The following is a 283,331-nucleotide window of genomic DNA, read 5'->3' as shown; positions in this document are numbered from 1 at the left end:
TTTGGCCACCTATCTGTGTTTGTGTCCATGTATTATGTAGATGCGGTATGTCTCCCAGCTTTGGCAGGATGGCCTTATGTAGTAGGTATCCTATGGAGCCAGTGGTGCAGTGTCCCTGATCACCTGAGCTGGGTACTCCAGGAGTGTCCTTTTTGTGGGTTGTATGTGTCCTGTTGTACTTGAGCCTTGACTGCTATTGGAACATCAATGGGTGAGACTGACCCTCAGGCTGACTGGTTTCAAGGATTGGCCATGACCACCACATATGAGCTGCTGTGTGGTGGCTGACCCGACAGAGTGGGATCTGCCCCAGCAGGGTCTGGTGCCTGCTAAGACTGCTCTTTGGGTGTGCTGCTTGTGGAGCTAATCATGTGGTGCTCCGTGGTCATCCAAAGCTAGCCACCAGGTGTCTTGGTTCTGTGACATCTTGGAGGCACTCTGGAACAGGCCAATGTCAGATGCTGCCTGTGCTGGGCCTAGACACACATAGGAGAGGCCATGCTGTGAACCGAGGCTGGCTGCCACCTGTAGGGCCTGGAACAGGTCAACAAAAGTTACAAAGCACCCTGAGACATGCCGCTGCCTGCTGGCTGCCTGTAAGGATCAGCCTCTGAAAGTGTCTTGGGTGGTATGTGAGCTGGGTGTGGCAGGGTCTCAGGAAGTCACTAAGGTGGGGCATGTGGTGTTTACCAGGTTGATATAGATTCAGGTTTGATGCCAGTGCTGAGCCCAAGGCCACTCAGCAAATGTTTCAGGGTACACTGAGGCCTGCTGCCACCTGCCTGGGGTCTGGGGAACTTTGTGGTGTGGCAGGATCTCAGGCAGTTGTCAGGGTGGAGCAAATGGAGTTCCCCAGGCTCATGCAGGTTCAGATTTGTCCGTGTTGGCAAGGACTCAACACAGGAAAGAAGGTGTCCATTGACAATGTAGGAGGAGGGCTCAACAACAGGGACTTTGGTGGTCATCCCTCCAGCCTTTGCTCTGAGGCCACACAACTCAGTTTCTCCCTGTTTGTCTCTCGTGAACTCCCCCCACCCCATGCCTGACTGGAACTTTTCAAGGAATTTAAAAAGACTGCAATGTGGGCTTAGGCTGGCTGTCCCTGAAAGAGCCAGGGCCAATGCGTGGGTTGGGAGGGGCCAGGTCTCAGGGAGTTGTCATGGTGGAGTGAGTGGAGTTCACAAGGCTAATGCAGATTCAGATTTGGCCCTTTGCAGGGAGGGCTTAACACAGGATACATGGCAGCCATCCCCCTAGTTCTTGCCCAGAATCCCCATAACTCAGTTTCTCACCGTATGTCTCTGCAGTCCCCTGAGCCACCATCGCTCCACTGGAGCCCAGGGTGAGTGTCCGCAAGCAAGAGTCTGTGCAGGGCCCTTCAAGGGGAAGCCTGGGTTTCCAGCAGGCTTCCATGTCACCCAAATGGATAGAATCCCTCCCTACTGATTTTCACAGCCAGATATTTTGTGTACTCCAGGCTGGGGAGCCCAGTGTGGGGCCGAGAGCCTTCGCTTCTCAGAGGACATCGCTGCAGCTGAGATATTCTTGGGTTTCAACCATCAGACGTGGATGTGGGGCCAGACCATTTTGCACCTCTGCCTCTCCTACCAGTCTTCTTTACAGCCTTAATTACAGGATTTCTGTTCAGCTAGTCTTCAGATGGTTCTCCAGGTTGATTTTCTATGACTTAGTTGTAATTTTGCTGTGGTCACTGGAGGAGGTGAGCAGTGTCCTCCTCTGCCATCTTGACTGGAACCGAGAGTATGTTTCTTTTGACAAAGCCCCTTGAAGATTCTGTTTCTGATATTCCTTCCCCTCTTATGAGAACCATAGCTCTAAATGCAAGTCTTTTTAAAGTTTTTTATAGTAATTCCCTGTCAAAAAATGTTTATTTTTATAATTTAACCATTAAAACTATAGCTATAAAAAAAGGGATATCTTGTTTTCCAGCACTCTGAGCGAAGAGGGCTCGAATGTACAGTCAAATGTTTTTGTATTTGGTTCAGTTAAGGGACACACATCTGATAGGTGCCAGGAGTGAGTAGTCTAGTCTGACCTTTTGTTCTCCCAGATCTGTTAAAATCTCCCTGTAGGTCTTCACAGTACACAGAAGCTATAGCGTTTAAGTGCATTGCACACTTTTAAAGTTTGCCGATCATCCTGGGAAGTGACTTTAGTATCACGAGGGTGTGTTGCCAATGTAAAAAAGAATTTAAGTATTCTTCCCCTTTCAAGAGCATTTACAGGAAGATGTTTACTCTTATTCAAGTATTAAGTTTTGTTTTCTCAACTTTACTTAAAACCATATTTTGCAAAAATATAATATCCTGAACATTTCAACTGCAAAATTATGGCATAATCTTCTTGGTTAGAGGAGTGTATTTCAGACACATTTCCCATAGGTTTTGGGTTTTTCTTTACTATGGTTTCTTCAAAAGTTCATTGTTTTTTTTCTTTGCTCTTGAAATTTAGCTGTTGGATATGTCTTATGTCCACTTTACTAGAAATGATGAAGTATTAGTGTTATCTGCAGAGGCAAGTAAAAGAAGTAGTACAATTATATACATGCTGTTGTTTAAAAATCACTGTTCAGGGGGAAAAAAGAGGGATTTGACCTGAATTATTTAGACTTTTCATATTAATTCAGTTCCCTGAACAGTTGCTCAGTTGGTCTTTTCACCTTTAAAATAAAACAGAAGGCCAAAACCCTTTTTTCTTTTGTAAAACAAAGCAAGACAAAACAAACAGGAGGGTATGAAAAGAAAGGAGGACGATTTCTTTATCTTTCATCTCTTAATTTGTCTTTTTTTCCCCCCATCTTCAGCCTGTTTTTCTACTGTCATTTAGATTTTTCCTTAGAGCTAATATTTGATATATTTTGACTTGCTTTTTATGTTCTGTATTAGTTTGCTGGGTGCCATAACAAAATACCAAAGACTCTGTTTCTTAAGCAAAGGAAATTTATCTCTCACAGTTATGGAGGCTTGAAATTCAAGATCAAGGTAGATTTCATGCTGAGGCATCTTCTCTTCTTGGCTTTTAGGCAACTGAGTGTTCATGTGACATCTTTGTGCTCATGCAGGAAGGGAAGAAGGGAGGAAGGGAGGAGAGAGAGAGTTCTCTCTTCTTTCTTTATTTTTTTATCCTTACTAGAGGACATTTTTGCATTTATCTTCAGATAGAGCAGGAGGGAGAGAGAGAGAAAGAAACACCCACCCACACGACCCCAGCTGGGGCCAGGGACAAACTGCATCCAAGGCACGTGCCCTTGGCGGGAACTGAACCTGGGACTCTCTGGTCCGTGGGCTGATGCTCTAACCACAGAGCCAAACCAGCCAGGGCTCTGCTCTCTTCTTATAAAGGCACTAAACCCATCATGAGGGCCCCACTCTCATCACCTCATTGAACCCTACAAACATTCAGTTCATAACACCCATGTATATATTTCTGTATCAGTAAATGTCCAGTTAAAAAGCCATGAATATCACCAGAACAATCTAAATTTTGCAAAAGTAAGATGTGTTTGCTGCCATCAATTAAGACCACTGTGTCCACTCTGCTTTCCTTCGGTCACATATCCCCTCTGTCAGATGGCATCCAAGTAGTCTCAGGCATTCTTTTCTTTCATAATTTTATGTATATACATTCTTAAAGGGGTGTTTAAAACTGTATAAACTCCAGGCCCCATGGAAGCTGAATCTGCACCCCATCACCCCGAATTACTCTTAAAAGGTATGTTGTTAGAAAAGTTCATATTAAAATAATCGTTGAAAATTTTTTTTCTTTATTGATTTTTAGAGAGAGGAGTACGGAGAGGGAGAGAGAGATAAAAACATCGATGACAGAGAACATCGATTGGCCACCTTCTACATGTCCCCCACTGGGGATCAGGCCCAAAGCCTGGGCATGTGTCCTGACCTGGAAGCGAACCCACAACCTCTAAGTGCATGGGTTGACGCTCAACCACTGAGCCACACCGTCTGGGCAAAAATATACTTTAAAAAATTTAGCAAACAGCCCTGGCCGGTTTGGCTCAGCGGTTAGAGTGTAGGCCTGCGGTCTAGAGAGACCCGGGTTCGGTTCCCGCTAAGGGCACGTACCTCGGTTGCAGTTTGTCCCTGGCCCTGGTTGGGTCGTGCAGGTGGCAGCCACTAGAGGTGTCCCTTTCACGTCGATGTTGCTCTCTCTCTCTCTCCCCCTCCCACTCTATCTGAATAAAAAAATAGAAAAATGTCCTCGAGTGAGGATAAAAAAAAAAAAAAATTTAGCAAACAGAGATTCTAAAATGGTGGTGGAGTGAATGGAAGCTACACAGACCATCTCCCAGGACAAAACTGGAATTACAACTAAAATAAAGACATATCATTGGGAAAAAAACAACAGAAAAGCAGCTTGTGATGATCATATAACCAGGAACACTGAATCGATCCTGATAGGATGGCAGAGATGTGAGAGAGGGGCTGGGACCCATGGAGAGCAGCGGTCTTAACTGTGAGCAGCGCCCTCAGGGTTAAAATCCCAAGCCTGCTCCACAGCACAAAGGGCAAGAACAGAGTGCTAAAATAGCCACAGCCACTCACCTTGGGCTCAGACAGAGTGAGGGCGGACTAGACTAGAACTATGTGGAGACACTCGGGATTTGTAGGGCACTCAGAGCTTTTGCTGAGTTGTGGCCATGCAGGACAGTGGCCATCTTACTCCTTCCCAGGGTTCTGGGGAGAGGTGGTAACCCCTTCCTTGGATATTCAACCACATCCACGTGGGCTATTGAAATGAAAATTGAGGCTCATTACCAATGAGCATCTGCCCCACCCTCGAGAAATTCTCTTATGCTGAACATCTGAGGGAGTTTTTCATTCAACTGAGAACCCAAGGCTCTTCAAGTAATTGCAACTAATAGCCTCCAGGCAAAAAGCTAGAGAATAACTGAACCTTTCCTGGGCTTGCAAATCTACCCAGAAAAGTAAGACTTGACAGTGGTGTTTAACGTGGGCCCTCCTATGCTCATCCAAACAAAGTAGAGGGAGCCACAAACAGCAGAACACCAAATCCACAGGAGAAATTTGGCAGGCTCCAAAACCCACTGAGGTAGCCAAAATGGTGAAACAAAAAAACAAATGCTAAATGAAAGAACAAGAGACCTCTACTGAAGATGAGATAAATGAAATGCAGTGAAACAAGTTATCAGAGTTAGAATTCAGAGCCATGATCTTGAGGAAGCTCAACAGCATGAGTGAGGACATCAACACCATGAGTAAAGACATAGAAACATTGAAAATCAACCGATTGGAAATGAAAAACTACCAAGAAGAAAAGAAGAATGACATAGCAGAAATAAAGAACACATTGGAAGGACTAAACAGCAGAGTAGAGGAAGCTGAGGACCGGATCAGTGAATTAGAAGACAGGGTAGAAAAAATCAACCAATCAGAAAAACAAAAGGAAAAAACTATTCAAAAACAGGAAGACAGCTTAAGAGAACTATGGGACAACTGGAAACATAATAATATTCGCATCATAGGAGTCCCCGAAGAAGAAGAAAATGAGCAAGGGATAGAGAATATATTCAAAAAAATAGTGAGAGAAAACTTCCCTAATTTGGTGAAGGAAGAAGGCATTCAAGTTCAAGAAGCACAGAGAGTCCCAAGTAGAAGAACCCAAACAGGCCCACACCAAGACACATAGTCATTAAAATGCCACAAATTAAAGACAAAGAGAGAATCCTAAAAGCAGCAAGAGATAAGCAACAGGTTACCTACAAAGGGAATCCCATAAGGCTCTCAGCTGACTTCTCACAAGAAACACTACAGGCCAGAAGAGAATGGCATGAAGTAATCAAAATCATGAAAAACAAGAATCTGAATCCAAGACTACTCTACCCAGCAAGGCTATCATTCAAAATAGAAGGTCAAATAAAGAGCTTCCCAAACAAAAAAAAGGCTAAGGGAATACATTAGCACCAAACCAGCACTGCAAGAAATGTTAAAAGGACTGCTGTAATTAGCAGTAGAAATGGGAAGAAAAATAGAACCACACTAAACAAAAATGGCAATAAATAAGTACATATCAATAATCACTTTAAATGTAAATGGACTGAATGCTCCCATAAAAAGACACAGAGTAGCTGATTGGATAAGAAAGCATGACTCATCTATATGTTGTTTACAAGAGACCCACCTCTCAACAAAAGACTCACATAGGTTGAAAGTGAAGGGATGGAAAAAAATTTTCCAAGCAAATGGAAAGCAAAAAAAAGCTGGGGTAGCAATTCTCATATCTGAAAAATAGATTTCAAAATGAAGACCATAACTAGAGACAAAGAAGGCCACTATATAATATTGAAAGGATCTATCCAACAGGAAGATATAACCTTGATAAACATATATGGACCCAATATAGGAGCACCAAAATATATTAAAAATCTTCTGGAGGACTTACAAGGAGAAATCGACAACAATACAATCATAGCAGGGGACTTCAACACCCCGTTGACAGCACTGGATAGATCCTCTAGGCAAAAAATTAGCAAGGAAACAGAGACTCTAAATGAAGCACTAGACCAAATGGATTTAATAGATATCTACAGAGAATTACACCCCAAAACTACAGAATACACATTCTTCTCAAGTGCACATGGGACATTCTCAAAGATAGACCACATGATAGGACACAAACTAAATCTCTACAAGTTCAAGAAGATTGAAATCATATCAAGCATCTTCTCAGATCACAATGGCATGAAACTAGAAATCAATTGCAACAAGAACATGCAAAGACATTTGAACACATGGAGGCTAAATAGCATGTTATTAAACAATAAATGGGTCACCGAGGAGATCAAGGAAGAATTTAAAAACTTCCTGGAAACCAATGAAAATGAAGACACAACAACACAAAATCTATGGGATGCAGCGAAAGCAGTTCTGAGAGGGAAGTTCATAGCACTACAGGCCTACCTCAAGAAACAAGAAAAATTTCTAATTGACTGTCTAACCTCACAACTTAAAGAATTAGAAAGCAAACAAAAAGAAAACCCGCGAGCAAGTAGAAGGAAGAAAATAGTAAAGATCAGAGCAGAAATAAATGACATAGAGACCAAAAAACAGCAATTCAAAGGATCAATGAAACAAGGAGCTGGTTCTTCGAAAAGATAAACAAGATTGATGGACCCTTAGCTAGACTCACCAAGAAACAAAGAGAGAGAACCCAAATACACAAAATCAGAAATGAAAGAGGAGAAGTAACAACCAACACCACGGAAATACAAAAGGTCATTAACAACTACTACGAACAACTATATGGCAACAAATTCGACAATCTAAGCGAAATGGACAAATTTCTAGAAACACACAGTCTCCCAAAACTACTCCCGGAAGAGATAGAAAACTTAAACAGACCAATAACAACTAAGGAAATTGAAGAGGTAATCAAGACTCTCCCAGCAAACAAAAGCCCAGGCCCACATGGCTTCACGGGGGAGTTTTACCAAACATTCAAAAAAGAACTAACACCCATTCTCCTCAAACTATTTCAAAAAATTCAAGAAGAAGGAAGACTTCCAAACACGTTCTATGAAGCCAGCATAATTCTAATTCCAAAACCAGAAAAAGACACTACAAAGAAAGAAAACTACAGGCCAATATCCTTGATGAACATAGACGCCAAAATCCTGAACAAAATATTAGCAAATTGGATCCAGAAATACATCAAAAAAATTATTCACCACGACCAAGTGGGATTCATTCCAGGGATGCAAGGCTGGTACAATATTCGCAAATTAATAAATGTGATACACCACATAAACAAAAGGAAGAATAAAAACCACATGATCATATCAATAGATGCTGAAAAAGCATTCGACAAAATCCAGCATCCATTTCTGATAAAAACACTCAGCAATGTAGGAATAGAGGGATCATATCTCGACATAATAAAGGCCATATATGAAAGACCTACAGCCAACATCATACTCAATGGACAGAAACTAAAAACATTCCCAGGAACAAGACAGGGATGTCCACTTTCGCCACTCTTATTTAACATTGTACTGGAAGTCTTAGCCACAGCAATCAGACATGAAGAAAAAATAAAAGGGATCCAAATTGGAAAGGAGGAAGTGAAACTGTCATTATTTGCAGATGACATGATATTGTACATAGAAAACCCTAAAGACTCCATCAAAAATCTACTAGACTTAATAAATGAATTTGGCAAAGTAGCAGGATACAAAATTAACGTCAAGAAATCAACGGCATTCTTGTACACCAATGATGAACTCACAGATAGAGAAACTGAAAAAACAATCCCATTTACCATCGTGCCAAAAAAATTACGATACCTAGGAATAAACTTAACCAAAGAAGTAAAGGACCTATTTACAGAAAACTACAGGTCATTGAAAAAAGAAATAGAGGAAGATATAAAAAAGTGGAAGCACATACCCTGTTCATGGATTGGAAGAATTAACATAATTAAAATGTCCATACTACCCAAAGCAATCTATAGATTCAATGCAATCCCCATCAAAATACCAACGACATATTTCATAGAACTAGAACAAATACTTCAAAAGTTCATATGGAACCAAAAAAGACCCCGAATAGCCACAGCAATCTTGAAAAAGAAGAACAAAGTAGGTGGGATCACAATACCAGATATCAGGTTATACTACAAAGCGACTGTAACCAAAACAACCTGGTACTGGCACAAGAACAGGCATACAGACCAGTAGAACAGAACTGAAAACCCAGAAATGGACCCAAGGCAATACGCTCAATTAATATTTGACAAAGGTGGCAAGACTATACAGTGAAGTAAAGACAGCCTCTTTAATAAATGGTGTTGGGAAAATTGGACAGCTACATGCAAAAAAATGAAACTAGACCATCAACTTACACCATACACAAAAATAAACTCAAAATGGATAAAAGACTTAAATGTGACCCGTGAATCCATAAAAATTCTAGAAAAAAATGTAGGCAACAAAATTTTGGACATCATACGGAGCAGAATTTTCACTGATACATCACCTAAGGCAACAGAAATAAAGGAGAAAATGAACACATGGGACTACTTCAAACTAAAAAGCTTCTGCACAGCAAAAGAAACAATCATCAAAATGGAAAGACAACCCACTGTATGGGAGAACATCATTGCCAATGATGTATCAGATAAGGGGTTAATTTCCAATATATATATAGAGTGCTCATACAACTCCACAAAAGGAAGACAAAGAACCCAATTAAAAAATGGGCAGAGGAGCTGAATAGACACCTCTCCCAACAGGACATACAAATGGCCAAGAGACATATGAAGAAATGCTCAACATCACTAATCATCAGAGAGATGCAAATTAAAACAACAATGAGGTATCACCTCACACCTGTCAGAATGGCCGCCATCAACAAATCATCAAACAACAAGTGTTGGCGAGGGTGTGGAGAAAAGGGGACTCTAATACACTGCTGGTGGGAATGCAGACTGGTGCAGCCGCTATGGAAAACAATATGGTGCTACCTCAAAAAATTAAAAATTGAACTTCCATTTGACCCAGTGATCCCACTGCTGGGAATATACCCTAAGAAGCCTGAAACACCAATCAGGAAGAATACATGTACCCCCATGTTCATAGCAGCACTATTTACAATAGCTAAGATCTAGAAACAGCCCAAGTGTCCACCAGTAGACGAATGGATAAAAAAGCTGTGGTACATATACACAATGGAGTACTATGCAGCGGTAAGAAAGAAAGATCTCTTATCCTTTGAGATGACATGGAGGGACCTGGAAAGTATTATCCTAAGTCAAAGAAGCCAAGCAGAAAAAGACAAATACCACATGATCTCACTTATATACGGAATATAATGAACATAACAGTCTGAGGAATACAGTAGACCCAGACACATGGAAGTAGGGCACAGACTGACATCCCTCAGAAGAGGGGATGGGGGGGCGGTAGGGCGGTGGGAAGAGATAAACCACAGAACTTATATGCATGTATGCATGACCAATGGACATGGACAACTAAGCCGGGGATGGGGCGGAGGTGGGGTGGGGTGGGGGGTGCCAATGGGGTAAAAAGTTAAAATATCTGTAACAAAAAAATAAATAAAAATTCATAAAAATAAATAAATAAATAAATAAAAATATAAAAAAAAAACCACACAAAATATTGAAAGGATCTATACAAGAGGAAGATATAACCTTGGTAAACATATATGCATCCAATATAGGAGCACCAAAATATATTAAAAATCTTCTGGAGGACTTCAAAGGAGAAATTGACAGCAATACAATCATAGCAGGGGACTTCAACACCCTGCTGACATCACTGGATAGATCTTCTAGACAAAAAATTAGCAAGCAAACAGAGACTCTAAGTGAAGCACTAGACCAAATGGAATTAACAGATATCTGCAGAGAATTGCACCCCAAGACTACAGAATTCACATTCTTCTCAAGTGCACATGGACATTCTCAAAGATAGACCACATATTAGGGCACAAACTAAGTCTCTACAAGTTCAGGAAGATTGAAATCATATCAAGCCCAAGCCTAATCCCAACCCTAACCCATACCCAACCCTAATTAAAAAAAAAAAAAAAAAAAAAAAAAAAAATTAAAAAAAAAAGCCATGTCTAGACCAGAATTCTTTAATTCCTATGCAAAAAAAAAAAAAAAAAGAATTCCTCTATTAAGACTCTAGCCATATGACTATGCCAGCTTCCTCAATGTTCTCTGCAGAATTCCAAGCTATTCCTCTCCAGGCAGTAAAGACTTTTGAACCTGGTTCTAGCCTTTTTCACTACCACATCTTCTATTATAGCAAGGAGATCAAGAAAGAAATGAAAAACTTCCTGGAAACTAATGAAAATGAACACACAACAACACAAAAGCTACGAGATGCAGCAAAAGCAGTTCTAAGAGGAAAGTTTATAGCACTACAGGCCTACCGCAAGAAAAAAATTTAGAAAAAAAACTTCTAATAGACTATCTAACCTCACAACTTAAGAACTAGAATGTAAACAAAAAGAAAACACAAGAGCAGGTAGAAGGAAGGAAATAATAAAGATCAGAGCAGAAATAAATGACATGGAGACCAAAAAACAATTCAAAAGATCAATGAAACAAAGAGCTGGTTCTTTGAAAAGATAAACAAAATTGATGGACCCTTAGCTAGACTCACCAAGAAACAAAGAGAGAGAACCCAGACACACAAAATCAGAAATCACCACAGAAATACAAAAGATTGTTAACAACTACCATGAACAGTTATATGGCAACAAATTGGACAATCTAAGTGAAATGGACAAATTTCTAGAAACACACAGTCTCCCAAAACTGGACCAGGAACAGATAGTAAACTTGACAGACCAATAATAACTAAGAAAATTGAAAATGTAATCAAGACTCTCCCAGCAAACAAAAGCGCAGGCCCGGACGGCTTCATGGGGGAGTTTTACTGAACATTCAAAGAAGAACTAATACCCATGTCCTCAAACTATTTCAAAAAATTCAAGAAGAGCCCTGGCTGGTTTGGCTCAGCGGTTAGAGCATCAACCTGCGGTCCTGAGAGACCCGGGTTCAGTTCCCGCTAAGGGTATGTACCTCGGTTGCAGTTTGTCCCCGGCCCTGGTTGGTCATGCAGGTGGCAACCACTCGATGTGTCCCTTTCACGTCGATGTTTCTCTCTCTCTCTCTCTCTTCCTCTTTCTCCCTCCCACTCTACCTGAACAACAACAACAACAAAAAATTCAAGAAGAAGGAAGACTTCCAAACTTGTTTTATGAGGCCAGCATAATTCTAATCCCAAAACCAGAAAAAGACACTACAAAGAAAGAAAACTACAGACCAATATCCCTGATGAACATAGATGCCAAAATCCTGAACAAAATACTAGCAAATCAGATCCAGCAATACATCAAAAAAATTATTCACCATGACCAAGTGGGATTTATCCCAGAGATGCAAGGCTGGTACAATATTCATAAATCAATAAATGTGATACACCACATAAACAAAATGAAAGATAAAAACCATATGATCATATCAATAAATGCTAAAAAAGCACTCAACAAAATCCAGCACCCATTTCTGATAAAAACGCTCAGTAATTTGGGAATAGAAGGATCATATCTCAACATAATAAAGGCCATATATGAAAGACCTACAGCCAACATCATACTCAATGGGCAAAAACTAGAAGTATTTTCCTTAAGAACAGGAACAAGACAGGGATGCCTTCTTTCGGAACTCTTATTTAACATAGTACTGGAAGTCTTAGCCACAGCAATTAAACATGAAGAAAAAATAAAAGAGATTCAAACTAGAAAGGGGGAAGTGAAACTGTTATTTTTTGCAGATGACATGATATTGTACATAGAAAACCCTAAAGAATCCATCAAAAATCTACTAGACTTAATAAATGAATTTGGCAAAGTAGCAGGGTACAAAATTAATGTCAAGAAATTGATGGCATTCTTATACACCAATGATGAACTCACAGAAAGAGAAACTAAAAAAAAAAAAAAAATCCCATTTACCATCGCGGCAAAAAAATTAAGATACCTAGGAATAAACTTAACCAAAGATGTAAAGGACCTATTTGCAGAAAACTACAAGATGTTGAAAAAAGAAATAGAGGAAGATACAAAAATGTGGAAGCACATACCTTGTTCATGGATTGGAAGAATTAACACCATTAAAATGTCCATACTACCCAAAGAAATCTATAGATTCAATGCAATCCCCATCAAAATACTAACAACATATTTCACAGAACTAGAACAAGTACTTCAAAAGTTCATATGGAACCAAAAAAGACCCCGAATAGCCACAGCAATCTTGAAAAAGAAGGACAAAGTAGGTGGGATCACAATACCAGATATCAGGTTATACTACAAAGCGACTGTAATCAAAACAGCCTGGTACTGGCACAAGAACAGGCATATAGACCAGTGGAACAAAATAGAGAACCCAGAAATGGACCCAAGGCCATATGCTCAATTAATATTTGACAAAGGTGGCAAGAGCATATAATGGAGTAAAGACAGCCTCTTTAATAAATGGTGTTGAGAAAATTGGACAGCTACATGCAAAAAAATGAAACTAGACCATCAACTTACACCATACACAAGAATAAACTCAAAATGGATAAAAGACTTAAATGTGACTCATAAATCCATAAAAATCTTAGAAAAAAATGTAGGCAACAAAATTTTGGATATCATACGCAGCAGAATTTTCACTGATACATCACCTAAGGCAACAGCAACAAAGGAAAAAAATGAACACATGGGACCACATCAAACAAAAAAGCTTCTGCACAGCCAAAGAAACAATCATCAAAATGGAAAGGCAACCCACTGTATGGGAGAGCATCAATGCCAATGATACATTAGATAAGGGGTTAATTTCCAAAATATATAGAGTGCTCATACAACTCCACAAAAGGAAGACAAAGAACCCAATTAAAAAATGGGCAGGGGAACTAAATAGACACCTCTCTAAAAAGGACATACAAATGGCCAAGAGACATATGAAGATATGCTCAACATCACTGATCATCAGAGAGATGCAAATTAAAACAACAATAAGATATCACCTCACACCTGTCAGAATGGCCACCATCAACAAATCATCAAACAACAAATGCTGCCGAGGGTGTGGAGAAAAGGGGACTCTAGTACACTGCTGGTGGGAATGCAGACTGGTGCAGCCATTATGGAAAACAATATGGTGTTACCTCAAAAAATTAAAAACTGAATTGCCATTGGACCCAGTAATCCCACTTCTAGGAATATACCCTAAGAAGCCTGAAACACCAATCAGAAAGAATATATAGCAGCACTATTTACAATAGTTAAGATCTGGAAACAGCCCCAAGTGTCCATCAGCAGATGAATGGATAAAAAATCAGTGGTACATATACACAATGGAGTACTATGCAGCTGTAAGGAAGAAAGATCTCTTTTCCCTTGAGACGACATGGAGGGACCTGGAAAGTATTATCCTAAGTGAAACAAACCAAGCAGAGAAAGACAAATATCACATGATCTCACTTATTTGTAGAATATAATGAACATAACAGTCTGAGGAACAGGGTAGAACCAGAGACGTGGAAGTAGGGTACAGACTGACAACCCTCAGAAGAGGGGGTCGGGGGGAGGGAAGAGATAAACCACAGAATTTATATGTATGTACGCATAACCGATGGACATGAACAACATAGCTGGGAATGGGATGCGGGGGATGGCGAGTCAATGGGGAAAAAAGGAGAAACATCTGTAACAAATAAATTAATAAGAAATATATGACTAAAAAAAATTAGCAAACATTTATTGAACACCTACATTGTGTACAACAGCTTTTGGCATATACTTTGCATGTATTCAATTGAATGCTCAGTTCTGAGGGGCTTATCTGTTCCTTTTCTCTCGCACCTATATAATATTTATTGAAAACAATAAATACAAAGGGTTTATTCTGTAAGATGGCTTATGTAAAGGGGCACTTAAATTCTTGCAGGTGATGAGGGGGACTACTTTCTCATTTAAGATTGTTAAGCTGGCAGTGGAAGCCAAAGTCTATGATCACTTCCCCCACAGTGTATCTGGGAGTGTGGGTGTTCATGTCTTATCCCAATTTGTCAGAGTCAGTAATGGCCGTTTGTTTAATCTCTAAAATCCACATGGTATTAATATTTACTGACAACTGCTAATTCTTTAAGTAAATTCCTTTTTTTCCCGTCATTTCCTACCTCCCCCTGGGCTCACCTACCCCAATTTGGGACCAACCCTTGGAGATTTTTATGGATGTTCCAATAAGTAGGTTTTATTTTATGAGGAAGAAAGTGTTCAATTATAGGCTCTGCCCTTCTGTGTCCTGAGTCAGGGCTCAGCAGTGTTTCAGAGACTGAGTGTTCTGAACTGCTCCTCCCCTCCCCGCCCCTCCCCTGCCCCTCCCAGGGCCATGCAGAGCAGAGCAGGAGGGGCTGGTGGGCCAGGAGTTCCCAGTGCGCGGCACAGGTGAGGTTCTGGGCACCTCCAGAGCTCAAGGTAAAGTTTCTGAAAAATTGCTGGGGAAGTGTGAAGCTGTGCTAACCTGCAGTCTCAGGGAGTTCACTTCAACTCTATGGACCTCAGCCACTTGCCTGTAAAATGATAACATAAGGTCCCACTGGATGGTCCTTGAGGCCCCTTTAACTCTCACCCTCAGTGACACCTGAATCTGTTTTCCTGTCAGTTTTTTTTAATGACTTCTCATTTTAGTCACATTGCTGTAGTTCCGTGCAGGAGAAAATACATACAATTAGCTGTATACACACACACAGCTTTCTTGGTTTCATTTCCTTCTTGTCTTCCTTTCAGAGGCAAGTAGAGTCCTGACCTGGGCAGGCAGAAGAAGGAGCCTCCCAGATATCTTCCATGGCTCCCGTTGCTTTTCAGTTACAGTCCTCCATGCGCCAAGCTTACTACACTTTCTCACTCCGCTCTCACATAATCCTCCCCATGGAGCCCCCACCATCTCCTCAGCTCTCCTTGACCTTCCTGCCTCTGACTTTGCTCCCACCATCCTCCCTCCCAACATTTCCTCCCCTCCTCTTCTTTGTCCATCCTGGACTGGCCGCTTGGGTCCACCACGCTTCCTCTCTTCTTAGCCATCACAGTGTCCACAATTATGTGCCACTTACCAGAGGACTGTCTTATTCTGCTTTGTTTCCTTTCTTGAAGGAGAACACATCATTTTAGAAATCCTTGAATCTCTCATAGTCTTTGCAACATGGCTTGGACAGAGTGACTGCTCTGTAAATGTTTGTTGATTGATTTTATAGTAGGTGCTCAATAAAATATATATACCACCTTACAAAGAATTTTACATACCTCAATTCAGCAGATGTTCACAACAACTACTTCATTCCTTATTTTCAAATGGAGAAATGAAATTCAGAAGTTAGGTGACTTGGTCAAAGTAAAACAGTTCTGTGGTACCTAAGTGTGTGCTTTGGTGAAGACCTTGAGCCTTGGAATCTGACATACAGACAGCGCTTTGCCATTTAAGAGACCGTGGGCCCTTCCTTATTCTCTTGGAGCCTCAGTTTACTGATCTATAGAACGAGGATAATAATAGCACCTATCTCATATGGCGGTTGTGTTAATGGTGTCCTGCATGTGTCTAGAACATGGTTAAGGATAAATATACAATTACTTACAATATTACTATCATTACTTTGATATATCAAACTGCTCCCCTGTAAACAAACTTGTTGACTGTCAAGTGGCCACACAGTGGACACTCAGTAATATTTGAATATGTGGGCCAAAGAATTATTTTGTTTTTATCCTAGATTATCTCCTAAATAATTTTCCAATTGCAATCAGGTCATCATCTAAGTGATCAATCACGTTATTCTGCCCTCACTCCTCCCATTCTCCCCCTCCCCCCACCCCCACCTCAGACCTAACTGACCCAGCAGAGCCCGGTGCCAATGGGAGAAGGCAGCTGACTCTGGGCAGCAGCCAAATGTGGAAACCGGGGTTTGCCTCTGGCTGGAACTTGGACCGTTGCACTTGTCATTTACCATGCCTACGAATCAGCTGCAGAAATCACAGGCTGGTGGTGAGATGGTTTGTAACCTGCTAAGGGTAGACCCACTTCCAGGGTTTGGCAGAGACACAGCTGCACAGTTCACAAGATGAAGTCAACGGCTCCTTTCTTCCAGGACATAAATGACAGACACACAGGCAAACGATGGTCCAATGGAGGGTAAGATTAGAGGGAATGTCCCTAATGATTTCTCCAATGAGAAGCAGTTTTGTTTTCTCTTTGCCTCTCAGGGCACTACACCAACCACTCACCAGGAAAACAAGTGTTGGTGCCAGAGTCTTCTGTGGGTTCCAGGCCACTTTTTTTCAGAGGCAGGTACTTGAATCTCCCTGCTTGTGGCTCAGGGGTCATTCTATATGTCCTCTGGGAGTCTGGGGGTGTGTCATAATGGGATCAGGTGACAGTGATTCACACGTCTCTGGGCTAGGCTGTACCCACCTTGCTTGTTGACATTTTTTTCCCTGACAGCTGGTTATTCTCAGGCACAGATTACTTTCCTTCTCAACTTAATTTATTAGAACTATTTTGACAAAGCTGCTGGGCAGGGAGGCTGGTGTGAAGTAGGAAAGCCAGCAGGAAAGCCTCTGGGGCACATGTCTGGGCTACACTCCCCAAGCTTGCCCCCTCCACTGGTCTGCCCCTTGTCCGGGACCCTACCTGTCTCCTCCCTCTGCCCTGGCGATCCTGCCCATTAGCCAGCCTGCTGGGGAGCAATCAGATTAACTAGTGGCTGAGGAAATGCACGTACTGCTTGAGAAACAGAAACAACACACAGCAAACTTCACTGGAGGACTTGAAAGTATCAGAGACCTTCAGAGCCACCCCATCTGCCCTGCTCACAGAGGGGCAGAGGGGACCGCCCCACCTCCTCCTGAAGAAAGGTGAACTTTATGATTTATATCACACTGCCCGATGCCCTGGCTACTGCTGACTGGACAGAGAAGGGCAACTGTGCCAAGGGCAGTTGTAGAGGCTGGTGCAGCCCAGTGAGCTGGCCTGGTGCGAGAGCATTGTTTATAAGGGATGGCAATGATCAACTGGACTAACTGCATTTTCTCTCTCTGGAGTTTGAACCTTAGATCTACAGAGAAAGTTAGAGAGCAAAGACAGGTGGAAAGACAGCAGGGAAGCCATGGTGGACAGATAAGCTGCTGGGGAGCAAAGCTCAGTGGCAAGGGGGTGGGAGGGTGTGGAGCCCTCACCAAGCCTCTCCTTCCCACACTGGGCGCTGGTCTCAGGCTCCTGCCCAGCCCAGGCTTCTGCATGTCCATCCAGACTCTCAAAAAGAGCCCTCTCTGTGAGACAAACTCTGTGGGTCTCTCTTACTTACCACCCATGGAAGCTAATAAAGAATTCACATGGCCTGGTTTATCGTTGAGGGAGTCCCAACTGGGAGAAAAGCCTGCTCTCAGAGGTGGGGGTTGGGAAGGCAGTGACAGAGGCAGGGAAGGAGGCGAGGAGAGCTGATTCCCAGTTAGAGTGAGGTGCCATCGTTCAAAAACTTTCTGTCAAATGTTGTTATATTTGCTGCTTGTGTCTCCCTTGCTTACTTCACGAACCTTCCCTAGTTTGTCCACAGGGAACACAGTTTAGGAAAGGGGGCAGAATGAGTAGAAATCTTCACCCAAATGCAAACCTATTTACCTGTCGTGTGTTCTAAAGGCAGCTCCAGGCCAGTTTTGCATTTAGGTCTAAAACTCTATTGAGACCTTGTTGCCCATACCCCGATATTTAATGGAAAGAGAGCTCACAGGGAGCTCTCCTTATCCCATGAGAAATGACGACAGGAAAGGTCTTACTCTGATAGGCTTAGGACCTCAGGAAAGAACCCGCAGGGCCAAACTTTGTACTGGGTGAAATAATCCCTAACACGAGGCTTACAGCTCACACCCTCTTTCCTCACAGGCGCATGGATCCAGTCCGGGTTGCCGTTGTGGGGGCAGGGGTCATGGGGCTCTCCACCGCTCTGTGCATTTCCAAGCTGGTCCCACGATGCTCCATCACGGTCATTTCAGACAAGTTCTCCCCTGGAACCACGAGTGATGTGGCAGCTGGAATACTTATTCCTCATGCTCATCCAGGTGAGAGGGCTTTTTGCTCCTCTGCGGGTCACGGTAGATGTCAGGCAAAATGACGTTAGAGGAATTGTTTGTTCTTTAGGGTAACTTCTGCAGTGTGTGGATCTCAGCCACTATTTTGTTTTTAAGGTTTAGGGTGGGAACAGGAGAATGCATTTCAATATAGCCTCATACACTGGCCTAGATCATTGGGGTATAATCCTTAGAGGTCTAATTTAGTTTTCTTTGCAACTTATTCTTTTCTTTCTTTTTTTCTTTTTTTTTTTTTTTTTTTTTTTGAGAGAGTGAAAGGGAGGAAGGGAAGGGGGGAGAGAGAGAGAGAAACATTGATTGGCAGCCTCCAGCATGACCCCAACTAGAGCAGGGGATTAAACCTGCAATTCAGGTGTGTGCCCCCTACGAGAATCGAACCTGAGACCCTTTGGTTTGGCTGACACTCCAACCACTGAGCCAAACTAGTTAGGGCTGCAGCTTATTATTTATTTTTTCCTGATTTCTACACCAGTGGCCCAGTGCGCAATTTTGGAATAGTGTTGAGTTCACATGGGCAAGTGTTTAAAGACAGCACAGAGCCACTCCTAAAGAAATATTTATGGGCTTTGTAATAAGGTTTAAAACCCTGCTACTGAAATGCCCTCATTGACCTGGGGCGGGGGTGGGGTGGGGTGGGGTTCTTTCTCCTGTTGTTTTAACTGTATAGCCAGCTGGATGACTCAGCCACAAACTGACTTCTACTCGGGTTGGTTATGGACCCTTCAAGGACCACTGAATATACCTGGTGCCCAAGACCACCTGTCAGCTGGCTCACTTATCAAATGTTTCCCTGATTGGTTGGTTTTCCCTGTGTAGATTAATTATTATACAAACGGCACCTTAATTCCACCCCCCCACCCCCCCACCCCACCCCCAGTTTCTAGGAAGGAGCTTATCTGAAGCATAGTCATTATCATCATTTTCCTTTCTGTTCCATGTTTCTTCTTGATGATAGACACACCCATTCACAAGCAGAAGCAATGGTTTAGAGAGACCTTTGATCATCTATTTGCAATTGCCAATTCTGCAGAAGCTGGAGAGGCTGCTGTTCATCTGGTGTCTGGGTAAGAGAGGAAAGTTGAAGTTAATTTAGAATTTAGAATGATCTTAACAGACTTCAGAGTTCAGCATAAATTATTATTGAGTGTCTGCTGTGAGCAGAGTGCTGACCTAGATGTGGGAGGATTTAGAAGAAGATTTTAGGCTTTATTCCAAAGAACTCAAGAAAGACAAATTATAGTATTAGACTTTTTAATAATAAACAACCATTACAGTTTCTCATCACAGATACTATTTTGAGTTTCCTCGGGGGTTGTGCAGTGAATTGCAAATATGGCTACAAAAATATGTCAGGTAAGCAGTGAGCTTGGGCTATGTGAGGATAATGTGGCTGATGGAAAGCAAACAGGTATGACACTGGAATGGGGACAGAGACCCAAAATATAGGGACAGCTTATATATTTAGTGTACTTGGAGAAACTTATATTCCAAAAGTGTAAATTTTGTAGGTCACTAGATTTACCTTTTGAAGTGCCACTTGGGAAAAAATATCTCTGAAATGGTTAGCCTACCCCTATTTAATTCTTCAGGTCTGATTTCAGGAGACATGCACAATTGAACAAAAGAGTTTAAAAATAAATCCTAACACAAACTAGCACTTAAAATATGACAATGTCTTTTTATATGGTCTTAAATAGAGATCACTAGCCATTCTATCATTTTTAATTTATGACACAACCTGTATGTCTGTGTTATCCTGTGTTATAACTGCTGACTCTTGGCCTGCTGGGGGTTGTCGCAATGCAATGAACTACAAGCAGACACGGCTTGGAGTGAGAGCTCAGAGTGAGGGGGAGCATCGCAAGGGAGCAAATGCTCCAGATCTCTGGATGCAGCCCAGTTTATTTGCAAAGTGATTCCCTAGGTTACATGGTGTTTTAGGTTATTAAGCCCTTGAGATCATGTCTCTGCTGACCTTACTACCAAATCCAGAATACTTCCTGTTCTAGCTGTCTCTTGCTGATTTCAGTGGAGATACTTAACAAGCACATTCACACTTGGGCGATAAGCCCATTGGCACTTTCAGGGAGGCTTTCCAAACCCAACATGCATACCTTATCTATTCTCATGCATATTTTGACCACACTTTCAGGGTGGCTCCAGCCCATCATGCATGCCTTATCTATTCACATGTATACTTTGATCCTTGGCTGGTCCCCAACCCTATAATAACACAATCATACTCTTCAGCCTTTGGAAGAGCAGAGGGATGTTTGCCTTTTGCTATATTCTTAAGTCCACTTCACCTTTTGTGCTATTTTAAAAACAAAAACAGAAACAAAAGAAACTGTCCTATCTTCTCTTTTGAGATTAGGCTGTCTGCATGCAGATTTCTACCCTTTTCCTTTTCTTGCCCTACCTCCTCTTCACAAATACCAGATTATGTTGACATCACTAATTTCCCAAAGTCTTTGTCCAAAGTAGCAATTTTCACTTTTTTACCTTGCAAAGAAGGATTGGTACTATAGCTGTCTCCAAAGCCAGCTGATGACAGCTCCCATTAACATATGGCTACCCTTTGTTTCTGTACAAAACCAATGTGGTCCAGTCTAATTCACAAACTTTGGCCCTATGTCCAAAATTCAAATATCCTTTCAAGAGTAAGACTTTGCCACTACTAAAGGATATTAAAGAATGTACTTTAAGCTATTCTAAAAGAGCTATTTATTTCTTTTCACGAGTGCTTTTTATCCCATTTGCTTCCAAAAAGGATTTGGATCAATCAAGCAAAGACAAGGGCAAAGTGTCCTGTGCATCTTTGGCTTAAGTACCTTATTCATCTATTCATTCCTTCAAAACAAAATTTCAGCATTCCTCAGTATAGGGTACTGCCTTAGGTATTAGGGATATATAAATGAGCAATTTAGTACATACTTCTTTGGCATACAGTAGATTCTCAATAAGTATGTGCAGAGTGAATTTTTAAGAAAGGCAGATATGGTCCCACCCTCATGTAGCTTATGGTCTGTGGATAATGTCCTAAATCTAATGAGTTACAAATGAGACACAAGCTACCAAGGGAAGAGTGCAGGGTGTTATGAAAGCAGTTGTCTGGAGAATAAACTTAGTCTGAGATTTTATGAGAAGCCATCAGGAAAAGAATGATGTTTCAGTGGTTAGTCTGGTGATGTATAGAGGTGAAGGGGGCAGAGAAGGGTTTAGGGCAGAGGAGGCAGCATTCTGGGTAGAGGGAAGAGCATGTGCATAGACCTGAATCTGGGGCGACTGTGGTGTGTAGGAGGGTGTTGGAGGGATTGAAAAATTCCAGTGTAATGGGAAGTCATTGAGGGATTTTACACAGTAAAGTAATTGATTATATTTACATTTCAAAGATATTCTGCCTGTCGTGTGGAGAGCAGATTTGTGGAAAAAGAGATGATGGTGGAATAGATGATCTGTTGATAGTGGGTACAGAAAGTAGATAAATTTAAGAAATGCTTAAGAGGAAATTTATTATTATTATTATTAATCCCCACCCAAGGATATGTTTGATCTTAGAGAGAAAGGAAGGGAGAGAGAGAGAGAAATAAAGAGAAACATCAAAGTGAGAGATAAATATTGATCTATTGCCTCCCATGTGCACCCCGCCTGGAGATCGAACCTGCAACTTGGGTATGTGCCCTGATCGGTAATTGAACGTGAAACCTTTTGGTGTATGGAATGATGCTCCAAACAACTGAGCCACTGGCCAGAGCTTAAGAAAAGATTTGATGGGACCTAATAGTTGAGGGCATGCAGGGGATGAGAGAACAGTCAAGGATGATTTTTGGGTTGAGCACCTGAGTTGGATAAGTGGATAAGACTGAGGAAAGGAGTAGGGGAAGTGTGTGTCGGGGGGGGAGGTGTATTGTATGACGCATGGAGGTCAGTGGGGAGTAGGCAATGTGGGTCTGGGTCTGGTTTTGGAGCTCACGAGAGAGAAGTGGCTGCAGGTGTAACCTTCTGCTGTCTGGCCTATAAGTGACGGTGAAGATATGGAAGAGGGCAGTCTAGCCCAGAGAGGGGTGCAGAATGAGACAGCAGGAGGGCCCCGTGTAGAGCTCTGCAGCAAACATTTGTACTTTCCAGGGGGACTGCTTTGAATCAATTAGTTATGAATTACTTAAATTCTGATTCGTTAATGATCACATCATTAGCAACCATGGAGAGCACTCAAATGATTTTCCCGGCTATTTTAGAGCAGCCATGATTTACATTTATTACTATTGATGGCAACAACCCACCTCTTATAAATTCAAACATGTGCCTAGCAGCTATTGGTAGAACTATTACAGGCTTCTTGTTAACAACCAATATCATTCCAGCCTCATCTACTCCAACCTTGACTTAACGGTAACAGGACTCTTGACAACTCGGCTTCTTTCCTCAAGAGTTACATCCATGACCTACAACTTAAGTCATAATTAGCACTCCAGTTTCCTGCATCCCCACCACTGTTTACTCCAATTTAGATATTTTGTTCAGCATTGAGGCCCACCTTTACACTTTTTTTTTTTAATTTAATTTTTATCCTCACCCGAGGACATTTTTCCATTTTTTTGTTCAGATGGAGTGGGAGGGAGAGAGAGGAAGAGAGAGAGAGAGAGAGAGAGAGAGAGAGAGAGAGAGAGAGAGAGAGAAACATCGACGTGAAAGGGACACATCGAGTGGCTGCCACCCACACAACCAACCAGGGCCAGGGACAAACTGCAACCAAGGTACGCGCCCTTAGCAGGAACCAAACCCGGGTCTCTCTGGACCATAGGCCGATGCTCTAACCGCTGAGCCAAACTGGCCAGGGCCACCTTTACACTTTTGATAGTTTGCTTATAATTTATGTAAAGCATTATACAAAACAAAAACCATTCCTCAAATATGCAGAGTCGTAAGTAAATAAGAATTCTGGGCAAGAGGTTTTTGGAAAAGGAGAATTAAATTCAATCTTTAAAAGACACAGTACTTTTGCCTGGTCAGTGTGGCTCAGTGGTTGGGCGTCGACCCATGTACCAAGAGGTCACCAGTTTGATTCCTGGACAGGGCACATGCCCAGGTTGTGGGCCAAGTCCTCAGTGGGGAGCATGCAGGAGGCAGCCAATCGATGTTCTCTCTTATCGATGTTTCTACTTCTTTCTCCCGCTCCCTTCCTCTCTCTAAAATCAATAAAGAAAAATAAATAAATAAAAGACACACTACTTTTGAAATGTCTTATTCCCCTTCAGTCACGAACATTTTAAATTTAGCTGTTCTCATTATTTGCATAGGAAGGGTGATTTTTCAGTGCGTTAGGGAGTGTCACATGGAGTTCACTAGAAATGTGTTATTTCACAAAATTCATTCACCTAATATGTTTCAGTTGGCAGATATTTCAGAGCATTCCAACCGAAGACGAGCCATTCTGGGCTGATGTGGTTCTGGGATTTCGAAGGATGACCGAGGCGGAGCTGAAGAAATTCCCCCAACACGTGTTTGGTCAGGCGTTTACGACGCTGAAGTGCGAAGGCACAGCCTACCTCCCGTGGCTGGAGAAGAGGTCAGTTCAGCAGCTCTTCGCTGCTTGCTTCACCGTCAGAGTCATAAACAACTTCTTAGCTATGCATAAAATATGTACTGAAAGTCCTCTGTGGCCCCGCAGAGCTCTTGCTTTGTGTCTTGTTGCTCACAAGTGGCGAGGGCTTCGTGAAGCCACTCGAAGGCCGAGTCTGAGCCCCAGGAGTGAGTCACACATGCTGGTAGAAGCACATCTCCTCCTTCCGGTGAGCACCTTGCTGCACGGTCTGCCTCCCCCCCAAGTAAATCCCACTTATTGAAATAGTATCTTAGTTTCCTTGTCTGTAAAATGGAGAAGTTTGGAAACTATGCTTCCGGCTATAAAATGAGATGATTTACTCTAGTTCTTGGAATGAGATAATCCTATGTTGATTATAAATTATTTTTCTCATTAGGGATAAAGAAAATAGAGTCATTCTTTTCTTTTGTTATAAATAAGAACTCTAAAACGGAGGACTTACCTAAATTGAGTAATGGCTTCCTCATCAAGGTTAGCCCCAAATACCTTGAACTGGCCTTTTGCCTTGGTTCACAGGACTTCCTGCTTCCTGTTAGTTAGGAAACATGTCAGGAGCATCTTTATTTGAGACCCATCTCTATAGTTTAGTCTATAAATTGCAGGCATGTTGGAGGTTATGAAACATTGGCCTTTCCAATGTCTAAATCTGTATATTTGGTGGATGAATAGGAATGCTGTGAATTAGTGTCTAATGTTAGAAAAGCTACTTGAGGTAAGCAGGTAACAATGATTTGGTCCCAGATATAGGATATGGAATAACTGATACAGAGAGTTCATTAATTTCATAATTCTTTGTTGGTCAAAAGAAAAGATAAAATATGATTACTTTTGTTAAGGAATTTATAACCTATTGGGGTGGTGGTGTGTATGTATGTGTATATGTGGGTTCATAGTTATATATTAATGAACAATTAGAGTAACACATGGTGAGGGTTAAGTACAGATTTAGGAGAGTTGAATGTGAGCACAGAGCAGAGAGTCCAAGTCCACTGGACACACCAGGAGCATCATTGTCTATTTTTGTAGCTTTGTAAGTACTCCCCTCACTTTTACCTCTTAGCAATTCATAGTGGTCATTTCACTCTTGTTAAGTACCAGTTTCATAAAACCCACATTCTTGTGCTTTGTTCATTGGGCCACTGCCTGTATGCTAAGTTTGTACCTGAATACATCAGTTAACAAACGGACATTTTGAACCATCGCACGACACTCTTTGCAGCAGCGCCAAACTATCCTGAGTGGCAGTCATGTGTAGTGTTGAATTTTGTCCTCATGTTATAGAAACGAATGGGAAAAAACCAGAAGTGCTAATGTTAGTGACAAACTTGCAGTATCATGTAATTTACCTTAATCCAAAGAGGAGAGATCGTTAAGCATGCCCAAAGTCACAGGGCTTTACTGTCAATACGTTGAATAATTTTTTTTATTATAATTTAAAAAATGGAGGAACCTGTACAAGATGTCGGGCCTAAAAAGTGATCTGTCATAAGAGAGTTTTATAATTTTGGGTATTGTTAGTTCTCTTGGGCTGAAGTTTCATTAAAAATTTATTGTTTGGCTTTCTCATCTTAGACTTTTGTCCAAATGTTCTGGGAAGTCTGTAAAAACCTGGCTGGAGTCCTGGCCGGTGTGGCTCAGTGGCGAGAGCATTGGCCCATGCACTGAAGGGTTAGGGATCGGTTCCCAGTCAAGGGCAAGTACCTGGGTTGCAGCTTCAACCCCTGACCCTGGTCGGAGTGTGTGGGAGAGGCAACTGATCCATGTGTCTCTCTTACATCGATATTTCTCTCTCTTCCTCTTCATCTCCCCATTCCTTGCACTCTCTCTCTCTCTAAAAAAAACAAAACAAAAAAAAACAACAACAAAAAATGGAGAACATATCCTTGAGTGAGGGTTAACCAAAACCACCAAACAACAACAAAAACCTGGCTGGAGCTCTGTGCTGTCTGGCAGATTGGGAAGAAGTGGTGAGGAAATCTCCCAGAGTGTTCCCATCACAGAGCCTGTCATGGGCTGGCCAAGGATCAGGGATGATCATGGCCATAGATAAGGGAAGTGGATGAACTCTTGTAAACCCTTTATCCAGATTACTAACATTTTGCTTTATCATCCTTTCTCTTTCTTCTTTATGCATATTTTCCCCCAGAACCATTAAAGAGAAAGTTACAGACTTGATACCCCATTATTACTAAATATTGCCATGTAATTTTCTAGGAACAAGGATATTCTCTTACATAAATATAGTACTATGATAAAACCTAAGTATTTATATTGATACCATACTATAATCTATGAACCTTGCTCATATTTTGCCTATTGTCCCAATAATGTTTCTTATAGCAATATATACATATTTCTGTTCCAGGATCCAATCCATGATCATGCTCACACATTACATTTAATTCTCATGTCTCTTTAGTCTCTGGTCTTTATCTTTTATGACCTTTACAGTTGTCTATTACTTTTATTATTTATGACCTTTTCAATTGTAGGACAGACTAGTTGTTTTATAGAATGTCCCTAAATTGGGGTTTGCTTGATGTTTTCTCATGATTATGTTGAAGTCACACGGTAGCATAGTCCATCCCTCAGAGGAGACAATAGTCCCCAGCTCATGAGCTGGTGAAGGGAGAGGGCTTTGGCTGAGCGCATCCTTCGACCCACTGACTCATTTCTCATGCACCGCTGGAGAAGGGGTCCTCAAGGTGACCCAGAGGAAGGAGGATATAGCTCAGATTCGCCAGGGTGGGTTCTGAGACCTGGGAATCGAAATCGGGAGGTGGGGTATAAGAGTTTCTCCCAATCTTTCACCAAAGCTTTGGCTATTAAATATAACAGAAATTCCCCCTGGGAGAGAGGGCACATGTTGTTTTAAGGGACAAATAGTAGAGAAGATCCTTGGGAGATGGGGAGTGTTGATGGGTCAGAGAGAGAGCATGAAGGCCCAGGACACCTGAAGATGTGGCAGATGGGGTGTCATGTGGGAGACGGTGGAGGCAGGAAAGCCAGCGTCACTCCAGTGTTTGTGTCCCTCCTCTGAGGAGCTTTCCTAAATCCCCCAGTTTGCCCGGGCTGCCCTGGGCAGTAAGAAGCTTCTCCTTGGTAGAGGAGGGTGGGCTTGTCCCCACACTGGACTGTGAGTGACAGCCAGTCCCCAGCATGGCCACAGTCCGTCTGTTCTCCCATTCTTGTTGAGAGTGACCGTTTTGGCTCTGGGGCTAACCTCAGTGTTTTCACACGAACATGTACAGATGACTCTCAAACAGCATGGGTTTGAAGTGTTTGGGTCCATGTGTACGCAGATTTTCTCCTACATGTCCTATGTCCCCAGGTTTTGCATCTGTGGATTCAACCAATTGCAGATGAGGACAGCTGACTGTGTGCAGTATTCTGTGCCATTTTATATAAGAGACTGGAGCATCTGCGCATTAGGGTATTCACTGGGGCTCCTGAAATGAATTCTCCATGGATACCCAGAGACTGTACTTAAATTTTGGGGAGTCAAAGTTATTTTTGACTATATGGGGGTTAGCACCCCTAATACCTGCCTTGTTCAAAGGTCAACTGTACTATCTGCCTGCTTCTAAAGTATCACCTTCTAGAAAACATACCCTTATTTCCATAATAACCTTATTTTCAAGCCAATCTCTAACTGTGGGACAAAGTCTGGGAAACATCCTGCTACCCTCTCATTAGTTGGAAGCCTGCTGTCAGCATTTTCTTTACTTAAAACCCAAGTGATTGGTACTTCATGCCAGTGCTTCATGCCAGTGGAGCAAGCTGGGGTTTGTGCCTTGAGGCACACTGCTTACTGTCTGTTTTTAGGTGACAAAGTCAGAAAGAAGAGGCCTGAGGGTTTTTTGTTTTTTTGTCCCCAGGGTCTTGGGGAGGCCTTTTCCAGCTTATTTGTTTGATATACTAGTCCACTGTGACCTTGGGCTGGGACATGAAGAGATCCTAGCAATGCACCCCACCCCCTTACACACAACCTAGGGTCCCGGACACCTCATACTTCCTCCTGGCACCCACTGTGGGGCAAGCACAGAGAGCCTGCAGAGACCTTCCCTCAAGGCCTGGCCTCTGGCAGGAAGGCTGAGGAGAAAAGGGGGGGCACAAGTCCCCTTTCCTCTCCATGGAGGCTCTGTGGGGCAGGACTCCTCCAAGCCCAAGGCAAACCTTCCAGGACAAGGATTTAGGCCAGGGGATGGTGGTGGAGGATGGGGGCGGAGGGGGAGAGGCAGGCAGTGGGCCCCCTGGGGCTCCCTCTGTGGGCTGCCACCTTCTCTCTGCCACCAGAAGCCACACAATCTGCTCCTTCCTCACACCCAGGGTCTGTTGTGTTGCCTCCTACACCCCTTTTACACAATGTAAATGTTCATCCTGCAGGGTTTGGACTCAAAAACAGGCATTTCACTCAGCAAGCCAGAAAAGAAAAAATGTTTTTAACCACAAATTAGATCTTTATCATTTGTCAGAGATCAGAAGGGATCATCTCCCTCTCAAAATAATATCCATAACAAACAAAAAATCCTGAGGTTTAATCAGCCCTGCAGACCATGTTATATATCTTAGGCCAGTGGAGTCATATTCTGCTGCTTTTTACTTGCCTCTTCCAGGAACTGAATCATAGGGCAACAGATCACATCAGGAATGTGACAGTTTGTCCCTGCCTGACAAATGTCTGACTTGCAAAGTTACGTACAGCAGACCTCTGCTCCCCGAGCCCAACGCATGCCATGCCTGCTAGGGCACAGCAGCCAAGAGACGTCAGGTGGGTGTAGGAATTGCCTCTAGTCCCAAGAGCAGGGAAGGGAAGAGGGACTCCCCTTTGCTCCTGTGTGTGTGTGTGTGTGTGTGTGTGTGTGTGTACAGAAGTTCTCCCAGTGAGTTGAAGGAAGGGCTGTGAAGACAATCATTCCCATGTTTATGGATCAGGCAGATGTGGTCCAGCAGGGGGCTGGATTTTAGGCTTGGTAAAAATGGACACTTGGGTTTTAGGGTGATGACCAGAGGACATTGAGCTGGGGCTATTTAGTGAGCACAGCTTCTTCAGTCCTCCCTTGTTGGTAGTCGGGGCAATTTCCTCATGGGTAGTTGGGGCAATGGACTTCTCCCTGTCCAGGGTGAAGTCTTGCTCAGTTGCAAGAAGCCCCATGAACAAAGTCACCAAGCTTCTTATACCCTCAATCATGTCATGCAGAACCTCTAGAATAACTACTTCATATGGTCATAAAGAAGCCCTGTAGGTATCTGGTCACCTAATTTAATACCCAGCTTCCAAGTATGGTTTCTTCCTACAATTTTGTGCCACCTTAATGCATTGGCCAGGACTTTGCAATAATGACTGAGTATCACCACGTGGTCACATTGCAACCACACAAGGGGGATTGGGCCCTGGGCACATTCAGTAAGTTTCCTCCTGGGGTATGAGGCCTGGGTGGGACCTAGCACAGCAAGCCTGACAGGGCTTTTCTTTTTTTAATTTTTTTTTTTTTTTTCCTCATCAGAGGACATTTTTCCATTTTGTTGTTCAGGTAGAGTGGGGGGGAGAGAGAGGAACAGAGAGAGAGAGAGAGAGAGAAACATCGACGTGAAGGGACACATCGAGTGGCTGCCACTCACACAACCGACCAGGGCCGGGGACAAACTGCAACCGAGGTACGTGCCCTTAGCGGGAACCGAACCCGGGTCTCTCCAGACCGCAGGCCGACGCTCTAACCGCTGAGCCAAACCGGCCAGGGCTCTGACAGGGCTTTTCAACAACCTGTCCCCTATGATGGTTTAAGGAGTTTCTAGGTGAAGGATGGGCTTTCACCAGTAGCTCAACCAGCAGGATACCCTTGAAATAAAAAAGAAGGACATTTACATTTATCAAATTCTTACATAATTGTCATAAAAAAACCCAGTGAGCTCAGCAGTCTTGTCCCTAGGTTTTAGCTAAGCAAACAAGGTCAGTAAGTTTAAGTAATTTGCTCAAATTCCAAAGCTGGTAAATTCTCTTATTTTTCTGAATTAGGAGAATAATTCTGAATTCTAATTGGGATGATTGGAACACAGAACATTATGTTTAAGTATTAGCCCTCTCATGCTAACATCCCTGTGGTAGAAATAAAGGGGGCATGTCACCCTTGTCCCAACCATCTAGTTAGGGTAGTGGTTCTCAACCTTCCTAATGCCGCAACCCTTTAATACAATTCCTCAGGTTGTGGTGAGCCCCAACCAAAAAATTATTTTTGTTGCTACTTCATAACTGTAATTTTACTACTGTTATGAATCATAATGGAAATATCTGTTATGCAGGATATATTTTCATTGTTACAAATTGAACAGAATTAAAGCATAGTGATTAATCACAAAAACAATATCGTGAAATATTTATTTCTAATTACAAATAAATTAAATTTTCCCTTGAAGCATGGTGTAGCATGGGTAACAGTCTTAATATAGCAACAGTAAACTACATTGCTACATTTTGCAACAGTATGCGTAAAAAGTCAACCATGTGTGAAGGTTGAGATTGCTTCTTTCTCACCAGATCAGAAATTCTCAGGGCAGTCTTTGCAAGAGCACAATGATCATCTTCCACAAGTCTACTTCTGTATTTAGACTTGATAACCATCAAGCTGGAAAACCCTGTTTCACAAAGATATGTTGTTGGAAATGGAAGAAGGCCCAAAACAGTCTCAGACAGAACAAGATATGACTGCAAACATTTGATCCAGAATTTTGTAATTGGCATTGCAGAGAAATCAGTTCTTGCTGCATCACTGTTAATAAGTTCAATGAACTTCTCTTGTGCTGTTTCAGGAACATCTTCAACTTTGACTGTGAATAGGCTTCTGGTGAGTGCAAATGGGGTGTCAGGTAGATTTGGAAAGTATGATGAAATTTTGTTTGCAAGCATGGGAAAGTGTTCTTTCACAGAAATTATCATCATAATCCTTTTGTCTGGTTCAATGTCATGTTTCTCAAAGAAAGCAGATAAGGTAGGCAACATGTAAATTTTATTTTCATCCCGTTTTTTTTTTTTTTTTTTTTTTTTTTTGCCAAAGCTGAAGTTTCATTTCGAATGACCGGATCTTTTCAGACAAATCAAGGCATGTGCATTTGGTCCTTACAGTGATAAATTTAACTCATTCAAGATGGCAAAGATGTCAACCAAGTAAGCTATTTTCTGAGGTTCACTTTTATCACTGAAAAGTGCTTTGGACTGTGTTCTTGCTTTCTGATTAAAAAACGTTTTGAGTTCGTCACGAAGCTCAAAAACACGTTTTAAAACTTTTCCTGTCGACAACCATCTCACTTCAGTGTGAAATAGCAGATCATTGTTCAGCACATCCAACTCATTGCACAGTTGGGAAAACAGTTGACTGTTTAAAGTGCTCACCTTCACAAAATTGACAGAACTTAATGACACTTTTCATTACTTCTTGTAACTCTTGTGGCAGCGTCTTTGTTGCTAATATTTGCAGATGAATCATACAGTGGGTTCTGATGACTTTTGGTGACTCATTCAGTACTAAACATTGAAATCCAGATTGAAATCCTAGCATAGCTGGAGCACCATCTGTGAAAACACCACAAACCTTTTCCCAAGAGATCTTATGCTCTTTCAGAAATGAACCAACTGTGTCAAATACATCACATGCAGTAGTTGTCAGTTCAAGAGGTTTGCAAAAAAGAAACTCATCTTTAAAGTCGCCATCATTAATATACCTCACATAAACCAGTAACTGTGAACAGTTTGCAACATCTGTAGATTCATCAAGCTGGATGCTAAATATTGAAAGTGGAGCAGATTTAATCTCCTGGATTACCTGATCGAGAATATCAGCAGACATGTCATCTATTCTTATGTGGACAGTGGCATTAGATAAGGAAATTGTACTCAATTTGATAACAAATTCGTCTCCGATCATAACTCGAACAATGTTTTTGGCTGCTGGCAACATAAATCCTCAGCAATGATGTGAGGTTTCATAGCTCTGGTGATTCTGAGTGCCACCAAATATGAAGCTTCAACGGCTGCTACATTTTGTTTGTGGTACTTGCCACCAGTGTCAAGTCTGGCTTTCTTGACTCTATCTGCTTTGCTTCTAAAGTAGTTGGTATCCTTGACAGCAAAGTTCAGATGCTTACTATCAAAATGGTGTTTTAGTTTGTTCATCTTCATAGATTCAGCTGATAGAACCTCACAACAAATAACACATTGTGATTTCTCAATTCTTGCTGTAATTATTGAGGTAAAACCAAACTGCAAAAAATCCTCAATATATTTTCTTTTCTTAACATTCTTCTCTACACGATCCATTGTCATGGGATGGTTTGCTAATGAAAATAATATATAGCAATAGCTTTAATAATACAAAAGATGATGCATGACATAGTTTAGTCAATACAGTTCATTAAAGTTTCCTATGATTTACCACTCTCTGTATTGTTTTTTTTTTACACACCTGTTACTATCACAAGGGGGCAGTATTCACATCAACCACAGCTGAATATAAAAAGACCTTTCAGCATCCAGATTAAGTTCCCATGGTACAGATATTTTTTTTGCAGTAGTTGATTTTACAGTACATGATTTTACATTTACCCAATAATTATAATTCATGAAGTGTTGTTTTACCTCCAGTACTGCTGCTTTGAACACAGTAGCTGCTTTTAACAGAGTAGCTGCTTTCTACACAGTAGCTACTCTCTATACATGTGTGACTGGTCCGCATAAGTACATTATGGTGCCAATCTTGTCACATACACCTGTATTTGTACAGGGTGTATGTGATGGGGTTGGCGCAGTGATGTCATCATGCCAGGTACTGGTATGTGGGCGTATCTGCATGTGGGCACACTCACCTGGAGATGGATAGAGGAGCGGTGTCTCAGTTCCTAAGACCTTCGGAAATATGTGTTTTCTGATGGTCTTAGGTAACCCCTGTGAAAGGGTTGTTCAACCCCCAAAGGGGTCGCGGCCCACAGGTTGAGAACCACTGAATTAGGGAGACCAGACTAATACAAAGGAACAAGCAAGAATTAACAATATGTGACAAAATGTTCATAGCAGTTAATTTAGGTGCTAAATAAATGACATAAACAAGAAATACTTGGGTATTTAAAATACCAAATTAACCTGGTATTTATTTGGTATCTAGGATGATATAGAAATTCTACTAAACATAAAAAAACAAAGTACAGGGTGGGGCAAAAGTAGGTTACAGTTGCGAGTACACAAAACAAAGTAGTTCTTGTATTATTATTTATTAAATATTGTTTTCCATGCAAACAACTGTAAACCTGCTTTTGCCCCACCCTGTATATAATTTCCCTGAACTTGAATCTTTGAAATAGGTTTTTATTTAGGTTCAACTTTTGGAATCCCCAGTTTCCAAGGATGTGAAGCAATTGATGGCTAGAATTTGGTCTGCGTGGAAGCTCTTGAGGTGTTTGTTGCCAAGTTTGTGTCCATCTCTTCCTGTGAGGGGTGGAGCAGGAAGCTACCAAGGCTCACCTCTTGGTCTCTTTTTCTCCCCAGGGTAAAAGAAAGTGGGGGCCTGATGCTCACCCAGCGAATAGAAGACCTGTGGGAGCTTCACCCGTCCTTTGACGTTGTGGTCAACTGTGCAGCCCTTGGAAGCAGACAGCTAGTGGGAGACTTGAAAATTTTCCCCGTGAAGGGTCAACTACTCAATGTTCAGGCTCCCTGGGTGAAGCATTTTATTCGAGATGGGAGTGGGTTGACATATATTTACCCCGGTGCATCCAACGTAACCTTGGGTGGAAGTAGGCAAGAGGGAGACTGGAATCTATCTCCAGATGCAGAAATTAGCAAAGATATTCTCTCCCGATGCTGTGCTCTGGAGCCTTCTCTCCAGGGAGCCTGGGACATAAAGGAGAAGGTGGGCTTGAGGCCCTACAGGGCAGGCATTCGGCTGCAGATAGAGGTCCTAGCCCGGGATGGCCAGAGGCTGCCTGTAGTCCACCACTATGGCCACGGGAGCGGGGGCTTCTCTCTGCACTGGGGTACTGCTCTGGAGGCTGCCAGACTGCTGAGTGAGTGTGTTCAAGCCCTCAGGACCCCAGCTCCCAAGTCAAAGATGTAAATGACATAAAATGACAGCAAATGGTCCAGTAAATGACTATTGATCAAAATAGAATTTTTTTTCAGAATTAGAAATGATACAATGTGTATGAATAGATTTAGAACTAGTACTAATCTAATCTAGTGCTAATCTGGTACTAGACTTATATCTATTACTAAACACATGGGATAAAACGTTCTATTTTGATTTTTAAAAAGATTACTTTTAGATCTAGTGTGCAAGGATCTATGCCAATTAACATGGCTGATAACTCCGCAGGAGGAGATAATGTATGGACATTGCTGAACTCACTGTCAGCTGCAGAGCTGCCCATGATGCTCACAGGTTGTAGTCAAATGGGCATGATAGTCCCTGTAGATAAAATTACACAGTGATCATGCAGTATAGGTTTATTCCATTTAATGGAAAACAGAGCATGACTCCTGCTAGGAGAATTCCTGGTAGAAGACACTGATGAAGTTACCCAGAGACACAGCATCAACTCAGGGTCAGTCCCCAAAGGGTCATACTTTGCATCGCCACAGGCAGTTGAGAGTGGGCATGTATGGTTGACTGCGCCTAGCATTTCTGAAGACTGAAGACCATGTGCAGCCAAAGAGCTAATTTGCTAATTAAGGTGGAACAATCATTCTGAATAAAATATAACCAGAGTTTTCTGCAAGTTGTTAAAAAGTACTGGGAAGGAGGGGCATGTGTCTCATGATAAAATGAATTTGGGAATTGCTGTATTAAATATATCTAAATGGTTTCTTGACATGGGCCTGCTCAGAGCCTTCAATGCTTTTATGTGCATTGTGAATCCTCAGGAGGATTTTTGGCTTAATGAATGGTAAAGGAGGGGCTATTCATTGAGGTAAGGAAGCTTGGGAGAAACAGAGGTAAGTTTAATTTTAATTTTGGGGGGAGATGGTGTATTATGTTTAGAGATGAATTGTATTTAGAATATTCTGAGGGAGATGTGGGGTTGGCAATGAGAAGGTGGGAAATAGAAAGCCCCTAGGACAGCTTTATTTTTACTTTTTGCTCATTGAGCTTTTGCATCTGATTTTGTTTGAAGATAAAATGCTGCTGGGAGAGAGAAAGAAGGTGTGCGGGGTGGCGGGAGAGAGAAAACGTTCAAGTGTGGGTTCTTTTCTATAGATTTCCACCAGGGGGTGGTATTGTATCAAATTCAGATACATTTGAAAATTTAGAAATGACTAGAAATAAAAAAAGGATGGATACCACATGTGTTGAGTGAATATGTGATTATTTTGAGTTTTTATGCCCCAAATGCCTGTTGTTCTAAATTCTGTGTAAAGTGTTTGATAAATGTACAAACTTAGACTGAAAATACACACAGACCCACACTAACACACTTTCATAACATGACATCTGTGAGAAATAATATGTTAAGATAAAGTGGCATTTTAAAGAAGGGGAAATAAATTGTTTAATGGTAAAAAAATAAAAATGAAGACTGCTGCTCAAAATAGGTAGTCTGTCCGTCCTTTCCACGGTGGCTTAAAGTGTTTGAATGTGTGGCTGTGCCCCGGGTTCCGGTCCGGTCACTTTCATGGCATGGCAGCAGGCTCACACTATGACCTCGTCTCTTTGCTCCTCTCAGAGTTTGATTTCACTCTGCAATTTATATTTCAGCGCCCAACACTGAAAGACTGAAAGATTGGAGGCTTCTTGAGAAAGGCGTCATGGCTGCAGCCCTGTTTCATGTTTCTAATGGCAACGTCTCTGCTCCCAGGGTCTCTCAAAGGTTTTGGTCAGTAATGCTGACCTGGGTTGCACCTTAGAATCACCTGGGAGGTTCTGGGAAAATACTGGTGTCTACCCTGCTCTATTACATTAGAATCTTTGGAGGTGGGATGGGGCCGTGATATTAGTGTTTGTTCAAAATTACCCATAGGATTCTAACCGACAGCTGGGGCTGAGGGTCACTGCGCACTGTCCCCGGCTGGTCTCCGCACAGGGTTCTGCTGCTGCCATTACCACTAGCCTGCCCTGCCTTTCTCGCTTCTTGGGGCATTGTCTTGAGGGTGTGCTCACATAAGCAAGCGTGTCTTTAGGCATTTCTGGTCAAGGTGGCCAATAGGAATTAGCTGTCTCCCAAAGTAGGTCTCTAGAAATGCTGGGAATCACCTTGCTGGCTGTAGGTCAGCCACTTGTAGACAGCTCTCTGTCTTTGTCTGAAAGATGAGAGACAGTATGCAAACTGGTGATGGTCAAACCATGTGTAAAAAGAGAACTCTGACCTACAACTGGCAGCAACCTGCCGAGTAAACCAAACCCTTACTTATAATAACCAGCTCCAGGAGTTGGTCTGCTATAGGTCAGATTTGCAGGAAGCCAGGTTGCTCTCCCTAGTAACAATCTGGAATGTCAAACAATCATTTATGAAACAATTGGCCCCAGATAACCAGGCATTTCATTAATAACTGACAGTCTCATAGAATATAGAAAGATGACGGTGGGCAGGACCGGAGGGAGGGTGAGTGTGTGAGAGTGTGTGTGGATGTGAAGGTGGACGACCAAACCAGAGCAGTGCAGAGCCACGGAGCAGAAGGTTCCTGTGCTGTGGACGGGAGCAGCCAGCTACCATGGTAAATGGCCCTTCAGGGCGCTTCTCCCTGCACTGCGGGGAGGTCCCACCATTTTGGAAGATCCTGGGTATTCCCCGGGAGGAGGCAGTGGGAACGGCTAGGGCCCAGTAACCTGAGCCCACCAGCACACCTGGCACCATTGGACCAGTGGATACTCTGTGTCAACACAGACCAGTGCACAGCAGTGGAGCTCCCAAGGTGCTGGTCCCAAAAGCCACATACAGCCCGGAGCCCAGCACCATCCCCAATAGTAGCAGCCCGATCAGAGTGGAGATATACCCCAGCAACAGAGGCTGGGGAGCAGACATCCATCCCCAGGCAACAGAGCACAGACCAGCAGCTGAGACCCATCCCCAAAAATTACATCCTCAAAAAGCTGAGCAGGAGTTGAGCCCCACGGGGCAGCAGCACTACCCAGCCGCCAGTGGTGGGACCTGGGGCTCCACAGAGGCCTGTGTGGTCCAGTAGCCCACAAGAGCAGTGGGAAGCCAGAGCCAGAGAGAGACTGGTGCAATCCAGCTGCCCGCCCATGAGAACTGCAGGGTGCGGGGGCACCAGAGAGGCCTGTGCAACCCAGCAGGGACTGTGTGATCCAGTTACTCACAGGACCTGCAGGGTGCTGAAACACTTGAGAGGCCTGTGCGACCCAGCAGGGACTGCATGATCTAGTTACCCATGGGGCCGGTGGGGTGCTGAAGCACCAGAGAGGACTGTGCAATCCAGCAGGGACTGCGTGATCTAGTTACCCATGGGGCCGGGGGGATGCTGAAGCACCAGAGAGGCCTGTGCGACCCAGAAGCCCATAACATATGCATAGAGCCAGGTCCCCAAAGGGACTGTGTGATCCAGTTGCCCATGGGACTTGCAGGGTGTGGAGGCACCAAAAAGGCCTGTGCAACCCAGCTGCACACAAGATAGGCACAGAGGATCTGAAAATGGAGGTGAAGTGAATGGAAGCTACCCAGACAATCTCTCAGGACCAAAAGGGAATTACAACTAAAATAAAGACAAATCCTAGGAAAAAAGCAACAGAAAAGCAGCAGGACAGGACCATATGACCAAAAACACTGGTAGGATCTGTGGAGGCACGAGAGGGTGGTGGGCTGGGAGCTCATGGACAGTAGCAGTCTTAGCTGTGAGCAGCACCCTTGGGGAATAAAGACCAAGCCCACTCCACAGCGTAGACAGACAGGACAGAGTGCTAGAATACCAACAGCCACTCACCTGGGGGCTACAGCCTGGGAGGGCAGACCGGGCTGAAACTCTATAGGGACACCGGGATTTGGAAGGCACTCAGAGATTTGCTGAATTGTGGCCACAAAGGACAGTGGCCAGTGGGCTCCTTCTGGGCTGTGGGGAAAAGCAGCAGCCCCGCCCTCCTCGGAGATTCAGCATTTCCCAGGCGAGGCAAAGAAATGCAAATTGAGGCTCATTAACAACCAGCATCTATCCCACTGTCAAGAAATCCTCTTATGCAGAACACCAGGGCTACATTCCAAGACACTGAGTAACTGAGAATACTAGCCATCAGGAAAAAGCTAGAGGATAACTGAACCTTTCTTGGGCTTGCAAATCTACCTGGGAAAGTAAGACTTGACATTGGTGTTTGACGTGGACTCACCCAGGCTCATCCAAAACCAGTAGAGGGAGCCACAAACAGCAGAACACCAACACCCACAGGGAAAATTTGGCAGGCTCCAAAACCCACTGAGATAGCCAAAATGGTGAAACAAAAAAACAAATCCCAAATGAAAGAACAAGAGAACTTTATCGAGAATGAGATAAATGAAATGCAGTTAAGCAAGTTATCAGAGGTAGAGTTCAGAGCCATGATCTTAAGGAAGCTCAACAGCATGAATAAAGACATCAGCACCATGAGTAAAGATATAGAAACAATGAAAACCAACCAAGTGGAAATGAAGAATGACATAGCAGAAATTAAGAACACATTGGAAGGACTAACCAGAAGAGTAGAGGAAGCTGAGGACCGGATCAGTGAATTAAAAGACAGGGTAGAAAAAATCAACCGATCAAAATCAAAAGGAAAAAACAATGAAAAAACAGGAAGACAGCTTAAGAGAACTGTGGGACAACTGGAAACATAATAACATTTGCATCATAGGAGTACCCGAAGAGGAAAAAAATGGGCACGGGTTAGAAAATATATTTGAAGAAATAGTGACAGAAAACTTTCCTAATTTGGTGAAGGAAGAAAGCATTCAAGTTCAAGAAGCACAGAGAGCTCCAAGTAAGAAGAACCCAAACAGGCCCACCAAGACACATAGTAATTAAAATGCAAAAAATTAAAGACAAAGAGAGAATACTAAAGGCAGCAAGAGATAAACAACGGGTTACCTACAAAGGAACCCCCATAAAGCTATCAGCTGACTTCTCAACAGAAACACTACAGGCCAGAGGGGAATGGCATGAGGAAATCAAGGTCATGCAAAACAAGGATCTGAATCCAAAACTACTCTACCCAGGAAGCTATCATTCAAAATAGAAGGTCAGATAAAGAGCTTTCCAGACAAAAAAAGGCTAAGGGAATATATTAACACCAAACCAGCACTGCAAGATATGCTAAAAGGACTGCTGTAATTCGTAGAAGAAATAGGAAGAAAAATAGATCCACACTAAGCAAAAATGGTAATAAAGAAGTACATATCAATTATCACTTTAAATGTGAATGGTTTGAATGCTCTAATAAAAAGACACAGAGTAGCTGACTGGATAAGAAAGCATGAATCACATTTATGTTGTTTACAAGAGACTCACCTCACAACAAGACTCACATAGGTTGAAAGTGAAGGGATGGAAAAAAATCTTTCAGGCAAACAGAAAGCAAAAAAAAGCTGGGGGAGCAATACTCATATCTGATAAAGTAGATTTCAAAATAAAGACCATAACTAGAGACAAAGAAGGCGACTACATAATATTGAAAGGATCTATCCAACAGGAAGATATAACCTTGGTAAACATATATGCACCCAACATAGGAGCACCAAAATATATTAAAAATCTTCTGGAGGACTTCAAAGGAGAAATAGACAGCAATACAATCATAGCAGGGAAGTTCAATACCCCACTGACATCACTGGATAGATCTTCTAGACAAAAAATTAACAAGGAAACACAGACTCTAAATGAAGCACTAGATCAAATAGATTTAATAGATATCTGCAGAGAATTACACCCAAAACTGCAGAATTCACATTCTTCTCAAGTGCACATGGGACATTCTCAAAGATAGACCTCATCTTAGGGCACAAACTAAGTCTCTACAAGTTCAAGGAGATTGAAATCATATCAGGCATCTTCTCAGATCTCAGTGGCATGCAACTAGAAATCAATTGCAACAAGAACATGCAAAGACATTTGAAAACATGGAGGCTAAATAGCAAGTTATTGAACAATGAATGGGTTACCATGGAGATCAAGGAATAAATAAAAAACTTCCTGGAAACCAATGAAAATGAACACACAACAACACAAAATTTATGGGATGCAACAAAAGCAGTTCTGTGAGGGAAGTTCATAGCACTACAGGCCTACCTCAAGAAACAAGAAAAATTTCTAATAGACTATCTAACCTCACAACTTAAAGAACTAGAAAGCAAACAAAAAGAAAACCCGCAAGCAAGTAGAAGGAAGGAAACAGTAAAGATCAGAGCAGAAATAAATGACATAGAGACCAAAAAACAGCAATTCAAAGGATCAATGAAACAAAGATCTGGTTCTTTGATAAGATGAACAAGATTGATAGACCATTAGCTAGACTCACCAAGAAACAAAGAGCGAGAACCCAAATACACAAAATCAGAAACGAAAGAGGAGAAATAATAATTGATACCACAGAAATACAAAAGACTGTGAACAAATATTATGAACAATTATACGGCAGAAAATACGACAATCTAAGCGAAATGGACAAATTTCTAGAAACACATAGTCCCTCAAAACTGGACTGGGAAGAGATAGAAAACTTGAACAGACCAATAACAACAAAAGAAATTGAAGATGTAATCAATACTCTCCCAGCAAACAAAAGCCCAGGCCCAGATGGCTTCATGGGGGAGTTTTACCAAACATTCAAAAAAAAATTAACACCCATTCTCCTCAAACTATTTCAAAAAATTCAAGAAGAAGGAAGCCTTCCAAACTCATTTTATGAGGCCAGCATAATTCTAATTCCAAAACCAGAAAAAGACACTACAAAGAAAAAAACAACAGACCAATATCCCTGATGAACATAGATGTCAAAATCCTGAACAAAATACTAGCAAATTGAATCCAGCAATACATCAAAAAAATTATTCACCATGACCAAGTGGGATTCATCCCAGAGATGCAAGGCTGGTACAATATTTGCAAATCAATAAATGTGATACACCACATAAACAAAATGAAAGATAACAATCATATGATCATATCAATAGATGCTGAAAAAGCATTCGACAAAATCCATCACCCATTTCTGATAAAAACACTCAGCAATCTGGGAATAGAGGGATTATATCTCAACATAATAAAGGCCATATATGAAAGACCTACAGCCAACATCATACTCAATGGGCACAAACTAAAAGCATTCCCTTTAAGAACAGAAGCAAGACAAGGATGCCCACTTTTGCCACTCTTATTTAATATAGTACTGGAAGTCTTAGCCACAGCAATCAGACAGGAAGAAAAAATAAAAGGGATCCAAACTGGAAACCCCAAAGACTCCATCAAAAATTTACTAGACTTAATAAATGAATTTGGCAAAGTAGCAGGGTACAAAATTAATGGCATTCTTATACACCAATGATGAACTCACAGAAAAAGAAACTAAAAAAAAAAATCCCATTTACCATCGCGGCAAAAAAATTAAGATACCTAGGAATAAACTTAACCAAAGAAGTAAAGGACCTATTTGCAGAAAACAGTAGGACATTGAGAAAAGAAATAGAGGAGATATAAAAAAGTGGAAGCACATATCTTGTTCATGGATTGGAAGAATTAACATCATTAAAATGTCCATACCACCCAAAGCAATCTATAGATTCAATGCAACCCCCATCAAAATACCAAGGACATACTTCACAGAACCAGAACAAAACTTCAAATGTTCATATGGAACCAAAAAAGGCCTTGAATAGCCACAGCAATCTTGAAAAAGAAGAACAAAGTTGGAGGGATCACATTACCAGATTTCAGGTTATACTACAAAGTGACTGTAATCAAAACAGCCTGGTACTGGCCCAAGAACAGGCATATAGACCAGTAGAACAGAACTGAAAACCCAGAAATGGACCCAAGGCAATATGCTCAATTAATGTTTGACAAAGGGGGCAAGAGCATACAGTGGAGTAAAGACAGCCTCTTTAATAAATGGTGTTGGGAAAATTGGACAGCTACATGCAGAAAAATGAAACTAGACCATCAACTTACACCATACACAACAATAAACTCAAAATGGATAAAAGACTTAAATGTGACTCATGAATCCATAAAGTTCTAGAAGAAAATGTAGGCAACAAAATTTCAGACATCATATGTAGCAGAATTTTCACTGATACATCACCTAAAGCAACAGAAACAGAGGAGAAAATGAACACATGGGACTACATCAAACTCAAAAGCTTTTGCACAGGGAAAGATACAATCATCAAAATGGAAAGGCAACCCACTGTATGGGAGAGCATAATTGCCAATGATATGTCAGATAAGGGGTTAATTTCCAATATATATAGAATGCTCATACAACTCAACAAAAGGAAGACAAAGAACCCAATTTAAAAATGGGCAGAGGAACTAAATAGACATCTCTCCAAACAGGACATACAAATGGCCAAGAGACATATGAAGAAATGCTCAACATCACTAATCATCAGAGAGATGCAAATTAAAACAACAATGAGGTATCACCTCACACCTGTCAGAATGGCCACCATCAACAAATCATCAAACAACAATTGTTGACGAGGGTGTGGATAAAAGGGGACTCAAGTACACTCATGGTGGGAATGCAGACTGGTGCAGCCACTATGGAAAACACTATGGTGTTACCTCAAAAAATTAGAAATTGAACCTCCATTTGACCCAGTGATCCCACTTGTAGGAATATACCCTAAGAAGCCTGAAACACCAATCAGAAAGAATATATGTACCCCCATGTTCATAGCAGCATTATTTACAATAGCTAAGATCTGGAAATAGCCCAAGTGTCCATCAGTAGACGAATGGATAAAAAAGCAGTGGTACATATACATAATGCAGTACTATGCAGCTGTAAGAAAGAAAGATCTCTTATCCTTTGAGACAACATGGAGGGACCTGGGAAATATTATCCTAAGCAAAACAAGCCAAACAGAGAAAGACAAGTATCATATGATTTCACTTATTTGTGGAATATGATGAACATAACAATCTGAGGAATGGGGTAGTCCCAGAGATGTGGAAGTGGGGTACAGACTGACAATCCCCAGAAGAGGGGTTGGTGGAGGAGAGATAAACCACAGAACTTATATGCATGTATGCATGAACTGTGGACATGGACAACAAAGCTAGGGACAGGGCAGGGAGGGAGGAGGAGGGGGGAAACAGTAGGGGGAAAAGGAGAAATATCTGTAACAAAAATAAATTAATTAATTAAAAAAAAAAAAACACCTGACAGTCCCCTAATTTTTGTCCTGTTTCTAATGTAAGACCAACCAGAGAAATCTCAATATGCTCTCCTCACCAATCACTCAGGATGCCTGCTTCCAGTTAGCCGCCTACAGCTTCCCCAGATGACAGCCTCCCTTCAGGGCACAGCTGAAGTCCCTCATTGTTCACCCTAAAGCTTCCAGCTCCTCTGCCTGCCTTGGAGTGACGGTGGCAGACTCCTTTGCTATAGCAGGTTCTGAATATAGGCACTGCTTTTCTCATTTGGCTGGCCTTTTTTTTTTTTTTTTTTTTTAAATTTCCACAAAGATTTCCTGTCTGTATAAGTTGAGGTCTTTGGTGATCTGTGCTAAGGCCTGAGAGTGGACTACTTTGCTGTTTTTGTTTTTGTTTTTTTTCTTCCCTGTTTTCTTTTGCAGATGATTAAAACAAATTTTTTTTTTTTCTTGAACATGGAGAACAACTGATTTCTTTCTTAAATCCCTGTGTTTGACACAGTGTCTAACATTTGTGGCTGCGCTCAGACCTGCCCTGCTGTGACCTGGAGAGACACAGCAGCTTTGAGGGCACTGGTGTGGCAGGCCCCGGGCTTCTTCAGCAGACAGAGGTTATGTACATACTTTTAGGATTCACTTGCTTAGGAAGAAAAGAAGTTGAACAGAAAGGCCATGGCCCAGTAGGACATGATAGAAGAAAAGCTATTTTTAGAAATGATATATATTATAATCTTCCTTTTATTGATTAGATTATTCAAACCATTTGCTATTGGAACCAATTTTTCTCAACCCATTAAGAGCTTTTAGAGAAAAGGAACAAACCGAACCACAACAGAATACTGGTGGTGGGGCCTGTGTCCGCTGGGAGTTGTAGTACTAGGAAACCTGTTTCAGGATTCTCAAGAATGTCAGGTATTGAAATGAATGTAACACTTCTTTTTTTTTTTTTTTTTATAGCATAGCAATTTTTCTTGATTCTTCTCATCTTTCTTCTTGGGATTGTGAATGATGGAGACACATTGGAAACCTGTTTCCACTGGGTATCGTTCACTCAGGAAAAGCCGATTGAGATGTTCAGATGGTCCCTTTCTTCTTGAGAAATCTCAGCAGTTTGCCACAAGGCCTGGGGGCTTTATTATCCCAAGTGGCTTTGCCGCCTATAAATCACAGCCCTAAGCAGCCAAGGGAGATGAGTTAACCAGATCCCTGAAAAAAAAAAAATGTAACCAATGTTTCTTCAATTATTAGCAGAACAACTGACTTCCATCTGCTCAGGGCACCTGCCGACTTGGCCTGCAGCCACGTTACCCATAATTCCACCATCCAGAGCCTGTTTCCTTTGAATTGTAATTTTACCTTGGTGCATGTTCTATGATATCGGCCCATGCCAAAACTTTTCATGCATTCTAGTATTTGCCTTCCACACAGACCCAAGTTGTCTGGCAATGGAATTCAGGAATTGTGGTGAATACGCCATATGGTTTTCCTACTCTGCCAGGCCCCCTTTCCTGGGACACCTGCTCAGACCTGGAAATTCACTACCTGGTATCTCCTGTGCCCTGCCTCTCTGGTCACAGCTTCTTGGATCATAGGAGACGACCAGTTTGATTAAGGTTCAGTTTCAAGTAACAGAAACACCTGCAAATAGCTGCTTTAAAAAAAATGGGCATGTATTTCTTTCTCACATAAAAGAAGCCTAACGTAGGAAGTCCAGGATTGGTGTTGGGACTTCATCACTGACCCAGGCTGTTCCTGCTCACATTCTGCTCTCTTCAAGGATGTGGCTCTTGGGCTCATGGCTCCAAGATGGCAGTGGGAGCTCCAGCCATCACATTGTCACACCCACCCCCAAGGAAACTTCCCAGAAGACTCATACAGCACATTTACTTATATGTCATTGCGTGGGATTTAGCCTCAGGGCTACACTGAGATTAAAGGGAAGCTGGGAATAGAGTCCATTGGCTTGTTGACAATATAAAGTTCAAGGTTTAAGCAGGCTCTGCTAAAAGTATCAAATTATAAATTGGGTTGAGTCAGTCAGATTCTCAAAAATTTTACTAAGGGATTCTGTTTCCTAGTATTGGCAGACTCTGGAGACAGGAAGACTTGGGCCAGTCGTCCAGGTTGTTCAGGTTTATACAGAGGAAGTCAGGCAAGAAAGAGGAGGCAGAGAGCAGACAATTCCAGTCCCACCAGTCCCTGAGATTCTGATGTATTGGGTTAGGTCTGGAATTTATACTGTTTATTTATTTTTATTGAATTTATTGGGGTGGCGTTGGTTAATAAAGTTACATAGGTTTATTATGTACAGGTTTCAGGTGTACAATTCTACAACACAGGGAATCTATATTTTTAAAAGCTCCCCTGGTAATTCTGATATAAAAAATCAGGATCAGTGTCTCAATCCTGGATCCACATTAAAAGGACCAAGGTGAAGGAGAGGGGAGCTTTTTAAAAATATTGATGCCTGCTAACTCCCACTCAAGAGATTCTAATTCTGTTGGTCTGAGGGTAGGCCCAGGTATCAAATTTGTGTTTTGTTTTATTTTGTTCTGTTCTCCAGGTAAGTCCCATGCATTGTGAGGGTTGAAAACCTCTGGTCCAGACAGTCAGATAAGATTTTGTTCAAGTGAGTGGATGCAATGGTAAAGCAAGCCATGGGAGACCAGATATATGGAAAGTGCTATCGGTGGGCTAGGTGAACAGCAGGATGCAGGGGTCAGTGTGGGAAGGGCTGAGCTGAGACAAGGCATCCAGTTCACCGGAAGGCTTTCTGGCCAATGTAGTTTCCTGACTCATGTCTGATGTTTTTATCTTTTAATCTTGGTCCTTTCCCAAAAGGAGCCACATCCCAGGCACAACATGCCTGGAAGCAGCAGAGACCTTAAAGGCAGGGAAGAGACACAGCTTTAAGCTGCTGCCTTACCAGAGGGCAGCCTTACACTCCTGCACAGCCCCAGCAGAACAATCCAATGAGATATGCAGACCTGGATGGGGGTATGGACATACTGGCTTTGCTCCTAAGAAGATTTTCTTCATTCTTATTCATTCTAGCTGGTTAGATAACTCAATTGCCTGAGAATCCAGGCCATGAACGTATTCTCTGTGGTATACTCAAGCTGTAAGATTTTAACAGTATGTAGATATATTTTTGTAGTTTTTAAGGAAAATCATCCAGCAAGCCAAAAAGAGAGCTTGCTGAATGAGGCTGACTAGTTTTTTCAAATTTAAGCTGGGACAATCTGTTCATTGATGTCACATTGACAATTAACCCATCCCTTCATTCAACAAAAACTTTTTTGAGCATCAGGCTTGGAGTTTTGGGGTACCAGTCTTCAGGTGTAAAGTGTTAAATCAGACATGTTCTTGCCCACATGAAACTTTATATATATATATTTTAATAGTCGCCTGAGGATATTTTTTTTCATCGATTTTCAGATAGAGTGGTAGGGAAGGAGGAAGGAAGGGGGAGAGAGAGAGAGAGAGAGAGAGAGAGAGAGAGAGAGAGAGAGATGTGAGAGAGACGCATCAGTTGGTTGCCTCCCAGGGCCAGGGGTTGGAATAGAACCACAACCGAGATAAATGCCTTTGATCAGATTTGAACCCATGACTTGTTGGTCTGAGGGCCAAAGCTGTAACTGTTGAATCAAACCAGCCAGAGCTAAAACTTAAAATTTAGTGCAAAGCAAATTACAGCCCTCAGGCTATATTCAGCCCATTTTTGTAAATAAAGTTTTATTGGAACACAGACATGCCTATTTGTCTACATGGTATCTCACTGCTCCCAGGCTACAGTGGCAGAGTTGAGCTGAGAGACTGTGTGGCCCACAAATCTAAAATATTTACTATCAGGCCCTTTACAGAAGCAGTTTGCAGACCTCTGTCTAGTGAAGAGTTGAAATGTTTCCCATCACAGGGATCCCCTTGCTTTCAAGGTGATTTAGACAAGGGTTTTTGGTTGAAAAGAAAGAATCTACTTAAATGTGCTCAAGGAGAAAGGAAAATTATGATAAAATATGTCCCAGAGGAATCCAGGGGCAGGAAATTAAATATAGGTATTACTCTTACAGTATGAGTTTTTGTCACACAAATTGCCCATAACTCAGTTCTGTTAATTAAAGAACATAATTAGCATTACTAAGCACACCATTGGTTCTAACACGATCTTGACCAGGAACTAATAATGTATTTAGGAGCTAGCTACAGTGTAAGAAAAAACTGTTGCCTGAGCAACAGGTATGGGGTGACTTGGGGTGGTGAACACACAATAGAGTGCACAGATGATGTGTTGTAGAACTGTAAACCTGAAACTTGTATAACTTTGTTAACCAGTGTCACCCGATAAATTCAATAAAAATACATAATAGTTTTTATTCAAAATTTAAAAATATTAATTTTATACAAACTTTTTTTTAAAAAATGAGGTTTCTGAGGCATACAGAATTGACTCTCTAGTCAGACCTCATGAGAAGTTGAACTATAATCCATACCCTTGGCTCCCAGGCCTTTAAACTGCATGACTGGCCTTATTTTCACTGTCCTACCTCAGGGGTATATCATGTCTCCAGCCCTATGTCATAATTTAGTTTTCAGGGGTCTTGATTACCTTTCTCTTCCAGAAGGTGTAGTGCTGGTCCACTACACTGAAGACCTTATGTTGGTTAGAACTGGTGATCCAGAAGTAGCAACTACTCTAGATTTACTGGTAAGATGTTTACATGGCAGAGGGTGAGATAAGTCTGACAAAAATTCAGGGGACTTCTATCTTAGTGAAACTTCTAGGGGTTCGGCAGTGTGGGGGCATATCAAGATATTGCTTCTGGGCGAAGGATGTGTTGCACCTAGCCCCTCTTACAACCAAAGAAGACGAACAATGTCTAGTGGGCCTTTTTGGGTTTTGGAAGGAACATATTTTTCATTTGAGTGTGTTACTCTCGCCCATTTACTGAGTGACTGGAAGGAAAGCTGCTAGATTTGAGTGGGTTCCAGAATAAGAGAAAGTTCTACAGGAGGTCCAGGCTGCTTTGCAAGCTGCTCTGCCACTTGGGCCATGTGATCCAGCAGATTACCTGGTACTTGAAGTGGCAGTGACAGACCGGGATGCTGTTCAGAGCCTTTGGCAGACCCCCATTGGTGAATCACAGCAGAGGCCCTTGGGATTTTGGAGCCAAGTCCTGCTGCCATTGGCAGATAACTACTTTCCTTTGGAAAAACAGCTATTGGCCTGCTACTGGGCCTTAGTAGAGACTGAAGGCTTAACCATGAGCCACCAAGTTACCATGTGTCCTGAGCTGCTCAGCGTGAACTGGATGTTATCTGACCCACCAAGCCATGGTGTTGAGCATGCACAGTAGCATTCCACCATCAAACGGAAGTGGAATATAAGTGACTGGGTCTGAGCGGGTCCTGAAGGCACAGGTAAGTTACGTGAAGAATGGTCCAAATGCCTATTATTCCCATTCCTACTAATGCCTCTTTGCCCCCCAGCCTGCACCTATGGCTTCATGGGGCATTCCCTATGATTAGTGGAAGAGAAGACAGAGGCCTGCTTTACAGATAGTTCTGCCTGGTATGCAGACACCACCTGAAAGTGGACAGGTACACACTCTAGCTCCTTCCTGGGACATCCCTGAAGGACAGTGGTGAAGGGAAATCCTGCCAGTGGGCAGAACTTCAAGCAATGCACCTGGTGGTTCACTTTTCTTGGAAGGAGAAATGGCTAGATGCAACTATGTACTGATTCATGGGCTGTAGCTAATGGTTGGCCGGATGGCCAGGCAACTTGCAAGGAACATGATTAGAAACTGGTAAAAAGGAAATTTGGAAAGAAGTATGTGTGTAGAACTCTCTGAATGGGCACAGAATGTGAAGATATTTGTGTGTTATGGGAATGATTACCCAAGTATGACCTCAGCAGAGGAGGATTTTAATAATTGAGTTGATAGAATGACCCATTCTGTGGATACGAATCAGCCTCTGTCCTTAGCCAACCCTGTCATTGCCCAGTGGGCTCATGAACAAAGTGGCAGAGATGGAGGTTATGCATGGGCTCAGCAACATGGAATTCCACTCACTGAGGCCAACCTGACTGGCCACTGCTGAAAGCCCAGCCTGCCAGCAGCAGAGACCAGCGCTGAGCCCCTGATATGGCACTGCTGCCTGGGGTGATCAGTCAGCCACCGGCGGCAGGTTGATTACATTGGACCACTTTTATTATGAAAGGGGCATGTTTTGTTCTTATTGGAATAGACACTTATTATTCTGGGTATGGATTTTCCTGTTCTGCACACAATACTTCTGCCAAAACTACCACCTGTGGATTTATAGATGCTTTATCCACCACTATAGTATTCCACACAGCACTGGTTCTGATCAAGGAACTCACTTTACAGAAAAGAAAGTATGACAGTGGGTTCATGCTCACGAAATGCACCGTTTTTACCATGTTGTCCACCATCCCGAAGCACCTGGTTTGATAGAATGGTGGAATAGCCTTTTGAAAACTCAGTAATAGTGCCAGCTAGGTGGCAATACCTCACAGAACTGGAGCAAGGTTCCCCAGAAGGCTATCTATGCTCTGAGTCAGTATCCAATATATAGAAAGTCAGAATTCATGGGTCCAGGAAGCAAGGACTAAAAATGGGAGTGACACCTAGTGACCTACTAGCAAAACTTTCATCCTGTTCCTACAACCTCATTCTTTGCTGGGCTAGGGGTCTCAGTTTCTTTCTTTCTTTTTTTTTTTAATCCTCACCCGAGGACATTTTTCCATTTTTTGTTCAGATAGAGCGGGAGGGAGAGAGAGGAAGAGAGAGAGAGAGAAACATCGATGTGAAGGGACGCATCGAGGGGCTGCCACCCGCACAACCAACCAGGGTCGGGGACAAACTGCAACCGAAGTACGTGCCCTTAGCGGGAACCGAACCCGGGTCTCTGAACCGCAGGCTGACGCTCCAACCGCTGAGCCAAACCGGCCAGGGCTAGAAGTCTCAGTTTCAAAAGGAGGAATGCTTCCATGAGGAGACACAGCAATGATTCCTTTGACCTGGAAGTGAAGACTACCACCAGTCACTTTGGGCTCCTCATGCCTCCGAATCAACAGGCAATGAAGGACATTAGGGTACTGGCGGGATGATTGATCCTGACCACCAAGGGGGAATTGGACTACTACTCCAAATGGAGGTAAGGAAAGGTATGTCTGGAATCATGAAATCCCTTACGTTATCTCATTATTACCATGCTCTGTGATTAAGGCCAATGGAAAACGACAAGAACCCAATCCAGGCAGGACCCTTCAGGAATAGAGGTTTGGGTCACTCCACCAGGTAAGAACCAGGAACATCTGAAATGCTTACTGAAGGCAAAGGGAATACAGAATAGATAGGTGAAGAAGATAGTTATTAATAACCAGCTTTGACTATGTGACCAGTTATAGAAATGAAGACTGTATTCCTCCTTATTTTGTTATGAATATATTTTATATATAATATATATTTTTACATAATATATATTTATATTTTATATATATGATATATAAATATATACTCATATATATTTACATATTATATATATAGTGCTTATATTGCTATCTGTAGCACAGTAATTAATGTTTATGTTTATAATTTTGGGTCACTGAGAAAAAATAAATTGCATTCAGTTTCATTTTTTTTAACAGTGGAAAAAGTGGAAAGTACTTGAAATATGTTTCACAGAATAGTTACAATAAAGGTTTTGTTTTTTTTTAATCCTCACCTGTGGATATTTTTTTTAATCGATATTTTTAGATAGAGTGGGAGGGAGGGGGGAGAGAGAGACAGAGAGAGAGAGGTGAGAGAGACACATCAATTTCGATTGTTTGCCTCCTGCATGACCCCAACCAGGGCTGGAGATTGAACCTGCAACCAAGGTACGTGCCTTTGACTGGGACTTGAACCCATGTCTCCTTGTTGGTGGGGTGATGCTCTAATTGCTGAGCCAAACTAGCCACGGCAATAAAGATGTTTTAATACTTCAAGATTGGTCTTCCATTTTATTGGAACTTCCTTTATTAGGAATACAAGGCAGTAGGTTCTATGAATTGCTCAACACTTACTTCTCCTTACAATGTGCCTTTCTGCACTGAGGAGTCTTGAAAACTAAAAACTACATTTCCTAGACTCTCTTACAGCTAGGCTTCCATATGTGACTCAGGCTCTTTTGGCTGATGCATTTGCATGAAACTTGGATTTTGATCTGAGTGCATTTTGGAAAGAGGCAGGGCCAGGAACATCCAGTCCTGCTGGAGCAGCTGGGGGCAGACACCTTGTGGCCTCACATCTGCTGCATCCGAGAGCAGTGACAGCTGCTGTCCCAACAGTAGCTCAGTCAGCACCTCTTCCTTGACTTTTCCATGATTGAGGAAGCCACATAATACTTGGAAATAAGTACCTTTAAGCTTACATTAACTTAAATGTAGCATCTGTTGTCTGCAACTGAATGTTACAAACCAACCATGCCAGGTGCCTGGGAAGCCGTCACCATCATCTCCACCACTCAGTTCTCAGTGCCTGCTACCATGCAGCCCCCAACCAGGGTCATGTTAGCCTGCAGGTAGCGCCCAAGGTGAGTGGTTTCAGGGGATGCCCTCTGTTTCCTGAGTTTACTACCCTCAAATTTCATCTGAAATTCCACTCTTAGGATTTCATTTTTTAATTTAAGGCCTCTTTTTGACTCCCCCAAACTGTTCCTATGTGCAACACATCTCTGTTGAGCCATCTTTTATTAGATACGGCTTTTTTTTTTTTTAAACAGTAATGCAATTTCCCTTCTGCACTACTCACCGGGGATAGATTGTGGGAGAGAATATGCATGAAGGATGGGGAGAGAAGGTATATCAGAGTCTGAAAAGGAGAGGCATGTCCAGTAAAAATATTTAGGAAAGGTGTAGCTCCTAAAGCAGATACCAGTGACTTACAACATAATGTGAATGGGTTGCATGTCTCAGATGAAAGTTAATTTTGATAATGTAGAGTTGGGGATGGGCAGGCTGGTGGAGTAAAGGGTAGGAGTGTTTGGGAAATCCATATTTTGGGTCTCTGCTGGAGTTGGATGTGTTTGTTGCTGAGGATTTATGTGCAGAGCATGAAGGTACTAAGATACAGTTTTGGTCCAGCTGGTGTGGCTCAGTGGTTGAGCATCGACCCATGCACCAAGAGGTAGCCGATTCGATTCCCGGTCAGGGCACATGCTCAGGTTGTGGGCCAAATCCCCAGTGGGGGGCATGCAGGAGGCGGCCAATCAATGTTCTCTCTCGTCAATGTTTCCACCTTTCTCTCCCTCTCCCTCTAAAATTAATAAAGGAAAGAAAAAAAAATACAGTTTTGCTGAGGGTGGGCCATGACTTACCCGTTAAGGTTTAAGTGAAAGAATAGAACATGATGATATGTACAGTAGGCACTGCATCTGCTGGTTCTTATATTTGGAAGGAGACAAAGGAAACTGTTTTGAGAATAGGAAGAGAGGGGTAATGGGATCATTTTCTGTCATAGACAAGGCAGCACTGCTGGGATTTCTCTCCTTGACTAATCCAGGAAGGGTTTGGAGGGGTGGTGCACTTCTTTCTTCTTTTTATCACCCATGTATGAAATACTTTTGAGCTTCAAGTAAAATGATTTTAAAGAGCTATTCAGAGACGAGGGAACTGACTGCTTGGTCAGCAGAACCCTGGGCTTTTAATGGGAGGAAGCTGTGCGATGGGACCATTCTGATGAGTTTAAAGTTCCAACACACAAGTTTATCCACAAAGCATTTCTCCAGCCTGTCCTAGGAAAACTAGGAAAATTTTCCCAGCTATCTGATTTTCATCTTTCCAATATCTTTGTAAGGTAAGTAAGAAGAAATATTCTTACACTTTTTTTTTTTTTAACATATCATAAAATTTCATGATAAGTCGTTTCCAAAAAAAACCACGTGGGGCCAAAGTGTGAAGCCAGTCAGTGCAGTCTGCCTTCCTATTGCTGGAGCAGTTTATTTAGTCTGAGCTTCCTGCCTTCTCTTCTGATCTTACAGCTGCCGACGGCCTTCAATGTAGTGATAACGCTGGGCTTAGCACTGACCTACCCTGATTCAGAGAGCAGCAATTATGAAGGCTTTCCTATGGACCTGAGCGTGGACTCTGCCTGGAACATGCTTGTTTTGCTAGGCACTTAGAGAGGTTTCAGAGTTACAGAAATTTCTCTGATACACCAAACTGTTGAACCTTAGGTGCTGCCTTTTGTTCAGAAACTCAGAAAGCCTTTTCTGGATCATGAACTGCTGGTGAAAGGCAGATTAAAAAAAAAAAAAGCTATTGCTAATCATTATCTTCCTACCCTCTATTGTCTGAGGAGAAAAATAATGCTATTGATCTGCCCAGCTAAGTTTTACCCCTTTCAGTAACAAAGACTTAATTTCTAACAATGGCAGATGAATAATAGATAAACAGCTAAGCTATCCTAGGATGTTAAAGCCTGAAGATAATGGACTTCTCCCTTTGTTTAACATGGGGTTTGAGATAGGCTATAGAGAAAGAGTTGTATTTTATTAAAGCACAGCGGTCAACAAGATAAAGAAAGAGGGTCTCTCTGTTTTAAAGAGATATGATTGTGACCGATTGTGGATATATTTTTGATTTTGATTTCTTATCAATGAAACCTTAAGGTAGCTCCTTTTCATATTTAACTTACTTTTTTTTTTTTTTTTTAAAGCTTAGGGCTAAAAGGACCCTTTGTGAATTTTATACCCTTTTGTTTTTAAACCAGTATTAGGCAAAGTGAAGAAATTTTCCCCCCAGTTTTTATTAATTTATTTTTGTTGCAGATATTTCTCCTTTTTCCCTTGTAGACAAAATGAAGAATCTAACTGGTCATATATAGCGCCCAGTGCTCACCAGTTTTCCCCTGAAATTGAATGATGGAACACGACTGTGTGGCTTGCAAACTATTTTCATTATTGTCTATCAAACTCAGGAGGGCTCGAGCCTCATGTACTACACAGAATGAAGATTCCCTTGAAGTTTCAGCGGGGTGGCTTTCAACGGTTTCAAGGCACTTCAGCCGCACTGTAGCAGCGCCGTGAGCGAGGCTGCCGGAAAAGCCACAGGATTTATCCTGAAACAACTACGCTGCACACTTTGCTAATTTTGTGTGAAGAAAGTGCATTGATGGGCAATGGCCACTTTATTTTGTTAGATATCGGTTTCAAATCTTATAAAACTTTACACATTCCTGGGAAAATGTTCTACGGTAAAGAAATAGATCCACGTCAGTCTTGAGTGGTGAAGAAGAAAGAAAGGCTTGGAGAAGAATCCTCTTTGGCATTCAGAATTTTACGTTCAGAGGGTATATAATCAAGCTTTTTCAATGTTAATGTAGCCAATGTTTTGTGTTTCACCGTTTGGCACTGGGGGTTTGGGAGTGCCTCAATCTGTATTCTTCAGGTCTGTGGAGGTCTTAGTCAGGCTCAACCTTGAATCCATAGCATTGTTTTCTGCTCAAAAACACTGACTCCCCATTATCCATTAAATAAAATCCAAACTGCTCAGCTTGCTCTTTTCAAACCTGCCCAAGACCTTCTCATCCTTAGGACAGGGCGTGATTGCACCTTCAGGCAGGAGGACTAGCATGTGCAAAGGTCCAGAGGCAGGAAAGTATAGTGGTGTTTGGGGTGTAGCCAATGGAGAGGCCTGGCTGGACTGTAGGGTGCCTGAAGGTTGGGTTTATAGATACCAAATCCAGTATTGCACGGTTCTTGAAATCCTCAGTTGCACACATTTTACTGAGCTTCTCTCCCTGCCGGAGACTGGTTATCACAGCAGGTAAAAATAAATAATTCACCATCCCTGTCCCCGGCCATGTATCTGCTGCAGGACATCAGCCAGCAAACAGCCACTGCAGAGGTGGTTAAGTGCTGCGACCCCTGACGGGGAAATTAAGTCAATAATGGAATTTGTTTCCTGCTTTTTACATACAATTTCCCCACATTAAAGGCTAAATTAAAAACCCACAAAGACATTAAAATAAGAACTGCAGCTATTAAAAACCTATTCCCGTGATCTCATGCTTTTGGTCGAAGCACCTAATGGCAGCTACACACCCACAATATTAGCCAGACAGCAAAACTCGTCCCCACACTTCTATGTCGTCTGGCCTAGAGCTGCTTTCCCCTGGCTGCCTTTTGTGACAGGGAACTATTTCTCCTGCTTCTCTCCTAGCAACGGCAACATTCTTTCAAGACAGCATTTGTCTCTCTGGCTGAGCAACCCTCTAAGTCACCGAGGGAGTCGGTGAGGAGGGAGAGGAGCTCCTGACCTCTGTCCCCTCCGGGAAGGCGCTGCTCTCTGGAAATTCTCAGCAGCTTCTGCACAATGAACATTCCCGAAGGAGGTGTTTGGGGGATGCGTGCTCCACAATTGGGTTCGTATCTGACACAGATGGTGCAAATTCATAGTCAAGTGACCAGGGCTGAGGCTATTCTAAGGGGCAAGTTGCAAAGAGTCAGAGGTGATGGGACTAGCACAGTATGAAGAGCCTGCTTTAAAGAGAAAGGGTAACAGTGAGCACAGCGAACAGAATGACAAAGGGTAAAAGGAGGAATGTGGTGTGACTACATGACACCAAAGTGACAGGGACCAGAACTATAGGGAAGAAAGAACGTGGTTTAGAATACTGTGGATCAAAGGGAGAAGAAAAAGACCTGCCAGCTAAATGGGATCAGTGTGCTTTCTCAGAAATAATGATGGAGACCTTAGTATGTGATGATTCTGAAGGAAAAAGACTGTGGACTCAACTGGAACACCAAAGTGGAGACATGGTTTTCTTTTCCCCTCTAACGTCAGTTGAGTGAAGACCTAGTAAGCCCAAGCCCCAAACAGACAATTCAACCTGAAGGTAAGAGGAATATAAATAGGGCAAAACTAAAACAAATGTCCTTTCCCAAACTAAAAAAATGATACTAACGCCATTGCACATGACAGCACTGACTACGGGCAAGAAAGAAGAACACTAAGAACCACACCAAGTTATTTAAATTCATTAACTCATTCAAGGATCACAAAAGCCCTATGAGAAAGTTGTTATTACTGTCTCTGTTTTATGAGGAAACCGAGTCACCGAGAGGTAAGGGACTTGTGCAGGGCTACACTGCTAGTGAGTAGTTGAGGAGAAGCCAAGCTGAGACTCGGGTCTGCGGCCACATCTGACCTTTAGGCTTTGTTTCCTTAATCTGCCTTCCTGAGTCCATGTCCCCGTAACTCTCTGGGGTCCTATAGTGAGATAAAGGGCATCGTGTCCCAGAGAGGGCCTTGTGATTTCAAGGTGCTATGGCCTTACATAGAGTAAGCAAGGAGCAGCTCTGGCCATACAATATACCTGTGGGTAACCCCAACTCTTTTGCCTTTCATTCAAGAGCTCTGGGAAGTTCTCACAGCAAATAGGGAAGGAAGGAAGGAAGGGAAGAAGGGAGGGAGGGAGGGAAGCAGGGAGGCAGGGAGAAAGGGAGAAAGGGAGAAAGGAAGGAAGAAAGGCAAATCTCCTCTTTGTAGTCCCTACATCTTCCCATTAGGTGTCATGGGGGCAAAGAGAATGGGTGCCAAGGGGCCTCCTGAATTTTGAATATGAGGACCTCTTGTTAATGCCTAAAACTTGGTTAGTAACTATACTTAGAGAATTGAGAGAACGTTTGCACCCATGGTTACATGAGCACCTTGTAATAACTGCTTCCTTCATTCTGCCCCCCACCCCAACTATCACCACAGCTGGGGCCCCTCTTTGCTAAGGCTTCTAAAAGTTGGGTCATGGATCACCTGAAACTTATTAAAATAAAGATTTTGGGAACTCACCTCTGACTTAATCTCTGGAGGTGGGGCTTCTGAACTGACATTTACATGACTCCCCAAGTGATTCTCATGTACACTTAAGTTTGAGAGCCCTTGATTATGACCTGAAAATAATGTCGCTCTTATGCTTTCCCTAGAGCTAGAGCAGCGATGTGATGAGAAAATAAAATGGCTTTTGACCTCAGGACTTTTAATGTAGTCACAAGCTAAGCTGAAATGACAGCGCCCTGAGATTTTTGCCGTTGGGCATGCTGTGCTTCACTCTATCCTGTCAATTCCCTGGTGATCTTTTCTGACCTTAAAAGGGTTTTTAAGCCCTTGACTTTGGGAAAATTTCAACCAGGAATGTCTTTGACTTTAAAGTGATCTGTAGCTGGGAGATTATTTCTGGCATGTGTCATAATGACAGGATGAGCCGAGGGTAAGGGAGGGCAGTGCTCCATAGGTGGTCATATGCACTGGGTAGTGTTTTAATCGTTCTTAACCTAAACTGCTTTATTGTCATAAACTCCAGGAATTTCACATCGTGGGAATTAATGTCTGTAAATAAACCTGTCTAGCAATGCCTCAGATGTGTTTTCAGAATCCAGGAAAGTGCGTACGAGACACATCTTTTATGAACTTTCTGTCCGGGCCTAGGGTTTACCTAAGAGCTACCAGCTGCCATGGCTGCTCCCCTGACATCCACATCTTTCTCCTTTCTTCTTTTCCCCCATGGCTCCTGTGAAGCGTGCTGTGATTCTTCCCCAGTTCCTTGAGGGAAAAAAGGTACCAGGTTGAAGATATCACTTGTGAGCTTCACAGGTTCGAGTATGATTCATTCTTGGTTAGGACGAATGAGCAAGAGCATCTGCTGCAAGAAATGTGCTATCTGGGTCTGATCTCAGCAGGGTTGGGGTGATGCCTGTTGTTTGTCCACAGTTCCAGAGACATGACTGAGGCCCAGCCATGTATGGCATTGCAAGTGGTCCCAATGTAAGTAAAACCCCATCCCTATGCTTGAGAAACAGGATAAAGCAAGTCCACAAAGGCTGGAGTGAGAAACATTAAGAATGGAAGAAGTGAGTGTTATGGATTCAGAGGAGGCAGGAAAGACTCAAGCTCTCTTTCTTAAGCCGGCCAGGGCAGTAAGCCATTCCCCAGGCATTTTCCACAAGACTGGCCCAGAGGCAGCTTTATTAGGTTGTGGACTAGGCAGCGGTGTGATTTTAGGCAGGGCTCCCAGCCGCAAGTAGCTGTTCCGGTGTCTGTCATTCTAATATAACTCTCTTCTAGGTCTTGAAAGCTTTTATCTCGGTGAGTTCTTCCTTTAACATGGATACTAATGATGGGACCTTAAATCATGTTGAGCTAGTATCTTAATATTTAGCTATATCCTCAGGGTGGGGAGGAGGTAACTAATTGACAGTGGAGTGAACACAAATCCCTTCTGGGATGTGGCTTGGGGTGGGCATTTCAGGAGAGTTCAAGTGCGGGTTCAAGTGTGGTGATAGAAGGAGGAGGAGGGAGCTGAAAATAAATGGCTCAGTTTATCTGTCTGTCAGAGGCTGGCACAAGCTATCCTTTGAGGTTTCCCTCTGACAACAAAGGAATATTTGATGAGCTTTAAATGGAATTAATATAGCCTTTTTTTTAGATTGACTGAAAAATTAATAATAGCACTTCACATCGAATGACCTACAATGTTGCTTTAATTTAGTGATTCTACTCTTAACAAAGTTGCTTAACTTAGTGATTCAAAATTTAACATAATGAAACAATTGTGAATGCATACAGATTTGATTCATTCTTCAGTTTTTAATTCAACAGTTAACTACTGAGTACACACTACAAGCCGGGTACTGTTCTAGGAACTGGGATTACAGCAATAATTGAAGCAGAAATGGAATTTACATTCTAGTAGGGAGAGATAATAAACAAGGCATCGTGGTACCAACTCTCATGGGCAGTTTCAGCCCACATTGTACTAGACCTCTCAGTCTCTTCCTTCAAGAAATACTTTCTTCACTTGTTTTCTGGGACAGCACGTTCTCTTACTTTATTGCCTAAATTGGATCCTCCTCATCTTCCTGACTTTATATTGGTGGACCCAGAGCTAAGTCTCCAAATATTTCTTCCCTCCCTCACTCAACATCAATATGCTGATGATCCAAGTTTATAGTTCTAGCCTTCACTGCTCCCCTAAATTCTACTCTGTCTTTTTAATCCAACTGCCCACTTGATATCTCCACTTGGATGTCTTCCCAAGCTTGGATGGCTTCCCAAACTTAACATGACCACCAAAATAAAACTCTTAATTTTCCACCCCAAATTATTCTTTCTTGAGTCTTTTTCTTCTCAGTTAATGGCAACTTCATTCTTCCAATACTCTGGAAAAACCTTGGTATCATCCTTGCCTTCTTTCTTTCTCTCACATTCCACATCTGATCTATCAGGTTCAGATAAAAAGATGTCCATCACAGAATTGTTTTAAAACTAAAACCTGGAAATGATCTCTTTAACAGTGGAAGATTGGTTAAATCATGGTACATTTAGCCATTAAAAATATGTTATAGAAGGCATATAAAAGGTGCTCAACATCACTAATTATTAGGTAATGCAAATTAAAACCACAATGAGATATCACCTCACACCTGTTAGAATGGCTATCATAAAAAAGACAAGAAATAACAAGTGTTTGAGAAGACGTAGAAAAAAGGGAACCATAATATACTGTGGGTGAGAGTGTAAATTGGTATAGCCAGTATAGAAAACAGTATGGAGAATTCTCAAAAAATTAAGAACTAATATATAATCTAGTAATTCCACTTCTAGGTATTTACCTGAAGAATATGAAAACACTAATTTGAAAAAATATATGCACCTCTGTGTTCATTGCAACATTATTATAATAACCAAGATGTTGACTGTCAGCCTATTTTCTCTCTGGACAGTCTGTAATTAAAAGCTGCCACATTAACATCTATGTTATGTGACATCAGGGTCTCTCAACTTCAGCTCTATGGACATTTTGGACTGGATACTTCTTTGTGGAGAGCTATCCTTTGCATTGGAGGATGTTTTGCAGCATCCTGGTTCTCTATCCATTAGACACCAGTAGCATCCTCCCCCAACCATCTCCTGTTATAACAACCAGAATTGTCTTCAGAAATCTGCCAAATATCCCTGAAAGGCAAAATTAACCCAGTTTGAGAACCACAGCATGTGTGAAAATTGAAATGTATGGTGTCTAGGAGATTAGCAGTAAAAAATGTTCTGTTTTACTAATTTTGTTGGCTGAAACCTCAAGGAGGTTGTAATTTGTGATCTAATAAAAGCTACTTTTGTGGTTTACTGACCTGCAAGTTTAATGAACCAATGTGTGACTCAGTGGTTAATGATTATCTGCATTGTTGAAACATATCCAGAAACAACCAAGACAAGTTCAACTCCATGAGAAAAGCAAAGGTCGTGAATGAAAGATTGCTTTTCAGCTTTGACAGTGATTGGATTTGCCTCGCCAGCCTGTCAGCTGACCTATTTCACTATTCATTATCATCCATGACACAGGCAAATATTGTGTGGAAGTTGAATACGGAAAATTTGTTCCTAGAAAGTTGACAATGGGATATAAATATAAACAGTTCATTTTATTAGTAATAAACACATAGAGACAGTTGCAAAAGATAAGTAAAAAGAGCATTTAAATATTGCATGTTATTTAGATTTTCTCCTCATAATGGAAACATTATTAGAGAACCAGAGACATGAGATAAGGGAAAATGAGGTCATTTTGCCCATTCTCTTCAAGAACTACACTGTTCTATGTGTCTCCCCCTCTGCTCCCCCATCCAGAGTCTTATTAAAAATCCTCATTTTAATAATATAAGATACTCCCCATTTTCCCCCTCTGCAGAATAATTCAATAGATGGGCAGAGTGCATAAGTTAGTGGCACTATAATCTTCAGATTACTTCTTTAGTTAGTGACACCATGTTGGTTGCATGGAAAATAAAATTTCTATCAAAGTCTACATCAGACATCAGTGATCCAAATTACCAAGTACAATACAAATCATGTCTTAGCCCAGCCGGTGTGGCTCAGTGGACTGAGTATTGTCCCATGGACTGAGAGGTCCTGGTTGAATTCCCAGTCAGGGCACATGTCCAGGTTGCAGGCTCAATCCCCAGTAGAGAGTGTGCAGGAGACAGCCAATCGATGTTTCTCTATCACATTGATTTTTTTTATCTCTCTCTTCCTTCCTCTCTCTCTTGAAAAAAAATCAATAAAAACATATTTAAAAAACAACAAAAACAAATCATGCCTCAAATGGCATTACAAAATTATCCAACTTAATAGAGTGCACTTGTGGGATCTTGAGTCTTAGTGGTTGTTTCTTGCATTGTTGGGTACTCCTAATTCCAGGAAAGACTGTATAAGATATTTACAAATCTCCTTATCTATCTTGGAATTAGTGCTTAAATTTTGTTTTTCATGATAACATCCAGAATTTTCTTTAATGATAAATAATAAAAATAATTGCTATTAATGAGTACTATCTGTGGACCAGGTATTACTTAGGTACTAAACATATAATATTTTATGCAATCTTTGTAATCTTACCAGATATACAGGTATACTGGATCTACAGTTTTCTATTTACCCATTAGAAAACTGAGGCTCAAAGAGATTAAGTACTTTGTCCAAAGTTTCACAGCTTCTGAAAAGCAGACTCTTGATTCAACACACAGTTCATATCTGACATCTCAGCTCATGTTGTTTATGTCAAGTTTTCTCTTAGAGTTTGTATCAGGAAAAATGCACTTGCTTGAATTCTTTGAAACAGAGCACGTCTGCAGTAGCTGGAGGGCTGCATTTAAGGAAAAAACAAGGTGTTGACGCAATGTGATTTCTGCCCAGTGCTCTGAATGTCAAAGTGAAGAAATTCAATGAAGCGCGGGTAAATGGGGGGTAGGGGGAGTAACTATGACTCCTTAAGGTAGCCAAATGCCTCATCATCTAATTAGTGATGCTCATGAATGGATGAACAAGATTCCCATTGTCCCTACCTACTATCCAGTGAAACCACAGCCAAGGGACCAGGCTTGAAAGAATCAGCGGGGAAAGGAGACCTTGTTGAGCTTGACTCTAGTCTGGCACAGTGAAGAGACATGAGAGGTGTAGAATAAGTGGGAGGCCCCTGGCAACCCTTGGTCCCCACGAGGGGGTGGGGTGGGGTCTATCAGCCTTGCAATTAAAAAATGGGCAGAGAAGCTAAATAGACACTTCTCCAAACAGGACATACAAATGCTAAGAGACATATGAAGAAATGCTCAACATCGCTAATTATCAGAGAGATGCAAATTAAAACAACAATGAGGTATCACCTCACACCTGTCAGAATGGCCGCCATCAACAAATCATCAAACAACAAGTGTTGGCGAGGGTGTGGAGAAAAGGGGACTCTTGTACACTGCTGGTGGGAATGCAGACTGGTGCAGCCACTATGAAAAACACTATGGTGTTACCTCAAAAAATTAAAAACTGAATTGCCATTTGATCCAGTGATCCCACTTCTAGGAATATACCCTAAGAAACCTGAAACACCAATCAGAAAGAATATATGTACCCCCTTGTTCATAGCAGCATTATTTACAATAACTAAGACTGGAAACAGCCCAAGTGTCCATCAGTAGAGGAATGGATAAAAAGCTGTGGTACATATACACAATGGAGTACTATGCAGCTGTAAGAAAGAAAGATCTCTTATCCCTTGAGACGACATGGAGAGACCTGCAGAGTATTATCCTAAGTGAAACAAGCCAAGCAGAGAAAGACAAATATCACATGATCTCACTTATTTGTGGAATATGATGATCATAACAGTCTGAGGAACAGGGTAGACCCAGAGATGTGGAAGTAAGGTACAGCCAGACAACCCTCAGAAGAGGGAGTGGTGGGTGGAGGGAAGAGATAAACCACAGAACTTATGTGCATGTACGCATAACCAATGGACATGGACAACAAAGCTGGGGACAGGTTGTGGGGGATGGGGAGGAGGGTGTCAATGGGAAAAAAAAGAATAAACATCTGTAACAAAAATAAATTAATAAAAAAAGAGAAAAAAACCAAAAGTCAGTCATAATGAAACACTCAGGAGCCTGAGGACCTGGTGTGTTCAGGAAATGAACTAGATTGAGTTGAGTTTTGTTACATGTAGAGAAAGAGCCCAAGTGCTTTGTACAGAGACAAATAATAAATTGGGTCTTTCTTAAGCCAGGGGGATTTTACAGAGGAAGGCTCCCTATGGAAAATTCCCGAAATTCAAATAGGGTATAGCGGAGGGGGTTCCATGTATCTGTTGTCCATTCTGTAGGCTCCCAAGGGGAGAGGATAGGTCAGCAGGGGTAGTCTACGTAGAAACATGAAAAATGCAAGCATAAACCATGAAAAAAAAAAGAAAGTGGCCACAGCTAAAGAAAACAAACCCAAATCCAAACCTAAACTGAAAACCCAAACTGCAAAAGGGTTGTGGGAAAGAATTTTACTAACTCTTGAAAACAGAAGAGCCAACACTGGACTTCAGGCTGTGAGCATTCTGTCTGATTAATTAAGGTCAAGGTGGTGATGAAAAGACCAGCTGGGGAGCATTTTGCGGAAAGATAAATTTGTCCCTCTGTATCTGTGCAAGACAGCAGGGAGGTGTGTGTGGGGGGCTAAATTAATTTGATTTACATCATGCCGGTATCTGCTGTTCTCTCTCCCTGCTGTCAGTTATTTTCGCTGGCTTTTTCCCTCTCTCCTTCACCCCCACACATTTCATAACACGGAGAGAAAGCATGGATTAGCTTCGGGCAGAATTTAGAAATGGAATAACTCTAATGTGATTATTCTGCACTGAGCCAGTGCTGTTCTCTCTCTCACCTTCGTTCTTGAGGGAGAGAAGTTGTAAACCCAAGCATAAGTGCGATGTGTTTTTATATTGTGCTTAATGGCACGAGCTGCTTGACAATCAGAACTTGCTCCTGAGAGCAAAACCTGGCAGCTCACCTGTCCCGTGTTTCAACAATACTAATACTAGAAAACGAAGCTGCGGCCTAGGATCCCTCCCGTTAGGAATGCGCTTTTTCTGGCCGTAGAGCTTTCAGCTCCGCCAGGTTCGGGTGGCCGGGATGGAGGAAGCCTCCTCAGGTGCCCCCGAAGTGAGGCCGGGCTCGCAGTCTTGCCCAGCTGAGCCCCTGCACCCCTGGGACCCCGCCTGGCCCTCCACGCCTCGCCCCTTGCAGCGGCCCGGCGCGCTCGGTTGGGCAGGATAAGGTTACGCCGAGGCTTCCTTGGACCGGAGGAAGGGAGGCGGGTCCGAGCCTTCGCCCCGGCCGGCGGGGGTGTTCCCACTGTTGGCAGCTCGGGACCGCGGGGCCACATCCCTGCTGCCGGCCGGGCGCCGCGCGAGGGCCGCTGAACGCAGCCCCGGGGTGCCCCCGGTCATGGGGAGGGAGCGGCCGCCCGGGAGGGGCTGCAGCTCCCTGAGCCGGTGTCTGCTGGGCGCCGCGCTGCTGCTCGGCCTGCGGCTCTGCGCGGAGCTGCGGCGCGCCGGATCCCCGTCCCCAGCCCGCGGCGCCCCGCCGGCCCCCCGGCCGCCCGCGCCGCACCTGCCGCCCGCGCCTGGCCCGCCGCGCGGCGCCAGCAGGAGGCAGGTGACCTACGTGCGCAGTGGGCGCCGAGCACCGCCGGGGGGCGGCGGGAGCGGGACGCCGGAGCCGGGCTGCTGCGCCCCGCGCGGGCGCCCCCGCCGGAAGGTCAGTTGCGAACCGTGCAGTCTTGGGCCCTAGACCCGAATCCCCCTTCTCCACCGCGCAGCGGGCCCTCCGCTCCGGGCGTCGCCGGCCGCCCCACCGGGACCTTCCTAAAGTCTTAACCCTGAGCTCTCTTAGGCGGCTCCGCCGGGGCATCCTTCAGCTTACCGAAGTGGGACTGCGCCGAGTTCATTCCATACTCGACCACGATTTGCCGAGCGGCCGCTGCAGCAGCCCCGCGGCCATGCGGGCACGCGGCGCGAAGGACAAAGCCCTGCCCTCACCGGGCTTACACTTGAGCGCGGGGAGGGAAGGGTGATGGGCACTGAAAGGAAAGGAATTTTGTTTCTACTCTGTACCTTCCCCAGTTTTCTCCTTGAGGCCTGGACAAAGCTGGGTAGGTTCCACTGTGAATAGCTTTTCTGCCACCTTCACCACGGTGAAGAAGGTCCACTCTCCCGCCGAATTTCCCTGGAATCACACCGCAGACGGCAAGGTGGCTGGTGCGGGGTGAGAAGTTGAGCCCCAGCACCACTTAATGGGGAGTTAATTGGAACCTGGAGGACTAAAGTAATAACTTGGGTTTGTCTTACAACACTGAATAGTGTTGCTCTTCCTACCTCATTAACTTCTTGGCTCAGGCCTCACTAAGTAGTCCAGTTTTAACCTCAGGTTTTTAAGCCTCTGGCCTCCCACCTTCCGTTTAGAACTCAGTAATTTACTTGGTACTTGGGAATGAAAAGATTGAGAACTACTGGTCCGAGCTTGCCTGGTCCTTATACCCATCAACCCCAACTAAGTCCTCTTTGCTGCCTGGCTTTCTCTTTTTTCTTTTAAACATCCCTCTCCTCCCTCCTCACCTCCCCTTCTCTGGGGGAAGAAGAAAAAGTCTTTCATTGAGTCTTCTTTAGCTTCTTAGTACTAACCTACTTTTTGATATCACACCCCCATCCCCATTATTTCTTCTATTGCTTTCCTTTCCTCCACCTCCTTTTCAAGAATTGCCCTCTGTCTTTCCATACTATTGTGTTATCTTCCTGAATAAGAGCAAATACTTTTTTCTATTGCCCAGACCTCACTTCCTATGTCAAGTCTTAACTTGGTCTTCCAGAAGAATGCAGTCACTTTCTTCTCCGTGCTCCTAATGCACATTTCATGAACCATGTTATGCATCCAACATGCTTCTGCCACAGGCTTACCAGGGTCCAGATGCTGCATCAGGTGCTGGGGCTACAGAATTAGTTCAAAGTCGCCCTGGCCGCTTTGGCTCAGCGGTTGGAGCGTCGGCCTGCGGTCCAGAGAGACCCGGGTTCGGTTCCCGCTAAGGGCATGTACCTCGGTTGCAGTTTGTCCCCGGCCCTAGTTGGTCATGCGGGTGGCAGCCACTCGATGTGTCCCTTCACATCGATGTTTCTCTCTCTCTCTTCCTCTCTCTCCCTCCCGCTCTATCTGAACAAAAAATGAAAAAATGTCCTCGGGTGAGGATAAAACAAACAAACAAAAAAACAGAATTAGTTCAAAGTCTAGTTGGGGAGGTGTTTAGAACAGGCCTCCAGTGATGTGACCAAGGTTATAATTAAGGTCTTGAACTCTACCTGTGGAGTCAAAAAGGCTAACTGAGAGGAAATATTTAACCTAGGATTTGATATTTCTTAAGATTCAGGTTTCTTTGTCCCTCTAGATGTTCTCAAATGTCCCATCCTTTTTATAAAATCCTCACCAAAAGATATTTTTCCATTGAGTTTTTTAAAAGATAGAGTGGGAGGGAATAAGGGGGAGGGAGGGAGAGAGAGAGAGAGAGAGAGAGAGAGAGAGAGAGAGAGAGAAACATCGATGTGAGAGAGACACATGATTGCAATTGGTTGCCTTCTATACAACTCCAATGAGGGCCAGGGATTGAACCTGCAACTGAGGTGTGTGCCCTTGACCGGGAATGGAACCCGAGACTGTTAGGTCTAAGGGCTGACACTCTAATGGCTGAGCCAAACTGACCAGGGCCAAATGTTCCATCCTTGATACCCTCAACCCCACCCTGCACTCTTCCTTTCACATCTGCTCTTAGCCTCCATTGTTTCTGTTGTCACCTGTCCAAGAATCACTCCTAGTCTCTGCTTCAGACAACAGTGTCTATAACTGGAGCCTGTCCAACAAATGGAAAAGTTTGGAATGCACAGACTCAGGGGGTTGCTGGAGGGGAAGTTCACATCCACTACCTTTAGGAGCCTGCAGTGATCCAGGCTGGACATGGTAGTGGCTCAGAGACCGTGGTAGAAGTGCAGATTTGAGAAGGTGTTGATTCTGGAGATATTCTGAAGGTAGATGAGGGAGGAGTGGTTTTCTGTTGTCATTGTTGTTTAGTGCTTATGTTTTGGAGGGAATGGATGGAAATCAAGAGTTTGGTTTTAAATATGTTGAGTTTGAGATATCAGTTAGACATCCAAGTAGATATGTCAAACATGCAAATGGATATACACATCTGGAATTGGAGGAAATGTCCAGGCTGAAGATAGAGATGTGGGTGTCATCAGTGTACAGTGTCATGAAAGCCATGAAACTGGAGAGATCAACCAGGGAGGGGAAGGGGAGGCTAACAAAGACGAGAGATTTGAGTCTGAACCCTGGGGCTCGGTTTTATTAAAATTAAATTAGAAAATATAAAAGGAAACATCTGTATAGAGTTTGGGGTGTTGTAAGCACTCAATAATGGTAGCTTAATTTTCACTATTCAGTCCCAAGTCTTTAGCCTCAGCCATTCCCCAAATGTAATCTGTTGTTATAACCTATTTCCTTTCCATCCTTGAACATTCAGGTCAAGGATGTTGCCTGGAAACCTTCCCATTTCCATCCTCCTTTTATGCCGATCTTCCCCCAATTTGAGATGACAACAGAAATACATTTCCAATTTATGAGTTGCTTTGCACATGCTGTGACCTGGTAATCTATTTTATATTGAATGTTTTGTCTCCAGAGTTGTTCTTGATGGAAAGGATAGTGTTTCCCAAAGTGATGCCTCATAAATGCTTACTCCTGAGACACCAATGTGTAAACAATAGAAGGATCTATTTCAACCTATTATGCATAACTCTAAATGTCTTTGGTCAAAAAAATACAAGAAAGAAGTTTATTGCTTTTTTAAAAATATTAAGTTTTTAGCCTCCTAAGGAAAATTTTCCCCTGGATTTCTCTCCCCCTAGCTCTTTAGTTATTTTTTTTACTTATTTTCAGGGTATATAGTCTAAATTTCCAAAATTTCTAGATAGTGGGAATCTTCAATTTGTTCATTTATTGCATTTTTTAAAAGTTGGATTAAAGTGTTTCTCCAAACTGGAAAGACCAATTATCAGATTTACTCTCCCACTTCTGGGAACAGAGCTCAATATCACTTATCTTCCTGGGGGTCGAATCTTGTTTCTTCTTCACCTTCCAAGTGCTAAAATACAAGCTGAATGCACCATTAAATAATGGATATAGTTAATGTTTGGAAGTTATGTGTTAAACTCCTTGAATCTTATTTTGCTTAACGTTTGTCTGTTGAGAATGTTATGAACAATGTTATTTAGGTTCTTGGGTACTTGCCATAGGCACCTACCAGATTGGTTGGTGAAGGAGAAAAAGTTCCATCTATTTTGAGGATGGCTTTCTGGATGGATGAAAACCTGCCTGAAAAAATTGGTTTGCTGAGTGTTTCTTGTCAATGTGCTTCCTTTGTTAGAGGAACAAAAATTCGGCGATTAGATCGCCACTTTGATAATAGCTTATGCTTCTCTTAAAGAAAATAATTGTTATAAAAATGAGAAGTGAAATGTAGTCCTCATGTAATTCTTTTCCTCTTTCCTCATCCCTTCTTTCACCAAGCCATGCAAGAGCTAGCTTTAAATATTAAATCCTCGTTCACATCAGGGGTTCTAATCTTGGAATATTGTGAATTGAGGGCTCATGATACATGACGGATAAATACTGCCCGTTTTGATTAGGACTAGCCTGGAACCCATACATTTTTGTATGTTACAGAGGCTTTAAGCATTCCATTAGAGCCTCTGGCCTCCTAATTCTGCATGTTATGCATGCATCAAAGTATCACTGTAATTATTCTTCTTTCCTTTCCCTTCTCTTTGTTTTCTGTGTTTCCTTATGATTTTTTACTTAAACAGACATTTACTATGATTACATGGATAAAGTTCTTTTGGGGGGCATTTATAGAGGACTAAAATGGTTCTCCATGATTTATGCGTCTTTATGCAGTCTTGGGTAGATGTTTCCCTTACAGGTTAGCGATCCACCTAAATGACAGCAGCAAAATATATGGCTCATTTGCACAGGGGAGGCACTCATACCCGAGCCAAGCTTCCTGCAGAAAATTCTTCTCTCTTATCTGAGATATTTTCCTTGACATTTAATATGTTGGATAGAAAAGTAACTTCTGAGTCACAGAGCCACAGAACCCAGCAATGTGCTGGCTTGGTTTGTTAGTCACAGATCCTTTGGAACCGTGTGTCAGAAAGAAAAAAATGTTTCCTCTTCTCCTGAAAAACCATATGTCAAAATTGGGTCTTTCTTCACCACTTCTCATCTTCCTCTTAGTTTTCCAATTCTGAGATTATCATCAGAAAGGAAGAGGAAAAATGGCAGAGTATGCCCCTTGTTATATCCAATTGCCTTAAGAGTCCTTATTCTTTACAAAAAACTTGAAGGTAGGTTTGAATTGCTTGTAAAATATGGCCCAGGAGTAGTTTCCAATAGTTAGGATTTTTCTGTGTACTTACACTTTTGTCCTTCGTGAACAACATTAATCAATCCTCTCACACTGTCCTCAGGAGGCAAAGCCTTTTCATTTTAAACAAAGTCATTGAGGGTAATTGAATGCTCTCCAGCAATATGTGGGTGTGAAATAGCAGTTGCTTAGTTTCACAAAGAGAAATGCAGGTTTTGATTAAAACTTTGATGTGCCTTAGATGGGGAATAAGCCTCTGCACTCCTTCCAAACCCCACAGTTCCTCAGAGAGCATTCTGTGGGCAAAAGAACAGCTATTGGAGGCTCCATTGTTTTTCAACAATTGGTGGTGGAGCTTTTAGGTTTTTGAGAGCAATTTGTCCTGTCCATTTTCTCCAAGGAAAGGAAAGCCTTATCAGTTTTCTTGAATTGGATTTCTTTTTTCATCTGTGAAGAGAATCAGGACTGTGTCATGAAACTGGAGACTGTCAAGGGTAGTAGGCATTTGAGTTTTCCCATCTGTGCTACGATACCTTCGGAGTCCTTGTGCTTCTAAGTAGTTTGGCTCTTTATTCTGTGATTCATAGACAGCAACAGGAGCCCGCTTCATTTACCCTGAGACACACACTGAGGCCAGAATCTACCAGTGTTGATATGCTTCGCTAACATAAAAATAAAGCCCAAAGTGAAAGGCAACAAGTGTTTATTTGAGACTGAAGAATAGTTATTTGGGAAACACAGATTCAGGCAGAAACCCAAATAGTGTTCTGGTTATGGGGTAAAGACAAAGAGTTTTAATGAGAAAAGGAAGGGAAATAATTACACAAATAGAAGAAAGACATTTCTATTGGGATTAACAAGCTAAGTTACATGGCTGATTACTGATTCTAAAGAATGTTAATTATCAGTCCTTGTCAGAGGAGGCCTGCTTCTCTGTTAGCTTTACAGTTGTCTGTAAAACAATGTTGGCTTGACCCAGTCCAAAGGTTATTTTGCCCAAGTCAAAATATTCCAAAATTTCAAGGAGCAAGATGAGGGAGGCCTTTCCTTTGGGATGGTGGCTTTGACTTCATTTACAGATGGTTCTATTTATACGAATTTTCTTTCTTACAGTGAAAAAAAACTTTTTTTATATTTAGAATTAGCCAACTGGACTCAGTTTAGATGATCCCGATTTTGTTGGCAACATCAAAAGCAGCATAGTCAGGAGCCAGTCAAACTTACACCTTCTTCTCTCCAGTGGGCCTGAGCAGGGTGTTGGCCTCGACCATGTCATACAGCTTCTTCACAGCCTCTTTGATGTGGTGCTTGTTGGCCTTGGCATCCACAATGAACACATGTGTGCTGTTGTCTTCTATTTCTCCCCGGCTGACTCGGCAGCCAGGGGAACTTGATGATGGCACAGTGGTCAAGCTTGTTTCTCCTGGGGGTGCTCGCTGAGGATATTTGGGCTGCCTTCAGAGCCCCCGTGTCTTGGGATGACGTCGGAAGGTGAGTGACACGCTCATCTTCTTTGTGTGGCTGTGGATGCCTTTCAGCACCGCTTTCTTTGTCTTCAAAGCCTTTGCTTTGGCTTCGGCTTTGGGAGGGGCAGGGCTTCTTTTCTTGCTTTTGGTGCCATCTTCATGAAAAGCCATTTATATCAATTTTCTCAGCTTCTTTTAAAAGCAGCCCTTGAGCTCTCTAGATAGCTCACATTGGTCCTATTAATGGCCTAAAGAGTTTTCTGCTAATAGAGGATGGGAAAATGTACTGTCTGAGAAGCATTTTTATTCTGCTCAAATGATAGAAACAAAATTGAGATTTATGGGCCTTTTAGGGCCATATGTAATTTAAACTAATAGCAAGCTGGGTTATTAGTTGATGGCTCAGGAGGTGAATTTGGTTGCGAAGAATTTTGTTTGAGCCACATGGTGTATTAAGTATTTGAACATAAACATTTTTGGATGGGGTGTATAGTGTCCAGTGGAGTCCAGCTCAGCTCTCTCTCCATTTGCATTACCTGTCTGAAGGCATTTGAAGTTGCAGCCTCTGAGCCAGATGTCAAAATTAACAATTAGCCAGATGTCTTTCCAGTGAGGTTAAGGCTGCTGAATTCAGTGGCAGCATGGCACATAGATATGCAAAAGCTGAGGGTCCTTTTAAGTCATTCCTAGTACAGAAAGGTGAGTTGTCCAAGGCTAGAGTTAGATGCTGGGGAGAGTAAGATCGAAGGGGAGTAATGTAACGTCCTTTTGGTTGTAAACAAGAAAAATGGACTCTGGGCTAGCTTAAGCAAAAGAAAAGAAAAGAAATTTATTGGGAATTTCTCACTGAGTTAGAAGAAGAGTTAAATGACCAGCATGTGAGGGGGAGAAGTAAGGCTGCTTTGGAAATTCCAGCTTTCTTCGACCTTCTTCCTAAAGTGCTACCACAACAAGACTCACCTTCCTCGCTCAACTCCCAGCTCAGTCTCTTGGATATTCACCCTGGACCAGCCAGCTCAAGCCACAAGGCATACACAGCCCAAGAGCCACCTTCCTGTCCTCAAAGCCTCTTTAGGGACAGGGGAAACCTTCTCTAAGTTACCCCATGAAGTCAAGTCCTTGATATTCCTTAACTATTCAGTATAAGTATTGCACAGTTTTGCCCATAGGTTTTTGTTTTTCCTATATTTTGTTTCATTATTTTAACTAGTGCAGCTCAGCGATCTTGGACGTGAGCACCTAAAAACAGAGTGTAGGTTTTTGGTTTTGTTTTTAATAATACCCAAGCCTAGCATCTGTGCTTCTGTGTGTATGTGTATTTCTTTATTGGTTAACTATTTCTCAGTCTAGATGTATTCTTATAGATAACCTTATTTCCACGTAGCACTTGGCAATAAGTTGGCAGCTTGTGTATATATCTGATATTTTTGTTCAGATGGGTGTATCCACCCAAGATCTATGTAGATGTAATGTTTTGTTTTGTTTTTTTTTGTTTGTTTATTTAGGAAAAGTTATTTATGAGGAATTTTAGTAAAGTAAATATAATGAGCATGCAGTCCATGATCCCAATTAGTGTTCTCAAACCAAAGTTAGAGTCTTTATGTTTTTTGTTTGATTTTTTTTTCCCCTGGAAATGCAGAAAGGTACTACACACACACACACACACACACACACACACACACACCCCTGAAAAATTCTTCAGAGTATCTGAATATGTACAGCCCTGTTTGCAACGGGCTACTCTGGGATTCTTTAAGTGTAGTTCTCTGTATCAGGATTCTCTGGGTCGCAAGTGATCGAACACAACAGAAACTGGTGAGAACGGATTCGTCGGAAGGATCCTGGGGTAAACTGAGCGGAGAGCTCTGGAAACCAGGAAGAGTCTGGGAACTGTCGTGGACTGACAAAGTTACCCGTAGCACCATCACCACAGATGAGTGGGTGTTGATTATTCTTTTTGACCACACCTTTGAATTTCCTTCCTGTGTTTGAGGAACCCTCCACCTTTCTAAGAAAAAAGCCAAAAGTATTTTTCCAACTTTCCCTTGTACCTAATGTACTTGAGGCATCACCAGTCAGAAACATCTGCGTGAGAATGTGGATTGTACCTTAGAAATTCAAGTGGCATAAGGACCATGGAGTGGCACGGTGGCCGAGATTCTAGCAGAAGCCCGGGCGCCCAGGTGGTGAAGTGAGCTATGTGTGTGCGCAGCTGCGGAGCAGAGCAGTCTACACTGGCACAGGGAGTGGTGTTTCTGCCCCTAAGATTCTGTAAATGAATAAATTTTTTTTTTTTTTGTCCTCACCCGAGGACATTCTTTTCCATTTTTTGTTCAGATAGAGTGGGAGGGAGAGAGAGGAAGAGAGCAAGAGAGAGAAACATCGACGTGAAAGGGACACATCAAGTGGCTGCCACCTGCACGACCAACCAGGGCCGGGGACAAACTGCAACCGAGGTACGTGCCCTTAGCGGGAACCGAACCCTGGTCTCTCTGGACCGCAGGCCGATGCTCTAACCGCTGAGCCAAACCAGCCAGGGCTGAAGAAATCTTTAAGCAGTTTATTTTCTGCTTAACTAACCAGAGTGGTTTCTATTATTTACAACTAAGACCTTTGACAGATCAGTAGATTAGAACTGGCAGTTTGGAAGGTTACAGCTGTAACTTTCCCTCTTTGCTTTGGCTTGGCCTGTTTAACTCAGATTTTGGAACATGATGATTGGGGTCCAAGTGAACTATGGGCTGAGGGACCTTTCCATGACAAGATAACATTTAGCATCAGATACTAAATTACCCAAATCTGCTAACTTATCACTAGGGACTTGGTGAGCCCCTTTTCATGGCATCATTTAGCATGGGGGGGCAGTCTATGCTGTGATCACAAACAACCCTCAAATCTTAGGGCTCATCCTAGCAAAGATTTATTTCTTGCTCATGCTGTTTCCATTGCTGGCTGGCGGGGTTGGGGTGCTGCTCTGTGCTGTCATCGTCCTTTCTCTGGACCCCAGGCTGGCAGTGCAGCCACCATCTGGAACACTGCCTGTCACCTCCACAGGGGGGTGAGTGCTCTGGGGCTCGCATGGCTTTGTTTAATGTCCTGGCTGGAGCACACACAGCTCTTCTGCTCACAATCAGTGGCAGGGCTGGTTGCTAGGCCCTTCCCAGTGCAAGAGGACAGACGTCAGAGAGCTGGGAATATTTGGTGAACAGCGCTTACAGCCACTACAGTGTCCTGCGATCGTCGGTACCTAAATGAACACTGCCTAGGTTATGTTTCAGGTTTGCTGTCTTGAATGCCTCGCTAAATATGCACATGCAAGAGTATTAAATAAAGCACTGGGAAGCTCTTTCAGGGGGCTAGATCTAAAATGAAGCAGACATCTGAATTTAGCAGAACAGTGAAATAAAACAAGTCTCTATTTACATCTTATAAACAGTGCTGTGGTGTGTCCTGGAGTTTGTTAAATACAATGATTCTTGTTGACACTATTTATGTTACAGTCTTTGTACAGAGCGATGATGGGATGATGGTCTGCAGGTCTTTTTTTTTTTTCCCCCTGGGAAAAAAGCAAGTTATTTGAATAAAAGCCGTGAGTGTAAATGAGCCAAAGGCCTCTGGGGAGATGAATCAAAAACTCCATGTTTAAGTCTATCTTCATGGCGATCACTTATTCATATTTAGTTGGAGAGAGTTGAAAGACTTTTAAACGTGTGGCTAGAATCTGGGACAAACCAGAGGCAATGTTCTTGTTGTAGAGTGTTTGCTGTTTTTCACAATATGATAACAAGTACTTTTAGTTTGTTTTTGGTCTACTTTGAATAAGATGGTGTCATATTTTCACACTTGATGTCAGAAGTAAAAATTCTGGCCTTGGCTCAGCGGTTAGAGCATCGGCCCACAGTCTAGAGAGACTTGGGTTCAGTTCCTGCTAAGGGCACGTACCTCGGTTGCAGTTTGTCCCCGGCCCTGGATGGGGTCGTGTGGGTGGCAGCCAGTCGATGTGTCTCTCTGGCATCGATGTTTCTCTCTCTCTTCCTCCATCTCTCCCTCCTGCTCTATCTGAAGATAAGTGTAAGAATGTCCTCGGGTGAGGATAAAAAAAAAAAATTCTGGCCTTGGCCAGTTTGGCTCAGCAGTTAGAGTGTTGGCCCTTGGATCAAAGAGTCTGGGGTTTAATTCTTTTCAATTCTGGTCAAGGGCATGTGCCTCGGTTGAGGTTCGGTCCCCGGCCCTGGTCTGGGTCATGCAGGAGGCAAACAATTGATGTATCTCTCTCACATCCATGTTTCTCTCTCTCTCTTTCTCCCTCTCTCCTTTGCTCCCTTCCTCCCCTTCTATCTGAAGATATATGGAAAAATATGCTTGGGTGAGGATTTAAAAAGAAAAAGAAAAAAGTAAATTGTATGTAATGTGATCAGCAATCAGAGGAGATGGAAGACATATTTTTAAAATCTTATATAAAAGCTAGCAGTCGCCCTGGCAAGTTTGGCTCAGCGGTTGGAGCGTCGGCCTGCGGTCCGGAGAGACCCGGGTTCGGTTCCTGCTAAGGGCACGTACTTCGGTTGCAGTTTGTCCCTGGCCCTGGTTGGTCGTGTGGGTGGCAGCCACTCGATGTGTCCCTTCACGTCGATGTTTCTCTCTCTCTCTCCCTCCCACTCTATCTGTACAAAAAATGGAAAAATATCCTCGGGTAAGGATAAAAAAAAATAATAATAAAAAAAATAAAAGCTAGCAGTAACTAGTAAATTTTTATTAGCACTTTTATTATAAATTTGTTCCCTATATAACTCATTTATTATAAAATGGTTGAGGCTTACCTGTTCATATCAGTTTATGATGTCTCCCCCCCCTCAAAACTAATTACAAATATCTTTACAATATGCTGTTAAATACTTTTTGTCTGCCAGGACTGACTGTATAAATGTGTTTCTCAGCTTTAAAAATATAACTGTTACTCAAAAGAATGTTTACAAATTTCATTAGCTGTGCCACTTACTATAAGTCTGCTACTGCTTTAGTTCAAGGGAGGCCAGTAGAATAATCTTGCTAAACTGTTTTTCTGGTTCTATCTTCAGATTTTAGTCAATTAAGTGCATATAATTATACTTGGCACCTTGTATGCATTTAAAAGATAAACTCAATTTAACCAACACAATAAACAAAATTTAAGTACTGATCCTGCACTTGGTATTATGAGAAATATAAGGCTTTCAAGAAATGTACAGGTTAAGCCCAGCCGGTGTGGCTCAGTGGTTGAGCATTGACCCCTGCACCAAGAGGTCACTGGTTCGATTCCTGGTCAGGACACAAGCCCAGGTTGTGGGCTTGATCCCCAGTGGGGGCCATGCAGGAGGTGGCCAATTGATGTTTCTATCTCTCTCTCCCTCTCCCTTCCTTTCTCTCTCTAAATTAATAAAGAAAGAAAAATTTTTTTAAAAAGTACAAGTTAAGAGTGAGGAGGGACAAGGGCCACTGTGCTAGGGGAGTTGCATGTATTCTTTTATCTAATTCTCACAACAAATTTGCAAGGTAGGAAATGTCCTTATTTTGCAGACAAGGAAGCCGAGGCTCTGGGACATGAATACATTTGGGCAAGTCATCACTGTAAGAGAGAAAATGAAGGTTTAAACTAAAAATCTATGATTTTTTTTCAAATTGCCCACCAAGACAGGCAGCTACCAACCAATTCTCACAAAAAGTAGATTATTTACCAGCTAAAATCTTCTTGTAAACAAAAGATACCACTAAGTTAAAAGACGAGCCATAGGCTGGGAGAGAATATTTGCAGTGCCTATCACCAATAAAGAATTAATGTCCAAAATTTTTAGAGAACACCAACCAAACAGTAAGAAAAAGACAACTGAAAAGGAAAACAAACAGAGAATTAACCAGGAATCAACAGAAGAGGAAACCTGAAAGACTGTCTTCTTATCCACCTATGGGAAGAGGGAGCGTAAGCGCACAGAGAAACGATCCATCCTTCCAATAAGTAGGGGAAGCAAATCAAAACACAGCACGATTCTATTTCATACCACCCGCCCCCCATCATATTAGAAAAAATACAAAATGTCTGCTGAAAAAGGATTGATAAGAGTGTTGAGAAAAAAGAACTCTTACTAAATTACTTTATCCAAAGTGGCTCCTATCGCAGTCACTCCGCTGATATCTTCTCTTATGGCATTTCCACTCTGGTATTTTTTAATTTTTTAATTCTCATTTGCAGTCTAGTCCCCTTTAAAGGTAGGGAGCTCATTTGTCCTGCTCACCACTCTATCCCCAGTGCCTACGATAGTACCAACACATAGTAGGAGCTCAGTAAATACTGGCTGAAAGAATGGTCATTTCAATCACTAGGGTACTAGACCCATGTGTTTGAGGAAAGTCTGAATCTTTAGAGAGAGATTCTAAAGTCCCCTCCAGGTCTCTGACTTGTGAATGAGGGTATCCTTACACTATAGACTCTTGGAAGAGAGCACTCAGTGTTGACTTCGCTTCAGACAGTGGTGACTATTCCACAAAGGTCTGGAGCCATGTCTGGCCTGTACCTACGTAGAGGTACATGTATGGCCCATGCACTGAGAATGAGTTCTATAGATGAACACTTGGAATTGGTTTGATGTTAGGAAAAACTAATTTTGAACCTCAGTGAAGCAAAATACGATAAAAAAAAAAATTCCCTTATTCTCATCAGTGGATCCAAATCATACACACAAAAAATGTGTGCAATTATTTTGAATTTCATCGGTAAAAATGTGGAAACTTGTCCTCTCTCTGGTTATATAAATATCTTTGATTTACTATCCTTGATTTTGCCTCGTGGCTCACAAAGTCTAACATATTTACTACCTGGCTCCTACAGAAAATATTTTCCAACCTCTGCTGTGGAGGTGGCTTTTGGGTTATCTAACTGTGGCTGTTACAGGTGGGGGTGACTACCGACCTGCAGAGGACCCAGTCAGATCTATGAGATTCTTGTGCTAGAGTTTTCCTCATCTGCAGCCTGACAAGAATGGTCTTAGATTTCCAACAGGGACACTGAGAAGATGTTTTGGTCCTCTCTGACCGTTCACGGGAAGGGCATCATGAAGTCTTTTTTTTTTATCCTCACCCGAGGACATTTTTCCATTTTTTGTTCAGGTAGAGTGGGAGGGAGAGAGGAACATCGATGCGAAAGGGACACATCGAGGGGCTGCCACCCGCACGACCGACCAGGGCCGGGGACAAACTGCAACCGAGGTACGTGCCCTTAGTGGGAACCGAACCCGGGTCTCTCTGGACCGCAGGCCGATGCTCTAACCGCTGAGCCAAACCGGCCAGGGCCATCATGAAGTCTTTAACTTCTTTGTTATGAGGCCATTGCCGCGTAAGAAGCGTTAAAATGGTTAATTCGGTGTTTGCTTCCTTCTGCCTGTTACCCACCTTTTCTAACACAAGTATGAGGTTGTTGGGCAGATTGGCCCCATCTTTTTCAGCTTTTGGAGTCATCCTTTCCCTTAATACCTAACTTACAATGGCTTGAGCTGTGTGCTATGAGAGATCGAGTAGCTTTCCTCCCCTCAAGTGTTGTAATAATGTCTGGAGCTTACATTTTCTGATCACTTTTTGAGTTCCCAGTCCTAGCTCAGGGTTTCGCCTCTGGTCACTGCTTTCTCCTCCTGCTCCATGCTGCCCACTTCTTTATCTCCCATAGTGACCCCAACACAGGTCTTCCGAATGAAGGTTTCAGGGTAATAGAAGGGTATATTAATGCAGTTCAAAACAAAAGTCAACTGAAAATTGACTACTTGGCCATTTATGATTGAAGTTTTCTTGGCCATTTATGATTCCTTCCTGGCTGTGTTTTCTTCTGAAACTCTGTACCATTGACCTCGCCTTCTCTTATCTACACATCAATCTTTGTCTTCCATTTTCAAACCTCAACTTCCTGCTGCCCACCCTACTCTCTTGAGCTTCCAGCAAACACATTCCAAATATGTGCCATTTTCTTAATCAGGCAACCTAGCTTCCTGTGTGTTCCCGGCTCCTACCGGCCTGGCCTAGAGATGGATTGCACCGGTCTGGTAGGAAGGCTCAATTGGCTGCCATAAGAGTTTGTTTTAAAAAATCATGTTTTCCCCATCCTCTCAACTGTTACACAGTTCACACAATGCCTTGGATGGAGAGAGCATCCATTACATGTTGGTTGTTTTTACTATTAGGATTGAGCCAACTTAGATCCAGTGTGTCCCCTCATCCTAGCTATGGCTACTGCATTTTCTGATATAGGAGAAATATATTATTAGTGGCATTTTGGAAGCAGCAATGTATTACTTCATGCAGAACCCTTTTTTCTTTTCATGCATGTCTTCATTTACTCCTTTGACTTTTGGGGTTTTTTTCGGGTACAGATAACTTGATGTGAGAGAGCCCTAGGGCCCCGGCCTGATGGTGCTCACTGAGAAACATGTTCAGTAGAAATGTGGAGTCCGTATGCTTGCTTCTCTAGGAAGCACCTGGCGTGGCCCCTCAGGAGTGGATCATCTGGTGAAATCCTTGGTGCTCCATCTCCCAGCAGCTTCTCAGGCCTGGCAGGTGCGCTGCAGAGTCAGACACATCCTGCATTAGAAACCCAGGAGCTTGCTATTTACCATATAAGTGAGAACCTCAAGCTGCCATCCCTGTGAGCTTGCAGGCCTCCTAGTGCACAAAGCACTGACACCTGCATCTGTCATCCTATTGCATCTGTTATATGGGTGAGTTCTTCTTCTGATTAGATTTCAGCTACCTTGGTTCTTCTTTTTTGCCCACATGACCCTCATCACCTCATTCATAAGGATGTGTGAGGAAGCATTCTGTACATTTTGGGGGGCAATCGTGTTAAAGGGAATAGTAGGCATATCAACACCTTGCTTTTATATAACTCTTCCCCGCTTACAAAGACTTGCTCTGTTTTTATCCCAAGTGGTTCTTATAATAACTTTATGAGACTGGTGTTTTTTCCATTCTGCCAAGAGGGAACTTGTTAAATAACTGGTTCAAGGTAAATAGAGATTGTAACCCAGGTTGGATGAGGTCAGACTTAGTATTTTTTTCTGCTCTGTACTCTGGCCATGCTGAAATCTGGATCTCAGAAAAATATGTTGATTACTCTAGATTTTAGGTTTGATATTAAAGCATCTTAGTTATTTTCCAAGCCAACTAATATATTTTAGAACTTAATTTTAGCTATTTTGTCAGGTTGGAATTTCAAACATGACTTACATTGCTCTAAGAACAAATTGGAACTGATTATATAATTATGATGGGGAATGTTCTTTTGAAGAGTGAATATTCATTTTGTACAGAAATAGTAAAAAATAAATGGCTTAGTTAACTTACGTACACTTTTAACCTCACTCAGGAGCAGACATCCACATCGGTTTTGAAACCGAAGTGCTTGAATTTACTGGGTACCCTGGATACAGAGACTTGTTTTGGAAAACCTGAATGCCTGGGGCCTACTCCTGGACAAGGCACGTTCGTGTTTATAAAACCCAACCAGTAGCACAGACCGGAGCCTCCTTAACACACACAACATTGTATCCTTCCTTGTGATGGTGATGTGTTGAGACAGGAACAGGGAAAAAAAAAGAGTACTACATTGATGTATAATTTGCCATTTTTAAAAAATAGGCAAGCTGGCATGCTGATAGTTAAAATAAAGACACAGATGTTTGGTCAAGTCATTAACTGAATAGGAAAAACAGATCAAAAGTGCTCTTAAGATTAAAAAAAATAACAAAACCATACAGGGATAGAAGTGGGGTAAAGGGAAATTGGAAATTTAATTTTCTGGGTCTTTTATCCAAGGAGTTCTTAGATTATAGTTATTTCGAAACCAAACTTTTTCAATTTAAAAATAGAAGTGAAGAAATAGGAACAGATTGGAGTTTAGAAGGAAAAAAAACTAGAGTGAGAAAGAGAAATACAACTAGAAGGCTCTGTACAGGGGATGCTTGTGTTCAACTTCTCAGATTCCTCTGGACTGCGTAGACAGCCAGGGCAGTGGACACGAACCGATTTCAGAACAGTGATCCTTCACATTTTTTTGATTTATGAAATCAATGAAAACTATTTAAAGGAAGCCATGGACAAGCATTCCAGAATACTGGACGTGTGTTTGCATACACATTCATCTGCAGTTGATTTCAGGAAGTTCCTGAACTTCACGCAGCCCTAATCCTAGATTCTTAACCCAAGAGTGGGTCCGAATCCCTTCTGCAGTTTTCAGAATACAGTTCTCTCAGCGTTACCCCCCCCCCCCCAAGGCCTCCTGTGAGGGACCCTTCCCTCCCTCAGGGAGGCTACAGTTATGACTGGGATAGTTGATTCCTAAACGTGGGGTAGATGCTTCAAACACTAGTGTTCCCCTTTAACTAGAGCTGCCCCAGTGTCATGGCTTTTCTTCCTGGAATCACCTCACTGTTGTCTGGGCTGAGTCCTCAGGAGGTGGAACCCCTAGTCCTGCGGAGCTGGGGTCACCCCTGGCCTGGCCTGGGCTGAGATGAGCAAGTGTACTGAGGGCCAGTTCTGCTCTCCTTGGTCTCCTTCAGCTACACCTCGAAGAGCCGAAGAGCCGTGTTTTGTTTTCAGAGTAGTAGCCAACCGTTCCTCCCTGCTATTGATTTTTGTGTTTTTTCATTTGTAAATGAGTTCTTATTCTATGCTGTAAAAATGTTGAATGATAAAAACTAACAAACAAACAAATCTTTAAAGGTGGAACAATGTATCGCTTGTTGAGAAAATAAACATAAAGGAGGTTATGGGTTGTCTCTTCCAGTCCTTGTCCACAGTCCTGCTTTATGTTTATATACTCAAGCTATGCACCAACATTAGGCTAGCATATAAATTGATTAACAATGTTGCAGTGTCTCTAACTATGCAGTTGTGGAATCTCTACAACCATGTAAGTTGCAAGCTGAGTAGAAGCCTCCTATGTAAAGTCACCAACTCGCAGTAATTGGCCAGTAATTTAGGAATAATTAAAACAGTGAATAACAAAAGGCATACACACGGTCTATTTTAACTTAAAACATGCATGTACAGCTCTGGCTGGGTGGCTCAGTTGGATGGAGCTCATCCTGTACACCAGAAGGTTGTGGGTTTGATCTCTGGTCAGGGCCCATGAGGGAAGCAACTGAATGATGTTTCTCTCTCTCTCCCTTCCACTCTCTAAAATCCATAACGACAACAACAACCCCCCCTCAAACCAATATGCATGTACATTTGTTTGCCAGTCTTTTGTTGTGAGTATGGCCCCTGGCTGGAGTTCTGGTCTTTCTTGCAAAAACCTAGCCCACCTGCATCACCCACCATGTTCAGTTTTGGTTTCTTCAAAGTGGAGCAAGAACTTGACACTTATGAAGTAATCCCAGTGCAGAACATCTGTAGATTTTAGTGATTTTGTTTTTCTATTTTACAGTGGCTTTATGGATACATAACACAACAGTATTTAAAAATAGCACCTAGCTTTTAATTGACTTGGTTTTTATAGAGAAGAGCACCTGCTTGCTTTCTGTGCACAGATATCATCAGTTTACCTAAATTTTAATCAAATTATATAATTTCAATAACCTGTACAACTGATATAAACTGGTTTGGGAACAAACTCAATGACTCTTGGTAAAAATATAGCTAGTCTGGTAGCAGACGTGTACAAGGAGAGAAAGTGCTGTGAGTCCGTTAACCTGACAGGCAGGTTTTGTAGAAACAGGTTAAGAGTACTTCTACGCAATACATATTGAAGAAAATTAAGTGTCCACCCTGTTTTCAAGTATGGCTAAGTTACTTAATCTTATTTGTGAAGTAAATCCCTACAAGGAGGAATGCATTGACTTAGCTTTAGGAGAATCTGCAGTGTTGTCCAGGTTGAATGATTAGAATGAGATCAGACCAGTTATGTTCAGAAGGTCAAAGTCTGCAAGGCTTTATGGGATAACCTTCCATGGAAAACATAGTTTTCACCTTTACCTGAATAATTAGTTTTTCTGCATTTAACAAATATAATTTACATTAACAAACACTTATAGTTTCAAGGTTGCATGCCAACAGTCTTTGGAATTATGAACAAACTTCCATTTTATAGAAAAACTCTGTTCTTCTTCACAAATAGATTTGGCTAAACCTAAGTTTACAATATCGAGATATAGAATAGGTACAGATTTAGCCCTGGCCAGTTTTTCTCAGTGGTTAGAGTGCCAGCCTGTGGACTGCGGGAACGCGGGTTTGATTCCTGGTTGAGGGCACGTGCCTGGGTTGCAGGTTCGATCCCCAGTGTGGAAGGCAACCAATCAGTGTGTGTCTTTCACACTGATGTCTCTCTCTTTCTCTTCCCTCCCTCCCTCCCTTCCTACCACTGTATCTGAAAGATCAATGAAAAAGTATCCTCGGGTGAGGATTGAGAGGAAAAAAAAGAATATGTACAGATTTAGCTTAAATTTTCTAACTGGTATGTAAATATTTATTAACTTTTTAATCTATCAAAACAAATGTTAATTTTTTTTTCTTATCCTCACCCGAGGACATTTTTGCATTTATCTTGAGATAGAGAAGGAGGAAGAGAGAGAGACACACACACATTGAGTGGTTGCCACCCACACGATCCCAACCAGGGCCAGGCCGGGCCAGGGACAAATTGCAGCCAAGGTAGGTGCCCTTAGTGGGAACCGAACCCAGGACTCTCTGGTTCGCAGGCTGATGCTCTAACCACTGAGTCAAATCAGCTTGGGCACAAATGTCAACTTTTAATGAAATGTTTGAAATTCTCAACAATACTTTGTTACAGTTTCTCTCAGGGCTCCTGCTAAACTACTTGTCATCTCTAGTTTTATTTTAACTTGAACAAAGATGGATCAAAGACATTTAGGGTTTATAATAATTTGTTTTCACCTAAATAAATAAAGAGTATTTCTATTTAGCTAGATTAAAGTATTACTAAAAAGCCCAGCTGGTGAATTTCCCCACTTCTTCCAGAGTAATAAAAATAATTGTCCTCAATCTTAAGAATTATATCATGTTCTTTCCTCTCTGGCATTTAAATCAATATAAAAATGTCTCTTGGAGTCATTTCTATGGGGGACTTTAAAACAAGCAAAACATTTGGTGTCCTCATAAGGCTTGTAGTCTGGTTAGGGAAACAAGATTGACACACTTGAAACAGATTATACCAAACATTTGCTTAAGTATAAAATGAGAAGTACAAGCAATAACTGTGAAGCACCTGCTTTGCATAGTTTATTTTGCACATAGTAGAAGCTGAGTGATTAGGATATTTAGGGGCGTATGTGGAACTAGAACTGCACTCTGAAGAAAAAGTGGAATTGGAACTGACTAGTGGATAAGAGAGAGAATTCTAGAAGGGAAGAAAAAAAGTCTGGCACAGTATGTTAGGGGCAGGATATACTTAGGAAGCAGACCAGAGAGTAGGGTTTATTTTGTAATCAGAATGCCCTGTGGTTTTTATCTGAGCACTTCCTCACTTCTCTGAGTCTTATCTTGCCAGGGAATTGTCTTTGGTTACAACTCTTTTCTTTCCCTATCCAAGAATCTCCATAAGATTCTCGCTTACTTTTCTGTCTCTGTGTGGCATTGGGAAGGTTCTGTGGGGATGCATTCATGATAATGATATCCATCTTTTACCCAGTGCTTTTGAAGTACTTGTATCAGTCAGGATAGGCTGGGTTATGCTGCAGTAAGAAACATTTTCAAAATTTCAGTGGATTAAAATAAATTTTTATTTCTTGCTAATGCTACATTCAGTAGGGGTTGGGAACAGGGCAAGATCTCAGCTTCTTGCTGTCATTCAGGGACTCAGGCTGACCCTGTGTCAACTAAGATATACCATTGCCATTTATCAGAAAGGCCTGAATCCTTTCCCTTTACACATTCTAGTCCTCCTTTTTAACTTATTGAAGTTTTATCACCCATGACATTTTCAGGGCCACTGGTGAACTTTTTAGTGTGTTCTATATCTTTTATATAAAGAATTCATAAATGTGCTACCTATTGCGTGGAGGATTGTATGTATCAATGCAAGACAGCCATTGTAGTTTTTACCTGAGAATCTCTTCTGAAGTTGCTAGTGGACATGTAATGCCTATATTAAAAGGAAAGTAGGTATGGGGGAGATAAAACTCTGAGGCATGGCATGGAGGCATCGTGGTGTAGCAGAGCAAGTATTGGCTAGCAGCCTAGAGGTCCGGGTCTGAGTCACATCCCTGCCTCCTCTTACCTGTGTGACGTTGGTATGTCATCTCACCTCTCTGAGCTTCATTTTCTTCAGTTCTAATATAAGAGAGTTGGTATGGATAATCGTTAAGATCTCTTTGAATACAGTGACTCTCTACTGGTACAAAACAAGTAAAATTTAAAGCTAGAAATAGTTTGTCTTCTGGGTACTATCACCTGTTTACAATCTGTTTTTCTTTAATGCAAGGAATGTTAGTCCCCCTTTCTCATACAATTCAGAAATGTGGTCAACAGTTTTATCAGCTTGGGTCTGCTATGTTTATTTGCACAATTTGTCCCATTTACTCCTATTTCTTCCTGTCTAAAATGGGAGAAGGGGACTGGGCCAGGGTCAGCTGCCATTTTGGCAGCTTCACTTCTAACCCTGGAGATTCTGAGTGCAGAGAGTTACATGGTGGCAAATCCAATAATAACTGACCTCCAAGAAGGTCTGCTTCTTTCAGCAATTCTTCATGTTCCAGAAAAGGGCCACTTAGTGATAAAGATGGTAGATCTTTCCTTCCATTTAGGTTGGAGGCTTAAGTGCTTTTGGTGCCAGAGTCGACCGCCAGTTCTCTCCGCCTTGTTTTACACCGCTGGCTTCTTCCCGCAGACGAAACAGAAACATTTGCTGGCCTGCTTCTACTTGTCAGGCCCCGTAACTTACGGTGCATTCAGACAGAAAAATGTTCTGTAAATACAGAATCATGCGAGGAATGTCCTAGAACCAGGGTCTTATCTCTAATTGTCAGCAGGATTCACTCAGGCTACCAAATACTCTCTCATAATCCAAAGGGCCAGAGAGTGGCAGTATGGACAGAAGGACACATGGGCAGTATGGAACTGACAAAAAAGTTCATTAGTAATGAATGAATACATACTTAAAACTGAGAAATGCATACATGCATGCATACCCACGTAACTGAATGCAGCCATTTCCAGAACTGAAGTACTTTTGCTGTAACAGTGCTCAGCAGCTCTGAGCTTTACCATTGACAAGCTGTCTGCTGGACGCTGCCTCACAGAAGCTCGTTCCAGGCCCCAAGGCTGAGAGGCCTGTTAAGGGCAGCTGCACGGATGTGACCAGCACCTCAGGATCCCAGGAAGAGAACCCTTGGGGAGACTTGAGGTCTGGCCTGAGGTTTGGGGATTGATATGAGCTGAGAGCCACCAAAGAGGTCTCGGGTACCCCAGGTGGACTTGAGGATAACGATTGCTATGCAGGTACTGGGGGAGCAACCCCTCCTACCTCTCATGCTCCGTTTTCCCCCATTTCCCTTCTCCATTCCTCTCCCTATATCCTGGTGGTTTTTCTGTTCTCCTCGCCTTCTGCTAACTCCACCTCTCTCTTGGCTTTTGCAGCTAAAAGATTCTAAGGATCTTTGAAATAGATGTATAGGGGGCTGCAGGCCTTCCATCCTGAGAGGCTAATGTTTCAGTAACTGGTAAATGATTGGGGTGGGGGCTGTTAACCAGCTGGAGTTTTCTGACCGAAGTGCACGAACTTAGCGGATTGATGTTGATTCAGATGATGTTAAGCTTCTAGGATTCTTAGTCTCAGAAAATCTGGGTACCTCATATGTTTTGAATAGGGTGTGCATATATGTAGAGGGGTGTGTGTGTGTGTGTGTGTGTGTGTGAGAGAGAGAGAGGGGGGGGGAGAGAGAGAGAGAAAACTTCACAACATGGTTAATGCTGTTTCTAATTCCTACTTGCTTTCTTAGGCAAGCCTTCTTATGCAACCTTATTTTCGTAATACAAATGAAGTTCCTCCTTCCTTTCCTAGATGTTGTCCCAGTGAGATCCACGATTTGATATTTGAGCACCTGCTATGTATGCAGATACCGTATAGTTTCCTCATCATGGAAACAAGCGCAAACCTCTGCATTTCACTGGATCTAGTCCAGGAATTTGGCTTCTCTTTCTACAGTCTATGATAAAAACCTAAAATGCAGTATGTTTTATGCTCTTAGACTATTTTGACACGCAGAGAAAACATGGTGAATTTAAAGATGTCCGTTTAAGAACAAAACCCGACTCAAATTTGTTGGTCATTTCTTTCCAACTTACTGGGATAACTTAGAGAATAAATCTAGAGCTGAGCATTTATTTCTCCCTGTCCTTTGATTCTGTCTGTCTCTCTTTTTTATTCATTCCTTAACCTTATCAGGGTCTGCTGGAATTACACTGCATTTTTCCTTGTCAGAATTGATTTGATTTCTGGTCCCTTGTCTCCCAGCTTAGGCTCTGAAATGTTGAAGAGATAGCAGGTTGATGGGGGAAAGGATTCAGATGCTGCTCTGGATTTGGGTTTCAGCATGAGACTGTCTGCTGCCAGAAGAGACATTTAGCAGATGGACTTGGGGAGGTGGGACCAGAACTTAACAGAGAAGGAACCTTACGTGAAGAGGCCTCCTGTGGGGTGGGTGGTTCTGCCCTCTCCTGCCCAGCCATTCTGACCCTGCCTGCTCGCGGGTCTGCCACAAGATTAATAGAGATTCAACTTTTTTGTTGTTATTGTCTTTAGTTGTCAGCAGTTTGATTATGATATTTATAGGCATAAATTTCTTTGAATTTTTCTGTTTGGGGTTTGCTGAAGTTCTTAAATCTTTAGATTTATTTCTATTGTCAAAGTTGGGTCTCTGTCAGCCATTATATGTGTAAATATGCTTTTCTGCACTGATTTTTTTCTCTTCTTCTGCTGGGATTCCAATGACTACATGTTAGACTTCTTGATATTGTCCCAAAGGCCCCTCAGTCTCTTTTAATTTTTTTTTTTTCAAATTGCTTTTTTTTCCCTGTTGTTCATATTGGATACTTTCTATTGATCCAGCTTCAAGTTCACTGACTCTTTCTTGTCATATCTCTTCTGTTATTGAATCCACCCACTGAGATTTTTATTTTGGTTATTGTATTTTTCAGTTCTAAAAGTTTCATTTCACTTTTTATACTTCCTATAACTTTGCTAAGACTTCCTGTCTTTTCATTTGTTTCAAGAGTGTATGCCTATACTTCTTAGAGTATTTTTCACATTTGTTGCTTTAAAAATTTTTTCTTCCAAATAATTCCAACATCTGTGTTATGCTTGTATTGGTATCTGTTGATTGCCTTTTCCCCACACTAATCGGGGTTTTCCTGAGTCTTCATCTTGGGTTTCATGCTGAGTCATTTTGGATTATATCCTGGATATTTTGAATATTATATTATGAGACTCTGAGTTGTGTTTAAATACTATAGATAGCGTTGATACATATGTTTTAACAGGAAAATTGACCTGGTTGGGTTCAGGTGTCAAGTTCCAGCCAGCTCCTGAGGAAGGTGATTTCCTGTTAGTTCTGCTGGCAAAGCTTTCCCAGTGTTCTGCAGCTCCGTCCCACGTTCATGCCACCCAGTGATAGGCCTGGCGCCTGGTAGAGGTTGTCTGTTAGCTGGGTTCTCAAAGCCTTTGAAATACGAACGAGGATCATATTAATGAGTCCAGGACTTCATAAACCACTTTGTGGGGTTGCTTTCCTTCTCTTCAGTTTCCCCAGTATTACTCAGTTCCTGCATTTCCTGAACCTTTGGCCAGAAAGGTTGGGCTTCAGTTTCCCTGTGCTTTGCCACACACTTCCCATGACTGTGTCCAAATCCAATGCCAAGCTTTGGGAGAAGAGAGACAGAAAATACTCATGGGGGTTCGCCCTGCCCTCCCTTGAGCTTCAGATTGGAGAGGAAACTTCCCTTTCCTTAGAGTTTTAGGTACCTGCAGCCACTGCTGTGACTTCCATTACCACGATGGGATCACCTAGGAGCTGGGAGGAGAGGGCGAGATGGGGGATTTCCCCCAGTCTCTCAACACTAGGAGACCCCTCTCCTCCTTGAGCCTGAACGAGAGGGCTTCTGCTGGAGCTCAGTCTGTGCCAATGCCCATGTCCTGTGCGAATCTGTCTTATGTGGCCAGCAGGAGGCGGGATACCAGAAGACAAAGGCAATGGTGACCACACTGCCAGTTCAGTGGTATTTTGAATCTACTCTTTGCCCCCAATCTGCCTGCTAGTATTTACCTTTCAGATTCTTCAAATGATTGCTTCGTGCATTCAGTGGAAGACACAGGGTGGGGGTGTGCCTACCCATTGTACCTAGAACTGAAACTGAGATTCTTTTTTACTCAGCGAAATTTGTGCATGGGGTACCTGAATTTTAAACAAAACGTGGAACTGACCCTTGCTTTTTCTGAAGCTGCTGACTTTGAGGAAGAGGCTAATTACATGAGAATGTCTAGGGGAAGGCATGTGAGCTGCTGCCCCAGACTCTGAGTTCCTGGCCACACTTCAACAAAGGCCTGAAAACCATGATGATCTACGGGCTCTCCACACAGGCGGTCGACGCGCACGGATTCTCGCTGTGGCTCGATCTGTCCAGGCACCACTTTGTGCCTCCTGCTCCCCTAACAACTGGCACAGATCCCTTTCTTTTTCTAAAAGGGAATGAACAATTTTCTTCACTCCTTGTTTCCTACCCACTAACAGATGCTCTTAATTAGCCTAAAATTGCAAAATAAATGTATTTTGCTTGTTTTGGGTTTGTTTCTCCCAGAAGCTTAGGCGTTCCCAACATCAGTACATCAACACAGGCTCAGAGTATTGTTTAGTTTGAGTCAAGGACTCACAACCTGGTTCTTCTCCATGGGCACTACCATGAGGCAGAGGATCAGCCATTAGCCATCTCTCCCAACCGAAATTGCTGGTTCTCTAACTTTTCAGGAGCTTACTAGCTGTAAGAATGTGCATTTGGGAGTATTGAAACTTTATAAAAGTACTCCAAACACTTTACTAATTATCCATCACAATTAAGAAACTGATCATTTAAATCACTTATCACACAGTTTCATCCCTGAAGAACTGCAGCATTGAAAACACAGAGGAATAGATCATTGGAAACCTTCTTTGGCTTATTATATATATATATATATATATATATATTATATATTTTATACAAAAGAAAACAAGCACTTATACAAAACTTGCTTGTGTAACCGATGGTCATACTGTTCTTAGTTTGACAATGTCTGTGTGGGCTATGTGAGGTCATTCAAGGGTGTGGGGGAAACTGTGAAGAAGGAATCTGTTTTTTCCAAATTTCAAGACAAAGCAATCTTTTGCAGACGGCAGTATCGATGACTCTCTTTTCTAGGTCAGGAGTGGGACTGCTTTTTTTCTATAATTTTTTAATGCAACCAGTTTTGTTTGGGGTTAATGGTCTTGAATTAATATATTTCAATTGTGTGCATAAATGTAGGCTGGTAGGCAAAAGAGTATTTTAAAAGATTGCTTAGTTTTTTGTATTCTCTTTTAATAGTAAATTCTTGGAATTCAGTTTCTTTGGTTTGAAAGAATCATTTTCTCTTTTTGAGAAACACATTTAATGCTGAAATCATAAATTATAAGAATAACGGAAAGCCTCGTGGCTATGCTTTTTGCATTCTTTTTGAGCCAAGTCCATCATCTCTGTGCACTGGCTTGGACTGACTCAGTGATCGACTGGCTTGGACTGACTCAGTGATCGCTTTTTACCCTTTGGGAAACAGATCTCAGATGTCTGCAAAATAGCCCCCAAATAACACAAGTTGGTTGTGTATAGAATCTTTTGCTGCCCTTAATTTTTGGAATTTTTTTTTTATGTAATCAAAACAATTACCCCTTATTACAAGAAGCCAACTCACTTTTCAATGCACATTTCCCGGAGAAAGTGCCAACTAAAGCCGTCACAAACAAAAAGGGGGCTGCTTTCTTTCCTCGGAAATCCGGGACTCAGCCTTCCTTGAGATGCTGGTTCGTGCTGGGGGAGGCGATCCTTTGTATGAGTGGTTTAGGGGTCAGGACCACAGACTGAAAATGAGTTGAGCCTCCCTGCCCACCCCCACCATCCACACAGGAACTTAGGAGTTCCCTGTGGTAACTCATTGTGTATGCTATGTTTGACATTTGAGTTCAGGCCTTTTGGGGACAGACAGAGCACCCCCAAGTGACTTTAACCACCTTCTGCTTAAGCTGCTCCTTTACCATCTGAAGAGGAAGTAGAGGCACAGACAGGACTGTGAGTCCATGTTCCCACCTCCCAGGAGTGATGGGTGTAACATCATTCTGCCCATTTCATATTTGGAGCACATGGATAATCATGTACCCTGAAGTTTAGAAAATTGTTAATAGCAGAGTTAGAGTGTTAGACCTTGGTTCTTGAGTTTGGCTAAGAAATTATTCAAAGCCAAGAACTCTAATGTAAGAATTTATTTGTGCCTGGCTGGTGTGGCTTAGTGGTTGAGCATTGATCCATGCACCAAGAAGTCACTAGTTTGATTCCTGGTCCGGGCACATGCCCAGGTGTGGGCCAAATCCCCAGTAGGGGACATGCAGGAGGCAGCCAATGGATATTTCCTTCTCATTGATGTTTCTCTCTCTCTCTCCCTCTCCCTTTCTCTCTCTCTCTCTAAAAGAAATCAATAAAAAAGAAAAGAAAAGAAATTTATTTGTGAGTCACAGAGGTAGAAGAAGTGAGCCATTTGAGCTGTCGGGACTCAGGAAACAAGTTACAGAGGCAAAAGAAGGGCCCTTAGAGCTTAGAACAAAGAAAGCAAAGATAATGTACCTGAGGGCCCTGGCCAGTTTGGCTCAGTGGTTAGAGCGTCGACCTGCAGTCCGGAGAGACCCGGGTTCGGTTCCCGCTAAGGGCATGTACTTCGGTTGCAGTTTGTCCCCGGCCCTGGTTGGTCGTGTGGGTGGCAGCCACTCGATGTGTCCCTTTCACATCGATGTTTCTCTCTCTCTCTCTCCCTTCCTCTCTCTCCCTCCCACTCTATTTGTACAAAAAAAATGGAAAAATATCCTCAGGTGAGAAAAAAAAAAAATGATAATGTACCTGAGAGAAGGAGAAGGACAAAGACAGGGGTATGTTCCAGAGTGCTCCCCTGAGGAAAGAAAGGGGTGAGGGCAGGTGCAGGCATGTGTGTGTGTGTGTGTGTGTGTGTGTGAGAGAGAGAGAGAGAGAGAAAGTATCGGGGTCCATCAGCTTTCCAGGTGCATCCTTTCAGGGTTGTGGTCTCCACTGATGGGTCAGTGCTAGGGAAGGGGTCTTCAGTCATTGTAGCTGGTCCTGATGTCAGCCATCGTGCTGCTCCATCTGGTTTTGATGCTATCTCTTGTTTGACCCAAACTCTCTCCCTGTGCTCAACAGACCCAAGGCTTTGTTCCTAAGATTATCTGATGGGGGTCAGAACCTCACCGTCCTGAGGAATGCTTAAGGAAGTGGTTGTGCAAGGGCTTGTATGGGAGCCTTACGAGACTATCCTCTGGCTCACTTGTTCCTCCTCTAAGTGGGTCTATAGAGCATACTGGGGACATGCTAGGGGAGGGAAGGTTACCTTGGGGCTAACGTCCTAGCCTATAATACTTGTGTTTACAGTTTTGCCCACTGCTAGGCACCTGGAGCTTTCTGCCCTGGTGACATTACATACCTGGCCTACTGTTCCTGCTCTGCTCATGCCTGTCTAACTGCCCACTCTATCAAAATCCTAAAGATAAAATTTCTTACAAGAAAAATATTTTTTGCCTTGTTCTATTAAACACTAGCCAGTGGTGTTTCAAGGTGCTCAGAGAATTCTGTCTGTGGGATTTTTTTGAAGGACAAATATTGATGTGTACACTACAGAATTAAGACAAATGATAATTGAAAGAGATGATAAAAGCTAGTGGTTTCCTTGGGGAAATAATCACAAATTACTGTCAGACTGATTCCAATAAGAACATTACTTTATGTGAAATGTTTTTTAAACAGCTCAACCAAAGCAGTGAGCCAGAGCATTTCTGAAGGCATCTCTTTGCTGTGTGTTTTTATTATATCCCCACCTGAGACCTCTCAACTTATATTATTCACTGTTCCAGCTGCAGTGTCGTGGCCAGCACTAGGTCTGAAATGAGAAATATCAGATTGCAAGAAGGATACTGTTTGTGAATCCTTGAGATAACTCTGCAGTTTCACCATAGTGGTTCACCATAGGATGCTGTGCAGGAGGAGTCCATTGGCCCCTTGGGGTCCACTCTGCACCCTGTTCCTTCTGCTCTGCACCCCGGAGACTGACCTGTGTAGACCAACCACAGCCTTCCTCTCCTCTGCCTTCCTGTTGGGTTGACAGTTAGGGTGGGTATGTAATTGGACTGGATGTGACAGGATTGGCTCTGTTCCTCTATTAAGTGTCTTCCCCATATAGTTTCCCTCTCTGGGTTCCCAAAATTTCCCTCCTGATCCTTCAGGCTCACAGTTTATAAGGGCACTCTGGTGCTCCCTGTCACAAGTATTATTGCATTGTCTCTTCTTGGTTTCCGTAATACTGCCTGCACCTTTGTAAAGAGTCTATTAAATTTTTCTCAAATTAACAAACTGAACTATCAAGCAAAATAGAGATAGACTCATAGATAGAGAGCAGGCCAACAGCTCTGGTGGAGGGCTGAGGGGTGGAGGGATTGAGCAAAAAAGAAAAAAAAAAAAGAGAGAGAGAAATCATGGACATGGACAACAGTGTCGTGATTGCGGGGCGGGGGAGGAGGGTGGATGGAGGTGGAAAAGGGCATAGAGGGAATAGATGGTGATGGAAAAAAAAATGCCCACACACAAAAAATCTTCTTAAATAGCTAGTTGGAAGTAGCCCACAGTGTCCTGCAGGGGCCCTGACTGGTATTTCCCCGAGTCATCTAGATGACAAAATTGGTTATAATCTAGATATCATAATCTGTTTCTTTTGCCTTACTTCAAGTAAACAACTCTCTTCTAGGCCGGTCTGCCTCCAAATTAAAATCACATAGAACAAAGGTCAGCAAACGACAGCCTTGCAGGACAAGTCCAGCCTGCCGCCTTTTTCTGTAAATGGACTTCATTGGAAACAGCCATAACCACTTGTTTACTTACTGTCCAAGGCTGCTTTTGAGCTACAACTGGAAGTGAGGAATTGCGACAGAAACTGTACAGCTTGCAAAGTCTAAAACATTTGCTATTTGACCCATCACAGAAAAAGTTTACTGAGCCCTGGTTTAGAGGAAAACTATAATGGGTGAACTTTATCATTTTCTTTTTTTCTTTTTACTGATTGCATCGTAATTTTAATAGCAACAAACTTGGAAACAACAAAAACAATAACAGGAAATTACAAATAATTTATGTTTTTGTTTTTGATCTTTTCTATTTTCTGCGTTCTACAGTAAAGATAAATGACCTTTGCAAAATCAAAAAACAAATAAATGTGCCCTGGCCAGATTGGCTCAGTGGTTAGAGCGTCGGCCTGTGGTCCAGAGAAACCCAGGTTTGGTTCCCATTCGGGGCACATACCTCGGTTGCAGTTTGTCCCCAGCCCTGGTTGGGTCGTGTGGGTGGCGACCACTCGACGTGTCCCTTTCACAGCGATGTTTCTCTCTCTCTCTCTCCCTCCCACTCTATCTGAACAAAAAATGAAAAAAATGTCCTCGGGTAAGGATTAAAAAAAACAAAAAACAAAAAGCAAAAACAAATAAATGCTACTTTTCTCTTTTCTTTGCAAAGGGATAAAAATGTCACCTTCACTACAAATATTCTTTTGGAGGCCTACCACTATGCAAAATCTTCCAAGGCCCCTCTTTAGCAGTCTTAAGAGCTCATTTCTGAGACATAGGAAATTTTTTTTTTTTTTACTTTTTTTTTTATTCTTTATTGTTGAATGTATTACAGATGTTTCTCATTTTCCCCCCCATTGATCCCCTCCACCCCATTCCCATTCCCCTCCCGCCTTTTCCCACACTGTTGTCTGTGTCCATTGGTTATGCATATAAGTTCTTTGGTTTATTTCTTCTCACCCCCAACCCTCTTCCCTTTGAGGTTTGTCAGTCTAACAACCAATTTGTACTTCTTAATCCCTTCACCTTTTTCACCCATTCCTCTAACCCCCCTCCCATCTGGCAACCAACAAAATGTTCTCTCTATCTATGAGAATGTTTCTGTTCTTCCTGTTCATTTTGTTTGTAGATTCCATTGTCGATAGATATGTATTCATTGCCATTTTGTTTGTTCATATATTTTATCTTTTTCTTCAAAGAGACTCTTCATCATTTCATAAATAATGGTTTGGTGGTGATGAACTCCTTTAACAGTTTTCTTGTCTGGGAAACTCTTTATACGGCCATCGATTCTAAATGACAGTTTTGCAGGATAGAGTAATCTTGGTTGTAGGTTCTTGCTTTTCATTACTCTGAATATTTCTTACCACTCTCTTCTGGCCTGCAAAGTTTCTTTTGAGAAATCAGCTGACAGTCTTATGGGAACTCCCTTGTAGGTAACTAACTGCTTTTCTCTTGCTGCTTTTAAGATTCTCTCTTTGTCTTGAATCTTTTGCATTTTGGTGATGATGTGTCTTGGTGTGGGCCTCTTGGGGTTCATCTTGTTTGGGACTCTCTGTGCTTCCTGAACTTGTATGTCTGTTTCCTTCACTAGGTTAGAGAAGTTTTCTGCCATTATTGTTTCAAATAGGTTTTCGATTTCTTGTTCTCTCTCTTCTCCTTCTGGCACCCCCAAGATGCAAATGTTGGCACGCTTGAAATTGTCCCAGAGGTTCCTTACACTCTCCTCATTTTTTTGGATTTTTTTTTCTTTTTGCTGTTCTGATTGGGTGTTTTTTGCTTCCTTAGATTCCAAATCGATGGTTTGCTTCTTGGCTTTACCTATTCTACTATTGAATCTGTGTAAATTATTCTTTATTTCAGTTAGCGCCTCCTTCATTTCTGACTGTTCATCCTTCATTTCTGACTGGTCCTATTTTATGCTCTTGAGGCCCTCACTAAGTTCGCTGAGGTTTTCACTAAGTTCATTGAGCATCCTTATAAGCAGTATTTTGAACTCAGCATCTGTTAGGTTGCTTATGTCCATTTCGCTTAGTTCTTTTCCTGGAGTTTTGTTCTGTTCTTTCTTTTGGTACCTGTTTCTTTGTCACCTCATTTTGGCTGCCTCTCTGTGTTTGTTTCTGTGTATTACTTAACGAGAGGTATGGGGCTATCTGAGACCAGATGCTGCTTATTTGAAAGAATTTAGGAAAACCTGAAGCAGGATCCAAGACAGGCCAATCCTGTGGTAAAGCAACTGGCAACCGCTTGGGTGTGCCTGAAAGTTGGGTGGGGCAGGGCCTCAGGGAATCACCAGGGCGGGGCTACCAGTGTGAGCCAGGTTGCTGGAGTCCCAGATATGGCAGCTGTCTGCTGCCCCAGGGAAGGGCTCACCAAAGGAACAAAGGCCTCTGACATCACATCTGTCCAAGAGAAATCCCCCTCTCCAGCCCTCGCTCCAGTGCCAAACAGTTCAGTTCTTCCCTGTATGTCTCTGGTGCCCCTCGAGCTGCCTCCCCTCCAAGCTTAGAGGGAGTGAGTCTGATAAATCCGTGCACAGACCCTTTAAGAGGAGCTGCCTGGGGCTCCAGCTGCCTCAGCCTCCCTGAGATTTCCAGGCAGAAGTTATGGGGACTTCTCTTCCTGGCACTGGAATCCTGAACGGGGGCTCCTGGTGTGGGACAGGGACCCCTCAGTCCTCAGGGAGGACCTTCCCAGCTGAGGTATCCTCCTGATTTTCAGGACCGCAGGCCGACGCTCTAACCGCTGAGCCAAACCGGCCAGGGCGTATGCTCCTGATTTTTATCCACCACACGTGGGTGTGGGACCAGCCCGTCGCGCCTCTGCCCCTCCTACCAGTCTTGATGTGGCTGCTGCTTTAATTCCGTAGTTGTAGGACTTCCATTCAGCTTGATTTCAGGCGGTTTTGAATGATGGTTGTTCTGTAGTTTAGTTGTAACTTTGATATGGTTGTGGGAAGACTGATACTGCGTTTACCTATGCTGCCATCTTGGAAGCAACTTTATCATTTTCATCAAGAGGCTCCAGGGCCAAATGCTGGGGCACTTGTGAATGGTCCCATGACAATGCCACAGGATCTTTAAACCCCAGGCCTGGACAGGCTTGCGTGGCACATTGTGTTGCTGTGCTAATAGCAGTGGCAACCTGGGAAGTCACTCTTTGTCATTTGATGTGACCAAGCAAAACCAGGAGGCATTTGTTTCTAAATGTGCTTATCATTTATGATTTCATAATTAAATAGTTTCCTGAAAAGAACAGCTCTCCCTGGTGTTTCAGTATTTCCATATCAAAGTTATTTTGTACATAGTCATCTCTCCCACCAGACTATGAGCACCTCCTGGAGTCCAGGTTGTATTCACATTTGTGTTGGCCAGTGCCTGGCACAGAGCGTCTGACATGCCATAAATATTGTTTGACCAAATGATAATCAACATCTAATTCAGAGAAAGAAAAAAGAAATGGAGAGGGGGTTGGAATTTCCTGACCCATCTCCTATATCCCTATAAGGCTGTTCAGCCTTCACAGAACAAGAACAGCTATAAGAAAAGGCTGTTTTTCCAGGAAAGGTGTCCATCAGGGCAAAATGAGTACATATTTTGTGAGGCTCAGTGCAAAATGAAAATGCGGGTCCCTTGTTCAAAAATTAAGAATTTCAAGACACTGTCAGGGAGAGCATGAAGCCAAGCATGGGCCTTTCTAAGACTGGCAGGTTGCATGCCCATGACACTGGCCGTGCCGTAAAGAGTCATGAGAAAGAGTCACCCCGTGGAAAATCAGTGAGGTTCTTTAAGTCTGGAGGGACTGCAGGGTGCTCAGCCAATATAGGGTGTTACAGACCTGCCTGGACAGTAGTACTGTGGGCTCTAGGGACTCTATGCAATGAGTCAATAATGCCTAACCTGGAACAACCTTTTATCACTTATGAAGAGTTTGCATTGATCTCAGACCCTCTCTCCAGAGCATATTCCTCTTTCCCAAACCCACACACCTGCCTTCACACTGACTAACTGGCTTGCTCCCCCACTTCTCCTCGTTTTCAGTTTAACCCCAAGTCACCCAGGCCACCCCATCTAGCAACATGCCACATTTGTACTAAGCATCTCAGGGCTAACCTGTTTAGATGTTTCTTTTTTGGGTGATAGACAGTAGCTGCCATAATACCTGTTTTAGTCTGTTCAGGCTGCCATAACAAAACACCATAGTCTGGGTGGTTTTATTTATAGCAGAAATGTATTGCTCACGGTTCTGGAGGCTGCAAGTCCAAAATGAGCATGCCAGCATGGTTTGGTGCAGGGCTCTAGACTGTTTACTTCTGGCTGTGTCCTCACAGAATAGAAGGAGCTAGGGAGCTCTGTTGGGTCTCCTTTACAAGAGCGCTAATCCCACTCATGAGGGCTCCACCCTCATGATCTAATCAAGTTCCAGAGGCCCCACATCCTAATATCATCACATTGGGCATTAGGATTTCAGCATGTGAATTGTGCGTGGGGGGGGGGGGGGGCGGGGGGCGGGGCACAAACATTCAGATCATAACAATACCTAATTGAAGAACAATGTATATACATGAAGAAGGATCCCTTTATCTCATCCCCAGAACCTTCCCATTCCCCTTCCTTACCGTAAGAAGGAGTTTAGGGGACCATCCCAAGCACTCTGCAGAAACCCCTGTGCCAAGACACCCAAAGTCTTTCCTGACCCTGGACATGCACCCTGCCAGCAACCGAGCTTGTCTGGCCCCCCCAGCCTGTTCCCACCCTACACTGCATGCCGTACTTACCCTTGGAACTACAGTGAACCTCCAGGAAGTTTCCAGGTGGTAAGGACCATAGGTGGGGAACTTGAAACTTTAGCGAGCACTTTATGACTATTGCTTCCTCTTGACTGGGGAGGGGACTTGTTTCTTCTAGACCATTGCCTTCCCCCAACCCTTCATCCATCCCACCACTCTCACTACAAAAGGAGTCTTAGGGTTTACTGCTGGCCACTCTGCTCGTGGGAGCTGTACATGTTCTGCCGAAAGGTATGGGGGGGCCTTACAGTGCTAGAAGCCACCTGCCAGATCCGGCTGGTGACAGCTCCAGGCACCTGGCCCACATGTGCGAGGTCCCAGAGGCCAGGAAGTTGAAACATTGTCCAGCTGTCTCCCTGTGCTGGGGAAGGTGCCCAAGCACCCCAATATCTCAGGCGTGATGATGCTGACACGAAAACTCGCCAGTAGAGAGGCACACGTCTCTGAAGCGCTGAGCTTTGGAACCCATAGTCGATAGGGGAGTGTTTCTTTTGAATGGGGAGCAGCGCTGTGTAATTCAGAGATCATCTGTGAGAGCTGAATGGGGTCAAGTGGAGTTCGCCTTTGATCAGAAGAGTCAGAAGTCCCCGGGGATGTCTTTGCAATCTCCTGCTTAGCCTGGTAGCTGGGCTTTCTCAGGCCTCATTTGTCTCCCCGTGACTGATGTGGTCTTAATGACAGCAGCTCTGAGCTAGCTCCCTGCCCCCAAGCGTGCAGCCGGGTTTGTTTCCCAGGCGGCTGGAGCAGCCTCGTCGCCTGTCACACACTCTAGGTCTTTGCAGCCCCACCTTCAAACTCCTCACCCCTTACACACCGACCTATGTTTTCTTTCTCGCAGGGTCCCCGGTGGCACATAGACCTGCAGCCATGGGCAGGCCCTGCTCAGTCCCTGGATGAAGAAGCTTTGAGGTTCCTGAGATATATCAGCACCACCCAGGTTGTGTTTCATGTGCAAGGGGGTTTGGAGATGATGCAAAAGATACCGATTGCCCCTTTTGAAGAAGGATTTGTCAGTGAGGGGGTGGAGAGTCCTGATAGGACTTGAGAGGGGCATGGTTTCTGAGGCATAGCTGCTTACATTCATCCACACACTCAGAGTCAGGTAAGGATGCCTTCCATTTGCTTCAGCATCCTCTCCCCTCCAGGAGCATCGCCACCCTGAAATGTTTTAATGATTCATCCCGATGTGTTCTAAGGATCCACTTTAGGAAATTGCTTTGGAAAACCATTTGAAAAGACAGATTCGTGCCCACGGGTAGGCAGTCAAGTGTGTTACAAGACTAAACCCTCATTTGGAGGTTCAAGCTTCGTTTTGTATCTGGAGGAACCCGCCTATTTGCTTTTCTGCCACAGACGCTTGGCGGATGGGGACGTGCCAGGCAGAGAGCAGAGGAGACCCTGCAGGCAGTCTGAAGAGAAGCTTCTGCATCCAGAGGCTTCTGTTCTTTAGGGCACTTTGGATCGTTACTGAGCAGCGGCCTATATTAGTGACTTAACACACTGGGCCAGCTCCTGCTCAGCTCGCAGGCTGAGTCAGTGCCCCGAGCAGGCGGAGAGATCGTCCATTAAGGAGAGTCAATGACTCTTGACACGATAATCAGGAGGTTCCATCCTCAAGTAGCCTGATCCTGGGGAGAGAAACAGAAGAGGAAATCAAGGCTGGAGGGAGACTTGGCCCTGAATTGGGAGGTGCTAGTACATTAGCAACTCAAACCGTCTGTGAGGCATAGGCCCACTCAGGAAACCTCCCTACGAGCTGGTATGGCACTGGGGACCCCAGTTCTTTGATGTCCCATCAGCCCACTGGCTCTCGGCATTCCACTCCTCCTCCTAAATCTCACTAGCAACAAAGCCCATTTTTCATCCATGGGAGAGAATCAATTTCTAGATTTGTAGAAGACTAATTTAAGGGTAGAAGAAAGTCCCATTTCTCATGTGATGCAGTCAATCAGGGATTTTAATATTTGTCACCTAGACATGGAAGTAAAAGCTTGTTGAATTAATCATGAGTAAAAGAATGATAAATTGGTCTCTGTGCTTTACATAATTTTTATCTTATTTTGCTGCTACAGAATAATTTGGTGGACTCACATAGACTTAATTAAACTACTGAAATTGTAATTTTATGGTTTGGTTTTATGTGAAGGATAAGAAGCTGGACCTCTTAACTGCGACCTTAAGGAGCCCTTAAAGCCCCCGAGAAAACGAGAGATGTTAAATTCATGAGTTGAATTTGAGAATTATGGGCTTCACCCTCCCCCAAATAAACTGACCAAGTGAAAGTCCCTACATTCCATTTGATATGTATTGCAGGTTAATGTTCTATAACTTCTAAAAGGCATATTTACTTAGAAGAAGCTCTTGAGGATCAAAGGGTCATTTCAAACCCCTCTTGGGTCTTTCCCATGACTAATGGGCTTAGAGGAGAAAAATTCTAAAAAAGAATGAAAGAAAGAGAGAGAGAGCGTGTTACTATGTGCTCTGATGTTGTGACCCTGGGCAATTTAGTTTGCTTCTTTGCCTCTCACTGTTCTGATCTTGAAAAGGAAGAGTACTAAATTATTTCTAAGACCCTTCTCAGTTCTGTGACCTTGTACTCTGCTGAGAATAGTGTAGGATTGTTATTTTTTGAGCACCTACTATGTGCCAGGAGCTATACTAAGCCCTGGGGATATAATCTAAGCCACGAGGCTGACAAACCAGTTAGAAAGGCAGAGAAATGGACATACAGTGATTATCCAGCTTGGTGAGTACAATAATAGATATGGGCTTGATGAAGCTCATTAGGAGGATATTTGTTCTCCAGAAAGAGTGAGATAAACTTCCAGACCCCACAATGGTTTTATAATCAGGAGTCATTTTTGCCCAGGTTAAGTCCTGTGCTTTTATGTACTTCCGGGTCGCTTGGAGGCCAGCAGGTGGGAGCTCGTCAGAGATGACACTGATCTGTTCTTCAGTAGAATCCTTCACTCCCCAGTGCTCTCTCCCCCTCTCTATGTAATGCAGAGCTTTTTGGCTGCCTTGGGAGCTTATGCTTTATTTAGAACTCATTTTGAAAATGAAAATTTATAAAAGTGGTAGAATATTAGAGTCACTATTACCTAAAATTTTCAGTTAACGGAAGTGAGTCATAATGGGCAAGGAAAAGAAAATTAAATCTCTGAAGGTACTAAAGCAAATTCCACCCCCGTCCTCTTCTGCTGCTTTTTAAATTAAAAAAACAAAAAAACAAAAACCACACATGCACAACATTATTTCTCTAAAATCTGTGTTCAGACTTGTATAGCAAAGCCCAGCATTTGATAGGTTCATCATTGATTTATTCTTTCCTTAATTCAGTAGACATTTGTTGAGCTCCTGCTTTGTGGCTGGCACTGTGGTATCAGAGGCTGGGATACCAAACCTGAACTAAATACCCACTCACAGTGGTAAACAGCTAGGGTGCAGGAGAGTTGTGTGTTCTCTAGCAGGGTAGGTGGGTGGGTGGAGAAGCATCCCCAGCCCAGGGAGCTCAGGAACAGAAGCTCAGAGCATGGGACAGGGGGCACTAGCCTGCAGTGGCGATGGCACTCCTGGACTTGTGCATTGTGGTGACTCTGATGGCATGATTGGGGCCTGCACTTTGAATGAATCACCAGAGGATATGGTGTTTGGGTAGAGTATACAGAATATCAAGCTCCATTTAATTAGGTGTTGTTTTCTAAAGTGAAAGACCATGGTTAAATCTCTGAGTATTGGTCGATGATATGCTGCTGCTAACTAAGGGTTAAATCACAAACACAGTGCTCTGTTCTAAGGGAAAGCTCCAGATCCAGCTTTTTATGGCAACCCCCAAACCATATGCCTCCAGGAAGCATGCCTTGCAGTACAAAATTATCCTAAGCAACAGTTGCTGCTTTAAAAAAATACATGTAAAACTCTATCTATCTATCTATCTATCTATCTATCTATCTATCTATCTATCTAATAATCTACCTGTCTACCTATTTTTGAGAATAACTAGAACCTAGGTTCTGGAGAGGCAGAATGTAGAACTTCATAACAATAGTATTTATTATATTTGCTATTACACAAATGCACCCACCCACCCACAAATTGAGATAAAAGCAACAAAACCACAAATCTTTCCTTGAGATTTTACCTTTCAAAATAATGGTATTACACAAACATACAGTCGATTAGTGAAGTGATTCTTACTGAAAGTCCCCAAATTTTAAGGGCTCCTTTTGCCAGGGTCTACTTATGGATTGGCAGAAAGGCTATTCAAGCTTTTGTAATACAACATAAAATAAAAATTAATTAGATTCTTTTAAGTTAAATAACTAAAGAGCATTTTAGAAAACATTTTTTCCCCTGGAGTTTATTTTCCTTTGTCGAGACCTAATTTGCTTTTATGTGGCCAAAATTGCAAGGGGAATTAGGAGAGAGAGAGAGAGAAAGAACATAATTACTAGAGTTAAAGCTTACCTAGGAGTTACTACTCTCACTTATTTGCTTGCAAGAGGGTTTATGGAAGCCCTGGCCATAAATCTTAACAAGGAAATTTGAAAAATCAATATTTAATTAATTTTTAGGAGCTGAGTTTTACCGAGTACTCTTAGTTGTTTTTTTAAAAAAACTAATGTCTATCAATGAGATGGTTAGCAAATGGCTAAAGTGGAAAAATGTGTTTTATTTTTGGACTAGGAGAGGAAAGGGGAACATTAGCAAAGAGATCAGGTGGAAAAGAATGCCTTTCCAATAGGGATATATCTGTGCAAGATGAAGTCTGCGGGAGAAGAAGAAACGCTTAAAGCATCATTTCTAATAGAATAAAAATGCAGTTACAACGTTGGCAAAGGAGGAGCAGCTGAACCCCAAAGCCCTGAATCTTGACCCTTAAAACTTACCTAACTCTTAGAGGCCTCTGGCTAGCTGTCGGGGCTGCCTTTCCAGCTTTGTTAGGGGTGGGGTTGGAGGGGCTGGTGTTTTCAGATCAAAGCTCTGGTCTAAGAGTAGCCTCTTCCCTGAATTTGCTAAAGCACAGGGGAGCCGGCTGAACATTTCCATGGGGCTTTACAAAGGGTCACAGGTGTAAGTTGCCTCGGGGAGCTTGTTAAGATGCCTGTCAACCTCAAAGGCTGATTTTGCAGATCTGGAGAGGCACCCAGGAATATGCATTTTTAAGTTTCTCCCAGGTCCATCAGAATGTAGGTGGACCACACCTTGAGAAACACGGTGGGAGAGGCCAGAGTTAGGTTTTAATGGTGTCAGGAAGGAGTTATGAATAAGAACGTCCCTATTCTGATCTTTCATTATGGCAGTTTGTAGGGAGAGGGCCACACAAAGACCAACAGCAGACGGGCATTGTCATACCACTTACATAAAAGTACCCCAGGAAGCTGCCCTAGAGCACATGGTTTAGCTGTGAGGACCAGGTGTGCTCTGGAGGCCCCCAGCACTGCCCTGGACTAACTGCTGCAGGACGCAGGGCATGAACGGAGTGCCAGCCAAGGCGCTGATGTTTAAGGCACAGAAACTTGCCCACTAGTGAAAACAGTCCCAGTGAATACACAGCTCTGAGTAATTAGATTAGCAACTTCTCCTTTGGGTGGGTGGGTGGAGAGTAGGAGGTGGGCAGACAGAAGCATAATTTATTTCCATTTATTTGTGGGAGAAGATAGGAATAAATTGTACAAATTAATATGTTGACATACCCAGTTAATAAATGTATTCTGTGCTAGTTGCTTGGGAGAAAATTCAATTCCATTTATGATTTTTTTTTTTTTCCCATTTAAACAGTGGTTGTAGACAGAGATACTGGGTTGAGGGAAAAGAATATAAATATATAGGGTTTCACTATTGAAGCTTCCCTCTAAAATGTCCAAATTCTAGCAGTAGACTCTGTCATAGTCACTGGTAAATAGTGCTCCGGTGATTCTACCAGCCCAGCCCTAGATTACAAGAGTAAGGGAGAGGCTGTATTAGTTGAATAAGTGCCACACAGTAAATTCTTTTCAGATTAAAAATTTGCAAAAACAGTTAAATAAAAGGATTGGCAAGCCTAGGATGTCTTCTTAACAAAACTGTTTGCTGTTATGTTTTCCGATGTGACTCTCAAAACACCTTTTGCATCTGGAGTGGTCTGTGGTCTGTAGTGTGACAGCGAGGGCTGCGGCAGGGTTGGTGGAGCATCATGAGGACTGAGCCTTCTGAGGAATGGGTGGGAAGCACTCTCCCTAGTAAGGTAACTGCCTTGGCCACGGACTTGTTTTGTTTGGTCACAGCAATCTCAGCCACAGTGCGCCCTGTGTCGACCTCAAACAGAAGTCAGAAACTCCTTACAAAGGTATTTACTTTCGTGTGCATTTGAAATTAGAGACTTGCTTCCCTTTGGTTTTCTCACCTAATATTGGTGAATGAGTTAACAGAAGTGCTTTGGTTAGCTCAGGGAGCGCCTCCTTCCTGGCTGGGGCCTCGCTCCTCTCCCCCAGGAGGAAGCTCATTAGAACAGCATATGACAAAGCGTATTGTCCTCTTCGCAGGGACTATGGATTAATTTCACGTGACCTCTGATCAGCTGTTAACCTTGGATAACACATGCTACCCATCTGGATGGTGGTGGCCCCACCTACTGTGCCTGAGATAAGGAATCAGCAATCTTGTATCCTTCTGAGACCTATGCCTGTGGCTGTATTCCACGACTTTTAGTAAAACCTATGGGTAACAGACCTCTGTGTTTTCGGAGTACTGTTTTCCATGTCTGGAATGTCCTTCATGGTCTCAGCTTCTGTCCGTCCTCCTAGACTTACACACGCCTGCGGAGCCTTCCCCGCCCCCTCCTCCCGCCATCTTCGCTCCGGCCTGTTCTCCCCTGTGTGCTCTGTGCATGTGACTGTAGCAGCTTTTAAGGTCCCTTCAAACCTGCCTAGAGTCTCCACGAGGTTATTTATAATCTGGTACTTGGAATTCCTCTGAACATTTCACAGCAGTCGTGCGTTTCCCTGGGGAAGGACGTAGTTAGCAGTGGAGAAGGACATAACTCTCCTGCTATGGTTTTGAGGGACCGGGAATCAGTAAGTGCCTACCTGCCATTTATCATCCAAAGCTTTAAATTATTCACATTGATTTCCAATCCCTACAGATTGCATGTGATCACGTGAGCACAGACAGCCTTGCTACGGACTCCAGCCCTGCAAAGAAGCCCTGGTCGGTTTGTCTTGATGACAGGTTTGGCTTAGCTCATCAAATCCGCAACAAGCAGTGCCGTCTCTACTCTTTAGGGTGAGTACGTTTCACAGCAGGAGGAAACAAAAACACTTCTGCAGGTGGCCAAGGTCTTTTTAGCAACACAAAGTTATGAATGGGTGCAGTGTACAGCGGGTGCTATGCTCTGCCTCCTGCCGTTGTTCAGACTCACCTGTCTGTGATGTAATGTGGGTAGTTACCAATCACCCAAAGTGGCCAGGACCACTTTCTCTCTCATTGAGGGTAGTAAATTGGCAACTTCAGTTTTCAGCATAATGATGATCCTCTTGGGGAAATCAATGATTTCCAGCTAGAATTAGAGCATCCTTGTTATAAACAGAGAAAAATATTGAAAAAAAGAACAGTGAGGATATAAGAAATTTTATACACAGTTATGATGAGTGACCCAAGGCAAATGGCCATTATTGGATTTTTATGTTTCGTGCCAATGATAAATCTGGGTATAGTTTGACATTTAAAAAAGAGAGAAAAGGAACCTCTTATGAAACCATGAGACTTTGTCAAAACTGTGGGCAATGTTGATATTCAGTTATTCAGGTTGAAAATGACCCAAATGTACAAATGGATTTAGAAAACTTTTTGTAAGAGGGTGAATATAAAATAATGAAACTATTTTACCAAGTGCACCAGTACTCATTAAACAGTCCTGAACTTACAAAAACTTTTTGTAAGAGGGTGAATATAAAATAATGAAACTATTTTACCAAGTGCACCAGTACTCATTAAACAGTCCTGAACTTACAAATGATATATGTCTCAAAAAAGCAGAGTTATTTTTGTTTGGAACACCCTGTTCCATGGACTCTGTGGAAGCCTTGTGGTTAGGTTCTCAGGCCAGATCCCTGAGGTCCTTTACAAAAGCTCTGGGGACCCCAAGTGTCATATGCTTGTTCTTCACCAATAGGTTTCATTGCCTCTACGGTTTACATTCAGGCCCAAGAGTGACAGCTGCCCACCAGAATGCCGAGTGTTAGGGGCCGACATTTGGGTGATGTGGAGTCCCACCCAAAGGTGCTGATGCCTGAATGATCATTGCTTGTCAAACCTTACCCAACAAGAACTCTTGTGGATTTTAAAACAATAACACACAAATGTTTCAAATAAGAGTTTCAGGATAACAGAAACATTCTTCCATGGGTTAAATGAAGAGTAATGGTGTCTATCAGTGGAGCTTGATAAGCTATAAGCACGCAATATATATTTGCTACATAAATGATTGCTGGAGGTAAGGAGACAACGGAGGGAAGCTGACTACGCTGTGATTTAAACTCGGAGGCTTGAGGATTAGGAAATAAATCGCTCAGCCAGTTGATTAGGACAGAGTTCTTTTGTTGGGAGCCCACCGGCTCTGCTTCAAGATCATAGGGAGAATGGGAAGTTGTGACAGGAGAGTTTATTTTATGTCATATTAAAAATGCATGAAAGTAGGTCATAAAAATAATTGCAGAGTACCACATGCAAACTGGAAATCTCAGCTTGGTCTTATGTTCTTGCTCCAAACTGCCTTTATAATTCGCTTAATATTTTACACCCTGGAATAATTTTATTTAAAGCACAGAACCAAATAAAATGAAACTGAGAAAGCTGTTTTCGGAGGCATTTTAAAAATTCATTTTTGCTTTCCTTATCCTTCAGAGCCATTAGATAAGGTAATTCTGCTGTAAGATTTCAGATTATTACATGCAAAAATGTGGTTTCTTATTTTCACTTAAATGTTCACTATTCAAAATCAACTTTGTAAAGAGCAGATAAGAACAGTTGACTTCCACTGGAAACAGAAATGAATAGATGATGAGGACCAACATTTGATTCAAAACCTGAAGATGCTTAATTGAGAACTGGAAACTAAAGAAATGATTTCTTATGCCCCCCAAAAGGAGGCTTTGGATTGCGGATGTGTATGCTGATCACACTGTTACTCAGGACTTAGGGTCCAGATGAGCATGCCCCCTTTCTCAGGCGAAGTGCTTGCTTGGGGTGCATGTAACAGCAGCTGACAGACAGCATTTACGTTGATGCTGAAGGAAGGAGGAAACCCAGGGCGGAAGTGGTGCTCCTGGAGTGAGGTGCATGGGTTCCTAGCGCTGGGAGCATCGGGATAGTTGTGAGATGGGTGGGGAGGGCAAATGGCAGGTGGGTCATATGGCCGCTACATCCAGGCAGTATGAGCTCCAAGCCCCAGGGCTGCGGTAGCAGCAACAGCGTGCCACTGCTGTGCCCTGTCATTTCCATCCTAACTGAGGGTCACCCTCCTGGAGTGAGAGGGAGGAAGGGACCTGATGACACAAGGATCTGAGGACAAAGGCTCACTGCCCTGCCTTCTGGTCTGTTTCCTGCCCTTCCTCCACCCCCAAGAACTGGAGCAGGTATCACCTACCTCCACTTTCTCTCTGAAGTTTCTTTACTGGGAGCCAAAGCTTTTATTTTACAGTTAATGCAAACTACTTTTTTGGGGAGGGGGGGGAGAGTACACTCTGTGTGAAGGTCAGTTGAAAATTAAAATCAGATCCTTTTCAGTTTTGAAATGAGTAGATTAGACTGATTAGGACAGAAAAGGCACTGAAAAGGAACATGGTGTTATGGAGAAGGGGACCGAGAAGATAAACCAGAGGCTGTGGGTTCAGATGAGATTATCATCTCCCGCAGAACTTCAGACAGGTCAGCCCTGCAAGTCGTCCCGGGTGCAGAGTGGAGGGGTGATGGTAGGAACTGGTGGGGAGCTGGGGGCTGAGGGAGGTAGGGAGAGTGAAGTGGGAAGAATCACCTAGTTCATCCTTCATGTGAAAGATTGTATTTCAGGGGCAGGAGAGACAGTGTAAGGGAACGCTTGAGGTGGGATCATACACAGGCAAATGTTTCTCATCTCTTCTTCAGTTCTCTGGGGGGTTGCACCATTTGGGTTGAAGACATCAATTCTTAGCATAAGACAGAAGAAGGTTTGATGGATGACACATGGTTAGGCAACAAGAACATTTTATACAGAAAATCTGGGACTTCTGGTGGCTGTGAGCACTTCAAGAGCAATGACTGAGCTCCATAGCCAAAACTTTTCATCTTATAATAGTTTAATTGACACAAGAGCTCGTAGTATATATGAATGAGGAATCAGAAAATCATGGACCCAAGGACACTTTTTAGATAAATTTTTTCCTCATCACCTCCATGAAATGTTAAACCGTAGATATACTATTATCTGTTTATGTAGCATACATATCTGTCCTTTATATGGAAAAAGAGGATGATGTTTCTGCCCCCAAGAATAAATTCTTTTCTCTCTTAGAGGTGAGATCACCCCTGTTGAGGATATATTTTTTAACAATCTTGGCATTTTATGCAATCTCATTTAATAAAAATTATTAATTATAAAATATTTTTATCCATTATTCAATGTCCTTTATGCTTTGGAAAACCTACATCTCTGACTCTAGTAGTTGGCAGTAGATAGATCTAATTCTAATCATTTTAATAATTCGATACTAGATAATCCAGTTGTCTGTATCAGGCTAGATGATCGTCTGTGCAGTTTCTGTGGCTCCTGCTGGGATGAAGGATGGACCCTTTTCCTGGGGAAATGCTAATTGTCATACTTCCTTCAGCCCTTCCACCCGCAGTGGTGTGGGTTAAAAACCTTCCCTTACCTGCTCTGATTTTTATTTTAAAAATTTTTAACAGCTTTGTTGAGATATAATCTGTATACCACACAAGTCACTCATTTAGTGTACAGTTCAATGGTTTTTGGTCACTATAGTCATTTTTATCACCTCCCCCAAGAGAAGCCTTGTACCCCAGTAGCAGCCATTCCCAATTTCTTTCCAACCCTCTTCCCACCCCTCATTTCACCTCATAGTCCTAGGCAACCACTAATCTACTTTCTGTCTCTATAGATTTGCCTATTCTGGACATTTCATATGATTGGAAGCATAGAATATGTGGCCTTTGGTGACTGGCTGTTTCATTTCACATACGTTTTTGCATAAGTTTATAACATGTATCAGTTTTTCATTTCTTTTAATTGCTAAATGATATTCCATTGTATGGATGTACTGCATTTTATTTATCCAATCATCAGTTGAGGGACATTTGAGATGTTTCTACTTTTTGGCTATTATGAATATGTTGCTATGAAAATTCATGTGTAAGTTTTATGTGGACATTTGTTTTCATTTCTCTTGGATATATACCATTTTAAATTCCCACAAGCAATGTATGAGGGTTGCAATTTCTACACGTCATTGCCAATGCTGATTATTATTGGTCTTTTTTATTATAGCCTTAAAAAAGATAGCCACCTTATTGCTAGTCTCTAGTGGATGTGAAGTGGTATCTCACTGAAGTTCCAATTTGTTTCTTTCTATTGGCTAATGATCTTGAGGGTCTTTTAAAAAAATTTTTATCCTCAACAGAGGATATTTTTCCATTTGTCATCAGATAGAATGGGAGGAAGGGAGAGAGAGAGAGAGAGAGAGAGAGAGAGAGAGAGAGAGAGATGGAGAGAGAGAAACATTGACGTGAGAGGGACACATTGACTGGTTGCCTCCTGCACAATCCCAACCAGGGCCGGGAACTAACCACAACTGAAGTACCTGCCCTTGACTGGAATCGAACCCAGGACTCATTGGTCTGCGGACCAACACTTTAACCGCTGAGCAAAACTGTCCAGGGCTTGAGTATCTTTTTATGTATTTATGCCCTGAGTTTTTGATTCCTGGGGAACATGAAGGACACTCACCTTAGTACTCTTAAGAATACTTTTAAAAGAATAACCCAGTACCTGAAACAGTGCCACATTCATCCCTTCTACCCTTAGGTAATCATTCTGCCACACCAGATTAGCTCATGGAAAATTTAGTGGAGATTACAATGTTCTGAACTGTGTGGGTTCAATAGAAGGTTGAAAATAGGAAACAGGATCTCTTGGTAAAAGAACGAGAGAGTTTGTGAAAGGAGTGATGGATCTAGGCTGAAAGGATAGAGAGAATTGTAGCTGAGGGATAGCAGAGGTTGACGTGCATGGGCCCAGGGAAGAAAAGAGCAATGTAGTGGGAGTGCAGGGAGACACAAGGTAAATAAGAGTATTAAGAATGTCTATGTGGCCCTGGCCGGTTTGGCTCAGTGGTAGAGCATCAGCCTGCAGTCCAGAGAGACCCGGGTTCGGTTCCCGCTAAGGGTATGTACCTTGGTTGCAGTTTGTCCCCGGCCCTGGTTGGTCATGCGGGTGGCAGCCACTCAATGTGTCCCTTTCACATTGATGTTTCTCTCTCTCTCTCTCTCCCTCCCACTCTATCTGAACAAAAAAGGGGAAAAAAAAAAATGTCCTCGGATGAGGATTAAAAAAAAAAAAGGATGTCTATGTGGAGAATCACTGTACTGAAAACTTATTTTGTAGGTAACTAGAATCAGGTAAATAATTGTTATCCAATGAGCTAGTATATTTATAAATTATGAACTACTCTGAAATAGTAGAGTCTAAGAGAGTGAAGTATTTCTGCACTGGATTCAGGTTTGGTCAATGTATTATAGATAACGCTATGAGATTTTGGTATCTTTTTTTCTTTTAATCCTCACCCAAGGATATTTTTCCATTGATTTTTCAGATAGAGTGGAAGGGGGAGAGAGAGAGAGAGAGAGAGAGATCAATGTGAGAGAGACACATTGATTGGTTGCCTCCCGCACGACCCCAATAGGGGTTGGGAATGAACTGCAACCGAGGCACGTGCCCTTGACCAGAATCAAACCAGTGACTCTTTGGTACAAGGGCCCAAGATCTAACTGTTGAGCCAAACCAATCAGGGCAGGATTTTGGTACCTTAAATTATATCTAATTATAGTATTTTGGGCAGAGAAGCCATAATCAACATTTTATTTTATTTTTTTTATTATTATTTTTTTTTGTACACAATCTTTTTTTTTTTTTTTATGAATTTTTATTTATTTTTTTGTTACAGATATTGTACCTTTTTACCCCATTGGCACCCCCCACCCTACCCCCCCTCCACCCTGTCCCCGGCTTAGTTGTCCATGTCCATTGGTCATGCATACATGCATATAAGTTCTGTGGTTTATCTCTTCCCACCCCCCCACCCCCCATCCCCTCTTCTGAGGGATGTCAGTCTGTGCCCTACTTCCATGTGTCTGGGTCTACTGTATTCCTCAGACTGTTATGTTCATTATATTCCGTATATAAGTGAGATCATGTGGTATTTGTCTTTTTCTGCTTGGCTTCTTTCACTTAGGATAATACTTTCCAGGTCCCTCCATGTCGTCTCAAAGGATAAGAGATCTTTCTTTCTTACCGCTGCATAGTACTCCATTGTGTATATGTACCACAGCTTTTTGATCCATTCGTCTACTGGTGGACACTTGGGCTGTTTCCAGATCTTAGCTATTGTAAATAGTGTTGCTATGAACATGGGGGTACAAATATTCTTCCTGATTGGTGTTTCAGGCTTCTTAGGGTATATTCCCAGCAGTGGGATCACTGGGTCAAATGGAAGTTCAATTTTTAATTTTTTGAGGTAGCACCATATTGTTTTCCATAGTGGCTGCACCAGTCTGCATTCCCACCAGCAGTGTATTAGAGTCCCCTTTTCTCCACACCCTCGCCAACACTTGTTGTTTGATGATTTGTTGATGGCGGCCATTCTGACAGGTGTGAGGTGATACCTCATTGTTGTTTTAATTTGCATCTCTCTGATGATTAGTGATGTTGAGCATTTCTTCATATGTCTCTTGGCCATTTGTATGTCCTGTTTGGAGAGGTGTCTATTCAGCTCCTCTGCCCATTTTTTAATTGGGTTCTTTGTCTTCCTTTTGTGGAGTTGTATGAGCACTCTATATATATTGGAAATTAACCCCTTATCTGATACATCATTGGCAATGATGTTCTCCCATACAGTGGGTTGCCTTTCCATTTTGATGATTGTTTCTTTTGCTGTGCAGAAGCTTTTTAGTTTGATGTAGTCCCATGTGTTCATTTTCTCCTTTATTTCTGTTGCCTTAGGTGATGTATCAGTGAAAATTCTGCTCCGTATGATGTCCGAAATTTTGTTGCCTACATTTTCTTCTAGAATTTTTATGGATTCACGGGTCACATTTAAGTCTTTTATCCATTTTGAGTTTATTTTTGTGTATGGTGTAAGTTGATGGTCTAGTTTCATTTTTTTGCATGTAGCTGTCCAATTTTCCCAACACCATTTATTAAAGAGGCTGACTTTACTCCACTGTATGCTCTTGCCACCTTTGTCAGATATTAATTGAGCGTATTGCCTTGGGTCCATTTCTGGGTTTTCAGTTCTGTTCCACTGGTCTATATGCCTGTTCTTGTGCCAGTACCAGGCTGTTTTGGTTACAGTCGCTTTGTAGTATAACCTGATATCTGGTATTGTGATCCCACCTACTTTGTTCTTCTTTTTCAAGATTGCTGTGGCTATTCGGGGTCTTTTTTGGTTCCATATGAACTTTTGAAGTATTTGTTCTAGTTCTATGAAATATGTCGTTGGTATTTTGATGGGGATTGCATTGAATCTATAGATTGCTTTGGGTAGTATGGACATTTTAATTATGTTAATTCTTCCAATCCATGAACAGGGTATGTGCTTCCACTTTTTTATATCTTCCTCTATTTCTTTTTTCAATGACCTGTAGTTTTCTGCAAATAGGTCCTTTACTTCTTTGGTTAAGTTTATTCCTAGGTATCGAAATTTTTTTGGCGCCATGGTAAATGGGATTATTTTCTCAGTTTCTCTTTCTGTGAGTTCATCATTGATGTACAAGAATGCCGTCGATTTCTTGACGTTAATTTTGTATCCTGCTACTTTGCCAAATTCATTTATTAAGTCTAATAGATTTTTGATGGAGTCTTTAGGGTTTTCTATGTACAATATCATGTCATCTGCAAATAATGACAGTTTCACTTCCTCCTTTCCAATTTGGATCCCTTTTATTTTTTCTTCATGTCTGATTGCTGTGGCTAAGACTTCCAGTACAATGTTAAATAAGAGTGGCGAAAGTGGACATCCCTGTCTTGTTCCTGTTCTTAATGGAAATTTTTTTCGTTTCTGTCCATTGAGTATGATGTTGGCTGTAGGTCTTTCATATATGGCCTTTATTATGTCGAGATATGATCCCTCTATTCCTACATTGCTGAGCGTTTTTATCAGAAATGGATGCTGGATTTTGTCGAATGCTTTTTCAGCATCTATTGATATGATCATGTGGTTTTTATTCTTCATTTTGTTGATGTGGTGTATCACATTTATTGATTTGCGAATATTGTACCAGCCTTGCATCCCTGGAATGAATCCCACTTGGTCATGGTGAATAATTTTTTTGATGTACTTCTGGATCCGAATTGCTAATATTTTGTTCAGGATTTTGGCGTCTATGTTCATCAGGGATATTGGCCTGTAGTTTTCTTTCTTCGTAGTGTCTTTTTCTGGTTTTGGAATTAGAATTATGCTGGCCTCATAGAACGTGTTTGGAAGTCTTCCTTCTTCTTGAATTTTTTGAAATAGTTTGAGGAGAATGGGTGTTAGTTCTTTTTTGAATGTTCGGTAAAACTCCCCCGTGAAGCCATCTGGGCCTGGGCTTTTGTTTGCTGGGAGAGTCTTGATTACCTCTTCAATTTCCTTGGTTGTTATTGGTCTGTTCAAGTTTTCTATCTCTTCCGGAAATAGTTTTGGGAGACTGTGTGTTTCTAGAAATTTGTCCATTTCGCTTAGATTTTCGAATTTGTTGCCATATAGTTGTTCATAGTAGTTGTTAACAATCTTTTGTATTTCCGTGGTGTTGGTTGTTACTTCTCCTCTTTCAATTCTGATTTTGTGTATTTGGGTTCTCTCTCTTTGTTTCTTGGTGAGTCTAGCTAAGGGTCCGTCAATCTTGTTTATCTTTTCGAAAAACCAGCTCTTTGTTTCATTGATCCTTTGAATTGCTGTTTTTGGTCTCTATGTCATTTATTTCTGCTCTGATCTTTACTATTTCCTTCCTTCTACTTGCTCTGGGGTTTTCTTTTTCTTTGCTTTCTAATTCTTTAAGTTGTGAGGTTAGACAGTCAATTAGAAATTTTTCTTGTTTTTTGAGGTAGGCCTGTAGTGCTATGAACTTCCCTCTCAGAACTGCTTTCGCTGCATCCCATAGATTTTGTGTTGTTGTGTGTTCATTTTCATTGGTTTCCAGGAAGTTTTTAATTTCTTCCTTGATCTCCTCGGTGACCCATTCATTGTTTAATAACATGCTATTTAGCCTCCATGTGTTCAAATGTCTTTGCATGTTCTTGTTGCAATTGATTTCTAGTTTCATGCCATTGTGATCTGAGAAGATGCTTGATATGATTTCAATCTTCTTGAACTTGTAGAGATTTAGTTTGTGTCCTATCATGTGGTCTATCTTTGAGAATGTCCCATGTGCACTTGAGAAGAATGTGTATTCTGTAGTTTTGGGGTGTAATTCTCTGTAGATATCTATTAAATCCATTTGGTCTAGTGCTTCATTTAGAGTCTCTGTTTCCTTGCTAATTTTTTGCCTAGAGGATCTATCCAGTGCTGTCAATGGGGTGTTGAAGTCCCCTGCTATGATTGTATTGTTGTCGATTTCTCCTTGGAAGTCCTCCAGAAGATTTTTAATATATTTTGGTGCTCCTATATTGGGTGCATATATGTTTATCAAGGTTATATCTTCCTGTTGGATAGATCCTTTCAATATTATGTAGTGGCCGTCTTTGTCTCTAGTTATGGTCTTCATTTTGAAATCTATTTTATCAGATATGAGAATTGCTACCCCAGCTTTTTTTTGCTTTCCATTTGCTTGGAAAAATTTTTTCCATCCCTTCACTTTCAACCTATGTGAGTCTTTTGTTGAGAGGTGGGTCTCTTGTAAACAACATATAGATGAGTCATGCTTTCTTATCCAATCAGCTACTCTGTGTCTCTTTATGGGAGCATTCAATCCATTAACGTTTATGTACTTATTTATTGCCATTTTTGTTTAGTGTGGTTCTATTTTTCTTCCCATTTCTACTGCTAATTACAGCAGTCCTTTTAACATTTCTTGCAGTGCTGGTTTGGTGCTAATGTATTCCCTTAGCCTTTTTTTTTGTCTGGGAAGCTCTTTATTTGACCTTCTATTTTGAATGATAGCCTTGCTGGGTAGAGTAGTCTTGGATTCAGATTCTTGTTTTTCATGACTTTGATTACTTCATGCCATTCTCTTCTGGCCTGTAGTGTTTCTTGTGAGAAGTCAGCTGAGAGCCTTATGGGGTTCCCTTTGTAGGTAACGTGTTGCTTATCTCTTGCTGCTTTTAGGATTCTCTCTTTGTCTTTAATTTGTGGCATTTTAATTACTATGTGTCTTGGTGTGGGCCTGTTTGGGTTCTTCTTACTTGGGACTCTCTGTGCTTCTTGAACTTGAATGCCTTCTTCCTTCACCAAATTAGGGAAGTTTTCTGTCACTATTTTTTTGAATATATTCTCTATCCCTTGCTCCTTTTCTTCTTCTTCGGGGACTCCTATGATGCGAATATTATTACGTTTCCAGTTGTCCCATAGTTCTCTTAAGCTGTCTTCCTGTTTTTTAATAGTTTTTTCCTTTTGTTTTTCTGATTGGTTGATTTTTTCTACCCTGTCTTCTAATTCACTGATCCGGTCCTCAGCTTCCCCTACTCTGCTTTTTAAACCTTCCAATGTGTTTTTCATTTCGGATATGTCATTTTTTATCTCTTCTTGTTGGTTTTTAATTTCCATTTGGCTTATTTTCAGTGTCTCTATGTCCTTACTCATGCTGTTCAGCTTCCTCAAGATCATGGCTTTGAATTCTAGCTCTGTTAACATGCCTAATTGCTCCGCATTGATCTCATCTTCGGTGGAGGTGTCTTGCTCTTTCATTTGGCTTCTGTTTCTGTGTTTCACCATTTTGGCTATCACTGTGGGCTTTGGAGCCTGTCAAGTTCTCCCTGTGGGTGTTGGTGTTCTGCTGTTTGTGGCTCCCTCTCCGGGATGGAGTCAGTGTCCCTCGTTGTATGGTCCTCGCAAGCTGCTTTTCTGTTGCTTTTTCCCGTCGATTTGTCTGTGTTATAGTTGTAATTCCAGTTTGGTTCTGGGAGACGGTCTGTGTAGCTCCGTTCACTCCGCCGCCATTTTTCGGTTCCTCCATAATCAACATTTTAAAAAATAATCTTTTTTCAGTTAATTTCATGTTTTTCATTCAAATTGATGCTTTAATCAAAGTGATGAAACTTATACCACTAAATAAAGAATATTTTTGAGTAAATTAGAAGTTTATAAGTATATGAATTTTGTACATGATGTGCCACCTACTGAGTACTTTAATTTCTTTCCCCTGTTGATGTGAATTTTAGGTGAGGAACCTGTTCTGCTCCTTGAGTACTAGATCCAGTAGGACCGTGCACATCTGCCTTTTGTTTACAGTGCTATTTTTTTTTTTTATCCTCACCCGAGGATATTTTTCCATTTTTTGTACAGATAGAGTGGGAGGGAGAGAGAGGAAGGGAGAGAGAGAGAGAAACATCGACGTGAAGGGACACATCGAGTGGCTGCCACCTGCACAACCAACCAGGGCTGGGGACAAACTGCAACCGAAGTACGTGCCCTTAGTGGGAACCGAACCCGGGTCTCTCCGGACCGCAGGCCGAAGCTTTAACCGCTGAGCCAAACTGGCCAGGGCTACAGTGCTATTTTAAAGTACAGTCTATTCCTAAGAAAACAACTGTTGTCTTTAAATTGAGCTGCCTCGTAGCAACTGTGGCCATTAGAGTGGAGACCAATTACCTCATTAGTAGAAAGCACCTCTCCCTAAGGGACTGATCCTGGGGCTTATATTTTTGACATATTCTGAGGAAATCTTTTAAGACAGCTAGATAGTCATTGTTTCATTGCTACTATGCTTTACTTTTTATGTTTATTTATTTTTAAGATTCTGAATAGATTTTTACAGAGAGAGGAAGAAAAGGGAGAGAGAAACATCAGTGTGAGAGTGATACATTGAGCTGCCTCCTGCACGCTATTGGGGATCGAGCCAGCAACCTGGGCAGGTGCCCTGACCTGGAATCAAACCAGCAACATTTTGGTGCATGGGCGATGCCCAACCAACTGAGCCACACGGGCCAGGGATATGGTTTACATCTTAAAAAAAAAAAACATTTGATATGCTTCTGCGTGTTTGAACATGTGATTCTCTGGTCTGTGTTTGTTTAGCCGATAGTTCCCCTACTTTCTTTCATCCAGAAGCTTTTAGCTATAGTACTATTTATGAAAGAGGGATTGTAAATGTGCACCATTAGCCATGTGTTGAAATAGAAGGAAGCTCGATATAACTAAGAAAATTGGCGTTGGAACTGTTATTTTGTCAATCCAACACTTTTTGCTTCATTCCATGATTTTTGGTGTTGATTTCCATCCTCCTCTTTCTCTACAGGCTGGGAAGTGATGACACCCATTTTGAGGTTAGCATGGCCAACAATGGATGTGAAGTGCATCGTTTTGATCCTAGTGTTACGTCAGCTCACATTCTGGAGAGTCAGCACCTTTGGTATCACCGCTTGTCCATCGACTGGCGGGACCCCCATCCAGCTGTTGCTGCCCAAAAACCACATAGCAACACCAGAAAATTGGGAACCATTTTGAACGAATTTGGGCATCACAAGGTAAGATTTTTTCATTTGATTTTATAATTAAGAAAAATGAACAAACTCATAAACTGTATATATATTTTTTTAATCCTCACCCAAGGATATTTTCCCATTTATCACCAGATAGAGTGTTGGGGGGTGGGGGGGTGGGAGAGAGAGAGAGGGAGAGAGAGAGAGAGAAACATCCATGTGAGAAGGACACATCAATTGGTTGCCTCCCATGTGAACCCAACCAGGGCCGGGGACCAAATCTCAACCAAGGTACATGCCCTTGACCAGAATCAAACCTGCGACTCTTTGGTCCACTGGCCAACACGAACTGCTGAGCCAAATCAGTCATGGCTGTATTTTTTAAAGGCAAACCAAGAATTGGATAGGTGAAGGTCCAGTTTTTTAATATTTTATTTTTCAATTACAGTGCACATTCAATATTATTTTATATTAGTTTGAGGTGTACAGCATATCGCCAGGCAATTATATACTTCACAGAGTGATCAGCCCAGTATTTCCAGTACCCACTTGGTACCATACATAGTTATTACAATATTATTGACTATATTCCCTATGTTGTACTTTATTTCCCCATGACTATTTTGTAGTTTCAGTCTTACCCATTACCCATCATTATTTACAGAGTCAGCTCTGTAGACATAAGCTTTTGACAAGGATAGAGATATTTAAATTGATTTAAACATTTTAGTTGCTGTTGAGTAGCGCTAAGTCAAGTTTTGGCTAAGACTGGATAGGGAGACTAACAAACCTACTATGGCATAGGCTCCAGAGTATCATTTCTGATGGGCAGTTGATTTAAGATTTCCAGACAGAGGGAACAACCTGTGTCAGCCTTACATACAAAAAATAATCGGAATCGGGTTTATATTTGGTAACAGTTTGCTTGTGCATCCTGTTTCTCACTGTCGTGACAACTATTTTGAGTCTCCAGGCTCTTAAAGGTCAGAAAATATGTGGAGCTTTGATTAAAATGTACTTTGTAAAATTGAATGGACATTAAGTGTGCTGCAACTGAGATACTTCTGTTCAAAGGATGTCAAATCTCTACAAATATTTTATTGTGAATGGGTAGCAAAGAAAGGGACTTGTACTTTGAACTGTGTTCTTAAAAGCACATTTTGGTGTAGAGCTGAGCTAACTGCATGTTGTAGGCAGATACTAGGGAAATTCTCCCGAGTGTAGTTGCTTATGTTTGATTGCCAACCCTCTTGGGCTTGGCCTATCTTTGCCTCCTATTCCCAGCCAGAGATGACATGCAATTTAGAACATGCCAGAATGGGTATTTTGGAGAAACAGTGTACATGGAGTTTAAACTTGAGTGTGCTGCTTGATCTTTAATAAAAGGGCTTTTCCATGGTATGTTCTTTCTTCTCTTCTTCTTCCTCCTCCTCCTCCTCCTCCTCTTCTTCTTCTTCAAAAACTCCATTTAATTCAACAGCAGGAGCTTCTTCAAGAACAACTTCAAAGAATTTGCTGTTTTTTTAACTTGTAATTAACTATTGATTTGTATTTTGCTTTGATACTGAGAGTAACTAGCATTGAATAGTTAGAAGCCTTAATGAAAAATATAGAGGACTTTTGGGGTAAAGTCTGTGAACAGAACCCAAAGAAGGGAGAATATTTTTTAGAACTTTATTCTGATCTTGGTGCTCGTTACCTTCATAGACCTGTTTTTTTTACACCTGAAAATCACAGGTGTGATTCTCGAATATGTCAACTCTAGATTATTTATAGAGCTAACTACTGATCTTTGTGTTCATTAGGCATTTTCCTGCTCCTCCTTAATGCTCTTTACATCCTGGCTCTATCCACCCCCACTCTTCCTAAGAAAAGACTGAGTAGAGAAAAGAGGTGAAACAAAGCGATTTTGCTTTTGTTTTTAGTATTTTAGCCAAAGATTTGGTAAATGTGAGGATAAAGTGAGGCTTTGAAAAATGATCTGTGGATGTAATTTATCTAAGCCACACTGCCTGTGGAAAAGGCGTTTTTAGACATCCAGGTTCGCACCTGATTTGTGCGTTGAACTCCAGGGGAGCTGAAGTAGGCAAACCTCCACGCTGAGATGAGGCAGGATGCCCTCACCCCACTGCTCCTGGAGCAGCAGCCTCCGCACACACCTGGAAGCAGAGCCGTTCTGGGAAATTGCTTGCATTCCTAAGGCTACTTACTTTTGTTAAACACATGAATCATGTCACTTAAAAATAGTTAAGATGCTAATTTTCATATGTATTTTACCACCATAAAAAAAAAAAAAAAAAGGAAAAAACCCTCAGTAATAATGAAAGTGATCTGGCTCAGAAGTGCCAGGTGTTTCTGCTGCTTAAAAGACACATCCCTTGTTGAAGAACGTAAGAGAGACTGATATTCTTTCTTCGGATGATTTTTGGAGGAATGCTCTAAAACAACACCAAAAACTAAGCCCACCGGTGAGTGATGGCTTCCTTCAGGAACATGCTTCTGGGAGCTATGTGATGCCAGATAAAGGGGAATCTCGTTTCTGGCCTGTGGCAAGCAAGGTGTGTTTTCATTTTTCTGCTTGTGTACAGGCACTGGCCAGTAGGACGTGCCTCTGGCAGGGAGAGCAAGAAGGAAAAAACCAAACAACCACATGCAAAAACATGGCCGCGCTTTTCGCCTTGCCTTCTTTTCTCATTTTTTTCCGGAAAGTGACTTACAGAAACCATGTCATGGCTTTAAAGCATCTCATACGTTTGGTGATGTTTTCCATGGTACGCTGTTATTTTTTTTTTCTTTTTATCAGACCTTGATTCCAGAACTCTGGCAGAAATGTAGGCAGAATGAAAGGCAGTATTTTGAGATGGTGACAGAAAGATGCATATGGCTTTCTTAGTGCTTTTAAAACCCTTTGGTAATTTTAACTTCAAACTATAAATAAAAAAATCTGTTTAAAGCGTCAAGTGAGAGCAGCTGCATCAGCAAAAGCACAGGAGCCAGAAGCCCAGTCTGCCAGGGAATAATCTCACCTGAACCCAGCACTATCTGAAATGATTAACTGTCCTTACACAACTGCTTGCTGCTGTAACCACGCATTTTTCCAGAATATGACTAGAAATACTGAATCTGAAATTTCTGCACATATTAATCATAATCTATACTTTTTTAAAAAAGGTCTTTATTACACAGAGTATGCTAAATGATCCAGGCAGGTTAAGGATAAATTAGTTTTTTCAGCCTCAGCCATGCTGATGATATGGATAACAGGACTACATGAGCTTACCTCTGCAAATTCATTAATCTAGGTTTGAAGCATGGGTCCTCGTGTTGGCTTTTGGCATCGGGCAAGTCTTAAATGACTCTCCGGCGCTCAGTTTGATTGTCAGTAAAATTGGGACAATGATACTACCTACATGGATTGTTTTTGAAAATTAGGTCAGAAAACACAGCACGAAAGGCTCCAGCCGAGTGCCTGGCATGAATTAGTCATTTGTTTGTAAGTTCGAAGAATTTTTATTAACAAGTTCAGGAAATTTTTACAAAGTTTCATGGTAAACATTTTCTTGCTCTATTTGCAGGGAAAATACTTTGGAGATTTTTCTGGAAATTGCTAACTGCACCTAATTCCAGTTAAGAATTTTTAATGAAAGCTTTGTGTGAAACTGAAGGGCAATTGGTCCTTCAGACATGGTTGTTGGGAACGATTATTGTTTGCTGCCTCGGGGTACTGAACAGTTTTGCTGCGATTGTATGGAAAGTAAAGACCGTGCCGTACAGAAATGAAATAAGCTTCTGAGAATTAATACAGAGCAGATGTAACCCGAGGGGCACGACCCAGGTAAAGCTGGACTTCCTGCCTGCTCAGTGCTGAGGAAGGAGGGGGTCCTCCCTCTCCTCCTTGGACACTGTCCCAGCAGCGGAGTGTTCCATGGACCCTCATCAGAGGGGCAGTTTCTGCTTCCCTGGGTGGAGGGCTCCCCGTTGATCACAGAACATCTGTTTTGTGGTCACTGCTGTATTAAAGAGAATATGGGCTTGGAAATTAAACTACAGAAAGATTCCTTTTTCTTTTTGCTTATCAAATTAGCAAATATAAACAAGATACTGATACTGCCCTACATTGGAATGCTTGTTGGGAATAATACTTATGCTTTGCTGCTGGAAATGGAGAATGATAGATCCTTTCTGGAAGAAAATTCAACCATGTGTATATATGATGTCACGTTTTATTCTTAGAAATCTTTGCCTTAAATTCTATTTTGTCTGCTATTAGTTCTGCCATTCCAGCTTTTGTTGGATAAGTATATTTTATGAAATGCCATTCTAGATTCCTTCACTTTCATTTTTTGGATATAGTTTTAGCGTATAAGAATGACATTCAGTATATGCTTGGATTGTGTTTTTAAATCCAACTTGATTATCTTTGTCCTTAAATAGGTGTGTTCAATTCACTTATGCTCATAGTTACTGTGATTACTGGCATATTTGGACTAATTTTTTACTCTTTTAAATTGGGCTTTTTTGGTTTTCTATTCTTCTTTCTCTTCTTACCAAAGCTTTTTTTTACTTCTTTATGATTACCCTTAAATTTTAAATGTATATAACTATAGCCCTGGCCGGTTGTTCAGTGGTTAGAGCATCAGCCTGTGGGTTCTAGTTCTAGTCAAGGACGCGTACCTGGGTTGCGTGTTCGAATCCCTCATGCGGGAGGCAACCAGCTGATGTCTCTCATGTTGATGTTTCTCTCTTTCTCTCTCTCCCTCCCTCCATTCTACGCTGTCTAAAGAATTAATGGAAAAATAGTCTCGGGTGAGAATTAGCAATAAATAAATAAATATACAAAATTTTAAAACAACGTGTAAAATTATCAGTATTTTTATATTCCTCCTAAATACAACAAAGATTATAGCAAGTTCACTGCCCAATGAATATGGACCCCCCGCCCCCACGTGATTATTTTCTGGCATTTTAATTTTACCTTATTTTTTTACATTTTCTTTTGAAAAAATTTTAAACACAGAAGTTGCAAGTTGCAAGAATAAGTATAATACAATGAACTCGCATATATTCCTTATTGAGATTTACCAATTGTTAGTATTTACTACATTTTTCCTCTCTATGATACACACACACACACAAACACACATAATTATTATCTCTGAAAATTAAAATAAAAAATAAAAACCTCAATGGAAAGGAATGGATGGGTATTTCCTTAACACATCATCTATATATGTGAATTTAATTCATATTTTAAAATCATGATTGCTGATATATTTGGATACATTGCTTTTTACTTTGGTATTCTCAACCCAAGAGCTGGAATCATGATTAATATAAAAACAATGGAAATATCCTTATTAAAGTTGGAGAAAAATAAGGATGTCTGTCATTATCATTTTAAAAAACTAGGTTAGAGTGCTTTTCTAAATAAATACACTTTTTTTTGTGATACAGCTTCACATGTTTTTGTAAGAAGTAACACAGAGATTCCATTACCCTTTACCCAGCTTCCCCCAATAGCAAACCAACATATCTGTATGATATTGCAAACAGAATATTGATAAGGACACAGTTTAGATACAAAACATTTCTAGTACCCTAAGGATCACTGAGGTCTGCTGAGTAGTAAGATTGGAAGCGCAGCTTGGGAAACACAGGAGCGCAGGATGTTGACTAGTAGTTGGCAGTGCTCAGAGTTGAAGCTGGGCGGCACTCCTCCAGAGGCCCAGCACTCGGCCACTTTGCGGATGTCCTCCCTCCTCAGCACTAGTCCTGCCAAGGCTGGTGTGAGGCACAGATGCTGTGCTGTGCTCCAGATCATTTTCCATGTCCATTCCCGTGCCAGCCCACTGTACACGAGGCACCGTGCTGTTTTCCTGGGACAAAAATGTCCTCTGGTTGTCTGCCACCCATTCAAGGCCCAGACATGCCTGAGTCCTGGGTGATTAATGGTTTAGCTGGACCCCTGCTCTCAGATGTGTGTTCCTAACTCAGCTTTGTGCGGCTGGAGGCTAGAGACCCTTCCTAAATAAAATGTGCAGGTATCAAAGTTTGAATACTTTCTCTTTTATACGACCTATTTGAGAATTAATTAGCCTTAGTCAGTGATGTTTCAGAACATTTGGGTGGAAAACTCCAGGGAAACAGGATATGCTGTGGTAAAGGAGGAAATCCAGGTGATTCGTTTAGGCCCCAGTACAACCTTCTATATAGATTTGTTTATATTCCTTCTTCAGTGAGAGGTATCTGTCTGCGTGTTTGAAGGCAGCTTCATCTTGCAGAATTGCTATTTAATCACAATGGTGCTGTGTTTTCTGTGAAATAAGCCAGTGGCAATTTAGAAGTAATGAGTCATTCATGGTCCTGAATTGCAATTTGAAATGCAGAGACATCTTTCGGTCTGCATCAGTCTGCAGTGGACTCTAAGGACAAGCCATCTTGAGAAAGTGAGTTAAGAACTTCCTCCCTCAACATTTAGGAAAATGAGTTTTGGCTTTTTATCCTTTTCACTCTTCTCTAATGGTGAGATTTGCTGTGAAGCAAAATGCCTGGGCTCCTGCAGAGCCATTCCTGCAGCTACGACAGAGCCTGGCCCCTCCTGGCTGTGTAGCCGACCCCCCTCCTGGGCACCAGGGTGAGTGGGGAGGAGGGTTGAGGGGGGCTGTCAGCTGTGAGTGCCATCATTAGTGATCTATTTGAGGGTGTCTGGGTGGGGACACGGCTACTACTGCTCCTCTTGAGGAAGGCACTTGAGTGACCTCACTACAGAAGGGAGAAGGGCACATCTTATCTGGCTTTGGTTAGAGAAATACTGCTGTTCTTTTATTGGAACTGAGATTAAGATCCAACGTCCATTTAAAAAAATGCCTGGACTCTTCTTAATGACTTCCACACCATTCAATATTTAGCTAGCGTGTAGATACAATAGGTTACAAAGCCCTTTTGAAGAATGAACTTGGTATATCCAGACTTAGCGGTGGTTTGTGTTCTCCCCTTGGTTTTCATTGGGCAGAAGCCATGACTGGCGTTTCGTGTGACTGTTGCTCTGGAATTTGGAGACCCACTCCCTCCTGTGCAACCAAGTGGTTCTCAGAGTTTACTGTCAGAATTTGGAACACTGGAAAACAAATAAAAAAATAACAGCATCAAGCCACAAGCGCAGAATTGAGTCACCTAGGGAACTTGACTAAAATGTCAAACCCAGGACCAGCCTCAGAGACTCTGAGCTGGTCTGGCATGGGGCGCAGGAAGCTGCGTTTTTAACCCTCCTCGCCCCACTCTAACCTGGTGATATGAAGATCACCCTTTGATGACTCTCGGTGTGTAGAGAGGACTTTAGTGGCTCAGTCTTCCTTTTGCAAACCCTCATCCCCTGCTGTGCACAAAGCCCTTTGAACAAGAAGGTGAGCCCTGGTCAGTTTGGCTCAGCGGTTGAGCCTCGGCCTGTGGACCAGAGAGTTCCAGGTTCGGTTCCCGCTAGGGGCACGTACCACCAAAAAAAAAAAAAAAAAAGAACAAGAAGGTGGTCCAGAGCCTGGCTGCCCCATTCTGCAGCCTCCCTCCCTGTCTCTATCAAGTTGCGATGTCCTTTCTGCTTGTTGTATAGTGTATGACATATAACATCTGTCACTTGAGAAGATTGGCAGCAAATAAACTCCTGTCAGTGAGAGAAATGAAGAAGTTTAGCTGAGACTGGGACTGGGATTAAAAAGAAATTTTTTTTTTGTAAAGAAATTTTTGTTTTGTTTTACTTCACCCAAAGATATTTTTCCATTGATTTTTAGAGAGAGTGGAAGGGAGGGAGGGGGAGAGAGAGAGAGAGATGGATGTGAGGGAGACACATCCATTGGTTGCCTCCTGCACGACCCCAACCAGGGTGGAAGATCTAACTTGCAACCCAGGTACATGCCTTTGACTGGGAATCGAACCCAGGACCCTTTGGTCTGCAGGCTAACCTCTGAGCTAAATCAGCCAGGGCCAGAACTGGGATTTTATATAAAAGAAAGCATTATGGCAAAAATCCCTCTTTGAGAATTTCAAAGGGGCCTGGTAACATTACAAAAGAAGAAGATTTCACATATGGAGGAAATTAGTCTCCAGGGAGCTGGCATTTGTTTTTCTTCTTTGCTGTGAACCAGAGGTGGGCGTATTTGTCTGAGTATCTTGCCATTTTGACAAAATTGTGGGACTAAGAGCCAAGTGACTCCCAAGGGAGCAGAAGGGCGCTAAGTGTCAGGTTCCCGTAAAGGTTTCCCTCTGTGTGACTTCCTTTCCTAAAGGAGACTTTGCTCTTTAGGGGAATGTCATGTTCAGTGCTTGCAGTTCAGATTTGCTGGGTCATGCAGCTCAGCAAGTTCCTTTGTGTGTGTTAAAAATATTTGATGTATTCTGACAGTAAAAGCCCCCAGAACTTGCTATCATATTAGTGAAGCCTCCGAGGGGGCGGGCTCCTGAGCAGATCCTGTGAGGTCACACCAGGCTGTCCACTTCTGCCTGAGGAGCTCAGCCATGCCATTCCCTGAGGTGCCCAAGCATAACAAAACACCCGTGAAGCAGACTCCAGGGGCTTGGGAAAAGGCGGTCACACTTGCATTTAGAGGTAAAACCTGATATATTTTCCAGCTGGTAAAAATATTAGAAAAGGAACATTTCATTTGCCACATTTTAGTGAAAAATATCAGGGTCATTTAAAAAAAAACACACAAATCTCCTAGCATGGCTTGGCATTCAACAGTTTTGCAATTAAAATGATAATGCAACATTTCTTACAAGATCTCTTTAAAATCAGTGCTATGGGTTCACAGCACACCAATTGAGGGAATTATGTAAAGCAGCCTCTCTGTTCCAAGTTTTATTTTAAGATTTAATTTATTCCAGATTCTGCAGGAAAAAAAACTCCATCCATGTGACAAGCCTGCTAACAGATGTCAATTCAGTTTTATAGCACATGCCTGCACTTCAGAGTCGGAAAATGGAGATTATTCTCTTTGCCTGCTGTTTATTACATGACACAGCTTCCTAACACTGTGCCCCAGAGTACGGCTGATTAATAACCTATGGGCAAGCAACTTATCACCTGCTTCCGTCTCCGGCAGTGTTGAATGTGAGCTTCATTTCACATCACCCTTTTGAATTAAGAGAGGTGCTGGAAAGGGCAAAGGTGCCAGGAAATGGATTTTTCTTTGTGTCAATATCATCCAGGTTAGAAGACAGATTGTACTGTAGTGAAAAAGAAATAAGAAAAAAAAAAAAGAATTATTCAATGAGATAGAACTAAATCTATATTAAAATGTTTGTGTGGTACTGATAGATAAAACAGTAATTCTATATGATAAATACGTCTAAGTCAACTATAACAAGAACTCTTTACTTCACATTCACAGGGGCTATTTCTCTATGCATGTGGCATGGTGATTATTGGTTTATATGTTCACTTCTGTTTCCATTCCCATCTGTATGTCCGGTCTGTCCATCTGTCCAGCCATTCATACATAGAGTAAATATTTATTAAGTATATTCTATATGCAAGGACCTGTGCTTAAATAATAAAGATACAAAAAATAAACAAGTCTTTTTTTAATTATAAATATATTTAATTGTGGTAAAATACACATAACATAAAATTTACCTTCTTAACCATTTTTAAGTGTATAGTTGAGTAATGCTACCCATCTCCACATTGTTGTACATCTAATTTGTAGAATATTTCTATTTTGCAAAATTGAAACTCTATATGTATTAAACCCTAATTCCTCTCTTCTCTCAGCCCTTGACAACCACCATTATAGTTTCTGTGTTAGTGAATTTGACAACTGTACGTACCTCATATAAGTGGAATCGTATAATATCTGTCTTTTTGTGACTGTCTTATTTCACTTAGTGTAATGTCCTCAAAGTTCGTCCATGTTGTGGCATGTGATAGATTTCCCTTGTATGTATATACCACATCTTGCTTATCTATTTATCTGTCAAAGAACAATTGGGTTGCTTCTACCTCTTGCTTTATTGTGAAGAACAATGCTGTGAGAATGGGTGCAAATAGCTTTTCAAACTTGGCTTTTCATTCTTTTGGTTATAGATCTAAAAATGAAATTGCTGGATCCTATGGTAATTCTTTTTTTTTTTTAGAAACTGCCATACAGTTTTTCACAGTGGCTGTGCTATTTTACATTCCCATTAAGAAGTCTCTTAAGATTTAACATGTCGCTAAAAAGACAGAAATGTGATCCTGTAATGAGTGTTACAAAGAAGTAGCATGTGCCGTGGGAGTGTATAATAGAGAAATTCAATCTAATATGCCATTTATTTTTGTATTCCTGATGCCTAGTCCAGAGTGAGGACTCTGTTAAGTGTTTGGTGGGTGGGTGAGTGAGCCATTCAAACCCTTGGTGATTAGACCTCTTTCCTTTGTTCCCTCCCTGCTATTTAGCTTCCCTCCATTCTCTGAGGATGGCCCCAGAGAGCAGTGAATGTGTTTAATAGATTACTAGCTTTTCCTTGCTTGCCTCTATTGATCTCTGGTGCAATTATGGAAAACATTTTCCCAGTAACATTCTTTTCCTAATTCTGCATATCATCTAACATTCAGAGATGTTGAGGTATTTCCACCAGATATGTCCCTGTCTTTTCTTTGGGGGAGAAAAAAGAAAGCTGCCTGTGGATGTAAGATGAAAGTGTAGTGATGTTAGGGAGTGGTGGGTATTCAGGGAGAAAATGTTTTCTATTCTTAGTACACTGCCTCTATTCCCTAAAGAATTATGTTCTATAAAGATAGAAAAGGGCCTTTTCCTCATTTGGCTCAAATGTAACATTTTGCTCAATCTCGTGCTATTTATAGATATTTTAAATTAAAATTTCATTCTTGAAATTTTAAAGGGAATTTCAGATATTTAACATGCATAAGCATTATATTTGGAGACTTAAACTCCTTGTTCCTGGTTTTAGAAAAAGAATCTGTTTACCGGATCCCCAAACCAATGAAAGATGTAGTTATTATTCTGTCTAGTGTTTTATTTTGCTAACAATCAAGGCAAAGAAAGAGGCAGGCCACAAAAATATTTGGCACAGCTCTTTCCTTAGAAATTTTTATTAGTTTTGCTGTTTGCCATGGCATTATTATTCTAATGAGCTGGACAGATCTGGTTATCTGTCAGAGAGGAGTCCTGAGGGCTTCTCAGTGTCTCTGGCCATGTTATTGGCACAGGAAAACGATGGTGTTGACATATTTTGGAATGCTGTTTTTGACGCAAGTGGCAAAATTGGGCTATTGTTACCCAGTGGAAGGGTCACTGGCTCTCAGCCAAAAAGACCCTAATACCTGCTTTAACTCCTGTTAGTTGTGTGCTTAGTGCAGGTGAATGAAGACTGTTTGAGCCACATTTTATTTTTCTGAAAAATGGGGATATAATACCTTATGTGCAAGACTAACTGTATGTTGTTTGTTGATTTATCAATGGTAGCCATTTAGACAGGTGTGAGGTGATACCTCATTGTAGTTTTAATTTTTTTTAACTTATTTTTATTGTTGAATGTATTACAGATGTTCCTCATTTTTTCACCCCATTGACCCCCTCCTCCCCACTCCCGACACCTCCTGCCTGTGTGCACTGGTTATGCATATATGCTTATAAGTTCTTTGGTTTATTTCTTCTCACCCCCAACCCCTCTCCCCTTTGAGGTTTGTCAGTTTAGCAACTAATTTGTACTTCATAATCCCTTCACCTTTTTCACCCATTCCCCCAGCCCCCCTCCCATCTGGCAACCAACAAAATGTTCTTTGTATCTATGAGAATTTTTCTGTTTGGCCTGTTCATTTTGTTTGTAGATTCAATCGACAATAGATATGTATTCATTGCCATTTTGTTTGTTCATATATTTTATCTTTTTCTTCAAAAAGACCCTTCATCATTTCATATAATAATGGTTTGGTGGTGATGAACTCCTTTAGCTTTTCCTTGTCTGGGAAACTCTTTATATGGCCATCGATTCTAAATGACAGCTTTGCAGGATAGAGTAACCTTGGTTGTAGGTTCTTGCTTTTCATCACTTTGAATATTTCTTACCACTCTCTTCTGGTCTGCAAAGTTTCTTTTGAGAAATCAGCTGACAGCCTTATGGGAACTCCCTTGTAGGTAACCAACTGCTTTTCTCTTGCTGCTTTTAAGATTCTCTCTTCGTCTTGAACCTTTTGCATTTTGATGATGATGTGTCTTGGTGTGGGCCTCTTGGGGTTCATCTTGTTTGGGACTCTCTGTGCTTCCTGAACCTGTATGTCTGTTTCCTTCACTAGGTTAGAGAAGTTTTCTGCCATTATTGTTTCAAATAGGTTTTCGATTTCTTGTTCTCTCTCTTCTCCTTCTGGCACCCCCAAGATGCAAATATTGGCACGCTTGAAGTTGTCTCAGAGGCTCCTTACACTCTCCTCATTTTTTTGGATTCTTTTTTTTTTTTTTTTCTGTTCGGATTGGGTGTTTTTGCTTCCTTAGATTCCAAATCGATGGTTTGCTTCTTGGGTTTACCTACTCTACTATTGAATCTGTTAAATTATTCTTTATTTCAGTTAGCGCCTCTTTCATTTCTGACTGTGCATCTTTCATTCTGAATGGTCCTTTTTTATGCTTTTGAGGCCCTCACCAAGTTCACTGAGGTTCTCACTAAGTTCATTGAGCATCCTTATAAGCAGTGTTTTAAACTCAGCATCTGCTAGGTTGCTTGTCGCCATTTCACTTAGTTCTTTTCCTGGAGTTTTGTTCTTTTCTTTTATTTGGGACCTGTTTCTTTGTCTCCTCATTTTGTCTGCCTCCCTGTGTTTGTTTCTGTGTATTACTTAATGAGAGGTATGGGACTATCTGAGACCAGATGCTGCTTATTTAAAAGAATTTTGGAAAACCTGAAGCAGAATCTAAGACAGGCCAATCCTATGGTTAAGCAACTGGCAACAGCTTGGGTGGGCCTGAAAGTTGGGTGGGGCAGGGCCTCAGGGAATCACCAGGGTGGGACAACCAGTATGAGCCAGGTTGCTGGAGTCCCAGATATGATGGCTGTCTGCCGCCCCAGGGAAGGGCTCACCAAAGGAACAAAGGTCTCTGACAGCAGGTCTGTCCAGGAGAAAACCCCCTCTCCAGCCCTTGCTCCAATTCCAAACAGCTCAGTTCTTCCCTGTATATCTCTGGCACCCCTCGAGCTGCCTTCACTCCAAGCTTAGAGGGAGAGAGTCCGAGTAAGTCCGTGCGCGGGCCCTTTAAGGAGCTGCCTGGGGCTCCAGCTGCATCAGCCTCCCTGAGCCTCAGTTCCCGCTGATTTTTCCAGTCAGATGTTATGGGGACTTCTCTTCCTGGCACTGGAACCCTGAACGGGGCACCTGGTGTGGGAAAGGGACCCCTCAGTCCTCAGGGAGAGCCTACCCAGTTGAGGTGTCCTCTTTATCCGCCACACGTGGGACCAGCCCATCTGCCTCCGCTCCTCCTACCAGTCTCTATGAGGATTCTTCTTCTTCTTTTTTTTTATCCTCACCCAAGGACATTTTCCCATTTTTTTTTGTTCAGATAGAGTGGGAGGAAGAGAGAGAGAGAGAGAGAAACATTGACGTGAAAGGGACACATTGAGTGGCTGCCACCCCCACGACCAACCAGGGCCAGAGACAAACTGCAACCAACGTACATACCCTTAGCAAGAACCGAACCCCAGTCCCCCTGGACCACAGGCCGATGCTCTAACCGCTGAGCAAAACTGGCCAGGGCTGCAGCTTCTTCTTTAATTCCATAGTTGTAGGACTTCTATTCAGCTCGATTTCAGGCAGCTTTGAATGATGGTTGTTCTGTAGTTTAGTTGTAACTTTGATGTGGTTGTGGGAGGACACGATACCGCATTTACCTACGCTTCCATCTTGACCGGAAGTTGGTAGTTTTAATTTGTATCTCTCTGATGATTAGTGAAGTTGAGCATTTTTTTTATGTCTTTTGGACATCTGTGTAACTTATTTAGCAAACAGTCTATTCAGGTCCTTTGCTCATTTTTTTTTAAAAATGTTTTTTATTGAGTTTTTGAAAGAGAGATAAAAACATCAATGTGATACATCAATCGGCTGCCTCCTGCACACCCCCTACTGGGGATTAAGCCTGCAACCCAGGCATGTGCCCTGACAAGGAATCGAACTGGGACCTCTCAATTCATGAGGTGACGTTCAATCCACTGAGCCACACTAACTAGGCGCTTTGCCCATTTTTTAATTGGGTTGTTTGTCTTCCTGGAGTTGAGTTGTATGACTTCTTTGTATATTTTGAAACTTAAACCCTTATCAGATATATAATTGGTGAATATGTTTTCCTATACAGTAGGTTTCCTTTTAATTTTGTTGATGGTTACTTTTGCTGTGCAGAAACTTTTTAGTTTGATGTAGTCCCATTTGTTAATTTTTTCCTTTGTTTCCCTTGCCCTAGGTGATATATTGGTGAAAATACTGCTGTGTGAAATATCAGATTTTTCTGCCTATGTTTTCTTCTAGGATTTTTATGGCTTTGTGACTTACATTTAAGTCTTTTATACATTTTGAGTTTATTCTTGTATATGGTGCAAGTTGGTGGTTTAGTTTCATTATTTTTGCATGTACCTGTCCAATTTTCTCAGCACCATTTATTGAAGAGACTATCTTTACTCCATTGTGTGCTCTTGCCTCTTTTGTCAAATATGAATTGACCATAATGACATGGGTCAATTTCTAGGGTCTCTATTCTCTTCCATTGATCTATATGCCTGTTTTTGTGTCAGTACCAGGCTGTTTTGATTACAATGGCTTTATAGTATCTGGTGTTGCGATATCTGATATTGTGATTTCTCCAACCTTGTTCTTCTTTCTTAAGATTGCTGTGGCTATTTGGGGTCTTTTTTGGTTCCTTATAAATTTTTGGAATATTTGTTCTAGATCTGTGAAATATTCCATTGGTATTTTAATAGGGATTGTGTTGAATCTGTAGATTGCTTTAGGTAGTATGTACATTTTAATATTAATTCTTCCAATCCATGGACATGGTATATGTTTCCATTTGTTTGTATCTTCCTCTATTTCCTTTTTCAATGTCTTATAGTTTTCTGAATGCAAGTCTTTTACCTGTTGGTTAAGTTTATTCCCAGGTATATTATTTTTTTGTTGTAATGGTAAATGGGATTGTTTTTTAGTTTCTCTTTCTTGAGGGTTCATCATTGGTATATAAAAATGCCATTGATTTCTGTGTATTAATTTTTTACCCTGCTACTTTGCTGAAGTTATTTATTTATTTATTTATTTATTTATTTATTTATTTTTTATCCTCACCCGAGGACATTTTTTCCATTCTTTGTACAGATAGAGTGGGAGGGAGAGAGAGAGAGAGAAACATCGATGTGAAAGGGACACATCGAGTGGCTGCCACCCGCACGACGGACCAGCGCCGGGGACAAACTGCAACCGAAGTACGCGCCCTTAGCGGGAACCGAACCCGGGTCTCTCTGGACCGCAGGCTGATGCTCTAACCGCTGAGCCAAACTGGCCAGGGCTGAAGTTATTTATTAAATCTAGCAGATTTTTGGTGGAGTCTTTAGGGTTTTCTATGTACAATATCATGTCATCTGTGAGTAATGACAGTTTTACTTCCTCCTTTCCAATTTGGATGCCTTTTATTTCTTCTCCTTGTTTGATCTCTGTGGCTCGGAGTTCAGTACTATGTTGAAAAAGAGTGGTAAAAGTGGACATCCTTGTCTTGTTTCTGATCTTAAGGGAAATGCTTTAAGTTTTTGCCCACTGAGTATGATGTTGGCTGTAGATTTGTCATATGTGGCCTTTATTATGTTGAGGTATGATCCCTCTATTCCCATTTAGCTGAGAGTTTTTATCATAAATGGGTGCTAAACAAGTCAAAATTTCACCCGTTTTTCAAGTCTTATTCCAAATTATATCTCATCCACAAAACTGTTCTTAAACAATTTATTTTAATGTTTTTTAAATTAGCCCTGGCTAGTTTGGCTCAGCACTTAGAGCGTCGGCCTGTGGTCCAGAGAGACCGGGGTTCAGTTCCCACTAAGGGCACGTACCTTGGATGCAGTTTGTCCCCGGCCCTGGTTGGTTGTGTGGGTGGCCGCCACTCGATGTGTCCCTTTTACATCTATGTTTCTCTCTCTCTTTCTTTCCCTCCCACTCTATCTGAACAAAAAATGGAAAAATGTCCTTGAGTGAGGATTAAAAAAATAATAATAATGTTTTTTAAATTATATAAATGACGTGTTCACTATAGAAAATTTAGATAATAGAGAACACAGAAAATAAAAGGGTGAAAATTAAAATTGCCTGTAATTTTACCATTAAGATAACTATTAGTTTATATAGATAAAAATATATTTTATCCCCCCCCCTCCTTTCAGACTCTTTTGTCCTATGGCAAATATATTTTAACTAAATTAAAGTGGGATCATTATGTGCATGATGTTTTATAATCTGCTCTTTTGTCATTGACTTTGTATTTTAGAGCAGTTTTAGGTTCTAGTTTGAGATGAAGGTACAGAGATTTCCCATATACTCCCTGCTCCACACATTCATAGCCTCCCCCACTATCAACAGCCCCCACCAGGGTAGTACATTGTTATAAATGATGAACCTACATAGATACATAATAATCACCCAAAGCCCATGTGAACTTTGTTAAATATAATATATACATATATTATATATACATAAGCATATGTAATCAAATACAATGTTGAAATTATCTTGAACAGTTTCTGTTAGATCAATTAATAATAAGAAAAATAAATTTTTATTTTACCTTCACTTATTTCTTCTTTAGTGCTCTTCTTTAGTTATCCAAGTTTCTGACCTATATTATTTTTCTTCTAAGGAAACTTCTTTTGACATTTCTTGCAAGGCAGATGTTTTGGCAATAAGTTCCCTCAATTTTTGTTTGTCTGAAAAAGGTTTTTTTGTTGTTAATTCTCACTCGATATTTTTTCATTGGTTTTTAGAGAGTGGAAGGGGTGGGGGTGGAGAGAGAGAAACATTCATGTGAGAGAGACACATTGATTGGTTGCCTTCCGTATGACCCTGACCAGAGCCGGGGATTGAGCCCGCAACCCAGGTATGTGCCCTTGACAGGAATCAAACCTGCAACACTTCAGTCCACAGGCCAGTGCTCTAACTGCTGAGCCAAACCGGCCAGGGCTGAAAACATTTTATTTCTTTTTCACTTTTGAAGGGTAATTTTGCAAGGTATAAAATTCAGGTACATAGTCTGTATCTCTCAACATGTTAAATATTTTACTCCACTCTCTTTTTCCTTGCATGGTGTTTGAAGAGAGGTAAGGATGTAGTTTTTAATCTTTCTTACTCTTTAGTGAAGGTGTTTTTGTCCTCTGGCTTTTTCAGGATTTTTTCTGTATCTTTAATTTTCAATGGTTTGAAAATAATATGCTTAGGTGTAGGTTTTTTCTGGGGGAGAGGTGGTGTTTTTGTTTGTTTGTTTTTGTTTTTATCTTGCTTGGTATTCTCTGGGCCTTGTGCTTTATCTGTGGTTTGCTGTCTAACATTAATTTGGGGTAAATTCTCATTCATTATTGTTTAACTATTTCTTCTGTTCCTTTCTGTCTTTCTTCTTCTTCTGGTATTCCCATTATGTATACGCTATACTTTTTGTGGTTGTCCCACAGTTTTTAGATATTTGATCTTGTTTTTTTCCCCAGACTTTGTTTCTTTTGCTTTTCAGTTTTGGAAGATTCTATTGAGATTTCCTCAAGCTCAGAGATTCTTTCCTCTTCTCTATCCAGACTCTTACTAAGCCCATTAAAGGCATTCTTCATTTCATTTTCAGTGTTTTTTATCTCCAACATTTTTTGTTGTTGTTGTTTTCTTAGGATTCCCATCTCTCTGCTTACATTACCCATCTGTTCTTGCATGCTGTCTACTTTATACATTAGAGCCCTTAGCATATTAATCACCGTTGTTTTAAGTTTTCAGCTGGATAATTCCAACATTCTTGCCATATCTGATCCTGATGCTTGATTTGTCTCTTCAGATTGTGGTTTTTGCCTTTTGGTATGCCTAGCATTTTTTGCGGTAGCCAGACATGATATACCACATAAAAAGAACTGATGCAAATAGGCTTTTAGTAAAGTGGAGGCGGGGTGGTGGTAGTGGTGGTATGTTCTGTAGTCCTATGACTAGGTCTCTGTTTTTTAGTGAGCCTGTGCTCTGGAAACTTCACAAAGGTTCCTCAGTTTTTTTCTGCTCCCAAAGTGGGGCAGGAAGGCTAGCATGGGCTAGAGTTAGATATTTCCCTTCCCCTCAGGTCAGTTAGGCTCTAAGAGTACACTCCAGCGAATATGCTCGGGTTAACTAGTGTTTCCTGAGGCCAGGTCTTGTTAGGAAGATCAGAGCACTAAGGCTCATTTCAAGATGGTTCCTTTTCCCTTCCCCTGCAGGAAGCTTGAGGGGATTTTTCTGATGTTTACTGTGGGAATATGGCCAAATTCCTTGAGGGAAACCTCACAATATTGTGGGGACACCCCATTACTGGGCCCCTCTACAGTTCTTAACCCTCAGACTTGAGCACATTGCTCTCTAGCAGTTTATTGATCCCAGCTCCAGTTCCTGCCCCAGCTCCAGTTCCTGCGTGGGTTCCGCTGCCAGGTCTCTGCTCTGAGAGCCGACTCCGGGTGTTCTCCCTCCGTTCCTGTCTCTCCAACGTGGAAGCAGCGCTTTGCCCCAGGTCCTCATCTTTCTTACACATCCAAGATGAAATGTTGATTTTTCAGTCTGTTTAGCTTTTACTTGTTAGGATGGAGTAGCAATTTCTAAGCTCCTTACATTTGGAACTGGAAACCAGATGTCCATCTGCCCTTTTTTTAAATTTAAAATATTTCTAACATTTTTACATATTATTAAACATTTCATCTAGGTTTCTTGCAACATTGTTTGTAATTGGAAAAACTCTGGAAACAATATAATTGCCCTTTACTAGCGACTGACCTGAAACCCATACAATTGCATGTTCTGCATCTATAAAAGAAGATGCTATAGATCTATATTTTGTTAATATGAAAACAGTGCCAAAATAACTTGTGCTGATCAGTGGCTACAGTATGATGGCGACTCTATCATAGTTACCTCTTCTTCACTGCAGCACCAGCATAGTGCCGGGCCCGTGTGAAATGTGTGGTAAATAAATACAGGTGCAGTGAAATGAGTTAGTGTCACACTGTTGGTAAGCATCTTTCTAAAATGACGGTGGTGAAACTTGTCCAGCTGACTGAGCATCTTCAGATCATAGCCCTTCTTATAGACCACTATACTCTTTTTTTTTTTAGTCCTCACATGAGGATATTTTTTTATTTATCTCAGATGGAGTGGGAGGGAGGGGGAGAGAGGGAGAGAAGGAGAGAAATATCGACGTGAGAGAGACACATTGACTGGTTGCCTCCTGCATGACCCGAACGGGGCCGGGGATGAATCGGAACTGAGGTATGTGCCCTTGACCAGAATTGAACCTGAGACTCTTTGGTCTGTGGGCCGATGCTCCGAATGTTGAGCCAAACTGGCCAGGGCTAGACCACTATACTATTTGTGGAACATTATGAATACCAATTTCTGAATTTAATGGTTCAATTTAGGGATAATTTTACCAAGAGAAAACATGACTTATTTGTATGTGACATAAAAGCACAACAAAGATCAAGCTGTAGGAACGAGCAGGATTGACTATTTCAGGTTTCCCCATTAATAATTGGTTGCTGCCTTTCATTTATTTTTCTTCCATTGTCCCTTGGTGGCAATTAGCAGATAGTATGAAGGCCTGAGAAGCACTGATGAGTTTTGTCATGTGGGAAATTACCTTGATACAATGTAACCTCCAGATTTATACTACCAGGCAAGCTATTCCCAAATTAAGATGTTTGAATTGCATGGTTTATTGAATCCATTTAAAACACACCGAGAAGCAAGGGGAAAGAGATGGAGTAGGTTTCCATACTTAGGATTGGGTACAGGTGAGGTAGAAGGAACACTTCCTGAGTCCTGGTCAGTCTCCATTCTCTCTCCTCCTTCCTCCCCTCCCCCTACTTCTCCCCTATCTGTTCTCCTGCCCTTCTCTTTCTCCCCCTTCTTCCTCCTTTCCCTTCTCCTTTTCCCCCTCCCCCTTCTCCTCTATCACCAGAATCCCGGCTTATGGTGTGTTTAAGGGGAACAGAGTTGAGGTTTGGAGCAAGGAGTCTCAACTGGACAGACACAGGGATGAGGATGTCTGGCCACAACCGTAAGCTCACTAGTTAGTATATGAGCAGCTCTGAATTTTATCTGGCAAAGTATCTGTGGGGCCAGAATGGGTGTAACCAGTGGGTGGCCAGTTTAAGATGTCATAATTATTGAGTAACTTTTATACATCATGTATACTTAATGTTTAGTGACATTTTGTGTTTAGTCAGCATTTCCACCCATGTCTACGTTCAGCACAGGTATGTACTACTTATTTTATTTATGCCTAATATCTCATAGGCTACTTATCTATACTTAACACGTTACAAGGTTCACCTATCCCACTTGATTTCTCATTTTCTATAGCAGAATTGAATATTCTCAAATAAAACAACCAATGCATATTACTAATTTAAACCCTAAAATGGATAAGATTGTGTTGCTTAACTTTGTTTTCACCATTAATCTACTTCAGCACTTCTGTGTTCCAACACTTCTATCCAGTGTCCCAGAGGAGCCTAAAACGGTCATTGATAGGCCCTTGTTGACAAACAGTGAGGAAAGTGAGGTAGTTGACAATCTAGCCGTTCTCAACCTGTGGGTCTCGACCCCTCTGGGGGTCGAACGACCCTTTCACAGGGGTCACCTAAGACCATCAGAAAACACGTATTTCCGATGGCAATTCATAACAGTAGCAAAATTACAGTTATGAAGTAGCAATGAAAATAATTTTATGGTTGGGGGTCACCACAACATGAAGAACTGTATTAAAGGGTTGCAGCATTAGGAAGGTTGAGAACCACTGAGTAAAGTCATTCTGAACTTACTCTCTTGGTGCCATAATTAGCTGTAGAAGATAGAATTGGGCATGGACTTATTTTATGACTCTCCTGGAAATTTTTTTATTTTTTAAAAATAAGGTTACTTATATGAATCTGTTTTGTTTCAACTCCCTTAAAATTGATCTGCAGGAGCCTTGGCCAGTTTGGCTCAGCAGTTGGAGCATCGGCCTGTGAACCAGAGAGTCCCGGGTTCGGTTCCTGGTAGGGGCATGTACCAAAAAAAGGGAAAAAAATGGATCTGCAGGAAAAATTATCGGGGCATATTTTTTAAGCCCCACAGTGTCCCAAACTGCTTTATGACAAGTAGGAATATTTTTCCTGTGATTAAATTCTGGTTAATTGAGATTTTGCTATTCAGCTGATAGCTATCATTTCATAGATGGTTCTATGTGTATTTCAGTTACAAAGTCTCTGATCTCAGGCACAGGATATCCATGATCTTAACATTTCATAGAAAATTGAACTCACCAAATCACATCCCTCTTTAGCCATTGGTCTCCGTTTTTCTCCCTGATCTAGATTTTAACATAAGCTGTTTCAAAGAGGAAAGTGAAAAGATAAAGTTTAGCCTCCTCTGGCTTCCTTGAAAAAAGTGATAATGTGTAGAGAAGCCCAAAGCATTAGCAAGGAACATAAACAGAAGGAATATTCTACCCACTGGAGAGTTAACTCTCAGAAGGCCCTTTATTCATTTAACAACATAAGGGAACCAGAAACGAAAGGCTCAGCACATTCAGTGAAATCATTACTCTGGCCTGACAGAACCACAGGAAGTGGAAAGCACAGGCATTTGGCAAGCAGCGTTGCTTTCATATACAACAAACATGTGCTAATACCACTGATGGCCTTTCACTAAGCTTCCCCATGACAGTTACCCAGCCTTTTCACCTTCACGGTTGGGCCTGTAACAGGCAAGAGTTGAAGAAAATTTATCACATACACAAAACTCCAAATCATTCTTTTGGTTTCTTACACATCTGTTATCAAGAATATTTGATATTCTTTTATTTATGCTTAGGGGAAAATCAGAATAATTTTGGATGGCTTAGTTCAGACTAGAATATTCCCATTTATATTTTTTTGACATACTAAGATAAGTATGTTTAATCAAGACAAATCCACTTATTTATAAGAAGACTCCACATTCAGTAATCAAAATGAAGAATAAGATATTATGGATAAGAACATCTCCTGTTCAAATAGGAGAATGTTAATGTAATGGGAAAACATGAAATACTAAAAGAGCTTTGGCTTTCTATAACATTTTCCTGACAAAGATCCCAAAACTGTAACCTAAACTGCACTTTTTGAGGGGCTTTTCTACTCACAGCGAATTTTGGAGGGGCCTTTTCATTTATAGGATTTAACAATCAAAGATACAATATAGATCAGCAGTTTCCAAGAAATTATTGGATAGCAAAGGATCAATGAGTCCTGTTCCCTAGGCAACCACATGGAGGGGTACAACATCCCTCCAGCTTCTAAAATGAAGTTTAAAGTGTTACTATTTTTGATTTTGGCTTCCTCTGAAAATGGTTTTTATCCTTTGAAATTATTTTTTATATATTGCAGTTTGAACCCTTTCCAGCTCTCTCTCTCTAACATTAGTCTTGCACAGAACAACCTCTCCATCCTCTGATCTCAGCATGTGTGGCTGTAAGAGGAACGGCTGGCCTGGAAATAAGATCAAATTGGGGATAGGAATGAATATCACCAGAAGCGAGGGCAGAGCAGAAACATTTGAGCCATTCAGTAGGCCTTCATAATTTCAGGAAGAAAGTGCTCTGGGGTTTTCTGACTCACTATCTTTTGTAATTTTTTTTTTCAAAATATAGGACACAGCTTTTTTAGGGGAAAAGCATTTTAAATAGAAAAAATGTTGGGATGTGTGCATTTCCAATTCTTTCATTCGGCCTTTTTGTGTGAGTGCCATCTATGTAGGCACTGTATCCTCCGTGTGGTTCCCCCGTATGGACACCTCAGTTCTCTCAACCTTTTCTCCTTGCTCTAGTTTTATTTGTTTTTTAATGATTTCTTTCCACTAGGCCAAAAGTGTGTACTTTGAGAGACTGTGATCTTCTGAGCACTGACCCTCTAAGGAAGGCACAATGGAAAACCCCTGCAGACTTGCCAGGTGTGGGCAACCTTTCAGAAGACGGGTCCGGTTGCTGATACCATCTCTTCCATCTTGGGGCTGGTGGTCTTTACCGACCTAAAAAGTTCAAGAGACTTCTGGAAGGACTTCCAGTGAAAATATCTCTTCAGTATATTCTGCTGGTTAGAGTCATTTAGATTAATTAGTTAATCGTTTAAAAAGGGATTTTTCTCTGAAAGATTGAGCTTATTCTTGCCTGAGCATCACATCACTGACTTCAGTCATGTAATCGTATTTGATTCTCGAACAGGTGTTGCATGATACTTGGCTGAGGGAATGGAAGTTGGCTGAGGTGGAAAAAGGAGAAAAATGTGTATGGCTCGGTAAATGTTCTATAATAAAAAGCGTTGGCCGGCAGGGGGCGTCTGAGAGTGAATGCTGCGGGTGTTGAGTCAAGGGAACTGGGAGAGGAAGGCAGAAGGAAGGTGGGAGGGAGAAACGTTTGGGTGTGGTTTGCCTTCTTTGCGATTGGGATGACGCTGTGGAGATGCCTGCCCACAGTTTCTTGGTGTGCTTTCCTTCTACAGGTTAGCCATGGGTTGTTAATACTTGTTATGTACTAACTACTCTCAACTATTTCATGTTCTATGCTGTAGATGAAGAAGAGAGACAGGATTTTTATTGTTCGTTAACTTTTGCTAGATGCTATTGAACGCTCTTTAGGTATTCAGTAAACCCTTTGAGGGCCTCCTATAAATCAAGAACTCAACTAGCGACCAAGAAACAGTGATGTGGGTCCTTGCCCTCAAAGATATCATGGTCTATAAGGGGAGACCAACAACTGTACAAAAATTACATCGTTATGTACTAAGTGTAACCATAAGAGACACAGAAGAGGAGTAGCTCTTTTTTCCTTGGGTGGTCAGGGAGGTGGCACAGAGGATGTGCTATTTCATCTGGCTCTTGAAAGTTGAATGGGAGTTTATTAGAGCTAGAAGGGTGAAGAAATAGTAAATGGAAGGGCATAGAAGTGAGAAAGAGAATCATGACTTCCAAAAAAGGTGACAAATGTGGCTGGCACAAAAGGTGATTTGTGGAGAGAGCAAGGATGTTAGGCAAAAAGGGGAGGTTGGTCCCAGGGCTTGAGGGACCTGGTGAGCTCTGTAAAGGAGTTTGGATTTCATTTCATAATTGCAGGGAGCCAGCAGAGGCCCTGAAACAAGGGGCTTAACTAATTAGGTAGATACTTCTGGAAACATTGTGGAAGGTGGACAGTTCAAGGCTAAGTTCACTTGAGAGTAAACATAGTTCATTAAAAATATTGGGCAAACAAGTGTTAACAATATTGACTTAGAGCCAGTGTTGGTGAAGGTGACATTAGTCAGCCTCAGTATTTTAGTAATAGCTATCAAGCTCTGCTGGTGGGAATACAGACTGGTGCAGCCACTACAGAAAACAGTATGGAGTTTCCTCAAAAAATTAAAAATGAAACTGCCATTTGACCCAGTGATGCCACTATTAGGAATATACCCTAAAATCCTAAAACACCAATCAGAAAGAATATATGTGCACCTATGTTCATAGCAGCACTATTTACAATAGCTAAGATATGGAAACAGCCCAAGTGTCCATCAGTAGATGAGTGGATAAAAAGGTGTGGTACATTTACACAATGGAACACTATGCAGCTGTAAAAAAAGAAGTATTTCTTGCCCTTTGAGACAGCATGGATGGATCTGGAGAGTGTTATGCTAAGCAAAATAAGCCAATCAGAGAAAGACAAGCATCATATGATCTCACTTATATGTGAAATATAATGAACAAAATAAACTGATGAACAAAATAGATCCAGAGACATGGAAACAGGGAACAGACTGACAAACCTCAGAGGGAAAAGGAGAGGGAGGGCAGGAAGAGGTGAACCAAAGAACCGACATGCATATATGCATAATCAATGGACACAGACAACAGAGTAGTGAAGGGGCGTGTGTGTGTGGCAGGGGCAGTGGGAGTGGGGAGGAGGGGGGTCAATGAGGGAAAAAGGGGAACATCTGTAATACATTCAACAATAAAGATAAATTTTAAAAATAAATAAAATGTGATCAGGAATAAGGGGCTTTTTCGTTTTCGTCTTTTTTTAATCCTCACCCGAGGACATTTTTCCATTTTTTGTTCAGATAGAGTGGGGAGGGAGAGAGAGAGAGAGAGAGAGAGAGAGAGAGAGAGAGAGAGAGAGAGAGAGAGAGAAACATCGACATGAAAGGGACACATCGAGTGGTTGCCACCCGCACGACCCATTCAGGGTCAGGGACAAACTGCAACCAGGTACGTGCCCTTAGCGGGAACCGAACCCGGGTCTCTCTGGACCGCAGGCCGATGCTCTACCCACTGAGCCAAACCGACCAGGGCTTGTTTTATACATTTCTTTCTCAGTTGCACTTTTACAACCAACTTTTTAATAAAACACATTTATTTTTTTAAAAAAGTCAAACCCCAGTGCAAGAAAATTAAAGCTGCAGTACAACACATTTTAAAGCTCTATTTAATAATTCATTTTAAAAGGGAATATTTATTACTAAAACCTTTTAAAGTTCCTCTGGGGCTTGCTATAAACAAATTTGAACTGGGTTTCTGTCTATGAAGAAAACAGAAATATGTCACATTCCTCACAAACAATGGAAGCTGTTTTTGCACTATCAGCAATTTATCATTTTCCCTCCAGAGATCTAGTTAATCTAAATGCAGATAACTCAAAATAAATATTTGATATTTAGCTATGAAGGATGCACTTATAACTGCGTTTGGATGTGGTTTTGGAAATTACCCCATAGATAACTGAAAATTGACTTAAAATAATAGACTATATACTTGTTTTGCATGGACTCTCTTTTGTTGATCCTTCCCTGTACTCTGTTTTTCCAAGTTCAAATATGTGTCTGGATGACAATTTCCAGCATAGATCAAGACGCTCACAGTTGAAATCATCTAGTTCACCACATCCAGTGTTATGGAAACAACAAATTGAAAATGCATGCTCTTAACTGAAGATATTAAGAAGCTATTTCCAACCTGAATTCATTGGTTAAACTTCCAGTTACTAAGGAACTCGGCCCAATCTGGCAGCTCACTTCAGAAGAGCCAAGATGCTGCTGCTTTTCCTTCCCTCATGAAAAACAAGAGGATAAGAATACAGTTTCTCCATTTAGACATTTATGGAAAACACCGGCATGAGGATCATTAGTAACCAAAGGAACCTAAACTTGCTACAATAATGTTTTGTAAGAGGTTGGCTTCCCAGGGAGTTCAAATGTTATTACATTATCAGGGAAGAAACAGGGAGGCTGTGAGGTAACGATTCTCATTCTATTTAACATGATTCAGGGCTTTTCTTGGTGCCTGAAAAATGCCTGCCTGAAACCACCCACTGCCTGAAATATAGAACACCCATAAGGGAAGGTGTTCATGGCACCAGGTTAACAATAGACTGGCTGCCAAGCTCTGTAAGTGGTGTATGTGTGTTAGGGACACTGCATCCTACCCTTTGTTTCTACTGAAAAAAAAAAAAATGCCATCTGGAAAACAACTCCGGCTCCAATAAAACGGAATTGCCTCGTGGCTGAAGCCTCCCAAGCATCAACCATTGTTTTAAAGAAGGAAGACAGAGAATCCTGGGACTCTCAATTTAAAAATTATAGAAACAGCCCCTGAAATCAAGCAAGATGATGAAATCCCTGGTTGACAACCCAAAAACTTTCACGATTATCTCCACTGTCTTTGTTCTGGGCCAACATACAGATTTTTTTAAAAATCCATTATATGTATTGATCTCTCTAATTCAGTTAGAAGTATGGATTTGAATTTTTTTCAAAGATAACCACCTGTCAAATCTCCCACATGTCAATTCATATCAAACAAAGTAGTAAATGTATCTTTTCACTCTAACTGTTGAGCAGCCATTCGACTACTATTGTGGGACTGAGGAAGAAGAAAGGTGTTAGAGCCGTTGGGGAGGAGATATCTCAACCCGAGTCCTCTCCACAGCACGGCACGAAGCAGTTGGGGACTATATCTTGATAAACGTTCAAGTGATTCTCCCACTCTTCCATATATGCTTGCTTGCTTTCTCTCTCTCTCTCTCTCTCTCTCTCTCTCTCTCTCTCTCTCTCTCTCTTTCTTTCTTTCTTTCTTTCTTTCTTTCTTTCTTTCTTTCTTTCTTTCTTTCTTTCTTTCTTCTTTCTTCCTTCTCCCTCCCTCCCTCCCTCCCTCCCTCCCTCCCTCCCTTCCTCCCTTCCTTCCTTCCTTCCTTCCTTCCTTCCTTCCTTCCTTCCTTCCTTCCTTCGTTTTCTCTCTCTCTCTCTTTCTCCTTCCTCCCTCCCTCCCTCCCCTCTCTTTCTCTCTCTCTTTCTTCCTCTCTCTTTCTTTCTCTCTCTCTTTCTCTCTCTCTTTTCTTTCTTTCTTTCTTTCTTTCTTTCTTTCTTTCTTTCTTTCTTTCTTTCTTTCTCTTTCTTCCTTTCTTTCTTCCTTTCTTCCTTTCTTTCTTTCTCTTTTGATTTGCAATCACTCCTGTTTGTGCAATTCAGAGATTGTCAGGTGTAAATCAGTGGATCTTGTGAAACATTAAAATATACAAACTTTTGCTAAATTCATATTAGCATGAAAATACAATGAAAGGTCAAAATTTTTAGGAAGGTCAGTTCTCATCTTGCCATATAGCTGTGTGCAGAGTAAATTGAGTGGGCACATTGTCACTGTGATGGGATTAAAAAGTCCCAAGACCGCCTACTGAATGATGCCTAAGAGAAGCTAGGGCTGTTTGCAGACGTCTCTAGAATGCTTAAGTCAAGATGTTGAAATTATCTTTGCTTGAAAAATAAGGGAGCTATATATGCATATGAAGCAGATGGCCCTTTAAAGTGAAACAACAACAAAAAACGCCCACTAGGAATAGATTTCAGAATTACACAGTACTATTTGGTCTTAATTATTTTTAAAGGTACATAAAATGCTGAAAGAAATATAACCAAAATGTTAATAGTCCTTTCCTCTTGGGACTGGGATTTTGGACATATTTTTTATTCTTCTGTATATCTTTTTTATACTTTCCCAATTTTTAACAATTCCATGTCTTATTTTTATAAACAGAAGCAAACAAACAGCATCCCAAACCATTGCTCTCTTCTAGGGAACAGAGAGGCCTGGGGTGGAGTTCCAGGGGTTTGTTTCATGGTATGTTAGGTCTCAAATAATGTTCTTTTTGACAATTTAACATGTGATAGCGCATTGGCTGTAGACATGATCCCTTCCAGTTGGACCTGAATCTGGAATTAGGAATTAAAGGGAATACATAATCCATTTTTGGGGTGTGTTGTGTGTTTGGTGTGTGTGTGGAGGGGGAGGGGGTAGTGGGAGGAAACCCCTCTTTAGCAGGAACAAGGGATTTGTGGCAGTTATTTTATTTTATTTGGGGTTTTTTTTAGGGGGAAATATTTTTTATTTTGTTATCTTTCTTGTTGAAAGTATTACAGATGCCCCCCCTTTTTAAGAAACATTTTAAAAATAAAGTACAAGACATATCCATTAACAATCCAAATTTATCTTTCAGTTTCTCTGTAATAAGAAGCCAAAGGCAGGTAAACTTACTCTTTTTTTTTTTTTTTTTAATCTTTATTGTTGAATGTATTACAGAAGTTCCTCATTTTTCCCCATTGACCCCCTCCTCCCCACTCCTGCCTTTTCCCACACTATTGTCTGTGTCCATTGGTTATGCATATATGCATATAAGTTCTTTGGTTTATTTCTTCCCACCCCCCAAACCCCCCTTCCCTTTGAGGTTTGTCAGTCTAGCAACCAATTTGTACTTTTTAATCCCTTCACCTTTTTCACCCATTCCCCCAACCCCCCTCCCATCTGGCAACTAACAAAACGTTCTCTGTATCTATGAGAATCTTTCTGTTTTGCCTGTTCGTTTTGCTTGTAGTTCCATTGTCGATAGATATGTATTCATTGCCATTTTGTTTGTTCATATATTTTATCGTTTTCTTCAAAAAGACCCTTCATCATTTCATATAATAATGGTTTGGTGGTGATGAACTCCTTTAGCTTTTCCTTGTCTGGGAAACTCTTTATATGGCCATCGATTCTAAATGACAGCTTTGCAAGATAGAGTAATCTTGGTTGTAGGTTCTTGCTTTTCATCACTCTGAATATTTCTTACCACTCCCTTCTGGCCTGCAAAATTTCTTTTGAGAAATCAGCTGACAGTCTTATGGGAACTCCCTTGTAGGCAACTAACTGCTTTTCTCTTGCTGCTTTTAAGATTCTCTCTTCGTCTTGAACCTTTTGCATTTTGAGAATGATGTGCCTCTTGGGGTTCATCTTGTTTAGGATTCTCTGTGCTTCCTGGACTTGTATGTCTGTTTCCTTCGCCAAGTTAGGAAAGTTTTCTGCCATTATTGTTTCAAAGAGGTTTTCGATTTCTTGCTCTCTCTCTTCTCCTTCTGGCACCCCCAAGATGCAAATGTTGGCACGCTTGAAGTTGTCCCAGAGGCTCCTTACACTCTCCTCATTTTTTTGGATTCTTTTTTCTTTTTGCTGTTCTGATTGGGTGTTTTTTGCTTCCTTAGATTTCACATCAATGGTTTGCTTCTTGGCTTTACTTACTCTACTATTGAATCTGTGTAAATTATTCTTTATTTCAGTTAGTGCCTCCTTCATTTCTGACTGGTCCTATTTTATGCTCTTGAGGCCCTCACTAAGTTCGCTGAGGTTCTCACTAAGTTCATTGAGCATCCTTATAAGCAGTATTTTGAACTCAGCATCTGTTAGGTTGCTTATCTCCATTTCACTTAGTTCTTTTTCTGGAGATTTTTTCTGTTCTTTCATTTGGGACCAGTTTCTTTGTCTCCTTATTTTGGCTACTTCCCTGTGTTTGTTTCTATGTATTACTTAACAGGAGGTATAGGGCTATTTGAGACCAGATGCTGCTCGTTTGAAAGAATTTAGGAAAACCTGAAGCAGGATCCAAGACAGGCCAATCCTATGGTTAAGCAAGTGGCAACAGCTTGGGTGGGCCTGAAAGTAGGGTGGGGCGGGGTGGGCCTCAGGGAGTCAGCAGGGCGGGGCTACCAGTGTGAGCCAGGTTGCTGGAGTCCCAGATATGGCAGCTGTCTGCCGCCCCAGGGAAGGGCTCACCAAAGGAACAAAGGCCTCTAACAGCACGTTTGTCCCGGAGAAAGCCCCCTCTCCAGCCCTCGCTCCAGTGCCAAACAGCTCAGTTCTTCCCTGTATGTCTCTGGTGCCCTTCGAACTGCCTCCCTCCAAGCTTAGAGGGAGAGAGTCCGATAAGTCCATGCGGGCCCTTTAAGAGGAGCTGCCTGGGGCTCCAGCTGCATCAGCCTCCCTGAGCCTCAGTTCCCGCTGGTTTTTCCGGCCAGAAGTTATGGGGACTTCTTTTCCAGGCACTGGAACCCTGAGCGGGGCACCTGGTGTGGGACGGGGACCCCTCTGATATCAGGGAGGACCTTCCCAGCTGAGGTGTCCTCCTGTTTTTTATCCGCCCCACGTGGGTGTGGGACCAGCCCGTCCACCCCTCTTACCAGTCTGGATGTGGCTGCTGCTTTAATTCCGTAGTTGTAGGACTTCCATTCAGCTTGATTTCAGGCGGTTTTGAATGATGGTTGTTTTGTAGTTTAGTTGTAACTGTGATGTGGTTGTGGGAGGACGGATACCGCGTTTACCTACGCTGCCATCTTGACCGGAAGTCCTGTGGCAATTATTTTAGCCTCCACAGATGTAAATGGTGGTTTTCTTATTATTATGTATTCATATTAATTTGTATGAAACTTGATAAAACATGGAGTCACAAAGAAAATGTCCCAGCCACAAATTATGCCTTTTGGTTATAGGGAAGCTATGAAATAAATATAAATGACAATGTTATCATTTCAGAAGTATATGGAATCAAGGGGAGAGGGCACTTATTCCAATGATAAAATGAGCTACAACTGCTAAAATGTGTGCTTTGTCTGAAGCCAGACTCGATTCTGCCTTTCTCCCCCAAGAATGGCAGGAGTGGGCCATGCACACTCGAGGAGCTAGACAAGGACTTACTGAACCCCTGCTCATTTTTCAGGCAGGTCCTCCAACCCTCCTCCCTGTGGCAACCATCAGTCTGTTCTCTGTGTCTACGAGTCTGATCACTATGCTGTACGCCTGAAACTACTACAAAATAATATTGAATGTAAACTGTAATTGAAAAATAAAATGAGAAAAGACTTATTAAACTAATAAATATTTCACATATGCTTTTCTCTGTCATTTTTGCAAAAGGAACTGTAAGTCCAGAAACCCTCGACAATGTTGTATTTTGTTTTTGGATTCTTTAATATTGGGAGAGTCAAGAACATGGTGTTAAGAACTTCTGTTTTGAAGTCAGATTTAGTTAGAATCCTGATTCTAGCACTCAATAGCTGTGTGATCTGGGTGGGCTGGTTAACTTCTCTGAATCTCAGGTTACAGTGGAAACTGCTTGGCTTTGGTTTTGGCTTCACTTTTCGTAGGCTATGTGTGACCTACCTAGGCCTCAGTTTCTCTATCTGAAATGAGGATAATAAAACACGTATTTCCTTTGTCTATTGGAGATTGCTTGGGACGTTACATGTAAAATGCTTAGCATGCTGCTTGGCTGGGCACACAGCAAGTGCTTAATTAAAGGTGTTTTTTGTTTTGTTTTTTTAAACTACCAGTTGATACAAGATTAAAAAGTGATATTATGTTTAGAGGGATGGCACATCTAAAGCAAATGTTAGGGGCTTTGAGCAATATGCAATGAGAGCCAATGAATGCTTATTACTACAAGTCATTGTCTCAACATATTCCCTAAGATGAGGTTTTTAGATATAACCTATATCTGAATATCTAGCACATTCCTTTGAGTATTATATGGGTGATATCTTTATGTAATAGTACTGATATTTTTTGTGTATGAAGTTTCTTTCTCCTCTCATTTTAATGGCTACATAAATTTAACAGAAGTTTCAAAACTGATACTGCTTGTATTCTTTCTTGCAGGTATTTTTATTTAAACTCTTAATTTTTTTCTTATTTTCTGGCTTTTAGCCATACATCTGTTTATAGTTTGCTTTTACTTAATCCTCTCTTTTCTCTTGGGTTGAGACTTGTGCATATGTCTTGATTATACCCAGAAGTGATTTTATCTAATTCTGCATGTTTAAATTATGTATTCTTTTTCTTAAAGAGGGTCCTCAAATTAAATAAACTTCAAGCTCCAGAAAGTCAGAATCTGTCCCAATTATATTACATTTCTTTTTCAGGTAAAAGACTCGACACATTAACTTAAAATTGTCTAAAGCAAATGTTATTATGGGAGCATTTGAAACTAAAGATATCTTTATTTTCTTGTTCCACTTGAGGGCTGACTGAATTTTCTTTGCTTCTTCAAGAAAAAGCATCTGTGCTTTCAACAAAAATGCACAGACCTATGGAATTCATTGAATGGTCAAAATAATGTCAGTATCTGGCTTAAGTATATACTAGAATTTCAAATGTACACAATAGTCAAAGAGGAGAGCCAACTTCATTAGCACGATGCCGCAAACCCACGTTTCTCGGGCTAAGGGAACTAGGGGATTCCGGGTCCCATTTTCTGGATGCCTTGCAAACGTCTGGGCGAAGAGGAGGGGAGAGTGGTGTGGTGGTCCTGAGAATTCTGGCCGAAGAATTGTCATGGTTCTGGAACAAAGAAGGAAGAGGCAAGAAGGAAATAAGTAGGGAATCCAGAGGAAGGGAGGCAATTCCTGGCCCCAGAACTAGAAAGTTGCTAGCATCTCAAGAAGTGCTGAACAAGAACAATACACTTTTTAAGTGGTGACTGTAACTTCTAGTAGGTATGGGCTGCCGGACTGTCACACTGCCATCACTACTTCTTCACAGAAGGCTTCACTTGGAATAACTTTTTCAATAGGGGCACCATTCTTTATAAATAACTAAGAATACTAGAATATGTTGAATGCCTTTAAAATACAGTCGAGTTACATGTGGAAAAAATTACAGTGGTTTAGACAATAGAAAAACTTTTGCATAGCGAAGTATAGAGGTAGGTAGTACAAAACTTGTACATAGACCCCACAGTCATGGGACCCAATCTAGCTCTCCTGTCTTTCATCCCTGCGATGTAATTCTTCCTCTCATGGTCCAGTCCAACATTGCTGCTGCTATGCTACCTTTATTTGCCTTTGTAAACAATAGTATATGTTGCTATTTTTCCCTACTACAAACCAAGCATATATAGGATCTGAATTTGTATTAATGTGCTTAGTGGTGAACAGAATTGGTGCTCAGTATTGAACAGAAGTAAATTTGCAAAACACCAGATTGTGCTTTCCTGGGCACTTGTGCACCTCAGCTGATCCTTGGAAGAGAGGGATATTGGGAGGAAAAAGAGATCATGCCTCTTTCTCAAATATTGTAGCAGTCCTTAAACAGAACACTTGGCTAGTCCTTAAGTCTCGAGGAGCATGAAGCTTCGAGTTGTGGACTTGCCTCAAAGCTGTGTGTGGGTTGAATGTTAGTGTGTGTGAGTCTATCTAAAAGACTCAGAGCAGAGAACTGATGGTTGAGATGTAGAATATCTGCTACTAATTAATAAATTGTGATCTTGGGAAAATTATTTAGCCTCCTTAGGCCTCAGTTTTTCTTGTCTCTGAAAAGTTGGAACAGGTGTTCACAAAGTCCCTACTGGCTTTAATCTTTCATAACCTGGAGCCTGAGAGGTTCATTTAACCATCTTCTCACCTACCCATCCATCCATTCACCTGTCCATCTATCCATCTTTCTGTATATCCATCTATCAACTATTTTTGATAGTGCCTGGCAGTGTGCTAGATAGAAGCTGAGGATTCAAAACTAAATAACTAACTGGTTAGCCTTCATGGAGCTTGTAGTCCAGTCCAGGGCACAGGGAGTGTACCTCTTGTGCCTCATGTCAGATGGAAATGCAGTTGAAGAAATTCTGTTTTCGATTTCACCTGCCAATGCGCTGCAGAGATGGCTCTTGGCTATCATGTTTGAAATAGCTCTGTATATTTTTTACCAAATTTCAATTCTCCCCCTGAATCATCTCCCAAAATATAGCTGCTATGGTGCAAAGAACGCACATTTCAATATTAGCTTACACAAGGCAATCTTAATTGGGAGGGGTTATGGACCTCACTGAGAATTTGTAAAAAGGATAACAGCTAACACAGATGGGGCTCACACGTGCTGTGCAAGGTGCCTTTGGTGCATTTCTCCTTTAACCTCAAGACAGCCCTGTTGTTTTCCTCCGAGTCACCGAGAGGATGCACAACCTGCCCTAGACCCATGTGATGAGGCTTCGGCCTCAGAGCCCGGGTCTCATTGACCACAGTATTCTTAGAAAAGTGCTGATGGGCCCTGGCCGGTTTGGCTCAGCGGTTAGAGCGTCGGCCTGCGGTCCTGAGAGACCCGGGTTCGGTTCCCGCTAAGGGCACGTGCCTCGGTTGCAGTTTGACCCCGGCTCTGGTTGGTCGTGCAGGTGGCAGCCACTCGATGTGTCTCTTTCACGTCGATGTTTCTCTCTCTCTCTCTTTCTTCCTCTCTCCCCCTCCCACTCTATCTGTGCAAAAAATGGAAAAATGTCCTCGGGTGAGGAAAAAAAAAGAAAAGTGCTGATGGGCACAAATACATGGTTTTGCTCATGGTTCCAGGGAGTACATGCCACACTGACACCTTGGTGGTGGTTTAGGAAAGGCTGACATAGCTGTATCCTTATTAAGAAAACAGCTGGACCCTGGTTGGTTTGACTTAGTGGTTAGAGTATCGTAGGTTCCACTCCGGTCAAGGGCACATACCTTGGTTGTGATTTGTCCCTGGCCCTGGTTGGGGTTGTGCAGGAGGCAACCACTCGATGTGTCTCTTTCATGTCGATGCTTCTCTCTCTCTGTCTTCCTCTCTCCCTCCTACTCTATTTGAACAAAAATGGAAACATGTCCTCGGGTGAGGATTGGAAAAAAAAAAAAAAAAAGAAAAAATATACCTTCCCAAAGATTACCAGGGTGTAGATACTGTCTGCATCTGCTCAAGAGAAGGGGTAGAACCTGGCCTGTGCTGAGTCCAAGACTCCTGTGCACACACACCATAAAAAACTCCCCCAGCATCATCAGCCAAGTCCAGTGGTTCTCAAAGTGTGGTCCTTGGACCAGCAGCAGCACCATCAGCTGGGATTCTGGTAGAAAAGCAAATATCCAAGCCCCACTCCAGGTCTACTGAGTCAGAAGCTGTGTATTCACAAGCCCTCCAGGTGATTCTGAGACGCTCACACTGAGCACACTGTCCAGTAGAACTCTGTGTGACGATCGAAATGTCCTATGGCCAAACTGTCCCATATGGTAGTCACTAGCACAGATGACTGTTGGACACTTGAAATGTGGCAGAGGAAGTGAAATTTTAATTTAATTTTATTTTAATTAATTAAAATTTAAATGGCCACACTTGGTGAGTGGCGATTGTACAGGACAACCCAGCTCCGCTCCATAGAATTCCTAAGCATTCCTGTGCGCATTCATTGGAACTATTCACTGCATTAGGCACATGACAAGACAAAAAAGCTGAATGCCATATATAGAATTATGTATGGATGTCATCTATTTTCTTATTCCAGTGCTGGGATCATTTAACTAGACAATGTTTGGGATGGGAGCTTTGCAGATGAACACCAGTGAAATATACCAGAAGAGAAAAATAATTTGTATATTTCCAAGCCCTGTCAGAATTATGATAAATAGCTACTTCTTAGGTTATTGTTTCTGCGTTAGATCCTGAGGGTAAGGATTATTGAATAACTCCAACAACTGAAGTTTCTTAAATAAAATGAAATTCAGCCTGTACTTAAAGGGTAACTGTAGTGTTCTGCGTGTTGGTGGAGGGAGGAGGTGGTGACCATCAGATATTTTTGTTTGGTGTTCCACACAGAGAAAGTAGCATGGGTAAAGGAACAGGGGTGGGACATTTCATGACATTTTGAGGGATTGCAAAGAATTGCATTTGGCTAAAGTGTGGGGTTCATAAAGTGTTGCTAATCAGGACCCTGCTCTCATTCCTAACTTCCAGCCTTTGGTTCCCTCCTCCTCCCTTTCAGTCAGTGTGGTCCTAAGTAAGACGGTGGAAGTGAGGGATAGAGAAGAGGGGCCAGGTGTAAGATGCTACAGAGGCAGAACAGACAGGACTTGTTATCTGATAGGACATTACTGAATGCCTGCCAGGAGCTCTCATAGAAACTTGATACCAAAGAGGAGTTAAGTCCTGCCCTGGAAGAACTGACAGCCCAAGTAAGGGGAAGGAATCAGGCATGCCAGCAAATGGGTGGAAATCCTGTCATATACGTCCCTGGAAGTCAGTCCAGGGTCCAGAAATGTAGAATGTCAAGGTGACCCTGACATACAACACCTACCCTGAGATCTCTTCCTGCTCCCTCATGTCTTATTTCTGTCTTCTAACACTTGACTTCACTCACTGCTGATCCTTTCATAATGTTCACAGGATGGTGTTACTTTTTTAATTCATATTTCAGTATGTTGGGAAAAAATAGCTAAATAAAGTAATGAGTTTATTTTGTTTGTGTCCTCCTAAATAGTGCTTGCTTTTTGCATTTGGGCCATGTTTTATGTATCCAAAGTCACATTGCTGGCCTCACATACTCTGAGGTCGACTTGGTCCCACTTCAAAGACCTCCTGTTGAACCTGAAGAACATTTTATTTGGATGTTTACTTGGTCATTTATTTGTTTACACACCTATTTGTTTAGGAATAGTTTATACATGTTTGTTTTATGTTCCATCTCTTTCTGGAAATACTTGAGAATGCTTGCATAAAGAGGATTAGGCCAGAAAAATAAATTAACCAGGTGATGCCGCTTTAAGGCACGGGGTTCTGATCTAAGGTCAGAGACTGCATGTTGTTTTCATCTGCCCAGGGAAGTGGGGTAGAAATAAAGAAATTAAAGCAGCTGATTGGCCCTGTCCTTGGTCCTGCCACTGTCTGCTCTTGGCCAGGTCCCTTTCTGCCACCTCAATCCTGCTTGAATTTACACTGCTTTGTTCCTTTCTGCTCTATGTCATCCATAGCCTTGCTGACTTCTGACTTCTTGACTTGTCACCAGCTCACCAATGACCTACCCCTGACCTAGGTTTCTGAGGTTAGGTATTACATCACTTGAACCTGCCCAGAAGATTCTTGCTCAGCAGCCTCAGGTTGGATTCTTTAGAACAGGCTGGAGAAGTGGCAAAAAAAAAAAAAAAAGTCTTTGTTTGTAAATGTTTTACTAATTGTTTTTTTTTTTAATTCATTTGCTGAGTCTTGCTCCCCTACAGAGGTTATTTCTGTGAGCTGATTACTGCATAAAACTTATTTTCTTTTATTATTAGTTCAGAACTGGTCCTATATTAGCTTAGATTGGCCCTTTATATTTCTCATAATACACAGGGTGAGTCTTATCTCCCTTCCCCGGTGGTAGAAGAAATCTTGTAATGTTTCATTTCTGCCAGCCCACAGTGGTGATTGAGCCTGATCTAATGTGTTTAAAGCCAAAGGCTCTTAAAGAGACTTTTAATCCTCTTGTTCATTTAAGATAGATTAATTTCTTTTATTTTTCTACAAAAACATGATCCTCTTTCTAATGTGTTCAGCTTTAATCTGGTAGGTGCAGATATACATACTTTGCTTTAAGTAGATTTGATATATAAAAGCTTGAATTTAACCCTGACTGGTTTGGCTCAGCAGTTAGAGCATCAGCCTGGGCACCTCAAGGGTCATGGGTTTGATTCCCAGTCAAGGGCATATGCCTGGGTTACAGGTTCCATCCCTAGCCCAAGAGCACTTGTGGGAGGCAAGAAATTGAAGCATGTGTCTCTCTCTTCCTCCCTCCCTCTCTTCCACTCTAAAAACCAATGGAAAAATATCCTTGGGTGAGGATTAACAACAACAAAAAAAGTTTGGATTTACTTTAATCATTAAAAACAACTTTTCATAATTAATCCAAAAAGCAGGAAGAAGTTGTATTGACACAATTATTTAAAAACTATGATTGAATATTGACCCAAATTGTAATGAATATGGAGAATGGATATAGCTTGATTTTGGGGAGTGGTAGGTAATTGATTATAATTTAATTATTTATATATTTTTAATTTTTTTAATATTTATAAATAACTACATAAGGGGTCAGTGAATAATTTCACAAATATAAGCCCAATTACAAAACTCAATTTCTACACTCTCTTCCAGGAATTTATCTTTTACAAAATATGAGATGTATCTGTAAATGGCATAGAATACAGTTCTGGACCCTAAACCAGACAGCTAATATTGAGGCAAGTAGCTGTGTATGCAGGTCATTTATGGCCTGAATGGGAAGTCCCTTCTTCTTTGTTAGTGTATTGATAAGCTGGATGGTTAATATTGATGTTTCATTGGTGTAACTCATATAACTGGCTTCTGGCCAGGAATTTTTATTAATATAATGGTTAATTAACTTTATAATAGATGGTTTTTAAGCTTTAATACACATTTCCTGGGTGGAAAAAGAATCTATATCCTTTTGAAGATTAAATATAGAGCAATAGCTAAAGCATTTTTATTAAAATGTTTTAAATAAAACGTTATATGAAGACGATTTAACATATAATTAGTTAAAATTGATTTGTCTTGTTTTTCTTTAAATGGCATGCAAGTTTTGTCTCATCTAGTGAATTGTTCAGATGTAAAGGCAAAGAAAAATGTTTAGCAAGAAATATACCAGGTGTTCAAGAGTTAACTGTTTTTAAACTCTGGATTGTGGGCATTTTAATTCCTTTCTTTTTTTCCTCATTTGTAGTTTTAACTTTTTTTTTTTATCCTCACCCGAGGACATTTTCCCTTTTTGTTTTGTTCAGATAGAGTAGGAGGGAGAGAGAGAGAGAGAGAAATATTGACGTGAAAGGAACACATCGAGTGGTTACCACCCGCACAGCCCAACCAGGGCCGGGGACAAACTGCAACCGAGGTACATTCCCTTAGCGGGAACTGAACCCGGGTCTCTCTGAACCACAGGCTGATGCTCTAACCGCTGAGCCAAACTGGCCAGAGCTATAGTTTTAACTTTTTTTTTTTTTTTTATCCTCACCCGAGGACATTTTTCCATTTTTTGTTCAGATAGAGCAGGAGGGAAAGAGAGGAAGAGAGACAGAGAGAAACATCGATGTGAAGGGACACATCGAGTGGCTGCCACCCGCATGACCAACCAGGGCCGGGGACAAACTGCAACCAAGGTACGTGCCCTTAGCGGGAATCGAACCCAGGTCTCTCTGTACCGCATGCCGACGCTCCAACCGCTGAGCCAAACCGGCCAGGGCTGTAGTTTTAACTTTTAAATAATGAACATGTATTGGTTTTTGAATAAGAAAATATTTTTGTTAAATATATATTAATTTCTAGAAATCACAGCTTTGGAATATATAGGATGTGACACTATCCAAGGAACTTTTCACTTTAAAAAGGACTATTTGCATAAATAGTACTTGGTCTCTGTTCTAGTTATTTACTGCTACATAATGAGTTACCCCCAAAACTAAACTTTCGTAAAACAGTGACAATTGATCATTTAATTATGTCTCAGTTTCTGGGGGTCTGTTTGGGGACAGGCTTTGGTGGGCAGTTCTGGCTCCGAGTATGTCATGTGGGTGTAGTCCGATGATGGCTGAGCAGCTGGGGTCATCCAGGCTTCATTCTGATCATTCATCCCTCTCTTCATTCTGACCCAGGGCCTCTTCATGCGGTCTCTCTGCAAAGGCTAGTTTGGTGCTCCCAGGGAAGGCAGATACTTGTATGGTGGCTAAAGATTTCCAGAGTGAGTTACCAGTGAACAAAATAGAAGTTGCATCACCTTTTGTGGCTCAGGCTTAGATGTTATCTAGAGTTCTATCATCCTCTATTAGTCAGCAGTCACAAGCCCATTAACACTCAAGGGGGAGGTCGCAAGGCAGGATGAATAATTTGTGGGGTGCAGTGAATAATGAAAATGCAGGGTCTCTTGTTCAAAACTTACTAAGAATTTCAAGTCAAGGACAAGAGAACAATAAATCAAGTTGCCTTTTAAGTGCGGGGCCTGGTGTAACTATGCAGGTTGCACCCCATGAGGCCATCTCTGAAGAGGGAACACCAACCCCATATCTGGATGGGAAGAGGGTCAAGGCCATATTGTAGAAAAGCATGTGAAATGGGAGTTAGTGCTAAGACCATCTTTGGAAAATAAAATCTGCCACACATTATGACTCATCTTCAACAAATTAGGAGGCTCACATTTTTACCACTCAGAACTGGAATTAGCTATTACCTACAGAGGAGGAAGAAATGCTGGCTCTCCAGAAGCCATAACAGTAGCAAGGATGTGTTTTGAAACTCTTTGTGGAGGGATACTGGTGGTCTCTAATTACAGGATATCAAAAGTACCTGTTTTATATCTGTTATGGGCTGAATTGTGTCTCCTCCAAAATTCATAGGTTGAATCACCAACTCTACAATGTGACTGTGTTTGGTGACCAGGCCTTTAGAAAGGTAATTAAGGTTAAATGAAGTCACCTAGTCCAACAGGACCGATGTTTTTATAAGAAGAAGAGATACCAAGAGTGCTCACATACAGAAGAAAGGCCATGTGAGGACTCAGAAAGCAGCCATCATTGAGCCAAGAAAAGAGGCCTCAGGAGAAACCAAACCTACTGACACCTTGATCTGGGACTTCTAAGTCTCCCAAACTCTGAGAACTGGAAACTTCTGTTGTTAAAGTCGCCCAGTCTGTGGCATTTTGTCATAGCATTCCTAATAGACTAATATACTGTCAAAGATGCATACATATTTACTTGTCCTTTTCAATATTTTTATTAGTCATCCTTAATCCATTGTATATCCTATGTTCTCTGTCAATTTCCTTTTTTCCTTCTTCTGTCAATTTCTAAGGAAAGCCAGATCCGATAACAAATGCCATGTTTTAATTAATGTCCCTTCTTTAATGATATGCTGATGAATCAAGTATTATTCATTTTTTTTCCTGGAGTATTGCTTATGTGCAATCAAGATTCATGTCTACTGCAATAACTATAGTTCATTCATGGATTTGTATGGAAAGTGATATTGCTTTTACTCACTGTGGTCAATTAACTGCAAATATGGCTATGGACAATTCATCTCATTTTTTCTGTGCATGTTACTCCTCTCCTCAAAGTCTAGAATCTATTTCACCTCCGTTTGAATCTGGGCTGGCCTTCTGACTTGCTTTGGCCAATAGAAAGCAGGGGAAATGAGGCTGGCGAGTCCTAGACCTAGGCCTTTAAAGGTATTGCAGCTTCCGTTTTTACCCTCTTGAGAGCCAGCTGGCATGTAACAAAATCTGCCTGTCCTGTGGGAGGGCCCCCTTGAGGGGGAAAAGGCCAGGTGGGAAGCTGTAGGCACGGGGACGTTGAGTGCCTGGAGTCCCAGAAGGAGACAGAGGGCTGCATCTAGGGAATGGGACAGTGCCAAAGGCAAACTGCACCTGCTGGGCCTGGTCTGTGGCCTAGAAGGAAGCAGGGAATGATGCACAGGGGTTTTGTGATGGTGGCTTTAACTGGCCTTGGAGGCTTGTTGACCTGCTCTGGGTTTGACACTTAGCCAGGTTGGAGCTGTCAGTGCTGGCTGGTGCAGGGACTGGCAGAACAATGTCCGTAATTGCCTCTGCTGGTTACTGGGCCTTGGATCTCTGGTACAGGACACTCTCCCTAGCCGTTGGCCTGGGGAACTGGCTCCTGAACACATACCGTCTTGCCAAAGCTCTATAGCGATAGCTACCCCAAACACTGTTGTAGGTTGCATTGTGTCCCCTCCTCCCATTCATATGTTGAAGTCCTAACCCCTAGAACCTCAGAATGTGACCTTAATTGAAAATAGGGACATTGCAGGTATAATTAGTTTAAATGAGGTCATACCAGTATAGAGTGGGCCCTTATAAAGATAATAAATTTGGACCCAGACATACAGGGATAACACAATGTAAAGATGAAGACAGATTTCAGAGTGATGCAGAAGCCAAGGAATGTCAAAGATTGCTGGCAAACCACCAGGAGCTGGGGAGAGGCCTAAACCAGATTCTCCCTCACAGCCCTTAGGAGGGACCACATCTTGATTTTGATGTCTAGTCTCCAGAGCTGAGGCAATACATTTCTATTGTTGAGGCCACACACTTTGTGATACTTTGTTACTCAGCAGCCCTAGCAAACTGATACAAATGTTGGTGTCCCTTCTCCACCACCCTCACCCTTTCCTCTCCTCTCACTTCTGGGTAGATGAACAGAGGGGTAAACTTGTGCCCATAATGAGGAAGCTGCCAGTGGCCTCACATATTAACCCAGTTAAATTTAAATTTCTCATTTCCTCAGAGAGTTCTATGAAAGGTGATTTGTTATATATTTCAGGCATAAAAGAAAGGAGACAATTTTTTAATAAGAGGACCTCTTTAAAGCCTCTGAAATGATATCAAAAAGTTGTTTCATCATCCTTCTTTGAGACCCTTCTACCCAAGAATGTCTTCAGGCATTCCAGAGATTACAGAGAGTTAACACTTAGTTTTTTGTGTTTTGTTTTTATTTTACCCCCAAGAAACTTGATTTAACCTAACTGTATTAAGATTGGCACTTGAGTCTGGCTGGTGTGGCTCAATGGTTGAGCATAGACCCATGCACCAAGAGGTTGTCGGTTGGATTCTCGGTCAGGGCCCATGCCCAGGTTGTGGGCCCGATCCCCAGTGGGGGCCATGCCGGAGGCAGCCAATCAGTGTTCTCGCTAATCGATATTTTTATCTCTCCCTTTCTCTCTCTCTAAAATCAATAAAGAAAAACATTTTTTAATAAAAATAAAAAATAATTTTTCTTTATTGATTTTAGAGAGAGAGAAAGGGAGAGATAAAAATATCAATGGGAGCCCTGGCCAGTTTGGCTCGGCGGTTAGAGCGTCATCCCGTGGACTGGAGAGTGCTGGGGTTCGGTTCCCGCTAAGGGCACGTACCTCCGTTGCAGTTCATCCCCGGCCCCAGTTGGGGTTGTGTGGGTGGCAACCACTCGATATGTCTCTCTCACATCTATGTTTCTCTCTTTCTCCTTCTATCCCTCCTCTCTCTATCTGAGGATAAATGCAAAAATGTCCTCGGGTGAGAATAAAATATATATATATATCGATGAGAGAGAACATTGATTGGCTGCCTCCTGCATGCCCCCCACTGGGGATCGGGCCCACAACCTGGGCATGTGCCCTGACTGGGAATCCAACCGACGACCTCTTGGTGCATGGATCCAAGCTCAACCACTGGGCCACACCGGCCAGACAATAAAGAAAAAAAGAAAAAGATTGGCAATTGACTATTCTGTTGTTTGTTTTGTTTTATCCTCACCCGAGGACATTTTTTCCATTTTTTGTTCAGATAGAGTTGGAGGGAGAGAGAGGAAGAGAGAGAGAGAAACATCAACGTGAAAGGGACACATCGAGTGGCTGCCACCCACATGACCCAACCAGGGCCAGGGACAAACTGCAACCGAGGTACATGCCCTTAGAGGGAACTGAACCCGGGTCTCTCCAGACCGCAGGCCGACACTCTAACTGCTGAGCCAAACCGGCCAGGGCGGCATTTGACTATTCTGCTATGATCATTTGCACGATTTTTTTTAGAGCCTTAATTGTAGAATACTGATATTAGAATATTAAAATTGGCATATCTTATTTAGAGATGTTTAGTACCTTATAATAACAATAATATTGGGTGCATTATTCAGTAATAATGGAAACTATATTTGCAAAATAGTGGTAATAGAACATTCTGAAATGCTAGAAAAAGTATAGTGCAAGCGAAAACCACGTTTTATTCACAGTGTTTGTCTATCTCTGCTCCTCAGTGCCTCGTCACACCTGGGCTGAACGAGTCGGACCAACCTGTGCAATTCTGATTGAAGTGGAGAATTTTCAGTCACTGAAATCAAAAGGGGGTGGAGATGTCATGTTTGAATATACATTTTGCTTTTTAGAATGGATTAGCATTTTGTAAATGAAAATTGGACTTCCAGCCTGGCCAGTGTGGCTCAGTGTATTGAGCGTTGCCCCATGGACTGAGAAGTCCTGGTTCTGTTCCTGGTCAGAGCATATGCCCAGGTTGTGGAATTTATCCCCAGTAGGGGGTGTGCAGAGGACTGATAATTGATGTCTCTCATGGATGTTTCTATTTCTTTCTCCCTCTCCCTTCCTCTCTATCTAAAAATCAATAAAAACATATTTAAAAAAAAAAGAAAGAAAAAGAAAATTGGATTTCTAGGGGGAAGGGGAGTGGGAAGAGATTAACCAAAGAATTTATATGCATATATGTGTAACCGGTGGACACAGACATTAGTGTGGTGAAGGTATAGGGGAGTGGGAATGAGATGGAGGGGGTCAATGGGGGAAAAAAGGGAGACATCTATAATACTTCCAACAATAAAAATAAATTAGAAAAAAAGAAAATTGGATTTCCAAAAGAAGCATATATTTACTGTGATTTAACCAAATAATCTGGTTACTTTTCATTTGCTCATAACTTCTGATTAACAGCTTATTTTAGAAATGTTTGGAAAAATTGCATAAAGTACATTCCTCTATGCTTCATAATTATAGTTTTTAGGTCAAGTATAGGCTGATTTGCTTTACCCTGTCACTTTAATGCTTTGATTTATTAATCATTCAGCATATGCAAGCTCACAGAAAAACACAGTAAAAAGTAAATCTATAAGGAACCTAAGAAATTCTTGACTATGTGAATTGGCACAACAAAAGTTGATTTGGGGTTTTGGATATTTTATGCACCGATTAGAAAGTGTTGTGAAGTTTTGATTAAATAGTTCTTTTGGCAGATTAATTGCCTTCATTTAAGAATATTCTGCTTAAGCTTAAAAAATTAAACAAAGCCAAGGAAGTACCAGGGTCACAGAGATGAAAAAAGGGTAAATTAATTCTATTGTGTCCAACTGACAAGAACTATTTCAGCCTTGTTTCTGTTCACTTGGAACCTGCCTTGGCTCTTTTCTTTCAGAAAAGAAGGTTGTTGCTTTTTTTTTGTTTAAGTTTTTCTCTTTGATTTTGAAACTGTTGAACCAACCAGCTGATTTAGAGATATGTAGCCTTTTCTAAGGCCTTTTGGTAACCTTGGGGTTGTTGTCATCATCACTCTCCCTGATGGGCCAGGAGGTACTATCCAAGGCCAGAGAATGAAAACATCTTCCACAGGACCCCAAGATGCCCAGCAAAGACTATTTTCTTGGAGTGATTACATCTGAATTCTATACATCTTCTCTATCCAACTCTGAAACCCCACAAGAAATACTGTCACTGCACTGAGAGCCTCGTGTCTCAGCTGCATTTGAGAAACTTATCAAACAACCATGCGCGGAGAGAGGAGAGGCTGGGCCAGAACTGGTCTTGGTCCTTATCCATCTTTCTGAACACGCAGAGATGTTTCACTTTCATGGGCAGGATATCGGTGACTTCAGCTGGCCCTTCCTGAAATGCTGATTAGGGTTGCATGTTGCCTCTTGGGAAGCCAGCCTTGGCTCTGCTGCGGGGATCCCCTCCATCCCCATCATTCCGGAATGCTGTCACCTTCCTCGATGTGGTCTCACCTTCACCTCTACTTCCACTTCGCCATTCCTCGACAACAGAAAGTCATATTTACCAACACCTTGTCTGCAGACAGGGCTGTTTTACCAAGATTATACATGTAGAAAATAGTTCTTTAAGCTGAAACTGCTCTGCAAATGTAAAGTGGTGATGTTGCTAACAATACTTCTACTTGCTGACCCTTATTCACTCTCCACTATCACCTTATTTTCCAAACCAAAAGCCTTTTAGGGGCTCCGAGTTACTGTTTTTCCTCTTATGGTTTATGGAGAGTTAACTTTGTGTAGTGGTTAAGAACATGGGCCAGTAGACAGATTCGGTTCAAATTTTATTCCTGCCTCTCCAGCTATGTGACAGGAGTGGTTATTGTGAGACTGTTTTCCTAAACTCTAAGTAGGGATACTAAGAGAATCATCCTTTCAGAATTGTTGAGAGGCGTAAATGGATATTGCAAGATGAAGCACTTAGCGTAGAGCCGGGCACATATAGGTTCTCAGTAAGTAATTAGCTTTCATTGCTTTCTGGGTATTTGGAGTTCTGTTATTCTAATGGATTTTGTGCAAAGTCAGCAAAAAGGAGCAGACTTTCATAACTTAATTAATTGTAAAATCTCTCCCATCCTACTCTTTTGTCTATATTTATCTCACCCTGAATGTGAACTTGTATTCATTAAATGAACAGAGAATGGTATTTTTGCCTTTTAAAAAAAAAAGAGTGTGGCTCACCGGTTGAGCGTCGACCCATGCACCAAGAGGTCGCTGGTTCGATTCCCAGTCAGGGTACATGCCCAGGTTGTGGGCCCAATGCCCAGTGGGGGGGGCATGTAGGAGGCAGGCAATCAATGTTCTCTCTCATCGATGTTTCTATCTCTCTCTCCCTCTGCCTTTCTCTCTCTCTAAAATCAATACAGAAAAAGAAAAGAATGTTGTACTGATACATACTTTTTAATGAAATCATGGAATAATATAATTTTTTTACAAGCCCAATATTCAGATACCCGAGGACTCTTTCCCTGGCTTCCAGTCCTGATGGAGCTGGAGGGTAAAGTTCATGAGGTGGTCCCTGCAGGCCGTGGTCCTCTGTCAGGCCCTCCCTGCAGGCCACTGTTCTGTCTGGACACACTTGGGTTCCTCTGTGCAGCACATAGGTTTCTGGGGGAGAGGCCATGGACAAGGAGCTACATGATACACACAGCCCAGCCTCTCCTTCTTGGGCATCTGTTCCCGCTGGGCATAAAATAAGAGGGTGCATTATATCTGACTGGCATTTCATTATTTGTATATTCATGTTTGGTGTGGAGTGAAATTAGAAATTCTTAAGTGGTCATTTGAAAAAGACCTCTAAATCTAAAATTTGAACAATTCTGCTTTCTGGGGAGATGGTTAAACAGTGATGCTCATGCTACCAAGATGGCATTTTAAACCATGTTTATTAAATCTGCAAATCTTGTTTTATAATTTTGTTACAGATTGATGTTCTCAAAGCAGATCTGGAGAGTGCAGAGTGGAAAGTTTTGGAAAATCTTATTTTGGAAGATGTCCTTGAACAGATTGGACAGCTCATCTTTGAGATCCACCTCCACTGGCCTGGGTTCGAGGTCAGCGGCAGTGACAGTAGTGTCGTGCGGTTCTGGTACAGCCTCCTCAAAGAGTTAGAACTAAAGGATTTCAGGCTTTTTCACAGTTACAAAGATTTATCGAAGCCTCAGATATTCCTGAAGAAAGACATTTTCAATGCAAGTAGCTGTTACACTCTCAGTTGGGTAAATACAAGGTGGAAATAGGATGTAGGACTTCATCAAGAACTCAAGGAAGTATTTGCAGAATGGAGTGTGTCCATGATACTACTAGTCATTTTACTCGTGTAGTCTCCCATTAGCCTGTTACCTGCTTGAGGTGGGCATTATTTTTGTTTTTGTGGTGCATGTAGCCTGGCACCTGCCATTTGGTAGGGACACAGTTAACCCTTGTTGAGGGGTGGGCACAGGAACTGGCCCTCATGGGCCCAGACCCAGGCTCTTTGCCTGTCTGCCTCTAACAGAGTGGGGGTATTTGTCTTCCTTCACCTTAATTTGGAAGATCGTCCTCCACTTCAGTCTTTTTCAAAAATTCATTATGCATCTGAATTCACCAACATATATAAAAAAGAAATTATATATATTTTCCACGTTTACTGGGTTGATGAGATCTTCAGTTTGTAGCCTACTGTTTAAAATGAGACCTTTCATTTGACTTGAACTCACCTCTTTCAGGTTCTTTTTGTTCACCTTGTCAGTAACATCCTTTACACCTTATAGATTTCATTCATTCCTCCTCAGCCTTTACCAGGCCATGCCATGGTTTTCTAAGGACCACTGAGACTGAGAGCTGAGACACACCGAATTCTGTCACTGACTTCGACTAGACTAGCGAGAGCTGCGACTCAGCATTCTTCGCATCGCAGCCTTACCTCCCCGTCTGTTCCTCTGAACTAAGCACAAAGCAGCATTCGAGTCTTGACTGTTGCCTCTTCTGACTTCAGACCTGATTTCTCAACCACAGACTTCCCTGTGCTGTCAATTCTTTTTGTTTGTTTTTTTGTTAATCCTCACCTGAGGATATTTTTTCCATTTATTTTTGTTTTAGAGAGAGTGGACAGGAGGGAGGAGACGGGGGGAGAGAGAGAGAGAGAAAGAGAGAGAAAGAGAGAGAGAGAAACATCAATGTGAGAGAGACACACCGATTTGTTGCCTCCCACATGTGCCACATGTGCCATAACCGGGGTCGGGGATTTAACCTGCAGCCCAGGTATGTGCCCTTGACTGGAAATCCAACCTTCGACCCTTCAGTCTGAGGGCCAATGCTCTAATCACTGAGCACACTGTCCAGGGCTGTCAATACTTTTATTTTTTAAATACATTATCTCAAAGATTAAATGTGGTTTTTTTTACTACCAGTTGGTGTTTGGTATAAGTCTGTGATCCAAGGCCAGAGTTTCTTCCCTGGGATGGTTATTCATTCTTCAGTAGCACCAATCCTTTTTACTTAAAAAAAAAAAAAAAGCGCCCTAGCCAGTTTGGTTCAGCAGTTATAGCATCGGCCCATAGACCAGAGTGTCCTGTGTTCGGTTCCCGCTAAGGGCTCATACCTCAGTTGCAGTTTGTCCCCCGCCCTGGTTGGGATCGTGTGGGTGGCATCCACTCGTGTCTCTCTCACGTCGAAGCAGAAAATGCAGGTTCTCAGTAGTTCAAATGAACTTTTTCACTTCTATTTGAAGATTAGACATTTACCCCCACGAATAATGTTCAAAAATCCTATTTCAAATAAATTAATTAAATAATATAAAATAAATCAAAGTATCACCTAATACGTTAAGCATATTTTCTGATACTTTTAACATACTGACAGAGCAGGGAAACCATACATGTTTGTTCAAGAAATTTGGGGAGGGAATAGAATACTGATTACTACTAAACTTTATTCCTTTTCCTGGATTTTTGTCTAATTCTATCCCAGACATTCCCTGGGTTGGCTTTTTGTTTCTTGCAGCAGTTTGAAAATACCATTACTCAAGTGAGAAACCAAAATATTTTAGAGTTGGATGAGCTCACTAACTTAGGTTCAAAGGAAATAAGACTTTCTGAATTAGTGATGATTTTTAAAAATATAAATGAGGTTTTTATTTAAAAACCCATAGTAAACTAATAAAAGTAATTGAGGTGGGAGGACCAGCTTGAATATGTGTGATGTGTAATAGCAGTTCAGTTGCTTTTAATGTCCATAGGAATTTCATAAATACAAAGGGTCCATACAAACTCTGAAGTTATTGGCCTGGCCAGTTTGGCTCAGCGGTTAGAGCATTGGCCTGCGGTCCAGAGAGACCCGGGTTCGGTTCCCGCTAAGGGCATGTACTTCGCTTGCAGTTTGTCTCCGGCCCTGGTTGGTTGTGCGGGTGGCAGCCACTCGATATGTCCCTTTCACATCGATGTTTCTCTCTCTCTCTCTTCCTCTCTCTTCCTTCCACTCTATCTGAATAAAAAATGGAAATAAAACAAAACAAAAAAACTCTAAAGTTATGCTGTTGGTTTGCATGGCATAGCCTCCAAAACAAAGTTAACTTTTAGTCCACTTCCTGTTAGGATTATATCACAGATTCTCTCTTTTTTATTTAAGGAGCTCTTTTATTTTTTTCATAAAAATTTTATACACTGAAGAATATACAGTAAACCTTTTTATACATTAAGCCTTTTAAACCTTCTTATACACTAAAGTATGAAGTATACTGATCTTAAGTGTCCAGAAATGTACACACCCATATCAAGATTTTTGTTGTTAATTCTCACCTGAGGATATTTTTCCCATTGATATTTAGAGAGAGTGGAAGGAAGGGAGGGAGGGGGAGAGGGAGAGAGAGAGACAAACTTCCATGTGAGAGAGACATATCAACCGGTTACCTTTTGCATGCTGACCAGGGCTGGAGATTTAACCTGCAACCCAGGTATGTGCCCTTGACTGGGAATCAAATCCGCTACCCTTGGGTCCATGGGCTTATGCTCTAACCACTGAGAAGCCCTGGTCAGGGCCATATAAGACTTTTTTATTCATGAGCTTGAAGATTTATGGCATTACTAAAAGCCCCCTTTGTATAGGGCAAGTTACCATTTATTCCAGATTGGTGGTACAGGACATTGACATCATAAACAAAAAAATAAAAAATATATATACATTATATAAATATACATTATAAATAAATATATATATATTATATATACACACACACACACACATACACACATACACACATACATACATATTTGAAGCAAGAATGGGTGGACAAACTCAAAATAAATCACAAACACACCCACCCACACCCACCTACTTAGGCAGCCTGTTCAATAGTTATTTGTACCTTTTTATGCTTATTTCTAAGACTATCATTCCCTTTATGGAGAGTTTGAAGTTTATGATGAATTTTCTGACTGTTGCTATGGTTTCCCTGCCTCTAGAATTTATTTTGCTTATTGTGTTGGCCAGGGTTTCTTAACCTCAGCACTGCTGCCATTTTGGGCTGGATAATTCTTTGTTGGGGGAGGGAGGCTGTTCTGTGCACTGGCGGGTGTTTAGCGACATCTCTGGTTCTCCCCACTAGATCCCAGGAGCACTTTCCCCGTCTCTTCAGTAACGACAACCAGCTATGTCTCCAAATGGTGCCAAAGGCCCCCTAGGGGGCAGAATCCCCACCCTGCAGAACTGGTGTAGGGCATAAGAAACGGTCTAGGTCACCACAGCAGTGGTGTCTGGGGAGATCCTGCTGGTGAAGAGCAGGCAAAACCACTACAAAAGAACAAACAAAACACAAACACACAAAATCAACAGCTGCTATTTTGAGCACTTACTATGTGCCCAGCAGTGTCATAGATTATTCCTAATTTTCCCAACAACCCTCCAAAGAAGTGTAATTTCCCCAGTGACATATACATGTAAGGAAACTCTGAGAGGTTGAATAGTTTGTTCAGATCATTCATCTAGTAGACGGTGGGGCAGGGATCCCCATCTGGGTCTGTGAGACCCCAGAGCCTGTGCTGGCCCCTCCACAATGCTGCCTCAACAGCCTCTCATAAATTTAAGATGCTTCTTTCAAAGGATATAGTTTTGCCTTCCTGTTAGGAAATGGGGAAAAAACTACAAATACACTAAGACCAAATCTGTTAGAGCTGGGGTTATTTTTGTAGCGTGCAGGTTTAATTCAAACAATCTACTTAATTAAACTATGCCTGCCAAATGGAGGCTCACTGAAAAAATATGGAGACCCAACAAGTTCCCTGTCAAGATATTCAGGTTGCCAGAAAAACTCTCACAAGGCCTTGGAAGTGACTCTTGGCCCTGGCTCGTCGCAATACTTGGCACGTTACCTCCTGGGTTTACGAAGGGCACACTCACTTGGAAGTGCAGTGTGAATTCCCTTCGTTTCAAACTCATTTTTGGTCCTAGATAAATGAGCTTGGATGTGACAGTCTGTGACATAACGCTTACTAGAGCAATGCTCATAACTGGATCTGAAAATACAAATTTAATAATGCTGTAATCCAAAGATAAAAAAAAAGTTTTTTTTTTCAAGTGAAAAACGTAAGAGGATGTAAGTGATTCAGAGGTCACCTGTTAGCACAAACTCTGTTACAATTTGAGGTTCGAGTCAAAGAAGAACAATTTTCCCTTTCCCCTTTTCTCAGAGAGATTGTATTTGGTGAAGTTGTAGTAGGTCATCATATAAATATTTGTAGCTATTTGACATGTTCAAGTGAAGAGAGCCAGGGAGAAGTCAACAAACTTCCATTAGAGTTGACTGACGATCCATTAGTATTTACATCAGGGTAGAGCAAAAGTAAATTCATGAATTTGCTGTGTTTAGTTCACACTGGCTATTCGTGTAAACATTTCTGCCTTGGTTGTAGAGTTTAGTATATAGTAAGTACAGTTTAAGATTTGCATATCCTAAGTATTACATGTTTGGATTTTGCAAAGCTTGGATTTATACCAGAAAACTAGCCTCATCATATTTTGCCAGATTGAAAATGAAGGCCTCATTTAAACAGAGTATTATACTTAACAATATAATGGTAGCTCCAAGCTCAATTAATATAATTGTTTTTCTCTTCTTCTGGAGATAAGTTTATGTTTGCCTTTTTAAGAATAACATAATTGTTTTGTATTAGCCAATTGCTGGCTTTTTGTGAATTTGATAAAATATTTAAACTTCTGCTAAAATGTCTTCTTTTCTAACATTGAAAGAGGTACTTGAACTTTACTTATCACATGAAATCATACCCTCAAATTCAGTATATTCTTAAACTGCCTAAATGTAGAAATTACTGAAATTCTTTAATGTTATTGCATTTCTGTCCTTAAGAGAAATAAATCAGGCAAACTTAATGTCACACTTGATGTTTGGCACTAGATGGAAAAATGCTAGTCCTCAACGCATTAAAACCAATGCTGTGTAAAACTAGCAACTTCATATTTTTGTATAAAATACTTTAAGTTTGTTTTTAGTAACTGGTTTTGTGCAATACGATTATCTGAAACAATAAGAGATTTTTTTTTTTCCTGTCAAGTTTGTCATCTAGACTACATAGGGCAGATAGGCAATCAACATGCAGTAGGGAGCTGTAGCGGTTGGTAAATAGTGGTCCTGAGTCATTCTCCTTCACTGTCGTCCCTCCCACAGGACCCCCGACCTCTTTAAGACTGAGAATTAATGCACAGCACACCAGGCAGCTTCCAGGACCCTGCCCTAGCACAGCTTCTGTTCTAACTGCTCTGTGTTCTATGTTACTGGTCATTGGATATTTTGAGATCACCCCTGGATGGGTATATATGATGAGCAAAGGTCCAAGTGGGTTCTATAACATTAATGAAACCATAATTATGTAAAAAATAAGCTATTATCTATAAAAGACAATATTATTTTTCAAGGATTGATGTCAGATCAAACATGGTTTCCTCAGGACCCCACCCCATTTTCCACTCCCAGCTACGTGTCCCTGCAATGCCCTCGACTCTCCCCATCTCTACACACCTTGTACTCTAATGTATCTGCTTCTATAATGGCTCTTTTCCAGCAGACTGTAAGCTCCATGAGGGTCGGGCCCAGTCTGTAGCCCCAGTGCCTTCCAGGGAAGAGGTGCTCAGTAAATAAATATTTGTTGAATATGATAAAGAAATCGATTTCACATAGGATTTTTCAGTGAATGTATTTCATCAACATTTGTTACTGAAATTTTTCTCTGGCATTAAACACATCTTTGCAATTTACATATACCACTGTCTCTTATGTTGATTAATTTAAACTTAGACACAATTTATCCTTTTCTTGACATGGTTGTTTATTGTGCGGCTTCTGGTAGTCCTCATTCCTGATGAAAGGAGGCTGCCCTGGAGGTCTTTCTTGGGGACTTGAGAGCTATATAATAACTGACTTAAATACATACAATAATAATCAAAGGCTCACTTACTACTAGAAGGTATCCTAGGATATTAAACCTCAATCTTTGCTTCTCATTCCTCATTGTCCTTTCTTTGTACCAATTCCCCGAAAACAAACCCTTAGAGTCAGTATATAAAACCACAGTTCCCAGCCGCACGGAGAAAATTTTTGTTCATGAGGGAAGGAAGGTATGATGATGTGAGGCTCCTGAGGACAAGGGTAGGGACTGGGATCTCTACAAAAATAATTAAAAGAGATGTTCAGAGAGTAAAAACAAAGTGATAAAAGGTAGTGGGTTCTCAAAACTATCTGAAGTATGACTAAGGAGCATCCTTCTAAGAAGTTAGAAGGGGGTCCAGCTCTAATGGAAGAGGCCGTGAGACTGTCTTTTTTTTTTTTTAATCCTCACCTGTGGACATTTTTGCATTTATCTTCAGACAGAACGGGAGGGAGAGAGGGAGGAAGAGAGGGAAACATCGATGTGAGAGAGACACATCGAGTGGCTGCCACCCACACGACCCCAACTGGGGCCGGGGACAAACTGCAACTGACGTATGTGCCCTTAGCGGGAACTGAACCTGGGACTCTCTGGTCCGCAGGCCGATGCTCTAACCGCTGAGCTAAACTGGCCAGGGCGAGACTGTCTTTAGTTACAAGTTGTTTTACTGAAGGATGAAATAAATACGATCTAAATAGCTGAGTGTTTCTTTTAAACCACCTAAATCAGAGAGAGCAAGCCGGAGTTACAAAGATTATGACACTAGCTTGACAGTTGAAAAACACACAGTTAAGTGGCATCATCTAGAGGAGGCAGGAGAGTAGGATGAGGGGAGGGGTTTTAGCACTGCTGCTAACTGGCTGCATGGTATCAAGTGTCACCTTTTTTGGCCTATTTCCTTACTTAGGTTGGACTATTTAACTTCTAAGGTTTCTTCTAGCTCTAAAAAAATCTCATTATTCTAAGATTTTTATGATTAGAGAAGGCTTAGACAATGGTAGGATAGTTTCCTGATTAGTGTTCTATAATGGGAAGGCATAGGATAAATTCACAAGAATCTGAATGTGATTATTCAGAAGCAAAAGCACAGATAGAAGCCCTGGCCGGTTTGGCTCAGCGGTTAGAACGTCGGCCTGCGGTCCGGAGAGACCCGGGTTCGGTTCCCGCTAAGGGCGCATACCTCGGTTGCAGCTTGTCCCCGGCCCTGGTTGGTTGTGAGAGTGGCGACCACTCGATGTGTCCCTTTCACATCGATGTTTCTCTCTCTCTCTGTTCCTCTCTCTCCCTTCCACTCTACCTGAACAAAGAATGGAAAAATGTCCTCGGGTGAGGATGATAAAAAAAAAAAAAAAAAAAAGCACAGGTAGAAGATGAATCCATGATGATGGCTCTCTAGTCATCAAGTGACGTGCCCGCAGGAAAAGTACCTTTTTGGATAACACACTCAAACCCCATGGCTCTAAACACCAGAACGTTTCAGTCTACAATAGTTTATATGTTGGTGTTTTCAGACTGCCCTACCAAAGTGGCAGTATCTGAAGACATTAGATCAAGTATATACACCTATGGTGATCCTTCTATATGTATATGTGTGTATGCATATATGATATTTATGTACACATCTACACACATTCATATAGGATATATACACACCTATACATACACATGCATATATGGCTGAATGCCAAAGAAAAATCTTCAGACACGAAGAGCTCAGAGGGAGCCCAGAGTCAGAGAAGCAGACAGGAGAGTTCCATGCAGTAGTCCCAGGAGTTCAGTAAGCCAGTGATGACCAGGAGCCCTAGAGATAAGGCCTGTACTGGGGAAAAGGACTGGGCCTGAGACACCTGTCACAGTGAGACCCTTGGAGGGCTACAACCTCCGTGGAAGAGGGTTCCTGAGTCTACTCCCCTAGCACAAGGAAGCCTGATACCTCAGGGGCACATGGCAGAAGCAAATGTAAAACCACTCTTAAGAGATGCTTCAACACAGGCTACAAATGATTTCCTCAAAAAAAAAAAACTAAAAAAAAACAACAAGACCCACTTCAGATGAACTAATAAATATTATAAATGACAAGGAAATGGCCCATAATGAGGTAGAGTTAATAGACAGTAAACACTGGGATTTTTCAGCCCAAGAATGTGACATAGAAAAACAATCATAAAGTATAATATAAATTGTTTAAAACGACTAGAGGCATAAAAAGACTATATAGAAACTGTAAGTAAATAAGATATTCGAAGAACAGATAGATATTAAAAATACAAATAAACCTTTATAATGGGAAACATCATTGGAACGAGCAGTGTAATGGATCGAACAGACTGGACATAGCTAAAGAGACTGGAAAGTGAACTGGAAGCCACATCTGAGGAAACTACCCACAATGCAGCATAGAAAAATATGAATATATGACTTACAAGAGATAGCTCACGAACTGTTTGAATCTTAGAATGCTTCTCAAAAAATGAAGCAGTAAAGTTGTCTGAGCCAATGTGTGTAAAAAGTCGTGCTAGACCTGTCCGTGCAATATGGCAGCCATCAGCCACATGTTGCTGCTGAGCACTTAGATTTGGCTAGTGTGACTGAGAAACTGAATTTTAAATTATATTTACTTTTAAAACTTATCCTTGATTCAATTATTATAAAATTTAGATCTGTTTGGAACAACTTGGCCATATAAGTGTATTTTGTATGAAACATAAAGTATTTGATGAAAATTTAGTGTCTGAATTGAGATGTGCTGTTAAATGTAAAGCATACACCAGTTTTTTCAAAGACTTAGTATGAGAAAAGTAAAATATTAATTTTAAAAGTAATTGAAAGCTGAAGTATTTTTTTTTTTACCATTTTTTTCATCCTCACCCGAGGGCATTTTTGCATTTATCTTGAGATAGAGAGAGCGGGAGAGAGGGAGGAAGAGAGAGAGAGAAACATCGATGTGAGAGAGACACATCGAGTAGCTGCCTCCCTCATGACCCCTACCAGGGCTGGGGAAGAACCGCAACCGAGGTATGTGCCCTTAGCAAGAACCAAATCTGGGTTTCTCTGGTCCACAGGCCGATGCTCCAATTGCTGAGCCAAACCAGCCAAGGCAACACTGAAATATTTTGAATGCTGTTATATAAAACATATTATTAAAATTAATACCTCCTACATTTCTTAAACTATGACCATTAGAAAATAAAAAATTACATATATGGCTCACATATTTCTTTTAGACAGCACTATAGAACATACACTTAAATAAAACGTGTTTGAGATTTGAGTTGGTCTTTCAGATCTCAAATGCTGAAAGCTGGAGAATGGGGAGCGGGAGCTAAATAATTCATTTGAAGATAGCTATTGCAATTATAGAAAGCTGAACATGCAAAGGAGTTATCTCTTCCTGTCACTATAAATGAAGCCACGCTAAGGACTCTGGCTGCAAGTCTTTTCCTTTAAGTTCCAGATAGCGTTGCAGTGTTTAGGTTGAGAAAGTTGTTTCCACAATTATCAAAGTGACTATGTACACAGAAGGTGCACATATAAATACATAAAATGTATACACACACATTCACATATACATGCATAATTATATACATGCACACTTGCATATATTTTTGGCTAGCTAAATTTCTCTGGGTTTACATGTACTAAACAGTGTAATTTCTGAAATATTCAAGATAAAATCAGACTCTACCTCACTCTCATCCTTAGTGTGCATTGATCACCTGGAGACTGTGCTAGACCTGCCAACTTTGACCCTGTGAATGAATATATTTTTAAAATTGCAATCTTTGGTTAGTTCATTCATTTTCTTTATCCATTACATAAAAATTGGTAACATGAGCCCAGCTGGTATGACTCAGTGGACTGAGCATCATCCCAGGGACTGAGAGGTCCGGGGTAGATTCCTGGTCAGGGCACATACCTCGGGTTGCAGGCTGAATCCCCAGTAGGGGGTGTGTAGGAGGCACCCGATCGATGTATCTCACTTCGATGTTTCTCTCTAAAAATCATTAAAGCTTATTTAAAAATTGGTGACATGAAATTTGAGTCAAATGCTGTGACAGACCCTTCTTTCCACTGATTGGATCTTCTGCCTTAATACTGTATTTAATCAATGGTTTTCTTTTTTTTTTTTAATCCTCACCCGAGGACATTTTTCCATTTTTTGTTCAGGTAGAGTGGGAGGGAGAGAGAGAGAAACAGAGAGAGAGAGAAACATCGATGTGAAAGGAACACATCGAGTGGCTGCCACCAGCACAACCGACCAGGGCCGGGGACAAACTGCAACCGAGGTACGCGCCCTTAGCGGGAACCGAACCCGGGTCTCTCAGGACCGCAGGCCGACGCTCTAACCACTGAACCAAACCGGCCAGGGCTAATCAATTGTTTTCTGATCTACCAAGAAAGAATGCTGCAATTAAACTACAACACAACTTTGCTTTAAAAATATTTTTTTTCTTTATTGATTTTTAGGGGGGAGGGAGAGATAGAAACATTGATGAGAGAGAATGTCGAATGGCCGCCTCTCGCACGTCCCCCACTGGGGATTGGGCCCACAACCTGGGCATGTGCCCTGACCGGGAATCGAACTGGTGACCTCTTGATGCCTGGGTTGATGCACAACCACTGAGCCACACCAGCTGGGTGACACAGCATTGCTTTTAAGATGAAGTTCTATTTCAGTCATGTCAAAATGTGAAAAACATCCACCTTTGACGAATTATAGCATCAGTGTTCCACAGGTCTCTCAAGACCCACATTTTATACTACAGATGGATATGTTGCCTGGATGGCACTCCACGCTTCCCTTCCTCATACCTGAATTCATATGGCTCCCCCAACTAACCTTGCTTTTCTTCGGAATTCTCTATCCCAGGTGATGCTGACACAGAAGGTTCTCAGTCCACACTCTGAGAAACACTGTTGTTTAGGAAGAGCCTCTGTAATTATTGCTAGTGTTGCAATCCTTATTGCTGCCAACCAAGGGTTTGCTATTTCACTGTCAATGTTTTCTTTCAGGTAATTTAAACATGTACAGTCATCAACCAGCCTCACAATGCATCCATAGGAATCACTCTACATTCTTCTCTTTAGAGAAGTGCCTGTTTGATGTTACTCCCTGTCTCCTTATTTAAGACAAAATATCCCCAGCTTGTGCTCCAATATTTAAATATTCATCCCATTAAACCTTTCACTAAAGTATCACTTCTATTCTAACTTGAAGAAGGAAATCTATTCTGAGTGTGACAAAAAGAATGCACACAATAAGGAAAAAGAGTCAGATGGTGACTACTTAATTCCAGTAACGTGATCTTGAGACTTATTTATGCTGGGAAAGAACCCCACTCATTTGTGTACTCTAAGGTGAGTGCCACTGTGACTCCCTGTCACCACTAAGTGAACAAATAAAGAATGTTCTGAGGTCACTGCCCTGTATTTTTATTATTTCATCAGAATAAACCCATTAATATAGCATATGTACCTCTAAAGCATCCTTTTTCTCCATAAAATCAAACTGACCCATTTAAAATCTGTAAATGGTTTAACTTGGTGTCTCACCAGAATTAAGACTTAAAAGGAGGCCATGAATAAAAATTGTGATAACACTTTTTATAAAAAATGCTTTATTTAAAAATACGATTTTTGTTTTAAAAAAAGACAACTTTTATACACAGTTAGTTGCTTAGTTTAGAAACAGCCAAAAACACAGTAAAATAAACCCAGATTTAGAAGTAATTTGTAACATACACAATACTGGTGCTGAACAAGATAGTTTAAATATACAGTTCTTTTATTATTAAGCAAATGTGATTAATTCACATTTTTAAACCCAGTGGTCGGGACTGAAGAGAGGTCTTGCCTGAGCGCTTGCCCCTTCAGGAACTGGCAGCCGCCCCCCGGCAGGTGCAGGAATGGCAGCAGTCAGGCAGTGTCTTCTTATTTCTTTGAGTGCTTCTGTGTCCAAAAATACGGCTCTACCACTTTTTTTTTCTAATTTCTGTCTTTGCAATTTACTTATATTTGGCTATAGGACCTGGTCATCTATGCTAACCTTTTAAATTTTATTTTAATTTTTAAAACTGGATGTTCTTAAGGACAAGAAGTGTGAACTGGTATCAACAGCACAAGACTCGGAGCTAATGCTCTTAGGATGTCAACACTCAGTAAGATTTTGGTCTCCCAGTCAGCACTCCGGGCAGCCATGGACCAATGTGTCCGCCACAGTACCGAGACACTTCAAACCACAGTCAAACATCTGATACAGATTTGTAATAAAGCTGGAGAAATGGTTTGCCACACTAAAGTGCTATTAGCTACTATGTTCAAGAGGCTATCTTAATTCCACAATCTGAAGTTTTTAAACCAACCACAAACACTGCTTTTCAAATTGGGAACTCAAAACCATTTCCTGGATTGCCAATTTTACTCAAAGATTTTAAAAGACGTTTAAAACTTTCTAATCTTAAAAAGTTCTGTCAAATATACTCCCAAACCAAATCAGAATAATTTTAAAGCTAAAATATACAACTCTTCAAAGAAATTACAAGTTGATATTTTGATCTCTGCCCTGTCTCCTATGAGGAGTATTTCAGTAGTAACATCTGTGAAGCAATGGTCTAAGAGACCGATTTCTGAAAGTATAGTCAGGTTCTTACTAACAGTAAATACAAATAAAATCCAGTTTTGACTCATTTTCTTGGGTTTCAACTTAGAAAATAACATAATTCTCTTATATACTGATCAGGAAGAAAGTGAAGGAAAGAACTCCGGGCTGATTTGTATTTTACATTGTTTAATAATTAGAGGAATGCTGCTGTGAGAGACTGCTGATTACAACCAAAAATACACAGCACATGTCATGAAAATGGTGGGACTCCTGAAGCCAAAAGATTAGAACTCGACCCACTGGAAATAACGGAAATAGGAACTGTGTGTGGGTGGTTTCATCCTTCTCTCAAAGTCACATTACATTATATACCTCTGTTCCTTACTTCTCTTTTCAATTAAGAGGTAAGTACATGGTACCTTTCGAAGCTAGCTATCTGTCATGAACTTATTACCTCCTTCAGAACCGCAAATCCACTAGGGATTCTTACCCAACTCCAAAGGAATCTTTTCAGTATGTCTTGGGGGTAAGCCCAAACCACCTGCCAATAGTATCTACTTGTCAAATAGAAAACTGATGGTCATTCTCTGTATAAATAATATCTATAAAGAACAAAATAAAATTGCCAATGAAATCATATGAGCCAAATTTACAAAAGAAATTTTTTAAACAACGTGTTAACTTTTATAAGGCCATGTAAGGAAATGATAATCTGTAAATCAAGTTATCATCGAACACATTTAATAATTAAATATAGTTAAATATGATACTGGATCAAAAATAATCCCAGTTTAAGGATTAATCTCATTAATCCCACAATTTAATGAGACCATCCCAACCACAGGTTATGACTTTAGACGTTTCATGAGGATGCCACACTGCACCTATACACACTTTATCATGAGCTTTGAACCGACTGTAGAGTTTTGTGGTCTTCCAGTCCCAGATGTTTAACTTTCCATTTCCATCTCCTGAAATCACATAGCTACAATAGAAAGAAAAATAAATTCAAATTATTCAAACATCTCAAACTGGGACAGCAGAAGAAGAAGAGCAAAAGAGTTTATCTTTTTTACCTTAACATAAAAAAATCAATATGAATATGTAACTCAGTGAGAAGAATAAGGTGGAGCATGAAACAGTCTATAATTTAAACTTCTACTGAAAACCATCCCCACTGAGCAACAATCTATGAGTAAAAAACTTGGACTGAGAGACGCAGGGGCTACAATGAATGCGGTATCACAAGCACTCTCTAGACAGTCAGAAACAGGGTAGGGGAACCAATTTCAGAGCCAGCAAACACACTTAGACCCTTTCCACTATAGTAGACCCTACCACCTTCATAATTACTTTTTGGCTCCAATACCTTTTGAATACATCTAAGACTGACTCAGAGGTAGGAGTCTAAGACCCAATTATCAGGCTAAACATGTAAAGCTACAGGGATTTCTGAATTATTGTTACACCTATATTTTTAAGCTAAGAATGGGTGAATGAATGCAAAGTTTTACTTAGAAAGACTCTAGGCTTCACAGATGTAGTGTGATCTAGAAATATTCAGAAGTTGGGTTTGAGATTTCAGCACAGAAAAGCTGTAATGAAGTTGTTAACTTCAGCAATGCAGTACAGAATTAATTCTTCTGGTGTTCATCTAATCACAGCAATATAACGATTACAGTCTTCCAAGCCTTGCATAGAAAAGCAGAGAGAAAATAAGGCATTGCCCATATACCCAGGGACTTTTGTGGTTAAAGGGCACAGGACTAAACAGTATAAGAAGATATACAAAAGAACTTAAAAAAGCAAAAGGTAATTTTCATAACTTGTTCTTGCCTTTTTATCTGGCATTTTGACAATCTGCATAGTTCTCATACAATTACAGATGTGAAAGTGATAAAGTGTTATTATTTGTACAACAGAGTATATATCATCATATCTAAATATGAGAATACATGAGAAGATTTAAACTTACCTCATGTCTGGGGAAAAGTCCACCTGACAAGCATAGCCTGCTACCATATGGCCCTTGAAAATTTTTTTCTTATTTAATCTAAATCTGTTCTGTGCTCCAAAAATTAAAATTTGGTTGTCCATTGATTGGCATGCTAGCCATTTCCCTGCAAATTCAATAAATAAGACATTTTAGAGAAAAACAATTTTAAAAAGAATTTTTATTCTAAATATATTCAGTTATTCGTATTCTTTTGTTTCCAACTACTTTATAATAATAAGAAAATAAATTTGCCATACCACCTGTAAAGTGTTACAAATTTGTCTCTGGCAAGAGGCATTTATTTATAAAGTAATGGATTTTGCTCATATAATCCCATGTCATTGAGCACTCTTCATACAAAGACATATTTTTGTTTATATAAGGATATACGGATATTCTGAGTTTAGTATTAACAGAACTAAACTAAAATTTTATGAAATTAAATTACTCTGTATTAAATAGAGACAATAGAACCATGGGGAGAGAGACTTCTCTATGTTAATAAAAAAAAAAAAAAAAAAAAAAGGAAAGATCAACTTTAGGTGAGAAAACCTAGGATTATTAAAGAAAACTATACGAAAAAAAGATATGTTTAAAAAAATTGTAGTAACTGTAGTTGAAAGGCCACATTGCTTTTATCTGGCCAGGATTCCCCAAAGCCCCTAAAGCCTAAACTGCAGTATGTTTTTTGCCTCCTATATACCTGTAGACATTGTTAACTAAGGGAATGAGCCTAACAATGCTCATAGTCTGAGTTGGCCTTGTTCAAGATGAACACAATACTGTAAGGGATACTTTAAAAATGTACTACATGAAATATATATGCAGTGACAAATGTGACAAAGTACACAATATGCTGATTACTAAAATAGAACCCAGTTAGGTTGCTCTTCTCATAAAAATCATAGGGCATTTGACAAAAATGATCAATGATTTGCCTGTAGGAGATGCCCTGATACAAGAGCAAACTATTTCTTACTTTCTCTTCCTTGTTCTACACTCACAGTATTTCTGTGAGTTAACAGTGGCTTTGATGACAATGTTGCCCAAACATCAGATCCTCCACTTTAACACCCTCATGCAAAGCTATAATTACATCAGTATACTGTCAGCACATCTGCAGTACAAATTACTTGCACTTAAAAGGCAACGCATTACTGAACAGAAAACAGTATTAAATAGATTTATCTTTTTTATTTTGTCTGAGAAAATAATTTACAGTGAATTGCTAAGATGTTCTCATTATGGGGAACCAAACTAAAATTTTCTATCCCCTGAAAGAAAAAGAACTCACAATAAATCACTAAATGAGTTGTGGAACATGATTCTGTTGGAAGGAGAATTATTTTAAAACACTTGATTCTCAGCTGGAAATACTTAGATGCTCAGTCAATGTTAGTGGCAAATCACTGTTCCATTTATTTTTACTCTTTTAAAAAACAAGAGACTGGGTGAGGTGACTCACATGTGAAAACCAGTGATTATTTCTAATAATGAAAAGATTTCCTTAATAAAGCATGGCACTGTGACAGACCTCCCCTCAGAGGGAATGGCCAAGATTCTTTTGAACAGAAATCACACCATGCCTTGGAAGCTCATTTAAAAACATTGTATCTACTAACTCACCATTTGGAGACAAAGTCACTGCAGGCATTGAGTGCATACTGGGTTCTGCTATATACTTGAAATCCACAGGTATATCCCTAAATATAAAAATAGCATATCAGAGTAAGTAATTTTTAAAAAGTACCTTTAGAAGAATTATGAACCAAAAGATACTCTTGAAATGATATATTTAATAAACCTTCCGTGAAACTTCTTGGGGGAAGAAAAATCACAAAATGATATTCTATTGCTTGTTATAAATCTTTTACTTCACAAATGACTTTCTGTGATAATTATAACAGTGTCAGGATTTAGTTTTTAAACTCTATTTGATTTAAACTTTGGCCTTTATGTTAAAAATATCTGTTACTGAAACTTCTTTAACAATAAAGCTCATCTAAGAATGTGTCATAGTAGGCAGCTGCAAGGTGTCTGAGGCAAGCCTACAAGGGAAATGTTCTTATTTTACCTGCCAGTCAACCTAACTCTACTCTGCAAGCAGGTGAGAGTGCTAAAGAGCCTTCAGCAATGCAAGTGGAGGGTAAGCAAAGCCGTACAGGGATCTGCAGCATTTTCCAAATTAAATTACCTATAGTCCAGGTTCATATCAATCAATGTTTTACTAAAAGCAAACAAAAAAATTTAAATACATCCCTTCTTTCAAGGACTCTTGGTACAATGAGCTCTAGAACAAGAAATTAATCTGAATACCCTGTGAACCTCATTATTGTTTGTAAAAAAATGTCTGCTAGGTATAGTTATATTTAATAAACACAACACTATTTTCTAATTGGAAACTGTAATTCAGTTTAATACACTAGTAACATATATCTTACAAATAATCTTTAGTCTGAAAATTAAATCATTGAAAAAACCCTTACAAAAACCTGTAAAACTTTAAAGCTAAAAAATAAACAGTAATATCAACTTCTGTTAAATATTCTTTTAAAATTATTTGAACAAAATAAAAACCACTGGGTGAAAACATGTCTATGATATCTTATGAATCTAGCCAATCAGAATACCACAGGCCACTTAGTATCTAATTATAATCTCTTTTTGTTTTAAAACTGTACAGTACTGCTTAATAAAACCAAGTTTCCTTTGATTTGTTTTCCTTTACCACTGTGCTTACTTTATACAGATACAGTGTGTAAAAGTTTAACTAATACTACTTGTCTGAAGGCCCCAGTGATAATTTTCCTACTGTTGAGAGTCAATTCTCACTTTGAGGCAGTCAAGGCCTCCCTTTCTCTCCCAAACATGCTCCAGTATCAATAGTAATTGATTTCAGGTATGGCTGTATGTGACGACAGTTTTAGGGATCCTGAGGTAGTTTTGTTTCCTACATATCTTTACAGCAAGACTGACCCTCACATTTATGCTTTCTGACTATTCAAACTAGATACAAGTTATCCTCTCTCCCCATCAGACCCTTCATACATCTAACTCTCCATCCATATAATTGAGAACTCAAGTTCTGGATGTTTTACATAAGCCTCATTGTATCCATGAAGCAAAAACCTATAATAAATACATAAAATACAAAGAGAAAGGAATCAAAGTATACTACTACAGAAAATCATCAAGTGACAAAGGAAGAAAGGAAGAAACAAAGAAACTAGAAAACAACCAGAAAACAATGAACAAAATGACAATAGTTAAGTCCTTATCTATGAATAATTACTTTAAATGTAAATGGACTAAATTCTCCAAAAGAAAGAGCGGATGAATGGATTAAAAAAAATAAAAAACAAGAACCAATTATATGCTGCCTATAAGAGACTCAATACAGTTTTAAGGATACACACAGATTGAAAGTGAAGGGATAAAGATATTCCATGCAAACAGAAACCAAAAGAAAACAGGGATAGCTACACTGTTACATCAGACAAAATAGACTTTAAGCCAAAAACTGTAATAAGAGATACAGGAGGTCATTACATAATGATAAAGGGGTCAATTCATCAAAAGGATAAAACAGTTGTAAATATTTATGCACCCAACATCAGAGCACCTAACTATATAAAGCAAATATTAACAGATTTGAAGGGAGAAATAAATAGCAATACAATAATAGTAGGGGACTTCAATATTCCACTTTCAACAATGAATAGATCATCTTGACAGAAAATCAGTAAGAAAACACTGAACTTAAATAACATGTTAGACCAGATGGACCTAACCAATGTATACAAAACATTCCACTCAACAGCAGCAAAAGACATGTTTTTCTCAAGTGCACAGGGAACATTCGCCAGGATAGAGCATATATTAGGCCACAAAACAAGTCTTAATAAATTTAAGAAGTCTGAAATCACATCTTTACTGGTCATAACGTTATAAAACTAGAAATTATGATAATAAAACTGGAAAATTCACAAATATGTGGAGATTAAACAACATATTACTTAACCAAACAGGGGTCAAAGAAGAAATCAAATGGGAAATTAAAAAAATCTTGAGACAAATGAAAATAGAAACAAGACATACCAAAAATATGGGATGCAGAAGAAATAATTTAAAGAGAGAATTTTATAGTGATAAACACCTATATTAAGAAAGAAGAAAGATCTCAAGTAAAAAAAGAACAAACTAAGCCAAAGTTACCAGAAAGAAGGAAATAACAAAGACCAGAAAGCAAATAAATGAAACAGACTAAAAAGATAATAAAAAAGATCAATAAAACTAACAGCTTTAAAAAATAAATCAATAAAGTTGACAAAAATTTAGCTAGACTAAGACAAAAGACATAAATAAAATCAGAAATGAGACACTACAACTAATCATACAGAAACACTAAGGATTGCAAGAATACTATGAACAATTATATGTTAACAAATTAGATAACCTAGAAGAAAAAAATAAATTCCTAGAAACATATAACTTACCAAGACTGAATCACGAATAAACAAAAAATCTTAACAGATCAATAATGACTAAGAAAAGATGAGGTAATCAAAAACCTTTCAACAACAAAAAAGAACAGATGACTTCACCAGTGAACTATACCAAACATTTAAAGAACAATTAGTATCAATTCTTCTCAAACTCTTCTTCCAAAAAATAGAAGAGGAGAGAACATTTCCAAAATCATTTTAAGAGGCCAATATTACAGGCCAATATCCCCGATGATAGATGCAAAAATACACAACAAAATATTAGCAAACCAAATTCAACAGCACATTAAAAGGATTATTACCATGACAAGTGGGATTTTTCCACTGGGATGCAATGACAGTTTTGAATATATGCAAATCAATATATATGACATACCACTATAATAGAGCGAAGGATTAAGTTTATATGATCATCTCAATAGATGGAGAAAAAAATAATTGACAAAATTCAACATCCTTTCATGATAAAATGTCTCAACAAACTAGATATAGAGGGAACATACCCACATGTGACAAGCCCACAGCTAACTCACTCAACAGTGAAAAGTTGAAAGCTTTTCCTCTAAGATCAGGAAGAAGACAAGGTTGTCCACTCTTACCACTTTTATTCAACACAGTGTTAGAAGTTCAAGCCAGAGCAGTTAGGCAAAAAAATAAATAAATACAATTTAATAAAAGGCATCTAAATAAAAAAAGAAGAGGTAAAATTGCCTGTTTGCTAATGACATATTATACATAGAAAATCCTAAAGACTCTACCAATAAAACTGTTAGAACTAATAAATAAATTCACTAAAATTGCAAGACACAAAACCAATATACAAAAATCATTTGCATTTCTAGACACTAACAATGAACTACTGGAAAGAAAAATTAAGAAAACAATCTCATTCATAACAGCATAAAAACCAATAAAACACCCAGGAATACATTTAACAAAGGTGGTAAAAGATCTGTACACTGACAACTATAAAACACTGATGAAAGAAACTGAAGAAGACATAAATAAAAAGATATTCCATGTTCATGAATCAAAAGAATTAAGTTAAAATGTCTATAATATCCAAAGTGATTTAGAATCAATGTAATACTTATCAAAATTCCAATGACACTTTTCACAGAAATAAAACAATCCTTACATTTGTATGAAACTACAAAAGACTCTAAAGCAATCTTAACAAAGAACAAAGCTGGAAGCATTATGCTTCCTGATTTCAAACTGTATTACAAAGCTATAGTAATCAAAACAGCAAGGCATCGGCATAAAAATAGACACCCAGCTAAAACAGAATAGAATAGAGAGCCCAAAAATAAACCCATGTGTATATAGCAATTAATTTTCAACAAAGGAGCCAAGAATATACAATGGGGGGGAAGGACAGTCTCTTCAATAAATAGTGTTGGGAAACTGAACCCCTATCTTAAATCAACTTAAAATGGATTAAAGACTTAAAAATAAGACCTAAAACTGTAAAACTACTTAAAGACAATATAGGGGATAAGCTCTTTGACAGTAATTTTGGCAATGATATTTTGGATTTGATCTCTTCATCACACAACAAAAGAAAAAATAAATAAGTGAGACTACCTCAAAGTAAAAAGCTTCTGTACAGCAAAGAAAACCACCAACAGAATAAAATGCCAACCTAGATAACGGAAAAAAATATTTGCAAACCAATATCTGTTATGAGGTCAATATTTAAAATATACAAGGAACTCACAGAACCATTAGCAAAACAACAAATAACCCAATTAAAAAATGGGCAAAGTGCCCTGGCCAGTTTGGCTCGGTGGTTAGAGCATCGGCCCATGGACTAGAGAGACTTGGGTTCGATTCCTGTCAACGGCATGTACCTCAGTTGTGGTTTGATCCCTGGCCCTGGTTGGGGTCCTGCGGGAGGCAACCAATCGATGTCTCTTACATCGATGTTTGTTTGTTTGTTTCTTTCTTTCTCCCCCCCCCCCCCGCCTTCCTCCCACTCTGTCTGAAGATAAATGAAAAATATCCTAGGGTGAGGATTTAAAAAAAGAAAAATATTTGGGCAAAGAACCTGAACAGACATTTTCCCACAGAAGACATATAAATATCCAATAGGTAAAAGAAAAAACTCTCAACAGTACTAATCACCAGAAAAATGCAAATCAGAACCACATTGAGACATGACTTTACACTTGTTAGGATGGCTAATATCTAAAAGACAAGAGATAACAAATATTGGTGAGGAAGTGGAGAAAAAGGAACCCTGTAGACCACTGGTGGGAATGTAAATTGGTACAGTAACTATGAAAAACAGTATGGAGATACCTCAAGAAATTAAAAATAGAACTACTATGTGATCCATCAATACTACTTCTGGGTATATATCCAAAGGAAACAAAGTCATTACATCAAAGAGATATTTGTACTTCCATGTTCAATGAATTATTATTTACAATAGCCAAGGTATGGAAACAACCTAAGTATCTTTCAATGGATAAAGAAAATGTGGCATTTATATATACAATGGAATATTATCAAACCTTAAAAAAGAAGGAAACCCTGCCATTTGTGACAACACAGATGAAACTGGAGGGCATTATGCAAGTTTGAAATAAGCTAGATAAAGACAAATACTGCATGCTATCACTTACATGTGCATTCTTAAAAAAAACAAAAAACAAAAAAAGTCAAACTCATAGAAGCAGAGAGTAGAATGGTGGCTGCCAGGGGCTGGGAGCATAGGGAAAAAAGCCAAGGATACAAACTAAAAAGGGTTAAAACTTCTAGTTGTAAGATAAATTAAAGGCAGAGGATCTAATGTATAACATGGTGATATAGTCAATACTACATTGTATAATTGAAAAGGTAAATATGGAGGTGATGGATATGTTAATAAACTTTGTGGGAATCCTTTCATAATGTATATCATATCATTATGTTATACATTTTAAATATATTTTAATTTTATTCATCAAATATATCAGTGAAGCTAAGAAAAAAGAAACAAACTCAAGTTTCGAAATCATTTTGATCTGACATAAAATGCTTAGTGTGCCTGATAGAAAGGGCTCAATAAGTATAGTATCACTAATAATTATGACAACAATATTTCCTTAGATATTCAGTAGATAACTTTGTGTCAGACATTGTGCTGGTACTGGGGACAGATGGAGAGCAGACACAGGTCTTTTCTCATGGTTAAGAACTTGTAAGGGAAGAGCAACAAATAAGCAAGTGCTAAAATGGGAAGCAAAGGGTTAGTGGGACGATAGGGAACAGGCACCCATCCTCATGGGAGGACTGGTTAGGAAGGCTCCAACAGCAAGTGAGGATTCAAATGAAATCTAAAGAATGTCATCATTTATAATCAAATAGTAAGTATTATGAGTCTTAGGAGTATTTCTTAAGCTCTGAGAAAGAAAAAAAGTCTTAACATCACCACTTAATCAAAATATTTTGCTGGTCAACATGCTGATTTAGAAGAGATACAAGTGTTCTTAAAGCCTGTGAATAGTGCATCATTTAAATATTTACCAATTTCTTTTATATCACTCCACATTTTAAAAATGGAGCTGAAATAGTATCTGAAGATAGAAACATCTGAAACTGTAAGTATAATTAAACTGTTAAAGTCTACTAATAAGACAAAACAAGTTTATGGATGTTATTCTCCAGAGTACTGTGCAAACGGTCTAAGGTGATTCATATAAAACTTGGTGTCCGTATCAAATTTTCTGCAGGTTACATCATTTCTGAGGTTAAGAAATATCTTCATTGTAAGATAATCTCAAATCATGGACCCTAAGGCTAACATATAACCGAAGAGTCAACGCTCCCTTTATTGGAAGTAATTTGGAGGGGTGTACTTGTGATGCATGTGGGAGAAACTGCACTTAAATTACATTCCATTTTCAATTACCCACACTGTCCTGACAATGGTTAGGGACTTGCTCAGCTCCTGGAAGGGACTTGGTTTCAGAAGGAAACTTATGTCTGTAGCTCAAGGCTTCCCACTTCTTAAAGCAGAACAACTTCTGGGGGTGGGAAGACATACTCCTTGCAAGGCTGTATGTAACCATGGTTAAGCTGTGCTCAAAACTGACTATAAAAACAATGTCTGAATGTTCCATTCAAACAGTCATTTTATCAAGATTATCATGCATTTCTTTGGAAATAAATGATAAAACATGATTTACGATACTTAGTAAAATTAGCTTTTAGTATTTCTTGACTTTAGAAAGGTGTTTGTTTTTTTTTCTTTTCTTTCTAGGAAAGCAAAATTAACCAATACAGGGTGGGGCAAAGGTACGTTTACAATTGTCAGTATGTGAAACAGAGTTTATTCTTTTATTATTTATTAATTATTGCATTATTTTCCATACAAACAACTGTAAACCTTCTTTTGCCCCACCATGTATATTCTGATTACATTCTACAAGTAAAACATTTGTTTTTACCATATGGACTATAAATGGCAGGACAAAAGAGATGACACGAGGCAATTCTCAGTATTAAACAATCTAAATGAAGATATTTAAAAAATAAAGAAATTTTTGTAATGTTTTATTTGGGTTAGTTCTGAGGCCAGGATATTAGGCTCAAACTCTAGCATAACCTATATAGTCTATATATTTGTGGCCCCTACTTCCCGTCAGTCCTTTTGCAAAGATGAATCAGACAGCTAATAAAGAATGTGAGACTGCACTATACAAACTTTTCACCACTGCCAGGAAAATGACTCAAAATCCCTTTAGATAGATTACCCAAAGACTATGAAAAGTAGTTTGTTTCAATTTTTATTTCCATATTCTGGATACTTAGTTAAAACAGTTTGACTGGCAAGCCAGAAATCAGTTGTGAAAATATTCAAATGGCTCCATATTATCAGGCTTGTCTTTGGCCACAAATTCTTTAATTGCCTACATTATATAATCAGATTTTCTACTGATAGAAACTCACCATTCCCAAACCCTTAGGCTCTTATCATCAGATGTGCTCACAAATCTCCTGTTCTCATCAACAAAAACAATGGTGTTGACAGCTCCCAAATGCCGATCATATTCCTGCACAATTTCTCCACTTCGAATGTCCCACTGTATATCAAACAAGAAGAAGTAAAGACAGAAGTGGAGCAGATTTATGAAAACAAAGATTATAATCATGGAAAGTGGAGAAAAAGATTTCCAACATCATGTCTTTATAAATTTACTGTTTTCTACTAAAAGCAGCATCAGCAGTCTCTTAAAGTAGCAAACGTTAAACAAGTTAATATTCCTTATTCCATCCCCAGATACTTCATAAAGCTCAGGAACCTGAATAAAAATACTGTGAAAAGCCTTACTTGCACAATCTTTTTGTCAGACATCCCAGCCACAAAGAGATTTTGCTTATCTTCGTCAGGATTAAATTTGACACAATAGGGTACTTTTCGGTTTGTAAATCTTGATATACACTGTCCTAAAACCAAAGACCCAAGTTAAAATAGGCAAAATAAATTTGACCACTTAAAAATAACCCTGGGATTAAGATCTAGAGATTATTTGCTTAATAAATTCTGAGGAGCCCTGGCCAGTTTGGCTCAGCGGTTAAAGTGTCGGCCTGCGGTCCGGAGAGACCCGGGTTCAGTTCCCGCTAAGGGCACGTACTTCGGTTGCAGTTTGTCCCCGGCCCTGGTTGGTCGTGCGGGTGGCAGCCAATCGATGTGTCCCTTTACATCGATGTTTCTCTCTCTCTCTCCCTTCCTCTCTCTCCCTGCCATTCTATCTGTACAAAAAATGGAAAAATATCCTCGGGTGAGGATAAAAAAAAAATAATAATAAATAAATAAATAAATAAATAAATTCTGAGGAAAGACAGCCTGATTGCTCTTTATTGTAAACCACATTGTTCCTTTTCATGGATTTTTTAATGATTAAAAAAAATTTTTTGAGAAGTAAATCTGTATCATCAATTGCAGAACAGATAAAGGTCTCCAGGTGATTATGACATGCAGCCAGGGTGAAGAGTAAGGGCTTTGGCATTAGAAAGACCGTAGTACGAACCCAATTTGGCCACTTACTAGCTATGTGATCCTGAAAATGTTCTCTCTTTAAGCCTCAGTTTTTCTTCTGTAACAATAACAGTACTTATCTCACAGGGATATTTTAAGAACTGAATGAGATACTGAATATAAGCACTTAGCATTAATGCCTGGTAAACACAAAGTGTTCAATAAGTGCTAGCTATTATCTTTACCCTTAAAACTCAACAAGATTGAAAGATGGTTCTTTAATTACATAAATTTATACTAGCCACAATGTACTAATGTAATTCATATGTCTGTGAATATACTATACAACCAACTGGACCATGGAAGTTTAGACCTACAATTTAATAATTAGGGCAATTAAATGTAATTCTGTTCATCAGACATCTACTGTGCTTCTAATATGAGCAAGGTGGTATGGTAGGTGATTTGGGGAACAAAAAGATCAATTAAATAGTCTATGGAAGATTTCAAATGACCTTGTCTATCAATATGTTTATAAATTGTATTTGGTGGAAACAAAGTTTCAGAGTGAAAGAGCTACTTATATAGCTGAGTTTCTACAAGCAAATGTGATACAGGCTGGTAGTGTGATAGGAGAATTAGCAGTTAGAGAAGGCACTATTTTGCCCAGAAGACCATGCAGCACTTGTTTCATTTAGAAATGCTGATTTATAAGTATCTATTAGTATAAGTGCGCTCTTACCTGTCTCAGTGTCCCAGAGCTTAAGATACCTGTCATAAGCTGCACTGAGGAACTGTGCTCCTGCAGTATTAAAACAGATGTCCCTAACAGCTTTACTGTGACCTAAAGGTAGAGGCAAAAGAGATTAGGTGAGGTGAAGTATCTTTAAAATATAAACATCATAAGAAAAATAGCATTAAACAGTGTTTTCCAAGCCATCTGTGAGTCAAAAATCACTGGAACCCCATCCCCTGATCTACTAACTCAGAATAAGTTTTATGTGGGCTTGGGAATGTCGGTGTTTACCTCACCACCCTACCCTACCCCCACCTTCAAAAGCTCCCTTGGTGATTCTGACGCATAACATTTAGGTAAGAACCAAGTGAAGAGATCGAACATTTTAAAAAGTCTGTCATGGTAGTCTCTTAACATGTAATATATACAACTGATGATTAAACAGTTAAGAATTTAAGGAAACATAATATGCCAATTATTGCCAATGAAAGAGAAATGGCTGGTGACATTTTGGAGGTTCACTCTCAGATTGGAAGTAAAAACAGAGTGACTTAAACCTCAAGTTCATGAAAATTGTGGCCCTTATTCAATAATTGCATATTTATGTGATTACATTACCAGTTTCATAGAAATGAATTCAGAATCTCACACTAAGCCTTTTTGAAAACAAATATTAACTTCTATTTTGTTTTAAGATGATATTTGACAATAAATTAATTTTAAGGTGCTTTGCTTGGAAATCAATCTTTCCGTACCAATCGACACTTTTGACAGTTCCAGGGACAAAAACAAAAACAGAAATACACACACAAAATGGTTGTATTTTTTACCACCCCAGCATGACCAAGATTGCCAAGTACATTAGTGCAAAATGTGCATGGCACAAACTCAACCATACACAGCAGCCCTGAACCACCACCACCAATGAACTCTAGTGAGGCACCACATGTCACGGCAGTTAGGCAATCAGGTATCTTGTCTACAGCAGGAGTCCCAGTCAGAGCTGCTTACATCTTTGTAAGCAGGAAATTTTCAGTTTTCCCCTGAAAAAGCCAGTGCGGGGGAGACAAATGGGGACCAAATCCGCTACATCTGCAGGAGACATTTCCTTCCCCTGTATGCTGAGAGCCTTCCTATGAATGTTTCTTTAGGCTGCTACCCATCTTGGGCAGTATTTATTTGTGCAGTGAGGGCCTAAAATCATACAGCACTGCAGAACACACCCCCACTTCAATCTAAAAACAGAGCCACGAAGATTGACACAAATAGTGTTTCAATGCAAAACAGTTAAATTTGAAAATATAACTAGCCGTCACACAAAATCTGACAAAGACAATAAACTATTCTCTACCAAAAAGGCTAGTCTGCCACAAAGCTGACCTCTCCTTGGCCCTCGTTTGCTTCAGGGAGTTCTCTCAGTCTCATCCTTTTCTATGCGTTAGATGCCCACTCCCAACCTCTCTTCAAAGCTTAACATTTGGCTATCTAATTGCTTAATAGACATTTTCACCTCAAAACCCCAAGGGCAGCTCAAATTCAATGAGTCCGAAACCCTAGCATCCTCTTCTGTTCCCTCTTGGTGAATGACACCAGCATTCATTCTGGTGTCACCTGGGAGTCATCCTAGATTCCTGCCTTACTCTTATCACTCACACTCAGTTACTAAGTCCCATTGATTTTAACTCTTGATTAATTATTTCCGCTCTCTCTGCTGCTTTAGTTCAGGCTCTCACCATCTCTAATCTAGACTAATGAAATAACCTTGTAATTCATTTCCCTGCCTCCAGGCCTGCTCCATGACAGCATCCTCTACATTGCCACTGTGATCTTTGTATCAAACCTGAGTATATTGTTTCCTTGCAAGAGATGTTTAATGTCTGGCTTCCCAAAGCCCTCAGGATAGTCTAAACTCCTTATTCATGGTACACACGGCCCTCTATACTCTGCCCCCCCTTCTGCCGCTTATCTCACCAAACCCCCATACCCTGGCAATTGTGAAATACACGTGGTTCCCCCAAAGCAGCATGCTTTCTCATACCACTTGTGCTTCTGATGCTCGCTCTTCCTAGTTCCCCTTCTTTGTCTATGTGAGGAGACTTGCTCCCTCCTCAAGACTCAGCTCAAGTCTATGAAGATTTTCATTCATATTAGTGCAGTAAAATTCTGGTAAATGATGATAAAAAGTTTAAAAAGTCTTTCCAAACAGAATTATTATCAGGGTTTTCGAAAAGAAGTATTACCAATAAATGTTCGTAGACAGCGCCTGTCTCCATAAACCTCCCAAAGCTAAGGGAAAAAACAACACAAATATATGTTAAATTCAATACCAGACTTTGATAAAATGGTAACTTTCAATCAGTAACAACAGCCATATGCTGGTTATGTGTGTGCCTATCTGTGTGTGTATAGGCACTGGCGCTTCTAGTCTGTGCTGCACTATTTGTACTCATGGACTCACTCTCACTCACACAAACATTTTAAAAGAAAACGTTGAAATCAGATCCTGAAAGATACATCGAAATATCACCATAACTCAGACAGAGCTAATACAGGTGATTTTTGTTTTCTTCTTGAGCTTTTCTGTGTTTAATATGAGAAAAAAGTTTCTACTTATGTAATATCCTTAACTATTTTTAAAAGAATTAAATGTTATTAAAACTGTCATGTTTATAACATTTTGGTATTGAAAGATTAAAAAAAAAAAACTTTTCTGAAGTAACAAGTATCACAGAAGCTGTATTATGAAAATGATGATCCAGACTAAAATGTAACAGGCTCATGTTTCTCATCACATCTAAAGTGAATTAATACAACAGCTTCAAAAGTACCTTTATTTTTGCCTGCCTTAAATCTGATTCTCAACAGCAATGCTAGTCCTCTAAAACAGAAAGCATTTCCTGGCCACTGAGCGCCAATAGGATCAAGGCTTAGTTCCCACAGCATACAGGGGAGGCCCCCAGGACCTGGTCCTTTGCTTATGACTGCAGTAGTCATTCTCTGTCTCTCAGATTTTAGGCTCCAACAACCAGGAAACTGTAGTTTTCAGTACACACCATGCTGATTCATTCTATTCACTCTTCTCAGACATATTCTACACCCTACTCCCAACCTCCCTTTCCTAGTTACCCTCCTACTGAGGTATGCTCCCTCTTTGTGTCTGACTCTATAATGATCATTAAAATCATAATGAAATGTTCATCCTAATGGCAGAGACAGTACCTTAATAATTTTTTATTTTCTGCCCCTTGCACATAACAGGTACCTAATTAATGTTTATAGAAGTGATGTAAATTGTTTTCTATGCTTTTTTTAATTGGTCGAGAAAACCTTAATCTCAATTACCATAGTTTTTTATGAATTAAAAGGAAATAAGGTTTTTTACTCCAAACTGTTAGCCTGTTATTATTATTTTTTAATCCTCACCCAAGGATATTTTTCTATTTATCTTCGGATAGAGTGGGAGGGAAGGAGACAGCGGAAAAGAGAAAGAAACATTGATGTGAGAGGGACACATCAACTGGTTGCCCTCTGGCATGACCCTGACCAGGGTTGGGGATGAACCGCAACTGCAGTACGTGGCCTTGACTGGAATCGAACCCGCGACTCATTGGTCTGAGAGCCGTTGCTCTAACCACTGAGCAAAACCGGCCAGGGCTGGCCTGTTATTTTAGGCTATTAAAGTACAGACAAATGCCTACATGGTTGCTCTCATTCAGAAAAAAAAATTTGCCTCTTTGGATATTGTTAATATCCATAAATTGATATTTACAAAGAATATAATTTTAATGATTCAACTTTCGAAGAACCCAGCCCTGGCAGGGTAGCTCAGTTGATGTGAATGTTGCCCCACATGCCAAGGTTGCGGGTTTGATCTCCGATAAGGGCACATACAAGAAGCAACCAATGAATGTATAAATAAGTGGAACAACAAATCGATATTTTTTTCTCTCTCTCTCCCCCCTTCCTTTCCCCTCTCTCTCAAATCAATTAATATAAATTAAAAAAAAAAATCCCACAAAAACACAAAAACTTTCCAAGCCCCAAGAGCACTATAGGGTTGGTATTACGATTTTTAAAAAGGCTCTTCCACACTTAAGCTGACAGGCACTGGTGACTGTTTTTCCTGCCACACACTCTACAGCCGAACATGGCCTAGAGGTGAAGCAGCTTTCCAAGACTATAAAAAGTGGGAAAAGACTCTAGGAGCATTCTTGCTACTTGGTGTTTACTAGCATTTATAAGAAATAGGATGAATTATTTTATTTACTCTCTAGAAACAGGATTTCTATCCTGTGTCCTCTCTACCTCATTAAGTTCTGAAGAACAAATGGACTTAGTCACATATACAAAAACTTATATATAAATGCATTGTTAATAATTAAACATTTACGTGTCTAAAGCCAGAGTGACTGATTACATTCTAATCAGTTATCTAAGCTTACAAAGAGCCTAGCCAACTGGACCACAGAGCCATATCTGAATCAACATGTTTGGAAGCAGTTCATAAACTGCTTCATTCACAGGCCTAGGAGGAAATAATTAGCCTCTAATCATCTAACAACCCCAAATTTATTTATAGGTCACCAAACAAATTTAACCAAAGCACTAGCTTTGCAGTACTCCTACTGAAAACTCACCTTAATTTTACAGTCCATGGAACAAGACAGCAATAAATGGCCAGAGAGGGGAAATAATCTGACGGCACTGACGCCCTGTAAAAAGGTATTACAGTTATCAATCAGAAGCATTTTAAAAGCAGCTAAAATTAAACACAAGGAAAGGACAGTATATTTTTAAGCAACCTAACTTACTATTTTTCTTCATTCCAAAAACTATGCCCCAGAATAATCTTCATTAGTATTCCAATAGCAGCCCTTATTGACACAAAACTTCTAAAGATTTGTTTTTTAACCTTTAATATTGACTTCCGCATCCAAGGAAATTCTTAGTCAATCAAATAGCTAATGCCCCACTCCTCTCCCTTCTTTCACTCGGTCCCTTTGCTCTTTGCCAAGAGCTGTAAATTGCTACTTGGAATAGCACAGATGACAAAGATTATCAACATCGAAAGTTTTCAAGTACCCTGTCTCTTCACTAAATATTATCATAACTTATAAACCAGGGAACATCTAATCTTCTTTGAAGACTGATAACCTCAAGAGCTAAAGCAAAAGTACTGAGGCTTTGGTGCTAGTATAAGCCCATTACTCACTGACTTGGGGCCTGAGAGGAAGCAAGTTATAGCAGGAACTTGGGAGGGAAAGGCCAGGGCTACCAAAAGGGGATAGGACATGAAAATCACAAATTCTCATGTCATGGCCAATTCAGAAGACCTTGAAGAATGAATCATCACTTGTGACTGATACGTGTGGGTACCTCCAAAGCCTAAATTAGGTTTCGCTTCAATATGACTTCCCTGCTCTATCCTGATTTCCCTACATCTTTATCAGAAATAGTGAGTGTTCCACATCAATAGCTGAAACTTAATGTTGTCTTCACTACTGTATATTATAACAAACAAAAACAACCAATTTGCTTACCTTTGTGTGTCCGGACCACACATGAATTTGTTTTTTGGGAAGATAACACTTCTCAGGTGGCACAGATGACCGCAGATTAACACCAACATCCTGAGGTATGTGAAGATAGGACCTGCCTTGATAGTCATACATTTCTTTAACTGAAACAAGAAATCAAAGGAAAGCAATGAACAAATACAAGCCATAGCCATAAAATCTGTATCTTTAAAATGATAACAGCCATTTATTCATTAATATATTATTCAACATTAAGGTTTAGGTAATAACACTCTGATGTTAAGACCAAGACTAGCTAAAATTTAGCTGCCTAAAATTATTGCTATTATATATAATTAATGGTAGTATTTTGGAATTCCTAAATACCCAGAGAATATTAGACCTCTAAATAAGATCTATACTTCTTTTACTCAGTTATAGATTTTATTTTAGTATACATAAAAATGACTTCACTGCAGTATGATTACAGTGAGGCAAGAAAAAATAATACTTGGGCCTGTGAGTCACTGGCAAAGAATCAGAAGCAAAACAGGATAAGACGGAAGTTAAAAGAAAACTAAAATATGAGCTATTCCTTTCTCCTACTTTCCTCTCTTATGCCTGTCTAGGTTCCATGTTCCTTCTCTTTTCTACTTTCAACACAGATTTTACATAAAGTCACTTGTGGGAATTAAATGACATAGTGTATATATAAAGCATTTAGTAGCATGCCTGGCACAGAGTAAGTACTAAATAAATGTTGGCTGTTACTGTTATAATGGCTGCAATACCACATCACTAAGTGGACTCAATGGAGATAAAAACTGGAGCTTGAGAAACCAAATATGGTGTCATCTAACCTAAATATTGATATGTGCTATAACATTAGGATAATCAATACTATCCATACTGAATTATTCTTTACAGCATCAGATAACCACTACATGATTTTCAAAATATAACTAATTATTAATTAACAAGGTACATTCTGGAATATTCATAATTTATTTTGGTGTATATGCATTTCCTCCTACAATTCAAAATGAGTATGAGAGTCTTAATCTCCAATCTGTTCACATGAAAACAAAGTTTGTTCTTTTAAAGTATAATTTAGTAACTGTGAGTGGACTTGGAGCATATTTGACTCATGCTAAAAACAAAAGGTTAAAATGACTGGGACACTACTGACACATCAAAAAGTCAACTTTATCTTGGGAAAGCACATGTGGACCATTAAGATTTCTTACTTAAAATTTAAAAAAATTCATTAGCACTAAAAAAAATTATCTGTGGCTATCATTAATCATGCCATTTCCTCTCATCTACTTGAACATAAAAAAGTTTATTATAATTTTGGGGGGATACAAACTGTCCAATATAATTCTTAATATAATGAATTGTAGCAGCTGATTAATAAGGGCAATGGATATTACATGAACAAAGAACAGAGTAAATATTTGCAAATTGATCATAACAGTGAAGAAGCATAAATATAGTACCATGTAAGATTGTCTTTTCCTCCCCAGGTTTCTCTTCTTCCAGTTTGCCTTTTTTCTGTCTCTTTGCTGTAATTTCATCTAATTCTTTTTGTTCTTCCTAAGGAAAGTAAAGAGTGAACTTTAAAACAGATGTTCTAGAACCCTATCATGCCTAAAGAGGTTATAAATTCTTTATAATGAGGTCCACTTTTTGCTAAATCAATAGCTTCAAATATGCCAGGATAACAATCTCAACTCTTCAACAGATTATGGAGTGATATTAAACATATAATGAGTACTAGTTAGTAATTTTAAATTCATTTTATACAAAGCCCATTCTTCTGAAACACCTAAAAATAAGTTTAACATATTATGCTAATTATGCAAGTGAAAGGACAAGGCAATTAGAAAATCTAGTACCAGACAGGAAGCTGAATTTTAGTACAGTGTTGTTCTTCAGTAAACAGCTTATACATAGTCATAAGAATATACGCAATGACAATAAATTTGTGACACAACTTTTGTGGAAGAAGCAGTGGAATGAAGGTGGGATAGTAGGAAATCATCTATAATAACAAAGAAGTCCACAGATGATGCTTAAAATCAATAACAGCCTATGTCCATCATTAAGATATAATCTCAATATAATAACATGCATGTTGCTGGATGTGAGATACAGTTAGAATATAAACTTCATGAACATAGGATTTTCCTGATCTTGTCCACTGCTTATCCCTCAGACCCAGAACATGACTGACTCACAGAGACAGTGAAATCGGGAGGTAGCAAGAAACATGGTACGGGTCCAGAGCTTTACTTCATAGAAAAATTTAAGAAGAAAATACACAACAATCTAGATATTTGTTAAAAATTTTAAATAAATGAATAAACTCACATCAATTCTAAAATCAGAGAAAGGTTGATTCTTTAGTTACCACCTGAATCTGTGGTATCAGAAGAGTAGCTATCATGGCATTATCAAAGTGATTTTTATTAAAAATTGTTCAATATTGAATTATAATAAAAAGTATGAAAGAAAAAATATAAATTAAAATAGTCTAAAGAAAAACAAAGAAATCTTACTGTATTATCTCAATTAACCAAGGCAGAGAAATTTTGATGAGTCATTTGGTTCTCTAAGGAAATCTCTAGTTTATTAATATAGGTATCCTTCATAACAATATAGCATACATCTGAACTGACAATAAAAAATATCAAAGCTTACTTCTGAAGGTTTGGCTACATCTTTTTCATCCACATATTTTGCCCACGGTCCCAAGAAACCATCAATATTAGATGCATCATTTTCTTTGAACTTTTTCCTCTTTTCTATTTTCTTCTGACCAGTTTCAAACACAGTTAAACCTACATTTAAAAAAAAAAGGACATCACAAATATATATTTTTCTAAAGAAACAGCAACAGGTATAATTTTACTTCTTGTTCGTGTGACCAAAAATCCATTAAAAAACACAAAATAAAATCTATATAAATATGTCAGATATACTTAGTCATGTTATGCAAAAAAGAAATTCAATGTTCTGGGCAAAGAAATATTCTACCACTGTATTATTTTTCAAATTCTAATATATGTAAAGAAAGACCAGCTGTGTCATTCTATACTAGTACACAATACTTTTAATGAATCATAGACCTGTATCAGTGGATTTTACTTTTGAAAGAAACTCAGCAATTTAGTATTGCTAAGTAGTACTAAAACTACCTTTGAAAGCAAGAACCAAAACTTATTAGAAAAGTTAATTAGATTAAATTACATTAAGTAATTAATAACTTATTTTTGTTTACTTATAATGCAACAACATAAATTAAACAAAGTTACACAAGAATCTGGTGTTTCTCCTAAAAGATTTCAATCCAAACTTGACCTTTAATATCATAAATCTGAACAGTAAAAGGGAAAAGACTGTGTGTAGTTAAATTGGGGAAAAGGGTTTATGGGAGTCATAATCACAATTTAACTGTTAATGGAGAATCTACACAAGTATGTGGCTTGTAGAGGTCCAACTTAAAGAAAATATCTTACCCATATTAATTCAAATCAGTTTCCTGTAGGCTGTGTGTTATAACAGAAGCTTGTTAACATTCTATTTTTAAAAAAATATGTTTTTATTAATTTTATAGGGAAAGGAAGGGAGAGGCAGAGAGATTCAGAAACATCAATAAGAGAATCATCGATGGGCTGCCTCCTGCATGCCCCCTACTAGGGCTTGAGCCTGAAACCTGACCAGGTATTGAACCGGCGACCTCTTGGTACATGGGGTGGTGCTCAAAAAACTGAGTCACACTGGCTGAACATAAAATTCTATTTTAACAATAATCTAGCTTATACACTGAGGACAACTTGATCACATAGGGTCTATAGCTACTAAGTGTCCTTGTACAAATAGCACATTTTGATTGAATGAGCATATTATGGAAAAGATTCCAATGGGCCATAAACTTTATTCAAATTAGCATCATGACACTTTGCCTTATTACAACCAACACAAAATGAAGTACAAACATGAAAAACTCAACATTCAAAGCAACCCTTCAAAGGCAATCTCCACAGACATGAACAATGAAATTTTTTCTGCTCCGATAAAATGTAGCTTGACATTAGTGTTGAGAAATAAACTGCTGCCCTGGCCGGATAAGCTCAGTGGTTAGGTTAGAGCGTCAGCCTGCAGTCCAGAGACCTGGGTTCGGTTCCCGCTAAGGGCACGTACCTCGGTTGCAATTTGTCCCCGGCCCTGGTTGGGTCGAGCAGGTGGCAACCACTCGATGTGTCCCTTTCATGTCAATGTTTCTCCCTCTCCCTCCCCACTCTATCTGAACAAAAAATGGAAAAATGTCCTTGGGTGAGGATTAAAAAAAAAAAAAAAAAAAGAAAGAAATAAACTGCTAAAATCAGCTATACATTAATTATAATTTACTGAATAATTTCTATGAGGTTGGCTATGTACCAAGTACTCATAACAACTCCCCAAAATAGGCACAACTATCTTCTCTACAAGGCTGCATACCTAGTAAGTGGCAAAAGCAAGCTCTAAAACTGTAACAGTTCTAAACTGCAATATTATTATCATCACAGTTTTAAAAAATCAAGAGCCAGCCCAGCCAGTATGGTTCAGTGGTTGAGCGTTGACCCATGCACCAAGAGGTCACCAGTTCAATTCCTGGTCAGGGCACATGCCCAGGTTGTGGGCCCAATCCCCAGTAGGGGGCATGCAGGAGGCAGCCAATCGATGTTCTCTCTCCTCGATGTCTCTCTCTCTCTCTCTCACCCCCTCTCCCTCTAAACTCAATAAAAAGAAAAATGATTTTTTTAAAAAAAGTCAAGAGCTAAATAAAATACTAGTTTTATTCCTATTGTCTAAAATCAACCTGCCAGTTTGATTATAGGTGTATATAATTTCAAATAAATTACCTTGATTTTTTTCAGCTTCTTCTACTGAACCAATATACTTAGTAGTCACTTGATTATCTAATGAAGGGTCCAATGCATAACCTGAAAGGAAAAAAGTACAAATTACTGATTCCATTTTTTGCCATTCACAATTCATTTTAATTCTATACAAATATACTCACTTCACATTTTCTTCCCCAGATGTTGAAAATATGCTCTTTAACTTGGGACTAATCCTTTTTTCCTGAGCTATGTTTTTATTCAGAACAATTAACCCCAATCTCAGGCTGGATCATATATGATTTTAGCAGAATAAGAAGTATTTTATGGGATGAAGCCAGTACACTGATGTTATATTATTATTAAGATGCTTTCTGACCAAAATATCCCACTCTAGTCTCTAAATTTTGGAAAAGCTTAAAAATATACATACATCATACATTCAGAAGCTTAGAAATTCTTTTTCTTTTTGGTAACAGATAATACATGGCTTAGCTTATCAAATTATATAAACCATCAAATAATTTTAAAAAAGGGTAAGAAGAATTATATAAAATCTAGCTATTATTTTGAAATCCCATTCTCAGTAAAGACAATCTGTCTTCCCAGTTTTAAAATAACATATTTCTACTTCATAACTCATTATTTATATTTCCTCGGTAAGAGAAATAAGAATATCAACTAGCATATGAATACATTCCTTCAACTAGAGACAGAGTATGTGGCTACATATAAATGTGGTCTTCAGTGGCTTAAGGAACTTAAGGAAAAAAGTCTCTAACAACTCAAATCAGTTTTTTTTTCCAAGTGGGGGGCTGCTGGTATAATGTTTGGTAAGATCAGCTTTAATAATAATCTAGCATATTCACAAAACAGAGCTACATGATTAACCAGTCTATGGCTTACAGCCCATGTGAACAATCATGGAATACATACTAGTAGTAATATATATATTTTTAGGGCACATCTTAGTGAATATACTTAACATCTTTTGGGACACAGAAAAGGATTTGTTATCAATCATACTTTTCAAACAAGCTAAGGGTGTAAGTGCCCAACTCACCCTGGTGATATACTTAGTATAGAACCAACCACCTGGTTATTAGCTCATTTTTTTCAGTATTTAAAATATGTTCTTAGCCAGAGGAGAGAGCTTGATGGCAGGAAAGCAGTTTCGGAATAGAATCTGTGAAATCACAGGTTCAAATCCCATGAGCTTTTTTATCTTTCATCTTATTGATATACAGAAGTGTTCTGTAAATGATGTATTTAAAAAAAATGAGACTAGATAAGGCTTATATAAAATTTAAACAACATACTCTAAGTTAAAAAATCCCCATCTCGATCATAAAAACATATTTGGAATGTAATTCTGTCTTGAAGGAAATTTATGTCCACATAAACAGTATTGTGTTATGTGTTTAGAGGGATGAAATAGGAGAGGGAAGGGTGATCCCTGGCCCTTTCTGTGTTAGTGTGTAAGCACCAATCCCCAACTCATCTGGCCACAGTCTTGTTTCTGAGAAAAGGAACTTATGCTCTCCTCCTTTTCCACCCTGTGGTAAAATCTTACTGTTACTCTCACCATTACCACTACTACCTACCACCCCAGATAATTAAGGGATAATAGCATTTTTCCTTTATAAATAACAGAAGTTAAATATTTAGTTATATGTTCTATTAGAAGTCAGTTAGTGACAGAGCAAGCTATAATTCTAACACTACAGAATTTCAGTCTAATTTGTTTTCTACTATCCGATGTCTCAAATAAATGAATATATTTGCATCTTATTTCTGAAATATTCTCATCTATCTTTCTGAAGCTTATTTTCTATTTTGTATTTTTAATAGAGTTAATGGCTATTTTTTTCATTTAGCCTTGTTTAAAATGGTTATTAATTTTATTACTTATCTTAGGGTTATTAACACTAATATCAGAATAGGTCAATGAGAAGAGACTATAAACAATTTGCAAAAGAATGGTCACAAATACAGGCATACCTCAAAGATATTGCGGGTTCAGTTCCAGACACCACAATAAAGGAGTATTGCAATAAAACGAGTCATAATCTTTTTGCTTGTGGAGGATATTGTCTTTAATTTGTAAAAACCGAAACATCTGTGAAGAGCAATAAAGCAAAGCGCAATAAAATGAGGTATGCCTATATATGGAAAAGCCGTCCATCTTACTAGTAGCCCAAAAGAATAAAAATTTAACAAAGAGATATAATATTTTGTTTATCAAATAAACAAAGGAAAAACAATCATAGGGTAAGGAGAAATGGGACTTTTGTACATGGTGGTGGGAGTTTAAGGTGGGAGAATTCTTTTGGAAAGCAATTTGACAATATATAACAAAAGCTTTAAAAACATTTATATTCTTAGACCTACTTCTGAGAACTCTTTTTAGAAAATAATGGGCAAAAGTCAGAGTTTTATGCACAAAGATATTCACCATCACATTTAAAAAAGCATTTTACTGCAATTAAATATATACATTACCACACTTTTAACAGTGAAAACTAGAACCAACTTGAAATCTAAATGATATAAGAAATTTTTATATAAATGATACCTTTATTCAGTAGAATATTTTAAAAAATCATTTAAAAGGGTTAATAAAGTTTTTAATATTGAAGTTAAAACTAAGTTACTAGTGCCCTGGCTGGTTTGGCTCAGTGGTTAGAGTGTTGGCCTGAGGACCAATGAGTCTCTCGTTTGATTGCAGTCAAGGGCACATATCTTGGTTGTTCGGTCCCTGGCCCTGGTCGGGGTCCTAAGGGAGGCAACCAGTCGATGTGTCCCTCTCACTTTGATGTTTCTCTCTCTCTCTTCCTCTCTCTATATGAAGATAAGCAGAAAAATGTCCTTGGGTGATGACTGAAAAACAAACAAAACTAAACTAGGTTGCTAGTAACAATGGTGAAACTAAAGGTGTTTAAATTCTATTCTCCACGTCCATAGACTGGAGGAGAGAAAATTCTGGGTGAACATAGAACAAAGGGAAGAAATCTCACTGAGAAGAACCCACCTGTAAGACCAGCAAGGGAGTAGGCCAGGAACCCAAGAAGGGAGGAAACAGAACAAAAGAATCGGATAAACCATTGAGAGACTGAAAAGTCAGGATAAATGGGAGCCAAAAGCAAAACTGTAGAACAAGTAAATGGGATGATACAGAAAATGAGATTATCTTCACCCATAAGGACTCTCTAGGTGGGTTCTACAATAAATTAAATGTATTGCACAATGTAAATCTTCCAGAAACAATACACTTAGATTATAACATTGCTACAACTACTTAAAAATGGGGGAAAAAGTAGGGTCAATGTTTGTTCTATACTCCAGCAGAGTTATAGAGTGATAAATTTAAGACTTGGGTAAAACTAAATTCATGTGCTCTCTCCGTTATGTCTCGTAGGGAATATCAACACAAGATAGAAGGTTTGTTCTTTGGTACTTTGCAAATGAGAGAAGGTCACAGCCTTACATTCCATATATAAGATGGAGAGAAAACTCTTTCACTCTCTGCAAGGAATCACGACTTGAAGCTGGACAAGAACCTTCTGTGAGAAAATTATATTACTTTTAAATCAATAGAAGCTGTCTTGGCTGGTTTGGCTCAGAGATTAGAGCACTGGCCCTTGGACTGAAGGGTTACGAGTTCAAATTCCAGTCAAGGTACCTACCTGGGTTGCAGGTCTGATCCTCAGGGTTGTGCGCGGGAGGCAATCAATGTGTCTCTGTCACAATGTTTCTCTCTCTCTCTCTCTCTCTCCCTTCCTTCCCCCCCATCCCTTCTATTTAAAAACCAATGGAGCCCTGGCTGGTTTGCTCAGTGGATGGAGCGTTGGCCTGTGGACCAATGAGTCACGGGTTCAATTCCAGTCAAGGGCACATGCCTCGGTTGGGGTTCATCCCAGACCCTGGTGGGTAGTGTGGGCGGCAGTCGATTTGTCTCTCTTTCATCAATGTCTGTCTGTCTCTCTTTCTCCCCGCCCCCGCCCCACTCAATCTGATGATAAATAGAAAAGTATCCTTGGGTGAGGATTAAAAAAACAAAACCAATGGAAATATATCTTTGGGTGAGGATTAACAACAACAACAAATCAATAGAAGCTATATTTGCTTAATACTTAGGAGTAAAAATAAGGAGACTACTAAACCGGAGATTAACTAGTTTATTAAGGTCAAACAAACTGCTCTCAGAACTAAGATTATCATAAGGGAGACAAATGATAATTTTCTTTGTTTTGCAACTGGACACTCCCTTTATTCTAGTCTGCCTAATATATAGGATAGCTACATTTATTTTTTGTCTTAAACTCACTAAATACTTCAACCTGTGTCCTAGCCCACTCCCTCCTAATGGGAAAGGCAAAAAACACCAGGTATTAAAAAGAAAAGTAAGCTATTTCTGAACCCAGGTCTAAAGCCAACTGAATAATTTTAAATGATTACTCTTTTCTATAGGATAATTTAAGGAAGAAAGTAGGTATCAGTTTAAGCTTAATTGGACTTTCTTCCCTGTTTTTGAAAAAAAAATTTTTTTTTCCTTTATTAACTTTACAGAGAGATAAAATGAGAGGGAGAGAGAGAGAAACATCGATGAGAGAGAACATCGAATGGCCGCCTCCTGCATGCCCCCCACTGGGGATTTGGCCCACAACCTGGGCATGTGTCCTGACCAGGAATTGAACTGGTGACCTCTTGGTGCATGGGTCAACACTCAACCACTGAGCCATACTGGCTGGACCCCTGTTTTGTTTTAAAGGAGACTTCAGCTATTTAAATTATTGCCTTAAGGCCCCTATAAAGGCTAAGAAAATAAGCAAAGTCTTTAACTCTGTTTTATTATAGGCTAAAGTAGAAGAGAGTTGATTTTAGTGCGCTGCATATATACTTACATGGGTCCGTTATAGCAGCAATGGATACAATGCATTTATACCCACTTTATTGAACTGGAAGTGCCACTGAAGTCTTCCAGGTGACTTTAGAGGAATACAGTCATCATTGTGACTTTTGGCACACAGTTAAGTCAATTATAACCTCACCATGCTGAAGTATGATCTAATAAATAACAATCTTTTTACAGCTAGTTTCTAAGAATATATTGTGATAATTAAGACACTTTGTACTAAACTTCTAAACTAATTTAGAGTGAATCTGTTTGCATCACTAAATATTAAAAAAGTTACTTTCTAATATTAAACTATAATATAAATTATAATACAAACAATGTGATTACATAGCTCTTAAAACTGATAAGCACTGAGATTATAAAGTTAACACTGAAAATTCTTATAATAAAATATTGAATAAAACAGTGAGATGTGCCCTGGACGGTTTTAACAGTGGTTAGAGCGTTGGCCTGCAGACCAGAGAGTCCCGGGTTCAGTTCCTGCTAAGGGCATGGACCTCGGTTACAGTTTGTTCCCATCCCAGTTGGGGTCCTGTGGATAGCAACCACTTGATGTGTCTTTCTCACATCATGTTTCTCTCTCTCTCTCTTCCCCCTACTCTATCTGAGGATAAATGCAAAAATGTCCTTGGGTGAAGATTAAAAAAAAAGTGAGATACAAAATTTTCAGTACAGAAAGATAATATTGTTTCTTACCTTTTTTTGGTCCTGTCTTATAATAATGGAAGTTAATGGTAGGTAGGACAGAAAAATTTGTTTAGAACTTAAAAAAAAAAAAATCTACCATAAGAAATAAAAGGAATTATTAAAATTCTAATTGCAAAGATAACTTTTTTAAAAAGAGACAATATTGTTGATATCTAAAATGTGATTATTAGCCCTAGCCAGGTAGCTCAGTTAGTTGGAGCATTGTTCTGATGCGCCAAGGGTGTGGGTTCGATCCCGGGTCAGGGCACATACAAGAATCAACCAAACAGCCCAGGCCGGCCGGTTTGGCACAGCGGTTGGAGCATCGGCCTGCAGACCAGAGAGTCCCAGGTTCGGTTCCCGCTAGGGGCACGTTAAAAAAAAAAAAAAAAAAAAAGAATCAACTAATCAATGCACAAATAAGTGGAAAAACAAATCAATGTTTTTCTCTCTCTCTTTCAAAAAAATCCATGTTAAAAATTAATTAAATATGAGTATTAAATCTATTATAAAAAATTCAGAATTTTCTTTTTCAATTACTTTTTTGAGACAGAAACATTAGCACTAGTAATTAATTTATAAAGAAGCTGCTACAACAGGCATAAATGTTCTCTTTTACTTTGTTCACCCATCTCTATTAAAAAGCTCTTTAAAGCAGAAGGTAATCGGTGTGCCTATCAAACTACACATGTGGATTAGGAAGAGAAAGGAAAGGCAACACCAAATATGGACAAATCTGACACATGTGACTGGAAGCTATGATTTGTGGAACTCTCAAAAAGGACATTATAAAGACCATCTTTTTTCCGAGAGGATTCCCAGCCCTGTGTATGCACATGCACTTTTTTATATCTTGCCACTGATAGGATGTAATTATTTTACACAATAAATCTGTGGCCATTCTATTTCCTGATGCCCCTCAGTGATCAATAGAAAACTTTTCAGTGATAAGATCTGAGAAACAGAGTAAGGTAAATTAGTATATAAAGTAAAAAATGTAACCTCTTAATCTATTCTGTCATTTACTAACTTCAACGGCAATCTGTATATAATGGACATTCAATATGAGGTACAACAACAGACAATATTCTGTTTTTAAGATCACAGACTACTTCCAGTACTTAGAAATCACAAGTTAGAATGACAGCTAAAAATATCAGTTTATCTTCCTATGTGCATAAGAAAACACAATATCTTTTTGAAGGAATCAGATGAATAAATTTAGAAAGCCAGAAGATAAAAGATTCCTCTTTCTCACACACACATTATCACTTCTAATAAAGTCAAACTTGAAACTGTAATTCTTATCACCTTACCATATGTAGCAAAAGTTCTTCTTTGTTGTTCAAACATAAAATCATTGATATGAGCTGGTTCAGCATATCCAGAAAGCATATTTCTAGGGGCAGCCATTTGTTGTGTCCTAAAGGGATTTTCTGGTCCAAACTGTAATGTTATTAAAAATAAATACAAACATAAATAAATAAACCCTTAAATTCTGAGCATATAAAGTTAGAATTACTAGACTAATACACAATGTATAATAATTTTCAACTCTAAAGCATCAGGGGTTGATTAACCTATTTGGGAACATGCTCACTTCACTTAGCTCAGTGCCACTGGGAGATGGCTGATTAGGACTGTTTGTCAATCTTAGGACAGGAGAGAAACCTAGTTCACCCAAGTCTACAGGTGGCTATTTAAATTTAAAGAAATTAAAGTATTCTGTTCCTCAGTTACACTAGGCACATTTCAAGAGCTCAAGAGCACAATAGCCACTTATGGTTATTGGGTACTACATTTCCATTACTACAGGAGTTCTATTTGATCGTGTTTCTCTAGATAACTGAGACTAACTATTGTTTTGTTTAAACCATGATGTGGGGGATTTGGGGTGACTTTTATATCAATAATAACACCATGAAGTAATTTTAAAAATACATGTTTCTCCTTTACTATACTATGAGTTCTTCAAAGGTAGAGACTTAGAATCCTTAAAACTTACCATAGTGCTTGGGATGTAGAAAGCACTAATAAAGAAAAGATTAATCAGAATCCCACTGGGGAAAGACAGTAAAATAAAAAATAAAAGTAAAGTGCTTGAAAAAAATTTTCCACTCTGAAAAGTCACACTATGAAAGCCTTACACAAAATAGTACCATTATTATCTATTTGTTTATAGTGCTCTGAGTTTCCAGAATGGCTTTCCAAATGTTAATTTGTACAAAAATCCTGGAAAGCTAGACAATTATTTTCATTCTCATGTTGGAAATAAAGAAAAAGGCCAAATGTGATATATTTTACCTGCCTTAGAGTCAATAGTTCTATTCATTAGTAGAACCAACACTAGAATAAATCCTAATCTAGCATTCCATTACATAAAATATTCCTTAAACATACAATCGTAGCCTCTTAACAACAACAAAAAAGCTATTGAGAAAATCCAACTCTTCTTTTCAAAAAAAAGAATAAAATAAACTTTTCACTTTGGAAATAATGGAATTAGATGTGGTCTTTTTATTTGAACTCTGGAAGGTCTACTGTCATGATAAAATATTTTGACATTAGAATATCTTAAGTCACTGGCATTAGAAACCACTTTTCTATGATATATATCCAGAGCCATAAATAAAAATTATTCATATTCTCTTAACCAGAATGTTGCCTTCTTTAAATATCAACATTATATTATGCACAAAACTCTAAATTTAAAAGATATTAGATTTGCCTCACAATTTTTCTGCTTAAGAAAATAAATTACAAGGGGGGTGGAGGTGAAAGAGGGCATAGAGGGGATAAATGGTGATAGGAAAAAAATTACAATATTCTTTTTTATCAACAGCTTCCATTTCTATGTTTAAAATAATTTAACCTTAAAATATCTTTACATATATATAAAGCTTTTATTACTATTTATTCTAAATTATAATAAAAGAGAATACAAGACTTTGTAGCCCATATTGGTTCTTCCTGTGTTGCTAGGTGAAAATGAAGGGAAAAAAATAAAAATCTAGATTGCTGAAGGCTAGAATTTTCAGTTAACTTCATTCAGTCATGAAATTCACTACAAAACAAGAAACATCCATAAAATTAAAGATAATAAAATGATTTAAAAGGTTCCTAGATGCTCTACCTGCCATAGTCAGCTTCCTCTGCATAGCAACATGTGATTATTTCTAAAACAATAAAAATCCCCATTGCTCTTACTGTTACTACTATCCCATAAAATAAATGACCAATTATGCTTATAACTTCCAATTTAGAAAAGGAAAATACAATTTCCGTCTTATTTTATTAAGATTTTACAAAAAGAGAACAATTCTTCTACAGGCCATACCTATCAATCTGGTTCCAAATTTTAAAGAAAAATTCTCAGTGTTAAAGAACTTTGATTTTTATACAAATACAGATCCATTTACTACAGTTAAGTATATCTTATATGTGGTGCTATTCCTAACTCAGTCTAAAAACTTAAACATATTTATTTTTTATAGATATTTAAGCTGAGACAACAACAAAAAATCTAATGATATAGGAAGCTGCCCAGGGGACGTTCCATCTACTTCTGGCTCACCTTAACTGCCTGGGTACTGGCAACTATCTGAAGTGACCTCACAGACATTAAATGTCAACAAGGCAGCACTGGCTGGGTGGCTGAGTTGGTTGGAGCATCCTCTCATATACCAAAGATTGCAGGTTTGATTCCTGGTCAGGACACATACCTACGTGGGTTTGATCCCTGGTAAAGATGCACACAATAAATATATCCTCAGGTGAGGATTGAAAAAAAAAAATTACTGTCAGCAAAAGCAGAGACTGTTACTTAGCAGCTCTTCCCAATGACTGAAAAAATGTCTCCCAGATGTTACTGGTTTCTGTGTATATGCACCTCTTTTAATTCTGGGATAAGCATTAAAAACCAAAACAAAGCATATAAAAATATATACATCACTGATTTCCAAATACTTCTTTTCTACTTTTGGTAGTTAAGTTTAAGTGTAAATTTGTAATTCAAGTTATTTTAAAAAACTAACCAGTATATGAAATTATAACTAAGTTTACATATTAAAAAAAATCCAAGTTATTTAACTAATAATCATACTTAGATTGTTGGTAAGTTTTGCAGTCATCAATGTTTAAAACATTCATAAAAAAATTTTAAGGTGAGAAGACTGATTAACTTGATTATTTTCTACAAATTTGGAAAAGATCACCAAAATTCAATTTTATTGGTAGAATACCTCAGTCCTATAAGATAAGCAGAGCTTAAACATCATTATTATAATAATATTTTATTAGGGCTGGTTCTATGACTTGGGCCTCAGTTTCTTCATCTATAAAGTAAAAGAGCAGAGCCACATGATTTTTAAAGTTCATTTTAATATTAATACTTATAGCAGCTCATATAGCCCCAGATTTTAAGAGTAACTAAATTTTTTTTTCTCTTAACTTTTACTCCTCCCACCCCCCTAAAAATACTGTTATTTTAAGTCTGAAAATCTCCCTGAAGCTTATGGGTTTTAAGACTTCAGAGAAGCTAACAAATACACTTTTCTCTAAGTAGATACAAAAAGGATTGGGTGAAATGAAAAAAATGACTAGACTAAAACAATGGCTATTATCTTCAAGTTCTATCTATAAATTTGAGGAAGCTTATCTGGATAACTAGGTAGACCAATTAGAGAAAGTTCTTGTTTGGGAAGGAGAAACAATATTTGATCAAATAAAATAGCCATTTCAGTTAACTGACTGAACTAGCAAAGTCAAAGACAACCTCACCATGGCCTTCAAAATGGTCTTCCAGTTACAGAGTGATTGTTAATGGTGATCTGGACTCAAATCTGCAAATCTGTCACTTGCTGACAGTATAATCTGAGACTTGGTTTCCTTGCTATAAAATAGGAATAAGAGCCATGGCCAGTTTGGCTCAGTGATTAAAGCATTGGCCTGTGGTCCGGAGAGACCGGGGTTTGGTTCCTGCTAAGGGCATGTACCTCAGTTGCGGTTTGTCCCCGGCCCTGGTTGGGTTGTGGCGGGTGGCAACCACTTGATGTGTCCCTTTCACGTCAATGTTTCTCTCTCTCTCTCTCCCTCCCACTCTATCTAAACAAAACATGGAAAAATGTCCTAGGGTGAGGATAAAAAAAAAAAAAAAAAAATAGGACTAAGAGTACTTATTTCATAGCATTGTAGTGAAGACTAAAGGAGATAGGTATATAAATATATATGCCCCTCAGTATGTTACTTGGCATATAGTAATAAATGATAGTTTATTTCATTAGTTTCTATCCCTGTTCGTTTCTATCAACAATATTAGCAAATTCACCTCCATATAAATTCAGCTTTAATTATGCCACTCCCCCATTAAAGGACCTTAGAAATCTATCATTAAATCAAGACAAAACTCTTCACCTCGGGCACCAGAGCCTGTGCAATAATATACAAACTACTATTCTAGTCTTATCCTACTGTTCTCCCCTACTAACAATGACTAAAGCGTTCTTATTTCCTTTTTTTAAAGCTTTAACCATTTATTATTATTATTATTTTAATCCTCATCCAAGGATATGTTTTTATTGATTTTTAGAGAGAAAGGAAAGGAGGGAGAGAAAGAGGAAAGGGGGGAAGAAACATTGATGTAGGAGGGAAACATCAATATTAGTTGCCTCTCATACATGACCCAACTGGGGATCAAACTCACAACCTGAGTATGTGCCCTGACCGGGAATAGAACCTGCAACCTTCTGGTATATGGAATGATGCTCCAACTGAGCCACCCAGCCAGGGCAGCACTTTTGTTCTTTAGATTTTCTATGATTTAGCTCATGCTCTTCACTTCTGCCTATAATCTTTCCTCATAAAAGTCTTCCTAGTCATCAATGCCAATAATAGTAATATAAATAACAAGTGCTACCATTTATTAAATGCTTACTCTGTGTCAGAAAGTTTCCTAAGCATATAATACATGGTCTCATTTATCCTAATAACTCAGTAAAGTAGAATTATCTTCCTTTTACCCAATGGGAAAACTAAGATCATCCAGGGTCATACAAGACCTAAAATGCAGTTAAAAAACATTCTAACTCCAAATCTCATGTTCTTAACCAGTACTGTATTGCTTACTTTAAGTACTATTTCTGCCCTGGTCAGTTTGGTTCAGCAGTTAGCGTGTCAGCTGGCAGACCAGAGAGTCACAGGTTCGGTTCCCGCTAAGGGCACGTACCTTGGTTGCGGTTCATCCCCACCCAGGTTGGGGTCGTGCAGGTGGCAACCAGTCCATGTGTCTCTCTCACATAGATGTTTCTCTCTCTCTTCCTCCTGCTCTATCTGAAGATAAATGCAGAAATGTCCTAAGGTAAGGATAAAGAAAAGTACTATTTCTTTCATGGAACTTTTTCTTATCTTTATAACCAAATGTAATCTCTCCTTAAACCTGAATAGTACTTCAGAAGCACTGTAGGAAATAGTCTGGTCTCTATCTTTTTAAAAAATATACTTAGCATATCTTCTCTGGTAAACACTAGCTTGAAGAGAGGGTTTATATTTTGTTTCTAACAATGGATTCTCAAATATGGGAACTTGAATTTCATCTAGCAAAGTTCCTGGCAACACCTTTCCAGTTTGCCAAGTTATATAGATCCTAGTCATAAGATTCAAAGTTAATAACCGGTTATGTCACAGACGATTCATTTGGCAACCAGGAAAAATTGTATTTTTCTTCACTTTTCAGTCTCATTTTTTTTAATTGACAAGCACTGAAGTGTCTCTAACATAAGTTAATTTATATAGTTAGTGGGAGGTGTCCTACTATGAGAATATTAAAGGACTGATAATCCCACAAAGAGAACAGGCCTCCTGCCTTGACAATATTACCATAAAAAATCTTGACCTTTTAAATTTTGTTGAAATTTTTGAAAACTGTAATCAAATAGCAATTAGTTATGCAAAGGATCTAAAAACTTAAGAAAAACAGACTTCATGGAAAAGACATATACTGACATAGGAATGTCATGTCCCACATTACTTCATAATTTTCTCATTTTCTGAATTCAGTGATCCTATTTTATTGAAGTACTTTTCATTTAAAAAAATCATGAAGCATATATGCAATATACAACCTCTCTTCCATGTGATGGTTAAAATGGTGCTAAGGAATATGAGACAGCATATAGTTCGACAGGCTGGAAGGATTTAAGAAATAATGAGCCCTGGCCGGTTTGGCTCAGCGGTTAGAGCATCAGCCTGTGGTCCCAAGAGACCCAAGTTTGGTTCCCACTAAGGGCATGTACCTCAGTTGCAGTTTGTCCCCAGCCCTGGTTGGGTTGTGCGGGTGGCAACTACCCGATGTGTCCCTTTCACGTCGATGTTTCTCTCTCTCTCCCTTCCATTCTATCTGAACTAAATATAAAAAAAATGTCCTCGGGTGAGGATAAAAAATAAAAAAGAAAAGAAAAAAAGAAATAATGAAATAACATTGAAAATGTGCTACAGTCTCAGAGCGTGAGAATGAGATTTTTGCTTCCTGTATGCATACCCAGAGAACAAGTAGAGCACTGTCTAAATGCTAGCACTGATATCACTGGCTATGCTACATATTTCAATTGCCATATTTTGAGTTACTACAGAAACGTAAGCAGGCAAATTATGTGGAATACTTTATGACTCTGCTTTATCAAAACAAAACAAAACAAAACAAAACCTATGACTATACCTAAGAAATGAAAAATATTAAGAAGTACCTCTGTCTCTACCAAGATGCTTGTAGCTTTTCAAAGTGCTTCTTAAAAGACACTGCTAAGAAAGCCTTTTTTGTTGTGTTTTATAATAATCATTCTATAGCATCTATATTTTGTCAATCAAGCATTCTTTTTCCCTTTTAAAGGCAAAATATCTAGAAATTTTATCTTTTCTACTAATGTTCCTAAATGAACAATTTTCACTCTCCACCACCCTTTCTTCACCTTCTTTAATACTTTCATCATCGTTTGTTATTACCATCATATGGAAAAAAGAATCTAAAAGATGTCTTACTCAAAGCAGGCAATTAAACACTCTGAATACTTTTGAGCAGTGACCACATCAGTATGGTACCTCTTTTTAATGTTCAGCAGCGTAACATATGTAATCAGATGTTTCATAATATACTATGCAGTACAGTGATGATATTAAACCAAATTCTTTTTCCCTTATGGTTAATTTGTAATACTCCCTCATCAATACTGAGACGAAGATGTTAACTAAGTTCACATCTAAGAATCAGATATTCTGAGATTTCCTTTTTTCAAAACACATAGTTTTATGCTACCAGATAGTTGTCTGCTGGTAGATAAACATTAGTGGATTTTAAAAAGTATTCTCACAAAAGCATATATATTATTTAAATTTTTGGAGAATAGGAAGATATATATATATATTTTTTTAATTAAGATATAGCTGATATATAACAGGACATATTTTCTAAAAGTTTAAAAGTATACTTTTGTGAGAAAACTTTGAAAGTTCACCAACTGTTTATCTACCTATGTATAATTTAAATAGTTTAGCAAAAGGCAGAATCTTAAATATAGTTTGTTTTCTCACCTCAGGAGCAAACATGGTCTCATAGGTAGGATTATACTGAACCTCCTTGACAGCAGGGTCAAGGTGAACTCCAGTCTCCAAATCTTCCTAAAAGAAAACCGAATGAACATTAAAGATCTGACAAGTAATTGTTATATTTAAAAATTACATTAAGGTCACACTAGCTAGCCATTTTAACACCAATTTTATGATTATTATATCAGTGCCATATAATTAATAATTCTAATACTCAAAGATGAATAAAAGTAATGCATACAGATATAAAGGTTAGAATGAACACGTAACAAAATTTTTTTCCTTTCAAAATACACTTTATCCCATTGAGCAAATTAAACATTTCTAAATAAGTTAACAGTACTCAAAGCCTTAAATTAAGAGTCTAACTCTTTTTTATTAACTAAAAAAGACCTCAACTTCTGGTTCCAAATTCAGGAAAAGCGCTCCTTCTTATTCAGCAAACTTTATTAAATATATACCCAGATGGCAACAGTTAGTGGCTGCAGAGGAAACAAAAGGAAGTGACAGAGACTAAATCTAAATCTTAAATTTTATAATCTACGTCAATATTTCAACCTTCTTAAATTCATCCCCCAGTTCAATGATAATAAAAATATCATATCCACTACAATCACTGATAGTCTATCTTTTGTGTAACCCCACCATTTACAAATATAACAATTGCCTCTTCCCTGAACTCTAGAGACTTGTGTATCTAATCTTCAATTCGATATCTTTTCTCTATCTCACACTTAGTATATCCAAAAGGGAACTTCTGGTCTCCCTTTCCCCAATGACTCCTTCCAGCCTTCTCTAAGTTAATTGCAGTTCCATCCTTACAATTTGCTCATGTGAAAATTCCTGGAGTTATCCTTGACTCCTTGTTCTTTCACATTGTATAGTACTATATTCAATCCATCAGCAAATCCTCTACTTCTACATCTAGAATTCAACTACTTTTTAAGTCCTTTTTAACTCTCACCTTAGTCCAATTTATCATCTCACATCTGGATTATTGTAATTGTCCCTTGCCCACCAACAGCCTCAATCCTGTGATTATTTTAAAATATTCATTATGTTATTCCTTTGCTCTAAACCTTCTAGTACCTTCCCCACTCAGAGTAAAGGTCTGACAAAGGCCTACAAGGCTCATTACCAGTGGTCATGAGAAAGTAAGTATGGTTCCCTAGGGTAGTTTTATAGGGTATTTTTGTCTTCCTGCATCATCCTGCCTTAGCTTTTATATATCAAAAACATGTTTGCGTACAGGTTTGAATTCCATATTAAACATGTTATAAATTCCTTTCCTTTAATTAAATTTGTTGTATTTTGAAATTTTTAAGGAAGTTGCATATCATTTATAAATTATATTTCAATAAAGCTGGAATTAAAAAATTGTTTTTATAAAATGAGGACATTTGAATCTAACTGGTTGAGAATTTACCTTCCATGATTTGTCCCTCCTCTTCCCCTCCACCCCAGCTTCTGTCTTCATGTAGCCCTGAGCCTATGCTCACTTTACTACAGCCTCACTGGCACATCTGCTATTTCTGGAATTCACCAAAGGACAATCCTGCCTCAGGGTCGCTGGACTTACTGTTCCCTCTTCCTGGAATGTTCTTTCCCTGGATATCCAAATTATTGTTCTCTCTTCTTTCTTTCTTTTTTTTTTTATCCTCACCCGAGGACTTTTTTCCATTTTTTTGTACAGATAGAGTGGGAGGGAGAGAGAGTAAGAGAGAGAGAGAGAGAGAGAAACATTGATGTGAAAGGGACACATCGAGTGGCTGCCACCCGCACGACCAACCAGGGCTGGGGACAAACTGCAACCGAGGCACATGCCCTTAGCGGGAACCGAACCCGGGTCTCTCCAGACCGCAGGCCAATGCTCCAACCGCTGAGCCAAACTGGCCAGGGCTGTTCTCTCTTCTTTCATACCTCTGCACAGTTTTCCTACTTTCCTCTTACCTTGCTTTAATTATCTCCATTATATTTATCGCCACCTAACATATATAGTTATTGTCTACCTCCCTCCACTAAATATAAGCTATACCAGTTGGATTCTGTATGCACAAATGTATCCTCAACTGCTGGAACTACCCCTATCATATCACCATTTTTATTCTGTTAGCCTCTTGCTGATGATAGGATATATCTGTCAATACAATGCAGACAATGCAAAGTAGTATCACAAATTTTGCAAAACGGGTGGGATATCATGACATTGACAGTGATGTTGAAAAGAACAATGCCACTGACAAATGAAGATCTGGTAGAATTAGACCAGTTAATGACTAAAGACTACAAAACTGACAAGAAAAATAACACCACAGGCACATAGATATTGTTCCAAAATTTTACATCTCTCTCTCTTTTTGTTATTATTATTTTTAATCCTCATCCACGGATATGCTTTTTAAAAAACTGATTTTCAGAGAGAGAAGGGAGAGAGCGGGAATGAGGGGAGAGAGTGAGAAAGAGAGAGAGAGAGAAACATCAATCAGCTGCCTCCCTTATGCACCCTAACTGGGGATAGAACCCACAGCCTAGCTATGTGCCTGACAGAAAATCAAACCTGCCAGCTTTTGGTGTATGGGATGACGCTCCAACTAACTGACTCACCCGGCCAGGGCCAAAATTTTACATCTTTTGAAACACCCTTCACCAAAGCAGGCAACTTAGTTTCTCTACTTCTCAAAGGCAGAGTCCTTTCAGGTATGACTTCATTAAACTACCTTCCTCACTAGTTTCAAAACTTTCCATATCTTTACCATATCTTACTCTTCTCATGACTCCAATTTCCACCCCAAATTTATCCTCGACCACACTCCTGGCCTCTGGACCCACACATCTAACTGACTATTAAACTTTATTATATGGATGTTCCACAGAATCAGACTCTTTGCTGTGTCCAAAACAGAAGATGTCATTCCCCCATGACTCAGCCTCACTCACTAACAAATCAGGCACCGAGTCTTACTATTCTATCTCTGCACTATTCCTCCAGCAACTCCACTTCCAACACCCCTTCTCCACATTCCAGCTACCACTACCCTAGTTCAGGGCTTCACTGTATCTTGTTGGTCTATTATACCTCCTTATCAGGTTTAATATACCAGCCCCACTTTTGCATACTAGGCTAATTGCTGATTTTGAAAAATACCAAGCACTTTCAAGCTTTCTGTGGTGTTGGCAACATTACTCTTTGTTCTTCATGCACTTCCCTTTATTATCATTAAAGGGCTAATCTTCTAATGATGACAATATGTCATCATCTTATATTCCCTGATACCTTCCTTCCTCCTGGCTCAAGAAAACTGCTTTTTTGTGTCCACAGTCCTAAGGAATGTTTTACATAATTCCTTATAGCATTTCTGATAGTATCTGTTGCACATGACCTTTACTTCCATTTTATATCTTCACTGCCTAGTACAATGCAGGGTACTCAGCGTATATTCAATAAATATTTGCTAAATTAAATTGAAGAAAAGTCAAATCCATAGAGAAATTAAATAGAATGAAGGCTGACCAAAATCATTGAATTTGGCAATCATGTCACAAAATACCTTTGCCAGAGCAACTCTGGTAGTGGGGTGGGGTACGGGAAGCCAGCTGCAAGGGGCTGAGGTATAACTGAGGATTTAGAAAAACAAGACAGTAATAATTTTTAATCTTTCAAGAAATTTGGTGATAAAGAAGAGATGGGGTGCCAGGCTGAAGGATTTTCAGGGTGAAATTAAGTTTGTTTTTTTATCTCCATAAGAAAAGACTAGGTCAAAGATTTAGTAAGTCATAGGCTAGAGGAAAGGAGTGAGTAAGGAGAAATACATGAAAAGTAGGGGATAATCAAAAGTATGGGAGAGGTGGAAGGGAAGGGAATCCAGGAGAGTTAGATTAGTCTCTGAAAAGAGAAGGAGCTCTCTCTGAGTTGAAATAGAGATGACAAAGATAAGAACTGATGTTTAGAGCCAGTTGGAGACTGTAGGGAGTCACAGTTGATCTTTTTATTTTCTTTGTGTAGAGGCACAGCTATCTTCATAAAGCAAGTATGGTAACTTTAGATTTATTTATTCATTTAACTAATACTGGCTGTGTGCCTACTATGTGCCAAGTACTGCTCTAGGCCCATAGAAACAGACAAAGAGCCTTGCCCTTGTGGAGCTTAGACTGTAGTGGGGAAATAGACAATAACCAATATAACGCATAAGTGAATTACATATATAGTTTGCTTGAAGAGAGCAAGTGCTATGAAAAAAAGTATTTAACATTAGTGCCAGACTGGGGTAAACACATTACCTCATATAATCCTTACAACACTCTGTGAGTTAAGTATTAACACGATTAAGTCACTTACCCCAAAGTACTAATGGAATAAATGAGAAGGGGAAGAATTTAAAGTAACCACAATGAAGGATGTCAAAGAGACCCAATTAGCAACAAACAAAATTGCTGGCAGAGTATCAGTCAGGTTCTTAGTTGCAAGCAACTGAAACCCTCACAGGCTTATTAAACAGTATTGAATCCTTCTAAGTTTCTCTTAGCATTGCCAAGAAGGGTGGAGAATCAGCTTGGGGAAACAGGCAGAGATGAAGGGCTGAGTATACAGATGGAATCATAATTCTAAATCAATCATATCATAAAACCAGCCCAGTGAAGACAACAGTTCACCATTTCTGAAAACCACTGCCATGGCTGCCACGGGATGCTGCTGTTGAAACTACTGGCCCAAGAAACTGGCTAATGTTGGCTACTACTGCCACTTAAAATTTTTTCTTTGTTTCTTTGCAGATTAGCTATAGTTTAGAATTTAGGAGGATGCATTTGTCTGGCCGAGCTTAAGCCACTGTACTGGGCCTTAAAAAGGGAGCTGGGAGAGAGAAAGAGAATCTGAGTTTTCAGATCCTGAAGGTAGGGGGCAGGGAGAGACATTAAAACTCTTAAGGAAGGGGGTTCAAATGCTGGACCACCTAAAAGATGATACATAGACTTTACTCTAGAATGCATACTAGAATCTTCATTGATTAGAGATAATATCTGGCCTAAGACTCAGGATTAAAACCCAATACTATAAAGTTAAAAGATTATATAAAGTTAAAAGGTTATGCTTAAACTGCATAAAAACTAAATTAAATGCTTTCTCTCTAAATATTCAACTTGTAGTGATAAACTGCCTTAATTAACAAAAGGCCACACTGATACCTCCCCAATGGATTTTATAGAATAGAACTGATAGAACCACCTTATAATATGGTTTACCAGATCTTTCCAATTAAGAGTATTCTAAATTTTAATTATTTTGAACAGAGTACTATGAGATATCAAGCTTTAAATTCAAAGTATAATTTAAAACGAATTGCTCTTTATATAGCAACAATGGCAACTAATAAAAAATATAAATAGGTCCCCTTTTCTGGCGCCTAAAATCACAGAACTGAGCAAACCTCCAGAAAATAAAGGATTATTAATTTCACATTTAATTATAAAACTTTGGACAACACTACAACCTTGTTTTAAAACCCATGAGAAGTTCAGTAACAATTAGGCATGCAATTAAAATTATTGCAGAATTATAAAGAATTTCTATTCAGTTTTAATTACCCGTATATATTAAAGTGCAGTAAATGAAGGGTAGATCCTATGGATCAAATAAGTTTTGAAAGCGTATCTTTCATTGATTCAAAGAAATTTGAGAATAAAACTACATGATATTTACTTTCCAGTCTTTTTCACATTTCTTACTGTTGTACATATAAGAAAACAGATGTGAAAGAACTTTACAAACAACAAAGCAGAACACAAATACTAATCATTATTATACATATATCATTATTAATCAGTTTATGGTAGAGTTGTTTTCTTCCCATACCCAAAAGTGGAAATGAATAAACTTCCTAAAATGGGAGTCTAGGTGGATGAGATAAAAGAACAGAAATTCATATAAAGATATTCTTTGAGTTTGGCTTTTAACAAATGCATACGAAAAGGGCAATCATTTGAAGCTCACAAATATGAGAAAGATCATCCATGAAGAAGAAAATTTAAAATATGCATAAAATTAGAGGCACAATTTTCATTTTACTCAAGCCACTATGCTAAAGCAAGGGATAGATCCGATGGGGAAAAGTAACAGTTATTATTAACTGAAATGAGAGAAAGCCAGGTGTGCTTTAGTTTTTTAACTTTAAAGTCAATTAATAAGCAACTGATACAATCCCATAGGGCTCATTACATGATTTGCAAAGTGCAAACTCTGACAATGTTGCATTAAAATAAGCAGAAAATACTCACTGTCATATATTGGCGGGCACAAATATGTTAAATTATTGTTCTCTAGAATAAGAGAAGAGAATAGGACTAAAATAATATTTGAAAAGATAAGCACTGAGAACTTGCCAGAAATGTTGAAAGATCTATACTCCAAACCAATTAATTCACAATTAAAGAAATATAACAAATTTGAAGCAGGACAAATAAAAAGAAACCCACAACTGTGTATCCCATAATAAATATAAATAATGAAACTATACCCCAAATAAAAGGGCAAGTGTCTTAGAAGCAGTCAAAAGAAAAATAAAAACAGCTACACTGACAGCTGACTTATCATTAACAATGAAAATCAGCACAGTAGAATATTCTAAGTATGCTGAGAGAAAATAATTGTCAGCTAAGCACACTAAACCCAGTGAAAATGTCCCTCAAAACAAGAGGGTTAAATAAAAATATTTTATTTAAATTTTTTGCACATAAAAGGTTTATTTTAAATAAACATTTAAAAGACAAACCAAAACTAAAAGCAGCTGCCACCAGTAAATCCTCACTTAAAGACATTCTAAAGAATGAATGCACTACAGACAGAAACAGATCTCTTGCATATGATATGCCAAGAATCTATAATCTTTTGAGGTTTAAATATATGTTATACACATACATACACACACACATATATATACATATGACAATAATAGCTAAAGTAGGAAGGGGAGATGTGAATAAAATGAAGTGTTCTTACACTGTTCAGGCAGAGGCGAGGCAAAGGTATTAATTCAGACATGTTTTAATTTCTAGGACTAACCACTTAACAGAAATTGAGGGCATAAGTTATAAATGAGTACAGAAAAAGAATGGAATGATTAAAAAAATGTAGCTAGTCCAAAAGAATGGATGCCTGGCATACTAACTTTCTTTCTTCTTTTCTATTACATGTATTTAAGACTATACTTAAATATTGCCATGGCTGTACCTCACAAGTTCTGATAAATATTATTTCCCTTATTGATTCAGTTAGAAATATTCTGTTTTTTTTTAATTTTGACTCATTGGTTACTTAGAAGTACAATTTCATATTTTCAAATATGGGAATTTTATAGTTACCCTTTGTGGCTGATTCAGCTTAAATGCACTATCGTCAGAGAACATGATAACATGATTTAAAATTTATTGAGACTTATTTTACAGCCTAATGCAGAGCCTGGCAGAAATGTTAGAACAAGTCTAATGACTAGCTTCAAGGGCTGAGGAAGAAGGAAGAGAAAAGGATGACTCCTCTGTTTTTGGCTTGGACTAATGGGTTAGAGTCATTATTCAAAATGGGATTGGAGATGCCTGAGAGCCATCCTGGGAGAGATGTTTAATAGTTGAGGAGCTAGCAAGGAGTTTACCATTGAAAATAATAAAGATAGTGTACCTGGCAGAGTTCTAAGTGCTTTACATGCTTTTGTGATATCTTACAACTCCAAGAGTTTTCTCAAGTGGCTATAACTAGGCTGCTTTGAGTTGAGGAGAAAATGCAATGAAGAAGTAGGAGACAACTCCAAAAACCTGAGCTGTGAAAAGAATGAACTCAGATGGTTGATGAAGTTTGTTTTGTTATAAAGATAGGATGATTCTAAGCATTCTTTTATACCAAATGCCCATTAGTAAAAAGTAAAATTCGTAAGTAGCTCACTAAAAACCTGTAAATGACTTAAGTGATAAAACACTGGACATGAGAACATCTTAAATACAAAGGAATTTTTGTACACTGTATCTCCTCACCTCATCTCAAGCTACTTCTGATCACCCCTATCAGGCTCTTCTGGGCCTAAACTATCAATTGGTAGATGCTCTCCTTGGGCTCTAAACACATTGACCTTTCCTCAGTTCTTAAAACACACTTAATTCTTTGCCATCTCAAGGCTTGCTGTCTCCTTTGCCTGGAAACTCTTGCCTTAGCTTGCACATGGCTGGCTTCCCCTTCTTCAAAGCCGCTTTTCAGAGAGCACTTCCCTGACTAATCTATTGAAGTCCCACTTCTGCATCTTCTCTATCCTAGTACTCTACTTTTCCCCTTTACAATAGTCGATGCAATCTGCCACTTCATTTGCTGACATTTTATTGGCTGCCTCTTCCACTAGAATGTGTGCACCACGAGGCAAAGATTCTGGCTTGTTGGCCTCTGTGTTCAGTCCTTAGAAAAATTCCTAATAAATAACATGTGTTCAATATTTGTTAAAACAACTATATAACCCAATATCTCCCTCCAGCACCCGTCTCAATTGTGATCATTCACTCCTTATGTCCAAGTTCTTTTCTCACTGTATGGACCCATCCAATCAAGAGAGTCAACACTTACTGTGTGGGAGACTGCATGGCATCTATTTTGCTAAAATCTGCTCTGCCATCTCCTGCCCCAAGGCAGGATATCTGCATCTCTGCATACAGTGTTTCTGCATTCCTTTAAGTAACCATTTACTCAGTCAGTTATGCTGTTTATCTTTTGTTCCACCTGTGATATTTACATGATATTTACTTGAAATTGCTTCGGGGTGGTTACCACAAACATCGCTTGGCAACAAATGTTCTAGTTTTTCTGCATCTGGCCCTATATATACTGTGGATCTCCCCAGAATAAAGAGACTTGATCAGAGCCCTGTCTTGTCTCCATTTCTCGTGTCTCTTGTCCCTCCTCATCCTCACTCCCCCTCTAGAGTCCTCATTGCTCGACCTGCGGGACGGGTCATTACTGCACTGCATTAAATACCAGGCTCTGTGCTATAGGCTTTATTTAAACCATTTCACTTAACCTACACAATAATCCACTCAAATAGATAGGTGCTTTTAAAATTATCTCCACTGCAGCCTCGAGGTGTGGCTCAGTGGTTGAGCATCCATCCATGCACCAAAAGGTCGCCGGTAAGATTCTGGTCAAGGCACATGCCCAGGTTGTGGGCCCAATCCCCAGTGGGGATGTGCAGGAGGCAGCCAATCAACACGTCGATTTTTTTTTTTTTTTTTTTTTAATCTCTGTCACTCTCTCTTCCTTTCTCTCTAAAAGCAACAAAGAAAAAAATAAAATAAAATTATATCCACTGCACAGACAGGAAACTTGGCCAAGTTCACACAAGTGGTGTAGCTGGGATTGGGACTGGAATCTAGTTCGGCCTTCAAAAACAAAATAAGGCCAGTCCATTGCTCTAGTTTGGGAAGTCCTGAGTTAGCCTTTCTTATGTTTTGAGAGTACATCCTAATCCATAAATTCAAATTTCACTCCCCTTTCCCACTTGCTGTCTGATGGCGGGAGGCGAGAGCGGGGAGCAGAAGAGGACTAGCCTGAACTTCCATCTCCTGGCTTCTCCCAAGGAAGATGCATGTTGTAAGGAGAAGAGCCCCAAGAGTTTAGCAAGTCATCTCTCAGCATTGAGGAAGAGGTAAGCCGGGGCTTACCAAGACACTGCCAGATTCTGGAGCAGAAGCCAATTCCCCCACAGCATCAGAGGCAAAAGCGCTTACCTTAACCGCCACCTCCGGAGCCGAGTCCACCGCCACTGCCAGAGAGGGCTTGTCAGAAGGCGATTTAGTCAAGTGCATGAGGGAGTCAGCGGCTGGCAGCGGACATCGTCCGCCTTCACTGTCCGAGTCCGATTCAGACCCTGAACCCGAACCATAGGAAGCGGCCAGAGCTGCAATTGCAGCCGACATGACGGCAACAAAACTGCGGAGACCAGGCCCCGGCGGAAGAAGTGGCTCCCAGGTCCTGACAGATTGCCATGACACATATTATTTACTTTCTTTGCTAAGAAACCATTTGGCATTTTAAATAAATTAATTAACATTAGAAGAAGTACAATATAACTGAGAATTTGGAACATTTATCTAGGGAAATAGGGAGAATTTTGATATCTTATAACTTTCAGGACCTTTTTGGCTAGATTAAAGACTATGAATTCCGATATACCTTGCAGCCTCAGAGTCCTGTACTCCCGGCGTGCAGCGCGACAGGAAGTGAAAGGCACAATGGGAAATGTAGTTTGGAGCGAAGGGGCGGGGCGGGGCGGGCAGGCATTCTTTTGACCCCGCCCCTGAATAGATGGTTCATTCAATTGGCTATCATCTTCCCTCATTCCCTAGCCAAGCACTGTTCTCTCCGTCCCCTCCCCCAAACTGAGGATTGGGCAATACCATAAAACCTCAGGAAGTGGGGGGAAGATAGATATGGATCCCCACTGATGGGTGAGTGGGCGGAGGCTGAGTTTCCCACCACCGCTTCACCTAGGCGCTGGTGGCTGAAGAGGAAAGCGAGAATCTTAAACTGGATGACTGATTGGCCGGGAATAGCTCCCGGTGGGAAGGGTGGGAGGTTAGGTGGCGAGAGTTCAGCGGTCCCCCCTGCTTCAGGCGTGGGTCCCTGCGCCCGGTTGTGGAGCGGAGCGCGCGGGGAGGGGGCGGGTGGGGGGCGGCGGCGGCTCTCGGTGTTGTTCGCTCGCGCGTCGAGCACACTGTGGGTCCGACGACCGGCGGGCGCCGCTGGCGGCGTTCTCCCTGGCCCGGTACGTCAGCCGCTGTTCGGAGCGGGTTCCACCGGGAGCCTGACTCTCCTGGAGGCTCTGGGGGGAGTCCCGGGAGCTGAGGAGGACCGGCGACCGCCACCGAAGCATGAAGAAGGGGTAAAGCAAGAGCCCCCCAAGATTTCTCGGTGAGCGCGAGTCTCTCAGGAATTGTTTTTGGGGTAGAGGGTCCTGGGGAGGAACTCTTCCTCCCCGGCCAGAACGGAGAGGTGTGTGTGGACCTCTAGCCCAGCAAGGCTTACGGGGATGGGCGCGCCTCCCCCGCAGCGTCCCCCACCCCCATTCGCGGATTCCCGATCTCCCGGCGCCCACCCGCCAGCCGCTGGGTGAGGAGGGAGACGGCGGCCGGCCGGCTCGTGGGGGTCTCGGTTGCAGGGACCGCCCGAGGCGGCTCTAGGCGGGGAGACTGCGGGTCTCACCTGAGGTGCCACCGCCTGAGCGCCCCTGCCCTGCACCCACGGGCCGCCCCCGTGCGTCCTGGCTCTGGGGGAGGCTGCAGCACCGGGTGGCGGAGAAGCCCCTGCTCGCAGTACGTGCCGGGAGCTCTGTAGAGGAAGCCTTGCGTTTGCGTGTTTGCGCCGCGCGTCTCTGTCTAGAGACCTAGCGGGAAAGCGAGTGCGGGGCTCCCTTTCTTCGATTGAAGAGCAGGCGAAGCGGGGCTGTCGCCTCTGATGCCTGTTAGTGGGGGGGTGCCTCGTGGAGAGTTAGGGAGCCGCTCACTCGGCCCCGATGTCGGCAGGACTCGCCCATTGTGCCACCCAGATAATTATTCAACTATGCAGCATCCGTTGCACCTTTCCCATTTTTCTTTTCCCCTTGCTACAGCATGCCCCCTAGCTTCGGTACTCTGACGCCTTCCCTTGCACTTGCTGGAGATGAACTGGAATAATGATGGACAGAAAGCACATCTGCCCTGCACATTCACGACCTGTCCTGTAGCCGATTAATGAACGAATCCCCAGCTAGACTGGGTACTTGACTACAGCTTGGTCTAATCCTATCCTTGGATTCTATTTTTTTAATTTTTTAATTTGGTGTTAGATTCACGTCTTAGCCAAGTCTTATTTCTGTCCAGTAATTGATGTAATTGATTTATTGGTTGTTCAACCCGTCTGATGTTCTTAAATTTAATTTATATGGTAGGTAACTTTCATTTTTCTAATTGTTGCTAGCACTATATCATAATTATAAATGCAATTTCAGGCTTTGAACCCTCGGGAACAGTTTTTCTCGTGCTGTAAGTTTCTAAGTTAGGAAAAGTATATTTATGTCGAATATTTGAATAAAGTACGTGATATAAAATTTCTCAAGTTTTCAATAAGAAAAGTTTTGTATTAATTTTCTAGTAACAATATTTGATGCTCATAGTCTTCATTTGAACGAAAGGAAGCATTTAATATTTTAGGGAGTTTTAACTACAATGACGAGCATTCCCTAATTTATTTAATTTTGTTTTTTACTCAGTTTTTTTTTTTTTTTTTGTAATATCTTGTATTGAATAACTTGTTACAGAATTTTTTCTCATTCTTCTAACTTCTATCTACAAGGATGGGTAGGCTCCAATTTTGCATGATCTACCTGAACGGTGAATTATTTCTTGAAAATGGAAGAAACATCTGTTACTTAATACTATGTTAAAAACTTTACATCTTATGATTTTAAAATAAATGATTCACTACCAAAAGTGTTTCTTTTTGTTTTTTTACTCCTCCCTTTCCAGATTTTTAAGCTTACTGCTGAAACCCTCTTGATAAAAGGGAATTGCACATAGGCATTGCAGAGGCATTTGTTTTAAGGTACAGTAATTGTTTTATGGGACTTGAAAGTGGCGCACATATAATTTGATGGTGTACCATCAGTTGCTTGTTTAGGAAATGACCTTGCAATTTACAAAATGGACATCTGTGTTTCTCGGTTTCCTTATATGTAAAGGATGATAAATACCCATTTATTCCATTAAGTAGAATGCATTAATTCAGTAAAGATGTTTTCATAATGCTTTTAAAGGTTTTAAAAATGTTTTAGCTGATGAATGATGAAAAATAAAAAATATTTAAGTGTTAAATTCAGTGAAAAAAGTGTCATTAGAATTTTTCTTGGCCTCTTAGAATGGCTGATTTACATGAATTTTGCTTTGGAAGGATATGGCTCTAAATTGAAGAATGTTTCTCATCTATCAAGGGCTTTTAATTTAATAGGTATTATAGTTAATATCTGTATGTAATGTCTAAATATAGGTATAACTAGTATTGATGAAGAAAGTTACAGGGCTTGGTAATAAGCAAGCAGAATATTGATTTAAATTTGTGAAAAATAAAGTCTCCAGAAAATATTAATGCCTCTTTCATTAAAAACTTGTAGCTGACAAATCCACAATACATAGTTGTGATCATTTGTAAGATATGCTATGGAGCTACTTTATTATTCAGGCTTGTAAATAACTATATATTCAGAGTCAGTGTATGACTATTGCATAATGCTATATTTATTCATTTTGCTTTATTTTCAGATTAGTCTAACGTACCATTTCCAGGTGCTTGATTTTCATTATCACAGTAGACAGTAGCTTTTGATTTCCTTATTGGAAGATTAACTCAGTTAATTTTCATAACAAAAATTACTATTAAGATATATTATTAGAACTTTTACTAAAATAGTGCTTTGGTTACTTTGTGAGGACGCTATATAGACAAGACTATTCAGTGTCTTTAAAATGATTATTGTATTGTGTGTTTTTTTTAAATTAATTTGATTCCATTAAATGTTTTCTTTAATGACCAACTGAAATTCAGCTGTCATTATCACTTGGGTACATACAATTAACTCAAGGTTTTGTTTTGTTTTTTTCATGCTTCTTGAGGACAGAAACTGATTTACTGCTTAAATCTAAAGTTGTTAGCATAGTGTGTAGCAAGTGTTAGTATGGGCTCAGTGTTGTTTTTTGTTGTTGGACAGATTGAATGAATGAAGAATATCCACTCATTTAACATACTACTTTAAATAGTAGAAATGTTTGTTTGTTTGTTTGTTAATTCTCACAGGAGGGTATTTTTTCCATTGATTTTTAGAGAGCGTGGAAAGAAGGGAGGGGGAAAGAGACAGAAACATCCATGTGAGAGAAAGACATGGATTGGTTCCCTCTTGCCGGACCCTGACCCGGGTGGGGACGAACCTACAGCCCTTAGGTCCTTGGGCTGAGGCTCTAACCTCTCAGCCAAACCAGCCAGGGCTGAGTAGAAATTTAAAAAAATAGATTTATCAAACACATTTTAACTCATGCAACATAAGCTTTATCTCAAAAGAAAAGAGAAACATGTATTTGGAGGTTCCTTGAACTTCGTTTATCTGTTCAGATATAATTCCTTTACCCACACACATTTGGAACTAGCACTATATACTGTATAATGTATATTGTCAACCCTTTCTTTGTGAAATGACAATTTTCTTCTTAACTCTTATAGCTCACTTCATGAAAATGTACATGAAAAGTTTTTTTGTTTTTCTAAATAAGATGAGTATAGACATGTGTTTGATTGTTTTTTACTTTGGTTTTCCAGTGGAATATTAATAAAAAGATGTATTTAAATTATATCCTGTGCTAAATGTGCAAAATACCTAACGTTAAAAATAAATGGCCCCTGAGGTGGAGCTTTGTATAAAATGAAGTTTTTCTGAAATGTGTTTTTAGTTTATCACATTCAGTTTATAATTTTGAGTTTCTGTGTATTGGAAGTTCCTAACTTAAAATGGGATTGATTATACTTTAAAACTTATAAAATGGTTTAGAACTTGAAACTTATTTTCTCATAAACAAGAAACTTGTGGTTACAATCACAAACAGGCCACCAAGTTAATCCATAATATACCTTAATTAGAGAGTTAGACTAAGTAATAATACGAAAGAATTTAAAAAATATATTAAGTATAAATATAGTTTTGAAAATACTTATAATACTATGTACAACAGTATTTCTGTGAGAAAAATCAATTCAGAATCTATCTTGAAATGCTAGAAATACGTTTCTCTTGTGTTAGACATGAGAATATTGTTAGGAACTTGGCCTCTGACACCTATTGGACATGGAGAAGAGGAGGATCTTCCTCAGTCAGTGGTACAGTCTTACATCATCTGGAGCAGTCATCAGAGAATGGGAGAAACTGGAAGGAGCTAGGATCTATGTAATGTTGGAACAGGTCATTTTACCTCTTAAGCAAGGTTTCTGATTTTCTCCATTGTAAAATGAGGATGTTGAAGTAGATGACCTATGTGGTTCCTTTCAGTTACAAATAAAATTCAAAGGCACTTAGAAGTTCAGTATAAACCACCCCCGCTTCCCCGGGTTCATTTTTCCTTTTCTAGTATTACTGCTTACATACTTCCTGTTAAGGAATTTCTCGTTCGTGGATCTACCTTTGAAAAGATTGTAGTCTTAATCTTTTTCTCAAATGCCTGTTCTTGAAAGCTATGCTTTTTAGGTTTTTAAAGTAGGGTTTTTGTTATGGTGGTAATGACTGATTTGTTGCTTTTACAAGGAGTAGAGAAGTCCAAAGAATGGGTATATTTTTGTTTTGGGGAGAGTGGGGAGTCTTGAATGATGAATGTGATATGTTGAATTTGGGTTAATGAGACATCATTGTATTACTGTCTGGCAGACTGATAGCACGGGACTAAATGTTTACAAGCATGTTAGGGTTGTTTGTATAATTAATTTAGAGGTGACAGTTCAAGATTTTGGAAATAGATGGATTTATGCCTAGAATAGAGTTTAGAAATAACTGGGATATAACACAATTATTGACTTCTGACTTAATAGTTACAGAATGGGAATTAAGGAAAGCCAGAAGAGGATACAGAACATGTGATCAGAGAGAATATAATGTGGTACATTCTGATTTGACTGTTCTGTTGGGACCAGGGTTTAAAATCTGGGCAGTTCTCTTTTGAAGAGGAATGTGAAATGCTGGTGAGGTAGGAAGGGAAGCAAAGACAAAAGTATGTTGATGGTTTTGAAAATAGAGGAGAATAAAAGGATTATAGGAATTTAATAAAGACAAATTTTAGTGAGAAATCGGGTTGGTGGGATAGAAGATTAGGTCTGAAGGGGACATTTTAGAGATGGAGTTCTTATAGGTAGAACTTTTTAAGAGTGCACAAATACTTGATGTGCTTAGTAGTAGAAGGGAAGGTGTTACTCCTCAATCTTCAGGACTGGAAGTATTCACAGTGGGAGCCCTCAAGAGAAATTGGATACACTTTAGAAAGTCCTGCTCTAGTCTTCATGCTTCTAACACTGGGGTTGGCAGACAGTACAGACCACATCATTTGGAGGGAGGAAAGGGGTCATGCATTACTAGTGAGTGCTTAATTATAAATGTATTCTTACTTGCAAATATAAGTTGTTTTCATTGTGATAGAGGCAGCTAACAGCTGTCTCCCCTCATCAATGTTAATATCATAAAAATCATTATTTTCATTATCAGTCTAGTCCTGGAATTAAGTGAAGTAAAAAAGCATGTCTCTTAACGGATGAGTATATAAAGGACTTAGTTTCATTCATTAGCATTAAAAAGAAAATGTAAATTTCTTTTTTGTAATGTTACACTAAGTACATAAAGATGACAATGCTCTGTCCTCAGTTGAACATGAATTTTAAAATGTATTTCTTGTAGTAGGGATGGATTTATGAGTTCTCCAACTAATTTTAAATTCATTAAATTTGCTTATTAAAAGTGTTATGTGAGAGATCATGAAACTCCTGGTTAAAATAGTATTTTCTGTAATATCCTCATGGAGTCTTTTTTAGGGTAAAATGAGATAATTGCTACAAAAAGGCTTTGAATCAAGTCTATTAATACATTACTGTTATAGTCTCATGGGACCTGATTCCATTTTAATGAACTATTTAGTATGGTATTTAAGTGTTTCTAATGTAATAAATGAGTAAAATAAAAAATATTTGTTTTGCTATTCATCAACTTAGCTTTATTATTAAAAAAAATTTTTTTAATCCGCACCCATGGATACTTTTTTCCATTTTTATCTTCAGATAGAATGGGAGGGAGGGAGAGGGAGAAAGAGAGACAGACATCGACGTGAGATAGACCCATCCATTGGTTGCCTCCCGCATAACTCCGACCAGGGCTGGGGACTGGACCACAATCAAGGTACGTGCCCTTGACTGGAATTGAACCCGCGACTCATTGGTCCTCTGGCTGATGTTCTAACCGCTGAGCAAAACTGGCCAGGGCTGAATCTGTTTTTTATCTGCAGCTGCCTCACCAAAAATTGGTAGAATTGTCTATAACTGACTTTATTTGCGGGCAACAGTGAACCATACAAGTTCTTTAAGTTAGATATAGATTTATAATCTCAATTTAAGAAAATTTAATACGAAATAACTAATGAAGTGAATATGGATAAAAGTAAGAAAAAAGGTCCAAGCACTAAGTCTTAAAATATTCTAAGGTTTGAGGTACAGAAGATGAGGCGAAGGAGGTAGGAGGAAAGCCAGCAATTTGAGGTCTTCTGAAAGCCAAATAAGAAAGTGATTTTAAGAAGTGAACAACTATGTCATACGCTGTTAAGAGGTTGAGAGAAGAGGCCTGACAGTAAACTACTAGATGTAGTAGATAACTGACCTTGGTGAGATGGCTTGGTATAGTGTTGGGAATAAAGCCTGAATGGGACAGATTTGAGTGAGAATCGGAAGAGAGAGCACATAATTCATTCAGGGAATTTTGCCATAAAGAAGAGCAGAGAAGTCAGGATGTGTGTTGGGTGGGATGGGGGGGGCTAGGGTAGAGTGGCTGGAGGGAGAAGTAGGATGAAGAGAGGTTTGATTTGTTGTTGATGATGTTTTGTGTTTTAAAATGGATGAAATTATAGCATGTGCCTATGCTAATGGCAATAATCTGGTGGGGGTGGGCAGTGATGCAAAAGAGGATAATCCCTACTGCTTAAATAAGGTATAGGGTTTGGGAACTGGTTTGGAACTTTGCCATCATGTGAAATGATTTCTGTGGAGAAATTTTTGACTTAGACATGAGCATTTTACAAATGCTTAGTAACTCAACTCATCTACTATTTTATAGTTGTAGATTGTTTTTAGTGATGGGATGGGAATTGATAAAGCCACATACCCGTTTTCCATTGTCATAACGGCATTTATTTTCAAGTCGAGAATAGGATTGTAATATGTTGACAGAAGATAGCAAAGCTCATTGATCTACCTCAGTTTGTTTAAACTTGCACTGTTTTAATCTGTTAGTCTTGAAGATATTTTGCATACATATTTCTAGAAATATTTTTGAAAAACTATACCCTCTTGCACATTGAGGTTGATGTCTAATATTACTATCATAAATTTAAACAGTGTATTTTTGGTAATAGCTGGTAGAAAAATAAGCATTTTAGCATGATAAGAGTAATGGAATAAATAGTTAATGCTATTTGATTAGATGGATTTTTGAGAACTTTATTGAAATATAATTGCCAAACAATAAATTGTACAACTGGATAAGTTTTGATTTACAGTTTCATTCTGAAACCATCATGAAAATCAAGATAATGAACATTCCTCTCCCCCAATTTCATAGTCTTCCTTTGTATTCCTTGTATCCTATCTCTTTCTACTCCTTTTACCAACTCTAATCTCCATTCTAGGCAACCATCAATCTACCTTCTGTCACTGTAGGTTAGTTTGCGTTTGTAGAAGTTTATATGGAATCATATAGTACATACTCGTATTTATTTGTCTTCTTTCACTCAGCATGATGATTTTAATTTGCTCATGTTGTTCCATACATCATTAGTTTATTTTATTGTTGAACACTATTCCATTGTATAACTACTACTCCAGTGGATAACAATTTGTTATTCATTCATCTGTTGATGAACATTTGGGTTGTTTTAGGTTCTGGCTATTACAAATACAGCTGCTGTGAGCATTCATGTACAAATTAATGTTTGAACACATGCTTTCATTATTCCTGAGTAAATACCTAGAAGTGGAATGGCTGGATCATACCAGTAGACAAATGTTTAACTTTATAAGAAAGCACTAAAGTGTTTTTCATAGTGGTCATGTCATATTATATTTCTACAAGCAAGGTGTGAGTTCAATTGCTCCACATCCTCGCTGTCCTAATATTAGCTATTAGTGGTATCTCATTGTGGCTTTAATTTGCATTTCCCTAAAGACTAATGATGTTGATCATCTTTTCTTTTGACATTTGTATATTTTCTTTTGTGAAGTAGTACAAATCTTTGGCAACTATGTATTGGGTTATCTTTCTTCTAATTGAATTTTTAAAAAAATCTTTATTGTTGTGAGAGTATTATAGATGTCCCCCCCTTTTTTCTCCATGGTCCCCTTCCACCCGGTTCCTGCCCTGCCCCAGATATATGTGCTTTATCATATATGTGATGTGCAAATATTTTCTCTCTACTTGTGGATTGTCTTTTCATTCCCTCAATAGTGTCTTTCAAAAAAACAGAAGTTCTTAATTTTGTTGAATTCCAGTTTAACAATTTTTTTCTTTTATGGATTGTGCTTTTGGTATTACCTAAGAAATTTTTGCCTAACCTAATCGCAAAGATTTTCTGATTTCTTCTAGAAGTTTTATAGTTTTATATTCTACATTTAGGTCTGTGAACCATTTGTACATGGTGTGAGGTAAGGATCATAGGTTTTTGTTTGTTTGTTTGTTTTTTTAATATAGATGCCCAAATATTGTAGCAGTACTTTAAAAATTCTTTCTGTATTGTATTGCCTTTACACCTATGTCAACTTCTGGATACTTCTTTCTCTTCCATTGACTGTTTGTCTGTCTTCACACCAATACCAAGGTACCTTGAATTATGTAGCTTTATAATAAGTACTGAGGTCAGCTAGTATAAATTCTTCAATATTTTTATTTTTCAAAGGGCTATGTATTTCTTCTTGAGTAAGCTTTAGTAGTTGTGTCTCTAATGGAATTTATCCATTTCATTCATGTTAAATTTGTTGGCATAAGTTGTTTACAATATTCCCTAACTATTCTTTTAATATCTGTATAATTAATCTACAGTGATATTACTCCTCTCATTCCAGATATTGCCAAGTTGTACCCATTGGCCTCTCCCCAAGCCAACCCCCGTTAGCCTGGCTAGTGGTTTATCTGTTTTATCGATGTTCTGAAACTAGCTTTTGGTTTCATTGATTTTTTTTTTTTCTCTCCATTATTTTTCTGTTTTCCATTCCATTGATTTGTGCCCTCATCTTTACTGTGTCCTCTCTTGCTTACTTCATGTTAAATTTGCTCTTTTTTTTTTTTTTTTTTTTTCTGTTTTTTTGAGGTGAAAATAGTTTAGGCCATTCATTTGAGATCTTTTTTTTCTAATATAGACATTTTAGTGTTATGTATTTCCCTCTATTTGCTGCTTTAGCTGTATCCCTTGAATTTTTTTTTCACTTAATACTCAAAATAACTTCTAATTTTTCTTTTTTTATTTCTTCTTTGACTTGGGGCTATTTATAGATATGTTTTCTAGTTTTTAGATATATGAGAATTATCTAGCTATCTTTCTGTTATTTCTAATTATATTGTGGTCAGAAAACATACTTTGTAGGACATGAATTCTTTTAATTTATTCTGATTTGCTTTATGGCACAGAATAAGGACTTTCTTGCTAAACTTGAAAAAAGTGTATTCTGATGTTTTGGGATAGGATGTTCTATAAAATTCAATTAGGTCAAGTTGGTTGATAGTGTTCTTCAAGACCTTTATATGCTTATATTGATTTTCTGCCTACTTGGTTCTATCAGTTAATGAAGGAGAAATGGTGAGATTTCTGACTGTAGCTGTGGACTTTTCTGTGTGTGTGTGTGTGTGTGTGTGTGTGTGTGTGTGTTTCTTGCAGTTCTATTTTTACTTTATTTTGAAGCTCTTTATAAGGTGCACAAACATTTTAGATTGTTATATCTTTTTTAATGAATCAACTCCTTTATTATGAGTGGTCCTCTTTATCTCTGCAAGTGTTCTTTCTGTAAAATATACTTTGTCAGATAAGTTAATGTAGTCACTCAACTTTTTTCCCTTAGCATGATATATCTTTTCCCATCTTTTACTTTTAACCAATTTATATCTAAAGCAGATTTCTTGTAGGCAACAAGTGGATGAGTGTCATTTTTTTTTCATCCAGTCTCACAATCTCTTTTAATTGGCATATTCAGATCTTTTATGATTAATGTGATTATTGATATGGTTGAGTTTAAATCTACCATTTTCCTTCTTGTTTTCTTTTTGCCTTCATGTTCATCAATTCTTTTTATTTTCTTTTTTGTCTTTTAGATTAGTAGGTTTTTAAAAATACTCCATGTTGTCTCCTTTGTTGGCTTAATAGCTATAACTACTTGTGAAATTTTAGTATTTGCTTTAGACTATATATTCTAATATTGATTTATTAGAATTAATTGATCTCATTAATTCACAATTTAATTTGTCTAGCTTTCATATTAAGGACTTAACAGTATATCACTTTGGGCTTATACTCATTTGGGCTTTGGAGTCACATCCACCTGGATTCAAATCCCAGTTATGCTACTTATACACTGTGGGATTGCTTACACTTTCTGTCTAAATCTTCTCATTTGTAAAATGGAATTAAACTCTTCATAGTTTTTTGTGAGATAGAAAGCATTTAGAATGATACCTGACATACAGTAAGTACTATAATTGATATCTGCTTCATTAAAAATTTTTATGGCTCTGGCTGGTTTGGCTTAGCGGTTGGAACGTTGGACGGAGGACCAGAGTCATGCGTTCGATTCTAGTCAGGGGCATGTACCTCGGTTGCAGTTTGTCTGGCCCTGGTCGGGGTCATGCAGGAGGCAACCAGTCGATGTGTCTCTTTCTCGTCGATGTTTCTGTCTCTTTCTCTCTCCCTCTTCCTCCCTCCCACTCTACCTGAGGTAAATGAAAAAAAATATTCTCGGTGAGGATTTAAAAAAAAAATTATTTTATGAAAATGTCTTATGGATTCTACCTATCTTGATATCATTCTACTTCTCTGAACACCCTAGTTAAAGTACTTATTACTTTTTATTTATTTATTTTTTAATCCTCACCTGAGGATATTTTTCCATTTATCTTCAGATAGAGTAGGAGGGAGGGAGGGTGGGAGAGAGAAACATCATGTCAAAGAGACACATAGACTGTTTGCCTCTTGCATGACCCCGATCAAGGCCGGGGATGAACTGCAACCGAGGTATGTGCTCTTAACCGGAATCGAAACCACAACTCTTTGGTCCACGGGCCGACACTCTAACCACTGAGCAAAACCAGCTAGGGCACTTACTACTTTTTAAGTTTTTTTTTTTTAATCCTCACCAGGGGATATTTTTTTGATCCATCTTCAGATAGAGTGGGAGGAAGCGAGAGAGAGAGAAACATTGATGTGAGAGAGACACATCCACTGATTGTCTCTAGCATGACCCTGACCAGGGCCGGGATGAACCCCAACCGAGGTACATGCCCTTGACTGGAATTGAACCCGCGACCCCTTGGTCAGTGGGCCGATGCTCCAGCCACTGAGCCAAACTGGCCAGGGCCACTTACTACTTTTTAATTAGTCGATGGTTTGCTACTCTTCTGTCTTTTCCAGTTTGAATGAGTCCCTCTGTCAAGTTAATCTTTTTTCCACTCATCACACATATCACATCGCGTCATTTCTCTGTTTAAAACTATTTCCACCTGCTGCTCACTTTTAGGATTAAGGACAAACTCTTCTTCCTGACAAGTAACATAGCTCACTGTATCTGTCCTCAACTTGCTTTTCCATATTTTTTTTCACTACTTTTCTACTTTTACTCTATATAGCTCAAACTGCATTTCTCTCTTTCCCAAATATGTAATATAGTTTCCTGTCTCTGACTTTGTTGTTGCTGTTTTGTATGTCTATGAAAAGTTTGTATCTCCGAAAATTACCTTTTGTACCAATGTTCACCTGTCACAATCCTTTGCATCTTTGAAGCCTGTCATCAAATGTTATCTATTTCACAAAATGTTTACTGATACTTAGCTGATTGTGGTCTTTTCATTCATTATGTTTCTACAATTATCCTGTGCTTTTCTTATATCACTGGCCTTATACTGTTTTGGATTAAACAGGTCCAAAATTCCTTAATCTGTAGTTCTAAATTCTAAAAGGCAAGTCAGTGGTTGCTCGCAGATATGGCTGGAGGGAGGTATTCCAAAGGGGCACAGAAAATTAGGGGTGACTGTGTTGGTTTTATAGTGTTAAATTGTGTTAAAAACTTATAAAACTGATCAAACTTTAAACTCTAACTATATACAGTCTATTACTTTCTGTTGTTGCTCAATGAATTACCACAAATATAGCAGATTAAAACAACTATGAATTATCTCAGTTTTGTACGTCAAAAATCTGGGTGGGCATGGCTTGTTTTCTGCTTAGGGTCTCACAAGGCTGAAATCAATGTATCCACTGGGCTACTTTCCTTTCTGGAGGCTTTGGGGAAAAATCAGCTTCCAAGCTCATTCCAATTTGCGGAATCCAGCTCCTTGCATTTTTAGGCTCGAGGTTCCTGTTTTATTACTGCTATCAGCCATGAGTTGTCTTTAGGTTACTAGAGGCCATTCTCAGGTCTTTTCCAAATGGCTCCTCCATCTTCAAGCCAGTAGTAGCAAAGTGAATCTCCCTCATGAGTTAAATCTCTGACTTCGTCTGTTTTCTCTGTAGAAACCACTTTGCTTTTAAATGGCTTGTGTGATTAATTAAGTTCATGCGTATAATCTCCATATATAAGATCAGCTGATTATTTGCCATATCTTAACATGTAATATAATCATAGGAGTAAAACTAGAGGCTGGTCATCTAGGGACCCCCTTAGAATTCTATCACATGTAGGATATTGTGCTTCAATTATACCTTAATAAAATTTATATGTATTTTTCTAAAAATAAGATAAAAAGACATAATAATAATGACAAATGTTTGCAAAGGGATGATTGTGAGATTCTAGATATAGATTTATTATTCTCACTGATTTGATTCAGCATAGCATTTCCATGTCCAAGTCAGGAAATGGAATTATAATAGTAATATACCTAGCACATTTTCTTTATTTGTATTTTCTTTCACCTGTACTGAGAGACAACAGTAGAAGGATGAGCATGTAACTAGGAATCAAAAAGAATAGAAAAGAGGTGATTTTGTAACTTTCATAAGTCCTTGACTCAAAATTTTGATAAATGAATGTTGTGGCTTAATGTATATCTACAAATCTAAATATTTTAAAATTCCTATTTATTAAACTTATACAATAGATGAATTCGTGTAGCTGTGTATTTTGTTGATCCTGTTATTTAGACCAATCTTGAAATTTTTAAATTTACAGAATTCTTACATAATGTAGGGAATGCTATTTCTATATCATGGAATAGGTTTTATCTACTCATCATTAACTTTTCACAAAGGATTAAATCAAGAATAATAAAGTTAATATTTTATTATACTTATTATTTAATGGTCATATGTTTTAGAAGTTAAAAATGTGATAGATAAGATGCAACTCTAGAATAAAATGTGGTTTGTCTTGATTGGGTCATTAAATTATTAGTGTACAATAACTAAGTGTTAGCATCCCCGGGATAAATCCCACTTGATCATGGTGTATTATACCTTTAGCGTACTGTTGAATTTGGTTTGATAGTTATTTTCTTTTTTTCCCTTTATTGATATTAGAGAGAGAGAGGAAGAGAGAAGGAGAGAGGGATAGAAACATCAGTGAGAGAATATTGATTGGCCACCTCCTGCATGCCCCCCACTGGGGATCAGGCCTACAACCCAGGCATGTACCCTGACCAGGAATTGAACTGGTGACCTCCTGGTGCATGGGTCGATGCTCAACCACTGAGCCACACCTGCCGGGCTGGTTTGATAGTTATTTTGATGAGAATTTTTACCTCCAGGTTCATCGGGGATTTTGGCCTGTAGATTTCTTGTATTGTCCTTATCTGGCTTTGGTATCAGGGTTTGCTAGCTTCATAAAATGAGTTTGGGAGTATTCCCTACTCTTCTGTTTTTTTAGAAGAGTTTGAGAAAGATTGACTTTAATTCTTATTTAAATGTTTAGTAAAGAGTCTGAGAATTGGTAAAAATTCTTTTTTGAAAGTTAATAGAACTCACCAGTGAAACATTCGGGTCCTGGAATTTTCTTTGTAATTAAATAGTTGCTTTAGAAAGGTATGTGTGTATGTGTGTCCTCTCCACTCAGTAACCTAAGGAAATTTTGGGGGGGTGCTCCTTACAATTTATTGCTTTGTTCTTTTTCCTTTTATCAGTCAACTACTGATTATCTTCTGTTTTCTAGATCTTAGAAACACAAACTGAGTAAAGCAGGATTTTTGCTATCTAGAAGCTCTCACTTGAACACAAATATACAATACAGAAGTGTGTAATTGTTAGTATTTAGGTAGATGCATATATGGGTCAGAGTTGTGGGCACCAAAAAATAGATGGTTACATCTGCCTAGGTGATTCAGTAATGCTTCATAAAAGATGTAATGCTTGAGTCTAGTCTTGAACAATTAAATATTCTCTGTAAGGATAAGAAAGGGAGCATTCTAGATGGAGAACACCAAGAGAAAAGGCATGACTTTAAAACAACAAGGTGTATTCAGAATGGTTTGAGTATAAGGTAGAAGGAGTGTCATGAGAAATGACACCAGGAGATGTAGGGAGTAAATCCTGAAGAACTTGGTATATCCTCAGAGCAAGGAATCATTGAAGGGCTTGATTTTGTTTGTTTTTTTAATTAATTAATTAATTATTATTTTAGAGAGGGAGCAAGTGGGAGAGAGAGAGAGAGAGAAACATTGATGTGACAGCGATGCATCATTTGGGTTGCCTCCTGTTGCACCCTGACTAGGGAGCAAACCCACAACCTAGATATGTGCCCTGACTGGGAATCGAACCTGCAACTTTCAGTGTACAGGACAATCAACTGAGCCACACCAGCCAGGCTGAAGGGTTTGTTTTTAGCAGGAGAATGATGTTACCAGATTCAAAATTTTGATAATATTCTTAAAGCGGTGGTGTGGGATGATGGATTGGTGGAAGTGGTGATATAGATGGAATGGCAGGGAGAAGCTGTTAGACTAAAGACAGAGAGTCTAGCCCAAACAAGTGAGAGATGACCAGGGTTTGCAGAAGTTAGAGTAGAAAAGGAAGATTAGAACATGAGAGCTGTTAATGAGATAAAACTAGTAAAACCAATAAAACTATTATATATACTTGGGAGTGGAATTGAAGATGATGCCTGGATTTGAAGAGGAAATAGAATGGGTTTAGTTTTGGACAAACTGAGTTGGAGGAATCTTACAGAGATTCCAAGTATAGATGTCCAGGAGACCGTTGCAAATATACATCTGCAGTTTAGGGGACAAATTTGAGCTAGAATTAAGAATTTTTTAGTTATTCAGCAAATGCATATTGAACATGTTTTTATGTATCAGGCAAGTACCAGGCATCCAGCATACTAAGGAAAAAATACACAGTCCCTGCTTTATAACTAATAAATTAGAAGAACAGAAATTAGTCATAAAGATACATAATTTCAAATGAGACAAATACTATAAAGAAAAATCATAGGGTGCTATGTTAATAGAAGGACCATATCTAGTCTAGGGCTAGCAATCAGGGAATGATCTTAAATTGAGCTGAAATCTGAAAAACAATAGGAGTTGGAAGGGAGGCAATGTGGGCAGGAAACATATTCCGGGCAGAGGGACCATCATCATCATCATACTAATAAAGTACTCAAAGGTTATAAACTAGATTTAAAAAATAATAAATGAAAAAGAAATACCTAACTCTATGCTATGAAGTGATGTGTAAACCATAAGGATAGAACAAGGCTGAAAGGAAGAGGATGGGAAAAGCTATGTCGTACAAACACTGAAAGAAAGCTGGTGTAGCTATATTAATATCAAACAATGTAGACTTTGAAGCAAAAAAACAATATTACTAGAAATAAAGAGGGAACTTTATAACAAATAGTCTCAAATATATAAATTATATGGAGCATTTGACAAATCTGCAATCTTATTGGGAGATCTTAAAATATCTCTCTGGTAGAACCAGATGACAAAAAATAAAAGTCATAAAACTGTAGAAGATTTGGGCACAGTTAGTAAACCTAACTAATGGACGCATTTAACACAAAATACACATTTTTTTATGTATAATTGATTATGCTGGTCAATAAAATAGAGTATATTCTCTGGCCACAATGTCATTAAGCTAGAAATAGTAACAAAAAGATAATTAGAAAATCTCCATATGTTTGTTAATCAAAATAATATACTTCTGAATAATCCATGGGTCAAATAAAAATCGCAGTGCAAATAGAAAATATTTTGCAATAAACAATAAAATGATTAGATATTAAAATTGAAGGGATACAGTTAAACATGTGCTTGGAGGGAAATCTATGGCTTTAAAACCACAAGCTTGAAATGAAGCTGAATATCAGTAAGCTAAGCATCTATATCAATAAAGTTTTAGCCTGACTAGTGTGGCCCAGTTGGTTGAACATCATCCATTGCACCAAGAGGTCGCTGGTTTGATTCCCCGACAGGGCACATGCCCAGGTTGCATGCCCAACCCCCTGTAGGGGGTGAGCAAGAGGCAGCAGATCAATGGATGTTTCCCTCTCATTGATGTTTCTATATCTCTCTCCCTCTCCCTTCTTCCCTAAAAAATCAATGAGAACATAAAAAACAAAGTTTAAAAAAGAGCAGCATATTAGACCCACAAAAAGAAAAAATAATAAATTGTCAGTAATGAAGTCGCAAGCAACATACAGTAGTGAAATTCAATAAAGTAAAAAATTGGTTCTCTAAAAAGACTAATAAAATTGATAAACCCTTTGTGATAAATGATAGAGGATACATAATTAGTCATTGTAATAAATGAAAAATAATATTTTTAATAGGAAAATTATAAGAATAATTTGATGTCAATAAATTTAAATTTTCAGATGAAGTAAATGACTAGAAAATGCAGCTTACCAAAATTAATAAGTAGAGACTCTCAAAGAAAAGTCATAATTTTAAACCTTCCCACAAAGAAAACTTGAGGCTAAATTGTGTCTTTTTTTTTTTTTTTATCCTCACTCGAGGACAGTTTTCCATTTTTTGTTCAGATAGAATGGGAGGGAGAGAGAGGAACATTGACGTGAAAGGGACACATAGAGTGGTTGCCACCCGGACAGCCAACCAGGGCCGGGGACAAACTAAACTGCAACCCTTAGCGGGAACTGAACCCGGGTCTCTCTGGACTGCAGGCTGACACTCTAACCACTGAGCCAAACCGGCCAGGGCAAGGCTAAATTGTTTCATAGGTGAACTATACAAATATTTAAGAAAAAAAAATAATGCATTTCTTATACAAATTATTCCAAAGAATAGTGAAAGGGAATATTCCAACTTGTTTTATTAGGACAGCATAACCTTAATACAAAGCAAACAAAAAAACCTCTCAAGGACATTACATGAAAGGAAGACGACCAATTTCTCTCATGAATATAAATCCAAAAATTACTAAATATGATAACAAATCCTGCTGTGTATAAAAAGATATAATCTCCCTATTTTGAGATCAGCTGATTAGCAACTTTAATTATTTATATCTGCTATCTTAATTTCCCTTTGCCTGTAATGTATTTACAGATTCTGGGGACTAGAAAATGAATAGCTTTGGGCCCTGCTGGTGTGGCTCAATGGATTGAGCATTGTCCCATGGACTGAGAGGTCCACTTTTGATCCCTGGTCAGCCCGGGTTGTAGGCTTGATCCCTGGTAGGGGGCATGCAGGAGGCAGCCAATTGATGCTTCTCCTTACATTGATGTTTCTATCTCTCTATCTCTCAAAAAAAAAAAATCACTAAAATCGCTTTGGGAGGGCCATTACTCTGCCTATCCACATACTTATCAACCAAGCTGAGTTTATTCCAAGGATGCCAAGTTGCTTAACATAAAAACAAAACAACAACAACAACAAAAAACAGTGTAGTTGACCACATTAATAATAAAAGGAAGTTACATGATCCTCATAATACATATAGGAAAAGCATTTGATAAAATTAACATCATTCATGATTTTTAAAAATGAGCAAACTAAAAATATATAAGAATTTCCTTAATCGGTTAAAAGGTATCTACAAAACAAGGCAACAGTAACAACAAAACTCTATAGCAGACATTTTGTGAAATGTTGAAGGCTTTTCCTTTGGTTCAGGAGAAAAAGACAAGAATGCTTGTTATCGTTACCTCTATTTCACATCATTAAAGGTTCCAGCGGGTGATGAGGAAGAAAAAAATTTGGAAAGGGAGAAATAATCATTATTTAAATATGATAGATCATGTATATATATGTTAAAAATGCAAAATAATTAGATTGGTTAGTACAGATTAGGAAAGAATCTGGATATAGGGTCAATGTTCAGAAATTATTTTTTATATATACAATAAAGAGAAAATAAAACAAAATATGCCATTCCCAGCATTGTCCAAAAAAAAAAAAATCACATATATACCAATACATCTAACAAAGGATATATAAGAGTTTATTCTTAAAACTATATAGAGACATTTTTAAATACCTGAAATAATTGAGGAGATACAATATGTTCATGATTAGGAAGATAGTGTTGTATAGATATCAGTACTCCCTAATATGAGCTATGGATTTAGTACAGTTCCAAGAAAATTTCAAATTGTATGTGTGTGTGTGTGTGTGTGTGTGTGTGTGTGTGTGTAACTTGACAATCTGATTCTAAAATTTAAAAAAAATTCACATGGAAATACAAAGGGCCAAGAATAAATGGCATTTTTGAAGAACAAGGTAGGAGGTCTTACCCCATTGGATATCAAGACTTACTATAAACCTACATTAAGATAGTTTGTCATTAGCCGTGGTCAATGTGGCTTAGTTGGTTGGGCATCGTCCCATCATGCATGGAAAGGTTGCCAGTTCAATTCCTGGTTAGGGCACATACCCAGATTGTGGGCTCAATTCCTAGTAGGCAGGTGTGCAGGAAGTAGCCAGTTGATGTTTTGCTCTTGCATCGATATCTCTCTTTCTCCCTCCCTTCTTCTCTCTCTAAAAATCAATTTTTTTAAATTTAAAAGATAGTGTGTCATTAGGTCAAGGTAGACAGGCCAATGGAATACTATCAAGCTCCAAAATGGATGTAAAACTATATAAAAACTTGCTTTATGACAAGAGTGCCACTGTAGAGCATGGGGAAAGAACAGTCTTTTCAATAAATGGTGTTGAAATAATATATAAGAAAATTGACTGCTGCCTCACACCATTCACAGAAAAGAATTCTACATCAGTTATAGGTTGAAAAGTAAAAGGCAAAACAACAAAGCTAAGAGATAATATAGAAGATCATGTATATGATCTTATTATAGAAAATGATTACAAAACCTATGCTTTCATATTTTAAAAAAGGATTGGTAAATTCCACTGTATTGAGTGTAAAGACCTCTTCATTAAAAGATATCAAGAGAGTGAAATAGCAAGTGCCACAAGAGAAAATATTTGCATATTTTTTATTTTGAAAATATTGGCATATTTTTTATTTTATTATAAAAAAAATAACCTTCAAATTTCTCGTATCCAGTATTTTTACAAATCAGCCCTAACACAACAAATGAAATATAGAAAATGGACAAGAGTGTTGAATAGGCACTTCTCAGAAAAATCCAGTAAGATCAATAAACACGAAAAGGCACTTAAATTCATTTGCAATTGGGAAAATACAAATTAAAACTACGATAATTTATCACAACATACAAGAATAGCTAGAATTTTAAAATGGACAGTATCAAGTGTTGTGAGGTTGTGGAGCAGCAGCTAGCAGCCTCTGATACAGCTGAAAGGAGTGTGCAGTGTGCCTTAGTGGCCTCAAACTGGAAACAACTCATTTATATCAACATTACAGTGAGTAAATAAATTGTGGTGTAATCATACAGTAAACTGTTATACAATACTAAAAGTGAACTTCCTGCCTGCCTGGTGTGGCTTAGTGGATTGAGCAGCATCCCATGGACTTAGAGGTCCCAGTTCGATTCCCGGTCAGGGCACATGCCTGGGTTGTGGGCTCAATTCCCAGTAGGAGGCATGCAGGAGGTGGTTGATCGATGTTTGTCTCTCACATTGATATTTCTATTTCTTCCTTCCTCTCTAAAAAATCAAAAAGTATATTTAAAATAAATAAATAAAATAAAAGTGAACATCCTACATCTACACAAAATGAAATAAATGAATGGTACAAATAATGTTGAATGAAAAGGACAAGACATAAAACAATACATATCATTTGATTTCACTTATATAAACTTGAAGCAATCAAAACAAAACAATAGTGATTAGACTTCTTAAGTGGTAAAAGTATAAAGAAAAACAAGGAAATGCTTATAAAAGTCAGAATAATGATTATTTAGGGAGGGAGGGAAGCAAGGGTGATTGGGGAAAGGACCAAAGTGGGTGGGTTCTGGGGTCCAGGCATTGTCTTATTTCTTATGTGGGTTGCATGAGTGTTTGCTTAAATCATTAAACTGTACAATTATGTATACTGTTTTTGTGTTTTATGTTGTAGAATGTTTAAAAAGGTTTAAAATGTAGAGAGAATGATGAACAAACAGTTCAAAGGAGATAAATTTCATGCAGAAGTTTGTTTTTAAAGAATGTTGATAAGTAACACCAGTGCAATTAGATTTATCTAAAACTTTTCATTTGGTAGTTATTAAAGCTCAGTAAATAATAAATTACTTTCTTCAGTAACTATTGTTTACCAGAGGTAAATATAAGCAGTCTAGGCAGTCCTTGCTTTGCATGGTAGAGTAGGACCAAAAAAAAAATGACCATACAAACTAAAACTTTGCAAAAACTAGCAAAAACAATGGGGAAAATTATAATTGTTCCATGATCTTTTAAAAAAGTTGTCAAAACATTAAAAACTCTCCTATATTGGTTATAAATGTATAGAGAAATTTTTAAAAAACCGTAAAACATTAATTTAGTATAATGTAATATAAAACATTAGAAACAGAATTCAGGTATTTTCTTTCTTTGTATAAAACTTATCAAGAATACTTTGAACAGTGCTTTCTTTGCCTTTTATAACAGAACAGCTAGCAGAGTGAACATCTTTTCTGTGCCCTGGCAAATTGTCTTATTCCTTTCTACTAAATTTAAATCAGCTTTCAACATTTTATTCTTTGCACTTTCAATGTGTTGAAGTATCTCTGAGTTCCTTTTGGTGTGAAGTTTTTTGCTGGTGTCACATCCTCTGGGACATCTTTTTGTCACAACCACTTTCCTCAATTATGTCAATAAGTTCAACTTGACTAATTCCTTTGACTACATACATATCTAGAGTCTCAGACTGTGGCAGTGCCATCATTCTTAAAATCAACTATTTCTCTATTACTCCACTTACATTCGATTTGAATTTAGTTATTTTTTAGCATTATTATTATTATTATTATTTTTCCTCACCAGAGGACATTTTTGCATTTATCTTTAGATAGAGTGGGAGGGAGAGAGGGAGAAAGAAAGAGAGAGAAACATTGATGAGACAGAGAGACACATCAACTGGTTGCTACCCACACGACTGCAACCCGGGCCAGGGACAAACTGCAACCAAGGTACATTGCCCTTAGCATGGGATTCTCTGGTCCGTGGGCCGATGCTCTTAACTGCTGAGCCAAATCAGCCAGGGCTATTTTTTAGCATTATTGTTTTTCGTTTCTTTGCTGCACTTTTATCTTTGTTGGCCATTTCTCTCTTTCAGTTACCCATTTTGTAAAATTTCACATGGGTTTATCCTTTGGAAGCAGGAAGGTAATCAAGCTACATGCTTTGCTGTCTATAGGCTAATTGAATAGCAGATGAGGAGTAACCAATCACCAAACTACTTTGAAAAGAAGTGACATGATTGGTCACTGATGACGATATGCATCTCTCCTTAACATAGTAATATGTGGACTGAAGTCCTAGTCAAAGTTTGTATTTATGCAGTTACAGTTAATGTACTGTGGTGAGTGAAATTAGAACCATGTGGTTGGGGGACTGGTATGACAGTTGAAAGTTGTGCATATGGGAAACCTGTATAATTCAAAGAAGGTTGAACTCTTTAATAAATAAAGATCTTGTTGGTTTTGATGAATTTGAGGAGATAGGGCTACTTGGATTATTTGATCTCTGAGCTATTGAACACCTGATACATTTTATGTGTGTCAACATAAGAAATGTCCAAACTTGTAGAGAATTTTTATGAGTTTATTTGAATCAAACTGATGACAATTGCCAGGTAGCAAAATCTCAACAGATTGAGAGAATGCTCCAGAAAATAGCAGTTTTGCAGCTTATTTTATACATTACAATCAAAGGAGGAGACATAAGGGGGTGTGTGTGTGTGTGGTGGGGGGTGGATTACATGAAATCTGTTGGTGGTCCATTAAGTAAGCAGGAGAAAGCAAAGCAGGAAAACAGGTTAGATAAAGAATAAAATGGAGAGACAGTACTTCTTTTACATTGATAAGTATAGGATAGTTAATCAGTAACGTTTACAGCACTATGAGGAGTTGTGTAGTCTCTGCTGTGGTGGGAGATTGTGCCCTGAGGTGTTTGGAAAAGGGGAATTACTCTGACATTTCAAATGTGTGTTATCCTAAAAACGACAATAGAGAGGCTTCGTTAAGATAAAGATTGACTTTTGTCAAGGAAGATACCAGCCTAGCACATGACTGTCCACCATGACTCACTTTTAGTTAGGAAGTTTTAATTTTAGACCATTCTATGTGGTTACTTTAGGTCTCTGATTTTGTACGACCCGCCATGCAGGCCTCCCCTGAGTTTGTCAGGTTTAGTATGTGGCCCCTTTTTCTTCCACATGTGGAAATGTAAATTTGATACTAAATTTTCAGCTTCTTGAATCATTTTAGGCACTTATTTAGACAGGACCTTTCATACCAGTTCTCTAGAACAAAACCCTTAGTTGTAGTAAATAAAAACTGGTTTTATATAATGTTGACATTCTAATAGTGGAAGATAAAAGAAGGTTCGCAAATCAATTATTTAGTCAGGTGATTTCATTTTCATTTTCTTATACTAGCAAATATTTTATTATTAAATGTGAAAGGTGAGGTCTTGCTCTGTGATGGTTGAAACTGAATAATGTTCCTTTATTGTTTGATTTTTCTACAGGTGAACTAGTACAGAGGTTGAACTCAAGATGCCATTAGTAAAAAGAAACATTGATCCTCGGCACTTGTGTCACACAGCACTGCCTAGAGGCATTAAGAATGAACTGGAATGTGTAACCAATATTTCCTTGGCCAATATCATTAGACAACTAAGTAGCCTAAGTAAGTATTTTTATATCAATTAAAAATATTATTTCCAAACCAGAGTGTTATGCTTTAGAGTATTAAGAAGATGTTCTAGTTATTAATTGGGTAGAGGGGGAGATATTTGGTGAGAATGCAAAATTATCCTGAAAAATGTAGTCATTTTAAGTAAAATTAGTGAGTTTTAGAATAATGTCTTCTCCTATGTGTTTCCTCTGGGAGAGGGAAATGAGGACAGAATCTTTAGGAACATAATTACGTGATGTGTAAGTATTACTGAGATTGTTTTTAAAATGTGATTTGATATATGAAAAGTAGTGCCAGAGTTATATTTCTGCTTGCTTGTTATTGCTATTTACTTTTTTAGAGGCTTTAACTATTTATGTTTTGGGACACTAGTGTCTCTCTTTACATATATTTTATTGGCCTAGGGAAATATTTTTATTTTTGTTAATCCTCACTCGAGGATATTTTTTCCATTGATTTTTAGACAGAATGAAAGGGAGGGAGGGTGGGAGAGAGAGAAACATTGATGTGAGAGAGACAGTAATCATTTGCCTCCTGCATGACTCTGACCAGGTCCCAGGATTGAAACTGCAGGCTGATGCTCGAACTGCTGGGCAAAATCAGCCAGGGCTAGGGAAATATTTTTATATTGTCAGATATCTCCATGTGAAAGGTGTGGGGTAGTCACTACTCAATGGATTGAGTTAGTCAAATGAGTTGTCTAAAGGACATTAGGTTGTCAGTCAAGAGTCTGTTATGCAGCAGGATATGAAAATAGCAAGTGAACCTGGCCTCTGACAGACAAAAGGGAAGCAGGTTGGCCAGATACTAAAAGGCAATAGAAGGCGCTTGTAGGGGAGGAAGAGATAGACATGTGTTCCCATTGTAAGATTATAGAACAGAGCTTCTAGGTTAAGGAATTAAATTTAGAACAGTGAGAAATTATGTAATGTTAGGAAATTAAAAAATGAATCCAGTTTGTCTTTTGAATTGAAGGATTAACTTTTTAATAAGACATTTACATTTTATTTTTAAAGATAAAACAAGGTGTTCGTGGCCTAGAAATATTCTCTAAATTGTCTTAGATTTATCTTCTCATTTATACCCTCCCACATAGATTGTCCTTATAGGCAGGATTGGCTTTCTTTTCCTTTTTGTTTTTTCTTTTTTTTAATTTTAATAATTGAGTACTTAGCACACGATAAAGAGAGGTTGTTAATCTGATTTAGTTCAAGTGAGAGCATTTGGACATACATATATGTAGCTAGAGCAACATAAAAAGTTACATTTGAGTGCAGTTGGTGCGAGTGCTAAATTTTTACATTGCCTATGAAATAAGTTGTAAGAATAAATTGAAAAGCCATTTATGCCCTGGCCGGTTTGGCTCAGCGGTTAGAGCGTCGGCCTGCAGTCCAGAGAGACCGGGTTCGGTTCCCGCTAGGGGCACGTACCTCGGTTGCAGTTTGTCCCTGGCCCTGGTTGGTCGTGCGGGTGGCAGCCACTCAATGTGTCCCTTCACATCGATGTTTCTCTCTCTCTCTCTTCCTCTCTCTCCCTCCCGCTCTATCTGAACAAAAAATGGAAAAATGTCCTCGGGTGAGGATAAAAAAAAAAAAAAGCCATTTATTTGGCCCTGGCTGGTTTGGCTCAGTAGTTAGAGCGTCAGCCCTTGGACCAATGAGTCTTGGGTTCGATTCAGTAAAGGGCACATACCTTGGTTGACAGTTTGTCCCTGGTCTTGGTCGGGGTCCTGCAGGAGGCAACCAGTCGATTTCTCTCTCTCTCTCTGTCCCCCCACTCTATCTGAAGATAAATAGAAAAATATCCTCGGGTGAGGATTATTTTTTAAAAAAAAGCCATTTATTTGAATTTTAAGTATATTTCTTGTCCCTTTTGGTGGTTATTTTTTTTAGGTTATTGGCAGTGAATCACTAACATATATTATTGTTTACTTGTTTCTTCCTTGGGAAAGTCAATATAGAATACAGAAGTCAAAAGAAGAGTCCTAGTTATTATATTAACATATGATTAATATTTGCTGCCCTGGCTGGTTTGGCTCAGCGGTTAGAGTGTTGGCCCGCCGGACCAGAGAGTCCCGGGTTTGGTTCCCACTAAGGGCACGTACCTTGGTTGCAGTTTGTCCCCAGCGCTGGTTGAGGTCGTGTGGGTGGCAACCAGTCGATGTGTCTCTTTCACATCCATGTTCTCCCTCTCTCCCTCCCACTTTATCTGAAGATAAGTACAAAAAATGCCCTTGGGTGAGGATTAAAAAAAAAAAAATTGCTAACTTTTTCTGAGGTCTAGCACTAATTGAATATAACATAACATGATTTCACATAGCATTTATATGTAATACATGTACATGAGTACATCAGCATATTAAAATACATTTTAAGAGCATAGGAATGACAATAAATTTGATTAAAATATATATATTTTTTAATCCTCATCTGAGGATATTTTTCCATTTATCTTCAGATAGAATGGGAGGGGGGGGGAGAGAGAGAGAGAGAAACATCAGTGTGAGAGAGACACATCAACTGGTTGCCTCCCCAGCACCTGATCAGGCCAGGGATGAAACGCAACCAAGTCAAGTGCCCTTGACCGGAATAGAACCAGTCACTCTGGTTCGCAGGCCGATGCTCCAACCAAACTGGCCAGGGCTGATTAAAATATTTCTTAAATTAATTTCAAATTTAGTACTGGCATCTTGTTTTACATATATTCCAAATATAGAATTTATAATGTAATGAGTAAGAGTGTTAATTTGCAGTACTAACCTATTTTTTACATAACCTAAATATAAAAACTTAAGGAAGTTTCAAATCTGATATAGTTCATATAAGCAACAACACCTATTAACATGCACATGGTCATGTTGTAGCCAAACCCAGAAAACAGAAATATATTGTAAAAATATTAGCTAAATTAGGTTTTGGGTTCTTCAGATTTGGAATTAGAGACTATGTAGGCATTTTATAAGCAATGAAGAGAGTCAGAAACAAAGAGAAAATCCCTAAAATATTGTAGCAAGGTATAACAGTAGTTTACTGCCCTGGAATTAAGTTTCTTGGTAGCTTTCCCACTTGACATACTGGAGAACCTGGAATTAAATTTAGAAGGCCTCTAGATGGCCAGAATAAACAAGTGCATGCACTAACGACTGTGCACGTAAAGTAACCAGCTGATCCCTTTCTCAGAGCCTGGTTACTTTTACTTTGGTAGTACATGCAGGTTTGATGATCTAGTTTTCAAGTATTTATGCTTCGTAGTATTAATGAGGAGGTAGGGGGCAGATAATAGAAGCGGGCTTTACTGAAGTCAACCAAAGAGGTAATTTACAGCAAAGGAAGAAGTTGTATAAGGGAAGAAGCAACATAAAAACTGGAAAGAGGCCATTTAATGTACATGCAAGTATACATTTCAAGGCTGTTTTTTTAGCCTAAGACATTAATTGATTTTTGTAATCAATTCATTACTCTGAGTCCTCAAGAAGTGGTTAAATTATGTTTAACTTTGTATTCTACTTAAGACAGGGAAGCTTAGAATAGATTTTATATCTGTCTTCATCCAAAATATAAAAACAATTAATCTACTAAATAATCTCTGAATTACTTTGAAAACATGGCTATTCATAATGGTTCTAGGTAATTGAGATTTTCACTTTGGTACTCTTGTTATCACCAAAAGTGCTAGAAAACACAGCAATGAAGGTAAATTGCAGGGCTTGGCACAGCTTGGACCTAAATATACTTTCGACCTCTTTCTCACAAAAATGTACATCCCAATTTTTTTTCCATAGCAGAACACGTTTGTTTTATAATACATAATTACTAAAAACTGAGAATTCACTTCATATAAATTTCTTCTGTTAAACACATTCTTTCTCATTTTATTGTCCTCGTACTTACAACAATTGGGACTTTTAATTACCATAGGGATCTTTTACCAAGGCCTTTTTCTTGTTGAATATTGTCAGTTTATGCTGCCAAGATGAGCTGATGGAACCTACTTCTTGTTCTCAATCATAGAAAATTTAGAAAATTTGACAGTTCGATAGATAGCAAGGTAGGTAGATGGGTAGGAGGATGGATAAATAGATTGGCTGAATAAGACTAATTGGACGCATAGATAGACAATGGACAGATGACAATACCCTGCTGTGTAATAAAGCTATGTGGTTCTTGTCCAAAAAGAGCATACCCCAATTTAGTTGAAGAGTCAGTACAATGAATACTGAAACCATTCTGAACACTGTGCACATGTATATAATTAAAATAATAAGTCTTAGATGACAGGAACTGAGAAAAGAGGGAAGCATAAAGTGAAGTCATGAGAGGAGTCTTGCTGAATGAAATGTGAATAAATAAATATATAAGGGGGATTGAAGGGACAAATGATTGGAAAAGCATGGTAAAACCTGATTATGGAAGACATAGAATGTTAGATGAGAGGACTTAGACTTTTAATATCAGATATAATAAGGAGAACTTATAGGTTCTTGAGTAGAGAAGTAGTATAATAAATATAAGTTTAGTTGAAATTCAGATACACACACAATCAGTTTTATATTGCAGACTTTCTTTTATCTCTCTCTTGGAGAGAAGGAGGAGGTATATTTGGAAAGTAAGAAGATATGAAAAGGGAACGGATGGGGTGTTTATCTTATCTACTGAGATAGTTGGCATTTAAACTTGTGGTGGGAGGAACATAGAATCTTCAAAAAATCTGTTTTTGAACTGTGAGCCCTCTTTCCAGAAAAATGCAAATGCATTTAAAAATCTGTATATAATTTCAGGTGATATACAGACTCAGACTATATGTTCAGGATCCCTATATTAAGCCAAGCTCTTTCAGGATGAAATTGAGTCTTCCATCTCTGCATCCCTAGTATTTGTATCCTTAACATTCCTTGAATAAAGGAATTATCAGGTACTCTGCCAGACCCTTTCTTCACTATGTCTCCTTTTCTTATAACTTCTTTTTTTTTTCAAATTATAAGAGAAAGTTTGTTTAGAAAAGCACAGAGGTAGAAGTGAGCCATAGAAGTATCATAACTTTAAAAAAAACTATATTTTTTGTTGAAAGTATTACAGATATTCCTCCTTTTCTCCCTGTTGACCCCCTTCCACCTTGCTTCCCCCCACCCAGGCCTTCACCCCACTATTGTTTGTGTTCATGGGTTATGTATATATGCATATATGTTCTTTGGTTAATCTCTTCCCATGCCCTACTTCCCTCTGAGATTCATCAGTCTGTTCCATGCTTCCATGTCTCTGGATATATTTTGTTCATCAGTTTATTAGCAGATATTTTTATTTCTGTTTTGCAGTGAAGAAATTGATACCAAGGTCTCAAAGCAAATGGAGCAGAGATTTGGATTTATTTATTAAATTGCTTTTCATGTGGTTTAATATCTGCTCAAAACTCATCAATGGCAGAGACCTTCTTCCGATCATTTTATAGTTTCAGGGTCTGGTACAATGTCTGGCACATAAAACATTTTCAGTCAGTTTGGTTTAAAGAATGTATGTGAGCAAATGAATATATACAAAACTCTTTTTTTTCCCTTCTTAATTTATTATAGAGAGATTAAAGTTTTGATTTTTTTTTCTTAAAGATTATAAAATCTTCTAGGACAGGAATTTTATATTTTACTTTTTAATGTAGTCAGTAGGTCATACACTTACCTGGCACAGGGTGAGCCCTCAGTAAATGTTTGTTTAATTGATAATATTTTTAAATGCTTTGGGAAAGTGCAGTATTATTCAAATATGAACTGGTGAGGTTAATGAATTTATTTTATAAGTATTTAATATTTCTTTGTCATAGGAACTGTCTTGATAGAGCTTACTGTTGAGATAGATTTAACCTAGACAGTATGCTTGAGTCTAAACTGTCTTGATTTAGGAAGACCTTTGATTTTTTTTAATTAAAAGTATAGATAGTAATTTATTCATCTTTATGTTGTAATTATGAATTAATTTATATGTTCTTTTTTTTTTAATCCTCACCTGAGGACATTTTTGCATTTATCTTCAGATAGAGCAGAAGGGATAGAGGGAGGAAGAGAGAGAAAGACAGAGACAGAGAGAAACATTGATGTGGGAGAGACACATCGACTGGTCGCCACCCACACGACCCCAGCTGGGGCTGAGGACAAACTGCAACCAAGGTACGTGCCCTTAGAGGGAATTGAACCTGGGACTCTCTGGTTCACAGGCCAATGCTCTAACCACTGAGCAAACTGGCCAAGGCTAGTTTATATGTTCTAAATACACTTGAATATTTTTTCATTGTAGGTTGTCTAAAACTTCTTTTAGAATAGATTATTTTGGCTTATTTCTTTCCAGTAATGGAAATTTACCTAACTAGAGAAACAATGATATTAGATTTATGATAATTTTTTAAGAAACTGCAGCAAGAAAATGTAAAATATCTCATAAATTTTCAGAATCTATATTTTGGGCATATCTCAGACAGGTCATCTACTAGGCTTATGAAGAATCTTGTATTTTGCCACTTGGCCTGAAATTCAGTTCTAGTGTAGGGTCTATTTATGAATGCTGATTTGGGATTAAAAGACATATTATTTGTATGTACTTTCATATCATAATCTTATCTGACCCTCAACAGATAAGTAGATATGGATAAAGCAAATAGAGTATTTCCATTTTAGACACAAGTTACCTAAAACCAGATTTCCCAGGGATTGTATTGGTTTCTGACTCTGTCACAATTGGGTTACTCTAGGGTTTAATTTTAAACTAGTTTTTAAAAAAAATGCCAAATTCATCAGGACAGCACCTTTAAATATTAAATTGTTGGATATTTATCCCTGATCACATTAAATTTTATGGTATATATTTCATTTTTGCTTAGGTAAATATGCTGAAGATATATTTGGAGAATTATTCAATGAAGCACATAGTTTTTCCTTCAGAGTTAATTCATTACAAGAACGTGTGGATCGTTTATCTGTTAGTGTTACACAGCTTGACCCTAAAGAAGAAGAATGTAAGTTCATTCATATTATATTTTCTTTCACATATATTTTAGGTTAGGTGAGATGAGTGAAATATTTAAGAATAGTATTAAACATGAATTTATTACAAGTCTATTCTACCCATAGCCTTTGATATACATGTTGTAGTAATCAGTGATTTATCTATAAATGCCATTAGCATAACTTTCCTAACTTTTCTTTTCTACTTAGTTTTTCTTTTTGACTTCTTTTCGTATATTAAATAACTTAAATTTTTGATATGAAAATAATTTTAAGCCAGATTTTTTCCTCTATTCTCTATCTTTTCTTCCTTACAATTTATTTGTATACTTTAGTCTTAGAAATAAAAATCATTTTAAAATTACTTGAAATTCTTAGTAAATTGAAATTGATTCTGTAAGAATGTAATTTCTTTTAACATGCTTTTTGTGTTGCATATGTTAAATCCCCAAAATCAGATCTAGTTATTAGAATGTCATTTCCTACTTTAAATGATCATTGTTTAAAAAAAAAAAACAACCAAATTGCCAGTATGTAGGACAAAAATGTTCTATACTAAGTATTAAACCAAGAATATCAGGTAAAAAAAACAAAATAAATTAAAACCCCTCACATTCTGTAATGTTAGAAACTTCAGTAGTAAAATAACATTTCGTGCCTTGGTAGAATATATTGAATGCTGATGTTTCTCAAACTCCTTTCTGTTTTTTTAAACAAAAATGTGGAACTATTAAGGATATAATTTTTACTTACCCTAGAATTATTTAATGTGAATTTCTTAAAACACTGTCTTCAAAAAATTTTTTATTGAATAACATTTTTAGTATAAATGCAAGTTATATAAGAAATCTAAACTTGAACAGTATAGAAGGATATCACTGGAAAAAAGCAAAAAGTAGAATGTAATGATAGATATCTTAGTTTATCTAATGATAGCTTGAACCAACATCTTTTGACATAAGCTAATTTAATGCCTAAATAAGGAGAGGTAAATACTACGCTAAATTTCTACTGCTTGAAAGATATAAACTCATAGGTCTGGTTGTTAAAAAAAAAAAAAAAAAATGGCATCTTTTTTTGTTTTTTAACAGTTTTATTGAGATATATTTTATACACCCTATAATTAGCCCATTTAAAGTTAAATTGTACAATTCAGTGGATTTTAGCATATTTCAAATTATGCAACTGTCACCACAATCAATTTTATACTTTGCAATATTCCTTAAAGAAACCCTAGACCCATTAGTAGTCACTCTCCATCTTCCTTTCTCTCCAGCCTCTAGCAATCACTAATCTACTTTTTGTCTCTGTGGATTTGTCTGTTCTGGACATTTCATGAGTGAAATCATATAATATGAGATCTTTTGTGACTGGCTTCTTTCACTTAGCATAATATTTTCAATATTGGTTCATGTTGTAAAATGTATTTGCATTTCCCTGATGACTAATGATGTTGAACCATTTAGAGATCAGCCACTCAGCAGGAAGTGGTAGAGCTTGGATTTAAAACTAAAGTTTAAATGACTTATCAGCAATTTGTGTGTCATTTTTGGAGCAGTGTCTACGCAGATCCTTTTACCATTTTTATTTTATTTATTTTTTTATATCCTCAACTGAGGATATTTTTCCATTGGGTTTTTTTTTTTTCGGATAGAGTGGGAGGGAGGAAGAGAGAGAGAAACATCAATGTGAGAGATACATCGATTAGTTGCCTCCCACGTGGCCCTAGTTGGGGCTGGGGATCAAACTTGTAACCAAGGTACTTGTCCTTGACCAGGCATTGAACCTTTGACTCTTCGGTCTGTGGGCTGACGCTCTAACCGCTGAGCCAAACTGGCCAGGGTCTTTTTACCATTTTTTAATTGGTTTATTTTTCTTTTTATTGTTGTGTTATAAGAATTCTATGTATATTCTGGATCCAAATACCTTGTCAGTAATACTATATGCAAACATTTCTCCTATTCTATGGGTTGTTTTTTTTGGTATCCTACGAAGCATGTATCATATGCATTAATCATACTTCTTGAAATTCTTGAAATAAAATTATTGCTAGTAGTGAAAAAATATTTTATTATTATTTAAAAAATATTTTCTTTATGCATTTTAGAGAGAGGAGAAGGGAGAGGGAGAAAGAGATAGAAACATTGATGAGAGAACATCGATTGGCCGCCTCCTGCATGCCCCACACTGGGTATCGGGCCCACAACCTGGGCATGTGCCCTGACCGGTAATTGAACTGGTGACCTCTTGGTGCATGGGTCAGCACTCAACCACTGAGCCACACTGGCCAGACAGTAATTTAACATTTAATATGCCATCTAATAGTACAGACATACACAGGCAGTTCTTATATTAATGGAAATAAAAATTAACGTTTAGTTTCAAAATACTGTTCAATTTTAACAAAGACAGTATGTTAGCACTCCTGTTAAAATTGAAAATGAAAATACAGATACCAATAATTTTAGATGTGTTTAAGTGTTTTTAAAAAATTTTACGTGTTGTGGCTGATTTGTTCAATTGGTTGGAGCATTGTTCAGCACACCCAAAAAAAAAAGTTTGTGTGTTTGATTTGCAGTCAGGGCGCATGCCTAAGTTGCAGGTTCAGTCATGTTTCTCTCCCATCTCTCTCTCTCTCTTACTCATTTCTCTCTGATCCTTAGAAATCAAAGATTGTATTAAAACCCATCGAACAGGGAAAATTAGGCACTAAATGATATGAGATATGATGATAGAGCATTTAAAATTTGGTTCCTGATCCGTAAGCCACTACAGTCACAACCTCCTGAGCCATGCTGACTTTTAAACAAAAATAGTATGTGAATTTATTCTTATGTTAAATCATCTTAGTAAAATGAACAAAATACATTGTTGATCTTTATTTTAGTGTCTTTACAAGATATAACAATGAGAAAAGCTTTCCGAAGTTCTACAATTCAAGATCAGCAGCTTTTCGACCGCAAGACTTTACCTATTCCGTTACAGGAGACATATGATGTTTGTGAACAGCCTCCGCCTCTCAATATACTCACTCCTTATAGGTCAGTAGGCTGTAAATAAGAAGACTGGTTATTCATCTCAGACTTCAAGTTCATATAGGTAGCAGTCTACCTTTAAATGCTGAATCCCCAAACTTTCTTTATTTTACTGGGCTCCTGACCAACACAGGGAACCCCCTGCTTATCTACCACTTTTAGAAAACATTTGCTTTATTCACTGAGTTCCCAAAATTCTGGCATACAGAAGACAAGACTAACTCAAGGGACTTGTTTTTACAACTATTAATAAGAAAAGCCCGTGGCAAACTTAGTACTATTAAGGGCCAAGGAGTTATTTTCTTTTTAATTTAATTTCTAATCAGATGGAAAATAAAAAATAAAGAGCTCAAAATTCTATCACACTAACAAAATAAATATTATTTTTGCTTGTTTTGTCTACTTTTGATCTATATGCATTAAACTTACATAATGAGTAAGTAGTATTTGTTTTTGAAATGTGTTTTACCATTTAAAATAAAATCTGGAATTATTCAGCCTTTTTTTGGAGTCCTTTCACATGATTTGTTAAATAGGTAATTTAAGATGCCTAACATACTGAATCAAATGTTATTCAGATAGTCATTTGCAACTAGTTGTCAGTATGCAAGGGATTTGGATGTAAATAATTGTGTTACTACAAGAAGGACTGTTAGGTGATATTTTTTGAGTTTGGTAAGATAATAAATAATTGAGAGTATTGGCAGAAACCCTGTATACTTTCTCTATTCTAAATGACATTATTGTCCTTTCAGGCTTTTATCTTTGGCAGAACCATTTCTAATTATTGGAATTTCTCGAAGGACTTTAAGAAAATGTTATTCAGCAGAAGTTAGGGATGATAATTGTCCAGCTGTATTTTAAATTAACACCAATTCCGAAAAACATCTAGTTTTTTCATTTTTTTTTTTTAGTTTTCTGTCTGACTTGTGAGAAATGTTCTATTGGTGCAGAATTCTAATTTAATTTGCTACTATTTTTACACATGCTATATTTTATTAATATTAGAGAAAAAAACATTTCAGTAAATCTATTTCTATTCTGATTGCCTAAGTCTTACTAATATATATTTTAATTGATATTTTATATTTTAGAGATGATGGTAAAGAAGGTTTGAAGTTTTATACCAATCCTTCATATTTCTTTGATCTATGGAAAGAAAAAATGTTACAAGATACAGAGGATAAGAGGAAGGAAAAGAGGAAGCAGAAGGTATTACAAGAGATTCAAAAAATTGACGTTAGTTTTCGTGTATTTATGTTTTATTGCACATATGGAACTTTATTAGTCCTGTACTTCCACAGTTTTATTTTCCTGAGTCCAAATAATCAAATATTGCTGTCTTTGTAATCACAGTGAAAGATTACAGTCTAATCTGAGCAGATTAGACTATTATAATTTGATTATTATTGTACAGTTAGAAATAATTAATTAGATTATTATAATATAGTGTGATAGGTGCCATAACAGAGGTATGGACAAAAAAAGCACTTGATTTAAACAGAGGACAAGGTTGGTAAACACTTCCAACAAAGTTCATAATGTGTCTTGAACAACAAATAGGGATTAAGTGGGCCAGGCAAGAGAAGAGCATTCTAGTGAGAAGGAACAAAGGAATATTGTGCAAATATTGGTAAAGTAGATTAAGCTAATATTTGTAACCATAGAGAATATCCTAAATGTTTTGGAAAGGTTATTATACTGTCACTAAATTCCTATTATCTGTCTGCTATGTTGTCATTTTCCATTTTCTGATAAAATTCACTTGGATTTACTTTATTCCATGTTAATAATAACTAGAAATACAGAAGGAAGCACTGTTGAATTTAGGCAGAATTCTGAAGGAGGCAAAGTCTTATCTTCGTCACCCATCTGCTTTTCCTATAGCTCTCTCTACTCTCCCACTCCCCACCTCCAGATCTCCATAATGCATTCCTGTTATATCTTCTTTACTAGATAATATCCCAGTGTTCCAGCTAGAGTTTGCAAACTGCTGATGGGTAGCCCAGATTATACCTGCAAGCAGTGTTTTGTTTGACAACCACAGTGGTTTTAAAATTTTTGAACTGAAATGCCTTAAATAGACATGCCTATCTAGTTTACTGCCTCCTACATCTTATACCCTACTCTTTTCATTTATGTATGTTATATGCTTGGCCCCCTTAGGCATTTGACTTTGTTGTACCTACTTTAGACCTTTCTATGCTTTCTCCCACAATTTAAATCACTTCCTGTTATTTCCCAAATACCCTGTTTTCTGTCGAGTGACACAGCTGTAATGGTTTAAAAGATTAATTGGATTATTTCTAATATATTGGCCAGCCAACTGATGACTTCCCAGATAACATAACCTTAGTTAATTTTCAGGGTTTGGTTAGAGGTAGACAGTGCCATTCATGGTAGAAATTTCACTCATTATAGCAACAGCTAATAGATGTGGTAGCAGAGTTGGTGAATCATTTTTCATCTGAAAGTACTTTCTGACTTCAAATTTTGTTACTTAGGCATATTGTTTTTATCTGGTACATCAGTTCCAATTAGAGATTAAAGAAACATGAGAAGAGAAACGGGATGTCAAGCAAACTAGCTAAGATTTAACTCTGAATGTGCAAATGAACTGTCTCTGTGTTACCTTTATTATATTATGATGACATTGTCTTTTTTAATATTGATGTTAGAATTTTATTTTGATTGTTATAACTTCATTTTAAAAATTTAGCACTTAGCATTTGGCTTTGTTTCAATACATCTGTTATAGCAGAAAAATCTAGATCGTCCTCATGAACCAGAAAAAGTGCCAAGAGCACCTCATGACAGGCGGAGAGAATGGCAGAAGCTGGCCCAAGGTCCAGAGCTGGCTGAAGATGATGCTAATCTCTTACATAAGCATATTGAAGTTGCTAATGGCCCAGCCTCTCATTTTGAAACCAGGTTTCTTTTCTTTTGTTTTTAAACAAAATTAATAATAAAATACTGGCTTTCTTTCTAATATCTGTAAGTATTGGGTCCTGAATTGTTGAACTGGCAGACCCTTTATAAGTATAGAGATGATTTCGAAACCCTAACCTCTGTGAGCCCACTCAAGTCTGATCTTGGACAGATTGTTTTCATACTGGGGCTTTAGTTTTGTCATTTTTAGAAAAAGGTGGTTGAATAGATGATCTTCAGGGTTGTTTTAGCTTTCATATGAAGTCTCAATTTCCTCTGAGTATTTCAGGCAGCTTCTGCTAGAATTTTATAATAGAGAAATGGGGCCTGGAATCTTTTTTGAACTATTATTGACTCACTATATATAAAATAGGAGTTGAGAAAGGGTTATATTTTGTTCCTTTTTATTTGTGACTTCCTCTCTAGGCCGTATCTCTCATTCAGATATGTCAGGACTTTAAAACAAAATTGCTTATCCCCTTTTGCAAAAATATAAAATAGGTTTTTTTCCTTCCTTCATGGTTAGGGGCCCTATATTAGTAACACCCTACCCTAACAAACATACTAGCATCTTTTCTCTGAAGAAATTTATTTTTGTGTAGTTGATTATAGTTATTATATACATATTATAGTTATTGATTTTTTATAATGGAAAAGAGCTTAAGGTTTTCTTTTGAATAATACATGTAAGTTACTGGGCCATAAGTATGAACTATTTTGGCCCTATTTTTAGGAGTAATATACATGTAAGACTATATGCATTACTGAAAGATACTAAAAGAATTGAGATTTAAGAAAAATGAATCTATAGGCAAACATTTACTTCTACTACTGTTAAGTAATTGAGGTATTTAGCTAGCCCAGTAGTACAAATACAATATTCCTAAATTGCTTTGTGCACATTTTTTAAATTCAACTTTGTTCCCAGCACTGCACTACAATCAGTAGATGTTTGTCTTCACATGCTCAGGGTATTTAAAATTTTGCTTAAATCTGATCTTAAGTCACATGTTGCTATATTATTCAGCATCCTATTTGCTGAGTACCCTAGCACCTTTGAGAACAAAAAGACAAAAATGATGTAGTTAATTATGTCTGGTGCTAGTATCAGGGAGGCCTTTCTTCTTGGGTACAAGACATTTGGTTTAAGAGAGCAACAAGATATCCTGGTGGTAGAGAATTCCAGTTTTTATATTCTAACTTTTTGTCATTGGCATCTTACTGTAAAGAAAAAAATTGAAATAGAGGCAGATAGCTTTGAATGCAGTTTGCTAAAAGTTATTTTCTTTTTTATAAGATTATATATGTAATACTTTTTATCCTTGTGAATTGAGTTAGTATTACATTATAAAATAATAAAATAACTGAAGGTTATTATAATGAACCTAAATCAGCAAGGAGAAATTGCATTGTGGGCAGTATTTTTTGTTTTAAAAGCAGGATGAATGTAATGAATTTCTGAAAGAAGTTTCTTAAAGGTGGTTAAGATATTGGCATTCAAAGGATAAACTTAATCTCATGTAGAACACTTTATTTCACCAATAATTCAAGAAAAATATACTGATGTCTTATGTTTTTTTTTTTTCAGGCCTCAGACATATGTGGATCATATGGATGGATCTTATTCACTTTCTGCCTTGCCATTTAGTCAGATGAGTGAGCTTCTGACTAGAGCTGAGGAAAGGGTCTTAGTCAGACCACATGAACCACCTCCACCTCCACCAATGCATGGAGCAGGAGATACAAAACCCATACCCACCTGTATCAGGTATGTTGGGCATATATATGCGTCGAAACTACTCAACCCTGCCACTGTTGCATGGAAGCAGCCATGGACTATATATATATATATATATATATATATATACACACACATAATTAAATGAATATGTTTGTGTTGCAACAAAACTCTATTACAAAAACGGAGTGGGGCAGATTGGCCTGTAGAAAGTAATTTTCCAGCCTCTGGTAAGAGTTGACACATTCTCTTGGGGGGAAATATAACTAATGAGAATTTACTTTAAAGATTAAAGCACATTTTATTTTATTATAGCTTTGTTATTAAACACATGTTGTGCAGTATAGCAGGTCCTTGAATAGCATCATCTTATTCAACATTGTTTAACATTGATTAGATGCTATAGGAACTTAACTCTTATTTATATCAGTTAGGCTATAGTAAAATTGGTTTCATCACGTCGTTTCACTAAAAGTCATTGAACCTATTGACGGTGATGAGGGAGGACGTACTGTATATTAATACAAAATAAAATTTTTCTAATGTGTTAAGGTACTAAAAAATAGGAACCAAAGTGTGATTATAAATGTTAATTTGATATTAGGGCAAATGTTCTAAGAATTTGAGAGAAAATAGGCATTTTCATAGCGTTCTCATAAAGCTGTTTTGAAGTTTAAATTTGTCCTTTGTTATCTAAATTACAAAATTTTAAAGAGAAAGAGAGATCAGCTTTATAATTTTCAGTTTAAAAAAATCAGCCTTCTGTCACTGACTCATTTGATGTTTCATCCTGAGGAAAGAAGAGGGCCGTAAATTTCCTTTTGTGGTTTGTAATTAGTTGTCACTGATTTAACTGAATTGACATGTCATGAGTCTTAATAGCTTCAATATAAATGCAGCATTTTACTAGCCACAGGTGTTGCTACAAATATTTTAATATGTTAAATGTTGAATCATTACAAAGACTCATATCACAATGTAAAATCGAGCATTTTACTTACCAAAGTAAGCATAAAATGCTTGAGTGGATATGAAAGTTGCATGAGAGGATGAGACCACTTAAATTTTACAAACACATCTATTAGTTTTTTTATTGGTGTACTTTTACTTCTCTTTTCATTCTAAATACTGCTGGAAACTTTTTTATTTCTGTAGGAACATGTTAATGCATCTACCTTGATATGATTACTGATCACCATTTATATTTTGTGTGGTTAATATTTTTCTCTTTTAATAACTTGCTAGGATCTCTTTATCATTTCAGTTCTGCTACAGGTTTGATAGAAAATCGCCCTCAGTCACCAGCTACAGGCAGGACACCTGTGTTTGTGAGCCCCACCCCCCCACCTCCTCCACCACCTCTTCCATCTGCCTTGTCAACTTCTTCATTAAGAGCTTCAATGACTTCAACTCCTCCCCCACCAGTACCTCCCCCACCTCCACCTCCAGCCACTGCTTTGCAAGCTCCAGCAGTACCACCACCTCCAGCTCCTCTTCAGATTGCCCCTGGAGTTCTTCACCCAGCTCCTCCTCCAATTGCACCTCCTCTAGTACAGCCCTCTCCACCGGTAGCTAGAGCTGCCCCAGTATGTGAGACTGTACCAGTTCATCCACTCCCACAAGGTGAAGTCCAGGGGCTACCTCCACCCCCACCACCGCCTCCCTTGCCTCCACCTGGCATTCGACCATCATCACCTGTCACAGTTGCAGCTCTTGCTCACCCTCCCTCTGGGCTACATCCAACTCCATCTACTGCCCCAGGTCCCCATGTTCCATTAATGCCTCCATCTCCTCCATCACAAGTTGTACCTGCTTCTGAACCAAAGCGTCATCCGTCAACCCTACCTGTAATCAGTGACGCTAGGAGTGTACTTCTGGAAGCAATACGAAAAGGTAATTTTCTCAGGGCTATTAAAAGCATTGCTATTATAGCATTAGAAACTTTCTAAATATTTGAACAATAATGTTTTACTCTTAAAATTTTAAATGATCATGTTTTTGCACAAATAGTCTTTAGAAAGTAAAGCTATATTCAACTTATATTTTAAATCATTTTCAAGCAGGTATATCACATTTAATCATTTTATTTTCATACTTAGGGATTCTTGTAATGTTTATTGAATGAATGAGAAATTAAAAGTATCAGACTTAAACATTAAAGAAAGAAAAGTAGAACCCTTTATATTTTGTTTAATATGTATATTAACTTAAAAACAAACAAACAACTATTTTCTTCAGCGTTAAGGCTGTCCACCTGGTGTTTCAGTGATACTTGCTCTACCAGATGCCTTTAAAGGATTAAGTTTCCTCCCTTAGTAACAAAAAAAAAAACCAAAAACACCTGACATATTCATTTACTTATTCTGCCAACATTTTCTAGGCACCTACTGTATGCCAGGCTCTAACAGTATAGAATAAATAAGAGTGCCTTTTCCTCAAGTACCAAGGAGAATAAAGCCTCAGAAAATATCAATAATGTTTATTTTATTTGACCATAGAGATAACATAAGAAAAGTATCATCTGGTTAACTTTTTAGGATTTGGAGAGCAGGGAGGCATAATAGATTATAATGGTTTAATCATTGTGGATATCCACTGGGATATCTGGTAAGTTCCACCAAATAATAGCACAGATAACATAATGAAGAAATAAATGTCTCTTTAAATATGAATTCTTCAAGACCTTTTTAATAGAAACTGCTTTTTATTTTCTATTATTATTTCTCATGTGATCTGGTATTTAGTATTTTGGTTTACAATGAATGGTTTGGATTTACTATATTAGGTATTCAGCTACGAAAAGTAGAAGAGCAGCGTGAACAGGAAGCTAAACATGAACGCATTGAAAATGATGTTGCCACCATCCTGTCCCGCCGTATTGCTGTGGAATATAGTGATTCAGAAGATGATTCAGAATTTGATGAAGTAGATTGGTTGGAGTAAGAAAAATGCATTGATAAATATTACAAAACTGAATGCAAATGTCCTTTGTGGTGCTTGTTCTTTGAAAATGTTTGGTCATTCCAGTGTTTTGCTTTCTTTTCTTTAAGATAAATAACCCTTTTTCCTGAATAATTTTTGAGTTCTAAGAAAAATATTAGCATACATTTCAACTAAATGTTTTACAGTGGCTTATCTTTTTTATTTTTCCCTGAAAAGACATAATTTGGTCAAATAAACCACTAAGTATTAAGCATGGACAGCTGTTGTTAGAGTAGTAGATTCAGTTTTTTGATATATCTTAATTGTGCACTTTGTGGATTTTAATTTAAAGAAAGCAACTGAGATTGAAATTTTGAGGGCAGCTGTATCTGTTAATGAGCCTTATTCCATTTCTTGATGTTACAGGGATGGGGAACCTTTTTTCTGCCAAGGGCCATTTGGACATAACATCATTCTCGGACCATACAAAATTATCAACTTAAAAATTAGCCTGCTATATTTGGTCAAGATAATTTGGTGAGGTGTGTGATGTTAGCTGGCATTGATTTCACTAGCCTTATAAGGCCCGTAGGCTGGACGTTCCCCACCCCTGTGACTTGGTTATATGAATACACTCAGAAAGTACATTTAGCTTGTAGTGTTGAATTCTCTTAAAGGAATGCTTGAATTTTTTTAAATTATTGTTTTATTGTTTTTAAATACTTGCCTTATTTGAATGTTTAGCAGTACCCTTTCCCGCTTATATATTGTGTGGTACGATTTTGCTTGCCTATAAGAGTTTAAAAGATTTCCATGTGAAATACTCTGACATAAACATACATGTAACTTACATAACTGTTAAGAATAACAGTCTGATTTAATAAATGGCTCATTTTAAAAGTTCATGAGTGTTGCTCTTTGAATAAAACTATTTCTGAAAGTTTACCAAATAATATAAAGTAGGCTCTTAATACAGAGATAGTCAACAAAAATTTAAAAATCCACTTATCGTCTTGGCTGGGTGGCTCAGTTGGTTGGAACATTGTCCTGTACACCAAAAGGTTGCAACTTCAATACCTACCTGATCAGGTTTCGAGTTCCATCTCGGTGGGGGCATGTGCGGGATGCAACCGATTGATGTTTCTCTCTCTCTGTCCCCCCTTCTCCCCCTTTTTCTCCTCCTTCCTCTCTCTTTATAAAAAACATTTCCTCGGGTGAGGATTTAAAATATCCACTTATGCTATCTAATTTTCTAATTGTACAGGTTTATATTGTCTAGTATGTAGGGTAACTTTTTTTTTTATCCTCACTCGAGGACATTTTTCCATTTTTTTGTTCAGGTAGAGTGGGAGGGAAAGAGAGGAACAGAGAGAGAGAGAAACATCGACGTGAAGGGACACATCGAGTGGCTGCCACCTGCACGACCAACCAGAGCTGGGGACAAACTGCAACCGAGGTATACGCCCTTAGCGGGAACCGAACCCGGGTCTCTCTGGACTGCAGACTGACGCTTTAACCACTGAGCCAAACCGGCCAGGGCTAGAGTAACCTTTATATCATTTTTCCCTCAGGTTACAAAAATCAGTATTTCTCAACCCCTTATGCTCTTAAATTAAAATTTTAACTTGCACCCTGTCTAGCGCCATTCAGTGGTTAGAGCATTGGCCTGTGAACCAGAGGATCATGGGTTCGAGTTCCAGTCAAGGGCATCTACCTGGGTTGCAGGTTTGATCCCAGCCCTGGCTGGGGCATGTGTGGAGGCAACCAATTGGTGTGTCTCTCTCACACTGATGTTTTTCTCTCTCTTCCCTTCTCTCCTTCCTTCTACTTTTTCTCAAAATCAATGGAAAAAATATACTCCAGTGAGGATTAACAAACAAAAAATCTTAACTTGCTAATTTCAGCACACCTTGATTTTAGTTTAACATCATTCTTGAAACTATGTTTTGCAATAATAAAATGCGTTGTGAGTGTTTATATAGTCCAGATTCAGAGGTGGAGGGGAAGCAGCATTAATACTAAATTATTTAGTGTGAAGAAAAGACTAAATGAGGTTTTGGTAGTTTGACTATAAAAGTGACTGCAGGCCCTGGCCAGGTGGCTCAGTTGGTTGGAATGTCATCCTAATGCTCCAGGGTTGTGGGTTCGATTCCCCATCAGGGCACATGCAAGGGTCAACCAACGAATGCATAAATGGGCAAAACAGTAAATCGATATATGTCTCTCTCTCTCTCTCAAATCAATCAATAAAATTTTTTTTAAAGTGACTACCCCTTTTACAGTGCAATTTCCAACTCCTCCCATCAAAAGATGGGTTATATCTACACTCTTTAAATTTTTATTTGTATTGATTAGAGAGAGGAATCGAGAGGGAAAGAGAGAGGGGAACATTGATTTTTGTTGTTTCACTTATTCATGCATTCATTGGTTGATTCTTGTATGTGTCCTGATGGGGAATCAAACCCTCAACCTTGGTCTATTGGGACCGATGCTCTAACCAAGTGAGCTACTCAGCTAGGGCTCTAATTCACACTCTTGAGTCTGAGACTTATTTTGGCCAAAAACATGTGGCAGAAGTAGACTCAGGAGCCTGCTAGAAATCAGAAACCTCATTCAGAGAGCTATCCCAAGTGAGGTCGTGTTAGACCAGCCAAGCACAAGCTCACCTGCTGTCTGACTATGGACAGATGAACGAGTCTAGCTAAGATTAGCCCAGGAGAACTGTTCAGCTGACCTATAAATTCATAAGCAAAAATAAATGCTTACTGTCTTATATCTAAGTTTTGAGGCGGATTATTTCACATAGCATTATTGTGGAATTAGATAGCTGATACAGGTGGTCGTTGGTAACTTGTTAATTTGGGAGTTATTTAGGCAGATAATTAATGAGTTGTAATCCTTTATAATAGGAATGATGAACTAAGTTTTATTGTAGCAATACAGTTTGGACATTAAAAAAAAATTTCCTAAAGTCTCTAATAAACAAAAAGATTTGCTTTGCTCTTTGGTAGTTTTGCCTAGAACAACAGATTGCATAGCCATTTGAAGTTTCATTCCAACCTTGCAAAATTGTATAATGTTGAATTTAACTCAAGAAAATATGGCACATTTTAAACTTTGTCTTTTTAAGTCTACTATAGCTCATAGATAGATTTTATAAAGCTCAATTGTTGCCAGGTAATATAACATAATGGTACTGGTGTTGGAGCAGTTAAGGGTGATAAAAAAGAAATGGTTGAAGATGTCTTAATAATAGAAGTAGATCTGTTGTAAGGCCTAGAAGTATGTATCCTAAATAGTTTATGATCGATTTCTTTTTGTTTTTTTTACAACATTCCTGGAAGATAAGAAAGTGTCCACAGATGGAAGAGGCTATATATGTAGTATTGATTTTAAAATCAAAATAACCTTTTAGGCTAGACTCAGTGGTTCTCAACCTGTGGGTCACGACCCCTTTGGGGGTCGAACGACCCTTTTATAGGGGTTGCCTAAGACATAACAGTAGCAAAATTACGGTTATGAAGTAGCAACAAAATAATTTTATGGTTGGGGTTCACCACAATATGAGGAACTGTATTAAAGGGTTGTGGCATTAGGAAGGTTGAGAACCACTGGCGAGATAGTCAAATTAACTTGCTAAGATAGTTTTGGAACAGATCATTCAGTGGTCAATTTTAATATCCTAAGAGGAATGAAAGTTACTGGGTAATGACTACCTTTTTCTTATTGCATTATATTACTATTCTACAAGGTCATAATTATGGAGTCAGAAAAAATTAATATCATGGGAAATAATTGGCTTCACTTGTTTTGGTTGAAGTCATCCATTTGCCTCCATTATCACCAAATCCAATGAATGCTCTTTAGTCCTTTATTTGATCTTTTTTCTGTGTATACTCTACCTCCTTGAAGCTGTCAATCCCTCTGGCCTTTTTTGTGACACTGTCCCTTCCTCTTCCCAATAGTGGTGGGACAGAAGGAGGGGAGGGAAATACCTAGTAGAGTTTGGGGTGAAATTCAGTCATTGTGGAGGGGGAGAAGGGAGTGTGTCTATAACTTTTCCTAAGTAAAGAATATTTATCTGTAAGCTACAGACTTATAAGGCATTTTAAGCTCTAACCACTGTTTTTCATAATTTATAGTATTTGGGGGCAGATGAGATGACTTGTGAAGCATTTTCACATTACAGATATTAAAAGATAACAAAAATTTCATTGGTTGTGCTTTGTAAATTATGAAACACTTCCCTTTATTTGCACCATTAGAAAGCCTTGCCCTTTCTTCAGTGTTCTTCTCACATCCATATTTCCATGAAGTCTCCTCAGATCACCACAACAGGAGTTTTTTTCAGTTTGTCTAATTCTTTTATTATAAGCTTTTTTCAAGTGATACTTCATGCCATTTTGCATCACAATTATTACGTATTCGAGCTTGCCAAATAGATTAGATTACTCATAAGGGAGCCGAGGACTTGTCTAAAATAGGCAGCTCACAGTATTGTGTCCTTTGTATAGATAGGTTCAGAAATACCCCTTTTTATTCTCTCTACCGGGGCTCTTCAAATCATATCTTCCTAGACAATGCTCCATTTTTAACATTTTTTTTTTTTACCACTAATCTCAATCTCAATAACAAGATTGACAAACATTAGTCCCAACTTCATAAAAACTATGTATGTATATGTGTGTGCACACGTGTGTGTATAATTAAAAAATGGAAAGCATAGGATCGACTTATGGCCAAAAGGTGGAAGTTATTACTGTTTCTGAAGTCATTTTTTTTAGTGCAAAGAGCACAGTTAATCAAGTATTTTAATTTAGTGGGAATTCTCATAAATTACTTTGGAAACATAGCTTTATCTTTGCCCCTAATAAACACACTACTGCTGTTTGTTCGTTTATTTTCACTCTACTACATTTATCTTGTCCCCAGCTTTTTAAAAAACTACCTCCCTAACTGAAGGAGGCATAAAATAAATTGGTTTCTGAATAGTTCAAGAAATTTCTTTCGGATTTCATGATCTCTATATTGTGCACATAATAAAAAATGCAAACCAATACAGATATTAATCATGCAGTATCAGGATTTAAAGATTGCCATGCTGTATTGAACTAATGAAACTGAAATACCAAATTATGTTATTTCTAAATTGTGTCATATAACTGTAATTAATAGAAATCATCCTACTGAAGCCAAACAGCAGGCATAGGCTCCTTTTAATACAAAGAATAAGTCTTTTCCTTCCTTTATTCATTGCTAAGAACAAATTTATTTATACTCTCCATGACTTGACTGTAGAAAGCATCAGTAATCTGTTGCTTTTTAAGCCTGACAACCAGGCTCTGAATAAAGAATGAATACCAGCCTTGAATGAACATTTCAGGCAGTTTTTTTTTTTTTTTTACAGACTAGTTATCAATACCTTTTTCTTACTATTGTAAGGCCAGCTGCTCTGACTTTTTTTCTTTAGAAAAAAATAGTTAAACACAACTGAGCATGTGTTGAAGTTGTCTTAGGATATTTATAGTGTCTCTTCCCTATAATAGATATATTTTTTAGTAATAATATTTTATCATATCTATATAAATATATAAATGTGTATTTATACTCAAAGACTTCTTGATAAATTTCTTATTTATCCATCCTTTAGGTAACTAGCTTTTCTAGTACTACTATTTTGATACAGAATATTGATGTCTCCAGGAATCATAAAATTTTTCATCTACTTCTCTGACCTGGAAACAATCTAAAAGAAGTAAGAGCCATCAAATCAAAATCTGTCTTCTATTGTAACAGCTTCACATATTACTTAAAAGTATCTATTTCAGTCTTACCTGTGAAAGCCATGAAATGTTGCACTTCTAACTTTAAAGAAAATCTATAGCAACTGTTTATCTAAAGCATTCCAGGTAAAGGAGCACATCTCCTATTTTAGTTTAGTTTAGTGTTATATTTATTTCCTTTTATTTATTCAACAAAAAGTTTTGATGCCTGCAGAGTTACTGAGTATTGGGGCTACAATCGTGAATAGACAGAGCCCTGCTTTCTGAGCATACATATAAATTAACAAAGAACAGTGAATGTTATGTTAGGGAAGCTCATAGCACAGAGACCAAACCTAGTTTAGGAAGTCAGGAAAGGCCTCTAAAAGGAAATGGCATTTGAAGTTTGAGGAGGACCTAGGCAGGCAAATGTTGAAGTGAGGGTAGACAATCCCAGGCAAAGGAAATAGGTATGTGACTGGCTGGAAATGCTTGATGTAAAGCATACGAAGAGTTGAGTAACTAGAAATAAATTAGAAAGGTGAGCCAGGAGCAAATCATGAGAGAGTCTAAGGAATCATATTAAGGAATTTGTATTTAATTCCTTGGGCAATAAAATGGAGGAAGCAACACATCAGAACAGCATTTGGGTAAGATAATTGGCAGCTACAAAAGTGTAAATGAAATAGAAGTAAACTTGAGGTCAAGAGACCAGTCAGGCTGTTACAATAGGTGACACAATTAGGGATAGTGACAGAGGAGCTAGATAACAAGATAGATTCAAGAGAGACTTAGGGTGTGGAATACACTGGACTTGGTAATTGGAGAGGAAGAAGACACGGATAACTTCCAGAGTCCTGGCTCACTGATAAAGGACCATCAGAGGAAGGTTTGGGAGGATGAGTGATACAGCTTGGGACATAGGCAAGGAAAGGATCACTGATATGGTTGGAGGGCGGGATTAATCTTGTATCTGTGAGAGGAAGCTATGTAGACAGATTTGAAGACCTGATGCCAACACGTTGAGAAAGTTTCCTTCTAATGGCATCTATTTTCTCTTTGAAGTACAGCGCTGCTCAGGGCGATTGGGAAGCAGAAGGAGTGTCAACATTTTTAAGAAAAGTACATATGGCAAGCATATTGCCGTGAGAGTTAAAATTTTTCTTCATCTAAAAAAAAAATGCATTTGGTTTGAAGTAGTCATTGTGAAAAATGGGAATGCTTTCAGGAAATAGGAAGTTGTCAGTCTTCAAAACATTGTTGACATTAGTGACCATGATTTTATAGTAGCTCTAGTCTGCAAGGTGTCTTTTTCCTTTTCTTTTTTTCCCCCAGCAGTGAGAGTTGGATTCATCCAGAGTTGGGTTTTGGCTGTATTATGGAATGGAAGGACTATCTCTAGGGAAGATTGTCCAATCTCCTTAGCATCTTAATCCCATGATTAAGTTGAAGTTGTTCTCTAATTTGCCATGCTAGTTTGATCGCCTTTCCTCATTAAGTACCCTGCAGTGGGCTCTCCTGGATTGTCAAATCATGCAGATGAATCTTATGTCTTTTTAAGACTTTACATTTCACCTCCCATAGTCTCAACATCATCTTAGTTTTCCTGCTACCTCAGTTTATTTTGCAGTTCCTCCTTTTTATCCCCTTCCACCTGCAGAATTTCTGCCCTAGTCTCATTTTAACATGCTCAGTTATCCTTTATTCTGTCATCTTTCAGATCTGGAAATCTGAGGATTCTGTCAAAGATGATTGTGCCATGAAGGTTATGTAATTCAAAACAAAGAAGCAGAAGCAGCAAGGGGAGGCTCTTTGGGATTTGACTTTTTACCTGTCTCTTTCATGTCTGAGTCATCTATCTGCCTCATTTACTTTGCCAGCAGGAATCCGCTTTCTTTTAAAGACACTTCCCTCGGGTCAAAAAATACTATACTTGATTCTGTTAATTTTGTTTTTTAGAGCATATTAAAAGGAGGCCACATTTTTAAACTTGATTCTTGGATTGGTTAATTTTCCACAGCTCTTTGGCAATAAACTATTATGGGGTTTTGTTTGTTTTTACCTTTGGCCAACCATCTCAGAAATGTCTGGCATAGAGTGTCAGTAAAAGCATCTGGGTAATTCAGTGTGAACTGCTCACTATTATCAATAAAATAACTCAAAGAGAAGGGTCTTCTAACCAAGTACTAAGCCTTTCATCTTGTTATCAAAGACCAGCCATTCCTTTTGTTTGGTTTAATCTTTTTTATTATAAAACATGCGTACAGAGAAGTGCATACAATTTTCAGCTCAGTAGTCTGCCGCAGTGTGACTACATTATCCAAGCCAAGAAACAGAATATTGTCATCACTCCAGAAAGCCTCTCTCATGCTTCCTTCTAATTACCACCCTTCTCTCACCTCCAACCCCAAGGGTAACCACTGTCCTAAGTTATGATAATCATTTCTTGCTTCTATCTAGACATTTTACCACCTACGCATGTGTTTCTGAATATAATAGTTAAATTTTGTCTATATTTTAAACTTTATATACATGGAATCTTTTAGCATGTGCTTTTTTTTTGGTCTGACATCTCTTAAAATTTATGCTGCTGTATGTAAACTACTTTGTTCATTTTCATTGCTTTATAGTAGTTCGTGGTATAAGTATAACACAATTTGTCCATTCTACTGTTGATGGATATTTTAGTTTGCAGTTTGGGGCTTTTACAGACAATACTGGTATGAACATTTTTTCATGTGTTTCTTATTCATGTGTAAGCATTTCTGTTAAGTGTATACTTAGAAGTGGAATTGCTAATTCATGGGCTATGCGTGTCTTCAACTTTAGTAGATAATGTCATGTGGTTTTCCAAAGAAGTTGTGCCCACGTATACTCCCACCAGCAGTCTGAGAATTCCTCTTGTGCCACATCTTTGCCAGCCTCTGGTATCACTCTGTTTCATTTTAGCTATTCTAGTGGGTTTGTGACAGTGTCTCACTGTGGTTTAAATTTTCTTTTCCCTGATTCCTAAGGAGGTTGGGCATCTTTTCATGGGTTGATTAGCCATATCTTCTCCCTCTCTGTGGCTTATCTTGTTTTAATGGTGCTCTGTGAAAATAAGTTACTAGCCCTGGTCGGTTTTGCTTAGCGGTTAGAGTGTCAGCCCGGGGACCAGAGAGACCTGGGTTCGGTTCCTGCTAAGGGCACATACCTTGGTGGCAGTTTGTGGGGTCGTGTGGGTGGCAGCCACTCAATATGTCTCTCTCACATCGATGTTTCTCTCTCTCTCTTCCTCCTCTCCCTCCCACTCTATCTGAAGATAAATGCAAAAATGTCCTCTGGTGAGGATAAAAAAAAGTTACTAATTTTAATGTAGTCCATTTATCAGTCTTTTTAATGGTTAGTGCTTTTTGTGCCCTGTTTGAGAAATAGTTCCCTATGCCATGCTTGTAAATGATTTACCTGTATTGTCTTCTAGAAGCTTTGTTGTTTTACCTTTCACAGTCAGATTTATAATCCATCTGGAATTTATTTTTTAAAATGTTTTTATTGAGTTGTGTTTGAGAGAGAAAAAAGGGAGAGAGATAGAAACATTGATGTGAGAGAGAAACATAGATTGACTGCTTCCTGTACGCCCCCTACTGGGGATTAAACCTGCAACCTGGGCATGTGCCCTGACTGGGAATCGAACTGAGACTCTCAGTTTATGAGACAGTACTCAACCCACTGAGCCACATCAGCCGGGCCATCTGGAATTGACTTTGGTGTGTCATGTGAGGTCAGGGTTGCGTTTCAATTTGTTTTCATGCAGCTAACTAATCAAGTTAGCACCTTTCATTGAAGACTGTCCTTTTCCCTAGTGCTCTGCAGGGCCAATTTATCAAATATACGTCAACACAGACAAAAAATAACTATACATGTGTATTTATGCTGATATGTGATTGATATAAATGTGTAATGATGACAATACAGATACACACAAATACATGATTCTATTTATAGACTTATTCTGATCCACTGGTCTATTTTTATAGCAATATCGCAGTTTATGGAAAATATTGATATTCAAGAAAGCATGCCCATCCATCTTGTTGATTTTCTTCACTGTTCTTGGCCCTTTGCATTTCTATATACATTTTAGAATCATGTTGGCTACTGAGAGATTGGGCATTTAGAGGCAGCTGTAACTAAATTGACCTTGGTAAGTGGGAGCTCATTACAGTCTTCGTTCCTGCCACTGTGGCCAGGTTGTTCATATGCCCTCATGCAAGTTTTCCTGGCCTTAGTGTAGCAGATCTGCATCCGCTGAGCATTTCAATGTCTCTGGAACTCTGTAGCTCTAATGAACAGGTTTACAGTTAGCTCTGCTCGATTGTATCTGCAATTCCACAGCCAGAAAAAGGGCCTTTTTGTAACCTATCGATGTAAGCTCTCACCCACAGACTTGAACTGCTTATTAAACCACAAAGCATCATTGCAACTTGGCAATAACCAGCCAACCCCACTGTCACTTTGGGCATTGTTCATTTCTTTCCTGAATCATTGTACAAGCAAGGACAGCACCTCCCCAGGATGATTTCTCAGGTAGTTTGGCCACTACCCTGTGCCAGGGACTATCCATGCCCCACATACCAATCAGGGTGACATTCCTCTGCCTACCAGGTAACAAAAAAGCCAGTCCAAAACTCCATCCTACCACCACCACCTACGTTAGGTTAGGTTCTCTGAGATGCATATGCCAAGACATATGCATCATATTTATTGTTGGGAATGTCTATTAAGGAAAAGGGGGGCCAGAGAAGGCATGTGGATGGTGAAAGGAGTATTGGTTGAAAATTGTCTTAGACTGCAAAGTTTTTCTAGGCAAGTTGGATTGGGGAAGTCGGGAAAGGCCTCCAGAAGGAAATGGCATTTCAAGTGTGAGGAGGACCTAGGCAGGCAAATGTTGAACTGCTGGAGTCCTCATGCTGAAGTTGCCATGAGAGGAACGGCCAGTTTACTAACCCCGCTGTGCTTTCTCACTGACTAGAAGCAGCATGAGGTAAGCGCCTTGGCCTGCACATAATGGGCGATCCAGACGGGCAGCAGCGGGGGCCTCAGGCGACTGTGCTTCCCCCAGCAGGAGATATGAATGGTGCATTTTCATAGCCAACAAGAGAAAGTAACTGGGCCGTCAAATCCCCCAGATCTTGGCCCGGCAGTTTACTACCTTGTCATCTCTCAGGTGGTTTCAAGAATATATTTTTACTGTTTTGTCCAGCTTTCCAATTGTCCTCAGCAAGAAGGTAGATCCAAATTACCTAGTACCCTATTACCAGACAACATTGGCCTGCTGCATCCTTTTTTTTTTTATTCCTATATCAAAAAAGGGAAATTAATGTGAAGGCCATTTTTAGTACTTATGAAAACATTTTTCCATCTTGAACATGAGTTACATGAAATGCAGTGCCCACATTTTAACTGAGTTCGTTAAGCTCACAATTAAACTGGGGAATTGCTGTGGAACTGTGTGCAGCTGCATTAAAGACACATCAGAGCAGAAAAAGAGCACGGTGAACAATCCCCATTATTTTTAACTAACAAAGGGAAGCGTTCAAAAAGAATAGCTACAGAGACTTACATAAGCGGAGACAGTGCATCCCTGGAGTTCTCTGAAGAATGAGGAAAAGCAAGTGACAGACCTGTCAAGTGGCTCCCAACTTCCTGCTTGGGGACTTACAGGATGCTATTTAAAGTTATACAACTTATAAAAACTTCATCATAAATCAAAATTCCCTAGTGGCACCTTACTTTGAAGCATTCTTGCTTAAGGGAAGAATGTGTGTGTGTTTGAAGCATTTATTTATACTTCCAATTCTATTTTAACTCTTGGTGATTGTAGAATCTTTGTTGAATACAAATGGTGCCCTGAGAAGTATCGCTGATAATACCTCTGCCAGAGGACAGAGACTGTCTTACTCATCCTACTCCTAGGTCTTGGTATACTACATGTTTGTTAAAATAAGACATTACCTATCTAGAATCCTTGAGAAAGAAGTCATTCTGGATAAATCTCCTTTTCATAAAATGAAGGGTTAAAATTTTACATATTATAAAGGAAGTATTACTATTACTGCCATCACCACCCTATTAACCACCTGTTAATTTTGTGCTGGCCACTGTCTAAGTAGTTTACATTCTTTATCTCATTTAATCCTCCTAAACCCAGGATGAGACAGGAACTGGTATTATTTTCATTTTGCGGAGGAAGGAGCTGGGGTTCGGAGTGGGCTGGCCCATGCCTCACAGCTTAGAAGGAGTAAAGCCTGGATTTGAATCCAGTGTGCCTGACTTCAGAGCCCATATCCTTAATCACTATTATTACTGAAAGCTACTATGAGTTTTTCTACTTCTTTAATTTATTTTTTAGAGAGAGAACATTGATATGAGAGAGAGAGAGATCTACTAGTTGCCCCTGCCTGCACCCCGACGGGATTGAACCCGCCATCCTTTGGTGTATGGGGCAATGCTCCAACCAACTGAGCCGCACTGGCCAGGGCTTTTCTACCTCTCCAAAGAGAATATTCTGACATCATTTTTATTTTAAAAATTATATTAATATAGCACTTATTCAAGTATATTATAATTTTGTTTATATTACTGTCTCCTTATATTAGAGAACTGTATCTTGCTTATTTTTATGCCCCAGCCCTCAGTATAGGCCCTAGCCTCGTTGGATGCCTTCAATAAAGTTTTGTGGTTTTTTTTTGAATAATGAAAGAATGAGTGAGTGCCATCATTATCAGTAGTGGTTACTGTGAAGTGTTAAAAAGCAGATACAGATGTCGATTGTGGTGCATGAAGCCAAAAGGGTTGTGTTTCTAGCCTGTACTTGAACCTTGCTTCCCCTTTGAGAAAAGCTCCAGCTATCATTTTCTTTTTTGCTAATTTATTTTATTCATTCAACAAATATTTACTAGTAACTATTCTGTGCTTGTAAAGGAAAGGAACACATAGAGCTTTAGCTACTTGCGTAGTTTACAGTCCCTTTCTCACAGTAGCGCTAGTACGGCGGCACCTCTTTTACCATAGAGGATTTTCTGGCTCTAAACAAAAACCATTTGTTTTTACTGTTCTGTTATGTTGACTTGTCAGCATGATTGATGCTTCATTAACACAGTGAATAAGCAGATATCTCTTAAAAGTTTCCATCCACTCTTCCAGTTCACTTGCATCGTTACTTCACGGAGTGAGGAGGAATTGCCTACCATTCACACCGTGGTGGTTATGAACTTGGCTGATCATCAGGTTCATCTGTGAAACTTTGAGAAACTCCTTAGGCCATTATTGCATCAAATATTTCTTCTACACCTTTCTCTCTCTCTTACACTTCTTGGATTCCAATTACGTATATGCATGATAATTTGATATTGCCTCAGCTCTTCTATTACCCACCCTCACACACTTTTTCACTTTGTGTTTTGGTTTGGGTAATTTCTGTTGCCTTATCTTTGAAGTTCATTGATTCTTTCTTCGGCTTTGTTGAGGTTGCTGCTGTCAAAGTATTCTACAGCTCTGTTACTGGGCTTTTTATTTCTAGCATTTTTATTTAATTCTTTCTTACCATTTCCATCTCTCTGCTAAAATGCATGTTGTCAACCTTTTCCATTAGAGCCTTTAACATCGTAATTATTGTTGTTTTAAAATTCCCTACCTGAGAGTCCAGTGAGAATAGGTACTGGAGGTGGTGTACTTAATGTGTCTCCTGTCTTCTCTTTTTGTCAAAACAGTTCTGGGATAACAACAGGAAAGTTCAACTCAACATCCTGTTTACAGTTACATTATTACTAGATACCTTGTCATCATTTTATAGTTAAAGGTATTTTTTCATTACATTTTCTAAATGCTGATACATATTATTTTTCAAAATATTAGTATATTTTCAGCAACCTTGTTGATCTTGCCTAATAATTCTAATAGTTTATGAATTCTCTTGGATTTTCCAGGCAGAGATTGTAAAATCTTTGGGACCAGACACTCTGTCTTGTTAAATCTGGTATCCCTAGCCTTAACACAGAACCGGGACAGAGAAAGTGGTCAATACATGGAATGGACGAAAGCCCTATGTGATTAAAAAGTAAAATATTCTGGATTAAAAAAAAACAACAACCTTGAGGACTGAGGGGTCCCCGTCTCTCACCAGGCACCCCGCTCAGGGTTCCAGTGCCAGAAAGAGAAGTCCC

General features: G+C 39.5%; 4 protein-coding genes across 9 annotated transcripts; 3 read left to right on the top strand and 1 right to left on the bottom strand.

Annotated features, from left to right (window-relative positions):
- Nucleotides 1-16,840: 16,840 nt before the first annotated feature.
- DDO (D-aspartate oxidase) lies at nucleotides 16,841-35,821 on the top strand. Of its 3 annotated transcripts, none has more exons than XM_036249156.1 (5): nucleotides 16,841-16,920; nucleotides 18,511-18,686; nucleotides 19,672-19,780; nucleotides 24,109-24,285; nucleotides 33,854-35,821. In XM_036249156.1, exons 2-5 carry the CDS (start codon nucleotides 18,515-18,517, stop codon nucleotides 34,419-34,421), a joined length of 1,026 nt encoding a protein of 341 aa, XP_036105049.1. In that variant the 5' UTR covers nucleotides 16,841-16,920; nucleotides 18,511-18,514; the 3' UTR covers nucleotides 34,422-35,821. The 3 variants fall into 3 exon arrangements, with proteins under 3 accessions (XP_036105049.1, XP_036105048.1, XP_036105050.1); XM_036249155.1 differs by lacking the exon at nucleotides 16,841-16,920 and adding an exon at nucleotides 17,176-17,486; XM_036249157.1 differs by lacking the exons at nucleotides 16,841-16,920; nucleotides 18,511-18,686; nucleotides 19,672-19,780 and adding an exon at nucleotides 20,013-20,069.
- A 29,062-nt stretch (nucleotides 35,822-64,883) lies between these two features.
- On the top strand, nucleotides 64,884-167,138 carry METTL24 (methyltransferase like 24). 2 transcript variants are annotated; one of them, XM_036249223.1, is made up of 5 exons: nucleotides 64,975-65,286; nucleotides 100,229-100,327; nucleotides 106,514-106,653; nucleotides 119,068-119,296; nucleotides 166,597-167,138. In XM_036249223.1, the coding sequence occupies exons 1-5, from the start codon at nucleotides 64,975-64,977 to the stop codon at nucleotides 166,909-166,911; spliced, it is 1,095 nt and encodes a 364-aa protein (XP_036105116.1). In that variant the 3' UTR covers nucleotides 166,912-167,138. The 2 variants fall into 2 exon arrangements, with proteins under 2 accessions (XP_036105117.1, XP_036105116.1); XM_036249224.1 differs by lacking the exon at nucleotides 106,514-106,653 and having other exon boundaries at nucleotides 64,884-65,286.
- An 11,624-nt stretch (nucleotides 167,139-178,762) lies between these two features.
- CDC40 (cell division cycle 40) lies at nucleotides 178,763-227,516 on the bottom strand. 2 transcript variants are annotated; one of them, XM_036248952.1, is made up of 15 exons: nucleotides 227,247-227,516; nucleotides 217,482-217,568; nucleotides 210,218-210,347; nucleotides 203,318-203,398; nucleotides 201,114-201,253; nucleotides 199,910-200,006; nucleotides 198,435-198,574; nucleotides 197,532-197,606; nucleotides 195,135-195,180; nucleotides 192,901-193,002; nucleotides 191,511-191,626; nucleotides 191,129-191,262; nucleotides 183,312-183,388; nucleotides 181,665-181,809; nucleotides 180,278-180,674 (listed from the first exon to the last, which is right to left on the bottom strand). In XM_036248952.1, the coding sequence occupies exons 1-15, from the start codon at nucleotides 227,433-227,435 to the stop codon at nucleotides 180,497-180,499; spliced, it is 1,737 nt and encodes a 578-aa protein (XP_036104845.1). In that variant the 5' UTR covers nucleotides 227,436-227,516; the 3' UTR covers nucleotides 180,278-180,496. The 2 variants fall into 2 exon arrangements, with proteins under 2 accessions (XP_036104846.1, XP_036104845.1); XM_036248953.1 differs by lacking the exons at nucleotides 217,482-217,568; nucleotides 227,247-227,516 and adding an exon at nucleotides 212,476-212,579 and having other exon boundaries at nucleotides 178,763-180,674.
- Nucleotides 227,517-228,250: 734 nt separating this feature from the next.
- Nucleotides 228,251-269,823, top strand: WASF1 (WASP family member 1). Of its 2 annotated transcripts, none has more exons than XM_036248605.1 (9): nucleotides 228,251-228,429; nucleotides 251,588-251,748; nucleotides 258,619-258,753; nucleotides 261,630-261,783; nucleotides 262,872-262,989; nucleotides 264,536-264,708; nucleotides 266,294-266,473; nucleotides 267,708-268,336; nucleotides 269,229-269,823. In XM_036248605.1, the coding sequence occupies exons 2-9, from the start codon at nucleotides 251,616-251,618 to the stop codon at nucleotides 269,384-269,386; spliced, it is 1,680 nt and encodes a 559-aa protein (XP_036104498.1). In that variant the 5' UTR covers nucleotides 228,251-228,429; nucleotides 251,588-251,615; the 3' UTR covers nucleotides 269,387-269,823. The 2 variants fall into 2 exon arrangements, with proteins under 2 accessions (XP_036104498.1, XP_036104499.1); XM_036248606.1 differs by lacking the exon at nucleotides 228,251-228,429 and adding an exon at nucleotides 230,050-230,097.
- Nucleotides 269,824-283,331: the final 13,508 nt, after the last annotated feature.

Source organism: Molossus molossus, unplaced genomic scaffold (genome assembly GCF_014108415.1).
Source record: "Molossus molossus isolate mMolMol1 unplaced genomic scaffold, mMolMol1.p scaffold_m16_p_8, whole genome shotgun sequence".
Classification (NCBI taxonomy): Eukaryota; Metazoa; Chordata; class Mammalia; order Chiroptera; family Molossidae; genus Molossus; species Molossus molossus.
This window is presented reverse-complemented; position numbering and strand designations above follow the sequence as displayed.

Excerpts from the sequence above, each read along its gene's own strand:
- DDO (XM_036249155.1), top strand. The coding sequence starts at position 17,344 with ATGCACGTACTGCTTGAGAAACAGAAACAACACACAGCAAACTTCACT. Across the intron at positions 17,487-18,510 it reads CCACCTCCTCCTGAAGAAAG|GCGCATGGATCCAGTCCGGG; the intron begins GTGAACTTTATG and ends CTTTCCTCACAG. Across the intron at positions 18,687-19,671 it reads TATTCCTCATGCTCATCCAG|ACACACCCATTCACAAGCAG; the intron begins GTGAGAGGGCTT and ends TCTTGATGATAG.
- METTL24 (XM_036249223.1), top strand. The coding sequence starts at position 64,975 with ATGGGGAGGGAGCGGCCGCCCGGGAGGGGCTGCAGCTCCCTGAGCCGG. Across the intron at positions 65,287-100,228 it reads GCGGGCGCCCCCGCCGGAAG|GGTCCCCGGTGGCACATAGA; the intron begins GTCAGTTGCGAA and ends TCTTTCTCGCAG. Across the intron at positions 106,654-119,067 it reads TGCCGTCTCTACTCTTTAGG|GCTGGGAAGTGATGACACCC; the intron begins GTGAGTACGTTT and ends CTTTCTCTACAG.
- CDC40 (XM_036248952.1), bottom strand. The coding sequence starts at position 227,435 with ATGTCGGCTGCAATTGCAGCTCTGGCCGCTTCCTATGGTTCGGGTTCA. Across the intron at positions 193,003-195,134 it reads CTGTCTACGAACATTTATTG|GTCACAGTAAAGCTGTTAGG; the intron begins GTAATACTTCTT and ends CTCTACCTTTAG. Across the intron at positions 180,675-181,664 it reads GACTTTTCCCCAGACATGAG|CTATGTGATTTCAGGAGATG; the intron begins GTAAGTTTAAAT and ends TTTCTATTGTAG.
- WASF1 (XM_036248605.1), top strand. The coding sequence starts at position 251,616 with ATGCCATTAGTAAAAAGAAACATTGATCCTCGGCACTTGTGTCACACA. Across the intron at positions 251,749-258,618 it reads TAGACAACTAAGTAGCCTAA|GTAAATATGCTGAAGATATA; the intron begins GTAAGTATTTTT and ends ATTTTTGCTTAG. Across the intron at positions 261,784-262,871 it reads AATATACTCACTCCTTATAG|AGATGATGGTAAAGAAGGTT; the intron begins GTCAGTAGGCTG and ends TTTATATTTTAG.